The sequence below is a fragment of the Urocampus carinirostris genome, chromosome 10 (genome assembly GCF_059441175.1).
Source record: "Urocampus carinirostris isolate Australia breed hairy pipefish chromosome 10, RoL_Ucar_1.0, whole genome shotgun sequence".
Taxonomy (NCBI): Eukaryota; Metazoa; Chordata; class Actinopteri; order Syngnathiformes; family Syngnathidae; genus Urocampus; species Urocampus carinirostris.
The window spans coordinates 16,208,076-16,448,033 of NC_142358.1; the positions used below are offsets into that span (position 1 = coordinate 16,208,076).

At 39.1% G+C, this 239,958-nt stretch overlaps 6 protein-coding genes and 2 long non-coding RNA genes across 13 annotated transcripts; 4 read left to right on the plus strand and 4 right to left on the minus strand.

The window, feature by feature from the left end:
- Positions 1 to 1,663: 1,663 nt before the first annotated feature.
- Positions 1,664 to 69,060, minus strand: ttc12 (tetratricopeptide repeat domain 12). Of its 3 annotated transcripts, XR_015851552.1 has the most exons (23): positions 68,911 to 69,060; positions 66,229 to 66,377; positions 66,095 to 66,116; positions 65,875 to 65,952; positions 65,633 to 65,754; positions 62,955 to 63,014; positions 49,945 to 50,016; positions 49,310 to 49,370; positions 44,971 to 45,159; positions 36,929 to 36,998; positions 34,537 to 34,625; positions 30,138 to 30,306; positions 29,630 to 29,725; positions 23,995 to 24,058; positions 23,787 to 23,921; positions 19,614 to 19,706; positions 19,436 to 19,504; positions 13,778 to 13,879; positions 12,178 to 12,277; positions 10,394 to 10,622; positions 9,157 to 9,230; positions 4,520 to 4,614; positions 1,664 to 2,026 (listed from the first exon to the last, which is right to left on the minus strand). XR_015851552.1 is itself a non-coding variant. In XM_088345892.1 (22 exons), the coding sequence occupies exons 1-21, from the start codon at positions 68,978 to 68,980 to the stop codon at positions 9,161 to 9,163; spliced, it is 2,109 nt and encodes a 702-aa protein (XP_088202018.1). In that variant the 5' UTR covers positions 68,981 to 69,060; the 3' UTR covers positions 8,430 to 8,448; positions 9,157 to 9,160. The 3 variants fall into 3 exon arrangements, 2 of the variants coding, with proteins under 2 accessions (XP_088202018.1, XP_088202016.1); XM_088345892.1 differs by lacking the exons at positions 1,664 to 2,026; positions 4,520 to 4,614 and adding an exon at positions 8,430 to 8,448; XM_088345890.1 differs by lacking the exons at positions 1,664 to 2,026; positions 4,520 to 4,614 and having other exon boundaries at positions 9,143 to 9,230.
- On the plus strand, positions 67,192 to 82,450 carry LOC148357917 (interferon-induced transmembrane protein 2-like). The gene is made up of 3 exons (XM_088345893.1): positions 67,192 to 67,270; positions 81,985 to 82,121; positions 82,226 to 82,450. The coding sequence occupies exons 2-3, from the start codon at positions 82,008 to 82,010 to the stop codon at positions 82,379 to 82,381; spliced, it is 270 nt and encodes an 89-aa protein (XP_088202019.1). The 5' UTR covers positions 67,192 to 67,270; positions 81,985 to 82,007; the 3' UTR covers positions 82,382 to 82,450.
- A 544-nt stretch (positions 82,451 to 82,994) lies between these two features.
- LOC148357918 (uncharacterized) lies at positions 82,995 to 123,647 on the minus strand. The gene is made up of 31 exons (XM_088346127.1): positions 123,497 to 123,647; positions 121,612 to 121,835; positions 117,396 to 117,557; positions 116,992 to 117,171; positions 113,637 to 113,757; positions 113,465 to 113,563; positions 110,100 to 110,286; positions 109,864 to 110,026; positions 108,876 to 109,064; positions 108,630 to 108,804; positions 105,988 to 106,118; positions 104,582 to 104,758; positions 102,056 to 102,177; positions 101,838 to 101,995; positions 100,366 to 100,593; positions 99,049 to 99,384; positions 98,787 to 98,935; positions 98,343 to 98,568; positions 97,295 to 97,465; positions 97,081 to 97,238; positions 96,833 to 96,976; positions 95,783 to 95,924; positions 95,373 to 95,527; positions 95,168 to 95,293; positions 94,853 to 95,069; positions 91,815 to 91,856; positions 91,664 to 91,738; positions 90,258 to 90,412; positions 90,064 to 90,150; positions 86,495 to 86,641; positions 82,995 to 84,739 (listed from the first exon to the last, which is right to left on the minus strand). Exons 1-31 carry the CDS (start codon positions 123,645 to 123,647, stop codon positions 84,557 to 84,559), a joined length of 4,980 nt encoding a protein of 1,659 aa, XP_088202253.1. The 3' UTR covers positions 82,995 to 84,556.
- A 5,484-nt stretch (positions 123,648 to 129,131) lies between these two features.
- On the plus strand, positions 129,132 to 135,904 carry LOC148357919 (uncharacterized). The gene is made up of 4 exons (XM_088345419.1): positions 129,132 to 129,192; positions 129,304 to 129,377; positions 129,483 to 129,576; positions 133,842 to 135,904. Exons 2-4 carry the CDS (start codon positions 129,320 to 129,322, stop codon positions 134,617 to 134,619), a joined length of 930 nt encoding a protein of 309 aa, XP_088201545.1. The 5' UTR covers positions 129,132 to 129,192; positions 129,304 to 129,319; the 3' UTR covers positions 134,620 to 135,904.
- A 10,372-nt stretch (positions 135,905 to 146,276) lies between these two features.
- On the plus strand, positions 146,277 to 164,503 carry laynb (layilin b). Of its 3 annotated transcripts, XM_088346091.1 has the most exons (8): positions 146,277 to 146,508; positions 148,202 to 148,330; positions 152,094 to 152,400; positions 155,314 to 155,471; positions 160,694 to 160,744; positions 160,995 to 161,072; positions 161,167 to 161,281; positions 163,077 to 164,503. In XM_088346091.1, the coding sequence occupies exons 2-8, from the start codon at positions 148,285 to 148,287 to the stop codon at positions 163,396 to 163,398; spliced, it is 1,077 nt and encodes a 358-aa protein (XP_088202217.1). In that variant the 5' UTR covers positions 146,277 to 146,508; positions 148,202 to 148,284; the 3' UTR covers positions 163,399 to 164,503. The 3 variants fall into 3 exon arrangements, with proteins under 3 accessions (XP_088202217.1, XP_088202215.1, XP_088202216.1); XM_088346089.1 differs by lacking the exon at positions 148,202 to 148,330; XM_088346090.1 differs by lacking the exon at positions 148,202 to 148,330 and having other exon boundaries at positions 163,080 to 164,503.
- A 2,426-nt stretch (positions 164,504 to 166,929) lies between these two features.
- On the minus strand, positions 166,930 to 172,071 carry LOC148357921 (uncharacterized). The gene is made up of 4 exons (XR_015851483.1): positions 171,628 to 172,071; positions 169,079 to 169,119; positions 167,693 to 167,802; positions 166,930 to 167,264 (listed from the first exon to the last, which is right to left on the minus strand). It is a non-coding gene; the product is annotated as an uncharacterized LOC148357921 (long non-coding RNA).
- Positions 171,317 to 238,382, plus strand: sik2b (salt-inducible kinase 2b). Of its 2 annotated transcripts, XM_088345240.1 has the most exons (15): positions 171,317 to 171,804; positions 180,792 to 180,908; positions 184,526 to 184,589; positions 194,348 to 194,509; positions 207,174 to 207,298; positions 207,421 to 207,544; positions 212,795 to 213,021; positions 215,460 to 215,612; positions 215,912 to 216,070; positions 219,512 to 219,743; positions 220,623 to 220,904; positions 224,438 to 224,595; positions 225,975 to 226,088; positions 229,846 to 229,934; positions 232,738 to 238,382. In XM_088345240.1, exons 1-15 carry the CDS (start codon positions 171,667 to 171,669, stop codon positions 233,369 to 233,371), a joined length of 2,778 nt encoding a protein of 925 aa, XP_088201366.1. In that variant the 5' UTR covers positions 171,317 to 171,666; the 3' UTR covers positions 233,372 to 238,382. The 2 variants fall into 2 exon arrangements, with proteins under 2 accessions (XP_088201366.1, XP_088201367.1); XM_088345241.1 differs by lacking the exon at positions 225,975 to 226,088.
- LOC148357923 (uncharacterized) lies at positions 212,714 to 219,605 on the minus strand. Its single transcript, XR_015851484.1, has 4 exons — positions 219,503 to 219,605; positions 217,105 to 217,325; positions 213,092 to 213,304; positions 212,714 to 212,929 (listed from the first exon to the last, which is right to left on the minus strand). It is a non-coding gene; the product is annotated as an uncharacterized LOC148357923 (long non-coding RNA).
- Positions 238,383 to 239,958: the final 1,576 nt, after the last annotated feature.

Sequence of the window (239,958 nt, forward strand, 5' to 3'; positions counted from 1 at the left end):
GCAAGTCCGCCTCCTCTCCGATTCCCCCCGGCTTTCGTGTCTGTTTAGTGGCGTTGAAGCCGGATTGCTCCGGGTAGCTCCGGGTGGCTACACGTTAGCGTCCGGAATGCTAAACGTGAGCCACGTTTCCGCAAAACACAGCAACTGCGCTCCCTGTGCGCTTCGATGTTTTCCACCAGCACTCGATGATCTTATTTGGTCGTGAGTTCGCATTTACCATGATTACGGATGGTACCGAAGATTTATAACGCCGCTAAATGTATTATCAGTACGATAGTAAAGAATAAGGAGGCTGTGAAATCGAGTGATGCGGCTAAGGAAGTTAGTGCTATAAGCAAGCAACTGCCGCAAGTTTTGGAAGAGGTTGAAAAACCTTTGATGATTTTTCTCTCCCCACCGTCCACCACAAAGGTAAGAAATCCTATTCATAATTCTTTTCTTTATCCTTCTTTTATTTTTACACGTTCATTTTAGCGTAATCTTTCGTACGGAAGATTACGCTAACGCGAACGTACGATTAGCCTGGGTTAGCTTCATGTTTACGTTCATGGTAAACATTCAGGGTGTTGAAACGGATTAAAACGTTTTACATTAGTTTTAATGGGAAAAACAATTTCGGTGATTGAACAAATCGGTTTTCGAACAGGGCTCTGGAACGGATTATGGTCGAGAACCGAGGTTCCACTGTACACAATTGTTGCCACAATTGATTATCACTAGTTGTCTTTTGCCGTAAACAGGGGCTGAGATCTTATTTCTATCATGCGCAGCAGCTTTTGTTCTTTTTTCCACCTAAAGTAAACCATGCGGCCACGATCCATTATTCACGTTTGACTATTTCCGTAATAAACGAAGGACAACAGAATAATTTTAGCAACATTTATTGTATGAAATATCTTATTACATGAGAACAGAATTTGATTACCGTATGTTCTGGACTATAGGTCGCAGTTATTTTCATTGTTTTGCCCGGGCGCAACTTATAACTCCAGGTGCAGTTTGTATGTGAAAGTCTTAACACAATTTTTTTTTTCCAGTCCTAAATATCATTTCACCTGTTATTTTCACACTAAACAAAGGAGGGCGCTCTAGGCCTGTGTTGAAAATTTCAACATTGCCCTGTTAGGAAGACATTTTTCAAAGAGAAAGGAGGAAGCGGATTATCGTCTACCTCCAAAGTCGGAAGAGTTTTTTACCGGTAAAGGTGACATTGCGGATAAATATTTCTTTGGATTTAGCAATTTGGAGTGAAGTTCAAAGTTTGGTAAGCTTGTTCTTTATGCAAGAGTTATCTGAATAACTCTTAGTATGTTACGTCGTTACTGGTATTACCATGGATATCAATCATGTATCGTTTGTAAACTAGGCACTTATTCAGCCTGTTGTTTTCTAGTTTATTTTTCTTTAAAATTGCATTTCAAGATGTCATGTATGTTTTTTTGTTTTTTTTAATTCGCCCAGAAACATGACTTATATTCCAAGTGTGATGTTTTTCCTCCTTACTTTGGCTTTTTTTTTTTTTTTTGCTGTTGCGACTTAAAGTTTCAAAGCAACTTAAAATCCGGAAAATACTGTAAATAAAGTCAAATTCTTTTGATTTCCCGTTCTGATTTTTATGTAGTGATGTCAATAAAAAGCAGGTCGTATAATTCGGGGTAATATGTTTTTGTTTATTTTGAGGAGAACAGATCAGTTAGCCAATTAGAGGAAATCGGAGGATAAATGTGCTAGAAACACATGACAAACCAGGGTCTTGTTGGAAGCACACAAAGGAAAAGTGTTGATGTTACTTTTGATGTCCACTTAATGAGCTCAAGAAATTAGTGCCAAACACAATGTGGCTTCACTTGGCAGACAGCAACTTTGTCTTTGTTCATTATTTAGTGCCAATTCCTTTTGGATGATCTAAGTGAGAGTTTCGTCTTTTTTTTGTTCCCATGGTAACATGAAGAGAAGTTAAGTTGTTAAATTTGTCTGAAGGTTAAAGGATCTCTGTTCTTTATGGAAACACATCTTGAAATGGAACCTGGTGAAAATCAAATAGAAAAATAATCAGATATAAGGAAGTTGTTTGGTAGAACCTCTGTAAACTTTTAGGACAATTCTGCTCATGCACATCAAAATGAACAATGCTACATTATTTCCATTTTTCATGATGGCAAAATGTAGAAATAGCCTTATATATGCATTTAAGTATCAGTTTTGGATCATAAAAGTTTTGGATCATAAAAGCAACACATTGTATCCTTCAGTTTATTTAACTGCTCAAGCACAGCAAATGTAGCTAACATGACTTATTTGATGGTTAGCTTTAGCGCTCAGGTCCAGGGCTGGCCATTATGTCTATTGCAATCTACCGGTTGATCAAAGCTTCCGGTGGATCACAAAGGTAGTAGTGGTCTAAAAATATATTAAGCGTTCATTGTATTCTAGTTTTATCAACATTGTACATCAGAAATTTTTATGTGATTTTTTATGTTAATGTCAATAAAGACAATCTTGAATTTGTTGGTATATATTGCCATCTAGTGGTTGAATGCTATATGTAAGCAAGCTACTCAATACTGCTCACATAGTACAGTAGTAAATTGGAGACCTCCTAACTTGGTAAATGAAAGATATAATTTTGTTGGGATTTGAATAGTAACAGAACACATTTAATACAACTATAAAGATTTTTTAGAAATATTATAATGCTGGTGTAATACATAAGTGATCATTTTATTGTAAAATGTATGACATTTAACATTATCAATAAGCCTTTTGAATGGAAAAAAAACACAATTTTAATAAATTACAACTTAACTCACTGACTGCCAAATGTGTATTTTGACGTCATTTACATTTTTCGCTTAACACATGTAGAGTATTCAACGTTTAGTCAGAATTCCATTTTGCAATGTCAGAAAATTATGAAACGATGTGAAAACATGAGAAGTAAATCCCTGTACTGGGTTTTAAGTCAATCATATAGATATATAATCTGATTGATACTGCTGGAATGTGAGGTTGGAAAGGGGGGGGGGTCTAAGGCAACATTCGCGCATCAATGGTTGCCGTAACAACTCCACCACATGGGGTCTGCCCATCCTAGGAGACTGGAAACCAGAGCTGGTACACGTCTCACCTCGCAAGAGCAGTCTGAATTTGGCTAGCCACAAAGTAGGACAGCATGTCCTGACAGGAGGAGCTGGACCAAGGACCTGGCCGGTCCTGGCCAGGTCTTACCAACGGGCAGCCAGGCCTGATCAAGCTAGCGACCAAACCAATGGGACAAAGCCAGCAACCTCAGAGAAGCCTCAAGCAACCAGCAGTCAATCTCTTCTTCACATCCTGTTGTCCTCGTCCCAACAGGCTCTCAAGTCTACCAGGATTCATCATCGCTCTACAGCCGAGGACATAAAGACTTGGCCGTCATCAAAGCAGAACTTCGCAGAACATCTCGTTGTTGCTTGGTATTGGTATTTGTGTGATGTAAAAGGGGGAACTCCATCAAAATACAATAATGTAATAATCAAGCCAACATTGTCCACCCACAAGGTCCCAGTTTAAGCTCTCAACTTCTAGTTGTCTTCGTTTTATTTTCTTATTATTGTTTGTGTTCTATTCAGGCTTCTTCAATAAATGATAAGTAAAAGAAAAAGTCCATAAATCCAAGTGTGTGTGTCTTAAAGTATATTGAACTATCAAAAACAATAAAGGAATTCAACTAATGTGTGTGTAGCCACCCTTCAGACTAATTAAACATGGTTTTTCATGCATTTTCCTGACATAATGATCTAAAAACTCATGTGTTGCTCTAAAAAGGCGAGACGAGTTTTGAAAAGAGTAAACTCGTCTCTTTGACTCAATTGGTCAATAAATTGTTTGTTAGAATAATTTATTTACCACCCATATTCGCTACACACTCCAAAAATTAATCAAATGCTAGAAGAGACCATTTTAAAAAGACATGGTGCACGATTTTGCCTCGGGCACAACGTTAGAAACTCCTGCTATAGGCTAAAACTGCTCTTATCTTTTAAACATTGATTTGTGAAAAGTGTAATATAAGTAATCAATTTATGTCAAAAAAGTTATATAGAAGACTTTGTTTTACGGATTTTGCGGAAATAACATAAATTATGTTTCCATTTGTTAACAGATAGTTGAATGAAATCTTTCAGGTGAGAGATTGCATGGAGTTGACTTTTCTCTCCTTTTTTCCTGGTGCTTCTCTTTCTACTTAATTTTCTCTAGATTGGATTCGCTCCCTCGACTGTTTTATTCTTTTCCCCACAGCTTCCCTTTTTGTAAAAGCACACATTAAGAATCCCCTTTTGGCTTTTGGGACTGTAATTGATTCTGCACTAGTATACGGAAAAGCCATTATTCTGGTATCACAAGAGCTAGGAAATTAACAAGGGAACCCAGCACATGTATTAAACATGTACTGAAGTGATAATGGGTATTACTTTAGAAGAATAGAGTAGCGGACTTAACACTTTCTTGTAGAAAATTACTTGTGCAGAATACTCACACCTTTGAGGTTAAACAGCTTGAAAAAAAAAGGTGAAAAGTAAATCGACACTCTCCAACGCCGTTGAAGAAAGATCCTCAGTTGAAAAAGCATTTCTAAAAGAAAAAATCTCTGCATCAAAACATGTATAATTTATACTGCATGATTTTAAGGGTTATTTTTCTAAATCCACAATTTGTGTAATAACTCAAATGTAATAACTCATTGTGCTTATTTTCCACCATTTTACTAGAAATGTATAGAAAAAAAAATGAGAAAAGTTCATTTTAAGGGTTGATTTTATTAGAAAGACACAAATTCAAAAATTTTGTTACATTTAAATAGTATGATAATCCATAAAGTAAGCAAAAATGTTGGCAGTGAATTACAGTAGTTAAACTAAAACACATTAAAAAATAATCCTGAACTGTGACAATGAGCCAAGATTATCCTTTCTTCTCATTTTTGTGCAGTTTATCGTTTAGTCCAACAATGCCTTTTGGGTATTCAGATAGGATTACCTAATTCAACATAATCATTTACTGTTTGCATTTTATTTGCATCACATTTATAGAAAGAAGGTTCGTATTTCTCTCAAGAACTGTTGACCAAACAGTTCTTGTGGTGTGCAAACGTCGTTCTTTCAGAGTTACGCTCTGTGAGCATATTCAATATTTAAATAGTTTAAATAGTTTCCTACCTCATCCAACCCAAACAGAATGATTAAAAAGCACGCCGAAATAATGTATTCACTTTTCCAGACACTTGTATCCTTTATGAACATTTGAAAATCTGTTGCCACCTTCTACACACATTGGAGACTGGCACAAGAAGCTGCAAAGGAATACATTATTCATATTATGAACTGGACGTAACTGTCAAAAAGACAGAACATCCTCTGAATATGAATGATCACTGAAAACCTTTTAAAGTTACACCGTAATTCAATAGTCTAGGGCCTAGACTCTAGGCTCACCAAGACAATTTGGTCTTTTAGAAGAAAAAAAAAATCACGCTTTTATTTATCAAAGTAATTGTCCATGTATTTGTTGGTCAGTTTAAGATATGGTTTTTCCTTTGCCGTTCTGCCTCAAAGGCCAGCATCTCGGAGTCACCTTTTGTCATGGTTTGCCCATTGCTCTCACCTGTGCTCACTCATTTAGCCCCAGATGCTGCTGGTTTCCTGATTGGTTCCCCTCCTATTTTAACACATCATTGTCATTCACTCCTGGTCAGTCCGTCAGCGAACCTTCGCACATGCAAAGCAAGCATTTCTTTAATTTGGCTCCTGTCTGTCCCATCCCATCCTGTATCCTACTCGTCTGCCCTTGGCTTCCGATCGTCTCTGGCTATCTGACTTGATTCCTACCTCTGACCACGCTTCAATCTCGCGTCCCGGCTGCTCGACTTGTATCTGTCCACCGACCACACTCCAATCTCCCGTCCTAGCTGCTCGACTCGTTTCTGCCTTCCGACCAAGCTCCAATCTCATGGGTTTCCTGCTACTCCTGGCCAGCGATCACCGGATCACTGGCGTTTCCCGCTTCCGCAATAAAGCTTGGTGTGAAACGTTACGCATTTGGGTCTACCGTCTGACACCTTTTCACCGTAGATTTTAACACTGGTGTTTTAGGAATACTTTTGTTAGTACCTGCAAGGCGTCTAGTTCTCAAATAGGAGACTCTAATGTACTTTTAAGGTTGGGTAATGTGAGGGGTTAGTTTATGTTAGTTTAATGTGTGCAGAGGTGCGCAACTAATGCTAAGCTAACTCTAAGTTAACTATGACCTGACGCGAAGTCATGTCAAGTCATGTTTATTTGTATAGCCCTTAATCACAAGAAATCTCAAAGGGCTGCACGGACTACATACTATTACAGACTACAGACTGATTTTACACCATCCCCTGATCTACAGCCTACCTAAGGAGAAGGAAAAACTCAAAACCTCAGAATGAGGAAAATGAAGAAATCTTGAGAAGGGACGGCACATGAGGTAATCCCTCTTCCAGGAAATCAAAATTCAAGAGCTGTATTGCATTAAGAAAAAACGCAATTAGTGGAATTGCCTGCTCACAATATTTCTCAATGCACGTCTAAATAATTCAAATATCTTTAATCAAACTAAGAAATATGTAATACGATAATAAAATTGTGGGCAGCACGGCGGCGCAGTGGTTAGCGCATGTGCGGCACAGTTCATGTCATGGGAACTTCCTGCGTGGGTTCAAATCCAGCTCCAGACTTCCTGTGCGGAGTTTGTATGTTCTCCCCGTGCTTGCGTGGGTTTCCTCCGGGCACTCCAGTTTCCTCCCACATTCCAAAAACATGCATTTCTGGTGAATTGGCCGGTCCAAATTGTCCCTAGATGTGAATGAGCGAGTGAGTTGTCTGTCCCCGTGTGCCCTGCGATTGGCTGGCAACCAGTTCAGGGTGTCCCCTGCCCACTGCCCGATGATTGCTGGGATGGGCTCCAGCACCCCCGCGACCCTACTGAGGATAAGCGGTGCAGCTAATGAGATGAGATGAGATAATCAAATTGTAATAAATGTTAACTCCATGACTATTTAAGTAAGTTTTTTGTCCCGATGTCCTCTTGCAAGATTTACGTAACACTTTAGTGAAGATCAATTAATTGGAAAAGTTTAAATAGCCTATACTCAATCCAGGCAAATACAGTACTTATACATGTGGTCAATAAGTGAAATTCCAACATATATTCATAGCTTATGTCAAGTCAAGTCAAGTCATTTTTATTTGTATAGCCCTTAATCACAATTAGTCTCTAAGGGCTTCACAAGTTATTACATATAAGAAGTTTAGGTTACTCGTATGCTATAGAGTAGAAGTGAAGTAACTGCTGAAGCTTTCTTAGAATACAATCATTCCGGTTAATAATTTTTTTTTTTATGTGGTGTTAGTTAGTGTTAGTTTTACATGTTAATATAGTCAAAGGTTCTGTGAGTGTGATTTCAGTTTCTTACTTTTGCATGTTTCATGTACTCAAAGTCAGATAACAAAGCTTTGCTTTTAACTAGTAATCATGGAAACCAGTGATACCTGTTTTAAGTGGGGGAGCAAACCCAAACCCAAAAAACGGTCTGAACAGGGGTGGGTGGCACACGGCTGTACTTGCCCAAGACACACCATATGATGAAAAAAAAAACTGAGCCAAACAACATCAAGGAATGGACTAGTGCCAACAACGCAGGCCAGGAACCATCAACAGTAGAGAAAGCTGTCATGATTACTGATGGGAATCACCTGTGCCTGCTCATTTGGCGCCAACCGCCACGGCTTCTGATTGGCTCCCTGTCACTATTTGAACCCAGTCCTGTCAGTCCCCTGTTGTCAGTCTTTCTGCGAACCTCAGTGTATACTAGGCAAGCCTTTTTCGACCCTGACTCCCACCTGTCCTGTTTTTTCTCCCGTCTGTCTCCGGCTACAACCCGATTTGATCTTGACCACGCCTGCTCTCCCTTCCTGGCTTACGACATATTTTTGTCCCCGACTACGTCTACTCTCCCGTTCTGGCTTATGACTCGTTTCCGACACCGACCACGCCTCGCTCTCCCAGTCCCGACTACTGACCAGTTTTTCTGTCCCTGACACCGCCATCGCTTGGTACGGAAGATCCACTTCAGTGTTCGTATCACAATCCGAGTCTGAAAGCGACTTGCTTCCCTTGTGGGCGCATCCCTTCCTTTTTCTTTCAATGAAACTTGTGGTAAACGTCACACAATTGGGTCCTGTTTCCGTTGTGGTCCTGACAAAAGCTGTCCAAAATTGATTCCTCAGTGGTTCCTTGACGATGGTTAAGTTATCAGTGAACTGTGAATGAACCACTACCCTTTCTACTCTGGTTAGAGCCTGTTTTTGTTATTCTCTGGAAGGAGTTGTACGCACTGTTGGAGGAGATCTTCAGTTTCTTCTCATGGAGTAGTCTTCATTTCTTAGAACAAGAATAGACTGTTGAGTTTCACAAGTAACTTCACTTTTTCTGGTCATTCTGAAAGTTTAATCAAACCCACAAATGTCCAGATACTGGACTACCCTCAATGAAGGTCAGTTGTATAGCTTCTCTAATTAGTTCATCCATTAGCCTTCTAACAAGATTACATAACACAATGCACGATTAGAACACTGGGTTGGCTGGTCATTGGAAATGGGCTTTTATAAACCTATCTAGATATTGCTTTAACAACCAAACATTTTCAGCTACTAAAATAACAATGGATTTCTGTTTAGCTTCATGTAATAATCAATAAAAAAGTACACCTTCCTAAAAAATAAGGGAATTTTGTAAGTGACCCCAAACTTTTAAACAGGACAGTAGTGTAAATATAGAAATAGCCCCTTGAAATGCCAGCAGCCGTTGGCGTATTATGCAGAATGTGCGTTAGCTTGGCGAGTATCATTCATTCATCTCGCTAAGCTACTGAAGTATTTGGAACAAACGTCTTGCCAGATTCATGTATCATATCGAGCATAATTAATAACATTACAGTCGCTGCGATTTCGGAATGTGTTAATCATGTTAATATGGCGATGCCTTCTGAACTGGCCCCATCGCTGCTGCATCTCGATGCTAATGAGTCCACATTCCAAAACAAGGTCACTCAAGAACACTATTACAAGAAAAAGAATGGATTTTTCTCACATCCTCATTTAATGAGTTTCATACACGAGTGCAGGATCTCAAAGCCATGGAGCTCTCGAAGTTGCTTCACGTGACTGGAGAGAAAACAGAACGGTGACAAGTTGGGGACTTTCTTCGATAAAGGTCATTATATTTTTTGAAGTTGAGGAAAAAAGAAAGCAGAGCTTTGAAATTGTACGGGACTTTGATTTACCGCGACATGGAAAGTAATTGTAGATTTGGAAGATCATTGACAAGTCGAGCTATGAGCTAAATATAAAAATCAAACGTTTTTTTATAATTAGATTCATGAACTCCTTTCTTCTATGATGCTTTAATATTCCAAAATTACAGACTGACAGTGTGAATAGCAATGGAAGCAAGATTACACTACTTAAAGAATTATTTTGAATACAACAAAACAAAAAAATGATGGTAATAAATGATATATTATTTTTGAAATAAGAATATATTTAAGTAAGGATGTAATGTGACAAAAAGGGAAAAAGAAAAAAAATATTCCACCGGCAATGATTTTGTTAAATGTAAGTATTTTGAAAAATATATTTCGTATTGGTTTGTATGTAAAATAAATCATTTTCTACGTTAGCTGGAAAAATACAAAATATAACTCAAAGAGCAAGATTAAATATCATAAAACAAGAACGGTATAAAAAACAGAATATTGCATTATTTTACTAAAAAGACAAAAAAAAAAATATATATATATATATATATATATATATATATATATATATATATATATATATATATATATATATATATATATATATAATAAAGAGGGAAAAATAATCCCCTAAATAGAGAGAGAGTATTTTGCCATATTAAAATATATTTGATATTGTTTAAAAAAAAATTTGTATGTGTTACAATTTTTTATATATATATACATATATATATATATATATATATATATATATATATATATATATACCACAGCCATATCCCCCTAGTGGGAGGTGGCTAGAGTCATTTCTGACTCTTTTTGGGAGATTGATTAAGAGGAGGGGATTCCGCATATATATATATATATATATATATATATATATATATATATATATATATAAACACGGTACTTTCGACTATAACAAATAAATAGGACCTTATAGTGGGGAGGTACATTAGTGTTTTGGATTTTGAGCCGAAAAGGTCTAAGTTAGTATTTCTCATGCTGTTAGTTAATGGTGTCTAAGCCCAAAGCCCTCAATGTGCTTTTTAGAGTGGTGCGAAGGCGCACCTGGACTCGGATTGACACAGCTTCCCAAGAGCGACGGCTGCATTTGACTGCACGGCAGTCTTCTTAGCGTCTCCGGCAGCGTGACGGAGCAGCTCCATAACGATATCGGTGCCCAGCAGGTTCCTGGCAGCGCCTTCCACTTCCAGGCAATGGGCCAGACACAGGGCGGCATTTCCTGATACCGTCTCATCGAAGCTGGAGTTCAGCAAATTACGGAGAGCAAAAAGCTCTGCGACCGAGCAAAAGCAAAAAGAGAGGATGTGTAGTTTTCAAATGAGTTTCCGAAACATCAACTGGTGATCACACATTTACTGTAATTCGTCACTACTTTGCAGGTTGAAAAATATTTATTTTCAAATTTAAAAAGTATGCAAAGGTATTCAATTCAATCCATGATCACTGATTCCACTTTTTCTTTGGTTCGGGCCACTGAAGCATGCCCCCTAAAAATAACTGTACTGTGTGACCGCAATCCACTATCCCTAGTCGACTTTTGCTGTGAGAGCGAGCAGGATGAACTTGTTTTTGTCAGGCCAGGCAGGGTTTTTTTCTGTTTTGTTCAGCCTAAGGTGAACTGCACTTATGTGTCAGAAATTCATTATCCCGGATTTTATCTTGCTTAGAGCGGGGGCAAAGAGAGCAAATTTGTGTTAGACCTGGCAGCTCATTTTTGAGTGTGCATGTTGAAAAGGGGAGCTACTTAGTGGAATGTTTGTATATGGCAGGGGGGGTACAGTACAATTTTGTGTTGTGAGTTGCTTCTGCTCCTTCTATATATCTATAATGAACTGAATATTTGCAGCCTCGATCCCTGATCCCTGATAGCATATTGCAAAGCGCATTTTTTTAGGGCCTGGTGGCTCTTTTTTGCCATTATTGCAGCCTAAAATGAACTGCATTTGTGTAATCATAATCCGCAACCCCCAAATCCATATTTGAATAATTGAATGAATATTACTGCAAGTGGAGACTAACAGAAGGCACTTTTTTCAGGAGGCCTGCCATTGTGGAAGCCTAAAATAAACTGCACTGTGTGGCTGCAATCCAATCGCTGGTTGACTATTTCTGAAAGCAGTGGCATAGAATGCAAGTTTGTCTCGTGCATAGCAGGTATTTTTTTCTATTCTTTCTAAAATGAACTGCAACCATGCAGCCGTAATTCATGATCCTCGATCACATAGTGCTGCGAGCGAAGACTGGCAGAGTGCATTTTTGTCAGGCCCGGTGGCTCTTTTTTAGCCATTATTCCTATCTGAAATGAACTGCAACTGTGAGGCCGTGATCCACTATTCCCAATAGCATATTGCTGCAAGCGGTGTTCCACAAATGGCACTTCTAAAATGCCTGGTTGTGGCCGCTATCCCTTATCCAAAGTCCACTTTTGCTCAGAGCAGGGGCCCACAGAGTGCATTGTTTTCCTGTTTGTGATGCTGAAGCGTGCCATCTTGGCCCGCGTAGAAAGAACTGCATTGCGTTGGCCGTGATCATTTATCCCTAGTCCACTATTTCTGAGCGCAGGGGGCAAAAAGAGCACATTTTTCATGTGTTGTGGCAATGTTTTTGTGTTCTTTACACCTAAAATGAACTGCACCATGCAGCGATCCGTCCTCCTTGATTGAATAGTGCTGAGTGCATGTTAAAAAGTAGGGGCTGGGGGATAACCTCACAGATTTTCGTACATCCCAGGAAAGTTCTGGTCCCAGTTAACCTTCATAAACAAGTGACTTCAGTATTTAAGAACTTAAAATATAATTCATGCTTATGAAAAGTCAATCATTCCTTACTTTTGTCGGACTTCAGTAGCTCCTCACGGGCCAACTGGCTCTCGGCCGTGAACACTGTCAGAATCTTTATTGCGTACTTAGTGGCAGCCAAGTCAGCTTGCTGGCGGTCGGTCAGAAAAACAACACATTATTTGACAAATACGGAGGGACGATTTTTTGAACTGAATAAAAGTATCCCAGGAGGACTGAGAATCCTGAAAGAGGACATAGCGGGCACAGATTTGAGCAAGGGAATGCATACCAAAATGTCACCGCTCAGAAAAGGCACAACCCAGGAATACATAAATACAAATCAAACATACTTTGACAAAATATTTTTAAAGGGTATGTTAAATACTTTTTTCACAATAATACATACAATGACATTCCGATTAAGCATGCATTTGATTTAAGACATTTTCAAAGGACATGTTGCAAAATAAAAAATATATACATCATACTGTTGTGGTAGAGTATGGTTTTCTTACGTTCATTACATTTTCTCAATTTTTTTCAATCTTTGTAGAAGAATATTATTAAAAAGGGCATGGCTGTGTAATAAGGCTGACAGCAGCTAAATTGGGAAATTTTTTACCGATATTAACTTTAATGTGTAAGTTATCTGCCATATGCCATAAAAGAAAATGTGGCATACTTTAGAATCAAGCATATATGTTTGTTTTGATATTTTCTAGCTTTAATTAAAACAAATATAATAGATAAATAAAAATAACAATAATAAATGAGAAAAAAATACATGCTATTACCTGGAACATATTTTTGTTTTTGGGACTTATTTGTTGTTGTTGTTGTTTTTCTTATCTAAGTAAATTATTACTCTTGCGATGCCAAAAAAAAAATCCTGCTGGATGAGATACATTTACTAATTTCGAGGATTTTTTTGGTCTTAATTGTTTGGAAAAAGAGTTAAGACTTTTTTACTTTAGCTTTTTTTTTTTAATAAAAAATAATAATTTTAAAAAGTATTAAATAATCATTTAAATGAGAATTAATGAGACACTATCTGCCATATATATCAACACATATATATATCCATCCATCTATTATCTTCTCCTCAGTAGGGTCGCGGGGGTGCTGGAGCCCATCTCAGCTGTCTTCGGGCAGTGGGCAGGGGACACCCTGAACTGGTTACCAGCCAGTCACAGGGTACACAGGGACGGACAATTCGCTCGCTCATTCACACCTAGGGACAATTCGGACCGGCCAATTAACCTGACATGCATGTTTTTGGAATGTGGGAGGAAACCGGAGTGCCCGGAGGAAGCCCACGCAAGCACGGAGAGAACATGCAAACTCCACACAGGAGGTTCGATCTCATGACCTCAGAACTGTTCCGCGCATGCGCTAACCACTGTGCTGCCCACACATATATGAGTTAGGGGCTTGATTGATAGAAGGTGGGTTTTGATGCTTATTTCAAAATCCTGAGATAAAAATGTCACGAACAGTTCTGTTTGCATTTCAAGTGCAGCATAAATCTTTGTGAGGAAAAGCCCAAAAATGTTGGAATAAGCATGAACTCAGTTCTCCTTACACAAATAGAATATGCCCCACTTCAGGCACCATTACCCCTAAACTGGTTGTGTATACAGTTGTGCACCTTGAGCTGTAGCTGCACCATCTTCACCGCATCTCGCTGAACAACGTGATTAACAGCCTCGAAGGATTGTGGAAGGACGGTGCTTAAAACACCCATAGCTCTCTGAAGGACAGAAAAAAGGAACCTTATCTAAACAATGGCTGTTCAGACAAACAGTAGAAGGAATACAAAAGAATGATAGTAGACTTGAAATGTGGATTCTATTGAGAAATGTCTGTGTTGGCAAGAGCATTAAAAAAATGACCTCTTTAAAGAGGATTGACTCATGATAGCGATCGGTTGCAGATGTAGAAGAGCTGGTGCGAGAATACATGCGTGGAATCAATATGCTTTAAAGACTGAATTTGAGGTAACAAAAAAGTTAGTATTAGTTCAGACATGTTAGCATGCATATAAAAAGGTAAAAACCGGTACAATAAAAAGAAAAAATCAAGTGTTTAATAAAGGTCTTCAGGTATTGTCTGATTTGTGAGGGAATTTATAAATTAAAGAACAACCACTGCTTCAGCATCCTAAGATTGCTTTTGTACCATGTGGTTTCGAGAGCACACTTTTAAGTTCCAACCCAGACCAACTTTTTGATCTTCACACTCCCATCGACATCTCAAACAAACAACTAAAGTCAAAATGAAGCCTGGGCGGAGTGCTTAGAGTTTGAGAAATGACCCCTGCTGTTTTTGCTGGGGCAATAGTCTTCCTTGATACCTTTCATGTCATCCATTCAAAAAAGGTAAATAAATAAGTGCCAGCCTGTGTTCTACAGAAAAGGTGAGACTCAAGAAAAAGCCAATAAGGCTTAAATCTTTGTTTTGGTATAGAGTTACAACATACTCGTTCCATGAGCATTAATTCCCCAAATTATTCTATCTTCTAAGTGAAGTGTTGATTATTCCAAGTATTTAACAAATGCAGCTTTAGACCTCCCGAGTTAAAAAATTGATAATTTTTCTTGGAACAAATAGGAACTTGAATGTGATGTGCATTCAGCGGAGGCAGGTGAGGCTATACAGTGGCCCCTCTACATACAACCTACTCTAGTTACAAGAATTCCGAGCTATGAGTTGTGTGTGTTTTATTCAATCGTGCTCTCTCACTCCTTTCGCAAATCCCTCCCTCACTCCTCCACCACTGCCCATACACCTTCAATGGTAAGTGCTTTTAATAAACTCATCTTATTTAGCTTATTAATGTATTTTTGTTTTTTGGGGGGGGTTATTGACTTTTAAGTAATTCAAGAAGTGTTTTTTAGCTATTTAGGTTTAACTTGGATGATTCTGGGAGGCCTGGAATGGATTAATTGGTTTTCAGGTATTTCCTATGGGGAAAATTGTCCCAGGATACAATAAATGGATGATTTAGTCTCATATGTAGAGGGGCCACTGTATGTTAAATGGGTCTTTATTCCGTCGTTATTTTTTTCCCGCATTTAATTTCACAATTTGGGGATTTTCATGTTCAAAGTCACTTAATTTTCACATCATATTATGAATATTGTTTATAGATTTAGTATGTAATGTATTATTGTGTTGAGCGTCTGCAGACACATAGTGAAGCATAAAATTATCTTGCCTCGTGGCAGACCAAAGGTTGTGATTTGGCGCCCACCTCAGCCCCAAACAATACATTTTGTGATAGTATTAGTATTATTATTAGTATTAGTTAGGCCATCCTGTAATTTTTGTTTTGTAGTATGGATTTTTTAATGACGGAAGGTTACATCCATTGATGCTTTTATTTAACAGGAGCAGTGCATAGACTTCATTAACCCCTTAACGTTGATAAACAAAGTCACCAATCACTGCCACATATCATTGGAAAGCGTAAACTCTTGGGATTTAAGATTTGATGACCAGTTCAAAATATACTCATCACAGAAACATTGCAATCCGTCTGAAACAGGATATTCGAAAGCCTTGAAATGTGCTGGTTTGAGCAGGGGAACCTTTTATGCCATGCATGATTTCCAACCATGACGTCTTAGTGTATTACCTACAGTAACCTCGGAAACGGTGGTCCCAGCTCTTTTCAGGTCATCGACCAACTCCTGTCGTGTAGTTCCGGGCGGATTCCTCACCTTTCTTAGAATCATTGAGACCCCACGAGGTGATATTTTGCATGGGGCTCCATTCCGATTGAGATTGAGCGTCATGTTTAGCTTCTTCCATTTTCTAACGATTGCTCCAACAGTGGACCTTATTTTACCAAGCTGCTTATCAATTGCTCCGTAGCCTTTTCCAGCCCTGTGGAGCTGTACAATTTTGTCTCTGGTGTCTTTGGACAGCTCTTTGGTCTTCGCCATGTTACAAGTTCAAGTCTTACTGATTGTATGGGGTGGACATGTGTCTTTATGCAACTAATGACCTCAAACAGGTGCATATGAATTTTAGATGATTCATGGAGTGCAGGTGGACAACTGGGCGGGGTAACAGGTTTTTCAGGGTCAGAATTCGAGATGAAACACGATTGTTCACATACTTGTTTGCAGCTGTATCTTACAAATAAATTGTTAAAAAATCAACCATTGTGATTCTTTTTAGTTTATCTCTCTCACAGTGGAAATCCACCAACGATGCAAATTTCAGACCCCTCCATTATTTCTAAGTAGTAGAAATAGCAAAATAGCTGGGTGTTCAAATACTTATTTTCTTCACTGTATAAGTCTCACTGAAGTATAAGTCGCACCACCGGCCAAACTATGAAAAGATCTGTGACTTATAGTCCGGAAAATACGGTATATAGAAACAACTGCTTCAACATTGGGATACCATTAATGAACAAATTATTTGTCGCTGTTAAACATGATTCCTTATTATCAAAGGTTGCATGAAATACATTTTGTTTTTTTACGAGGTTTTATGAGTTTTTTTAAGCAAACAAAGCTATTACTGTAGTTTGAATTTCAATCTTCAAAAATCAGAAACATGCGCTTGTTTCAAACCGAAAGTGGCAAACTTTTACTAAAACAGAATTCTAATGCTATAGATGGAGCGGTTTATTCATGCAGAAAGTCTCGCTTCAAAATAAAACAGGCATGGACTAAAATATTAGTCTCGATTCCAGATTTGTTGTGAATTTGAAAAAGCGGTAGATCTTCTTTTTTTTAAGTTGTAGGCATTTTTGAAAGGGTGAAAAGCAGTAGTCCAACGCGTAAAGCGGCAATGTTGGCAGGTAAGCACCTAGTCCAGCACACCTTAAACATACATAATCTTTCTTCAAGGACTATTTTTTAAGGTTCGGCATATAATATTGTGCCCTTATCGTAAGGAAAATATGGTGTTTATTTATGTGGTGACATGTATCTGAAAAACTGGCAAACAGGAGACACAGAGTTATAATCCAAGGTCCCATTGCAGGTTACTGTTATAGTTAAATAATAACTATTTCAACTCGGCTTTATCTAGCATTGGAAAAGGGCCATAAACCTGTAGGAAGTAAACATACACCACATACAGTTTGACGCAATTTTTCAAGTTACGCCTTTCTTCTTGGAAGAAGTTTGTCTCTTTGTGATTTTCTCTCCATTTAATTTGTAAGGCTTCGCCTGAAGCGTTCCCTTATGATTAGAAGCAAAGAAGCACAAGATGAAGGAGCAAGATGTCTAGCATCACATCTGAAGGGAGAATCAATTGATTTAGGAGGTTTGTCATCAAACACCCATATACTGTCCCTGCATCATATTTCGAATAGTGCAATACCCCTCAAAGGCAAAGGGAAAAAGGGCATTGGTAATTGCTTCTAAGGGGGGAAAGTACTTGGTATTCATGCTCAAGGGTTTTAGTCAAGCGAACAATATATTGAAAAGACAGCGAGGAGAGATAGCGCAAACAGATTGAACAATGTCAAAAAAGAAGATGTTGACATGCCTGCCAGGCACTTGGTGAGCAATAAAATTGAGTGACGGGACAGGTGGATGCAAGTATGGGACACTAAGGCCTTCGCTAAGGTACAGTGAAACTGCTGCAAGAGACATTAGTGCTGACAACAGCAAGTGGAGCTGGAACTTTTAATCAATTGCAGTGACATATACACAGCACCAACTCCACATTGAGAAATTTAGCTTTTAAATTTGGACTTTGTTGCCCGGGGCTTGCAAGGCACGTAATGATCCACAAATGTCAAACAGCTTTTTTTGGGGGTAAAATACAAAAGTTTCAGGAAACTCTCTTTAGATTGATGAATCCGAAAAGATAGGGCAGGCGTGTCCAATGTACGTCTCGGGGGCCAGTTACGGCCCATGATCAAATATTTACTGGTCCTCTGTCATAAAATGAATGATATTGTTGCAGTATAAAATAAATCGTCCCAAAAATTAATTCACCATTGCCCCAGAAGATGGCAGTAGCCCTTAAGCAACCTTGCATTTGGCTTTCTGTGAGAATTTTAGCCCACAAAATTTCAGACATTTGACTAAGGGCAGCAGCTGCCAGGAATATTGGAAATTGGAGTATTTTTTCCACAAAATTTGAAACAACTGCCTCTGCCAAGAGACTGTGGCTCCTTTCAAAGAATATAATATCAAAAGGCACTGCCCGACCAAACATGCCGACTACAAAAATCTAACTGTAAAGGCACGCTGTGAAAAGGAAAAGCAACCGGAAGCTGTTTTAACGGCACAGCAGCTTTTTCACGAGACCCTGTGAGTCAAATGATAATACTACAAAAGCGAGCTACGAAGTTGCCGCGCTGATCGCTGAGCACCTTGGTTGAATTTATCTTTAAAGAATGACAGGCTGAATAGTTGGCCCTCACATATTTTCAGCTCACAAAATCTGACTGGCCTTCTGGGAAGTTTGGGGGGGGAACAGTGATAACAACGATTCAATCGTAGAAGAAAACAATTGCACAATAGGAAAATGGTGTATGAGTCTCTGCTATTGAAGCGCTGCTAACAGATCTAGCAAGTGGTTTAAAATGTTACATTTTTAGCTTTTTATCAGTGCATTCATCTTTATTACCTACATCAGTGTCTTAAACCCATGACAAAAAGTTAGTCTGAAAAGTTGCCTGTCCCGATACGACTAATCGCAAAAGAAAAACCATTGTTGCAAAATATCAAGGATTGATAATCAGAATATACAACAGAACAACACTTTAAAATTAAGTTTATTATAAATCTACTTGTAACATTCATTGCTGTTTTCCAACTGCCATCAGTATGTACTTGTATTTACTCATCTTCATTCATGCAATGTTTGCGTTGCCTCGTCTACTACAAGCCACGTGAACTCCTCTTCCCAACGATGCTTTTAATGTACACTTACGTTTTTCAATGAAGGGCATTTTTTTAGCACTAGGAGGGACTGAATAATATATATAATGTAGTTCTAGCTCATTATGGAATAATTTATTACTAATTGATTAATTTATTTTCATATGACTTCTTGTTTTTTTTTTTAATTGATCTTATTATGTGTAAAAAAAAACCTTTTTGTGCAAAGTATTCAATATCAACAGAAAGTTAAATCCCTGCTTTTTTCATTTGATATTGTGCATTTTAAGCAATTTAGTGAAAAGTAAATGTTGTAAATTATTCTTTTTTTTCCTTTCGGAAATATATTTTAGGTTTGCTCTTTCTTTTGTTTTTGGCAAAGCGTTACATTTTTGGTTTAAGACTTAAATTTTGATTTAGGCGCATTCTTAATGAAAAGAATCACTCACAGTTACAACATCTTCGTCAGCATCACTTAGCAGGTCCAGGCAGGAATCACACAGTGAAACAGCATTTTCCTACGAAACAACATCCCCCACTTTGATATTCAAGAACTCAACCTGCACAAATACATGCTGTTTTTTTCATGCAGCAAAGAAGAAGATTACCAAATAAGAATGACCTTACCTTGATGACAGGAGAGGTCAGGGTTGAAAGGTTGATAATCAACCCAAGGAGGGGGTAAAGTATGTCACTGTAACTGCAATCACTGCATTGCTTCTACAAATAATGGAACAGTCACACAGCAATCAAAAAGGGAGGTCTTTTCAAGTATATTAATAATAAATGCGTAGAGTTTAAGCTTTTAAATCAACATGTAGCTTACTTCCAAATCCATAAAGAGAAAATGTTATTTAATACACTGCAGAAAATCAATAGTCAGATTCATGGCCGTGCATGAAAATATTATTGTGTTGACTTTTGGGGAGTAAATCGATAAGTGAGTCTCTTTGAAATATTTTTCACTGGCCTGTGGGGAAGTTTTGACTAATTCATTAGATAACTCAATTAATTTTGCTGATCGGAAATATAATTTTCTTATTTTACTGTTTTCTTCAACTACATTTTCTAGAAAAATACCACAATATTGCATAGAATAGGCAAAACTATCTGATATCGAGAAAGCAGATCATTTTGCTGAGTTAAAAAAATGTTTTATTATAATTTAAAATTATGATGATAATATGTTTTTAATTGAGCCCATTACAAGTATTTTCTTTTATTTAGTGCATTTTTACACCTGTTTTCCAGTATTTTATAGCAGTAAATATATATTTTTATCCGTAGTGCAATAGTGAGCACATTCGCCTAGCAGCTGAAAGGTCCCCGGCTCCAGACCAGGTGGAAACATTTGTTGGCCTGGAGAGGCATGCAAGCCACCATGCCGTACTTGCCCAAGATACACCACAGGAAATGGTGCCCTGACGACCCTCGGGGTTAAGGGATCCATACAACAACAAAAACTGTTCTTGAAATGATCAGGTTATCTGCTAACTGGGCGAGTTGTATGGTGTGCATCGTAGTTATTAAAACAGTATTAAAATAATAAATTGATCAAACGATAATCAACACTAAAACTAATCTGCAATGGTTTAAATATATTAAAGTAAAACACAAATAAAGAAGAAAAAGGAAAAATAAACACATAAAAAACTAATCATTATGATGAAAATAAAATGTAGTTGTGGAACCTTAATGCAGCAAAAGCATCCGGGTTTTATCCTTTTCAGGGGGCGGTCATTTTGCCATTTACAGAGAACTTAGAATGTCTTCAGGGCCCTGGTAGAGACCAATCAGGGGGCACTTTTTATCTTGGTTACGTCATGTGACCCTTACAAGTTGAATCCAAGGAAAACATCTACTGAAAAATAGTATAACACAACTTTTACTTTAAAACGGATGACTTGACCAGAAAAGTAAATCAAAGTTATTATTTAATATACAGGACAGTAGGCACCCGGGATATGACAATATTTTATAAAGTGGGGATTGCAAGTTAAAATCGCTGTAAGGCAGTGGTACAGACACCTATTGTAATAAACTAATGTACCGTATTTTTCACACTATGAGGCGCACCCCCAAAAAATAGTTTTTGGTCCTATATCTTCCATAAGGCGCACCGGATTATAAGGCGCTACAATGGGAACGTGGACAAAACAGTCAGATATTTCAGTCAAGCTTATTACCGCCTTAACATTCCGAAAGCTTGCAAAGAAGCAAATACGTGTCGTAGACACGTGCGGATGCGGTGTCCGTACAATATCACTCAAATGCATTGTTCCAAATATCATTCGGAAGGTTAAAGTCTTGGGATTCAAGAAATGCCAACCATTCCTTAGTTTCTATTTTCTTTTTCGCTCGCAACTTTACTGCGCATATGACAATAAACACTTGGAATTGAGTTTATTTTAAAAAAAGACCCATCACAGAAACATCTAGATCACTCTGAAACAAGATACTGGGAAAATATATAGCCGGAGTAGCTCACCGAAGTTGTTGCGTTCAATAATAATGGGCAACCATGGTCCTCTTATATCCGTGAATGTAGTAAATCCAGGAGAGTAAAATATTTACAAATACAGAATGGTAAAACATGTTTCCTCTATTCCGTAGACAACCAAACATGCTATTCACATTCATCTTTTTTGGCCAATTGCAGGTTTTGTTTTGCCCCATTAGCCTATGCGAGCCTGTAAATGATAAAAAGGATCCGCCCCCTTTACCTCCGAATAAGTTTAGCCAATAGTGATCGATTCAAATGATGATTGACACATTGGTTAGCCAATGAAACGCCGGTATATAAATCCCAGCATACACCGCGGACTACTTCGCGTTCGGGGGAAAATCTAGTCGGCGGCTGCTTGCATTAGTTGCAAGACTTTGCGACTTAATATTGATCCATATATAAGGTGCACTGTATTATAAGGCGCATGGTCAGCTTTTGAAAAAAATTAAGACTTTTAGGTGCGCCTTGTAGTGCGGAAAATACGGTACTCAAAACCCCGGGTACTCCAATTAAAACACATTAAAATTGTATATACATATTAAACATTGGTAACAAAATAGCATATGGTAAGTACTACTCATATGCTACAAGCATAATGGCCTGGCATTGCCGAGGAAGGCGGTGGCGGGCATTCTACTTGAGCAAAATTGTTGGGACCATGGTTAAAATAAAGCCAGGGAGCCTTTAGGGAGGACCAAAGAGCAGTATGACCGCATGCAGTTCCAGAGGAGCTTCCAGAGTACACAAAAGCAGGTATTTGTCGATTTGGTTGGTCCTTAATGGGTGTGCCTTGACACAAAACTGAGCTAAAGATACTCCCAGATGCCTAAAGTACTACTGTGTGCGTGTACTGTCCTAAATGTTGATTGTTCGTCCAGCTCATTGTTCTCAAACACTGCTCTGAAACCTCGACAAATGTAATATCACCCATGATGACTTGCTCAATAACCTAGGTGTTGTATTTCATCCTAATCTGACGTTTCAGTTACATGTTAAAAATATTACTAGAATAGCTTTCTTCCACTTCTGAAATATTGCCCAGATCTGCCCGGTGCTGTCTTAATCAGATGCTGAAATTATAATTCATGTGTTAATCATTTCTCGGCTTGATTACAGTAATGTATTGCTTCCTAGTCTCTCAATGGCTAGTCTGCAGCTGGTTCGAGTTGCGGCATTGAGAAATTTGACTAAGACAAGAAAGTTTTAATTAGTTTCCAAAAACATGCATTTTAGGTGAATTGGCCAGTCCAAATTGTCCCGAGGTGTGAATGAGCGAGTGAGTTGTCTGTCCCCGTGTGCCCTGCGATTGGCTGGCAACCAGTTTAGGGTGTCCCCTGCCCACTGCCCGATGATTGCTGGGATGGGCTCCAGCACCCCGACGACCCTACTGAGGATAAGCGGTGTGGCTAATGGGATAATGGGAAGAAAGTTTTAGCATATCACTCCTATATTAGTTAACTTGCACTAACTCCCAGTCCACATAAGATGTGACTTTAAGGTTCTCTCACTGACATACAAATGTTTGCATGGACTTGCCCCCTCTTATCTCGCTAATTTGATTTCCACCTATGTTCCTGCATGGAGCCTCCACTCTGAAAATGCCGGTCTACTTGTGACTTCAAGAGCCAAGAAGAATTCTGCAGGCTTGAGAGGGTTCTCCATCTGGGCCCTGGTGCTGTTGAATGCTCTCCTTCTGGAGATAATATCTTCAACCTCAGTGGAAGTTTATAAATCTAGATTTAAGACCCACTTATATTCAATAGCTTATGATTGATGCCCACCTCATACTTTTCTTTTCCTGTCTTTTTCCGACTGCCTGGCTGGTGGTGATACGAGGGAGAAGGACAATTCGAGATATGTCAGTGGACCAGCATCTGGAGCTGAAGCATGGCAATGTCTGCATAGATCAGCCAGCAAAAATGGGAAGCTATGCCGTTGCTGTCATTGACTTTTTGGACAACTTTAATGGCTTGAGGCGTTGTTGCTGTCATGCACTTTCTTGATAAATTTCAACAAATTACCTATTGTTTTCTTTTATTGATGTTGACTATGTTTTGTGTACTGTTACCCAATGCTAAATAATATTGCACTCTGGCCATCCTGGAAGGTGGATTACCACTTATGAGGCCTCTTCTCAAGGTTTCTTATGTTCCTCGTGAGTTTTTTCTTGCCCACATGTTGGTTTATGATCAGTGGATGGTGTAATTGTAACTTGTGTAGTCCTTTGAGATATTTTGGGATTAGGGGCCATACAAATAAATCTGACTTGAATTGTGACAAGTGATGGAACTCACAATTGCTAGCAGAAAGGCCTTCCAACATCCGTCTTCGTGAGCAAAACTGTGGCGGATGGCGTTATCCAGACTTAGACTGCCCACAGCTGATAGAAGCAAAGGGACCACATGCCTGTTGTCTTCACTGAGATTGTTCTGGGAAGTTAAAACATGCATCTTAAATATAGTGCAGACATTACTTATTGCTTGCATTTTGTCGTCATCTCACCAATATTGTTATCAATGGTTGTGAGACACACTCCGTCAGCGTGCTGCTTATTTGGAAGCAAAATCTGCAAAGCATGATCATTCACATTTATAAGAGCTGTTACAGCTCATTACGTGTTAAATTAATAACGAATGTGTGGCTAATTTTAAGATGCACGTGACCTAGCTCGCTGGCACCGTATGGAGAGTTCATTTACAAGCCGCAAATGTAACCTTTCAAGTCAACAAATTGCAGCATTAAATGACCATCCTGTTCTCCCTAATCTACAAGAAATGTCAAAGCAATTAGGAAGCATTTCTCCAATTCCGTATTGAGCAATTTCCATGGAAGATTTGACTCTGCAAAAAGCTGAGTTGATAAAATATATTTTTATTTTTAATCAGAATCAATTTTCTTGACTGCTTTTTGCACTTCAGACACACTGAGAAGATGGCTTTAACTTCAATTTTTGCTGCCAGTTAATTAGCACTACACTGTGTAGAATTTTGACAGCCATATTGGGACACTTAAACTTGAAACATTTTATTGATATTAAGTGTAAGCCTATGAAGATTGCAATTTTTAAAAAGATTCACAAGAGCGCTGAATGAACCTTGAGTCCTGTTAGTAAATGTAAAAAAAAGGATGTAATATATTAATTGGCCTTTCCAAATTGTCCATAAGTGTGAATCGGGGAGTGATTTGTCTGTCTCTGTGTGATCTGCGACTGTCTGGCAACTGGTTCAGGGTGTCCCCTGCCCACTGCCTGAAAATAGCTGGCATGGTCTCCAGCATCCCTCTGACCCTACTGAGGATAAGCGGCCCAGATAATGGATGGATGGATGTAAGGATGTAATATAATATAGTAATCCCTAGTATATGTGTATATATAAATATATATATATATATATATATATATATATATATATTATATATATATACGGGGGTTTTGGGGTTTTTAAGGGTTATTGATCTATCTTTGTTATTCATTATCCATTATCCGTTATCGGTCAGTTCATAATACGCTACAAAGCCTAGGAGCCGGGACACTTACTCTCAGCCAAAAGGCCAAGCTAAGGTCCTAGCCCTAAAGCCTTGCTGCGATCATTGCGAATGCACCGTTCCCGGAGGTACTGCAATACCGGGCCGATGCGTGGAGTGGACAGAGCAAGCTCATATTCCACTACATTGTATTGTAAATATTTTTGTCCATCTACTTCAACAGTCTTTTCTCTTTATTCTCTTTAATGTCTTAATAACACGTTTGGGCCCTGGTGCTGTTGAATGTCAACAGCATTTAGACAAAATGAGCAAATAAGGGGGATATTTGATGAAGGAGGAACAGAACATAAAATATTATTGTTTGCAGACGACCTGTTGGTAATGCTGAAGGAACCTTCGTTATCAATACCACCACTGTTGGAGAGCCTTAAAATATATGGAGAAGTAGCTGGGTATTCAAATAATGAGAGCAAATCAATAGCAATGATGATATCAGGAAAATGTCCAATAGATGTGATTGAAAGATTTGATTTTAAATGGACAAATAAAGGGTTTAAATATTTGGGGGTGACCATTACACCACATTCCACACAGCTGTTTGATGCAAATTATGGAAGGTTGATAAAAGAAATAAGGAAAGATTTGGAAAAATGGGAAATTTTGCCCTTAAGTCTTATCGGAAGGATAGAAACAATTAGAATGAACATATTACCAAGACTATTATTTCTGTTTCAATCCCTTCCAATTCTGATCCCGGCATCCACATTTAAAATGTTAAATACATTGATAACAAAATTCCTTTGGCAAAACAAGAAACCTAGAATAAAATACAAAACCCTGTTAGCTCCTAAAGAAAAAGTGGGCCTAGACCTACCCATTATTAAATATTACTATTGGGCAGCTCAAATTAAAGCACTCATCTTGTGGATTACTACAGACAAAGATACGATTTGGGTGGACATGGAGCAGCGATCTTGTCCAAATATGCCTGTGGAATCGTTACCATACATATCAGTCACGAGGTGGAAGAAATTAAAAATCCAGAATGAATGGATTAAGGGAACTATTAAAACTTGGTCAACAATACAAAAAAAATTAAAAATATCAAGATCTGTGAATAGGGCTACCAAAATAGCGAAAAACCCAGACTTTAAACCTGGGGTTATGGAGGTAGGGTTTCAAAAATGGGCCCAAAAAGGACTGATGTTGATTACCCAAGTATTGGAAGCACAGGCAATGAAATCATTCGAACAACTCCAACAAGAATTTGACCTACCCAGAAATGATTTTTACAAATATTTGCAACTAAGGCATTACCTCCAGAAACACGAGGAATGGGGGAAAATATGTAAGGAGCCAACTAAGGTAGAGGAATTATTAATATCATATACAAAAGGACAATCAATAAAGGGGGTTATATCAAAACTATATAAAGCCCTGAGAATGGATCTCAGTAATGAGGACATGGCAGTTAAGGAAAAATGGGAACAAGAAACTAATGTAGCGATAAAAGACAACGAATGGGAAAAAACATTGAAAGAGGGACACAAAATAACCAACAGCCAGACATGGAGGGAGTTTGAATGGAAAGTAAAAATGCGATTCTTCTATACACCCTCTATCACTTCAAAATATAAAAATACCTCAAATCTATGTTGGCGTAACTGTGGGGGGGTCAGAGACTTTACGCATATTTTCTGGAATTGCCCTGTAATATTAAATTTTTGGAGAAGTATTCAGAGAGAAATAAAATTAATTACTGGCTGGGAGTTGCGGTTGGACCCAAAGGCTTACGTAATGGGAATTTTGCCAGAAGAATTACTATCTGGTCAACAGAAATATATACTAAGGGTAATGCTTCTGGTAGCAAAGAAAATGATCACAGTGTCCTGGCTGAAACCACAACCTCCTGACATAAAACAATGGAGAGACAAATTAAAGCAAATGTACATTATGGAAAAAAATCACTGCAAGACTTCAACTGAAACTTGACCAATTCGAGAAAAGATGGAAGCCTATCACACAAATTTTACTTGATGTCTAAACACCTCCCCCTATTTATTATGGTTTTTTTTTTTTTTTTTTTTTTTTTTTTTTTTTTTTTTTTTTTGGGGTGTATATTTTCATTTATTAGTTTTTTATATATATATATTTCTTTTTGTATGGATGTATTGTATGAACATTTATTCTTCTTTTCTATTAATAGTATTGTTTCTTCTTTGTTGTTCCTTCTGTTATTTATGAGTGTGTCAAGTGTATATATTTTGTGTTGATGTAAGATGGTGGAATCAAACCTCTGTCAAAATTTTGACACCTTTACCCTGGAGTGCCATGTCTAATCTGATCTAATTGATAATAATGACTAAGAAATACAATTAAAGTCAAAACCAAATGAAAATCCGTCTTAAATAACAAGTGTAGAAACAGGACCTGTTTGCAAATTGAAAATTTTCGAAAAATAAGGATCGTAACAATGACATTTGAGTTGTGTTCAACGACATTAAATGAAAACAGCGGCGTACCGCCGTATTTAAAATACATTTAATGCCTAAAAGTAGTCTTTTGTTTTTCGGTTTGGTTTTTTTTCTTTTCTTTTGTATCAATGTTTTTTTGTTGTGGTCACCAAGTGTTCAAACAGACAAAATCCATAACGATTTTAACCCAGCCGAACCCGGTGCCACATTACTCTCTGAGGAAGAGACAGCGTGGAATTGATCACCCCATTCCAGTGCCTGGCACGTCAACTTATATCCTGCTGCGTTCAAGCGCCTCGGTTGTCCTTTTATGTCTGTTCCAATGAGGCTTCAAAAAGAGGACCAGCAAGAAAACAGCAGCTTTACCTTGAAGAGACGTTAACACTCGGACCACGCATTGATTTATTAAAGTTTCTTCTTTTTCTATTAATCTCTAAACCGCTTTTCGAAGGAACCTGACTCCAAAGTGCATTTAATATAGATATGATACATGGAGAAGTGTTATATGCTGGCCTGAAGGGTCACGGTCATTCCCGATTATAAGCGTTTCGCCACGTTTGAATCTTTTGGTGGTATGTGATAAAGGTGGGCGGATCTACCCAAATATCGATATTATCAATACTGAGCGAGTACTCGGATTGGATCGATACTATTGTCCCAACATCGATACCGTCTTCCCATTTTTACCATCGCTTTAATTATGATGTTAGTGTGTCACAAGATAATAGAGTAATTATAACTACAATTGTATTTACTCTAGTTACAATACTGATTTGATTTTCAACATACAATGCAATTGAGAAGCTTTAATTTCCAAACTTTAAAGCACACCTGTTATTAAGACATACCTTCAAAAATGCCTCCTTGTGAAAGGTTTGTATTCCATATATAGGACGCATCGAATAAGGTGCATGAGATTGAAACAGAAGTTAATAGAAAATGAATATTAGGGATTTCAGTTCCACAACTAAAATTAATCAATTCATTTCTGAATCATTACTGTATGTAAAAACATTTAATTATAATTATGCCTTGTTAAATGTATATACCGTATTTCACGCACTGGATTTTGAGGCACACTTTCGAATCGCTAGCAAACTTTGGGATTTTGCGTGCGCATTATAGTCCAAAAAATACAGAATTTTAGTTGTCTTGTTGACATTGTTATACAGTATTTGTATTTTTTTTTACATGGCTGCTTTTTCGGTTTCTCTCACTTGAAACAGTTGTTGTCATTGATGGTATTTCAGTTTTTATACTGTTAAAGGTTTTTTACATCATATTGTTTACAGCATTTGCACTTTGACTACATTTTAAAAGTACGGCGGTATCTCTACTTACAAATTTAATTTGTTGTAGGAATAATCTGAAACATTTGTAAGTAGAGACACCTTTTGAGTGCAAATGCACTAATCCGTTCCATTACCCGCAAAAGTATGTACATTTTTAATAAATCATAAAAGACCAGGAAACAAATACATGTTAAGATTAGATTACGGCACAATCAACATAAAACGAGAGGCAGATAAAGTAAAAAAACAACGAATAAAGGAAATAATAAAAATGTTCATTTAACTTTTAACAGGGGACACCAAGAGCATGCCGGAATTCACGCATACACATCTGATTGCCAGGTAGAAGTCTGAGAGTGCCCAATGGCAGCACGTGCTCTTCTGTATTTTTTGCTTTGTATCCTAAAACACCTTTGTAACTAGAGGCAATATTTTCCCGTTCAGGTACTTTGTAACCTCAAACTTTTTGTATGTAGAGACATTTGCAATTAGAGGTATTACTGTATTTCGCAATGGAAGGTCTTATATTTGTCGTGGTAACTTTGTTATATTTGTATTTCTGTTACATTCTAGTTTTTTTCTTTTTGACTCGCTTTGACTTTTGTTCTCAGACAGTTGAAATTTAAATATTCATATATTTTTTGATACTGTTAAAGTTTGCATTGTTTTTTTAATGTTAAAAGACATTTATAAGGCTGTTTCTATCGTAATTCTAAACTAATTTAAGGGGGGAAGGGTTTGATTATTCAATGATCGTGAGATTTCCAAGCAAAAAGCATTGGATCAGTGTCGATTTATACTACTATGTATTTACATGGACTGGACTGATACAAAAAAAATGTCAGTATCCCTCCACCCTAGTATGTGAGCATTATTGTGTGGCTGTACTTTTTTTCTTTCGCCAACTCTTGCAAAATGAGAAGCGCTCTGTCCTCCCGTTGCTGGCCTGGCCTGGAGATGCACGCCATGAGGCTTCTCGTTAACCTTTGCAGTCAGATTAAGGAAGGACAGATAGAAAAGAGGACACAAAGAGACAAATGACAAAACATTTCGGCAAATGACACCTTATTAACTCCAAACTGCGTTCCTACTGGAAAACGCTGGGAGGTTGCGCCGAGGCAAAAATGCCAAGGGGGAAAAAGGGTTTGAATAGTGCATCGCATAGCTTAGCGAAGTTATCCTCTGATACCATCGTTATTTGCACAACATCAACATCGTGTTCCACAATTGAGTCATTAAGATTTTAATAAAGCTAAAATCTAGCTGCATTGAAAATTGTATTGCTCCGAAATTCAATTAACAAGCATTATAGAATATAAAGGGAATAGATAACTGCACCTAATTTGAGAGCTGTGTATCAATAACCACAAAATCCAAGAGCTAAAAAATGTCATACATGGGGATATCCAAGTTGTCGAAGAGAAGACGTCTGCCATGCGCAGTACTTGAGAATACGCGTAACAATTCCAGGCACTCCTTCTGCACTTCATTATGGTCGGATGAGACCAACGGGACAATCAACTCTTTGGACACTGGACAAGTCAACAGTGTTTTCTGGTTCTCCTCTAAAAAAGAAAGATGTGAGGCAAATTTGTTTACGCACTGACAGCGTCCTGTGTGGTTTCTAAGCTAGTTGAAACAATTGCAACTCCCCTGCATTAAATTGCTAAATGGTTTCATACGTCAATTCTTTGGTTGCAACCACCAGGGCTTACTGCTACGGGTATTACTGTTTTATTAAGCGAAAGATGTCAATAAGTGAAGATATGGAAAATATTGTTAGGATTTGGATACAAGAAAAAGAGCTCACTGGGAACACAATCACGTTCGCCTGCTGGGAACAACTGCAGGCTTTTAGAACAAAAAGACATCACAATGCAGCCAAAAATGGACAGTCAATGGAGATGTTCAATGAAAACTGTCTGAAACATTTTAAAAACCTTCTGAGATGTAACAAAAATAAGAATCACTGATCGCTATTTTATGCGTCCAGCTACTAAATCAGCACAGTGAGTGGAAAAGCATGCCAAGACATTTTACCGACTTTTTTACATCTTATCATTGTTGTTGTTATTTAACCGTTCGTGGCTAATAAAGCTTTGTACTGTATAGTAACTTGTTCTTTTGCATTTATTTAGCCATATTTCTTGTATTTTATACTATGTGGTATATTTATGAACATTGACTGAACATTATTGTACTTAAAGGGAATTTGCAGTCGATTTAATGGTTGCATTTGATCGCCTTGAAATGGATTATAATTTACGGTAATCCTGTTTCAATTCATATCGATGGGGAAACTTGTTTTGATTTACAACGGTTTCATTATACAACGTCACTGCTGGAACTACTTAAATTCATTAATATAGGTCCCACTGCACCTTTTTTTTCGGAAGGAGTTATCTATTATAGACCCATGCTTAATTTTAACAGGCCTTGTAACTCAGTAACAATCCCGCTAGTTCCCTGAACGTACCTACACTTTACCCAAATTTCGCTAATCTACCATATGAATGTACCGGTACATTTAGTTGAGCAATTTAGTCACCCTCTTGCCTGTATTATAATACAGATACCTCATCAGGCATCAGATTTGTGCTCTGTATCTATGTCCAACGTCCGCATTTTGTTTTCATTTTCCATCAGTCTCGAGTCTATAGACATTGCATACCTATCATGGACAGGCACGACAGAGGCTGTAATGATGACAAAAGCCAGAGGTGGCGGACAGAGTAAAAAAGTAACATTTGTAAGGCTCTTTCAAATTAGAAGACAATTTTTAAAACGTGATCAATTTGCGCATTTTCTAAATTTTAAGTTGTCAAGACAGGCAAAAAAATATAAAATGGAAGTAAATTCATTTTAAAAAGTATATTTTTACTTTTAAAAATCTTCCAAAATAATACTTTAAGAGACAGTTTGTATCATATGAACACTAAATGTCCCTGTATTGCAGGGGTCGGGAACCAGCTACCGTAAATTCCGGACTATAAGCCACTACTTTTTTCCCAAATGTTCAGCCCTGCAGCTTATTCAGTGAAGCGGCCAATTTATGTAATTTTTCTAATGGCCACCAGCGGCACTCAAGTCCAAAAGGAAAAATTTAGACCGGTGGAATTGTGCGCCGAGGTAGACTGCATCCTCTTAGTTTACGTTCGAATTGTCCGTATGACAGAGGACAGAGGTTCGTACCGATTATGAGGAAGACGCTCTTGACGGCGACAGTTATGAGGAGAAAGACGAGGACGGATCACTGTGAATTTCGCTATTGCTGTACGGCTTTTTTTAGCAGCTACGCTTTGTGCGTTGCAAGCGTGTTAAGAGTACCGTGGTGGTACCTTTCACAGGCACGGTTTGGGATGAAAGTTATATTATTATTATTAAAGCTTTGAAAACTCTCTCGGTGTACTGTCTTTCTTTGAGAATATGTGTAACCATGTATAATATGTATTTGCAACTGTATATTTTTGTAATGTATTTATTTCAGAGACTTATTGTGATATGTTTTCTACGAGCGAATAAAAAAGAAGGGGCGGAGCAAACGCGGGCTGACAGGAAGTGGGGTAAAGCTGAGTTAAATCTCTTTGTTGGTGCAGCGGACAATAGTGGATATATATTTTTCCCACCCTTACCTTTGGAAATATACATTTTTTTCGTTGGATTACTTTCAACGGGACCTGGACTTTAAAGGTTTGCATTTAATTCTAACTACCGGTATCATTTCCTGTGCATGACGCCGATTGTGGTGGATGGATTGTGTACTATATTTGCAGTTACAATCGCGGCGCCTAAAATCAGGTTTGGGATAAACTTGTGACTGTGTTACATGTTTAAATGTTGACGCATACAGTTTAAATACAAGTACGGCATGTGTAAGGACAAAACCAATAATGTTTGCAAAATGTAGTGCGTGCGGCTTATAATCAAGTGCGCTCTATAGTCCGGATTTTACGGTATATATGGCTTTTTTCATGAGTACATATAAATGGAAGATAAAATAGACCATGCAATATTACTCATTGTATGACTTGCGGAGCCGATTGTCACACCTGCAATGCCGAGACAACACCGATTTGTGAAAGGGTTTGGTCCAGTATATGTAGGACAGTTTTAATTACAGTTTACAGTCAAGGTGTCACACAAACAGACCCAGTTTTGGCTGTAAATCGCTAAATAATCCTTTATCTGAAAACTTGTTTAAAAATCTATTTTCATTGTTATAACACTTTATGACGAAAAGCTACATCAATAAATTTAAACACCAAGAAGCTCTAGCAAAGCACCTAGAAAAATTTGATTGGGTAAACTGTAGGAATGGGTGAAGCTATACACACGCCCTCCTCGTCCAGCGCCGTCTGCACTAAAGGTAAATACATTGCTATCCTCGTTTGCAGTATTTTGTGACATTTTTACAAAAGAACTTTGCTCGCTCCTTGTTTTGAAACAATTATTTAGGACAAAAATGACAATCAATATGAGCCCCAACACTCTTAAGTAACTTCAGTAGGTAGGCGGACTTTAAGTGGTGTATTTATATTCATATGGGTCACAGGCTCTGGCATTATGATTATGTCATAGATTTTATTAAATCATCAAACATCACAAAGTGAAATAAAATATACTGAAGAGTTAGCTTTTATGGCTCTTTGGGTCACAAAGATTTCTGGCCCCTGCAATAGTGTAAAGTGCAACAAAAAACAAGTGCTAAGAAGACTCAAAGTTACCAAAATGCAGCATTTTACTTCCATTTTTCTGCCCACCCTATCAAAAGTTTATGCTTTTTGGGGGTACCATTAGCAGCAAGATTGTGGACATTCATGTCAGCTGTCTCTCATGCAATGTATTATAAATACAAATTTCTTGACCCATGACTATTAAAAAAATTATATGATAGCTTTTTTTTAATGAATGAAAGTATACTTTTGTCTTAGGAGGCACTTACTAATACACAATGTCCCTTTAAGTTTGAGTTATCAAGAAAACCAATGTAGCCTAAGATTAAAAAATATTGATTTTTTTTTATATTACAATCTTTTTTCCTTTTTTTTACCTTTACTTTTTAAAATCCCTTAACATTACTTAAAATAATCAATATTTGTTGTTAAAAAATAATTTGTCCATATGATTATTGAAGCATCAGTTGAAACTTCCAATTTCAGATAACATTTCTCAACCTCTAATACTTGCTCGGAAATATAAATTGCAACATGATAAATCAGATTAAGGTGTCTTTTTTGAAGGAATGGAAAAAATGAAAAAATCAAATAAAATTGCAAAATGGATATAAACATGCCAAAGAAATCGGAGATACGTCTTTTTAAAATAGCGGCAACATTAATCATATTGTTTGACTTGGCAAATGGCTGATAATTCAACCAATCTAAACATTTTTTATTTTACAAAGTGCAGTACACTAGACGAGGTTTCCCAGTAAACTGGTTGAAAAACACTTCATAAGATCAATTTCTGGGACCAAAGTATTGCAATACAATCACAAAATGAAAACAGGACCTAATACAAAGTTCTGTCTTTCATTCATCTAAGATGAGTGATGTTAGAATGTGTATGCCAGACGTATGGCAATTGATCTATCAATACAAGAGCTGTAAAGATATCCCAGGAGAGATGAATCACCCTGAATTCTAAGAATACAATAAAACGAAGAGCTCAGGTGTCAAAGAAGAAATGGTCCGACACCAGATAGAGTTATCACTAAGATGTTTTGTCTTTACTATCGAATGACCGCAAAATCCAGCAAGGGTCGAGCATGACGCTCCATTTTATTCTCTACGTACCGTTTTCCCTGCAGGTGGTGGTCCAAACATAAAGAATGCAAGCACACAAGTCTTGGCTGCATGGGTCATTTGCTTCCTGCAGCAAGCAACTGTTGAGAAAAATAAGAAGAAAAACATGTCCTTTCTTTTAACAAATATAAATCATAATTTCTCAATCAATTTAGGCACTTTTGGGAGTACAGGAATATTCAAATTATGGCCCAGGAGCAATTTACGGACTGCTAACTATGAAAAAGAACCACAGCACACATGAAAATTTAAAATTTCTACGAAAAACATATATTCATGACATACCTCTACTGTGATGTGTTGTACTTTATGTACTGTCATGTCCTGTGTTTTTCGTGCTTCCAGTGAAATTCTACTCTTAAAACATTATATGTTCAAAAGTCCTTGGGCACTTACAGCCTTCCTTTCAATGTTTTTGTCAGTTAAGTTAGTTTTCTGACTTATTCTGTTTCCTTCTTTTGTTTGATTTGTTTGGTTAAAACCAGTTGCTATCCCAACATATCCAGTGTTGTCTTTCTGACATGTTGGCTCTTCAGTTAGTTAGTTGGTGTTCCAACGTATCATGTGTTCCTTCCTTTTGTTTTTTTCTCCAGTTAGACTCAGTTGCTATTCCAACCTATCCTCCACTGACTTTCTTCTGTTTTGTTGTACAGTAAGTTAGTTAGTGTTCCAACTTATTCTGTGTTCCTTGCTTATATTTTTTTTAGTTGCAATCAAGTCAAGTCTTAATGTGCGGCCCCTTCTAAAGATTTCCTTGTTTCCTCATGCTGAGGTTTTTGAGTTTTTCCTTGCTTTCACTTAGGTTTTAGATCAGGGGATGGTGTAATAGAAGTCTGTAGTCTGTATTCCAGCATAACCTGTGTTCCCTCCTTTCATTTTCTGTTCAGTTAGAACCAGTTGCTATTCCTACATATCTTGTGTGGAATTTATTTCATGCTTTAATCTGTTAGTCAGAGTCCCAACATATCCGGTGTTCCCTCCTTTAATTTTTTCATTAACTAAAAACCAGTTGGTATTCCAACATACCCTGTGTTGTCTTTGTTCCATGTTTTTGTTAAGTTAAAGTTAGTTTTCGAACATATTCTGCATTGTCTTTCTTCTTTTTGTGCGTTTAGAGTTAGTGATCCAATATAATCTGCGTTGTTTTACTTGTTTTCTTCAGTAAGAGTTATTGTTCCAAAATATTCTGTGTTGTCTTTCTTGTTTTGTTAAATCAGAGTTAGCAAGAGTTCCAACATATAATGTGTTTTCTTCCCTTCGTGTTTTTGTTCTGTCAGAGCTGTTTAGTGTCATAACATCATGTGGTTATTAATTCCACACTTTTGTATGTTCCCTGCATACTTGTGCATTTGTGTTTTGTTAAATTCAAACCAGTTGGTATCACACCATACACGGCGTCTCATCCGGATGTGTAGCCAAGCGTTTGTTGGAATAGCTTTGATGTATTTAAATATTAAGATTCTGGCAAACTTAGTTATTTCTGCTTCTGTACACTATCTTCCTTATTTGTTCACTTGGGTACTGATGCTTTAGCATGTATTTGTAGAGGAACCTTTGCTTGAGTAACTTTAAAAAAAAAATGAATTCTGAACATCATAGTAAACGTAGTTGATCTGTGTATGTACACTATCCAATATAGGACCTTTTCTGTAAATAAATCCCTTTCTAAAATATAATTTTGTCTAACTATGTAGACTTCTCGGGCCACTTTATGATTACCTCTTTAACATGCACTGTACCAAGTTTAAATGTTTACAAAAACTCTCAAATGATCTGCTAATAATTACTTTCAGATATAAAAAGTTTCAATCATGCCATCACGAGTGCATACCCTCGCCTTGCCCATTTGCCTCCCGGCACTTGGTTATTCCGGACCAAAAACTTGACAGCTGTATTGTTAAATTAAGACTTCTCTCCCTCGCTGTCTCCCAAAACAAAGTATTATATTTGGACTTGTTTTTACATTTCTGATAAGGCATCTCATTAATTATGCATGAGAATAAAGTGTGGAGTAAGGGCCTGTAATTATTTCAACAATCCTGCCAGTTTCTGAACAGAATCAACACGAGTTATTTTTCACCAATTTGCAGCTGCACTGTATTCCCTCTTTTATGACGACAGCGCTAACTAGTGACAAGGATGCGACATGTTAATTATAACCGCTCTGGAGTGGCATGACAGAGTCAGCGTTTGCAAATCCTGCGTGGAAGGTTAAAAAAAAGAAAGCTTCGCATCTTTCAACCTCCTGATTATAATCTTCAGTCAGGTCAAGAAGAATCCCCCTCAACCCGGCCATCATTGTCGGCGAACGTGCCTATCTGCTGCTCCATTTGTCAAAGCTCTGCCTAGGGCTGACAGCTGAGCCTCCCTCTGGCCTCCTTACCTCCTCGTGGTGTCATTGCTGCCGATGATGTCGAAGCCACCGTGCAGCCTGAAAAGTGTCTGGCCGCTGCCTGTTAGGGCGAAAGCGGTAAATGACATGAGGTGACGGTCGATCGTATTTCATCCCCGTATGGAAGCTATAGAGGGCACGGCGACACGGCGGTGACACACACTTAGTTGCGTTTACCTTGTTAGTAGTGTAGGACATGAAAAAAAGGCTGAGCTTAGAGGCGGCGGTGTGTTTCCTGGCTAACGATGAGCGGCATTACGCAGAAAGTCGAAGCGAGAGGCGAACCATTATTTTTAAAGGCTGAATGTCAACCCTGCAGATACCTTCAGCGGCGAGTTAGATAAGTCTTGCCCTTTCCTACTGAATGGCACGCCAAGACGATTTTTTTTTTCCTCGCTTAGGCCGTCCTCAAATTAGGGAATAAGACAAATGTTCGAAGGGAACGCTTGTTTACAAAAAAAATCTGTTTGGATACCCATAGATCTGACTATACCCAAACCCTAGCTTCAACAAAAACCCTAACCCTAGCATCAACCAAAACCTTGCCTCCATAACTATAAGCTTGCACTGACGTGGCTGATGATCGAACCCATAATGTTACCAGTTGGGCTAACGATGATTACACTTAATGCACCTAGTTTGGGGCTAAAACCCTAGCCCCCTATGCCAAGTGCCAAACCAAAACCCTAACACCAAACAGACCCTAACCCAAACTCCAACCAAACCCTAACGCTAACCAAAACTCCAATTCCAACCAAAACCCAATTCCTAGCTCCAACCAAACCCTAACCCTAGCTAGAACCAAAACCCTAACCCAATCTTTAACCAAATCTTGCCTTACTAACTGTAAGTTAGAAAGGCAAGGCTGGGGATTGAACCCATAACGTTGTCTGTGAAGGTCAGGGCTTTTACCAGTCGAGTCACACAACAAGTTTAGGGTTGAAACCCTAGCCCCTTAACCCTAGCTCCAAAACAGCTCCACCTCGCAGAGATACCTGCAGCGGTGAGTTATATAAGTCTTGCCCTTTCCTACAAGACTTTTTTAATCGCTTGGGCAATACTCACATTAAGGATTAAAACAAATGTTAGAACAAAATGCTAGTTCACAAAAAATGAATCCCATTCTGTCATTTCTGAAATTTGTTTTGATAGCATGGGTTTGGAGGGTGACCAAAGAGTGGTAAAATTACCATTTAGAAGAAAAAAGAGGCAGTGAGTGTGATGGATTAAATGCAAACTTCAATGTCTACCTTTTGAAAATTCCTCCAGATAAGTTGGTGAAAGCGGTGCGGACGTTTAAAGCCAACAAATTTTCCCTCATTTGGTACCCTTGTATTTTATTGTTTTTGTTGTCTTTTATTGGTGTTTTATGGGGGGTTGGTTTTTACTTATTGCTTCTCTGTTATTACTGTAAAGCACTTTGGTACGCCGAAAGGATTGTTGTAAAGGGCTGTAGAAACAGAATGCTTTTACAAGTACATTCACATTTCACCTGTGGAAGCTTTGGAAGAGGAAAGAGTCTGAAGGTTAAGAATAATGATATTCTTCAACATCGTTTTTCTTATTATTAATTGCAAAAGCAGTAGAATAATATATTAATAAAATTGTAAATGTTCCTGTCATCTAGAATTTGATTATTATTACTAGTGATGCTCATTACCATTTATTTTAAACTGACACCCATTCTGAGACTAAATACATTAGTGATTGGGGAGAGATTCATTCGTTTTCCACATCTATTTTGAAGGAAACTTTCAAACAGAAAGTTGGGTTGCACCAGGAGCCATGTTGGTTCAGTATTTAATCATTCTCCTTGGACAAATGGAACCATCACCATCAACAGCCATCCTCTTCCATTGTTGTGCCTTTGACCCATTGTCTGAAAGTTTCCAAAAATGTTTTTTATAGATATATATTTTTAATGTATTTCACTTTAATTGCTAAGAGCTTAATATTTGTTGTCAATCATTTGTGGTGTGGTGTCAGACTCACCGAATTCTCATTGTATGTATCAGTTTTACTATGTTTTGGAATACAGTTGAGCTTGACCACTACTCTTGACTGCACTTTTTTGGGAGATGAGTTAAGCTGATGCTAAAATTGCACACACACACACACACACACACACACACACACACACACACACACACACACACACACACACAAAGAGAGCAGAACACGTATTGATACAAATAGCAGACAAATATCACTATATTCCCCAAATGTATTTTGCATTAATTAAGTATGTTATCATTTATTTTTTGTATTTTAAAAGAAATACATCTGAATCAAGTAACAGAGTAAAAGTACATCCAGAAATGTTTTGAATTTTTAGATCAGGTACAGCACTTTTTACTGCACAATTTGTTTTTTAAATTACCTGCTAGTTATTATCCGTGTTGTTTTTCTAAATATTTGTCATGATGGACACTTTCCAGAGTGATGCAATGCAGAGGCATTTAAAACTACCACGCAACCAGCAACCAGTAACAATTTGCTTTGCCATTTCTCCACCGATTAAAACTCAGTAATTCATTTTGCTAGGGTTGACAATTACTGTACTTATTTGTTCTCCAGTGTATGGGGTTCAATACTTTGTGGTGGACTATTAAGAGATATGGCTGATTCAGTGCAAGATACTTTTACTTGTATACATTTAAATATATGTATTTTTTGTCTTTAGTACTTAGTAAATTACCTGTAGTGTTTTCAACTTTTTTTCTCTACTTTGTATTTCTTTGCACGGTATATACTTTAACTTTGAGTAAAAACCATACTCGTGAAATTAAATGGGTATTCAAAAAATTATGTTCTGAGTTTGACAGATTTAGAAAAAGCTAATCATTGCACAAGTGCAGCACAAATGCCCAGCAGGCTCCAGGAACCCATCTCAAGAACTTCATGCTAGGATGTCATTTAGCTTCAGAGCTGACAAGCTGTTTTTTTCCATTCCTTCCCTTCCCACGCCCTCGAAATGTGACAGGGTTGAGTGCAATCCTGCTGATGGCGTTGACACCTTCAAGCACAGATGTTCCATTAAGTCGCTGCCAGGATGGCTTTGAAAAGATTATTACTCCATGCTGCTGTCACAGAACTCGGTTTTGTTTGCACCTCAACCTGAGACAGTCCCATTTTTCTGTTCATGAATTGTTTTATTTCTGAACCGTAAAGCAGAAGGTTTAATCACAGTTCCAAAGGGATGCATATAATTTGTTTGATGCTTGCGCTTCTGTCCAATCATTTCACAAAGTGGAGGTTAATCAATCCAGAGGCATTGTTGATTTTTGGGGGGTTTGAAATTCCAGAATAAGATGCCATTTTAAAACAGATTTATTTAGAAATGTTGGGCTATCACTTAACAAATTCTCTTATATCAGCCTCTAAAGTGAATACTGAATGGTAATCAAAGGGTTTTTGCAGTATTGTGATAAGTAGCGTTAGAACTCCATAGATACATTCTGAGAGATGCCGATGATCTAGTCACCAATCACAGATCACAAATAGACAAAGTAACATCCGCAAGAGTCTAAGGCGCATGTAATCACTTGGAGATCCCATAAAATGAAGCTATTGAAGAAGTTGTTTAAAACACTGGTGGATACTTGAATTCACTTAAGCCATTGCTCTGTTGACTTAACTGTGATCTAAAGTAACATGGTTACAGTAGTCTTCAATTTAAAGAAAGACAAGTCTATTTATTTCAGTAGAGTCTGTTAAAATACGCAGAGTACAATAGATACACCTGAGCCAAAGGGACAACAACAGTAAGCCAGCTTTGCCGTTTAGGTTAGTGTTCAAAACCCTTTGCCATTTCGGGTAGGGCACCTGTCTGACAACCAAAGCATTCTAACCTATATACACCTAAAAATTAACCTCCATGGATAAAACAAAAATAACAATCAAAGTCACACATACATTTTTTGCTACTACAGAGGCTTAAACAAGGATTCAAACCCTAAACCAAAGAACCAGAATGCAGACAGGATATTTCTTAAGTCCAGCTCTGCCACAGAGATGACGGTGTCAGAAATCCAAACATCTAATTTGTGCCCGACAGCTACAGTGCATCCGGAAAGTATTCACAGCACTTCACTTTTTCCATATTTTGTTATGTTACAGCCTCATTCCAAATTGTATTAATTTAATGTCTTATCTCAAAATTCTACACAAAATACTCCATCATGACAATGTGAAAACGTTTTTTTTTTACTTTTTTTGAATTTATTAAAAATAGAAAACTAAGAAATCACATTTACATAAGTATACACAGCCTTTGCCATGAAGCTCAAAATTGAGCTCGGGTGCATCTTTTTTCCACTGATCATCCTTGAGATCTTTCTACATCTTAATTGGAGTTCACCGGCAGTAAATTCAGTTGATTGGACATGATTTGGAAAGGCACACACCTGTCTATATAAGGTCCCACAGTTGAGTGTGCATGTCAGAGCACAAACACCAAGCATGAAGTCAAAAGAACTGTCTGTAGACCTGCGAGACAGGATTGTCTTGAGGCACAAATCTGGGGAAGGATACAGAAAAAATTCTGCTGCTTTGAAAACCTATCCTCTCTAAAGTACTTAAAAAAGTAGTGGCACAGCAGCTAAATGTTTTCATATCCGAGAATAACCTTTTTGAATCCATGCAATCAGGATTCAGGGCTAACCACTCTACTGAGACAGCTCTGATCAAGGTAACAAATGATCTCCTACTGGCAATGGATTCTGGCGCTTCATCACTTTTGCTGCTGCTGGATCTTAGTGCTGCTTTTGACACAGTGCACCACAATTTCCTACTAGAACGGTTGGAAAAATGGATTGGTCTCTCAGGAACCGTCCTCTCGTGGTTCAGATCCTACCTCTCAGATAGGACGCACTGTGTTAAATATGGTGAAATGACATCTGAGCCCTTTAATGTTACCTGCGGTGTTCCGCAGGGTTCAGTGCTTGGCCCCCTTCTTTTCAGCATTTACATGCTTACATTAGGTGATATTATTCGCAAGTACAATATCAGCTTCCACTGCTACGCTGACGACACTCAACTATATCTTCCGTTGGAGGAATCTCCCACACTAAACTGTGGAAATTTGGAGGCCTGCCTCATTGAGATAAAAGAGTGGATGTCACTCAATTTCTTGCGTCTTAACTCTGAAAAGACCGAAATATTAGTCATTGGTCCATCTAAATGCCGTGATATATTCTCAAAAACTGCTGTGAACATTGACAAATGTCACATCACACAGAGTGACTCAGTTAAAAATTTAGGTGTCATATTTGACCCTGATCTATCCTTTGAAATGCATGTAAAGAAAATTACTAGAACCGCTTTCTTCCATCTTCGTAACATTGCTAAAATCCGTTCAATACTGTCTCAGTCTGATGCGGAAATTATAATTCATGCGTTTGTCACCTCCCGTCTCGATTACTGTAATACACTACTCTCTGGTCTCCCGAAGTCTAGAATCAAGTCACTTCAGCTGGTACAAAATGCCGCAGCGAGGCTTTTAACTAGGACAAAAAAGTCCGATCACATCACACCAATTTTGGCTAACCTGCATTGGCTCCCAGTTAGCCATAGATGTGATTTCAAGGTTCTCTTAGTATTGTACAAAATCATACATGGACTTGCTCCCTCTTATCTTACAGATCTGATTTACACCTACGTCCCGGTCCGAAGCCTACGATCTGAGAGTGCCGGTCTTCTGGTGATCCAAAGAGCAAAGAAGTGTTCTGCTGGTTCGAGAGCGTTCTCCATCCGGGGACCGGTGCTGTGGAATGCTCTTCCCCCTGAGATCCGATCTGCAACCTCAGTGGAAATGTTTAAATCTAAACTTAAAACTCACTTCTACTCCATAGCATATGAATAACCTACTCTTCTCGTCGGCTGAAAAATAGTCTGTGTAATATAGTGTAGTGATCTGTGAAGCCCTTTGAGACTCTTCGTGATTTAGGGCTATACAAATAAAAATGACTGGACTTGACTTGACTTGAAGGTCCCAATGAGCACAGTGGCCTCCATTATTCGTAAATGAAAGACATTTGGGACCACCAGGGCTCTTCCTAGAGCTGGCCGGCCTTCTAAACTGAGCGATCGGGGAAGAAGGGCCTTAGTCAGGGAGGTGACAAAGAACCCGATGGTCACTCTGTCAGAGCTCCAGCGTTCCTCTGTGGAGAGAGGAGAGCCTTCCAGAAGGACAACCATCTCTGCAGCAATCAACCGATCAGGCCTGTATGGTAGAGTGGCCAGACGAAAGCCACTCCTTAGTAAAAGGAACATGGAAGCCCGTCTGGAATTTGCCAAAAAGCACCTGAATGATTCTCAGACCTTGAGGAACAAAATTCTCTGGTCTGATGAGACAAAGAATGAACTCTTTGGTGTGAATGCCAGGCGCCATGTTTGGAGGAAACCAAGCACCGCTCATCACCAGGCCAATACCATTCCTACAGTGAAGCATGGTGGTGGCAGCATCATGCTGTGGGGATGTTTTTTCAGCAGCAGGAACTGGCAGACTAGTCAGGATAGAAGGAAAAATTAATGCAGCAATATATAGAGATATCCTGGATGAAAACCTGCTCCAGAGCGCTCTTGACCTCAGGCTGGTGCGAAGGTTCATTTTTCAGCAGGACAATGACCCAAAGCACACAGCCAAGATCTCAAAAGATTGGCTTCAGAACCACTCTGTGAATGTCCTGGAGTGGCCCAGCCAGAGTCCAGACCTGAATCCGATCGAACATCTGAAAATGGCTGTGCACAAACGTCTCCCATCCAACCTGATTGAGCTTGAGACTTATTGCAAAGAAGAATGGGCAAAACTGCCTAAAGATAGGTGTGCTAAACTTGTGGGATCATATAAAAGACTTGAGGTTGTATTTGCTGCCAAAGGTGGATCAACAAAGCATTAAGCAAAGGCTGTGAATACTTATGTAAATGTGATTTCTTAGTTTTCTATTTTTAATAAATTCAAAAAAAGGGAAAAAAAACGTTTTCACATTGTCATAATGGAGTATTTTGTGTAGAATTTTGAGATAAGAGATTAAATTAATACAATTTGGAATGAGAATGTAACATAACAAAATGTGGAAAAAGTGAAGCGCTGTGAATACTTTCCGGATGCACTGTATATATGTTTTTTGTTAAACCCGATCTCCTGTAGCTACTTCTTCCTCTTGGCTGCTGTTTTTGATACGAGTGCCTCTCTCAGTTGAATTAGTTATGTGGGGAGCCACTTCAAATTGGCCAGGAGTCAGCTGCATGTGGTGGTCCAGCAAAATCCAAGAAGGAAATGCTCACACGTGTAGTTTGACCAAACTTTCCACAAGTGTCACAGTCCTGCACTCAGTTCTGCTTTCCCCCCTTTGCTCTCTTTCTCCCTCGTCACTATTTAAACTTTTTGTCTCCTTGGCTTGGTGCTAGTTCGTTGCCTACCTTATAACGTACAAAGCCCTCTTGTGATAGTCTTGTTGTGATCACAGAGTACAAAACCCTTGCCTGCCCTTCCGGATAACAAGTATCGCCTGCCGAACCGTAGGGCTGTCGCATTTCCTGATCAAGTTTACCGGACCGCCCTCCTCTTGCCTGCATCACGGCCGACAATTATCACCCCGCCCCCTGATTTTCAGTTTACCAAACCTTGTCCGAAAAAAGACCTTGTTACTGCAATAATCTGTGTTTCTGCTCTGTGCTTCCGCATCACCCCAAGTGGGTCCATGATAACAACAGATGTATTTGCCCACAAAACTAAGTTCAAAGACGAGAAGAAGTGAAACAATAAGTGAAGAAGTGGAAAGTTATTCAAACGGTTTACCCTGCTATCAACCGACTAAAAGACCTTCCTGTTGATGCGCTTCAGGTGAGTCAGTGCAAGCACTTAAACTCTGCCTTTTTCTGATCCATACTCCTTTCATAACTTCTTAACCGGGCAAAGGTCGGTGAATCAGTGGAGCAAGTTATTACGTAAAGACTTCAATGAGAACAAATTGACTCAGCGTAGACAGCTACATTTACAAAGGAAAGATTCTTTTAGGATGAATACTCACAGTCATTCACTGCTTGAGAGAGAATCTCCAATATCCCGCAGTAGTAGAGCAGCGTCTGGTCTGGCTCTAAGAGCTTCTCCACAAGCTGAGGGATTAGTTTGGCCTTTTCTACTCCCTTGTCAATATCTTGCATCGCCTCGAATTCCTGAATCTCCTTCTTCTCTTCCAGCTCCGTCTTAGTCAAATATTCTGTGTTACAAGAGCAGAAACACAAGCGTCATGTCTATCCAAAACAAATTTGTCCTTATGGCACTTAGAATATTATAACTCAGAATCATCCATAGCAGCCAAATCAAATTCTTTATGATTTGTTTCAGTCAGTTTTAATTTTATGACCTAAAGGCTTTTAACTGTGATTCAAACAGAGGGAGGATCAAACAGATGTTTTTGAAGCAACATTTAACAACTTTTTTACTTGAAATCCATACTTTAAAAACTTTGCTTGAAAAATTCGAGCTATAACTAAGTTGATGGTGCCTTTCTCATGGGGTAATGCATCATCGGCACAAAGAATCTTAAAGATGGGTAACATTTATCCACGCAAAATATCGAATAGTGCACATTTTGCCATGTGAAGTAGTCCATCCATCCATCCATTATCTGCACCGCTTATCCTCAGTAGGGTCGCAGGGGTGCTGGAGCCCATCCCAGCCATCTTCGGGCAGTGGGTAGGGGACACCCTGAACTAGTTGCCAGCCAGTCGCAGGGCACACAGGGACAGACAATTCGCTCGCTCATTTACATCTAGGGACAATTTTGACCGGCCAATTAACCTGACATGCATGTTTTTGGAATCTGGGAGGAAACCGGAGTTCCCGGAGGAAACTCACGCAAGCAAGGGGAGAACATGCAAACTCCGCATGGGAAGGTTGGTAGCTGGTTTTGAACCCATGACCTCAGAACTGTGCCGCACACGCGCTAACCACTGCGGCGTGGTGCTGCCATGTGACGTAGTGCTATTGTATAATTGCAAAACACTGAGGTATGAGCCTTGTGTGAGCAGAAGGCAACCATGACAAAGCTCCTCAGAGGAGGGCGTTGTTTCCTAAGTTTAAAAGATCTCAAAGTAATTAACCCCAATGTATTCATTTTAAGGAGCAATTTTGTACTTTTACATACAGATTACCTGAAAATGTGAAACAAAACCATTTCATTTTTCTGGCCAATGTAGTAAAAGTCATAACATTTAGCATGTTGGTTTTAGATCAGGGGATGGTGGAATTGTGGCCCGGCAGTCCTTTCAGACATTTTGATTGAGGCCTATACAGATAAATGTGACTTGACTTGTGTTAAATAAAATATAAACCGATGGGATCGTTTTGGGGGTTTTTGGGCGGGTCATTTTGACCCGAGGACAACTGGACGGTTACTCGCAAAAAACTAGCACAAAAAAATGCACTCTTCTTTTGAAATTGAAAATCGCATCGAAATTGCAATACTGGGATGAAAAATTGTAATTTGTTGTTTTTTTCCCTAAATCATGCAGGCCTAGTGCACACTGCCTTAAAGCATATGTCTCACTTCCCATTCCCATGTTGATTAAGGTACCACCAAAAACAAAGTTATTAGGTGTTGCTTTAGAAAGGTAATACAAAAAATATACAAAGCATTTGAGGAAAAGTATTGGTTTTAGTTTATATGGAGGCCTATGTATGCTACACCAAAAACAAAGAAAAAAGAAAATGCAAATTATATTATTACTTTCTTATCTTGTATAATATTGTTTTTGTTTTTACGTAAAATAAATATTGCATTATTCATTGCATTAAAACGAGAATGTTTTGATGTAAAAACGGATTTTTTTTTCTGGTTTGACAGAAATACGCTTATGTTAGTGTCTGAGTAATTATGTTTATAAATATGTTTCATGTTCATAAAAAGATTGGAAAAAAAGCGATGAGATTTTGATCTAAAATCTAGTTTATCTTTGTTGGAGACTGTGTTTTCTATGCAACGGAAAGAACAGCAGCAGTTTTTCTATAATCAGTTTGCATTGTTGCTGTCCAACCTGCATTAAGCATTTCAAACAGTGTGTTTTGGTTGTTTGTACTTCTCCAACAACTACTCCAATCTTTGCATCAGAATAGATTTGTCTCCTCAGCCCACTTATCCATGATTTTGGTGAGTGGAAAAGTACAATCATGAATACCTAAGGAATCGCTGCCCTGGTCAATTGGAAACGCTTCTGAATGCAAATGAATCCAAACGTGTCCTGGTTTAGTAGTGGGGACCAAGTGTGATGTACCAACATGGAGCATGTGCTGTCATGTGTTGACTGTTGTTTACGCCTTTGATAAAAACAGATTCATTTATTTTTTGCTTTCATACATTCAATTTTTGATTCCTGAACAATAATTTAAAACCACTTTCACACATTGTTAAAATATTCAGCCTCTAAAAAAAGGCTTTAGTGCGAATGTGGTTTTCTCTCCTTCAAAATTAATACATTAATAAACTTGGTGTAAACAGGGCAAAGCTTGGGTGTAAGGAGGTAAAAAGAAAAAGAAGCAGGCAAACAGATTCAATGCTACAAGCGATGGATGACATCTATTTAATTTAAAAAAATAATGAGAACAAAATAGATCAATCTTAAAGATTAAATGAAGAAATTAATTCTTGGAACAAGTAGGACCTGTGATCCTTTTAGCAGTCTGCGTAGTCCACATGCTCAAAGCCTGCAAGGGGAGATCTTAAAATACCAACACTATTTCTGTAATTTGACAAAACAACTAGGCTTAAAAAATGCTTTGAACCAAAAACCATGGTTTTAACTTGAAAAAATATGTGTGTATTGAAAGGGGCCAAATTGCATCTTTCTGTTTTAAAATACTGCTCAGGAAGATGTATTTTATAGCTATTTAGGGTTCACTCGGACTGTTATGGGAGGATGGGAAAGGATTAAATGGTTTTCAGTTATTATGGGGAAAATTCATTCGAGATAGGAGAAATTTTAGATATGGTATAGGAGGGGCTGATCAATAAAAGAATGTCAACTCCAAGTGTTTAGCTTTTTTTCCAGTATTAAGATTTATCATTCAGCCTACAGATTAGTAACCTCCCTTACATATTAAAGTCAAGTATAACAAGAGATCTTTTTCAAACACTTTCACAAACAATAGGGAGAAGAGATCTTCATGTTTGGCTATTCATTTGTTAACTGGTTTATTTTAACAGTTGAGTTAATGCAGTTTTACACCTGAACCAACTCACTGCGCCAAAAAAAACATTCCTCTCTAGCAGCCGGAGAGAGCATTTGGTTTGCATTTGTTAAAAAAAAAAAAAAATCCTAACTTTTGATAATATTGATCAAGAGACCCGCTTCTTTTTTGACATACTCAGAAATGTATGGCAGCCTGAACAAATCATCCAATGGTCCGGATCCGGCTTGCGGGCCATATGTTTGACATATGTTATCTAAAATGAGCCAAATCTGATTGTTCCTCTTTCCAGTTGAACCGTATTTAAATTGTTTCGCACCCCATGTCTAGAAAAACAAATTGCCTTTTGTGAATGAAAATTATAACGAAAAATAACATATTGGAAAATACAGTACTCGTTTGGGAAATGGCAACATTCTTCTTTTTTTCAATAAACTACCAACTTGGAACGCAGGGCACAGAATCGATTGCACCTGGATTGTTTTTGCTGCGATGAGAGGTGAAACGTCTCCCGCGACAACAACAGAAACAGTCCAGATGAGATCGATTGGGTGCCCTGAGAATGAAATGAGCTGGATAGAAGAGAACTTTCATGGGCATACTGTGGCAAACTAACTTTCAAATTCAGAATGCAACCAGTTATTTGATTTATTTAAAAGTAAAGGGTAAAATATTGTATTTTACATGTATTATATTGTAAATGTCGGCAGCACGGCGGAGCAGTGGTTAGCGCTTGTGCGGCACAGTTCATGTCGTGGGTTCAAATCCAGCTCCAGACTTCCTGTGCGGAGTTTGTATGTTCTCCCCGTGCTTGCGTGGGTTTCCTCCGGGCACTTCGGTTTCCTCCCACATTCCAAAAACATGCATTTCAGGTGAATTGGCCGGTCCAAATTGTCCCTAGGTGTGAATGAGCGAATGAGTTGTCTGTCCCTGTGTGCCCTGCAATTGGCTGGCAACCAGTTCAGGGTGTCCCCTGCCCACTGCCCGGAGATGGCTGGGATGGGCTCCAGCCCCCCCGCGACCCTAATGAGGATAAGCGGTACGGCTGATGAGATGAGATGAGATTATATTGTAAATGTGTTTTATAAATAGAATTTTTACAGCCAGTCTAGCTAAATGTAATAGTTGTCACAGGCACGGAATGTGTTTAGATGAGCAATGAGGGATGACTTTTAATTTACCTTGAGCCATGTTTTGCATTTGCGGTTCAAGCTGAGTTATCTTTTCAAAGCAAGTTCTGGACTGGAAGGGAAAAATAAACATTTTTTTAATGCAGTGTAAATCCACATTTATCATATTCATATCTCATTATCGAGCACATTGCTGTAAAAGACGTTACGCAGAAAAAGCAAGCAATCAGAAGTTAATGACATGTTTTTATCATGTTTACTGAGATATTCAATTGCGCTCTGTCCTACATTATTCATTCTCTACCTTTTCATCCACAAGATTCTAAATAAATTGGAAAAAAACAATGATTCCCCCTTCCACAGCTACTGTTTGAAAACCTCCAGTTACCGTCTCTTCATAAATATGTGATGGAAATATGGATCAGAGCTACTGCCTTAAGAGAAACACAAGCAACGATCTAAAGATGCTTCTCACGAAAAGTGGGGAACTGACTTTCATGTGGATGGACAGTAAGCTAGCTTAGCAGCTTGTGGAGCATAGGAATTCTGTTAAGTTGTTCTTTAATCACCACCTTCACAAGCGTGAGCGTTGGAATTATTTGAGTGAGCATGCTGTGGCTGCACAGAAGCAATGTGGTGAAGAAGAAACGGCTTGATTAGATACAATCACAGCTAATCATACTCACCTCATGATACTTCTTCAACCCGAGATAAGCCTTGCCCATGTGGAGGTAAGCCTTCACGCAGTTTTTGTTACACTGTGTTAAAAATATAGAGTAGATCATTAGTAAGGCCACAAAGGTAGTGAAATTTGATAGTCATGCAACATTTTATTTTATCAATAAACCCAAAACAATCAAGGCACCTTTCTGATATTGAAATAAATAGTAATGAGGTGAATATTTTCGAAACTCATACCAAAATAGTATATAGAATATCTGCAATGTGTTTTTCTTTTGATGTATTGTAAACACAAAAAAGATCATGTTTTTCTACAATATGGACTCTCCACCAATGTACACGTATAAACATCCATTACTTCCCATCTGTTTTTACATTAGTTCAGTTAATTCAGTAGTCATTTTCCTGGAAGTTAGATTATGCATGTTTAGAGCCCCTGGGAGCAGTCCAATTCTTGAACTATGCAGGTGAAGGTCTTAGCTACTCTGTTCTCGAAAAGATTAAAATAAAATGAATGTAATATTCTCTATGATAGTTAAAGATTTTTTTTAGAAGAAATGTTGACTGTGAAACACAAAGCGGAAGGATTTCCTAAAATAATATGTGCTCGTGTAAACACAGCATTTAAATGAATATAATATAGGTAGATGATAAGTTTACTCTGTGTTTAGCGTTAGACAACTGTAAAGGATATTGAATAGGATGCCATTTCATTATTTAGACTATTATAACTCTCTGTGGATTTGTATTTTGACTATTTTGCACCATTTACGTAATTTTCAGTATCAGCCAATAATTTTGCTGTTCTTTGATATCCACACCTTTAGGGGCAAATCTGATTTTATAACACAGGAGATTTAATAAAAGGGCTCAGAGGAGGGCCGTTAGCAAAGGTTGGAATTTCTCATCGGAGGTTAGGGGTTCACCCCTGTTCTCGCTGTCCAAAAAGTCCGAAATGCATTAATGTCTTCTCTTTTTCATTTTGAGTGTACTACGGGTAAAAAGCAAAATCCATCACATTTGATCCTGCAGGTGGATGTTTCAAAAAGGTTCTATTGTTAAAATGCCGTCGCGGTTGCCCAGGGCTCAGCTTAGAATCTATCAGGGTTTGTCTGCTCGCTGAAGCCTGAGCCAATGAGATGTCATCTTTACTCAACAGTAATTCAAGATATAGACTTCCCCAGAAATGGATAAAAAGCAATTCAATGATGCATTATAGAAACACAAAGGGCCCATATAATAAAATGATGCTTGAATTTTATGTTTACCTAATCTTTAAGAATAATATTTGATGGTGGTATTAATTAATTTTGATACAAACTTAATACTTCATAATAATTTTATATTAGTTTTATTAATCTCGATTGTTACCAAACATTTAAACAGAGAACATCCTTACAATCAAGTCCCTGTTGTCAATAAATAAGAATAAACTAAACTCTTATCTTTTTTCGTGATTATGATGTTTATAATTGGAGTACAATAGAAAATAAAGGGAAAAATAGAAAAATATCAATTATGAAAGGTCTGTACTTAGATAAAGATGAAGACCAAAGTGATGTTAGTACTTCTTAAAGACAAAGAATATACAGCTGTCAGTTTTTATAACTTTCATGCTACACTAGGGCTGCACCCAACGATTAATTTCATAGTCGATGAATCAGTCGATTATTTTTTTCGATTGATCAATGAACCGGATTCCTTACAGACATCTTTCATTTCTTCCTCTTTATTCAAATATTGGAGTGTTGGACAGATGGAAAAATAGTGCACAAAACAACTGAATATTCTATAACATTAAAAACGTGTTAGTTGATTACATTGACAATGAACAAAAATTCATGTAAATATATGCTATATAATGTACCTGCAAAAATGGAAGATACTCTTTTCCTACCACCTTATCCAAAGATAATATTATTTTTTGACTTAAGATACAAAGAAAAGAAAGAGAAATACATTTCATTTAATGCGTAGAAATTATTTGTATCCACAAAATATATAAAAAATGTAAATCCCAATTTAAGTTTTTTTGTGTGTGTTTGTCTGTCATTGCAGGTCAGTACGTGGTGTGACTTTGACTCTCACAAATAAAAATTTCGGCCCTTTGTGTCAAACTTGTTCCCCACCCCTGGTATATAATATGCTTAAGAATCTGGACTTTCTGTAGAGTTAAACATGTCATTATTTTTCTTTTTCTTTTATTTATTTCATTTATTTTTTTCTCTGTACTTCTGCAGCACTTTCTGTTCCCTTGAAATTTGTTAACTTTGTTTCTTGCTGAACCAGTCAAACAGGACAAAGTTGAAACTTGAATGCCAATTTTGTTTGTAATGATGCAATGTTCCATAAACAAAAGCGATTTAAAAAAATATAAGATAACATTTTGATATAAACAGTCTTGGTGCCCTCTGCCACACAAAAGTGGTACTACAACTATCAGCATCACAACTCAATTGTGGACACTCTTTTTTGCATCGATGTAACGTATTTATTGGGATTGCCCCTGACCTTTAAGAGTCTCTTGTTTGAACACCATCATATCACGCTAGCGCGGAATACGACGTGTGACGTCACATGCAATGCAATGTCAGTAGAAGTACTCATAGATGCTAACACCATAGCGTATCTAGCAATTTGAAAGTTACTGTGCAGAGTTGTCTCCCCAAATATTAATGAAATCCAAAACCTCACTTTCCCTCCATTTAATGCTTTCCGTGTTTTTGTCCACCATGATGTGTTGAGACCTACGCTACATGGAAAAACATTATACCGAGTGCATTTTTATTGCGGCGGGGGACTTTAACCAGGCCAACATGAAAACAGTTCTTCCGCATTTCCACCAGCATGTCGACTTTGCTACAAGAGGTAGGAACACATTAGACTTGGCCTACACAAATATCAGAGGAATATACAGAGCAGCCCCCCGCCCCCACCTTGGCTCATCAGATCACCTTATGTTATGCTAATTCCTGCATACAAGCCCCTGCTGACCAGAGAAAAACCTACAGTGAAGCAGGTGAGGGTGTGGACTGAGGGGGCAATGGAGGCAATACAGGACTGCTTTGAATGCACAGATTGGGACATGTTTAAATCGGCTGCCACTTACAACAACAAAATAAATATAGATGAGTACGCCATGTCTGTGTCAGCCTACATCAGTAAATGCGCAGAAGACGTCAGCAATACCAAAACCATCTGCACCCGTGCCAATCAGAAGCCCTGGATGACTGCTGAGATACGCAAACTGCTAAAGGTACGGAACCTTGCCTTTAAATCTGGTGACGAGGAGGCGCTGAGATCAGCGAGGGCTAACCTGAACCGTGCTATCAGACCAGCAAAGCGATCGCACAGTCAAAAAATCCAGGACTGTTTCCTCAGCACAACCAACACCAGGGATATGTGGAAAGGCATTCAGGCCATCACCAGATACAAGCCAACCACCGCCCCAGTGCAGGACACTAGCATGGACTTTCTGAATGACCTCAACAACTTCTTTGGGAGGTTCGAGGCACAAAATGGCACCCCTGCAGCGAAAGCGGTTCCACATCAGGACGAAAGAGCACTCCTCCTGGACTCAACTGACGTGAGGAAGACCCTGAGAAGGGTCAACACACGGAAGGCTCCAGGCCCGGACAACATTCCTGGGCGGGTCCTTAGGGAGTGCGCCGATCAGCTGGCTTGTGTACTAACAGACATTTTCAACACCTCGCTAGACCAAGCCACGGTACCATCATGCTTCAAGATTGCCACCATCATCCCAGTGCCAAAGAACCCCCAGATCTTATCATTCAACGATTACCGGCCCGTTGCACTGACTCCCATCATAATGAAGTGCTTTGAGAGACTGGTTAAAGAGCACATCACCTCCAGTCTCCCCTCCTCACTCGACCCCTTTTAGTTTGCCTACCGGACAAACCGCTCCACCGGGGATGCCATCTCCTCTGCGCTTCACCTGAGCCTGACACACCTAGAGGAGAAGAACACCCATGTGCGGATGCTGTTCCTGGACTTCAGTTCAGCATTCAACACCATCATCCCACAACACCTGGTAGACAAAATGAGACTCCTGGGTTTCAACACCCCCCTGCGGAACTGGCTGCTGGACTTCCTCACTGACAGACCCCAGTCAGTGCGGATTGGTCAGAACATCGCCGATGTCATCACCCTCAGCACGGGCTCCCCCCAAGGCTGTGTCCTGAGCCCCTTGCTGTTCACCCTGATGACACACGACTGCGTCCCTAGGTCAGCTACAAACCACATCGTGAAGTTTGCGGACGACACAACAGTGGTGGGCCTCATCAGGGACGACAACGACCTGACCTACAGAGAGGAGGTGGAGCAGTTGGTGGGCAGGTGCAGGGACAACAGCCTGGTCCTGAATGTTGACAAAACTAAAGAGATCATTATCGACTTCAGGAAAAACCAGCCCAACCATGCCCCACTTCTTATCAACAACAAGAATGTGGAGGTTGTCAGCAGCATCAAGTTCCTAGGGGTGCACATCACAAACAAACTCACCTGGTCCGTGAACACTGCATCACTGGTGAAGAGGGCACAGCAGCGCCTGTACTTCCTGCGGAGGATGAGGAGAGCCCACCTGCCCCCACCCTCCCTCATCACATTCTAAAGGGGCACCATAGAGAGTATTCTGACCAGCTGTATCTCTGTGTGGTGTGGAGGCTGCAGCGCTTCCGACTGGGGTAGTGTGAGGAGGGTGACGAGGACAGCAGAGAAAATCATCGGGACTTCTCTCCCCTCCATTCAGGACATTGGCCAGAAGCGCTGCCTATCCCAAGCTAAGAACATTATCAGGGACCCCTCTCACCCCCATCATGGACTGTTCACTCTGCTAGCCTCTGGGAAGAGGTACTGCAGTGTGCGGTGCAGGACCACCAGGTTCCACAATAGTCTTGTCCCCCTGGCCATTAGCCTGTTAAATGGTCAATCAAACACATAGTAAATCTAAACTGCTGCTAATCTGTACATCTGTTGGTTTTGTTTGACTTTTTGCACTACTGGCAGTTCTTTATAGCTAGCCACTCCTTGCACATCTGTTTCTCTGCACTATTGTACTTACAGTGTTATTGTTACAGTGTTATTGTTAATGTTTACCTGACTTGTTTACCTGACTGCCCATTTTGCACATCTGGTTAGCTGCTCCTCTTGCACTATTTGCACTACTGTAATATACTATACATACTTACTTACTTACTTACTTATTGCTCCAGCGAAGGTCGGGGGGTCCCGTCCCTGTGCGTTGAGCCGACCAGATGAACCAGGTTTTTCCAATGCTGGCGGTCTTGTGCCAGCTGTTCTGCATCCTCTACGGCAACTCCGTGTTGTTGGAGGTCGCCCGCAACGACGTCGAGCCATCGAGTGCGGGGTTTCCCTCGTGGTCGTCTCCAGCCTGCGGCCTTTGGGTCAAACTGGAGAATGGCTCGTGTCGGATGGTCTGGTGGTAGACGAAGGACATGGCCAAACCAGCGGGTGCGGCGTTGTGCGACCAAGGAAGATGCTTGGGGCTGGCACGTGCGGGCTCTGAGCTCTTTATTGGAGACTCGCTGGGGCCACCTGATGTTCTCGATGGTTCTGAGAGCCCTGCTATCAAAACCATCGATTCTTGTGGCCAGGGTGTCGTTCAGGGGCCATGTTTCTGAGCCATAAAGCAGGATAGGGAGTACGGCGAGGTTGTAAATGCGGAGCTTCGTCTTGCGTGCGATGGTCTGGTGCCGCCAGAGTGGTTTCCAGAGAGACTGCAGAGCAGATGCTGCCAGGGCTCTTCTGCGGAGAATCTCTGGTTTTAGGTCCCCATTGTCTGTCACCATGGACCCCAGATATACAAAGCTCTTGACAGGCTCTACGATGTCGCTACCAATTTGGATGGGAGGTGGATCTGGTCCATCACCGACATACATGAACTTGGTTTTCGTCCAACTCACTTGCAGGCCAAGCCGCGCTGCCTCTTCGCTGTAAATGCCCAGAGCGTCTCTCAGCTGGCTGTAGGAAGTGCTGAGAATGATGGTGTCGTCAGCATACTCCAGGTCAGTCAGGTGGTAGTTGCCGAAAGACACTCCGGGGATGCGCTCACTAACCCTGAACATCAGATGGTCGATGATGCAATTAAAAAGGTCGGGAGCAGCCACACAGCCTTGGCGAACGCCGCTGGAGATAGCAAACCAGTCGGAGTCAATGCCGTTGATACGGACACAGCTCTCTGTGTTGCTGTAGAGCAGCTTGAACAGGGCTATGATCTTGGGTGGTGCTCTGAGAGCTTGGAGGATGTTCCACAGTGAAGAGTGGCAGACGGTGTCAAAGGCGGCCTTCAGATCAATGAATCCGATATATAGATGGCGATCTTTACGGAATTCACGGGTCTTTTCTATCAGCAAACGGACGGCAGAGATGTGGTCCGTTGTGGAGCGGTTGGGCATAAAGCCAGCCTGCTGGGGACGGCGGCAGCTTCTGATTGCTGGAAGGGCACGGCTGAGCAAGATCCTGGTAAAGACCTTGCCCGGGATGGAGAGTAAGGTTATGCCTCTGTGGTTTCCACAGACAAGCCTGTCGCCCTTGCATTTCCAGAAGGGCAAGATGACTCCTCTGGTCCAGTCGGTGGGCAGCTGCTCCGATTCCCACACCTGGTTGAATAGGCGGGTTAGCCACTCCACCATGCCATCACCGCCGGCCTTGAGCATCTCGCCGGTAATGGCACAGATGCCGGGGGCTTTCTTGGTGTTCAGCTTCTTCAGAGCAGCTCTCACTTCCTCGGGTGTTACGGGGTCTGTGCAGCAGGTGTCGTTAGGAGGTGCTGTGCTCGCAGCCCGTAGGAGGGTGGGATCAGCCGGGATGGTGCTGTGCTGCAAGAGGAGGCTAAAGTGCTCCTTCCAGCGCTCGAGGCAGTTGGCTTCTGTCATGATGAGGTTGCCGTCTGAGTCCTTTACCAGGGCTGTCTTTATGTGTGGGCCGCTACGGGCTTGGCGTAGTAGACTGAATACGCGGCTCATGTTGTTGTTGTTGGCCGCGGACTCAAGCTGTTGGGCTTCTGCCTGCCAAAACCTCTCCCTATCTTCAGCAATGGCCACATTGCGCAGGCGATTCAGTCTCCGATACTCTGTGAGGTCGCCTCGGAGTCGGGCCTCACGCCGCTGGTCTATGATGTTTAGTGTCCTCTCTGATATCCAGGGCTTTCTCGGGGAGGATCGCGGGCGTCCGAGGACATTGTGAGCAGACTGGAGGACACTTTCCTTGAAGGCCGCCCAGTCTGTCAGCTTGTCAGGAGCCAGGGTATCAAGAGAGCGGCGGATGGAGCAACTGAAGTCTCTGGCGATGTTGGGGTCGCTGAGTCGGGAGGAGTCGGGGCGAGGCAGAGTCTTGTGCTGGTTGGCTCGGAGCTTTAGCTTGAGCTGGGCCACCAGCAGACGATGGTCTGTGTTGCCAAGCTGTGCTCCTCTGAACACCCGGCAGTTGGTTACAAACGACTTCCAGCGTCGTGATATCAGGATGTGGTCCAATCCCTTCCTGGTTCTGCCATCTGGGCTGTACCACGTCCAGTGATGGATGCATTTCCGGGGAAACCAGGTGTCAGCAACACAAAGGTTGTTTTGGTGGCAGAGGAGGAGGAGGCGGTTGCCATTGTCGTTTGTTGTGCTGTCAACGAAGGTGGTGCCGACAGGTGAGCCGGGGGACCGATCAATGCTGGATAGAGTGGCGTTGGCATCAGTGAGGATGATGGTGACGTCGTGTGGTGGGGCTTGGTTGACAGCCTGGTGGAGTTGGTCAAAGAACGCGTCCTTCGCATCCTCATCAGCGACATCGGTGGGGGCGTAGGCGACGATCACTGTCATCTTGCCGTGATGGTGGAGGAATCGAGCAGACAGTAGTCTGTCACTTATTGGTGTCCAGCTGATGAGGGACCTCCGGAGGGCTTTTGGAATGGCAAGAGCCACACCGTAAAGGCCGGTCCGACTCTCGGGGCCACTCCAGATGTAGCAATGGTTGCCAGCTGTTGTTTCACCATTGCCTTGCCATCGTACTTCACAGAGCCCTGCCATGGTGATGTTATAGCGACAGAGCTCTCGGGACAGCAGGGTGGCAGCTCCGGGGCGAAGGAGTGTCTGGACATTCCAGGTGGCGACACGGGTCTTATGACGAAGATCGATCCGTACTCGTTGGTCGGGGGCAGGCTGGGGTCCGTTACCGTGTTGGTCAGTCCGGCTTCTTTCTCTGGTCAGTTTCGTAACAAAGTGTGTTTCTCCTGGGTGAGTTGTTAGCCCTCCGCAGGATAGTCGGTTGGTGGGGCTGCCACCTCACAGCGTACCGACACGCTGGGGTCTTTGTTTGTCTGGAACCTACCCCGGAGACCGGCCCGCCATGGGTGACCCTACCAGGAGCAAGCTCCCGACGGTATCGCTCTCCAGGGTCACTGGAACACGCAAGCCCCCTCGCCGCATCAAGGCCAGACCCATCCGAGGGGGATACTATACATAGCCATAATTATTTAGTATATCATTAGTACATAATACTCCAACTCAATACAACATTTTATTTATATCTGTACATTCAAGGAAACTGTGCGGGTCAGATGTATCGACATTTTGTTCTGTATACACGTGTACTAGAATGACAATAAAGTAGATCTGAATCTGAACCTGAATCTGAATGGGAACCGCGAAGTTTCGCAAGTTGAGGAAATCCGACAAGTTTGTATACATGTGTTTTACCTTGTAAGTAATACTTAAATAAACCACAACCAAACTCAGTTTTGCTACCGCTTTATTTTTCAATATGCACACTTACATGCTTGTCTGTGTTATAAGGCGGTGTTGTGCCAAAAACTGCCCCCGTACCCTTGCATGAAATTTATTGTTATTATTACTATCATTATCAACTATATGACTACCGTAAATTCCAGACTATAAGGCGCTACTTTTTTCCCAAACTTTCAACCCTGCGGCTTATTCAGTGATGCGGCCAATTTATGTAATTTTCCTAACGGGTGCCAGCGGCGCTCGAGTACAAGAGGTAAGATTTAGACTGCAACTTTTTAGCTTGTGCACAAATTAAATTAGCGTAGACATATTTTCATCATGCAAATTGCAAAAAGAAAGGCACATGACGCAACATTCAGGCTAAACGCAATCGGGCAGTCCGATATAGAAGGAAACAGAGCTATCGCACGTTACCGTTACTCTGCGAGCGTGATGCTAGCGTGTTTTTGAATACGGGAGCGTGGAACGACGTCTATATGACAAAGTCTCTTTCCCAGAACAAAGGAAAACAACTTTGATGACGTCAGCTATAAGGAGGAAAATGAGGACGGCTTACCGTGCTCACTATAAGTACGATATGTTATTTTAACAGAGCTGTTTGCTGTGTTGCGAGCGTGTTCCTAGTAGCGTTTTGCTACCCTTCACAGGCACGGTTTGGGTGGAAAGTTTTAATATTATTATTAAAGCTTTGAAAACTCTCTCGGTGTACTGTCTTTCTTTGTAAACATGTGTAACCATGTATAATATGTATTTGCAACTGTATATTTTTGTAATGTATTTATTTTAGAAACTTATTCTGATATGTTTTGTACGAGCAAATAAGAAGGGGAGGGGCAAACGCGGGCTGACGGGAAGTGGAGTAAAGGTGAGACGTGTTTGTTAATGCGGCCGACAATAGTGGATATATATTTTTCCCACCCTTACCTTTGGAAAAATACACTTTTTTCCTTGGATTACTTTCAACGGGCACCTGGACTCCGCAGGTCTGTATTAAATGTTAAGTGCCGGTATGATTTTCCGTTAATAATGACGGCTGTGTTTTTTGATCTGTATTGGATATGGGTTAATTTCTTGTTTGTATTGCGTTTTTTTCAATGTGGGCGCATGCGGCTAATATACAGGTGCGGCTTGTGTATGTACAAAATCGGTTTTCCCGCGAAATGTGGTGGGTGCGGCTTATAATCAGGTGCGCTCTATAGTCTGGAATTTACGGTATTTTTATTGTTTTTGTTGAACATCGCTAATGTTATTGTTATTATATTGCTGTCACCAGTATATTATGCAAATTCATTACAATCTAAATATATATTTACAAACAAAACAATGCGGAGAATAAATATGTTTGTGATGATGGTGAAAACTAAACAAAAACCAAATAAATGGAAATGCAATCATATAGAGATAACTTTTACTAAGAACACAAAACAGACACACCCTGCACAACTCATAGTTAGGGCAGACAAGTGGGAGCATTGATGCTGGAGGCATCTGGCTGGAACTCCCAGGTTTTGTCTTTGTAATGCACGGATAAGGACTCTTAGCAATCGGTGGTCCTTCTACCTAGCCCCCATAGTATGCTGAAAATGTATGGAGACAGCACTGATGATGCTGGTGAAAATAGTGATGGTGATGATAATGAATGAATGAATGAATGAATGAAAACTTTATTCGAACATCAAAATAAAAACAGAACAAAAACAATAATATTTTCAAAAAGGGGTTGTAAGAGCAAATGCTGTGCCCTGCGATTGGCTGGCAACCAGTTCAGGGTGTCCCCTGCCCACTGCCCGATGATTGCTGGGATGGGCTCCAGCTCCCCCGCGACCCTACTGAGGATAAGCGGTGCAGCTAATGAGATGAGATGAGATGAAGAAGCAAATGCTTATGAAGATGATGATGATGATGAAGTGACTGTGCAAGTATATGTATCAGACTACATTTTTAAAGTAACCCTCCCAACCCTGGCTATTATTTTGAAGCCTTAGCCAGCTGCAGGATGTTATTGTTTACTTTGCCCATGTGACACTGAGCCAACCAGCGGTATGATTTTTGTCTGATGTGAAAAAAACAAAAGCTCGCCTGGTGGAATGTGCATGAGGTCTATAATTATTTGCAAACACTGTGAATCTGGCCCAGAACGAGGGCATGTTTGCCCGTTTGGCCGGAGTTAAACAAATGCGACCTAGCTGTCCCAGCAGCGGGAATACCAAAAGGGAGATTTTCGAGGGGACTAAAAATACAATCATGCAACAGCAAGCAAGCCCTCACCAACCCCGGGGTCACCGCTGTTATGTAAATGGAACAGCTGAGTAGTTGCTTGTTGTTAATGAGCCTGCTGTTTTGCGTAATGTTTTATGTATGTATCATGAACTGCTTCTTCTTTTTAATTAAAGTGGAATACTCGAAAAAATAATAAACAGCAAGTTGTTTGCCAAGATCCGTGCAACCTTTATCACGTTTGACTACAAGGTAATATATATTCAAATGTTCTCCAAAATTGGCATCGTAACCAACATGGGTTGCACACTATTCCCTAAATTTGAGCGGTTAATCCGTTCCACATCCACCCATAATTTATGAATTTCTGTGAAGTAGGAACCATATACCATAGCGTAAAACAAGGAATCTGTTTACTTGTGTGCATTACTGTAGTTCCCCCCACGGTGGACTCGTAGTACACAGCAAATAATATATGTAAACTCTAGCTTATTCGCTAAAAAAGCCGCATGTGTATAGTATTTATAGTCGTAATGGCAAAAATGCCAATGTCCATATATAGTGTATGCTACAATAGTATAAATCCAGGTGTAGTGCAAGTACATCCATCCACACATTGCGGATGTCACAGTTGTATCTCTGCATATATAGTGTAAGTCAAAGCTTCTGTGCGCACCGTGTAACAAAAAAGACGAAACAATAGAGCCTACTTTTTGAGTGAGAGTGAACGAGCACATTACTTCTTCATATTCGGTGACAGACATGAAAGAACTCATACTTTAATTAATATCAACAGTTTAATTTTCGACTTATTTGGTTTTCCCTTTTTATTTTTCCTTTTCCCTTTTGGTTGTGTTTTTTCGTTAACAACCACAGAAGGGATAAACACAACCTTGTTTTCTTGATTAACAATCCATGCTTCAGAAGAAAGAACTCAGGCCTTTGGGATGGGTGAAATGACTGCACCCTCTTATGGACAGTTTCCGGGCGTTCACAGGTCTCATCACAGAGAACACAAATCTTAAGCAAAATCTGACCACAAAATCTATCAAAACATTTATGGATATGTTTTAATCATGATGAAGACATACTCCGTGTTTATGAAATGTGTTTGAGATATTCATGTGTACAAGCTCACTTCATTTTAAAGATTTGCCCCATTGGCTTCACAAACAATGTAATAAAGTATTCACACATCCATCCATTATCTGCACCGCTTATCCTCAGAAGGGTCGCGGGGTAGCTGGAGCCCATTCCAGCTATCTTCGGGCAGTGGGTAGGGGACACCCTGAACTGGTTGCCAGTCAGTCGCAGGGCACACAGAGACAACTAGCTCACTCTTTCACACCAAGGGACAATTTGGACTGGCCAATTAACCTGACATTCATGTTTTTGGAATGTGGGAAGAAACCGGAGTGCCCGGAGTAAACCCACGCAAGCACGGAGAGAACATGCAAACTCCACACAGGAAGGCTGGTAGCTGGATTTGAACTGTGCCACGCACGTGCTAACCACTGCGCTTCTGTGCCGCCACAGTATTCATTCTATGCATTTTTACAGCAATAGAGGATTTTGAAATTGTTCGTGTTGTGTTTATCCTCCTATAAACGGTCTTAAAACAAATATATACGATATTTCCGCCCCCATCCTTTTCAATTTTTTGCAAAGTACCTGCGATCCACTCAGCAGCGCTAGAGAGCTGACCGCTGGTATAAGTGTTGGTGACACTACAATTAATTCAATTTACATACTATTAGTTTTGCACACAAAAGTGTCCAAACTACGTTTACTTCCAATTCCACTTTTACATTCATAAACCGTGCAGCTCCTTAACAGCTGTCGACACAAAATTTGCTTTAATTGTGCTTTGATTACAAACAGTTAAATTCCACTTTTGCCAACCAACCTCTGGGTTTCTGAATGACTGATTTGCTGTCGAGTGCATCCCATTAATCTAGCCAACTACAGGGTGGCATGAAATGACAAATGAGGTTGCAAATGACTGAAGCACAGATCCAGCGCTACTTTACCTTCAGAGCCCATTCGCAGTCATTTATGGCTTCTTCGTACTTTTCCAGATTGATGTAAGCCTGCGAGAGTGCAGACATAGAGATATTAATTCAATAAAAAGGTGAACTATTTTGGGTCAATTAGGTGCCAAGAATAAGCTCCTTTATCGTTCTATTTCAGTAAAAAGTTAAAAACATACTTACATAGTGTGAATGACTACATATATCAATACATCAATAAAATTAATCTTTTAAGAATACCACATTGAGCATCTAACAACATATGTATGTATTCTTTGTATTAATCTTTGAATCTCTCTACTAATCGAAAAAAAAACTTTTAGGGCAGTGGTTCTCAACCTTTTTTATGCAGTGTGCCCCGAGTGGAGTATGAAATATATATGTCGGGACCCCTTAACCAAATCAAATCTATGAAGTGAATCAGAAATGAAAATATTTGATGTATATGATAAGATTGATTACATGGAATATATATTTTCTGTTAACCCATAATAAAGTCATATAAGAACCAAACCTCATGAATGAGTTGTAGAAACAACTAAAAACTCAAGAGAGTCATGATATATATATATATATATATATATATATATATATATATATATATATATATATATATATATATATATATATATATATATATATATATATATATATATATATATATATATATACTGGACTGTCTCAGAAAATTAGAATATTGTGATAAAGTTCTTTATTTTCTGTAATGCAATTAAAAAAACAAAAATGTCATACATTCTGGATTCATTACACATCAACTGAACTATTTCAAGCCTTTTATTATTTGAATATTGCTGATTTTGGCTTACAGCTGAAAAAAACTCAAAAATCCTATCTCAAAATATTAGAATACTTCTTCAGACCAAGTAAAAAAAATAAGTTTATAACAGCAAAACTAAATCAAACATTTGAAAATGTCCATTGATGCACTCAGTACTTGGTTGGGAATCCTTTTGCACGGATTACTGCATCAATCCGGCGTGGCATGGAGGCAATCAGCCTGTGGCATTGCTGAGGTGTTATTGATGCCCAGGATGCTTCGATAGCGGCCTTCAGCTCATTTGCATTTGTAGGTCTGGTGTCTTTCATCTTCTTCTTAACTATACCCCACAAATTCTCGATGGGGTTCAGGTCAGGGGAATTAGCAGGCCAATCAAGGACAGTGATGCCATGGTCAGTGCACCAGTTACTGGTGGTTTTGGCACTGTGGGCAGGTGCCAGATCATGCTGGAAAATGAAATCCTCATCTCTATAGAGCTTTTCAGCAGATGGAAGCATGTAGTGCTCTAAAATCTCTTGGTACACAGTTGCATTTACTCTGGACTTGATGAAACACAGTGGACCAACACCAGCAGCTGACATGGCTCCCCAAACCATTGCTGACTGTGGGAACTTCACACTGGATTTCAAGCAACTTGGATTTTGCTCTTCTCCAGCCTTTCTCCAGACTCTGGCGCCTTGACTTCCAAATGAAATGCAAAACTTGCTTTCGTCTGAAAAGAGGACTTTGGACCACTCTGCAACTGTCCAGTGCTTCTTCTCCATAGCCCAAGTCAGACGCTTCTTCCGTTGTCTTGAGTTCAGACGTGGCTTGACCATGGGAATACGGCTATTGTAGCCCATTTCCCGGACACGTCTGTGAACTGTGGCTTTTGATACCTGGACTCCAGCTTCAGCCCACTGTCTTTGAAGCTCCCCCAAATTCTGGAAGCGGCTCTTCTTCACAATTTTGTTAAGGCTGCGGTCATCTCTCTTGGTTGTGCAGCGTTTCCGGCCAGATTTTTCCCTTCCAACAGACTTTTTGTGGATATGCTTTGAAACTGCACTCTGTGAACAGCCTGCTCTTTGAGAAATTTATTTTTGTGTCTTACCCTCCTGATGGAGGGTATCAATGACGGTCCTCTGGACAGCAGTCAGATCAGCAGTGATTTAGTTTACTGAACCAAGCTGAGTGTTTTTAAGGCTCAGGAAACCCTCGCAAGGTGTTTTGAGTTAATTAGATGATTCAGGTGATTAGTTGAATAGCCTACTTGATATTCTAATATTTTGAGATAGGATTTTTGAGTTTTCTTAAGCTGTAAGCCAAATTCAGCAATATTAAAATAATAAAAGGCTTGAAATAGTTCAGTTGATGTGTAATGAATCCAGAATGTATGACATTTTTGTTTTTTTAATTGCATTACAGAAAATAAAGAAGTTTATCACAATATTCTAATTTTCTGAGACAGTCCAGTATATATAAAATGTTGTGGGATGGTGTCATAATAATCTGTAATAATCTGTGGTCTCTGCAGCCATTTGAGACTTGGCTATACAAATAAACATGTCTTGACTTAAAAAATAGGAAAAATATTTTGATTTTCAGTACATTAAATAAGATAAATACTGTTTAAAGACTCACAACCAAGGAGTCTATTTTGTGGTCCGTATACATTTTATATAATTTATTACTTGTGTTCTTTTATGAATTGTCTCTTTTTTTGCATGAATCTTGCTTTTTAAATGAATCTCAAAACCTTACGTTCCCCATCTTATTTGAGAACCACTGCTTTAAAGTAGTAGTACTGGAAGACTGCGAAGACTGTTACGTTCCATGTCACTCAATATTCTTTCAATTGTTGAACGTTAAAAGGGATCAATGTATTTGTACAAGTACTCACCTGGGCTCTGTTGGTATACAACTGCTGCATATCCCGTAGTTCAGCCAAGCCTTCACTGTAATACTTGATGGCGGTCTCATAATCTCCTTGAGCATAGGCTTGATTCCCTTTGTCCTTAAATGCTGCACAAACCCCCAAAACAAAGCAGACGGTATTTACTAGGAAATACAGCTGGCCCTGCAGACGGCACAGCAACCTGTCCACCTCCCAACGGCAGATTGAAGTGGCAGGTAACAACACACCAGTGGCCTTTTTCTCTTGAGCGAGCCTCCTCTTCCTCCTGTCTTCAGCATCTCTCTCCATAAACCTCATAAAATTCTCTGCTCATAAAACGAAAAACACTTCTATTGGCATTTATGTCTCCGACGTAGGGCCCCAGTGGCATAAAGGGTAACAATAAAAAGAATAATAAAGAATATGTTGCCCTCCATTACATGAGAATTGTAATATTTCTTCCCCTACCTGCACTTTCAGTTTGTGCATCCTGCAAATTATAAAAAGGAATTGTAGGTATCCTAAAATCACTAAACGGATTTTAAAAGCAAAAACAACGTTAACACATGTGACTTGTGTTTCTTGATAAACAACATTTCTACCGTAGGGGGCTTGGGTTGAGGATTTGTATTGATAGTGGTCTTGTTGATTCTGCAGGTTCCATTCAAGTCTGCAATTCGGCAGTCTGCTTTCTCGATAGCTTTCTGCTGGACATCCAGGTCTGGCGAATTTAGGTCCTTCACAAGTTTGCCTGGGGGGAATTAATACAGGGTTCTTACAGCTAAAGTGAAATGCAAGACCTTTTAGGACTTTTTAATGCCTTTTCAAAACGTATTTAAGAATAAGTCGACAAAAAAACAATTGAAACAAGCAAAACAAAAACACCACATGAATGAGGCAATTTTAAACTCTTTTAATTGCTAAAATTAAGGTTTCTATAAATGGTAACTGTATAAGATTTTTCTGCTTTTAATATTGGTCACCTCTAAAGGAGATTCCATAGAATGCCAGTATTTTGACTATTACTTCACACTGTTGTTTGTTGTTTTAAGAATTAAGCACTGTTTACATCATTGTTACGAGGGGTAAGATCTTTGGCCCGGACCCGAACTTATGTCTGGCCGGTCGGGCATCTCTCTTTCTCGACATCATTATGTTTTTCCCCCTTTGTGGAGGATCTGCACAGAAGGCACTTACCTTTACCATTAGTTTAACTCCAAATCACTAAATCCAACTAAATTTTCCTCCTTGGTGTTCGAGTAAAAAACGCGTGGCTTCCTCCCCCCACCTCCCTCACGTCAGACGCCATTTCTGCTTTTTGGCAATAGCTTAACAAGCTTTACAAACTTTCTGCTTTTCGGCCAAATCTTTCAGTGTTTGCATGTTGTAATTGTAGCACAACAAGGGTTGCTGACTAGTTAAAATGTTATATTTTGGGATTTTTATGTTGTTTTGTAAAGCAGAAAAAGTGAAGTACCAGTATATCACCACTAGATGGAATAGTCTCACAGGTCAGAGAAGGGTGCTTGGGCCAAGTCTCACGGGACCTCACGTGATTTAATGAGACTTGTTCAATAAATCACTCTTAATGCCAACAATTAAATTGTTTCGTGTGAGACTTGACATTTATCATCTATTTTGCAGGTGAGATGTTTATACTGGTAACACACTTACTGTGAGGAGGATAATATGTTTGTGATGTCTGTAAAGTTTACAAAAAGTGAAATAGTACGAGTGAGTCGTCCGTTAGCATAGGCAACAGAGTGAGGTATGCTACGTTATGCGGGGCTGGGTTAAGAGTGTACTGTGATGTTAATATGTATATTTGGTTACCATATAACACAAAGTGAGTTGTTTTGGAAGGTACAGTGATGGTGTTTTTGTTAAATAATTCTTGAAAAGTACCAATTGATGGGAATGTTATTTTGTATTTCTATGTAAAAAGGGATATCACTTGATTTAATGAGACTTGTTCAATAAATCCCTCTTAATTTCAACAAGTAAATGGTGTCGTGTGAGACTGACATATACCAGCTATTTTGCAGATTAACCAAAAAAAAAAAAAATTAATTATATATATATATATATATATATATATATATATATATGTATAAAACAAATGTGTAACATCAGCTGGAGCTGGACCATCCACCTGTGTCCCGTTACATAAACTGCAGAATATCATTTTCTTTTCGGCTCTGAAGTATGCACAGCCTAAGTAAAGCTCTGTGTTGAATTTGGCGGTAAATTAAAGTTTCGGGTTTTATTCGTGCTCGGTTAGCAAATCAAGTCAATCCGTCGGGTTTGGGCGGGTTCGGGTTTATATACCCGCGACTCGGGTCACGTCAGGTTGAATTTCTTGGGCCTGATCTTACCTCTAATTGTTAACATCGGCCAATCCTGTTGCCTTTCTTTGATTACCACACCTCTTAGGGCAGATCTGCTTTTAGGGCTTTTAGAACAGATTTGGAATTTGGCATTGTGGATGGGCTTTTCTACAGCCATCTCCTGTTCTTCTTGCAAGTTCAAAATCTATTTTTTCAGACTGTCGACGAATTGATAAACTTATCAGTGGCATTTCATTGTAATTCTGCTTTTCCAAATTGATTTACCACATTTCCCTGCCTATATGGTGCACTGGATTATAAGGCGCACCTGCAAATTTCTGGCAAATTTGGGGCTTTTAGGCAGGCCAGTAAATATGGTAATTCGGCCTGTTTTTCAAGCACTACCTTGTAAACCAGTGGTCAAACATGTGGAACGCGGGCCAATTCAAATTTTGAATTTGGCCCACGAGGCAACGCTGAGAGAAGCAAAAACAAGCTATAATTTCAAATATGTCCACTCTCCAAAAGCAACTGTAGCCCTCTTTCTCTTTCTCTTTCTCTTTCTCTTTCTCTTTCTCTTTCTCTTTCTCTTTCTCTTTCTCTTTCTCTTTCTCTCTTTCTCTCAACTTTGCCTAGGTATCAAACAATTCTTACTTTTATCTTATTTTCATCTTTGAATTCCTTTATCAGTACAGGGTTATCCAAGAGTGCCATGTATAATCTCGTTGTAAAAAATGCACACTACATTTAATCAATGACAAAAAAGACTATTTTAGGTTTTATTGTTTATATATGCAGTATTATACAAAGTCTTTTTTTCACATTACCACAATTGAAGTAGTGAACTGAGGCTGAGCTAACACAAATGTAAACTAACATCGACAGAACTATACGACTATTAAGCTTCCCGTTTTCTTTTCACAATGACCTAATAAGACGACCTAGAATATGACTTACTTATATCGTCGACGCTTTTCAAAAAAGCGTCCAAGTCTTCAGCTGATTCTATGTAGCTATTTGGATCCATTTCTTTCTCTTGTGTGCGTGTGTACTTTTTTCTTGCTAATTGGGAACGACAACTCAAGAGCTGAATGTCAACACCGCGAGTTGCCGTGACGACAAGATGCCTTCAAAGACAGTTGTAAATTCCTCACTCATGCCAAGGTCTTGGTGTCAACACGACGGGTTGCAGTGACGGCGAGATGCGTTCATAAACAATTGTTAATGTTGCCATCATGAGTAAGCGTGACATGGCTAATCAGACTAAAATATGTTGGTACAAAAATATTCATTATATTCAAAACACAAAAAGCGAAAAATTGTAACTTAAAAATAAATACACAACCTTTTTAACTCAAATTCATAACTAGCATCAATATCCTTAATATCTATTTTTTTAACTCAAACCTGATTTGAAGAAAATTAGGCAGCAAATTTTTTTTTACTATTTGTTGGATGACACTGCCCTCGAGTGTTAATTTTTAATAGTGCATGGTGATGTCATCAAATATAATACCCACTGTCAAGGGTTTTAAATACATTAAGTTTCTGGTAATTTATTTATAAATAAGAATTAAGAAACGTCAAATTTAAAACGTAAAAAAAACCCCACTAAATATAAATGGTTTTTGTAAGATAAAATATAACACATATTACATTACTATTTGCATTGTAGAAACAAAGAGAATTTCACCAGGGGTCTAAAACTCGATGATCAGGGGCCGAATGCGTTCCCGCAGGATAATATTTTGAAGCCCCCGCCGTAATAGAAAAGTTTAAAGGGACAGTGCGTATTAATAAGAGTGTCCTGGTGGTAAAAAAACAACAAAACAATCGTTTAAAAATATAGATTTTAAATATAAACAAAAATAGAGGAACTATGATATAAACCTGCCTGTTTCAAAGTACTCATAATTTATATTTTCCTCCCACATTCCAAAAACATGCATGCCAGGTTAATTGGCCGGTCCAAATTGTCCCTAGGTGTGAAAGAGCGAGCGAATTGTCTGTCCCTGTGTGCCCTGCGACTGGCTGGCAACCAGTTCAGGGTGTCCCCTGCCCACTGCCCGAAGATGGCTGTGATGGGCTCCTGCACCCCCCCGACCCTACTGAAGATAAGCGGTGCAAATAATAGATAGATAGATAGATAGATAGATAGATAGATAGATAGATAGATAGATAGATAGATAGATAGATAGATAGATAGATAGATAGATAGATAGATAGATAGATAGATAGATAGATAGATAGATAGATAGATAGATAGATAGATAGATAGATAGATAGATAGATAGATAGATAGATAGATAGATAGATAGATAGATAGATAGATAGATAGATAGATAGATAGATAGATAGATAGATAGATAGATAGATAGATAGATAGATAGATAGATAGATAGATAGATAGATTAATTAAAGAACTTTCGAACGTTTCTATCAGAGGTGTTCTCGTCAAATACATGATTTAGCCCAACTTCATCCAGACCTTAGCTCAGGCAGCACCAAGTCAATTGAGTTTGAGAACCGTGCTTTACAAACTTTATATGTGTGCACAAATGTATAATTTACAAACTTAAAAGGTAAATAGGAACAGGAACAAAAGTGAATTCATGTTGCCTAAAACTTACATTTGATCAGGGAGATTTTTGACATTTAAATTTCCGGTGGAAAAAAAAGCCTCAAATATACAAAGTATGTAAATGGAAACTCTTGGGGCTTTGAGGTTAACCACTTTTCTTCCTGTGCCAAATTCTGAGAATGCTATAGATGAGTACACAAAGAAAAACAGATGCATCTTTTACGTAGGCGTTCAACTCACGAAACGTCTCCGCCCGGGTGGCCGACAACTTTTTCAAGAAAAAAAAAGAAGAAAAAAAAAATCAAATCAAAAGTTTGCTTTATTCTGATATCGAGACCTTCGTTCGGTTTGGAAATTTTGGAATTTCGGTTCATTTGGCAATTTGCATAGTCGGCAGCCAATCAGAAGCCTGCATCGAATAACTTCATGCTTCCGGACTTTCCCGAGCGTTATAAGGTCGTGCATTTGCATATAATTTTCCAAAGTAGACGCACAGAGAACACAAGAAAATGGATAAGTGGTTAGGAATCAATCCAAAACATCAGCCCCAGAAGAAAGATTTGAAAGAAGCTAACACAATTTATGACGCTACAAAACGTAAACGTACATTAAAAGCATCGTAGAAAGAGGAATTCACGTGGCTTGTAGCAGACAATGCAACGCAAACATTGCATGAATTAAGATGAGTAAATACAGGTACATACTGATGGCAGAAGGGCAGCACGGCGGCGCAGTGGTTAGCGCATGAGCGGCACAGTTTATGTCATGGGAACCTCCTGCGTGGGTTCAAATCCAGCTCCAGACTTCCTGTGCTGCGTTTGTATGTTCTCCCCGTGCTTGCATGGCCCTGCGATTGGCTAGCAACCAGTTCAGGGTGTCCCCTGCCCAAGGCCCGGGGATGGCTGGGATGGGCTCCCGCCCCCCCGCGACCCTAATGAGGATAAGTGGTACAGCTAACGAGATGAGATGAGACGGATGGCAGATAGAAAGCAGGGATGTCATATACATAAATATTAAAGGTAGATTTACAATAAACTTAATTTTAAAGTGTTGTTCTGTTATATATTCTGATTAATCCTTAATACTTTGCAACAATGTTTTTTTTTTTTTTTTGCGATTAGTCGTCTTATTGTGTTTTCAAGTTGGAGTTTCAGACACTGGTCTCACCTCTGATTTAAAAAGTCTAAATTTATGCGTAAAAAAGACCCAGTTTGTCAAATAAAGAAGCAAATCTCTAGGTCAGGCATTTCCAAAGTCCAGCCCAAGGGCCAGTTATGGCTCATGATCGTATTTGTACTGGTCCGTGGCCGCTGTCATAAAATGATTAATATGTGGCCGGCCAGTAATGTTGACCGAATTATAAAATAAATTTGTAAAAAAAAGAAATAAAAGGAAAATCTCCATTTCACCATTAGATAGCAGTAGCTCTTTGGTCACCTTGCTTTATGGGAGAATTTTAGCCCACCCCATTTCCGACATGGCAACTGTATTAAAAAACTACGAGGATCCGACACTGATCGTCAAGCACTGCAAACCTTTCACCGAGCGAGAATTTATCGCAAACTGTTTTAAAGAACGCCAGGCTGAATAGTCGGCCCTCCTACATTTTAGGTTCCCAAATCTGGTCAGCTTCCTGAAAAGTTTGGACAACCCCATTTGTGTCAAAAGTTATGATTTTTTTTTTTGATGAATATAAACCAAATGCTCCCTTCGCCCGCTAGAAGGCAGTGTTTAGTTTTCATAACATGGTGAGGTGGTTCAGGCATGAAACCGCATTCACTCAACTGCCAAGAATGACAATCACATCTCCAAATTGATTTACACTAAATATATTGTGTTTTGAAAAGATTCCTTGTCCTCCTTGATTAGAATATGTAGGGTAGGTAATAATATAGGCTAAATGATAAAGTATAATACTAAAAAACAAAGCTAAAAATTTGGAGTTAACATCCTTCGACTGATTTGGGCCACCTGAGAACAGAAAGTCTGGCAAACTGAGTTATAAATATTATATTTGTTTATTTTAACGAAACGTATTAAAATATTGCGCCCAAAAACATATTATGAGTAACTTGCGATTTTGATAACATGTAACTTGATTTTATATCTCTTCTGGTTTGACCCGACCAAACAAAACCAATATTGTCTTATTTTCATTTAATCATAACCTATAGCAGTCAAACCCCTTTTTTAGCACTATCAATTCCTCCGAGCTAAACGTATTATCTGCAAACTTTATTCATTTTATTATTTTTGACGCATTACATATATAATTTGGAGAGAATTTTTGGGATACACCCGGTGTTCTGAATTTCCCTCGTACCCATCAAGACATCCTGACTTCAGTTCACAACATCTGTACCACTAAATTGTAAATGGAGTATCCCCATACACCAGTGCTTATCTAAAAGCTTATAAAAGTCTGGATGCTTACCAGTTCTTCGTAGCTGGTACGTGTTACAGTGCTTCGTTTTTCTGACAAATTCACCACGTGAAATGTTCCCCTTACGCAAACATTACTTAAATGACTTTGTATCTAAATCTTCAGGGAATGTATTAGAACAGTATAGCACGGGCCATTTGCACCTTGTATGAAAACTTTGTGCATGTCAAAAATATTTATTTTGGCGAAATGGCGTTTTCTTTCTTGAATGATTGTGTCTCATTTTATCTATAGGTCATTTGTCAGTTCATTTTGGCATAATCATCTTTATGGTAATGCACATAAGAGTTTTCAATACATGTAAAGATTACTGTTTGAATCCCTGGTTAATCACAATAAAAGCAGCTCATTTATGTAGAGAAATGGCATTGGTAAGCCCTTAACGTAGCTAGCTAGCACTAACGAACTTATTATATTGAGTGTATTTAACATGAATCACACAAACTTAACATTAAATTGCTTAAAAATACATCAAATGTTTCTTGTAAAAAAAGGATACTGCAAATTCGGGAATACTTGAGGGCTGCTAACCTGCCAGTGTTGTGCCTCGGCACAAGACCAGTTCCTCCTTTTGACAGCAAATAAACATTGCTTTCTTCGGTCTTCATCAAAAGGGATACAATTCCAAATCGGGCTTAGAAGAGTGGAATTAATCACCATGGTCAAACTGTTGTATTCTTCTGTCGTTGTTTTTAGTATTCGTTGCAACTAAACTGCCGTGCGCTCGAGTGCTTCTTGCTGTGCCATCCGTCATGGCTCTCATTCTCCCAGAGAAAGCAATGTGACATCACATGCAAAGGGTCAATAGAAGGGGTCTAATAAACTGTAAGAAGGCCCTACCTACGTAAGCATACTTTTTATTTATTTATTGTCAGCTCTTCATTCCTGCTTGTATCTCCGTGTGAATATGTTATCAAAGAATTATTAAAAACCTTCTACTTGTATACGTCAACAAAAGAAGCAAAAAGTGCATGGTAATGTCCGGTTAGCCTAGGGTAGGACCTTTCGGGAGATCACCAGTTACTCTTGCCAGTTGCGATTCTTCATCCTTTTTACATACCGAAACGTGTTATTGTTTTTATTCAAACATTTCATTTTGACTCCTTTTGACCCTCATTTGTTCTCATTTTAAAGGACATCTTTGTACTACCGCCTAAATTGAAATGGGAATGAAAAGGACATTTCTTTTTTTTTCACTGTTGGATCAAATCTAGGAAAAATGATAACATTTGAAGTTAAAAATAAAAATATTATCCAGGGGATATTTTGAGGATTTTTAGCAACACATGGCGGGTAGATAGATAGGTAGGTAGTTAAGTTGGAAAATTGGTAATTAGGTAGGTAGGTAGGTAGGTAGGTAGGTAGGTAGGTAGGTAGGTAGGTAGGCAAGTTGGTAAATTGGTAATTAGGTAGGTAGGTAGGTAGGTAGGTAGGTAGGCAGGCAGGTAGGTAAGTTGGTAAATTGGTAATTATGTAGGTAGATAGGTAGGTAGGTAGGTAGGTAGGTAGGTCAGTCGTTACGAGTGTAAGTGCATAGGTAGGGAAGTAAGTTGGAAAATTGGTAATTAGGTAGGTAGGTAGGTAGGTAGGTAGGCAGGCAGGTAGGTAAGTTGGTAAATTGGTAATTATGTAGGTAGGTAGGTAGGTAGGTAGGTAGGTAGGTAGGTAGGCAGGCAGGTAGGTAAGTTGGTAAATTGGTAATTAGGTAGGTAGATAGGTAGGTAGGCAGGCAGGTAGGTAAGTTGGTAAATTGGTAATTATGTAGGTAGGTAGGTAGGTAGGTAGGTAGGTAGGTAGGTATGTAGGTCGGTCGTTACGAGTGTAAGTGCATAGGTAGGGAAGTAAGTTGGTAATTGGGTAGTGGGTAGGTAGGTAGGTAGGTAGGTAGGTAGGTAGGTAGGTAGGTAGGTAGGTAGGTAGGTAGGTAGGTAGGTAGGTCGGTCGTTACGAGTGTAAGTGCATAGGTAGGGAAGTAAGTTGGTAATTGGGTAGTGGGTAGGTAGGTAGGTAGGTAGGTAGGTAGGTAGGTAGGTAGGTAGGTAGGTAGGTAGGTAGGTAGGTAGGTAGGTAGGTAGGTAGGTAGGTAGGTAGATCCGTCGCCACGTGGGCAAGTGCATAGATAGGTAGGTAGTAGGAAGGTAGGTAGTAGGTAGGTAGATGGGTCAATCGGCCTTTAGGTGGGTAGGTAGGTAGGTAGGTAGGTAGGTAGGTTGTGTTGGAGGAAGGTAGGTAAATATATTGTACTCGATTTCATTATTAATTTTATACTTAGAAATTGACATAGGTTACTTGGCATTGGCGAGCACTACACAATGCTCTTTTTTATTTGAATACTATGGAGGCTTTGGTCTCTGTATATAACAGAATGCCCAGCAATCAACATGTCTCAACCAACAAAAAGGGACCCCATCGACAGAACTATACGACTATTAAGCTTCCCGTTTTCTTTTCACAATGACCTAATAAGACGACCTAGAATATGACTTACTTATATCGTCGACGCTTTTCAAAAAAGCGTCCAAGTCTTCAGCTGATTCTATGTAGCTATTTGGATCCATTTCTTTCTCTTGTGTGCGTGTGTACTTTTTTCTTGCTAATTGGGAACGACAACTCAAGAGCTGAATGTCAACACCGCGAGTTGCCGTGACGACAAGATGCCTTCAAAGACAGTTGTAAATTCCTCACTCATGCCAAGGTCTTGGTGTCAACACGACGGGTTGCAGTGACGGCGAGATGCGTTCATAAACAATTGTTAATGTTGCCATCATGAGTAAGCGTGACATGGCTAATCAGACTAAAATATGTTGGTACAAAAATATTCATTATATTCAAAACACAAAAAGCGAAAAATTGTAACTTAAAAATAAATACACAACCTTTTTAACTCAAATTCATAACTAGCATCAATATCCTTAATATCTATTTTTTTAACTCAAACCTGATTTGAAGAAAATTAGGCAGCAAATTTTTTTTTACTATTTGTTGGATGACACTGCCCTCGAGTGTTAATTTTTAATAGTGCATGGTGATGTCATCAAATATAATACCCACTGTCAAGGGTTTTAAATACATTAAGTTTCTGGTAATTTATTTATAAATAAGAATTAAGAAACGTCAAATTTAAAACGTAAAAAAAACCCCACTAAATATAAATGGTTTTTGTAAGATAAAATATAACACATATTACATTACTATTTGCATTGTAGAAACAAAGAGAATTTCACCAGGGGTCTAAAACTCGATGATCAGGGGCCGAATGCGTTCCCGCAGGATAATATTTTGAAGCCCCCGCCGTAATAGAAAAGTTTAAAGGGACAGTGCGTATTAATAAGAGTGTCCTGGTGGTAAAAAAACAACAAAACAATCGTTTAAAAATATAGATTTTAAATATAAACAAAAATAGAGGAACTATGATATAAACCTGCCTGTTTCAAAGTACTCATAATTTATATTTTCCTCCCACATTCCAAAAACATGCATGCCAGGTTAATTGGCCGGTCCAAATTGTCCCTAGGTGTGAAAGAGCGAGCGAATTGTCTGTCCCTGTGTGCCCTGCGACTGGCTGGCAACCAGTTCAGGGTGTCCCCTGCCCACTGCCCGAAGATGGCTGTGATGGGCTCCTGCACCCCCCCGACCCTACTGAAGATAAGCGGTGCAAATAATAGATAGATAGATAGATAGATAGATAGATAGATAGATAGATAGATAGATAGATAGATAGATAGATAGATAGATAGATAGATAGATAGATAGATAGATAGATAGATAGATAGATAGATAGATAGATAGATAGATAGATAGATAGATAGATAGATAGATAGATAGATAGATAGATAGATAGATAGATAGATAGATAGATAGATAGATAGATAGATAGATAGATAGATAGATAGATAGATAGATAGATAGATAGATAGATAGATAGATAGATAGATAGATTAATTAAAGAACTTTCGAACGTTTCTATCAGAGGTGTTCTCGTCAAATACATGATTTAGCCCAACTTCATCCAGACCTTAGCTCAGGCAGCACCAAGTCAATTGAGTTTGAGAACCGTGCTTTACAAACTTTATATGTGTGCACAAATGTATAATTTACAAACTTAAAAGGTAAATAGGAACAGGAACAAAAGTGAATTCATGTTGCCTAAAACTTACATTTGATCAGGGAGATTTTTGACATTTAAATTTCCGGTGGAAAAAAAAGCCTCAAATATACAAAGTATGTAAATGGAAACTCTTGGGGCTTTGAGGTTAACCACTTTTCTTCCTGTGCCAAATTCTGAGAATGCTATAGATGAGTACACAAAGAAAAACAGATGCATCTTTTACGTAGGCGTTCAACTCACGAAACGTCTCCGCCCGGGTGGCCGACAACTTTTTCAAGAAAAAAAAAGAAGAAAAAAAAAATCAAATCAAAAGTTTGCTTTATTCTGATATCGAGACCTTCGTTCGGTTTGGAAATTTTGGAATTTCGGTTCATTTGGCAATTTGCATAGTCGGCAGCCAATCAGAAGCCTGCATCGAATAACTTCATGCTTCCGGACTTTCCCGAGCGTTATAAGGTCGTGCATTTGCATATAATTTTCCAAAGTAGACGCACAGAGAACACAAGAAAATGGATAAGTGGTTAGGAATCAATCCAAAACATCAGCCCCAGAAGAAAGATTTGAAAGAAGCTAACACAATTTATGACGCTACAAAACGTAAACGTACATTAAAAGCATCGTAGAAAGAGGAATTCACGTGGCTTGTAGCAGACAATGCAACGCAAACATTGCATGAATTAAGATGAGTAAATACAGGTACATACTGATGGCAGAAGGGCAGCACGGCGGCGCAGTGGTTAGCGCATGAGCGGCACAGTTTATGTCATGGGAACCTCCTGCGTGGGTTCAAATCCAGCTCCAGACTTCCTGTGCTGCGTTTGTATGTTCTCCCCGTGCTTGCATGGCCCTGCGATTGGCTAGCAACCAGTTCAGGGTGTCCCCTGCCCAAGGCCCGGGGATGGCTGGGATGGGCTCCCGCCCCCCCGCGACCCTAATGAGGATAAGTGGTACAGCTAACGAGATGAGATGAGACGGATGGCAGATAGAAAGCAGGGATGTCATATACATAAATATTAAAGGTAGATTTACAATAAACTTAATTTTAAAGTGTTGTTCTGTTATATATTCTGATTAATCCTTAATACTTTGCAACAATGTTTTTTTTTTTTTTTTGCGATTAGTCGTCTTATTGTGTTTTCAAGTTGGAGTTTCAGACACTGGTCTCACCTCTGATTTAAAAAGTCTAAATTTATGCGTAAAAAAGACCCAGTTTGTCAAATAAAGAAGCAAATCTCTAGGTCAGGCATTTCCAAAGTCCAGCCCAAGGGCCAGTTATGGCTCATGATCGTATTTGTACTGGTCCGTGGCCGCTGTCATAAAATGATTAATATGTGGCCGGCCAGTAATGTTGACCGAATTATAAAATAAATTTGTAAAAAAAAGAAATAAAAGGAAAATCTCCATTTCACCATTAGATAGCAGTAGCTCTTTGGTCACCTTGCTTTATGGGAGAATTTTAGCCCACCCCATTTCCGACATGGCAACTGTATTAAAAAACTACGAGGATCCGACACTGATCGTCAAGCACTGCAAACCTTTCACCGAGCGAGAATTTATCGCAAACTGTTTTAAAGAACGCCAGGCTGAATAGTCGGCCCTCCTACATTTTAGGTTCCCAAATCTGGTCAGCTTCCTGAAAAGTTTGGACAACCCCATTTGTGTCAAAAGTTATGATTTTTTTTTTTGATGAATATAAACCAAATGCTCCCTTCGCCCGCTAGAAGGCAGTGTTTAGTTTTCATAACATGGTGAGGTGGTTCAGGCATGAAACCGCATTCACTCAACTGCCAAGAATGACAATCACATCTCCAAATTGATTTACACTAAATATATTGTGTTTTGAAAAGATTCCTTGTCCTCCTTGATTAGAATATGTAGGGTAGGTAATAATATAGGCTAAATGATAAAGTATAATACTAAAAAACAAAGCTAAAAATTTGGAGTTAACATCCTTCGACTGATTTGGGCCACCTGAGAACAGAAAGTCTGGCAAACTGAGTTATAAATATTATATTTGTTTATTTTAACGAAACGTATTAAAATATTGCGCCCAAAAACATATTATGAGTAACTTGCGATTTTGATAACATGTAACTTGATTTTATATCTCTTCTGGTTTGACCCGACCAAACAAAACCAATATTGTCTTATTTTCATTTAATCATAACCTATAGCAGTCAAACCCCTTTTTTAGCACTATCAATTCCTCCGAGCTAAACGTATTATCTGCAAACTTTATTCATTTTATTATTTTTGACGCATTACATATATAATTTGGAGAGAATTTTTGGGATACACCCGGTGTTCTGAATTTCCCTCGTACCCATCAAGACATCCTGACTTCAGTTCACAACATCTGTACCACTAAATTGTAAATGGAGTATCCCCATACACCAGTGCTTATCTAAAAGCTTATAAAAGTCTGGATGCTTACCAGTTCTTCGTAGCTGGTACGTGTTACAGTGCTTCGTTTTTCTGACAAATTCACCACGTGAAATGTTCCCCTTACGCAAACATTACTTAAATGACTTTGTATCTAAATCTTCAGGGAATGTATTAGAACAGTATAGCACGGGCCATTTGCACCTTGTATGAAAACTTTGTGCATGTCAAAAATATTTATTTTGGCGAAATGGCGTTTTCTTTCTTGAATGATTGTGTCTCATTTTATCTATAGGTCATTTGTCAGTTCATTTTGGCATAATCATCTTTATGGTAATGCACATAAGAGTTTTCAATACATGTAAAGATTACTGTTTGAATCCCTGGTTAATCACAATAAAAGCAGCTCATTTATGTAGAGAAATGGCATTGGTAAGCCCTTAACGTAGCTAGCTAGCACTAACGAACTTATTATATTGAGTGTATTTAACATGAATCACACAAACTTAACATTAAATTGCTTAAAAATACATCAAATGTTTCTTGTAAAAAAAGGATACTGCAAATTCGGGAATACTTGAGGGCTGCTAACCTGCCAGTGTTGTGCCTCGGCACAAGACCAGTTCCTCCTTTTGACAGCAAATAAACATTGCTTTCTTCGGTCTTCATCAAAAGGGATACAATTCCAAATCGGGCTTAGAAGAGTGGAATTAATCACCATGGTCAAACTGTTGTATTCTTCTGTCGTTGTTTTTAGTATTCGTTGCAACTAAACTGCCGTGCGCTCGAGTGCTTCTTGCTGTGCCATCCGTCATGGCTCTCATTCTCCCAGAGAAAGCAATGTGACATCACATGCAAAGGGTCAATAGAAGGGGTCTAATAAACTGTAAGAAGGCCCTACCTACGTAAGCATACTTTTTATTTATTTATTGTCAGCTCTTCATTCCTGCTTGTATCTCCGTGTGAATATGTTATCAAAGAATTATTAAAAACCTTCTACTTGTATACGTCAACAAAAGAAGCAAAAAGTGCATGGTAATGTCCGGTTAGCCTAGGGTAGGACCTTTCGGGAGATCACCAGTTACTCTTGCCAGTTGCGATTCTTCATCCTTTTTACATACCGAAACGTGTTATTGTTTTTATTCAAACATTTCATTTTGACTCCTTTTGACCCTCATTTGTTCTCATTTTAAAGGACATCTTTGTACTACCGCCTAAATTGAAATGGGAATGAAAAGGACATTTCTTTTTTTTTCACTGTTGGATCAAATCTAGGAAAAATGATAACATTTGAAGTTAAAAATAAAAATATTATCCAGGGGATATTTTGAGGATTTTTAGCAACACATGGCGGGTAGATAGATAGGTAGGTAGTTAAGTTGGAAAATTGGTAATTAGGTAGGTAGGTAGGTAGGTAGGTAGGTAGGTAGGTAGGTAGGTAGGTAGGTAGGTAGGTAGGCAAGTTGGTAAATTGGTAATTAGGTAGGTAGGTAGGTAGGTAGGTAGGTAGGTAGGTAGGCAGGCAGGTAGGTAAGTTGGTAAATTGGTAATTATGTAGGTAGATAGGTAGGTAGGTAGGTAGGTAGGTAGGTCAGTCGTTACGAGTGTAAGTGCATAGGTAGGGAAGTAAGTTGGAAAATTGGTAATTAGGTAGGTAGGTAGGTAGGTAGGTAGGCAGGCAGGTAGGTAAGTTGGTAAATTGGTAATTATGTAGGTAGGTAGGTAGGTAGGTAGGTAGGTAGGCAGGCAGGTAGGTAAGTTGGTAAATTGGTAATTAGGTAGGTAGATAGGTAGGTAGGCAGGCAGGTAGGTAAGTTGGTAAATTGGTAATTATGTAGGTAGGTAGGTAGGTAGGTAGGTAGGTAGGTAGGTATGTAGGTCGGTCGTTACGAGTGTAAGTGCATAGGTAGGGAAGTAAGTTGGTAATTGGGTAGTGGGTAGGTAGGTAGGTAGGTAGGTAGGTAGGTAGGTAGGTAGGTAGGTAGGTAGGTAGGTAGGTAGGTAGGTAGGTCGGTCGTTACGAGTGTAAGTGCATAGGTAGGGAAGTAAGTTGGTAATTGGGTAGTGGGTAGGTAGGTAGGTAGGTAGGTAGGTAGGTAGGTAGGTAGGTAGGTAGGTAGGTAGGTAGGTAGGTAGGTAGGTAGATCCGTCGCCACGTGGGCAAGTGCATAGATAGGTAGGTAGTAGGAAGGTAGGTAGTAGGTAGGTAGATGGGTCAATCGGCCTTTAGGTGGGTAGGTAGGTAGGTAGGTAGGTAGGTAGGTTGTGTTGGAGGAAGGTAGGTAAATATATTGTACTCGATTTCATTATTAATTTTATACTTAGAAATTGACATAGGTTACTTGGCATTGGCGAGCACTACACAATGCTCTTTTTTATTTGAATACTATGGAGGCTTTGGTCTCTGTATATAACAGAATGCCCAGCAATCAACATGTCTCAACCAACAAAAAGGGACCCCAATGGACTCCACCTATCTCTTATAAAAGCTCGCAGTAGTGTACCCCCCCTGTTCAGGCATTTCCTGAATACGAGAAAGCATGGAGCGAGGACAGACCTGTTCTGCAGCACCCTCTTATTTGGCGTGGTCCATCTGCAACACTTTATGTTGTTGTCTTCCAATTGGCATTGCAGCTATTGTCTTCTCATCCAAGGTAAGTTTAGCTTTTTAGACCATTCACTTGCATCCTTAACCCATATTTAAAAACAAAGAGGTAGAAGTTTGTCTGTTTAACTAACCTGGACTCCGGTGTTCAAGGTCCAAAATGCCAACGCAACGGGGAACTCAGTGGCAGCGGCCGATGCTTCGAAGACAGCCAAGATCCTCAATATCGCAGCCCTGGTTTGCGGTTTAATTTTCCTCGCCATCTTCATTACTCTCAAAGTCCTAATAATGAACGAGGAGCAGTACTAAACAAGGATGGACTTTTGTCTCCTGAACACGTGAAAGACCCTTGGTTTAAATAAACACCATGTTAATGTATGTTTTTGTGTGTTTATGTTTGTGTTCATGTTTTAATAACAACAATTTAGATTAGCATCTTTGCCCTAGAAGTCAATGTTATATACTGAAGGATTTCACATAAAAATTAGATTAATCTAAAAGCCATCTCATTATAATGAAAAAGCAAGCCAGATATTTTGGTTTTTCCTTGAATGAATTGTTGACTTACAGTAAATTGCAGTAGAAAATTAAACTGATTTAAGCCATCATTGCCAAAATCTTTTGTATCACACTTTTAATAAAAAATAATAATAATTACACGCACAAGTGTTCTTCTTCTACTCTGTTTGCAATAATCAATGCTGATGGGATTTTCTTGTTTGCTGTGTGTTTTTTACTCTTTCTCCCAAAAATTCTTGAATGAATAATACAATTTGTATGCTAAAAAGGCAAGTACTGATACAAGTTTTTTATATTGCTGCTGATACCAGACTTGTTTAGAAGTATCATACTCTCCACGTTTACAATGCTAGTATAAGCTGCCCCTTAGCTTACCATCACAATCTACAAAATACAAGTCAAGTCAAGTCAAATTTATTTATATAGCCCTTAATCCCAAAAATGTCTCAAAGGACTGCACAGGATTACAATGAAACAATTACCTGATCTTAAACCAACATGCGGGCAAGGAACAACTCAAAACCTCAGCGTGAGGAAAAAGAGAAACCTTGAGAAGGGACCTCACAAGTGGTATCCCCCTTTCAGGATGACCAGGGTGAATTACATTTAGCATTACAGTACACAAACATAGTAAATACTAGGTAACATGTTGAAAATGTGTCTGAAAAGTGCATGACAGCAGCGACGCCCCCAGCCTGTAAACTAGTCCAGAAAGTCTATGACGGCCACGCAGAGCTTCCCATCTCTGCTAGCTGGTCCATGCAGGCGTTCACATGCTTCAGGTCCAGAGGATGGTCAGCTGACTCATCTCAAATAGAATCATCCTTCTCCCTCGTATGACCACCAGCAAAGCAGTTGAAAAAAGACAGGACATTACAAAATATGAGGTGGGCATCAATCATAAGGTTTGGAATAGAAGTGTGTCTTAGGCCTTGATTTAAAAACTTCCATTGAGGTTGCAGATCTTATCTCCGGGGGCAGAGCATTCCATAGCACCGGGGCCCGGATGGAGAACGCTCTCAAGCCTGCAGACTTCTTGGCTCTCAATATTATATTGTATTTAATTTCATGTAATTCAAAGGGAAAAAATTTCTTTAAATTTGTCTTTTTTTTTACCTAAGATAAATTTTTAAAAAATGCAATTTTATATGATGGTTTATGTGTTTTTGCTTCTTATTCGAATCAATAGGCGCCACATTTTACACAATGTCACTTTGATGCTGATAAAATAATATTTAACTCTTAAAAGTAGAATTCTTGTTTTGAAAATGAAATCATACATTATATCTACAGAAACTGTTCATGTTTTAATATCATTGCTGAACACATTTCCCGGAAGATATTTTGAACCATGGTCATTGACGCAGTCGCATACGTATACACATAAACATGTACATATACTTAGACATATACATATCTATCCATCCATTATCTGCACCGCTTATCCTCAGTAGGGTCACGAGAGTGCTGGAGCCCATCCCAGCAATCTTCGGGCAGTGGGCAGGGGACACCCTAAACTGGTTTCCAGTCAGTGGCAGGGCACACAGAGACGGAAAACGTACTCGCCCATTCACACCTAGTGACAATTTGGACTGACATGCATGTTTTTGGAATGTGGGAGGAAACCGGAGTGCCCGAGGAAACCCACGCAAGCACGGGGAGAACATGCAAACTCCGCACAGGAGGATTAGATCCCATGACCTCAGAACTGTGCCGCGGACGTGCTAACCACTCAGCCTCCGTGCCTACATATACGTATGCATACACAGATACATATACATATACATATACATATACTTAGACCTATGTCCTCGCCTCACCCTTCCTTCCCCATATTAATAGTCCTAAAATAATATTTCACGAGTGGCTCAATTTACAGAATAGCCTGTGTTGTTATTTGTTGTCCCAAAAGGGAAGCCAAACTCGATTAGTCAGAAAGAGTGATAAACAGAGCTGGAGATGCCTTCACTGTCTTTCAGTATTTGCATCGCTCGGCTGTGGTGGAGAAGTGGACAGTTCCTCACAGACGCGAGGAACCGAAGGCATGGAGGATCCCTGAAGGGATTGGTCCTCGTGAAATGACCCATCGGCTCCCTGAACAAAGCCCAGCCTGGCCCGAAATAGCTCCGTGAGACATGCCTGCAGTACCTATAGGTACACATGACAACAGTTAGGCCCTTAACCAAAGTATTTGCTCAGTATAGAAGGGGGCATGCAAGAGTATGATAAGACGACAGACAAAATGTTTTAGCCCGGTGACCATTTTAGGCAGTGCTGAAGCAGGAAACAAACAGATAGAGGTATTCAGGTATTGGTCGATTTTTGATCTTTTACTTTTGGGATCAAATATTAGGTCTTAGCATTTGATTGCAATTCAAAGCTAGACGTGGCTGGTTTAAGAAATTCAGGAAGGGTTTTGGCATTCACTGTGGTACGGTAAAGGGAAGCAGCGAGTGCATATAACAAAGCCGCCCAAGAGTTCAGGCAGTGCTCTGCTTTCTTAAAATAAAAGAACGAAAATGAAAAGTATGCGGTGTGTACATTTATTTAAAGTTAGAGTAAATTTATTTTTTAGGTGTGCAGTAAGTGCTTACGTATCATAAACAGTTTTTTAAAGCTACGTCATTCCTCCCACAGCCCTCCCTACCACTCCACCTGCTCCTCTGCTATGTAAGCATCTAACTTCAAGGTAATATTTCATAAATATATCATTTAACTTAATACTCTATTTTTGTGTTCCGTTACTATTTGAATGCATTTTTAGTGATCATGAATATGTGTTTTATAGCTATTAACAGTTAACTTGGATGCTTTTGGAAACAATCAATTCATTTTTAATTATTTAAGTTCTAGAAAATTCAGTTGTTACACAGGCAATTTGAGATACAAGCACGATCCAAGAACGAATTAAGCTCGTATGTAGATCCCTAACTGTATTATTTCTTAGTGTGTGCCTGTTGGTCACTGATTAGCTCGCCATGGTTTGGTCACATTTGTTAAAATGCAATATGTTTTTTCTGAAAATTGTGCTCAAAAGGAGTCCAGGAAAGAACATCTAGATTCTGGGAGGCGTTTAAGTCCAGTTTGCACTACAGTGGTACCTCTACTCACAAATGTCTCTACAAAAGTTTCAGGTTACAAAGTACCTGAACGGGAAAATTTTGCCTCTAGTTACAAAGGTGTTTCAATATATGAAAGCTAAAATATAGTACAGTACGCGCTAACATTATCCACTCCCAAAGTTCCCCGAAAGAAAACAAAGTGTCTTTCCCTTAAAATCTGCCTGGTAACCCAGTGCTCATGGGTGCTCCCAGCATGCTCTTTTTGTTACCGTCACAGTTCAGAGTTCAAAGACAAGGTGGAGGAGGTGTCCGGTCAAGATGGCGGGGAGGAAGTTGCAGCCATCATTCAATCAGCCCAAATTTAAGAGATTTAAGCAAATTTCCATTGAGTCTCGGAATTTGTGAAAAGGAGTCGGGCCATCGCTACGGCTGCCCCACGCATTTCCGACAAATTGGCAAAAGCCGGCAAAAGCAGACATCATTGGGTCAGTTTTTCAAGAAACGCGAGGCAAAAAATGTAAATAAATATCTCTATTATTTCCTTTATTATTATTTTTTCCTTATGTGCCTCCGGTTTTATGTGTTTTGTGCGGTAATCAAATTTTACCATGTATTTGTTTCTTCTTCTGATGTCCTTTTATGTTTTATTAAAAAATATATCATACAGTACTTTTGTGGGGCTCCGAACAAAATAGCGCATTTTCATTTAAAATGCGTCACTACTTACAAAGTTTTCAGGTTATAAAGCTGCACCACGAATGGATTAAATTAGTAAGTACACCTAGTAAAGGGAATATTTGCCCACCAAACCGCTTAAAAATCGGAAGTTGTGTTTTAGTACCTTGCAAAAGAGTCTTGAAAATTCAGGGGCGGAGTCATCGCTCATGTTTTCCGTTTCAAGATGACACAAACAGTGCAGAAGCACCAATGAAAAGCCCCCAACCGATTGCAGTCTCTGGCGGCGGACAAAGAGCGTCTCATCTTCTTCCTGTCAACATGAGTATCTGTCGTCATCAACTACACAGTGAAGACCTTTATCTTAGCGAGGCCCGCTTCAACTTGGAAAGGGCAAGACTAAGATTCCGTACAAGAAGATTCAATTGTCTTCATAAAGCGTATTTTTCTTTAAACATGCAAACTGGAAAGATATTGGCATCAAGGAGTTAGTTTGAATGTATCGCAGAATCTGTGTAATGCTCGCTGGCAAATTGTAACCTGTTTACCAACCACATAGTTGCTATGAATTTGGTGGGATGGAATGCTTTTGTGGAGCCTTTTTGTGTGTGAAGGTCAGCCTGGACAAACACCTACTATAAAACCTGACACTGCTGGGACTGAGCAGTGTTTGTATTATTCTACGAAGCATGTAGAGAGCTAACGACAGGAGCATTGTGGTTGGTTGAGTAACAGTTGAAATGTTAAAGCTGCTTGTGGTATAGTTTTTTTGGCATATACTTCTCTGAACAGGTGTTCTGAAATTCCTTCCTACTGGGCTGCGTATCTTCTTTTTGTTTGTTTTCGTTTTGTTTTTCATTTAGTTGGGTTTGATTGTTTGTTTTTTTGTGTTCTTTCATTTTTGTTTTATTTGTTTGTTTAGTGTTTTTTTTTTTTGTTCTGTTCTTTGTCTTGATTTGTTTTGTTCTCGTTTTCCGTTTTTTATTTTGTTTATTTTTGTTTTTCTTATTATTTTGTTTTTGGTTTAATTTTTTTTGTTTGTTTTTTTGTCCTGATTTTTTAAATATAACAATCGCATTTTTCACGAAATCCTGTTGAGGCAAGGAAAATGCTTGAGTTTTTTCTTCTGCATTAGTGCATTATTTGCGCCGCCATTTTGATTTGATGTTAAGTGGGGATAACGTCCCAGTTGCTGAGAAAACAACCAATCAAACTTGACTTTTTTTTGGAAGCTGTTCCGTCATTGGTCCTTACTTGAGGCTTGACCAACTGTGATGTCATAGTCACTCGAAAGCAATTCCGAAAACGTTTTCGCTGCCTAACACATAATCTGAAATGATATTCTTAAAGGGGAACGTGTGCTTTATTTATTGTATCTTAGTGAATTGTATTCATTAACAAAGAAAAACTGTAATGATTTTCGAAAATAAGCAAAAATGCATAAACTGTTGTACAAACGTGCATCTTAAAGTACATGTAGGTTGAGAAATTTGTATTTATTTTACATAACATGAGCCTGACCTAGAGGCAGCTGACATAACTGTCTGTTATTTTGCTGCTACGGGTACTCGAAGGGGAAAGAAAAAAAACTTACAAAAGGCTGGGCAATAAAATAAAAAGAAAAACGGTGCGGTTTGCTCACATTGAATCTCCGTAGTTTGTTTTCTTCCTTGGGCTGTGTAGCACTCATTTTTGGTTGCGCGATATGATACAGTGACATCTAGGGGTCAAATAATACACACTGGCACTATAACGTTGTATTTAATGCATTGGGCAGGAATAAAACATACTAGAGTTAAGCATTTTATGAATGTTTAGTTCTGCTTTAAAAAAAAGTTGAAAATTCAATTAGACTAAAAAGCAACTTGAAGTAAAGTGCAATGTAATTTATTTCACCTTTATTGTACATTTTAGGTGTTACTTTAATAAAAAGGCAAAATTGCTAAATAGTATAAGTTTGATAAAACTAACAAAAAAACGCACTGAAAACAACATTTGAAATGAATTTCATGACCCATTACTCAAAAATATTAATTATAACCCAACCTTAAGGAAAAGAAGGTAAAATAAATAGATCTCTTATTCATTCTTATTTTTCCATTAAATACTATTTTTCAATACTTTTCTCAGTCCTTCAGATCTTTAGGGACTTATTTGATGTTTTAATATTGTGACATTTTCCATTTGTTCTCGCATGTTTGAAGACACCTGGAAAAACGTTTTGCATTCTGAATGAAAGAAGTCTTATGCTAACTTGTATCTAGGGTTGGGAGGATTACCGTTTCTTTAAAAATCAAGCACAGTCACTTGTTACCTGTTTAAAGTGATGTGACTTGATTACTTTATATTAAACTTGGTTTACTCCAATGCCAACTATGGTAATAAAAGACAAAATAAACTAAATATAAATAAAACTACTAAATTTAGTTTATGATAAAAAAAAACAATATAACCTTAAAAAGGGAATAGAGGAAACACAAATAGTGCTTTGTTTTAGTTCACATTAAGTATGAAATGAAATGAAATGATCTGCATTTATATAGCGCTTTTCAAGTCAATGACTGTCCAAAGCGCTTTACATTGTGCTTCACATTTCCCAATAGCAGCCGTGATCTGTGCAGCCATGTAAGGCGCTAACCTGCTTATTGGGGGTAATTGGGGGTTCAATGTCTTACCCAAGGACACTTCGACATGTAACACGGACAAGCCGGGATTCCAACTGGGATCCCTTAATCCTAAAACGATCGCTCTACCTCCTGAGCTACTGCCGCCCCAAGAACAAATCAATGACCCAATATTGTTTTTAAACACACAAAGTGTTCAGTTTCTCAATTTCTAACACACTCGTGGAATTCTTGTCGTCTCTCTATGTATCTCTAGTGTTAGTAATTGAAATGATGATAGAGACAATTTCTCTATGAGCGCATTATGTATACACTATATAATTATAAGGCACGTGTGAATGAGTACATGAAGTGAATGAATGGATTCTTAGAAGAGGGCACATGCCCCCAGTCATTAAATTGCATTCGTCTTTTACACACGAACATGGCAATAGCGTCACGGCAGCTGCGTGGTTAACGCGCAACCCCACGGTGCGGAGGCTCAGCTACCGCAGCCGCCCTGTGTGGAGTTTGCATGTTCTCCCCGTACTTGGGTTTCCTCTGGGCACTCCAACATTCCAAAAACACGCATGTGCGGTTGATTGGCCATTTCAAATTGTCCCTGGGTGTGAATGAGTGAGTTGTCTGTCTTTGTGTGCCCTACGAGTGGCTGGCAAGCAGTTCTGGGTGTCCCCTGTCTACTGCCCGAAGATGGCTGGGATGGGCTCCAGCACCCCCGTGACCCTACCGAGGATAAGCGGTGCAGATAATGGATGGAGGGATGGCGATAGTAACAAAGCTAATGCAAACGAGGAAAAGAATACAAAGAGTTCAAACTAATGCATACCGGACTTCAATATTGTCCCCTGTAGTGTGCAACATAAAAATTCTTTTAAAACAATTGTGATTCTACAAAGTAATCCTTATCTTTACAAAAAAGCCCTGTGACCTAATTATGTATCTTTTTTAATGTAACTGTAATAGAATACAATTCAATTTTTTGTATTCCAATTACGTACAAGCATTCCGTTACTCCCAACGACCACTGGTATTAATAGCACCACCTACATTTACATAAACATTTCCGGTGAAAAAACATAATATTTCATACTGTTTATTTAATAATCATCACCTGATAAAAAAAGGAATTCCTGAAGGTATTGTTGAAGTAGTTGTTACTGGGAAGACTTGCAGCAATTTGAAGAGAAACATTTGGAGTCTGCGAGGGAAGAGCCCAACACATTCATATCACTTTCTATGCTGTGTGCAATGAATACTTTGGATTTTAAAATCATTTGAACAAAAAATGAACGAAATACTACAAACAAGTTGCAGTGCATTCAAAGTGTGCATGAGGAAAAGTCCATGCTGGTAGACCAGGAATTCTCTGGGGTTGAGGCCTGATGGATTCAATGGGATCAGCTGTCCCTCACATTCCCATTCGCATTCCAGGACGTCCACAAGTCTGTTGGCGCTTTTGTCTGAGCGAAAAAAGAATACTCCATTCATTAGTCAGCAGGATTTAAAGGTGCTCTTGTGGGGGTTATAATATAAGCGTATACTACTATATTTTTTGTTATTATTTTTCCCATTAAATTTGTTATAATATTAATCTGTGTCACAGTATATATAGCAAGGGTGGGTCATCAGGGCCTGCAAGGCCTTCTTTGCTGAAAATATCTGAATGATGTGATGTTAATTGTATTTTGTCCATCAATACTTGTTAAATAATGTAAAATTGTCTGTCAGCTTCTTTTCATAGGTTATCCCTGGTTGTGATGCTTGCAGGTGTGTGCGTTCATATGTAAACATTTAACCAATAACATTTAGCTGCTATTTGTTGCTAGGCTGAGAAATCTACCCAGAGGCCTTCACAAAAAATCCTGAAGGCCATATTACCGTAACATCAGTGTTCGATAAAAATGTTGGTTAAGCCAATCAGATTCTGACATGGTGGAAATTGGGTTTCAGAAAGGCATAAGGAAGTGTCGGCAATTTGAAGAACTATGATTTTTAAGGGAGCGGTAATCCACCAAAGCATTAGGGCAAGCGATCGTTAAGCCTGAAGAGAAGAAGCCGCAGAAGGAAATATTGTTGTAGTGTTTCAGGACTAACGTCTTGAGAAAAGCTCGAACAACAAGCACTTTGCAAGCGGGTAAAGCTTTTGTCCACCACTTTCAGCCTGGAGGTAAGCTCTCAAACCTGATCCCGACCCGAGCCTAGAATGTCAACCATTATGTCAGGGTCCGGATTGAATGTTACTTCCTGTTGATTTCAAGCATCTTCCTGCTTAATGTATGTCAATTACTCTTGAATTATGCCTTAAGGTCACTTTTAGTGTACTTCCAGTTCATTTAAGATCACATAACAATCTCTTCCTGTTGATAACAGTTTTTTTCCCGAGGATTTAGGGTCACTTCCTGATAATTTCCGGTCAATTCCTGTTAATTTAAGGTATCTTAGGATCACTTCTTGTTAACTATGTGTCACTTTCTGTTGATTTTAAGTCACTTTCAGAATATTTTAAGTCACTTGATGTTGACTAAATAAATTTCTGCGCAAAATCCCATCTTAATGCGTACTGTTATTGGACTATTAGGAAGAGTAGAAAAGCACATTTTACCAACTTGTCTTTCCCTTGTTAACTAGTTTTTACTAAAATACTAAATTTTTCTACTTTTTTTACGTTGGCATGTACTGCATGTGTGTGATGTAGCAATGACTCCTCCCACCTTTTAGATCTTTCTCCAATCCTTTCAAGAGCCTAAATAAAGGAGACTGTTCCAGCAGTTTTGTCCACTCGTCCTCTGGGAATAAAGCCAAAAACTAATTAATTGTGTTCTTGTAAGTTGTATATATTGTTTTTTGCAATAGAAACGCTACCTGGAATTAATGGGACAGTGATGTGATTCGGTGGAGGACACTCTGTCAAGAAAAGTCAATGTCATTTTGAGTAGGAGTGGGCATATCGGTCAAAATATTGATAATATTGATAATATTGATCCTAGTACTTGAATCAGATCGATACTATTGTCCTGTGATTGAGAGTCCTGTTCCATTTTTTTAAAGCGCTGTTTCTCTGTGTAGCTAGCACAGCCCTTTCTCTCACCAGCGCCCTTGGCTACCCTCCAAGTTTATGCCTGAGTCTCTGTTCCTGGACAAAAACCTGTAAATCAGTTGTTACTATGGCAACAGAACTGCGTTACTTGGCTGCAGAACGCCATTGCCGGCATGTCTCTGCAAACCTGATGCTGTTAATAGCGGCACGATTTTTCGCTCTCCAATGAGTTCGCAATGTCACGTCATTTGGGATCATGTCACCATTCAAAATAGCGACAACCGTATAGTTAGATAGCGATGAACAACTAATGCACTGAAAGAAAAGGCAAATTGGTGGTACAACAACCTACTCGTGTCGTTCCCGCACGAAACGGCTCTATTAATCGTCTTTTGGAAGTGGAAGCCAGATACCCTCCAACCGGGAGCCAGTTCCCTTAGAGGTGTATTTTTTCTCTTGAGATTGGTCAACACGCATTTTTTCAGGGATTCTGTTGACTTTAAATTTATTGAGTATAAATAGGGTTACCCTTCTTTTGGATTTTATCTTTTTATCCGTGGAATTCTAAAACATTTTAATTTATGTTTCTGTGTTTTTCAGTGTTAACATTTAAGTGTTAATTTTGCTTTATTTTTCCCCAATTTAAGTCATTCATAATAACATGATATCAATAATAATATATTGATTGAACAACAAAATTAACCTAAAGAGCCATTCACGAGCCGAAAGAAGCAAGCTCTTATTAGCGAGCTAGCCCAAAAAGGCGGGTTATCGAAAAAAAGTCGGAATTCCCATCTCTACTACTGACCATCCATTCATTATCTGCCCCACTTATCCTCAGTAGGGTCGTGGTGGTGCTGGAGCCCATCACAGCCGTCTTCGGGCAGTGAACAGTTAAATTAATTCATTAAAGTTAAATTAATTCATTAAATTCACTTTATATCATTTACTGCTGATTGTTATTTTTTTGATAATGTTTCTTTTTGTTGCACTTTAAGTGTAGGAAAAATCTGCTTCTGGTGCGGTGCAATCAATATTACAAGGTTCTATAATACAACTACCTGACTTTTCTTCTCTATTCAACTGACTCAAATACTGCTCAGGAAATTTCAAATTCGTTGACATACAACTTATTCTTAAAGTAACAGGAATAGTTACTTTCCCTGGTAGGTAGTTACTTTTACTGACTCAGTTACCAACTCAGTTACTTTTCGGACGAAGTAGTGAGTAATTATAACTAATGACTTTTTTAAAACACTGATCATGACATTTCCAGTTAAAAAATATCGGTATTGGATCGGTATCAACCTTTATTAGTGTGATGGAAGCCCAAGCATGCATCTTGGGAAACAGCTGGTACATTCTATTCTATAATCAGCATGGCAAGTCAACCTAATCCACATACCCTTTCTGGCAGCCAATGTTATGGTTTGCGGCTACATTAATAAACTGGATGGATATGTGTCTGCTCAAAGTAATTCAGGGAAGTGTCCTAGTGGGACCATTCCACATGTTTTAATTTAAGAATCACTCGGTGACAATCACAAATAAATAGTAGTATAAATTAAACATGTTATCCACGGCATTCACATATTATCGAGGTCTTTTTTTTCATCGAATGATTGAAGTAAAAGTCAATCCAGAGTATCAACATCGTACAGACAGCAACTCTTTCAAGCCCAATATTTTTTGTTATTAGTAGACAAGTTTGAAAGCAATATCCAACTCCGGGGGACATCTATTTTGAGAGTTGGTGTCGAGATGATGACAGGACCAATCATTGCTACGCTTCAGAATGTATTTGAGCCGTGAGTGATTGTTAGCGGATACCTGGGAAAAAGGAAAGTAATCATCCCTTGACACTAGCTCTCAAAATAGCCTCCCCTGGGGAAGGATAACAGGCAAATTCTTGTTTGTTAACTAATGTTCTACAATAGGCATGATAGAAATACAGCCCACAGGCCAGACCTGGTGCAATGGATGATTCAATCCTACCCATCATACATTTCTGAGCATGTTAAAAAAACGAATCTCTCGGCCAGCTCTATAAAAGGTGATGATTTTTTTTTTTAATAAATGCATACTAAATGCTCCCTCCAGCTGCTAGAGGGCAGCATTAATTTTGTGGTTAGTTGGTTCGGGGTTTAGCTGCATTTATTCTATAGTTAAAATAAACCAGTTAGTATATCCAATGCCAAAAACGAAAATCTTTTTCGCCATTCTTTGTGAATAAATGTGTTGTTATCCGTTGATTCGTGAATATAATATATAGGATAGGTTACTAACGTAGGCTGAATGATAAAGCACAATACGGTGTACATAAGTATAAATATATATATATATATATATATATATATATATATATATATATATATATATATATATATATATATATACATACACTTTACTATATTTTCAAGACCATATTAATTTATGCCATTATTAATTCATATACACGATTTTACAAACAGAAAGACCGTAGTATGCAATTGGTTTCAGACTGATCGTGATGTTTTTGTGATGGGTACATTTTTAAATGGCATATCTGGAATCCCAAGAGTTTAAGCTTTCCAATGATATGTGGCATAGCATATTTCAGTGACTGGTGACATCGTGCCTGAGATGCGTATTTGCTTCTCAACCGTCGGACGGCCTGTCGGTGGGAAGTTGGAACGTTAAGGGCCTTATGTAAGGAAAATATACGACAAAAGACCATTTTTGGGGTGTGCGCTTTATAATCCAGTCCGTTTTATAGAAATTACGGTAATATTTGTGGTTACTGACGCTAGGATATCTATACATATGTATGGTTGTTTGTCTGTTACTGTTTTGGTTCACCAAACCTTTTGTTTAGGTTACTTACCTTTATCCAGTGACAGTTCAGCACCAGAGGGGTACTGGTGCAAGGGTTCCGTTTTGAGATGGTGTTGCGGGTCATTACCGACCATTTGCTGGTTCATTCTGTGTAGGAGAGGTAAAATTTTCCTTTGCAGTACACTTGTGACATTCCCTCTCGGTTGTGCCTGACACAACCGAATCAAGCCATATTCTTTGTACCAGAAGGTACCGCACAAAACTTCCTGAAAATCAAATGCAAAAAAAAAAAGTTTTAGTTATCCTGCTTTTACGAAGTTAACACTTTGTTATCTTTGGTCCCTCCTCCAGGGTTGGTGCTGACCTGAGCGGTGTCACCGCACAACTTAGAAAGGTTCCTGGCAAAATGCTGCTTAATGAGTGCAAGGTCCAATTTGGAGTATCTGGAAGAACATTGCTCCCAAATTTCTCCCAGTCTTGGCTCCCTGTCCTACTGTGACAAATTGAACACAAAAGGCTGTTAGGACTTTAAATTGTGGGGCAAAAACTCCATTAAAAACAGTCCGGACCATGGGAAAGACATTATCCGTCCACTCTTCTTCTTTTTGTGAGCTCCATTTGTCATGGTCTTGTTGCAGTTGCTCCATGCTCAAGTCTATCATGTTGAGGTTGGAAACCAACTCGGTGTACCAGAGGCAATATTCATCCCACTCCTCTTCATCCACTTTTCAAACGTGAACAACAATGGATGCAGGGCTTTAAACAAACAAGTATTTTGTCCCTATGCATATTTTGTAGAACAAACTGAACTCGTTCAAAATTGACTGAAGGTGATCTTGTCAACTTTCTTTAATTAATAACTCCCCATATTATATTAACACGAATATCCTTTTGAAAGATTCAATTGGATAAGGTGGCACACTTTCACTAATTTGCCCCCAATAATTTTGACGGGAATAGCTGTCAAGCATCATCTTACCCAGGCTGAGGATGTTTAATACATGTGGAGGAAGGATCATTGCCAAGGTGGTCTGTTGGGACACTCTCCTCTGGGTCTCGGCCTGGGCTGAGTCATACGTTGCAGAGGCTGCTTCCCTCAGCGACCTTGATGACCATTGGACCTGCTTTTAAAAATGGGACCAATAAAAGTAGGAATACAGTTGAATTTAATCCAAGGCTTCAGAAGGAAGCAAAAAACATTCATTCAATTATCCATTTATCCAGCCTTCCGCACAGCTATCATCTATTTATCCTCGGATACACTATCATTCCATCTATCATTTTGTTTGTCTATCCATCCATTCTCTCATCCATTTGTGCATCAATCCATATTTTCATGGAGACAACCAACCTACCTACCTACAATCCATCCATCTGTCTATCCGCACATCCATCTGTTCACCCATGGATATAACCATCAATTAATCTATCCATTCATCCATCTATATGTCCATCTGTACATCCATCTATTCATCCTTCAATTAATTCATCCATTCATCTATGGATACACACATGAATCCATGCATATGTCCACCCATCCATCTGTCCATCTATCCATCAATCCATTTATCCAAACATTCTCTCATCCATCCTTCCATTCATCCATCTCTGCATCTATTTATCCGCTCATAAGTGGAAATAACCATAACTCAATATGTCCAACTATCCACTTGTTTATCCTTCCATCCATCTATCCAGCTTTTGGTCTGTTCATCATACATCCTTCATCCATAAGGGCATTCTCTCATCGATTCATCCATCCATCTGTGTGTTAATCCATCTGTTCACCATTGAGACAACCATTAAATCCATCGATACATTCATTTATTTATGAGTCAAGGTTGGCTGTTCATCCGTTCAGCTAGTCAGCCAGTCCTCCATCTAGCCCTTGATTCATTCATCCATTCGTCCATCCATCTGAGTGTCTATCCATCCGTTTATGTATGGATCCGCGCTTCCATGGATCCATCCATCATCCATCCATCCATCCAAGCATGTATCTGTCCTAGCTCTAAAAACACCCTCAAACCTCGTCATGGCAGCTATCTTCCATCATTTTGAGAAAACACTGGAACACAGCCGATTCTAAGTCAGAGAGAATGTCTTCCTCCTGCCGCATCTGATGCTCCCAGTAGGCATTTCGTGTGTACCTTTCCCTCTCCAGAGCATCTAACTAATTTCACAATAAAGAACATTTACCAGAAAAACACATAAGCTATCTTAATGTGCATGAAATGCTCTCCTTCATGAATTCCTTGCCCCCCAACTCCCGTCCACCTGCATGCTGTCGGTTTGATTTGCCGCGGCGAGCCAGTAGGAGGCTGTGACAGGTACAATTATGTTGGTGAGGATGTCCAGCCTGACACCCACCACTGGACCCAACATAGCAGTTACAGGGTCGACTGCCTGAGAGCCATAACGGATTGCCACTGTACCTGCAGAAGAGAATCATGCATGCAGATTTGTCTTGTCTTGTTGTACTTCTTCTTACCATTGCCATCAGGATCCTCCATGGTCCCTGCCAGCCCAATTGTTTTTCCTGATGTGAGGTCAGTTTGGCATCCCAATACTGGCACATTGAGCCCAGATCCCATTGGGTCAGGGTAGTCCATTCCCAGCAAGGCAGGCACAGGCATGTCTGAGCCTGATAGAGCCATGTCACCTGGGGTCAAAAGCAGTTCCATTAAGGATCCAGGACAATTGTTGGTATATTATTGTGATGAAAGTGTGCATTTGTTCTCTTTGCCAATGCTGGATTGAATTATATTACCACTGCTGGTGAAATACATGTGTGTATAAATATATGTATATGTGTACAAAGATTTTCTTTCTGTTACAAAAATATTATTTGCTGCATATACTGTGGGGCAGCACGGCGGTGCATTGGTTAGCGCGTGTGCTGCACAGTTCTGAGGTCATGAGATCGCACCTCCTGTGTCGAGTTTGCATGTTCTTCCCGCGCTTGCGTGGGTTTCCTTCGGGCGCTACGGTTTCCTCCCACAATCCAAAGACATGCATTTTAGGTTAATTGTCCGGTTCAAATTGTCCCTAGGTTTCAATGAGCGAATGAGCTGTCTGTCTCTGTGTTCCCTGAGACTGGCTGGCAACCAGTTCAGGTGTCCCCTGCCCACTGCCCACTGCCCGAAAATAGCTGGGATGGTCTCCCCGCGAACCTACTGAGGATAAGCGGTGCAGATAATGGATGGATGCATGGATGTATATAGGTTGCCTGTGAGCAGTAAAAACTTACACACCTGCTAAAAAAGTGGCAGGAAATTTAATTCAATTTAATCTTCTTTAAGTTTTGTATATATAAGAAAATGGTTGGGATTTAATACATTTTCTTCGTCCCACTCCCTTTCAGGCATTCTGTTGGATTTAGGTTACATTTAAATGTGTAAACAAAGAATATAACTGCCTGAAATGAATAAATTCATGAAATGAAATGCATTTTGAACGGGAAGCGATAAGACAGAAAATAAAATAGCAATTTTTGTACAGCTCTGTAGATGCACTATCAATTCCTGTCCCTCTCTCACCCAAAGAGCCTCCATGATGTAAGCCATCTGTGATGTCCAGTAGGATCTCCAACCTGGTCTGGAGCTGCAGCTGGCAATGCTGACTCTTCTTCCAGTGCAGATGGAGCTCCTCTGCCATCGCACTAACTTGTTCACCTCCTTGATGGAGCTGCGGGGACAATTCTGCACCACACTCCTCACATGTGGTTCTTAGGAGCTCAACTATATTGAACATGACTGCCAGAACCTGGAAAAAGTCAGTGTATTGCTATGGTTTCTTTTGCTTCATTTCATCACGTTTGGCAGTATTGAAAGGGTATCAGGTAGTTTTATGACTCTTGACTGCCATCTATGGACTTTGCCGTAATTGCAGAATTTGTGTCAACCTTCTTCTTTATACTGAATTCATTTGGGCAATGGAAGAACATGCATGATCTGATCTATCTTTAATTAGAAAACAGACACCTTGTTGTTTAGAAGAGTCTGGTATCCTCCTGCGTGAGGCACCAGCTGTCCGGCTCGGATGCTGGCACCTCCTACTCTTGCCATTAGCCCACTGAGAGGTTCCATAAAGGGCTCACCCAGCAAGACTCCCCCTACTTGCAAAACAACTCCTACACAAAAAGCAGCTGAGATCATAACTTTAATTCAAATGTTTGGAAATGAGTCGTGAGAAGATTTTGGTGTTTTTATGAGAATGACACCCTTAAAATATGGTCTCACTTACCTGTCATCGGATCTAGACTGACGCCAACAGTCAATACAACATTTCCAGTCCGAGGGTTGAGCATCGGAGAGCCGACCTGGACAGGTTGCATTAAACGGGTAAAGGGGCAAATATGTGTCTTTCCCAGAGGATACACATGTCCAGTTTGCGGATGGATGGTAACAGCAAGAATTGGTACTGGGACACCAGTGTCTGGGTCAGCAATGGGGGCACCAAGGTACAATTTTTGACCAGGTCGGAAGCCCCAAAGGCCCCTAGGTAGATGTTGCTGGGTGTGGCAGGAGGTTGGATATGGAATGAAAGGAATAAGAGGACTTTCCCATTTTCTCTTGTCTCCTTGTTTGGGTATAAGGACAGAGAAAGTGGCATCAGAGCAGTGATAAGTATGTGTTTGTTTTATGAAACTTTTATAGTGGTGGCTTGCAGATTTTCAACAACAACAAAATAAATAAAGAAAATGCTCAATGCATTTAGCTCATTTTAGGTATTAGATTTATTATTTTATAATATTTATTTCTCTTTTTTGTAGTTTTTTTATTTGGCACTATCTTAACATCCATTTCTGGTAAAATAAAAAAATATATCACTTAGGAGAACACTATCGGGATATGCCAGATATTACTGTTGTTTTTTTTCTTATTTTACAAAGAATAATTCTCAAACTAGAATCAAAATTTGCACTGTCCTGCTACACACATGAATACCAACAATTCATCATGCAACTATGATCTTATCAAGTGTTTTTCTTAGTTTTCCATACAGTGACTTTGACGGTCCTAAAAAGTGGTTGTTTTAAATATTATAGTTATTATTATTATTAAAATAGCAATAATAGGGATTATTACTACTACTGATACTAATAACAACAATAATAAAAAACACACACATACAAATATCTGTAAAGTTGTATGATTGTTTTTAAGATTTTGGAAAGTGTAACATAAGGAAAATAATACCTAAAATAACACAAATGGCCTGCAAGTAATCACATTGATCTCTCACAAGAGTTGCTGGCCAGTATATGGGCATATTATTTAAATGCATGCACCTATCTTGCTAAAATAAGACAAAATGTAAAGAAATGTGTGATATTTATGAAAAAAATATTTTGCTCCTTGGCCAACTTATTAAAATGTTCGGTTTTTAGTCCTTCTCAATGTTTCTTAATGTTTTTTAATGATTTTTTTTTTTTTTTTTTTTCCTGCCGTCATGTAGGTTTCGGATCAGAGGATGTTGCGAGAGTGGTATGTGCAGCCTTTTGAAAACATTTGTGATTGTGTGCTATATAAAGAAGTATGACTTTAAAATAATAAATACCCGCAAATGAATCAGTGGTGAACACCAAAGTTGAGCTTTCCGGGTCATAGGCGACATTTCCAGCAATGGGGAGAAGGTGGCCAGTCTGTGGATGCAGGCAGAAATCGGGAGGAACTGCCATGGTGTGGCCGCTGCTCAGCAACATTTGGCTGTGAGCATTTGGTATAAAGAGACCGGTAACGTCATCATAATGAACTGGGCAGCAGTCTCTCAATGCCCCATCAGAACCTAAAAGAGGAACCATCACAAGCAAAACATATTTTTTTATCCGTGTGCAAAGAACTCTGAGGGGCATTTCAGGAAAACTAGAAAAAGGATAAAGCCAAGCTATGTTTGTTACTTTGGCTTAGCCTCAATTTGGTTGCATGAACGCATTTATTTAGCCCTGCTCAGTTAGTAGGGTTATGTATACTCTACAGCTAGCCTGCTCTTGATGAGGCTAACAATCGGGATAAAATAATCCCCAGAGATACAGCTTTCACTTCGACTGTAAATCTTGTGAAAATTTAATGGGTTTAATGGCATTTTAATTGTCTTTCTTAAGAAGTTGCAATTATTTCATTTTATTTTCATTAAAATTGTCTGCATTTATATAGCACTTTTCAAGTCACTGAAGACCTCCCCAAGCACTTTACAATGTGCTTCACACTTACCCATTCACAAACGCACTCACACATTGACAGCGGCGTCAATGCAAGGAGACTAACTGCATATAGAAGGCACCAGGGTTTCAGTGTCTTGCCCAAGGACATTTTGACATTTAACCCGGAGGAACCGGGGAATCAATCCTGCGATTTATCTGTCCCAAGATGAGCGCTCTATCTCCTAAGCTACTGAGCTAATTGTAGAATTATATCAAATTCACACGCTAACGTTTTAAGATCTATATACATCTGCCCGTAATATGATTGGGTAGCTACTTCCTAGTTTGATTCAAAATGATGACAAATTAGCTGATAGGATTGATCATTTTTGGGACTTTAATGGCGAAATATTTTACTTGAATTCAAACACAGAACAAGGGGGCTTTCAGGATGTGAGAGGAGATCGTCACCACTGTTGAACTGAAGCCTAAAGGACGGGCGATGCACCATACTTGCAACTTGGTCTATTAATCTGATTTTTACCCTCGCATATCTGTGTCGTAATAATTGCTTTATTATTTTCTCACATACAGATTATTGCCTTTAAATTGTAATATAGCTTTTTAAAATCGTTTTACTTCGTGTATAAATCTTTGAGAACAATTGAATGCCTTTATTGGACTTTTTCTGGTGGAAAGGCCCCATCTCACCCAGACCTTTACTCCAGGAGCCCCCCAGTAAATTGAGTATTAGACCTGAATTAAGCTAAAATGTGCCGGCTAGACGAGATCAAGCTGCGATTATTCAACTACCCCGGAAGGGTCTCATGGAGTGGTTGTTACTGCACTATACACCTTTACCAACAGATAGCAGTATTCCGTCACTCACCAAAGATGTTGTCTTTGCTCAGCACAGCGCTTGTAACAGGACAGAGCAGCTTGGCCCCTGTGCCTTCCCCCAAGAGTCCCCAGGACCCCTGGCGCTGGCATTCTGCTGACACCAGCATGCTCATCTCACCCACCAGGATCCTCAAACGCTGGATCAAACTGCGGAAAAACACCTTCATCAATGAGATTTCAGCAGAGTGACTGTTTAGTTGAAAATACTTCTGATGACGCTGTCCAAAAGACGTCTGGTGGATCTTGCCCAGTATTCTGATGCATTCTCGCACTTGAGCTGTGAACACACTGTGGACCTTCTGCTGGGCCTGCTGCTCCCGCCTCAAGACCTGGAGGACAGCGAGAGGAAAACAGCTTACATTCAGTCGCTACATACACCGTAGTTTTCAGATCATTGGTGAATCTGAAAACCAAAAAGTTGTACATGCTCCTTATAACCCGGTCCACCTTGTACAACTCAAAAAACATCTATACAGTACTAATATGTGTGTGTTCATATATCAGGGTTTACGATTAATGTAAAAACATCGCTGACTGTAATCACAAATTATCTTAAGCAATGGGAATCGAACCCGGGTCGCACTGCTAATTTAAGATTATACATCCAATAGCCATTCGAATTTATGTAATTATCACACTATTTCTACTTAAGGTTTGCAGAAACGGATGTCAGAGTATGGGAAAAAAAAGACATTTCATCTTAAAAATCATTAAAAAAAACAAAGTTTGAGTCATCATGAGATATATCAAAGCGTTGTTTTCCTCGTAATGCTTTTTTTCAGTTATAGATATCTTTGAGACGAATTTCTGTTTTTCTATTCTGAATAGTTGTTTCGGGCAATGTAAAGTTACTGCGATAAAGAGATAAAGATTTGGCTTTTTATGTGTTATCAGTATCACTAGTAGTCAATGGTTAAGTTTTGGTATCTTCACCACTGTGACCCGAGTTCGATTCCTGTTGCATGCAACGTTTTGGGACATTTTTCTACTGAACAATCAGTACAATAACATACAGTATACTATAACTGTAGGTTATCCACAAATAAATACATTAGCTTTCAGTGGGGTTTTGATTCCATGTGCTAACATATAAAAATACAGTGAAGAAAATAAGTATTTGAACACCCTGCTATTTTGTTATTTCTCCCACTTAGAAATCATGGTGGGGTCTGAAACTTTCATTGTAGGTGCATGTCCACTGTGAGTGAGATAAACGGGGGAAAAAAAATCCAGAACTCTAAATGAATGATTTTTTTAACAATTTATTTGTGTGATATAGCTGCAAATAAGTTTGGACAACTGAGAAAATGAATGTTAATATTTGGTACAGTAGCCTTTGTTTGCAATTACAGATGTCAAACTTTTTCTGTAGTCTTTCACCAGGTTTGCACACACTGCAGGAGGGATGTTGGTCGACTCCTCCACACAGATCTTCTCTAGATCAGTCAGGTTTCTGGGCTGTCGCTGAGAAACATGGAGTTTGAGCTCCCTCTACAGATTTTCGATTGGGTTCAGGTCTGGAAACTGGCTGGGCTATGCTAGAACCTTGATATGCTTCTTACGTAGCCACTCCTTGGTTTTCCTGGCTGTGTGCTCCGGGTTGTTGTCGTGTTGGAAGACCCATCCATGACCCATCTTCAATGCTCTGACTGAGGGAAGGGAGTTGTTCCACAAAATCTCACAATACACGGCCCCAGTCACCCTCTCTTTAATGCAGTGCACTTGTCCTCTCCCATGTGCATAAACACACCCCCAAAGCATGGTGCTACCACCCCCATGCTTCACAGTGAGGATGATTTCTTCAGATTGTACTCTTCATTCTTCTTCCTCCAAACGTGCTTAGTGGAATTATGACCAAAAAGTTCTAATTTGGTCTCATCTGACCACAAAACTTTCTCCCATGACTCCTCTGTATAATCGAAATGGTCATATGCAAACTTGGCCCATGTGCTGGTTTAAGCAGGGGAACATTTCACACCGTGCATGATTTCAAATCATGAAGTCTTCGTGTATTACCTACAGTAACCTTGGAAAGGGTGGTCCCAGCTCTTTTGCAGGATCAGTGAGACCCCACGAGGTGATATCTTGCATGGGGCTCCACTCCTATTGAAATTGAACGTTTTGTTTAGCTTCTTCCACGTTCTTATGATTCTGCCAACAGTGGACCTTTTTTCACCAAGCTGCTTGGCAATTGATCCGTAGCCCTTTCCAGCCTTGTGGAGGTGTACAACTTTTTCTCTGGTGTCTTTAGACAGCTCTTTGGTCTTTGCCATGTTACAAGTTCAAGTCTTATTGATTGCATGGGGTGGACAGGTGTCTTTATGCAGCTAAAGACCTCAAACAGGTGCATCTGATTCAGGATGATACATGGAGTGTAGGTGGACTTCTGAAAGGCGGACTAACAGGTCTTTCAGGGTCAGAATTCTAAATGATTTGCAGGTGTTCAAATACTTATTTGCAGCTTTATCACACAAAAAATATTGTGAAAAAAATCATGCATTGTGATTTTTGGTTATTTCTCTTTAGTTTATCTCTCTCACAGTAGACATGCACCTACGATGAAAATTTCAGACCCCTCTATAATTTCTCAGTGGGAGAAATAGCAAAATAGCTGTGTGTTCAAATACTTATAGTCTTCACTGTATCTGTCTAGAGACAATTTGGGGGGGAGATGCGCCTAAAAGTGCTAAAAATTCTGTAATTTTGAGGTCCACATGGGTCGGTCAGTAAAACCTGAAGCTGATTGTGGAGCAAGGTCCGCAAGTGTGTCGCCAAAGACCTCCTGCGGACAACTTCCTTCTCCACTTCTCTCCTCGTCTCGTGGTAAACGTCTTCTGTGCTCTCCTCGTCCGCCAGGCAAGGGTGGAGTAGCTGCATTTTCTCAGAAACACTCTGGTAAAGCTCTTTCACCTACAATTTCAATTAAACCACGTTTAAAAGGATGCAAATTAATGAAAGGGAAAATATGTTCAGTGTTGGGACTAACAAGTTACAAAGGGACGCGTCAACGAGTACTCTAAAGCTTTATTACTATATATTGCTGTAATTACGTGGTGCGCTAGAGACACTCCATATTTGTTCGGATCATGAGTTATAGTATCCTCTGATTAATAGATACTCCTGCATTACTCACGTTGTCACACACAACCCTCGATCTACCAACCACACATATCGTAGGTTGGGCATGTTTATAGTTACCCACAAAGTACAGCTAAATCCAGGCATGGTGAGGGTGCTCTGTTTCTCCTCATGGAAACTATTCTTCCTATACTATAAACTCGCATCCAACTGTAAGATAAAATACTAAAATTAGAGTGTCAGCCTTTAAGTGTACAATTAGTTGTCTCTCACCAGTAGTGAATGGTAGGCAGGGTGTGGGATGGGGGGCATGGCTTATAGATGAACTCAAACCGATGTAAAACCAATTGGGCAAACGTGAGCACAGAATTTACAGTAAAAAGTGCTGAATTTCAGTCTTATTATTTTCTTAAATTATTTTCGCAATACACCATGCCTGGGGACAAAGGAAAACGTCTGTCTTATGCAGCTGACTTCAAGTTAAAAGTGATAAAGGTGAAACTAGCAACCTGGAAGCGGCAAAAGAGTTTGGTTTATCGGAAAATATCAGATGATGGGGAAAAGGATACGATACTGGAAATTGCACCTAAGGCCAAAAATGTGAACAGGGGATAAAAACATGGATGGTACCCAGAAATGGAAAAGGAGAAATTAGAGAGGTTTGAAGCCCATAGACAAAATGGATATGACGTGTCTCTCCTACGTGTTTTTGTTTGCAAGTTCTTGAGATTGCGCAAACAAAGAAATCAGGAAGGTTTACTGCTTTCACGTGTTGCTGTGTAAGTTTTCTTCTAATACTTGTATTACATGGCAATTTTAAAGCAATTTTTGAGGCTCGGCTTATATGCAAGTATGTACAATAATTTTTGACAAGATAGTTACTTTTCAAGTAACCCACGACTTTTTATTGTCAGTAATCTATGGGTAACTAAATCGTTGTTTTAATAGAAGTAGCTGTTAACTGAAACTATTCAATGTTTTTCAGTAAGGCGTGCAACAACCATGACTATGATATACATAATTAATGATATATGAATAAATAGATAGGATGAATCGCACACCTCAGTGGTGAGCTGGCCTAGTCGAGCAGTGACGGCCAGGCTGTGTTTGAGCAGCAAGTTGTAGAAGGTGCTGCTGCTGAAGGCCTCCAGATCTACTTGGTGCTCGTAATCCCAGAATTCTTCCAATGGTTCTGCTACTGGGACAAACACAAAGAGAGCTACTAAACTCAAGGTGACTAAAAACAATATAGCAAGTTTCTGTGCAGACCTGAATTGCTACACTTAACTCATTCACTGATAGAATCACTAAATATTGTATGATCTTTGACATCTGTAGTCCTCAGTGTCAGCCTAGCTCAAATGTACAGAATATTTGAATTCTATACCTGTATTTGGCAGCCAATGAGTTAATAAACAGATTATGACAATAATCCATTATCATACCCAGAAAATGTACTTCCTGTGAAGCTTCAGAGAAGTACATGTTCGGTCTCCTAGCCTATTAACTCATTCAATGCCAGACATTTCTCTCAAATAGGAAGTGCGGTTGCCAGCCAATTTTTGCCGTTTTTACTCATTTTGGAAAGGGCTACGAAAAAAAAAATTCTGTAGCAATATAGACATAGGACATACCAAAAGAAAGCATGAATGTTTATCATTCATTCGAAAAAATATAGAATGTCTCTAGCCTTTAACATTACTAAACAACAGTTGACCATTGTTTCTCGAAAATACTCGTTTCCAAGAAAACTTCTGAGAAAAACAGCTACATGTGGATGAATACATTTCAAGTGAAACTTTCACTTCTGTGCTTTTTTTGCATTTGTGATACTGCCAATATCTAAACATTGCTTTCTGTCATCATTTGCCCATTGCCCTCACCTGCCCACTCGTTTAGCCCCAGCTGCTGCTTGTTGCCTGATTGGTTCCCCTCCTATTTAAACACATCACTCTCATTTACTCCTTGTCAGTCTGTCAGTGAACCTCCGCACATGCAAGGCAAGCACTTGTTGACTCTTGCTCCCGTCTGTTCCGTCCTGTCCTGTTGCCTGCTCATTTGTCCCTGGCTTCACGATCGTCTCCGGTTACCTGACTTGACTCTGTCCTCCGACCACGCTCCGATCTCCCATCCCGGCTGCCAGACTTGTTTCCGTCCTCCGACCACGCGCCGATCTTCGTCCCGGCTACCGGACTTGTTTCCGTCCCCCGACCACACTCCAATATCCCGTCCCAGCTGCTCGATTTGTTTCTGTCCTGCGACCACGCTCCGATCTCGAGGCCTCCCTGCTTCTCCTGCCCAGCAAGGACCGGATCGCTGTTGTTTGTTTCCTTACGCCTGACTTCCTCGATTCCTCAATAAAACTTTGAGTGAAACGTTACGCGTTTGGGTCTACTGTCTGTTCTGGTTCTGACAGCTCTCCATAAACACAAGGGGTACTTTGCCTGGAAATTAAGTCACTCTGTCTCATCCTCTCCGGTATCTTGCTCTAGTCTCCAGTATCCGGTATCGATCCCGCCTGTCTCGTCCTGTCCGGTATCTTGCTCCAGTCTCCAGTATCCGGTATCGATCCCGTCTGTCTTGCCCTGTCTGATATCTTGCTCGCGTATCCAGTGTCTGGTATCGATTCCCTCTGTCCTGCCCTGTCCAGTATCTTGCTCGTGTATCCGGTATCAATTCCGTCGGTCCTGCCCTGTCCGTTATCTTGCTGTTGTGTCCAGTATCCGGTATCGATCCCGTCTGTTCCATTCTGTCCGGTATCTGCTCGTTTATCCTGTATCTGGTATTGATCCCGTCTGTCCTTTAATTTAATTTAATGCAGAAAATTAATTCAAAATTTGAATAAGAAAACTATATTATTATTATTCTATTATATTTTCATGTATTTTTTCCTTCTACAGTGAACGTCTAAGCTACTTAATTTTTTAACTTTTTTATAATAAACCTCATTCATGTCGAGCAACTCAGTATCTCACAACAAAATGTTAATTAACAATATATATGATATAACGAAACACATTCCTGTGCGGAGTTTGTATGTTCTCCCCGTGCTTGCGTGGGTTTCCTCCGGGCACTCCGGTTTCCTCCCACATTCCAAAAACATGCATTTCAGGTGAATTGGCCGGTCCAAATTGTCCCTAGGTGTGAATGAGCGAATGAGTTGTCTGTCCCTGTGTGCCCTGCGATTGGCTGGCAACCAGTTCAGGGTGTCCCCTGCCCACTGCCCGGAGATGGCTGGGATGGGCTCCAGCCCCCCCGCGACCCTAATGAGGATAAGCGGTACGGCTAATGAGATGAGAGATGAGATGTACAATATAACATGTTAAACTACATCAATAAACACGTTTAAAAAAAAATAGTGTGTAAGATTATTTTCCATTTTGTAAAGGAAAATACGACAGTTTGTAAGGGCATGGAGCCGTGGAGCTTGACAGGTATGAAATGGTGGCATCTTTCAGAGTCTCATCAAGGGTGGTCTACAACGTGCATGCCCACGGGTAAAAAACAGGAGCCTTTGAGCTGTGAATTTTTGGGTGGGAGTGACCAAAATGTCGAAGGTGCAATGCCAGGTCATTGACTGTCGGTATTATACTCATACATGAACAGTTCGTGTGTTTATTGCGGATGCACGTGGAGCAAAGGTTGCATAATGTGGAGGCCTTCAGGCATTTGTGTTTGGATTTGTGTGCCTGTGTCTGTGTACCTGCTTGAACGGAAGTCAGTCTGTTTGCGGCTTGGTGTTTTCTGTGAATTTTCATCCGCGAGATCACCCTTGAACCCTTCGATGCGTAATCATCCATGCGATAGGCCGTCTGCCGTGAGTAATAGCGCGCTCGGATTGGTTTCTTCTCAGGCCACCCATACTCTTGGAAAAGGATCTGAAACGTAAGTTGGAACACCTACCAAGAATAACATGCTTCTCTATTGAAAACTTGAGAGTTGTACGCACCAGGACAGTCACACATAGACAAAAGATGAGGGCAGCTCCAAATAAAAGTCCGCCTGTCACCAGCCAATCGGGACGAAGTAAGAGGTTTTTCCTCTTTCTGATCCCCACTCTGGTCATGTGACGGGGGGTCGGTGCGAAAAAGGGTCCCGGTTCGTAACACTGGCCCCCCGCACCCATTACTCGAACGTACTATTGAACGACAACAGTGAAGATCAGGCGCTACAGATCCCTTCAAAACAAGGACTAAAAGACTCAGAGACATTTTCTTCCCCAGGCCGATCACTACCCTAGACAAGCACACAAGATGAATACAAAATAATTTAAAGATATCTTTACTATGTATTGAGATATTTAATTGATATATTATTATTTTTGCGGTCTTTCATTGTTGTAAACCATTGTGTTGAATTGAAGTGAAACTTTTAGACATTTGGTACATTTCTTCATTTTAGTTAATTTTCTTAAACTGAACATTACATGCAATATTTGAGTAAGTTCTACCCTTATTCGGGATTTTTAATTAGGCACTTTTGATACAGTTACAAGTACTCAACTCAACAGCACTCAGCAATACTGACTGCAAATGCCGATACCATTAACACTTTCGATTCATAAAATTGTTTTGCAGTAGAACCATCAGGTAAAATTTTAAAAAAATAGTTTTCAGGGTCACTGTGGCAATGTAAACAATAACAACACATATCTCGGCAGTAGCTCAGGAGGTAGAGCGCTCGTCTTGGGATCAAGGGATCCCAGTTCGAATCCCGGTTTGTCCGTGTTACATATCGAAGTGTCCTTGGGTAAGACACTGAACCCCTAATACCCCCAATAAGAAGGTTAGCGTCTTACATGGCTGCAATACAAGGCCGCGATTGGGAAATGTGAAGCACACTGTAAAGCGCTTTGGGAAGTCATTGACTTGAAAAGCGCTATATAAATGCAGATCATTTCATTTGATTTCATCTCATCTTATACCCAGTTTTCGTACAATACGTTTGTGGTGACGGCTGCTGAGTCGGAAAACGTAAACTCCAGGCTGGCTAAAGACGATCGAAAAGAGGCTTGGAGGTGACCAGGATAGACTCAGCTCTTCTTTCAGTTTCCTCAGTGCACCCCAGTCAAATTCACTGTTGGTGTTGTACAGATTGTCCCTGACGAACAATTAAAGGAATCAATCAAGCTTGATTATTGTTTTTTTTTTTACCAGACTGGTTGGTTACTTACTTATCGTACTGAGGATAGTGCAAAGTGGAGACAGTGAACAACAGAACATCACCCAGGTGGAGACATGTTGTTGGGTTAAGAATTCCAAACAAACTTTCTTTTGATCGGGCCTTTTGATTGTTTCTGCTATGCCCATCTCTGCTGATATTTCCCTTTCTGTTCATGTCCCTCAGAAGGACAGAAGCTTCTCAAAAGAGAATAAAAAAGCATAAATCACAATGACAAAAATGTGTATTTATAAATATATACAATATGTACACTTATAGAGTGGATCGAAAATCGTTATTTTAAGTGATTTTTTTCCTAATCTCTGTAGAAAATATTTCTTAAAGGGACACTGTGTAATATTTGACCACTACATGTCACTGCTTTGTGCACTGCAGACGAAAAAGACTACCACAAAGCAGGGGCAGATTTAAGTTCAGAGCTTTGGGGGTGATAAACCCCAGATAATGGGTGGGAAAACTACGGCTCGTGTTTTTTTTTCATCCAGCCCGCCAGACAAGAATGGACCATATAATGACAATATATTCAATAATAATAATTATTATTATTATCATAACATATATATATATATATATATATATATATATATATATATATATATATATATATATATATATATATATATATATATATATATATATATATATATATATATATGTGTGTGTACATATTTTATATACAGTAGTGCATACGTGGTGGCACGGCTATGATTGACTGGTTAGTACGCTTATGCTTGTTGAATGTATGCTTTTTAAGTGGTGTGGTTCCTGTTGATTGGTGTAGTGCATGTGTGGTGCCATTGTTTAAGGGTAAAGGTGATAAGTATGAATGTAGCAATTTAAAAGCTATCAGTTTGTTGTCTGTGCTGGGTAAACTGTATGGAAGAGTCTTGATTAAGAGAGTGAGAGGAAGAGCAGATGAGGTGTTGATGGAGGAGCAGAGTGGTTTCAGGAAAGGAAGAGGATGTGTGGATCAGGTGTTTGCAGTAAGACAGGTGTGTCAGAAAGGTAAGAATGTTTGTTTGGCTTTCATGGACTTGGAAAAGGCGTATGACAGAGTCGATAAAGAGGCGTTGTGGCAGGTGATGGTAATGTATGGAGTGGGTTGAAAGTTGTTGGAAGCACTGAAGAGTTTTCATGTGAGCAGCGGAGCATGTGCAAGAGTAGGGAGTGAGACAAGTGAGTGGTTCCCTGTGTTTACTGGTGTGATTCAGGGGTGTGTGATGTCAACATGGCTTTTTAATGTGTACATGGATGGTGTGGTGAGATAGGTGAATGCCAGAGTATTTGGCAGAGATGTAGAGATGATGGATAACAGTGGAACGGTGTGGCAGTTAGGACAGTTGTTTTTGCAGATGACACAGCGCTTGTGGCTGATTCTGAGGAAAAATTGAGAAGTTTGGTAATGAAGTTTGGAAGATTGTGTGATAGGCGTAAGTTATGTGAGAATGTTTGGAAGCGTAAGGTGATGAAGTGTTCACGTGATGGAGTGGGCATGGCGTTGGAAATAGGGTTGAATGGACAGGTGCTGGAAGAAGTTGAAAGCTTTGGGTATTTGGGTTGTTATTTGGCTGCAGTTGGTGGAATGGACTGAGAGGTATTGCATAGAGTGAATCAAGGAAGCAAGGTTTTGTGCTCTGAGGAAAGTGATGAGTAACAAGAGTATGAGTATGGATGTTAAGAGAGGACAGTATAAGAGTGTGATTGTACCGACTGTGTTGTATGATGCTGAGACTTGGAGCCTGAATGCAGATTTGAGATGGAAATTAAATATTTTTGAGATGAAGTGTTTGAGGAGTGACAAGATTGGATAGATTGATGAAATTGTGAGAGACAGAATTGGAGTAGTATTGGAACTGAGCAAGCGTGTGGATAAGAGAGTACTGGCTTGGTTTGGACACATGGAGAGGATGGATGAGGAACGAATGTTGAAAAGGATCTACAGAACAGAAGTAAATGGAAGGAGACCAAGCGGCAGGCCGCGGTTGACGTAAATGGACGGTGTTGTGAGTGCACTGCAAGAAAGAGGTCTAAATATAGTGGAAGCTAGAGCTCTTGTTGGTGATAAGAATGAGTGGAGATGTGTTGTGATAGGATATTTGGACGTGTTCTAAGGGATGGGCAGGATACCTGTATGATGCGGCAGGGGTGAAGCAGTGAACGCTGTTGGGCCCTGTTATTGAACAGAAGAGTGTATTGTGTCACCCTGACCAGAGTGACATAGCCGTTTCCTTGTGTCCCGTTTCATCTGGAGGGACAAAAGCATGACCAACTTGGGTGCCGAGGTGCCTAAATTGTTTGGGCGTTTGGGCATTTGGGTTGGCCATGGTCAATTTTTTGTGTGTGTTTTTTGTTTTTTCCTTTTTCTTTTCTTTGTTTTTTGTGTATGCGTTTGTCTTGCTGTCGGTCACATCTCTTGAGGGTTATGACCAGGGTAGATAGACAGATAGATAGATTTGTGAATGTGTTTGTATTTGTATGTATGTATATATTTGTGTCCATATGTGAATATATATATGTTTTTGTGTATAGGTATGCATATAGGATATTATGAAATTATATGAATGTATATTGTATGAGTTTATATGCATGTATGTAACCTGTGTATATGTAGGTATGTATGTATGTATATATATTTATTTTCGGTTTTGTAATGGGGTTAGAGCTCATAAGCTACGCTTTTGCTCACTTCTTTCTGAATATGTATTATGTTTTCTCTTTCTTTGTTTTCTGGTTAATTTGGCGTCCTCATTTGTTTTTCTATCTTACATGTTTTTGTTTTGAGAAATTATTAGACAATAATAAGGAAGCCTTTCAGTACTTGTCGTGCATCTTCAGAAAAAAATGAGAACAACAGTGACCTAAATTACACTTTCAACTGAAGCCAGTCTCCAAGCACAACCTTGTAAATATTTTGTCTATTTATCCTGTCATTTGTTTATCTCATTTTCCAGTCTTTTGTATTTTTCTTGTTTATCCTGGAGGGCCATGTCAAATATTGTTGAAAACAATGTTCACTACATGATCAATGACAATAAAGACTATTTTATTCTATCCTATTCCACTCTACTCTACTCTACTCTACTCTACTCTACTCTACTCTACTCTACTCTACTCTACCCTATTCCACTCTACTCTATTCTACTCTACTCTACTCTACTCTACTCTACTCTACTCTACTCTACTCTACTCTACTCTACTCTACCCTACCCTACCCTACCCTACCCTACCCTACCCTACCCTACCCTACCCTACCCTACCCTACCCTACCCTACTCTACTCTACTCCGTTCTTTTCTATTATATTCTATTTGGTACTATTCTATTCAGTTCACATTAAAATATTTTTGTCAGGTCCAACCATGTTTGTCGGACGTCTCTCGCTCCTCTGTGAGCGATGAAATCAGTTGCAAGAGTTCCTCTGGAATTTCCTCACCAATGAGGCCAAAAAAGCCCGCTTCTGTATATCGAAAAAGAAAAAAGTGAGCAACATTAACCCAGAATAACAACAATTAGCAAATTTGTTTTCCAACCGCTTGTCTTCACAACATAGACACGACGTGAAGGGATTAAATGGTTGTCGCAGTGTAAGCTCCCAGGTGAGTCCCACACTTTGAAGAGTGTCTCCAGCACCGTACTTGAAAAACTCATCAGCTGCACAAAACACAAATGATATCAGTTGGCTTTCATCACACTGTAAACAATAAACTCTTACTTCTTAGTCAGGAATTTTTGCTCAGTTTAGAAGTTTATTTTTTGTTTAATTTCAAAAAAAAAAAAAAAAAAAAAAAAAAGTAGACCAAACATTAACAAAATAACAATAAAAAAAGTTTGGTAATTTAAAAGGTTTTTTTTGTTTTGTTTTGTTTTTTAATGACAAGATAAAATAAATATCTTCAAACACAACTGAACTTCAAGAATTTATGTTAGAACAAAACTGCAAAAGATCAAATACTACTTCATTTGCAGAAAATGCTACCTATTTTAATTATTATTCATCTTTTTTTTTTATAATAAACCTACCAAACATAAGGGTTAATAAAATATAGTGTAACATGAAAAAATTGCTTTCTCTAGCATTGGGGAGAATGTTTTGCTTATTTGAAGTATTGTTTTGTAATGTTGTCACGGTCCAGTCTCCGATATCCGGTATCGATCCCGTCTGTCTCGTACTGTCCAGTATCTTGCTCCAGTATCCAGTATCGATCCCGTTTGTCTCGTCCTGTCCAGTATCTTGCTCCAGTATCCGGTATCGATCCCGTCTGTCCCGTCCTGTCCGGTATCTTGCTCCAGTATCAAGTATCCGGTATCGATTCTGTCTGTCCTGCCCTGTCCGGCGTCTTGCTCGTGTATCCAGTATCCGGTGTCTCTCCTGTCTGTCCCGCCCTGTCCGTTGTCTACTCGTGTGTCCTGTATCTGGTGTCGATTACTCTTCAGCTATATTGGCTTGTTTTAAGGATGATATTTCTTATTTTATTAGATGAATAAGATAAAATGCCTTAAAATGAGACAAATAATTCTCCCCAAAAAATAAAAGTTCTGCCTAAAGGATTAGATTTTTGTTTTTCAGTATGATAAACATTCACCGCAAAAAACGTAGTACCCTTTGGCAGAAAACAAATCCTTATTTTAAGTGTAATTTTTGATTCAAGATAATTTGTACTTTAAATAATTGTTATCATTTGTATATGCTCGCTAATTTTGCACATTTTGGGTATTTTTTTCCATTCTTTTGTTCAAATAAGCTAAATTTTCTAGCATCTGCTAGGTACATTTTCTTATTCTTTTTTACAAGGAGGAACGTAAAATATCTTAAGACAAATTGAGATAGCTTAAAATAAGCAAAGTTTTCTGCCGATGGATTAAGACAATAGTTTCAATAGCCTTGAGAGAGGTGACATGCAGTCAGGGGAAACAAGTGGGTCTGTGCCTCACATGTCATCATGGAAATATTGAATTAAAAAAATATAAAATAAGTTAAATGGTTATATATATTTCAGTGTAAGCAGCACGGCGGCGCAGTGGTTAGCGCATGTGCGGCACAGTTCATGTCTTGGGAACCTCCTGCGTGGGTTCAAATCCAGCTCCAGACTTCCTGTGCGGAGTTTGTATGTTCTCCCCGTGCTTGCGTGGGTTTCCTCCGGGCACTCCGGTTTCCTCCCACATTCCAAAAACATGCATTTCAGGTGAATTGGCCGGTCCAAATTGTCCCTAGGTGCGAATGAGCGAGTGAGTTGTCTGTCCCTGTGTGCCCTGCGATTGGCTGGCAACCAGTTCATGGTGTCCCCTGCCCACTGCCCGATGATTGCTGGGATGGGCTCCAGCCCCCCCGCGACCCTGCTGAGGATAAGCGGTGCAGCTAATGAGATGAGATGAGATATTTCAGTGTTAAGTTCTTTCTTGTTTAACTTCACAATTTGGGGATTTTCTTTGCTGAATTTTCAAATTATATAATCAATCTTATTAATAGTCATGTCAAGTCAAGTCATGTTTATTTGTATAGCCCATAGTTACAAGGAGTCTCAAAGGACTGCACAGAACACAGACTAGTGTAAACTACTGACTATTACAACACACTCCCCTAAATCATCCTTTAGTGTCACTCAACTGGTAATGCAAGTGAACGTCACTGAATTTTGGGGTCCAGCAAAGTTTGACTATTTTTCTTCACTGGCTCATTTTCTAGCCACTCATGTGAACTACTTAGCTGCAGGCTAAAACTTGCCTTGATTATTATCTTCAGCTGTTCCTGCTCCATCCTTCAGTGTCACTAAATTTTCACAACTGGTCATGTGCAGATTGCTAAATTCCCTGACTGAATTCTGCTTTGGCCTTGATGTCTTTTACCAGCCTCTTAGTAGAATTAGAATTAAAATGAAAACTATAAGTCTTTATTGTCATTTATGACTACACAGTAGTAAACATTGGTCCAAATAATTAGACATGGCACTCCAGGATAAACACTTAACAAGGAAAAATAAGATTAAAAGAATATGCAAAAATGTGAACAAGGTAGTGCTTGATGACTAGCCAAAGTGCATTGTAACAATAGAGCAATTAAAAACAGTGCAATATTAATTATCAGCAACAAAGTTCCAACATTTGATAAAAAAGTATGAATACCTATTTTTCTAAACATATGTTTTTCACAATCATATGGACTTGTTTAGGGGGGTTTCAGCCCTGGGAGGAAATTAGTAGCTCTCCCCCATCTGCTAAACTTAGCCGCGTACACGAGCTCTGAGCAACTCCAGCTCTTCACTCTAATCAGATGCTCGTTCTGTCTTTTTTTTTTGTGTGTTATCATTGTCGGGGATGACACCAGGATTTATGTCCCCTTGCTGGCTGAAATCCATCTTTGCCCATGCCCCAAAAAATATGAGGGTTCACGGTTCATGGGTCAAGGATCCCTTAACCGCTAGGCCCTCTTCCATTTAGTATGTAACATATTGTTGTGCTGAGCGTTTACAAATGCAGGGCGAGGCACGCGAATCTCTTGCCTAATGGCAAAGAGCAAAAGTGAGAGGAAGGATTCTAATTTGGCGCACACCTCAAACTATAGACTTAGTGATAGTATTAGCAAGCTAACAGCAAGTCAAGCAAACCAGTATGTTTTTTCACGATGCATGGACCTTTTTTCATAATGGAGGATTACCTAACTATTAATGCGCATAGACTTCAATTATAAGTTAAGCTAAAACAGTAAAACTTGTGTCTGTAGTATAGTTTATATATTCCTTTCTTGCTCTGCCAATCAATGATGAATAAGATGTAGGTTAATTTTTTGGTAAATCTGACTGCCTCACTTGACATGAACCTCCCCACATGTCAAAGGTTGAGAGAATTGTCTTCACTTATAATTGTGATTGTTGTCAAGTCTTCTCTCACCCGTCCATCAGAACCCACAACCAGTTCCAATCCTCCATTGGACTTGCACTGAAGTTTCAACTCGGTTGCAGGTCTTTTTCTACATAGACCCCCACAAGCAGTTCTTCCAGGGGGCTCTGTGCACACACAAAAACCCAGCTCTCCATCGTAACCTTCATAGTCTTCCACTGAGGGACACACCTGCCCAAGAGATAGCAAAGATCATTCAGATTAGATTAAAAACGGGAAAAAAGGTCATCAGTTGTGTATAGGGTTCACTGTGGAACTGGGTAATAGGTTATTTACACTGCGTGGGTGATGGTGACACAAATCAAGCAATGAGTGAAACATGAAAAGTCATGTAGGGTATCGGGTTCAGTGTTAGCATGAAGCACTGTCATAGAAATTGGGTGTCATTGCATGACCTCGGTCCTGCAGTGAAGTGACCACTCGTGGGGGTCCAGACAGTCTCCACCTTGAGTTCGTGTTTTTTCATCCCTGCAGATGTCATACACTTTGTGTATACACATGGCTTCACTGTTTCCAGGTTGATAGTCAAGGGTACAATGGCACTGCCCGTCACTTTTCTGTGGAAAAGTGGAAAAGTCAACGGGGGGATATTACCTAACTGGAATACAATTCAAAACGGTTTTGTAACATAACTTTTTACCCATAACACACAACTCACAGTATTTGAGTTCACCCTCATCCTTCGTGTGTAATATATTTCACTAATACCTTGTGCATAACGTGGAGCCAACCACTGTTTGTGCTACTGTATTTGCTTCATAAAAATAATTATATTTATTCATGTCGTTGTTATTGATAAACACGTTGTTACCAGAGCAGTAAAGTTGACGTGCTTTAAAAACTGAGATAAGCGCTACATTGAAGCAATAGATTTTTATTATTTGCTGTGGGTATTTTTGTCAATTTGATATTTGTGTTTGTCTGTGTCAGAGTTTACTATATGAGGCAAAGATGAAACGTTATGAAAAATCGCTGTTGCTTTGATGCATTTTCTTCTGTTGAACAAACCTATTCCGAAACATTTTGAGTTTCATAGTTTAATTTATTTTTTCTAGTTTAGTTGAGCTTGGTTCAGTTAATTTTATCTTAACCTAGTTTAGCCTATCTTATTTTAGCTCAGTTCAGTTCAATGTGACTTTGCTGTGTTTATCTTAGCCGGTTGTTAAACAGGAGCATGTTCTCAGGGTTATTGAAATGAAATGAAATGAAATGATCTGCATTTATATAGCGCTTTTCAAGTCAATGACTTCCCAAAGCGCTTTACAGTGTGCTTCACATTTCCCAATAGCGGCCGTGCAGCCATGTAAGGCGCTAACCTGCTTATTGGGGGCATTAGGGGTTCAGTGTCTTGCCCAAGGACACTTCGACATGTAACACGGAGGAGCCGGGATTCGAACCTGCGATCTCATGATCCCCAGACGAGCGCTCTACCTCCTGAACTATTGCCGCCCCATTATTCATATTTTTTGTATTTGTCCTAGTTTTATGTTCATATGGGAGGTCTGCGAAAACTATTTTCCCCCTGTCTGTCTGTCTGTCTGTCTGTCCCTTTAAATTTGAATTTCTGTATGTGTGAACACTTACATAGTCCACAATAGTCTGAGCCTTGATCTATATTCTCAAAAATTTTTGTAGCAGCATGGTATCTATTCTGTGAGATCCTTTCCTAAATTCATATTTAGATTAGTCTATACACGTAATCCAAACCCCATCTAAAAAATTCAGTCAAATCTACTTTTCCACGAGTGTAACACAGATCCAGGAAACAAGAACCTGCTATGCAGAAACCTGACCCGCCCGTCTTTCAGCGTGACTCTACTGATTGTTAGGATTTTGCTGAGCTACTCAATGTGGATTGTTAAAGTTAAAAGCGTATAAATTAACCTGAAATTGAGGATAAGCGGTGCAGATAATAGTTGGATGGATGCTCTTAAATTGACAGTGTGTAATAAGTCACAACCAGAGGTCATAGCTCAAAGTTGAGCTAAAGAAGACATACTATGGAACCTCAAAAGATACCACGAATTTGGAAGCCTACTTTATGAGAGTGGAAGGATTTTAGCTAATGACCAGACATGAAAGCTGTTGTTAATCCCTGGGAGAGATAACAAAAGACTGAACAAGGTGGATACACCCGTAGCATCTGAATAGAGCAAAGAATTGGAGATTATTACCGCTGGTGTAAGTGGCTAACTTCTGCAGCTAGTGGGAGAAGCTAGTAAAATGCCAGTAAAAGACTCCAAGAGCGGACCAGAATTTATATTGCGTAGGGACCCGTAATCACAGACCTCAAGGCGAGGGTCACTGAAAGACAACGTAAGATTTAGTTACACTATGCAGCTAACAATAACAATAACGGCGAGCCAAAGACAGCATCCAAGTGGCTAAAAAGTCACCACTAGAGGTCGTTGTAGTTAAGAATGGAGCTGAAACATGTGCATTGGAAAAAGACACACTGTGGAAGCTCAAAAGATACTACTTCACAGATACTACTTCACAATATTTGGAAGCCTACTTCGAGAGCAAGGAAGAATTTTAACAATAGGACAAGAAACTGTTGCTAATCCTTGCAAGAGACACCCAAAGACTAAACTAGGTGGATATTCCCTGAGCGCCGGAAAGGAGCAAAACACAGGAATTGGTCACTGCAGGTGTAAAATGCTGTCTTCAGTGGATAGCTGTAGTAGTTACTGCCAGTAAAAGAGCAAACAAGAATTATACGTGGCTGTTAAACTGCTAGACGCACCACCGGCCTCGAGATGCCTTGACAAAATAGTCATCTGGGCTTTGACCTGAAGGAGTAGCTGGAGGTGAAATTTGACAGCGGCTCCATAGAGAGCATCCAAAAACACTGCATCATGGCATGGTACACAGGATGCTCTGTGGCGGACAGGAAAGCCCTACAGAATATCAATTAACTCGACCCAAAATACCACTGGCTGCCCCCTGCCTAGCCCAGAGGACATTGCCAGCTCTCACTACCTCAGAAGAGCTAAACGCATCCTGAAGGACTGTTTGCACCCCAGCCGACGCTTCAGATCCCAAAAGACACGAATAGACAGACTGACGGATAGCTTCTTACCCAAAGCTATCAACACACTAAACCTCAGTTTTGGAACATAGGTATAAGTGTAACGGGTGTAATAATAACTTTTCTGCTAAAATATGTTTGAATAGTTTATGTGTGAGCGTCCTGCAATGATGAGTCCAACAGTGCCACCTGCTGGTATGGGGTAAGGTTTGGTTTGGCTTTTGATCTTGTGACCGGAAGGCGGATGCCGTTGGCAGTCTACAGCGCGCTACTAACGGTAAGGCACGATCTTTTGGTGCTCCGCAAAAAGTTAATTTTAAACATTAAAACCACAGCTGACAAATCTCTCAACATGCACAGTAATGTGATTGATGTTGTCAAGCTGTTTGGATTTATTTTCGTTTTGTTTCTGTCGCCATTTATGTTAGTTTTGCCGGACGTTGCATTTTGTGCTAAAATGCTAATTCCCCTTATAGTGTTGAAAGCCAGCAAGGAGCTAACCACGTGTTGTGTGTGACTCATTCATTTGCAGGTAAATTGTACCCGTTTTTATACTCGTTATTGTTATTATTTCTATTTTCTCATATATATAAAAAGGATGGTGTTGGTTAAAATTCAGTTTAAAGAAAAATATGTTGAATTCATTGCAAACGTTAAAAAAACACTATACGATCTCTTGTTAAAAGTATCTTGTTAAAACGGATGTAAAAATGTATTGTGATGGTTGATATTCTAAAATGTATTTTATGTAAACTGAAAAGAAAGCTATTTGGTATGTTTAGGCAGTCTACAGCGCGTTGCTAACGTGTTGAAAGCCAGCAGAGAAGCTAACCACGTGTTGTGTGTGACTCATTTATTTGCAGCAACTGTAAAAAAAAAACCTCATCATCCAGTCCAGCATGAATGTGGATCTTTGGTACGACGGGTACACCGCGGTTACATAAGTGCAATATCCCAGATTTGTATAGTTTTTATTTTAGATGTGAATAATTTATATTATGGCTGAATACTTAATATTTTGCTAATAATATTTTTTATACTGTATACTTTGCCTAGAGAGGGATGGGTACCACCAGGCTGTACTTGCCCCTACAACCCTGGTGGTGAATTGATCCGACTGACCGACCGTACTTTGCCAACAAGAGTGCTACCCCAATTTCCTTGTAGCAACATAATAATAATAAAGGTGATTCTGATTCTAAATGAAAGAAGTATTTTACACCGCTAGGGCGTATTTAATGAGCGCTGGTGTTTTAGAACAACTATATATATACGGCATAAACAGTCTCAATATCCATATATATATATATATATATATATATATATATATATATATATATATATATATATATATATATATATATATATATATATATATATATATATATATATATGTTTAAATATTGTACATGTTTAACATGTCATTTAAACTCTATGTTCAGAAAATGTGTAATTGTAATAAGATACTAATACTTAAATGTACATTCTGGCCTACAAAGCTATGTCTGTCTGTAGCATCTCTTTCATTAAGCTGGTGGTGAATAAATAATAGGGAAAATGTATATCAAGTAGATCCAGACCTGAAAATGTTGTCCTTCTCCAGGGCAGATGCAGGTGTCCTGACCGGACAGAGGCTGCTGGGCCACAGGTCCACATGGCAGGAAACCAGACAGACCTGGTCTGGGACAGTAATGGTGAGGAGGACATTTAAGACAATTGTCCTCCAACATGGCATCTGCAGCAGGCCCGTAAGTTCCCATTGGGCAAGCTGTTGGAGTGCCGCTATCCCCCAGGCAGTAAAAACCTAACAAAGTGCAGAAATAGGGATGTTTTTCTTAACAACACCGATAACCAATTAAATCCTGCATTTGAAAACTGATACCAATAACAGATACCCAATATTTTCATTTATATATTTACTGCTTGCTATATATCTTATTTATCGACTTATTTGGGAATATTAATGCTAAATCTTATTGCGTTACTTTTGATCGCACTATTGTTACAATTAACTATAATTATGAAAAAAATTGCTCGACAACTTAGGCCAGTCTCCAAGCAATATCCTGTAAATACTTTTGCTTATTAATTTTGACATATTTTTAATTTAATAATGCAAATCTTTATTTTGTGTTGATATTGTTTATCCTGGAGTGTTATGTCTAATATTTTTGCAAACCATGTTCACTACATTGTTATTAATGACCATCAAGACTATAATGTTGTATTCTACATTTAGATAAAAGGTCATTATTTTTACGCGTGTCTTTAATTTTTGTTTACAGTTACAATAATAGAATACAGCTTTAGTAAACACGATATTCAAAAAGTAATTTTGAAAACTAAGGCTTGACTTCACCAATAAGTTAATACTTACTTTGTCAAATATTATATATTATAATGACAATTGTAACAATGTATCTTTTTGAGCACCATAATATTAAAAAAAGACATGCGAAGCTAATTTATGTCAGTGATGACTTGACATAGGACAGCGTTGGGAAAACTGTGGCCCACAGGCCTTATGCAGGCTTTTAAATCCAGCCCCCAAAATGTTAAAAGTATAATAAAAATATGTAAAAAAATTAAAGGGGAAAAAAATAAGGAAAATAGCCAGTTTCCAGAACATTCAAAAAGCTGGCTATGAACTCTTAATTTGCTGTATTGTTTAACTTAGAGCGGAAGAAATATTTTCTTGGTAATAACACTTCACAGCTATTTGTATTGCATTTTTAGTTTTTCAATGAATTTTATCAAATGAATTGTCTAAAAAATGAACAATTTATTACTTTGCTTTAAACTCTTGAGTTTTTCATAACCAATTTGATCAAATTGTCTATTAATAGAAAAAAGATCTATACATATGGGTGTCTGCATGTAAAAATATTTATTTTTTTGTCATCTATTTTTCGCATGAATGAAGTGTTTACATCAAAGGACAAGAATAGGACATTCATCTCGAAATAGCAGTAACAATATTGGAACGTTTGGATACACCTACAATATCTTGTTTTCCTCACATATATCCAAGGTATCGACTGAAGACTTTATTGGTATATACACACAAAATCATAGTAGTATCCTTTTTCCTCCTGGCTTGGCCCTAGTGCCAAATGTTTTAACCTAAAAAGTTCCAAAAGTTATCCCACTCCTGACATAAGAGGAACAAATTTTGAAATATGTACACTGCACTTTATACAGTTGTCCAGTACAGAAAAGTAACACATTGTGTCTCAATTAAGACACTTGTTTGTGGATTTCGCAGTACAGCTGTCTATCTTAATTCAATTGTACAAGTACAAAAGCGCGCAGGAGTTCAACAACGACCAAAAAAAATCACATAGACATACAAGTAAAAGTTTGTGAAATCTTAAATGTGAATGTCCAAAAGCATTGGTCCATTTTAAATGGGCTTGCAGTAAATAAATGAAGAACTCTCAGTCAAGTCATCGGAATCTATACTACCAGGTTGGCAGGATGGCGGCCTCTCTCGGTCATATTGGCTGAAATTGTCTCCAGAAACAGGATGCAGAACAAAGAAAAACAAAAACCACCATAGAGCCTTTGCTAAACCGTCACAAGAGCCTTCCAGCATGGTGGCCACTTTACATCTCATCTTAGTAGTGACCCTAAACCTCTCGTTCTGAGTAGAACCCCTGCAAGTTTATGTGTTGAAGCAAATGGAACATGAGAGCTCACGTTTCGTCGTGACTTTCTTTTGCATGCTGAATGATTTATAGAGCATCGGAGATAAGGTGGCAGGGACAGTGAAAAGGGAGACTATAAAGTATCGTATTACTCTATTTGTTCATCACAATGTGACTATGAAACTGATTAATGATTCTGCACCTGATTTTGCTTGGGTGGGTGTAATAAACTGCATATTTAGACACTTAATTTTTGATCACGTTAGCAAATGACCTGTGGAATGCAGAATGAGAGATAACCAAGCAGTTGGATGAAATCATCCTAATTTGGAAAGTTTTTTTTTTTTTTTTCTAAAAATACATTGTTGGGTTTACATGTGGACTTGCTGTTTTTAATGTTACAATTCTAATGTTGGTGTTTCAGATGCTTGTATGTTTGGGGGGGTTGAATCTTTATGAATATTGAGTATGTTGTATAATTGCGAATATTGAATATGTCATGATTGCCGAAGTGAAGACAACTGTGGCAATCGTTTGGCACGCCGGAGCGCGCTCTCTGATTTGCTGACGTTCACTTCTTAAGCGGTCAGCGTCCAGACAAGGACGTCCTATTGTACTCCTGTGTTCCTGTGTGTTTCACCAGATTAGCAAGTACCAAAGACTACTCACCTGTTTTGATTTCTGCCTTCGGTTCCGACCTGTTTCTGCCCCGCGTTTATGATCTACTCTCCTGCCCTGGCCATCGACCTGCCCGCTAAGACGTATTGAATCTGCCTACCTGTCACGGGACCGCCGTTCGTCCAATCGCTGCGAGCCTTCAGCCCCCGCTAAAGGAAGTGCCACTGCCCGCGTCGCGAGCGACCTGCTCCCCACAATCAATGATCACTGGATCGTGGGTGCCAGCTCACATCTCCTTTCAAATAAAACTAAGAAACTAACGCAATTGGGTTACCGTCTCCGTTCCTGGTTACTGACAGAATATTGAATATATCAAGGTTTTATTCTCTAGTTTTTTGTTGCAATGGGGAAAAAAACAAATGTTGAAATGATTTTGGCGTCGGTATATATATATATATATATATATATATTGTCATGATTACGGATATGCTTCACCTGTGCCCGCTCCATTGGCGCCAACTGCCTCGGACTCTGATTGGCTCTCTCTCTCCCTATTTAAACCCACTCCTATCTGTCCCCTGTTGTCAGTCCGTCTGTGAACCTCAGTTTACTCCAGGCAAGCTTTTCGACCCTGACTCACTCCTGTTTTTGCTCCCGTCTGTTTCCCGACTTCGACCCGTTTTTTGATCTTGACCACATCTATTTTTCTCTCCTGGCTTTTGACTCGTTGCTGATCCCGACCACGTTTTTTGCTCTCCTGTCCCGGCTACTGACCTGTTTTTTCCGTTCCCGACACTGCCATCACTCGCCACGGAAGTGCCACTTCCGCGTTCAGAGCGACCTGCTTCCCGCTACCAGCGATCACCGGATCGTGTATGCAATTCTTTCCTTTCTTCCCACTAAAAGTGAGAGAAACGTAACGCAAGTGGGTCCAGTCTCCATTCTGGATATTTTTATATATATATATATATATATATATATATATATATATATATATATATATATATATATATATATATATGGCTGCAACACTAACTATTTCCCAATTTATATTTAAGCATGATTTATCATTGTTAAAAAAACAATCTGAGCCAAAAAAAATTATATTTTAAAATTATTTTCTATCAGTGGTGTCTTCATTAAAAAAAGGTTTGCCCGGAACAGTAAACCATTTATCAGACATATTTTTTGTTTACATTTGCCACAAATGATTTGAGTTTTGGAATGGGACAATCCTGGCGGGAGAAATCTGACTTCCCATCTTCCTTGAATGCATCAGTCGATCAGCGTTTCATTAGCAGCCAATCACGGCTCACGCCTAATTCTTTGTTTAACCCTGAGCAACTCCTATGTCATTTTCGGTCAAAAGTACCGGTAACTGGAAAAAATGTCTGTCCTTAATGATGAGGTATAAATTATACTCCACAAATGCAATACTGATAAATGACTGAATGCTGAGTTTTGGATTGCAATTGTAATGTTGAAATTTGTCACTGCATGAATATTCTTGGTTGCTATAACCGTTTTATTAGCTTACTCATTTATATTATATTTATTTATTTATTTATTTAGAGGTAATTAATGCACCTAACGATCAAGCATATATTTGCAATTATTGGCTTCTTGTTTCATTCACTTGACGTCTCAATGTATATGTTATACCAGTTCAACATTGTTGTGTTCTGATTTACTGTTACTGTCTTGCTTTGAGTCTTAAACCACCTGCAGGATTCAGTTTGGAAAAAGGACTGGTGTGAAGTTGGAATGTTGGGAATTTTCCATTGACTTGTGTTTTGTTTTAGTCAAAGCCACTGTGTTCTGCCCATCTGGTTAAAAAAAATAATAATAAGCGGGTTTGAAAGCTCATATGTGAAACTATTACAGTCTTGTTCTGTACCCACAAGACCAGAATATTCTGTTTTTATTGATTTTGTTTATTTTTATTGTAAGAAAAACCTCAAGAGAACTGTTTCACGCCAGTGTTTGCTTTACTCGTCGCATCTCGCAACCCAGATGTTAAACGAACACCCGGAAGAAAAAACGTCTGTCCTTCAATATCAATGGGGTAATCATTTAGCATTCACTTTCTTGCTGTGGTTTGCACGAGTCTCCAATTGGACCCCAACACACTGAGAGTGGTCCATCACTTGTAAAGCGGCTCACTAAGAAAATCATAACACTAAAACAAACTGTCGGTATGTTGCATGGACCTACGATTTCTCATTAAACGAATAACATTCTTGCACTGTGTTTACTGGCAAATAGTGACAACGGTCAAAGTTTGTGCTACTCACATTTGTCAGTGTTCTTTGCGTCACTGGATCTTCTTATCAGGAAAACAAATGTAAATTCTAAGAAGCGCCACCATACTTTCAGTTTAAAAAAAACAGTTTTGTTTATAAGCCCTGTTTTTTTCACAGAAAGATTTGATCTGCAAATAGCTGGAAATAGAACAACAAGCGTTGTTAGCTTTTGCAGAGTTCATCGCATCCCACTCATAAAAATGTCAAATGCAAGAAGGTGACGTTTCAAAGAGAATCAGTAAATCTCTTATTAGTGTCGACCAGAACTTTGGACGACTGCTATAACCCGGTTAGTTCATCACTGCAGCCGTGGACTATGACCTTGAGGTGATGACTCGTTGCTTACCTAAGACTCCACTTTCACCTACTTTACATATGCATGCCTATTATATTCAGCGTCTTGCAGGAAAACACACAGCAATGGCATTGCGTTTGTGCAAAGAGTGCATTTGCACACTCTTAGATTATTGGGACAATATAACCCAATTTGGCTCAACAGTGCACAACTTGCTGGCTTGTTTTGCATAAACAACTCCTTGGAATTGGTTAATTTTGATCTGGATCCATCTGTAAAAGTGTTGAAGCAGAAAGAAAGAAAGAAAGAAAGAAAGAAAGAAAGAAAGAAAGAAAGAAAGAAAGAAAGAAAGAAAGAAAGAAAAATGGAGGAAGTGAGGAGCAAAGGAAGGAAAGACACATCTTGTGGTCAAATGTTACACAGTGTCCCTTTAAACAGGGCCGTAACCCCGCAAATGCGCATAACACGCACCGCATAGGGCACCAACTGCCCAGGAGGGCACCAAAATAAATCAGGGTCATGGAGAAAAAAAGGGTAAAGTGTTAAAAGTGTTAATAATATGCACTAATGTGGTTAAACAATACAAAAGCAGCATAAACCAAATTTCCCAAAGAAAAGGGGTGAATCTGCTTTGTACCCCGGTCTTATGGTTCCGCCCTCCCCGCCTAGTGGTATGTTCAATCATGCCTCATTCGCAGTTTATGAACACCATAAAGCATTTGTGCTTAGGGCACTCAAATGCATACCTGTCAACCTGTACGTTTTTGCCATACAAAGTACGTTTCTAATGCATTTTAAGAAGTGTACGACGTACAAGAAAATCTGTACGGAAATGGCACATTGGTCATTTATGGGTACCATCCGGTATACACCGACTATCACGAAACTGCAAATCAATCAAGTCAAACGAGTTCGCCGCGGTAGCCTTTATCTCGGTATCGTTTTTTTCGTTGCAAACGAAGCGAGCGGTTTAATGCTAATGTCCGCATGCGTCTGCCACCTGGGGACTTCCCGTCATGCATCATTCAGATTACACGTGAACAAAGCGAAATAGAGCTTTAGGCCTACATTACAACATAGTTTTGAATTTTCTTTGGATACAATCATCAAGTCGCAATGGCCGAACCTGAATTAAAAGGCCGTAAGACAGTCTGATCCGACAGCAACAGGCGGGGTTGATGGAGTAAATTTAAAATACATGTGGTCTTAAAGAACATCAGATTTCATGTGGTAGTTGTGTAGTGAAAGGAAGTCCGTCTCTTTTTGGAGAACCAGCTTTTTCAGCTCAACTCATTAAAGAGAGCCGGCTCACTTGCTTTGATGCATTATATTACGAAGTATTATGTTGTATAAAGTAGTATAAAGAAGAATGAAAAAAGACAGGTTTGTGGTTATCCCCTTTAATCAGTATATTACCAACAATAATCTAATGCAGAAAATGAATTCATAATCTGAATAAGAAAATGTATATCATACTTAATTTTATTTGCATGTATTTTATCCTTCGACATTGAACGTCCAAGCTACTTAATTTTTGAACTTTTTTTTATAATAAACCTCATTCATGTCGAGCAACTCAGTATCTGATAAAAAAAATGTTAATTAACAATAGAGATGATATAACGAAACACATGTACAATATAACATGTTAAACTACATAAATAAACACGTTTGAAAACAAAATATGGTGTAAGATTATTTTGTATTTTGTAAGGGAAAATACGACAGTTTGTAAGGGCATGGAGCCCTGGAGCTTGACAGGTATGCAAATGGATAGCAACGGCCCTGCCTTAAAAGTCCTTTCAAAGAATCCACAAAAGACATATCCCGTTTAGGTGAGCCCTCACGGACCGCCACTGTCACCTTCCGATCCAGACACACTTCCCCCAAAGTCCAAATATGGGTGTCAACATCCCCACGAAAACTGAACGTGACGCACGACGCCGTCTGCGGAAGAAAACCCGACACCTTCAACTTGCTCAACCGTCGGTGTCATTTTTATCTGGCGCGTTGTTTGTGCAAGAGTCGTGTCGTCTTTCAGTAACAAATTCTTGCTTTATCTTCAGCGGGTCGAGAGTTTTATTGATCTCAAAGGGGTTTGACATCATCACCTCTAATCATGCTGTGTGCATATAATGAAAGTTGTGTGCGTAGCGTGTGTATTCCTGTGAATGTTGTGTTTTTTCACCCGTGTGAACCTCCACGTGTTGACTATTGACATAGGCCAGATGTGATAACCAGGCCCCTTTATAAGGCTTACAGCGGGGAGAGGTTGCCTTATAGAACCTCCTAGATCAGGTAAATGACCACCACAGTGTTTCTGTCTTTTTCTGACTAAAACTACAAAATGTATAAAGAAAATAAAAGGTTTGTTTTCTCAGCACAGTCGATGTATTTTCTCATCCACAGAAAAAAAGAAGAAAACATGCATTCAGATAGAGTATTCCTCACCATATGCACCTTTGCGATTGTGGGAATTTCAGGTATCTCTCCCCCCCTTAAATAGTTGTATTTATCACCATGTATTCTCATTCATGTTTTATTCTTTATAACTGAGAGACTTACAAAAAAAAAACATTTCCTTGCAGCTTACCCACTCCATCGTAACACAAGGGAGGCACCCTGGACTGATACCGACGCCAATCAAGCTCATCCCAAGTTAAAAATGGCTAAAGAAATGGAGTAAGTTGACCCAACAATTAGAATGTTGCATTGATTGTTTTGAAAACCTAAATGTCGGAAGTAAACACTCATGCAGTTTTTTTTAACCTTTTTTTGACTATGCAAATCAAAATGTCATATATATTTCATTCAATGTCGAGGAACATAGCCTGCTTTTGGAGGGAAATTCAAATTATCAAGATTGGCTATGATGTGTGCTTAATTTGATAATCTCCCATCAAAGTGAAGAATACAAATATTTACGTTTGTCAGCCGTGACTCGTGAGCTTGTATATAATCCATCCATCCATTATCTGCACCGCTTATCCTCAGTAGGGTCGCGGGGATGCTAGAGCCCATCCCAGCTATTTTCGGGCAGTGGGCATGGGACACCCTGAAGTGGTTGCCAGCCAGTCGCAAGGCACACGAAGACATACAACTCACTCCCTTGCTCATTCACACTTCAATTTGGACCGGCCAATTAACTTGACATGCATGTTTTTGGAATGTGGGAGGGAACCGGAGTGTCCTGAGGAAACCCACGCAAGCACGGGGAGAACATGCAAACTCTACACAGGAGGTCCGATCTCATGACCTCAGAACTTTGCCGCACACGCGCTAGCCACTGTGCCGCCATGCTGCCGCTTGTATATGATAAAAGAAATTAAAGATGATAATAATAATTCTAATAATAAATTTTATTTCAAAATGCCTTTCAGGACATCCAATGTCGTTGTACAAAAGGACAGTCATGTCAGTAATAAAAATAAATAGATAAAAACAGATAAAATACAACTACAGTAAAGAAAGGGGCAACATTTGAAGCAGTCTTGGATTACAGCATAACATAATGTAATATAATACAGCATTTGTTTACGTTTAAACTTAAGCTGAATAAAAATTAAATGAATTACATTACAATTACAAAATTGAAAGTGGCACACAACTTGGCTGGTTTGTATATTTTTAAATGTATTCTAAAGTGAGCAAAATTGAGTGATACTGTATGTCAAATGACAGATCATTTGGCTCATTACACCCATCCATTTTCTGTGCCTATTATCCTCAGTAGGGTCGCGGGGGTGCTGGAGCCCATCCCAGCTATCTTCGGGGAGTGAGCAGGAGACACCCTCAACCTGTTGACAGCCAGTCTCAGTTTATTCATCTTACTTTTCAAAAAGTCATTTTCAAAATGAATTATGATATAAAGAAAACAATATTTGAAATGAAGAGAACAAGCAGATCATCTTACTTATTATACAAATGTTTTTCTCATTTTACACAAAAAAAAGACATGTCTTAAAATAAGAAAAACTACCTTACTTTGTTTTTTTCAACATTTGCAACTGGGCTTTCTGCAGTGCATTTGGGACCATTGCATTGTTGGCCAGTTCATCATATACCAGACACAGCGGAGTAAATTCAATTGAACACTTTATAGCCTCGGTCCAGGGCTTTTGCCTTAACAATGAGCACCTTTGATTTATTTGTACCTTCAAAACTACTTTGGCCTTCATCATCGGGGTCTGAATTTTGCCAAATGTCACGTTTTTAATTGGCCAAGGGTGAATATTTGGCATGGACGGAGATGGGATGCGTCCTCACCATTACTCGGCAATCATTGCTTTGTCCCTATCAATATTATGTGATCAATTGAAGAAAATGCCTCAAGACCAAACCTGAGCCCTTGTAATTGGCAGCTTCAGTTTTCAAAGACATCTCCATCAGGTTCTGTCAACATGTAGTTTTACGAGCCATAAATATGCTATGAACAAAGCAAATCGTGATCTGCTGCCACCTTCTGGTACAGAAGAATATTGCAGCTACTCTGCTCTTTACTACAAGCGACAATAAATAATCCCCTACGGTACGATTCTGCCAGTAATGATTAGTTTGTTGTTCATAATAAGACAAAATTAGCAGCACACTACACAGTGTGGGTTGCTGGGAGCACTGCAGCGGACAGAAAAACATACAGAGAGTAATCAACCCAGCACAGAAAATCATTGGCTGCTCTCTGCCCAGTCTGGAGGACATTGCCTGCTTGCGATACTGCAGCAGAGCCATCAACATTTTCAAAGATGTTTCTCACCCCAGTCAACACCTCTTTGACCTGTTGCCCTCTGGTAGGCACAACAGGTCCCTTAAAACAAGGACTAACAGGCTCATTGCAGGTTCTTCCCCACGGCCATCACCAGCCTAAACAAGCACGCAAACTGTAAAAAGTATATATAGCTTGCAACTTATTCGGGATTTTTTTGTTGCTGCTAAATGTTTTCGCACTACGGTATTCTTACAACTTAGGCCAGTCTCTGACATCTTTGACCAAAGTTTAGTTTTATCCTGAAGCAGAGGTCTCCAACGTGGTGCCTGTGGGCACAAGGGTGCCCCCTACAGACAGCTGAGGTGCCCGCAGACGTATTCTGAAAAAAGCTTGCCATTCCTGGGCCATTGTGACGTTCTAGTAGAATATTACTAAGCATGTTTATCGCTATATTTTGTAAATAACCTAGTGATAATATAATAACTCCATGATAAGTTGTCATTTTAGAAATTAAAACGAATAAATTCCAGTTCATGGGCTTCATGCACAAAAATGACCAAAATATTGAAAATTATTTTCAAGCAAAATAAGAATATATTCATGTATTGAAAAAATGTCTTCATCTTTTTAGTGATGTTTTTACAGGAAATACAACAAACAAAATTCCTATTCATAGGTTTTATTGAGCGACTAAGCAAAAACATATGCCGTTTTTTTAGCTAGCTATTTAGCTACCTTTTTAGCTGTGTCGCTAGCTATCTTCCTCCATTTTTAGCTATTTAGCAAGCTATCTAGATAAATTTCTATACTTTTTTGCATGCTATCCAGCTAGCATTTTATTTATTTTTTGTTAATTATCAAGAAATAATTTAGCCTGCTTTCTAGCTATATATCTAGCATTTTTTGTTTGTTGAAGAGATAGGAATTATGACTCTTTTTAGAAACCCACTTTTTCAGCTCGACTCACTAAAACCAGCTGGCTCTTTGGTTGTTTTTGGTTGCTTAATCCCTATATTACCATTTATTGTTTATTATTATGAATGACTTAAAAGGGGGGAAGCAAAATTAACATTTGAACGATAACACTGGAAAAACAGAGTAGACATAGGTTAAAATAATTAGAAATCTACAAAGGAAAGGATAAAATACAATTTTAACCGTTTTAATTCTCAACAAATGTTAAGTCAACAGCACAGAATCCCTAAAAAATGCATTTTAACCAATCACAAGAGAAAAATAGCGTCTTGAAGGGAACCAGCTCTTAATAAGTGGGTATCCAGCTCCCGTCATCCACTTCCAAGAACTGGCTCATTTAGCTGTTTTGTTGGTGAACGACGGGTCTGTTGACAACAACACATTCAAATATACAGTAGGGCATTTTTCATGCGATGCACAGCCCTTATTTGCCTTTTCTCTCGGCGCATCAGTAAATACTGTATTCTTAATTGCTATCTAGCTGTTAGTCGCTATTTTTAATGGCTTAATGATCTGAATATACGGGCAGCATGGCGGCGCAGTTGTTAGCGCGTGTGCGGCACAGTTCTGAGGTCATGAGATCGAACCTCCTGTGTGGAGTTTGCATGTTCTCCCCGTGCTTGCGTGGGTTTTCTCCGGGAACTCCAGTTTCCTCCCACATTCCAATAAAATGCATGTTAGGTTAATTGGCCGGTCCAAATTGTCCCTTTGTGTGAATGAGCGAGCGAATTGTCTGTCTCTGTGTGTCCTGCGACTGGCAACCAGTTCAGGGTGTCCCCAGCCCACTGCCCGAGGATAGCTGGGATGGGCTCCAGCACCCCCGCAACCCTACTGAGGATAAGCGGTGCAGATAATGGATGGGTGGATCTGAAAATACGACACCAAATTCCCCACACGGTTAGCTTCAGGTGTGCGAGGGGCTTAAGCACTATGTTGTCAATATTTTTAACTATTTATCCTGATAATCTTTTATCTTATTTTGTTTTTTGAAGTATTTAATACTTTTCATCCCCACTAATATTATGTGATCACTTTAAAAAAATGTCCCTACCATTTCCGAGACCAAACATACATCCTTGGTTACGTGCTTACCCTGTAGTGTCATGTCAAACCATGTTGCCTACAATGCTTCTTTACATTGTTATAAATGATAATAAAGACAATTCAATTTGAAAGATTGTGGCACAATTTGTTTAGGAAATATTGATGTAGCTGATCTAAATCTAACCATTTCATGAAAACACACTAACAGAATGCAAATCCACAGTGGAATCTACAAGAGCCACATCGACGACACCGGCCTCTACAACCACGAGGATGCGAATAACAAGAACCCGGTGTCGGAAGAGATCCGACGCAAGATCGCCATAGAGTCGGAGCGTCTTCGGGCCCGTCTACGTCAAGAGCTAGCCGAACTCAGGGAGCGTCTTTCTCCATCTCAGGCCCACCTTGCGTCTTTTCTGAGGGAACTGTTGGCTCCACTCATCCAGCAGCTCCATAACAACACTGGGGACCTGTGCCACCAGCTTCAGCTGCACCTCCACCAGGACACGCCAGAAACCAACCAGGATCAGGAGCTCGACCAGCGGATTTCGCAAATGCTTGAGCATAGCGCATCCGAGCTGGCTGGCATCATGGCCGACTTTGTGGCAAAAACCAGAGAAGTGACCGAACACCTACGAGAGACGAGTGTGGCAGAGGCAGCTGATGTTAAAATCTGGCAAGGATATAGCTCCAGGCTAGTATGGGAAGTGACTTCGCTAAAGGCGGAGAAGCAGAACAGTTTGGAGAGTTTTAAAGTAGAGTTGGAACGATCGGGGCATGTGCAGCCTCTCAGGGCCACGGTGGAGCGCTTCTGCCGGAGTTCAGAACAGCAAAACCAAGACTTCCAGGCCAGGATAGAGAAGCTATTCACCTCAATGGATGGAGAATTGGAAGTTCTATTCAGTCCTTCCCACTCAGAACATTCTAGTGGCTCGTTGCGAGAGGATTTCTCTGCTAAACTCTCTGCTCTCATCCAAGACATTTTAGATTCAGTACAGTGACACCTCAAGCTAGGAAATAGAAACTGAAACTCCAAAGTTTCCCATTCATGCCTCACAACAAATGGACCAGCCTTGGCATTAACTCTTAAAACCTGGACAGAACCAACCCTAAACTGGGTGAAATCGCCGTGTTGAATAGAAACTAGGTAATTCAACATACAGGTATGTGGTTGATATTTTGACCCAGCAAGTTAAAACTGAAATGCAACTGGCAGTTGAAAATATCTCAAACTTGTCTCATCAGTGACAACAAATTGATAAAAACAGACGCTCCCCTATTTTCGACCATTCGACTTACGAAAAACGCTAGATACGTTACATTTTTTTCGGGATGTCGAAAAGTATCCGGACATTGCTGTAAGTTAGATTTTGTATTGTGTGCAGAGTACAGGAGTTCGTGTGTAAACATTCTAAACTGTCTCCAGCGCGCTAAGAACTTTGACATTTTTATTGATTCATATCTTGTGCATCCATTCAATATGGTTGGCGTAAAGTGTAAAGAAGAGGCGAGCCGTTACTTTTGAAATGAAGGTGGAATAAGAAAGCTCGTTGCGGTTGAATTATTTGATCGCTTTTTTTCATCCACTTTCTTTGACGGAGGAGGAAGTCGCTGTTGAAGCACATCTTCCAAAAGTAAGTTACACTCAACTTTAATTATTATCTTTATAGAGCTTATTATTTTATTAAACATGTATTTTTCAGAGCAAAACAACACAGGTTACATACAATATATAGCACTGAAGCAACTTACGAACAAATTACTCTTACGAACAGTCGTCCGGAATCTAACTCGTTCGTAAGTAGGGTGGCGTCTGTAACGGCAAAAAAAATTGATATACCTTTTACTGATCTATACCTTAAATGTTGTTGCATTGTCCTACAGAAAATAAATCAATGTGCCTCATTTCATAAAGTTAGACTCACGTGTAACACTTTACTTTTTTTAATGCTTGTAATGAGTTATGGTTTTGTTTACCATATCTGCACAGTAGTCATGGCCAAACATGGTATATTTTGTTCAAGATTCTTTTTTGTTTTAATAGTTTTATATTCCAACTTGTAGACAGACATAAATTGTGTAAAAAGATGAAAACACATTTTTAACATTTGTGTTTTGTATTTCAAGAAGAATCTTTATTTTGGGGAATAACTCGAAATGTATGGTGGCCTGGTGAGGGATGGGCGCCACCAGGCTGGACTTGCCCAAGACACATCTCAGGAACCAATGCTTGTGTAAATATTTCTTGTAAATATTTTTTTTAAATAAACTCAGAAAAACGCTGTTGTTGTTTGACTTTTATTGCAAGGGAGGGGAAAATGAACAGAGTGATTTTATGAAAGGAACTATACTCATGACCTTTACAATAATTATATATTCTGTAGGATGGGTGAGCACTTTGAGTGTCAATTTTTTGCCTGAAACGTGTTATACAAATACATTTGATCTGATTTTAATACTGGAAACAGGTATCATTTTTTAATCCAATACATAGACCCGTATCAAATATTTATGAAAATGGAAATTAGTTGGTAATATTCCAATGTGCCGAGAACTTTTATTGATACATCAATGTAGTTAAAGTATCGAATTTCACCGCTAGATGGCAAACATGGCTTAAAATGTTTGACTTTTTTCTTACTTGGCGTGATACAAAATAAACGGTGTAGAGTACAACTTGGTATTTTTTGTTCTCGATGATGAAAATACTTGAAACTCAGTTATTGCTCAAACAATGATAATCATAAAACAATATGAAATAAATGGAATATGGTTCATACATTTCAAAAATATGATTAATACATATTTTTATAGTTATTTAATATCAGGATAATTATTCAAGAAATACACTATATAAAATGGACTAAATTTGATTTGAATTTGGATAGATGATTGCCAATTTTAGTGATTCTTCTCTTCCTAGACTTTTTGCAGTTAAAGTTGACACTCTGCTCCCATCTAGAGGCCAAAATAAAGCCATCAGGGTTTATGAAATGCGTTGGAAAGTTTTTGAACCGGTGTCAAATTTGTATAGTATGTATTTCAAACATATCTTAAGTGCCAATTCTGTGTCATTCCTGAAACAGTGTCTCTCTCTCTTGTGTTACATTACAGAGAACCACAGCACGCTTCATAGCTTCTGTGAAATTAGAGACACATTCCTGCAAAACACCAACATTTTTTGCATGAATCTGCAAATATGCCGCGTTTATATGATAGTTCGTGTATTTTTTTTATGAATTATTTGTTAATACCGAAAAACAGCCTTTATTGGCAGTGAATGAGTCAAACATGATCGGGTTTCAACAAAGAAAAAGAATAAGGGAAGAAAAATAATAGAATATTGATATTTCCCAGGATTGTATAACAAGAGGTGATGTTCCAAATGCGTTTCTAAATTATTAGAGCTGGTCGCAATGTTTTTTGAAAATCAAAAATGGGAAAAACCCATTTTGGTGCTGCAGACTCTCGTCTCAATTCATTATTTTAAACATACTGTGCAGGCAAGGGGAGAACATGCAAACTCTGCACAGGAAGGCTGTTAGCTGGATTTTAGCTCATGACTTCAGAACTCTGCCGTGGATGCACCAACTACTCAGCCTGTATTAGTTAGAATTGTTCATTTATAGATATCTGCTCGTTACCTTGGAGCACATGTGTCAAAGTCATGGCCCGTAGGCCAAGTCTGGCCAGCTGCATTCTTTTATGTGACCCGCGAGACAATGCTGGGATGAACACAAGAGAAAAATGAGCTGCATCTTGTAAAACAATGGCTTGGCGTTTTAAATATCTCCACTGGGTGTAGCCAAAGCCAGGTGCCTCTCACAAAGCTCCCACTGTAGTATTCGTTGACTACCATTAATCGGCCAGCGAATATTGAGGATACCAATTCTGATCATGGTTGTGTGCTTTAACCACCGGGGTTGTAGGAAAACTAAGTCACAGACTGTTCAATACAAAAAAATACATAATTTTAAAAAATAGCACCTGTGTGTTAAATTTAATGAAGGGGAAGATATGAAATCTAATAGCAACGTTCCCATATTCGGGTTAACATTGTCTTTAAAAATTACAGATAAAAGTGAAAAGACTTTTAAATCATTAAATCTCATCTCATCTCATCTCATTACCTGCACCGCTTATCCTCAGTAGGGTCGCGGGGGTGCTGGAGCCCATCCCAGCAATCATCGGGCAGTGGGCAGGGGACACCCTGAACTGGTTGCCAGCCAATCGCAGGGCACAGAGTGTTTTTGGAAACCAGAGTGCCCAGGGGAAACCCACACAAGCAGGGCGAGAACATGCAAACTCCACACAGCAAGGTTCGATCCCTGAACTGTGCCGCACACGCACTAACCACTGCGCCGCTGTGCTACCTTGGTGGAGGAATTGTTTTAGGAAATAATCAAATCTTACATCTCTGAATCCTAATTTAAACGTGAGACCCCCCATCCCTACAGCAAAAGCACACGATTTATGCCATTAATCTACTAATTCGACCCCCGTGAGAATGTTTTTTCCATCATGTGGCCCCCCCTAAACTGAGTTTGACAACCGTGCTGTAGAGTTTTACAGTAACACTAAAAACTCTTTTCTTGTGGTTCAAAGTATAGAGAAATGTGATCATAGTTGGTTTACCCCGCCCACATTATTGAAAATGTAATCTATACTGAGTTAAATCTGTGTTACTTATTTCTCAACTTTGCACAGTCATACTCTGGAAATGGAGTCACGCTGCCCCAAGACCAAAGAAAAGCAAGGAACAGGAAGCATGGTGTTTAACAAGAAAAGAAAAAAAAAGAATTTCCTCTGTTTCCTCTGGATTCCTTCCTGCTCGACAGTCAATATGTACAGCACGCTTCTCCCCCCTTCTCTCGTCGTAACGTCTGTTTTGATTGCTGCTTTTTGCAGCATGGCGCTGCGGCTGGGGGTTCAGCCGGCTTGTGGGAGGTGAAGAACGATGCCTTTGACTGCAGATGGCTTCTCACTTGCACTTTTTGCTCACTTCATTGCTGATTTTACAGTTTAGGTTGGCCTTTGGTGTCTCCTTGTGCGTCCTTTCTACCCAGGTAGCCACCGCTCACTATGGCGGAGTTGGAGTGAGATGTGTGGGGGAGGCTACTGAATCCATGCGCTTAAAGTTTCAAAGCTTAAAAGATAGATAGATAGATAGATAGATAGATAGATAGATAGATAGATAGATAGATAGATAGATAGATAGATAGATAGATAGATAGATAGATAGATAGATAGATAGATAGATAGATAGATAGATAGATAGATAGATAGATAGATAGATAGATAGATAGATAGATAGATAGATAGATAGATAGATAGATAGATAGATAGATAGAAGGACGGACGGACGGACGGACATAGATAGATAGATAGATAGATAGATAGATAGATAGATAGATAGATAGATAGATAGATAGATAGATAGATAGATAGATAGATAGATAGATAGATAGATAGATAGATAGATAGATAGATAGATAGATAGATAGATAGATAGATAGATAGATAGATAGATAGATAGATAGATAGAAGGACGGACGGACGGACGGACATAGATAGATAGATAGATAGATAGATAGATAGATAGATAGATAGATAGATAGATAGATAGATAGATAGATAGATAGATAGATAGATAGATAGATAGATAGATAGATAGATAGATAGATAGATAGATAGATAGATAGATAGATAGATAGATAGATAGATAGATAGATAGATAGATAGATGGATAGATAGATAGATAGATACTTTATTCATCCCCATAGGGAAATTCACACTTCCAGCAGTATCCTTTTGTTGTTTATCAACAGATTAACAGGATGGCCTCGGGTGCTGTGTTGTAGTTTAGCAACAGCGGAGTGGATGACGTCACACGCTAAGCCAAAAGTTCGACGTCCCTGCAGCAGATGGAAATCTTTGTGCCCAGGGTTACACCCCCTCGTGTTCACGTAGATAGCGAGGCCACCTCCTCTCCGCTTCCCGCAGGCTTTTGGGTCTCTGTCTGTCCTAACAGCGCTGAAGCCTGGTAGCTCCACGTTAGCGTCTGAGATGCTAGACGTGAGCCATGTTTTCGTAAAACACAGCAAAATGCACTCCCTGTACGCTTTAATGTTTTTCACCAGCACAGCCAGTTCGTCGGTTTTATTTGGTAGAGAGTTCACATTTACCATGATTACAGACGGTACTGAAGGCTTGTAACGCCGCTAGCCGCTTAGCCGCTTAGCCTTCATCTTAGCTCCGGCTCTGCATCCACGATAGGGACCCCTCATCACGCCCGCATGATAATTCTTCAGGGCAATGATTGATTCCTCGAATAAACTCGTTTTTGTGCGTTAAAACCCATAACGAAAGGATAGAAAGTAATCCAAGGTGTGGTTGTCAAACGGGACGAAAAACATCGAAGATAGGCGCAGACGCTTAAAACAATAAATCATAAAAAGAGCCAAATAACACGGAGCTGCTGGAAAGGCGGCGCCTATGATGTCTATAGATTCTGATGAGTCTGTAATTGTATTTACTGAAATAAATCAAAAGATTTTAGGGTTTAGTGGATTTAGTGTTAGGGTCCGACACACCTGCTACGAACAGGGGGCCCCGACTGGGGTTTGAACTGGGCATAGGTGTCCTGCACCCTTTAAAAAGACATTTCTGATCCCCGCGGATTTGTCGGATCATTGTCGTTTTTCACTACTTCTTTGCCATTGCCTTCCTAGTTTTCTTTGCTATTTTATATCCACCTTAATGTCAGGTTAGTTCCTTTGTTTCCGGGTTCTTTGTTCCATGTGTTATTCCATTTCCGGTTTTGATGTTTCTGGTTTGGACTTTGACAGGTTTGGTTTTTGTTTCTGATTTCTTGTTTCGACATTTTAGTTGCTTTGTGCCTATTTGTTTGTTGGGTACTTTGGTCCTGATTTTTGTTAATAAATACCGTCTTCGCTTTTGAGCACTTCTGCCTCCGGTTTCTGCCTCCCCCACATGGGTCCATCTACCACAAAACCTTAGCATTTAGCTTTAGGGCAATGATGTCAAAGTATTTTATCTAGGGTCACGTTTTTGAAAAAATATCTCACGTGGGCCGCACTGGTAGGTTTAATAAAACGAGAGAGAAGAAGAGAGAAAACAGGGGAGACAGAGTAAGAGAGACAGATAAAGAGAGGGAGAAAAAGGCAGACAGAGTAAGAGAGAGAAGGTAAGAGGGACAGAAAAGGGGAGAAAGAATGAGAGAAATACAGAGAGTGCAACAGAGAGAGAAGGGAGAAAAAAAGAAGAGAGAAAGAGTCAGAACAGGAAAGAGAAAGAATAAAAAATGAATGAAAGAGAAAGAGAGATCGTGAGAGACAGTGAGAGAGATATATGGGAAATGAGAAAGAGAAAGTGGGAACAAAAGGAAAAAAAGCAAAGCGGAAAGAGGAATTGAAAAAAGGGAATGATAGAGGTAGAGAGGGCGAGAAAGAGAAAACGAGACAGAGGAAGAGTTATAGGGAGAAATGTAGAGAGAAAAAGAGCGAGAGAATGAAAGTGAGAATGAGAGAGAAAAAGAAAGAGAGAAGAAGGGAGAGGAAGAAAATAAAGGAGAAATGAGAGAAATAAAGTGTGAGAAACAGAGAAAGAGAGAGTGAGACAGAGAGCGAGAGAGAGAAAGAAATATGACTGCAATTGCTTTGCGAGTGGTGACTTATCTAAAACTGCAACTCATTTTTAACTTGCGCTTCTCTCAGTGTTGTCTTGCGAGCTGCATTAAAACCCTTGGGAGGCCCCTGATCTGGCCCGTGGTTCACCTGTTTGAGACCTATACTCTAGGGCCGTATTGTAAATGAAGTGGAGGTGTGTTTAACTTTATGATAAGCAAATGAAACACTATCACAAAAAAAGAGATCCAACTGAAAAGGTCGTTGTTTTTGAATAAACATTGGCTGATTGCGGCACTGCAGCAGAGCAGTATAAAGGACTCCTCTCACCCCAGCCACCACCTCTTTGACCTACTGCCCTCTGGTGGGCAATATAAGTCGGCAACCTTTTTTTAACCTCGGAGCTACTTTTTGTTGCTAATAAGAGCAAAGGGCACCTAGTTAATTTTCCTAAAATTAACTACTCATCATGTAATTACTATGTTGTTGCTATGTTATTAGCAGAAAATAATTGAAAGTCGGAGTTATTAGACTGTCAACCCCCAAAAATATTTTACTATAAAATCACAATGTCACAGCACATTAGGGCTGCAACAATTAATCTATTAAATGATTAAAATCTATCATTAAAAGCATGGGCAATTAATCACATCGTCGAATCGTTGTATTACTTGATTTATGAGCCATAAGTATGTTAAATCAATGCAAATAAGACTGCACGCTGCACACAATTCCGTTGAGACGCTGCCAGTTGTAGTAGCACTTTAATCCAGCAGACGGCACCAAGACCGTTATCTATAAATTAAAAGTAATCTTACATTTTAAAAAAATATTTTTTTATTGAACATTGCTTCATTGAAATTGAAATTTCAAAAATATGAAATTAATTATACATAAAACTGTCACAAAGAAATTCTATTCATCGATTCATCGGGAAAAAAATAATCGAACGATTAACCGATTATTGAAAGAATCGTTAGTTGCAGCTCTACAGCACTGGTGAGTTATTTTCAGAACAAGTCTGCGGGCACCACAGCTGCCCTTGGGGGCACCATGTTGGAGAACCCTGATTTAGCACCTCCCAATGGTAAAAAAAATAAAAATAATAATAGTTCATGAAAATAAACAATGTTGATTTATACCTGTCAAGCTCCAGGGCTCCATGCCCTTACAAACTCTCGTATTTTCCCTTACAAAATACAAAAAAATGTTACACCATTTTTTTTTTTTGGGTTTATAAAAAAAAAAAAGTTCAAAATTTAAGTAGCTTGGACGTTCACCGTAGAAGGAAAAAAATACATGCAAATATAATTAAGTAGAATAATACATTTTCTTATTCAAATTATGAATTCATTTAATGCGTTAAATCATTATTGGTAATATACTGATTAAAGGGATAACCACAAACCTGTCTTTTTAATTTTCTCATTTTATACTTTTTTTCTTAACTTCTTTATACAACATAATCATTCGTAATATAATGCATCAAATCAAGTGAGCCGTTAGAGAGCCGGCTCTCTTTAATGAGTTGAGCCGAAATAGCCGGTTCTCTAAAAAGAGACGGACTGCCTTTCACTACATCAAACCGCTCGCTTCGTTTGCAACTGAAAAAAAACGATACCGAGATAGAGGCTACCGCGGCGAACTCGTTTGACTTGATTGATTTGCCGTTTCGTGATAGTCGGTGTATACCAGATGGTAACCATCATTGACAAATTTGCGTTTTTCCGTACAGATTTTCTCGTACGTGGTACACGTCTTAAAATGCATAAAAAACGTACTTTGTACGGTAAAAACGTACAGGTTGACCGGTATGCAATAAGCAAACATGAATTCAACTATCACATAAACTTGCCTTTTTGAATACTGCAGTTTAAGAAATTTGTGTTTATTTGACATAACGTGAGCCTCACCTACAGGGAGCTGACATAAATTTTACGGGTACCCGCCAAAAAATATAAACTTGGTGAAAGACTGAGCTACAAAAATAGGAAGAAAAATGCTGAGGTTTGGTCACTTTAAGTCTCTGTAGTTTGCTTTTCGCACTAATTTATGATTGCACAACACAATACAGCATCATCTAGTAGTCAAATAATACACACTTTCCCTTTAAAACAAGGACAATCAGAGACACTTTCTTGCCCAGGCCCATCACCACCCTAAACAAGCGCACAAGACTGAAAAAGAAATATCTTGCGTATTTATAGAAAAACAGGTACAAGATTCATGTCTATCTACTTATTTCGAAATTTTGCTGATGCTAATGTCAAATTTTCATTGTACTACTGTTTTCATGTACTCGCACAACTTAGTATCCAAGCACTACCTGGTAAAAGCTTTAGGCCGGGGGCCTTCAACATTTTAAGCGTCAAAGTACTTTTTCTTACTCACCTATTAATTTCTAAAATAGCCACTTAGCTAAATGGGTTCCTAAATAGCTAAAACCTAGCTTGATAGTTTGCTAGAAAGGTATACAGGGAAAGAACTAAAAGGGAGCTAGATACTGTTAGGAATTAAATATTAAAATGTACCGTTTACCAAATTGTTCAAATTAGTTATCTGACTCCATTAACCAAACACAACCTTCAACCTAACAATGCGCGCTTGTTTCTTGATGTGAAAAGACGGACAAGAGACTGGCATTTCCACAAGGGGGCAGATTTAATTTCTTAAATAATTTAACTGAGTCAACTCCATCGAATTAGCCGAATTAGTGTCGCTTGAGTCTCCGTCATGCCTCCTCTCTCAATTCTCCCTCTCGATCTTCTAAAGTTCTTCTCTCGACCCACGTCTTTCCGCCAGCTGGTGTGCCGACTCCTCCCATGAGCGTTCCAGGAAAGCCCCCTCGTCTCGATGTCTGGACCCCGAGCGTCTCTGCGTCACCAGGGCTCTCGTGTGCTGGGAAGTGCTGATAATCATATGAGCCCTTGTCCCAGTTCCCTTTGTTTCTGTAAAAATCATTCTTCACAAGGTTGCATTGACCTCGCCCCACAGCTCAGCCAGATAATATATTTTGCATTTAATTGTAATTTGTATTTGATCATACAAAATCCTTTATAGTCAAATGTATGAAATCCTTCACTGCTAAAAGCTTTATGCCAGGGGTCTCCAACCTTTTTAAACATTAAACTACTTTTTCTTAATAATACCACAAAAGGCACTCATCTCATTAGCTGCACCGCTTATCCTCAGTTGGGTCGCGGGGGTGCTGGAGCCTATCCCAGCAATCATCGGGCAGTGGGCAGGGGACACCCTGAACTGGTTGCAAGCCAATCGCAGGGCACATTGGGACAGACAACTCACTCGCTCAGTCACACCTAGGGACAATTTGGACCGGCCGATTCATCAGAAATGCATGTTTTTGGAATGTGGGAGGAAACCGGAGTGCCCGGAGGAAACCCACGCAAGCACAGTAAGAACATACAAACTCTGCACAGTAAGGCCGGGAGCTGGATTTGAACCCACGCAGGAGGTTCCCACGACCTCAGAACTGTGCCGCACACGCGCTAACCACTGCGCCGCAAAAGGCACTCACCTATTAATTTCTAAAATAGCCACTTAGCTAAATGGCTTGCTAAATAGCTAAAACCTAGCTTGATAGTTTGCTATAAAGGTATACAGGAAAAGAAACAAAAGGTAGCTAGATAGTTAGATAAAAGAATAAAAATCCAACCAAATAGCAAGACAGAAAGCTAAAAAAAAAAGTAAATAGCTAGCTAGAAAAGAGGCCAAAGTTTAGCTTGATAACTAGCAAAAAAGATCAAATGTTAGCGAGACAGCATGCAGAAAATGTCAAAAAGTTAGGTAGCTTGCTAAATAGCTAAAAGTGTAGGGAGATAGCTAGCTACAAAGCTAAAAATATAGCTGGATAGCAAACTTAAAAAACTCATTTGCTTTATAAAACCCATGAATTAAAATTTTCCCGTAAAATAAATTAAGAAAAAGATGAATGAATAATTTTGTATAATACATGAATAGATTCTCATTCTTTTCTCTTAATTAATTGCTTAAAATAATTAGCAATACTTAGAAATAATTTTTTGAACAGGAATTTATTTGTCTTTCTAAAATAGAAATAATTATTACTATGTTATTACAATTTTATCACCGGGTTAATATTAAAAATAGGGTTAACTCAGTCAAACAATAAAAAAGTGAATTTACAAGAAAATTACAAAGACTCAGCATTTATTTATAGTAACATTATTTTTATCTTAAGGTAAGATAAAAAATGTGAATATTTTCTTGACTCTAGCCACCTGCAACTAGGGGGATATGGCTCCGGTATATAATGTAATGATAATAAGATAAAAGCAGATGGGAATGGTGGGGGGTAAAAAGTACAAATGCTCTTTAAACTCAGTTGCATACCTGTCAACTTGTAAATTTTCCCCATATTTTGGTCACTGTGAGTCTCAGCATTTTTTTTTGTCTGTTGTGTTTTAAGCACTCTTTTGTGTCACGACAGAATACGACGACATTTAGTGGGAAAATAATAATAATAAGGCGCACTGTCCCTTTAAATTTCACGGGTTCGAGACCCCTGCGCCATTACTACGACATGCCCAGTTTTTAATAGAACACATAGACATACAGAAGAAGAAGCATAACATTTCTTTTCACCAAGTTTTCTCTCCTGAGGAAAAGCAGGCAGGGGACGAAATCAAATAGACTGAACCATTTCAAGGCTGCACTGTTCACATTTTTGTTTGTACTTCTTATTTTATTAATCTAGCGTCTTTCATCATTTTTAAGCTCATCCTGTCCTTTGTAAAGGAAAATTGAGTTTTTGAAATACTGTCATTCTCCAGGGTGCTTGAGCACCCCCCAAAACGGGATGGTTACGCCCATGCAATAAAGAGAATTCTAAATCTAGAAATTGTATTCAAAAATTGGAAAATATGAGGTTGATTTTACGACGTGTGATATGATCGCGCTGAGTTTTGAATTATGGGATTTAAAATGAAGGGGTGGGGGTGACATTTTCCTCCCCAGCCAGACGCCACGAGCAGTTGTGCACGACCCACTTTTCCATCTCGTCTGGTTTTAGTCTCAGTTGCGCTCGGCGCGTGGAGGTCGCGAGTTGCTTCCCGTCCACTTTTCTGGGTTTTTTTTTTTTGAGGGGGTGGGGGTCTCTTGCGAAGCGCAAACTCCGACATGAACATGTGGAGATGGATTTTATGAAGTTGCTCGGCGCCATATTCGCCTTTCTCTTCCACAACGGCTGCGCTTCCAAACTCAATGGTAAGACCAGAACGTCTTTTCAGAGTTTTGAGCCCCCCAAAAAAAAAAACTTCGCGTCGCGTTCCGTGTTTAATTCTATGGCCGAGATTTCGTGAGAAGAGGGGGGGGGGGGGGGGTTGCTTCGGTCGGCGCTGTAATTCTTAACAGGCGGCGTGATGTGGAAAATATCAACAAGCCACATGTTGTTTTCGTCCCAGCTGCAGTCAGGAGGAGAAGTGTCGTTCGCGAACGAAACGGCTGAATGTGCTGAATTTCTCTCTTTCTCTGTATCTCACTCTCCTGCTCCCCTTTTCTCTCTTTTTCTATCTCTCTTTATCTCTTTCTCATCTTTTTTTCTCTTTTGGCGTCCCTCTGTATTTCTCTCTCTCTCTTTCTCTTTCCCTGTCCTTTTCTCTCTCTCTCTCATTTCCCCTCTTTTTTCTATTTCTCTTCTATCTCTATTTCCCTCTTTGTTTCTCTCTCTTTGTCTCTCCCTTTATCCCTCTTTGTCTTGGTCTCACTCTCTCTTTCTCTTTTCCTCTTTCTTTCTCTCCTTCTAACTCTTTTTTGTGTCTTTACCTGTCTCTTTTTTCTCTTTCTCTCCTTTTCTTTTTGCTCTCTTTTTCTCTTTACCTTTTTTCACTGTTTCTCTTTCTCATTTTCATTTCTTCTTGCTTTTTTCTTCTTCCTTTTTCCATTTCCTTTCTTTTTGTATTATTTTGTTTTGTTTTCTCACAAAGTTTTTTTTCTTGCTTTTATTCTGTGTATTCCCTTTTTTATTTTTCACCCCATTGTTTCTTTTTTGTAATTTTCTTGATTTTTTTTCTCAGCTACAGTATTCCCTTTTTCCTAATTTTGAATTCGATTTTATTGCCTCTTTTCTCCCTTTCTCTTTCCTTTTTCTTCCTTTCTTTCTTGTTTTCCCAGCCTTCTACTTATTTTTCCTGCCTTCTCTTGTTATTGTCCCGTTTTATTCTTTTTGTTTGCTTTTATTTTTAGTTTTAGTTTTTTCTGTTTCATTGTCGTGTTTTTTTCTTTCTCCTTTTGTTTGTTTATCCTAAGGTTTTTTTTGTTTGCTTTTTTCTTTCCCTTTTATTTCACGCTTTTTTCTCCTTTTGTTCGTCCTCTTCATGTTTTTTGTTTTTGCTTTTTTTTGCTTTGCTTTTCCCCCCTCTTTAGGTATTAAGTATATTTCATAGTAATCGGTAATGTGTGGATTAAAACAACCAAAACAATCCGAAGAGCCGTTCGGGGAGCCGAAAAAGCCGGCTCCTTTGTTCAAGCCGAACAAGCCAGTTTTCTAAAAAAGAGCCGGAATCCCTATGACTAGTCAGGAGGTCTTGTCTTGAGTTGGACTAAGTAGCAGGGAAAAGAGCCACAAATCACTCGAGCAGTTCCTCTAATACTCATTTTGATGCTACTCAAATATTTGGGCTGCAGCTGTCATGCCAAAAGCATCACAGATAAAACCGATGGGAGACGTTGCACCAGCACAGACTGTTATGCCAAAGTCAATACAAAAGCTGCACAGACAGCAGTCTAGTCTTCACAATAGCCTTAAAAACGAATGCTGACACAAGTCCCAATGGATTTCAAGAAGTAACAAAATTATATTTTCAATTAACCACCATTTTACATATAGTATACATATTTGGTTCCTTTTTAAGCCTCTATAAAAATTGACATGCCATTATTCTTTGTATTTTTTCTCAAGGCTATTGTCAAATATGCTATATGCATAACATAGAGCACAGATGAAATGACTTCCTTTTTTTCCCACGTGCAAACTGTCACGAGATGTTGGACAGACCCAAACGCAGGACACAAGGGGACAGAATACAAGGTATGTGATCCACCCCCACCAGGGGGCGTTTATTTAACAAAAACAACAAACAACTTTACTGGAGAGAATTAGAGTGGGGCCGTAACTGCTGAGGAGGAGATCTTGAGAGGGAGGCCTGCGAGGGAAAGAAAAGAGCGGGTTGTGAGGTAATAAGATCTTGAAGGGGAGATTTGGGAGTACCTTTTTAAAAAGACGGCCTGAGTGGATGATCTTGGGATGAAGGGGGAACTGAAGAAGGTGGCAGGAGTGGCAGTCTGTAACATAAATCCTCCGGGCTCCCACCTCACGTTGTTGGACGTTTCGTATCCTGAAGGCATTCACCCGCCAACACGGCAAACTTCTGCTCGCACGAAATTCTTCGATAGTGCCCTCCTCGTTCCAATTTTATCCAATCCAAGACCTGCCACTCCAACCGACTTCTTTAAAGTACTCCAAAATCTCCCCTTCAAGATTTCAAGCTTCTCCTCCCAGACCTTTTTCTTGAGTTCCTGTCCCAAAATATCCCACTCCAGCCATCTTTTTAAAAGGTACTCTCAAATTTCCCTTTCAAGATTTTCACCACCCCAAGACCCCATTTCAGTTTTCCCACCTGAAATGTTCCAGTCCTACACTCCCTTCTCCTTAGCAAAGTTTTCTTGTTGTTAAATAAACACCCTCCGTGTTAGGGTTGGATCGCATCCCTTGTTTTCCTTTGTGCCCTGTATTTTAGTCTTTCCGACACCCCATGGACATTCTAAGTGACAGATGTTGTTGAATACACGGGACCATGATAAATATAGTTTATTGACTTTCTGAACTATGGACACAATATCAACATAAATTTTACAATATTTATTGAATATCCTACAAAGTCTGATTCAACATCAGATAAACCAAAGTGTAGTTTCCCTCATGCTTTTTTGCCTTTATTTATATCTTTCAGGACAACTTCCTGTTTTCTCTATTTCTCTAATATTTGCCATTGGTTGGGTGAATAGAAAATAATAAGATCAAATCTAATGCCTTTTCATATGTCACCCGCGACACATAGTTCTTAACTGGCTTGCTTAATTGCTGCAATTAACTATTTACTCATGATTGTTTAAAAATCAGCATCCTCTTTGAATTGCCGAATTTGTTTGTGTGTAACGCGCACCCCTGATTCTAGTGCCAAGTTTGACAACCCAAAATGTTAAAAGAGTCATATTGGACCAAAAAAACCAACATGTTTGGAGGCACTAAGAATTAAAAGCTTTATCTAAGCCTTATAAAGAAGGCAACACATACAGTACATACATGTGTCTCTATTTATTGGAAAACGTTAAGAATGTTTGTGTCATTTTTGTTCTCCCTCAGAAACCATGTCATTTGAAAAAGTCCCAGGAAGCCACTAGGGAGCGCCAAACAGCCGCATGCGGCTTCAGTGCCAACTGTTGTTGACCCCCAGTATAATGGTTAGGATTTGGCGCTCTCAGCCCGGGTTCAATTCCTGTTGCATCCAATGTTTTGCACAAATACGGTACTTTGAAAACTTGTTTAAAACGTGCACCCAAACTTTGAGTTCCTTAGGGTAAAGAAAATGCCCGTTGTAGACGACTAAAACGGTACTCGAATTAATTAATTAAATTCCTTCCCTCAATGTCACCGTTTAGTACAGGGGTCAGGAACCTTTTTGACCCAAAGAGCCATAAAAGCAAAAAAAATGTTTTAAAAAGAAATTGAGAGAGCCACATGATTTATTTTCAAAATTGAAAAAACTGCCAAACACACTCTCTAGACAAAAGATAATTCTTCAGCACATTTAATTTCACTGTGTGTCATTTAATGATTTAATCAAATGTATGAAATGATAATAATGCCAATCCCGTGTCCCAAATCAATGTAAATATGCCATTTACAATTTGTCTTCCACCTTCAGTTAAGAGTGTTGAGGCTAATTTTTGCCGTTAAATTTGTCCTTAATAACGCTTTCAAAACAATGTGCATGCAAATTTCTTTTGTAAAAATGTCACAAATTACTGCAAACGATAAGCATATCGTCATATTCACTTTCGGTGTAGACTGCACTGTGCGAGAGAGAGAGAAGTGCCTTGCGCTGTGTGCAGGGAACCGCCCACCTGTACTGCTCACCCAATCAAAGTCGTTTGCCAGCGTTTTTAATTTATCAGTTTAAATGGTTTCTTATCGAACTTCTGCATTAAGTTGCTTCGGCTTTATATGGACCAAAATCGGGATGAAATCACTTGACTTTGGAACGCCACAGAGAGATGTGCAATAGTTACATTTTATTTAGGAGCCAAATGTACTCATGAAAAGAGCCATATATGGCTCCCGAGCCATAGCTTCCCTACCCCTGGTTTAGTACATTTTTGGATCGATGAGTTACAAGATGAAATAAATAAGCCTTTATGATCTTTAATCGCCCATCCAAGCAAGATTTATGTGTTGGTTCATCAACTTCTCCTTTCGTGGAAGCCTCCCACAAAGTTCTTCTTGAGTTCCTCGTTCCAATTTCATCCACTCCAAGACCTGTCACTCCAACCAACTTCTTAAATGTACTCCTAAATCTACCCTTCGAGATTTTAATTATCTTCTACCAGACCTTTTTCTTAAGTTCCTTCCTTTTCCCAAAATATTCCACCCCAGCCATCTTTTTAAAAGGTACTCCCAAATCTCCTTTTCAAGATTTTCATCACCACCATAAGATTCCAAGTGTAAAACAACCTCGTTGGGTTTCCAAGTTTGCAGCCATGCGATAGTAACAGGAAGTCTTAAGTTGACAATCAGTTATTCTAGACAGATAGATAGATAGATACTTTATTCATCCCCGTAGGGAAATTCACACTTCCAGCAGTATCCATGTGTTGAAAATAAAACAATAATAAAGTAAAAGGAATAGAATACATAAATACCCAATGTACCATGTTAATATTTAGTATTTAAATAGTGCTACATAAAATACACACTGTAATAAAAAATAGGGTAATCTGCAATGTGGGGGGGTGGTTTAATGTGGGCTTTTACTCCCCCGGGTGGAGTTAAAGAGCCTCATGGCATGAAGAAGAAATGATCTCCTCTGTCTGTCCGGGGAACAAGACTGTGACAGCAGTCTGTCGCGGAAGCTGCTCTTCCTTTTGGAGATGATGCTGTGTAGTGGATGTGATGAATTGTCCATGATTGGCCGCAGCTTTTTCAGTGCCCGTCTCTCAGCTACAGTTGTCAGGCTGTCCATCTCTGTGCCCACAACAGAGCCCGCTTTCCTCACCAGTTTATTAAGACGAGAGGAATCCTTCTTCTTGGCGCTGCCTCCCCAATACGCTGCCGCATAGAAGAGGGCGCTTGCCACAACAGTCTCATAGAACATTTGTAGGAGCTTTATGCAGATGTTGAAGGAGGCCAACCTTCTGAGGAAGTACAGTCGGCTTTGACCTTTCATGCATAGAGCTTCTGTGTTGGCAGTCCAGTCCAGTTTATCGTCCAGCTGCACACCCAGGTATTTTTAGGTCTGGACAAATTCTACACATTCTCCTTTGATAGTTACAGGAACCGGGTGAGTTCTAGTTCTCCTGATGTCCACCACCATCTCCCTGGTCTTGGTGGTGTTCAGGCGCAGGTAGTTAGCGTCGCTCCTCTGGACAAAGTCCTGAATCAATTTCTGTACTCTTCCTCCTGCCCACTTCTGATACATCCCACGATAGCAGTGTCATCAGCAAACTTCTGCACGTGGCAGGACTCAGAGTTGTACTGAATGGATGAATTCTGACGCCTGATTTTCTCCGCGCAGGCCAAAGGATTTGCCGGCGGGGGACCGAGCGTCCGTGCTACAAGGTGTCCTACTTCCAGGACAGCAGGCGGAGGCTGTCTTTTCAGGACGCGAGGCAGGCCTGCAGAGCGGACGGAGGCGATCTGCTGAGCATTGAGACCGAGAGCGAGCAGCGGCTAATCGAAAGGTTCATACAGCAGCTCCGGGCCGCCGATGGAGATTTCTGGATCGGACTCCGACGCGGACCGCAACGCTTCAGGGGGGGAGGTGCCAACCAAGGATGCCCCTCACAGTACTACTGGCTGGACGGCAGCAAAGCCAAGTTCAGGTTGTTGTCGCCGATGAGCAGGCTTGAATACATAAAAGGAATACATAAAATGGTGTTACGTAATCAAGATACCAAAAAAAAATGTAATTGTATTCCGTTACAGTTCCAGGAAAAAAGACGTAATCAAATTAAAGGTAAATTTTGGAAAAATATGAATAACTTAAGAGATCAGATCAGGCCTAAAAAATTCAGCCCGACCCGACCCGTGTTGCAGGTATACAAACCCGAACCCGCACAAACCCTGACAGATTACCCTTTCTTGCTGGCGACAAATTTCATCATTGATTTGACGCGTCGCACGATTTATGTGTCACTCAACATGTTCATTCAATGCAAATAATCGTGCATTGTATTTTGTTGTGATGTAGTGTGGTTGAGCTGTTGAGGGGACACACTTTTAAAACCACTTCAATCCAGCAGAGGGCGCCTCTAAACCGTATTTTGCTGCACGAGGTCTTCTTTTTCCGACAAAGTATTCGCATGCTTCGCCGATGATGCCTTTCTTTCTTTTTTTTTGCATGAAAAAATCATCTTACATATTTGCAGGTGAATAGCATACATTTCTATGTATCTTTGTTTATTGTTAGTTTTTTGACAAACACTTGTTTTTTTCTATTGTTTTTTATTACAGAATATTCTGTTGTTTTGTGCTCATTTTTTTTCTGTCAACACTTCAAAATTTAAGCAAAGAGGAGATTACAAGTGTGTTTTTTTAATCAGATTACCGTATTTGCACACTCATAAGGCACACATAAAAGCCTCAGATTTTATTCAAAACCTGAGCCCGATCGCCCAGCGTGCTTTTACTGGACGTGATTGAGGACTGAAGTCCTCGCGAAAGTTTGAACTTTGGGTGTAAATCAACATGCGTGTGCTGATTGCACAACGTGTTTGAGTTGTTTTGGCGCTAAGAATGATAAAGATCCCCGCATATGGAGCACATTTTAAACTGGCCGCCATCAACTACGCCAGGGGTGTGAAACTCAATTGCAAAGGGGGCAAAACTCGAACTACACCTGTGGTCGCGGGCCGAACAGGATATATATTTATTAATAGACTGAAATGTGACGTTGAATTAAAGAAAGACAGGAACATCATTCCGGAATAAACGTAAACATTAAATAACTTAAAATACTTTGCTCTCTTTTAAAATATCGCTTGTCAAAACTATATAAATTCAAAATATGAAAAAAAGGAAAAAAAATATCAAATTCGTGCTTTTCACTTTGGAATTTTGTCTGGTGAAAAACATCTGCTAGATCTCCATATTCTTCGTTAACTCTTCAACTTTCTGTATCTCATGCTCTGCATTCTGATTTTTCATCTTATCCTTATGTTTTGTCTCATAGTGCCGTTTTACATTATATTCCTTAGCTCATAGGTTTACCAGCAATGTCAGTAAACATATATTCATCCTCCCATCGTTTTGAAAGGCTCAGTTTTCAGAATCAACTTTTCTCTTGGCCAGTGGGAGGGTTTACAATCTATGAAATCCATTGCAACACAAACGTCACCCTGCTTTTCTCCATTAAGCTTTCCCTTACATCACTGGTAGATAAAGGCACGTCTCCACTTCCCAGTCTTGTTTTTCAACTGGCGGACGTTTTGTTTATCAGTCAATAGTTTTCAAAGTGGCCGCACTCTTCAGGCAGAAATTTTCGTTTTTTTGCCTGTAGTAGTTTGCATTCGCAAACCGGGCAAGCTGATGCTGGCAGTAAGCAGTCGTGAACGATCTCGAGCGGTCTCCAGTGGTAGCCTCTGTGACTGCTCGTGAAGTGGATTTTCCTACGTATAGCGAGCCAGATTTTTGTTCCCGAAAGTCTCGTCTGTAGATGTGCTCTTAGAAAGATGCACTGAATATGACAAATACTATTTATTTACTTATTCTCACACGTTGTCACTTATTGCAGTCTAATGCAAGAAATGAGACTCATTCACAAAAGAAAACTAATAATAGTAAATTAATCTGTCCCCGTACAGCCCCAGCCAATCAACTACTAGTAGAAACTGATTGAATGTAACACAAAGTTTGTGTCTACGAATGCTGTTGGGAATAACGCCTTTACAGACAACACAGTCATGTCGTTAATTCCTCACTAACTGGTTAAACTGGCTTCGGTTGTGAACAAAACATTTGACGTGTAGTTGCCTTTTTCTACTTGACCAGTGTTTCAGGTTGTGAGAGTTTGAATAATTAACACATCTGGAGCATGTTTCACCCCTTCCATCCAACAATTTTTGGGCTTTCCTTTCATTGTATTTCCCACTGCTTTTACACTATATACTTTTATTCAAACAGCCTTCATTCATTCTTTCCATGTGTCCAAACCATCTCAAAACATTGTCATCAACACTTTCAGCAAGCTCTCTCGCCACACCAGTTCTTCTCCTTACTTCCTCATTCCTTAACCTATCCAATTGGGTCACTACTCACATACGACGCAAACATCTTATTTCAAAGACATTTAACCTATAACGCTCATTTACCCTCAAAGCCAACGCCAATGAGCTATACATCACTGTTGGTACCACCACATCTTCATACAATCCTCGCTTTGCATCCATTCACAGATCTCTACAGTTGAACAATCTGTTCAGCACACCCATTTCCTTGCACCCATCACTCACCCCCTTCTTCACTATTTCCTATCGGTCCCAAACTTCAATATTTGAACGAAGAGGAGGAAATTAAACGTGTTTGTTGAAATCTGAATAATCGTAGAAAATAGTTAAGTAAAACAATCATTGGTTGCACCCATAGTACAATGTGTCTTTCACCCTGGAAAGGTCAAATCTCAACCAAGGGTGGCCTGAGTTCCATCAAGATCATTGATTTAGTCTCCTTTTCTGAGATGGAAAGCGAATATCATTGAATATAAAAGAGCTAAAGCATTCGATTGTTGCGTTTTTCAGGAACTGGCACTGGGATGAGCCTTCCTGCGGTGGGGAAATGTGTGTGGTTCTTTACTATCAGCCCTCGGCACCACCTGATGAGGAAGGACATTTCCTCTTTCAGTGGAACGACGACAACTGCAACACCAAGAATAACTACGTTTGCAAATATCCCAAAGGTGAGATGAAAGATCTACGTCGATCTACGTTTTCTACTACGAAGTTGATGTAGTACTTGTGATACAATCCAAGAGTCCCCAAAACATGTGAATTCCAACCAAAACAGGTTAACCTTTCTAACTGTTATCATACCTGTCAACCTATTCCCCATATTACATGTTTTTTGATCATTTCAAATTGTGCATGATGTACAACAATTTTCGTATGGGATTTTTATTTGTATTTTTTTTTAATTTATTTTATTTTTATTTTCTTCCACAAAAAAATACTCAGGGTTTTTGGGCTCTAATCCGGATCGCCTCGGTCATTGGTAGCATACAACAACGTCATCTTGGATAGCTAATACTGTTGCGGTACTTTACATTGTCGGTCTTGCTGCGGGTAAATAGGTTCAGCAATGTGTTGTTTATTATCGCTGAATAAGGGGAATTGCAATCATTGATAAGGGGAGCAATTGACTTACAGGTAGTCATGTATGTATTATTTTTAAACTTATTTTATTTAAATAATCACAAACCAGCACTCAGTTTTAAACCTTTGCTACAAAAAACATTCCATCAGTGTACATACGTTTGTGTAAACTATGATGTCAAATTATTGTCATTTTTCTCATGTTACCTAAAAACAAAATTAATTTGTTCTTTTTCCTAACTGCTTATCCTCACAAGGGTCGCAGCAAATTGGATTAAGAAATATTTATATCTGCCAGCAGAACAATACATGTTATAATGGTGAATATTATTATTTTATTATTAATTTTAAGAATTATTTTCATTTTATTTTATTTTAGTTTTATTACATAACTATAATCTGTACTTAAATTTTGTCAAGAAGTAGCTTTGAGACAATTTTACTAGAAATACAAGTAAAACTTTAGAAGTAAGTAAAGTAATATTTCAAATCTGCAAAATTATTTCGAGTATTATTTTTGTTTAATTTCATTAAGAAATCAAGCACAAGTTATCGTAATCGTATATCGTATGAAAAAAAAAAAAAAAAAAAAAAAATATATATATATATATATATATATATATATATATATATATATATATATATATATATATATATATATATATATATATATATATATATATATATATATATATATCTAAAAGGTTACACATAAAATGAGCGTATCCTAATGTCCCAATCTTGAAAAGAAAAAATAATTTTGGGACGAATTTTGTAAGTTTGGTAACATGCAGGATGTCACAGAAGTGAGACACCCCTAACATTTCTGCAGAGATTTAATTATAGTGTTTAGTAGAACAACACTGAAGAAACAGCTTTGACACAATGAAAGGTAGTCTGTGTAAAGCTTTTTTATCAGTGTAAATTTATTTTAACCCTCAATAAAACGTATATAGCCATCAATAACTACAGTAATCCCTCGGTTATCGCAGTTAATGGGGACCGAGACCACCCGCGAAAACTGAAAATCCGCGAAGTAGCGGCGCCCCTTCAAAAATGCTTAAAAAACGTATACAGGTATATAGTATACCCCCCCGCCATTAAACCGAAGTGATCGCTGGCATGATGGCAAGGAGTTATTGGGTGAGTCATCCAGAACTCTTCACACTGGAACTGAATGTAAAACATGACCCACAAGTGTAGCCATGTCTTACATAATCAATATACACGAAATAGGACTGCGTTGAAACCACTACGAACCATTCAGTATGATTGTATTAACTGCTCTCAACCACATGCAGCCATCGCAGCTTATTTCGCTTGTTAACACTACCGGTTACATATTGAAAATAAAAACAGTGCAAATGTGATATTTGATGAGTGTTTGTGAAGCGTTTTGGGAAACAACAGTTAAAAAAATGGTCTGTGTTAATTTTAATGAAAGTGAAAGAGCTACCTTCTGACAATAACAACATACTTTAGCTAGCGGCATCGAACGGCTTTTACAACAAATACACGAAACCACACACAATTAGTTGTGTTTAGGTAGTACAAACAACCGCTCGCTTTTGGTATAATAAAATCAAACTTGAGATGAAATGTGACAGAAGAGAATATACTTATGTCGCGTCACAGAGTTTCTCCATGATAAACAGCGCCACATAAGAAGGGGGTGAGGTGGGAGGAGTTGATGGGGGGGGGTGAGCGAAGCGGTAACTCACCATGACTAAGCATTGTGTCAGGGCCTCCCCCTCCCCTTCACAATAAGAGTGTCCAAACCGTGTCCTCAGTTGACATAAGCTCGCGCTTGCTCAAGTCAATAAATGCTATTATTGAGAAGGTAAGGTATATTTTTTAGACCCGCGAAGCTCTGAACCCGCAAAAGTGGAACCGTGAACTAGCGAGGTTCCATGTAAACCCCTTTGCAACAAAGGTGAGTATACCCTAAGGTGAAAGCTCCTAAAGTGTATGGTCTGAGTACTTCCAGGCTGAATATGTCTGAACTAATGCAAGATATAGTTGTTTATACATCCTATAAACACTTTTAGAGACCTACGGTATTGCTTGTTAATCCTTCAACATGGATACATCGTTTGAGTTTTCTAACAAACTTTGTGATTTTTTTTACACTGTGAGTAGTTATCCAATGCAACTCGAGTCACACGCCAAGCACAAGGGAAATAGTTGTTTTTCTTTTCTTCTCTCCAACATTTAGCGCTCGCTTGTGCCATAAATCTGCCCAGTCACGGACTGCCTGAATCCACACATGTTTCTTATTTTGCATCGATACTAAAAAATGAGTTTAATCAACAATCATTTTGTTTCCATTGTTAATTGTAAGCGTTTATGTAATGCAGAGGTGAGCAAAGGTTTAGAGTTGCAGGCTGCATTCGGTTAAAAACATTGGCAAAAGGGCCACAGGGGAAAAAGAATGTGGCTTTATTTTTTTGTATTGACAATCGTCTCGAATTCCATACCTTGGCAATACATGAGGGAAAAAGTTAAAGTACGCCTTTCCAAATGTTCTCGTATCTGGCATTTCAAAGAGACAAATCTCTAGTTTTAGCATTTTATTTTTATTTTGACTCTCCTTTTTTATCAAAAGTTATGATATTTTTTTATATATATAAATACAAATCAAATACCGGTACTTCTTTCCACCGCTAGAGGGATTGGTGTATTAAAAAGCTGACGTCCAGTCTGGTTTCATGTTAGGGCCCGGTCACACAGCCGTTTGCGGCTGAATCACGGCCAGAAATTTCTGCCTGTGAGGCGGACGCTATTGGACGCTTTGAGATCGCCAATCAGACGAGACACAGCAGTGCTTAACACGCGGTCGGAAGTTCACGCGCGGTTGGCAGCGCGAAAAAATTTTGCGCTGCTCAATACTTTAGAGCACGGGTACACAGCCTTTCACGGGCGTATCGAGGCTGAATCACGGCCAGAAATTTCTGGCCGTGAAACAGACGCTGTTGGGCGCTGACGGACGCTTTGAGACCGCCATATAGACGAGATACAGCAGTGCTTTACTCGCGGTCGGAAATTCACACGCGGTTGGCCGCGCGAAAAAGTTTTGAGCTGCTCAAAACTTTGAGCACGTGTTAACCGCGGGCGGCATATGAGGTAATGACGCGGAAATGACGCGGAACGACGTGCTCTGGCTGCGGCCAGGGCGTGGTTACACATGGGTAGGACGGGAAATTTCAGCGGGTAATCGTGGGTGGAGCATGGTAATAGCATGTTCTGCGCCTGTATCGCGGCGTTATTACGTAAAATTAGCGTGTTACGCGTGTGACGGTCAAACGCCTTTCTCCGCGTATATACAGCGCGATTTGCCGAGCACACGTCAGTTTTGCTCGAGACGTCAAGGGGTGGACATGGATCGCCGTCACCGTAGTGACCTCGTCTTAATCCATTTTTATTTCTTGACATTTATTTTCATTTCATAACAAGATAATAAAATCAAAATGAAAAACTATTACAATAATAACATATTGGCTTCTTCGGTGCCATAGCTTGAAATCTTGATTTTCACGGGACTGTGTCTTGAGCGGTTATGATTTCTACAGCCCGGTGTTATGCCGAGAAATACATCCCTGCCGAGATTTGCATCCCTTCGCTACTACAACCACTTTTACCTCGTTTTATCTCACTTTTATATCACTTTTAGGGAATGTAATGGCGAACATATAACCAAAACCACTTCGTTTTGCATTTGTTGGGAATGTAATACAACTTAAACCATTTCGTCTTTGTTTTTGTTGTGAACGTAATCGAACGGTAATGCACACCGTATATAAAATCCTCTCCCCCTCGCGTGAACGCGCATTCTGCTGCGCTTCCAACAAAAGCGATCGTATTCTATATAAAACGCTTATTAAAACAATAAAGCGAGCTAATTATAACAATTGGGAGATCCTAGTCTATATAACGCGTTTATTTAAACAATAAAGTGCGATCGTATTCTACAAAATGCGTTTGTTAACGCGGATGAAAAAGTCACCAACGTCAATGCACGCTTCCAACAAAGGCGATCGCAGCAGAATGCGCATTCACGCGAGGGGGTGGGGGGTGGGGGGATTTTGCGTACGAGTCCGATTTGGGCACAACACCGGCTCGGGAGCTTTTATACCTGTGGTCCACACGAGAAAGTGACGTGAAAATGATGTGATGAGGAAGCGGAACAGTCGCCGGCGTCTGTTTTGCGGGCATACCACCGATGAACAGCGGGTTGGCCAATTTTGCGCATTTTCCATCGCGGGCAACCACGGGCAAAAAAAAAACCGCAAAATTTTACCCGCGATACAGACGCAAACGGCTGTGTGACCTGGCCCTTAAAGACAACATTGTGCTGTCATTTCTCAGCTTCAGTAGGCCCAACCTAGTACTGTACTTTGATCTGATACTATTGTCTGTTCACTGCTAAAACTCTTACTTTGTATTTCCTGTTTATGTATTTTAAAGCAGCATGACAATTGAGGCAAGCATATTTTTATTCATAGCTCCCAATTAAGTTTATGTTTGTGATGTTTGCTGTTAGTTGATGAAAAGCTGCATTTACAGAACTTATCACTTATCGGAACCACCTGAGAACATAAAGTCTGGATCCGGCCCGCCAGTAAAACTGAATTTGACATGCCCGCATTCGATGATGATTGAGAAATAAAGGGCTGACAACATTTCGTAAAATGGACACTTCTTATTTTTGGAATCCACACAATTTTTATAAACTTTCATTTGTATCTTTACAATGATGACACAATTGCATAATAGTGACTGGGTGAACCCAATTGCTCTTTTGTATTTTCAGAGAAAACGCCAGTATTTACAGAGGCGGGGAGACGGAACGCAGTGCATGCAGGTACAACACGTACCATCTACGATTTCAAGTGTTTGAGACTTTAGGGCTGGAACGATGCATTCAAACGACCATACATTTAGCATTTTGTCCCAAAGTACACAATGCTGTACTGTACTATCTATTGCAGAACATATGATGCTTCTGTTAGGTAACAACAAAGAGCAAGCTTATTTAACTGGATCAATGACAAATGGTACATTTTGAATACTTTGGTTACAAAACAGAAACATTTTCCTTCATCTCCCCTCAGTTCCAACCGTGATGCCAAATTTATTCTTCACAACATCAAGGGGCAAGACGATTAAAGCGGGAATGTCTGAGTCATCAGGTTGGAAGCACATTTGGACAATTTTTCATTGCACTACAAACCGACTCTTATATTTTAAAATAATAACAAATAATTATTGTGCTCTCTGTTTCAGTATCGCTCTCAGACAAATCTGTGTATGTTCCCTACATCCTGTATGCAACAATTCCTGTCCTGTTGCTGCTGTTGCTTGCAGTTTCTGGCTTCTTCTGCCATAAACACGCAAAACGGTATGACCCAAGACACAAAAATAGCGTCTAAACCAATTTACTTTGCCATGAAGGGGCTTGATTGAAATCCTTACATACATGATACATTCTTAAAAGTCATTCTAAATACACATTTGTTTGGATTGGCCAACCAATTATAACTGTAATCGCCCAGTGCCCTTTTTAAAGCTGTTTTTGTGGTTGACTGAAACTATTTTAGTCTTAGTCCTAGTATTAATATAATAACAGTAATAACATGATAATAGTTGTTATTTAGCCCTCAACTTAATCACTTGCAAAGAATTAGTCAAGTCAAGTGCACAGACCACATACTATTGCAAAATACAAACTCATAATACACCATCCCTTGATGTAAAACCTACATGAGAGCAAGGAAAAACTCAAAAACCTCAGCATAAGGAAAATGAAGAAACCTTGAGAAGGGAACGCACATGGGGTATTAGCTACAAGCTTCAAGCAAATTGGGACCTCTGCTCTAGTGGTTTGGAGGGTTATTTATGAGATCATATCAGTGGTGTGCAGATGAGGTCATGCCTCACCTGTCATCATTAAAATATTAAACAAAAATATATGAAATGGTTAGATTTATTCAGTGTCGAAGTATTTTCTCATTTAACCCCACAATGTTTTGATTTTCATTTTAAAATCACAGAATTTTCATATTACATCGTGAATATTATTGATTCAATTAGTATATATTAATGTATTACTGTCCTGGGCTGCACGGCGGCGCAGTGGTTAGCATGTGTGCGGCACAGTTCTAAGGTCTTGGGAACCTCCTGTGTGGGTTCAAATCCAGCTTACTGTGCGGAGTTTGTATGTTCTCCCCGTGCTTGCGTGGGTTTCCTCCGGGCACTCCGGTTTCCTCCCACATTCCAAAGACATGCATTTCAGGTGGATTGGCCGGTCCAAATTGTCCCTAGGTGTGAATGTGGGAGCGAGTTGTCTGTCCCTGTGTGCCCTGCGATTGGCTGGCAACCAGTTCAGGGTGTCCCCTGCCCACTGCCCGATGATTGCTGGGATGGGCTCCAGCACCCCCGCGACCCTACTGAGGATAAGCGGTGCAGCTAATGAGATGAGATGAGTATTACTGTCCTGTGCGTCTGCAGAGGCAGAGTGAGGCATACAATTCTCTTGCCTCCTGGCAGAGGGCGAAAGTGAGACCAAGAATTCCAACTTGCGCACCTTAGCAGTAGAATAAGTGATACCTTAAGCAAGATAACGGCAAATGAGGCCATTCAGTAAAAAATGTTTTTTTTGCATGAACTGTTTTTCATTTTGGATGAACTACCTGTTCATGCTTTTATTCCCTAAGGAGCAGTATGCATCGTATCGATGAGTCTGCAGATGTAGGGTGAGGCACACAATTATCTTGCCTCACACAGAGGGTGATAGGTTGTGATTTGGTGCAGATCTCAGCCCCAACCAACAGAATTAGTGGTAATATTAGCAAGGTAACAACGGATTCAACAATCTAGTAGTTTTTTCCTCGATGCATGGATATATTTAGGTTTTTATTTAAAAGTAGTTGCGCATAAACTTGGTTAATAAATTAAGGTCATACAAAAAACATGTGTTTTATATTGCTTTCTTGATATGCCAGACAAATGATGAATAAGAAGTAGGTTAATTTATTTGTAAATCGACAGTGTCTCACCAGACACGAACCTCACTGCACGTCACTGGGTCTTTTAAAGTTTTGAACATGAATGGTATTCAGTATATCGTCCTGTGTAGGGACAATTTACTTCCTGTAATTACAACATAAGGTTTTTTTTGGCTTTTCTGTTCTCAGCAGGAAGTCAGACGCCAAATGCTCGACCATCCATTCCAAATCGTGGATGTCCACCGAGGCCTCATCTATCCAAGGACCCTACGCCTTCAGTGAAATCACCAAACTTGCTCATCTCGCTCCAGAGAGCACCTTACCTGCAGACTTCAAGACAAAGTACCCCTACGCTCCAACAAAGGACCCTCAGTGGAACGATTATGAGAATGTATTATTAGGCGACAGGGAAAGCGGCTTCGTGACTAACGACATCTACGAGACCAGCGCGGCTCAGAGTCGATACTGTCGCCCGAAGCCTGGTTGGGTTGAAAATGAGATCTATGGGTAGGAACATACAAATGGTACTTAGGGGACCTGCCAGTTGCCAGATGAGGAAGATTATCTGGCCAGATTAAAAGATGCAGTATTTTTTTATCAAATTTTGTTTTTTTCGTCACATCCCTGGTAAAGAATACCAGAACGTGGTATTGACTGTCAAGTATGAACTTCTGATACTATTTCCAGGACTTGGCAATGGGACGATTAGAATATGATGGACAAAAGTATTGAAATACAAAAACAAAACAAAATTCAGGGAATATGCTCGCTTCATCCTTCAGTTCCTCTTGAATCCTCAAGTTTTCTTCTTGCAAATACGTTCCAGAAAAATCCACATTTCTGGGAGTAAACTGAAGGATCCCAAACCAAGATGTCCTTCTATCATCAACGATGTTACGTTTTTGTCTGGATAAATGAGTGTCTGACTCTTTTCCATAGCCTTTGAACGCAAGTGCCTTTCCACATTTTGATTTTCTACCAGAGACTATAAATTGTTTGTGTAATTGCTCTTTGCCCTTTTTTGAGGAGGATGTTTTTGTGGTTGCCTGGGCCTATATTTTAGCTTAATTTCTAATAATAACAACTTGGTAATACGTAATAGCATACCTGTCAACCTCAGCCAATTTCTACCCTTATTAATGATTGCAATTCCCCTTATTAAATGAAAATAAAGCTTTCAAACACAATGCAGAACCTATTTACTAATAGCTAAAAAAAGATTATGTAGAACAAAAAACAAAGGTAATTTGAGCAAGTTTCTTTTTTTTACCATATAAACAACATCATCGATTCTGTTAGCATCTTTCTCAGTTCTTTCCCCACTTCAGTAAATTCAATGTTGTTTCCTATACGTAGCAGTGTATTTAAAAAACTTAAAAACTCACAAGAAAATTGCTGCGGCGTACACAATTTGAAATGATCAAAATATGTATAAAATACGGGGAAAATCTATAAGTTGACAGGTATGTAATGATAACAAGAATAACATGATAACAGTTGTTTCTCACCTATATATATCTAATTGGTAGCCCTTTGCACTAATCAGTAAAAGATAAATAACTCTTAGCTTAAAAAATACCTGCTAGTATAAATAACTTGAAGCAAATTTTAAACAAGTAATGTTCGTATGTTTGTAACTCTTGTATGTTTGGCATCGTTTCAACTAAGGTCTACACATAAAATTTACATTATTCTTTTTTTCTGAACTGCTCAATTTGCAGCTCTTCTTGGCAGTATTTTGTTTAAGAAAAGTGGAATATAAACATGTAATAGATAAGCTTCAGTGCAAGGTGACCGCGGTATGGCCGATAAAGGAAATTGGTGCCTTCATATACAGGTTGAATTTGTTCCATGAGCACATTTTATAACTAAATACATACATACAAAAAACATGTGTTTTATATTGCTTGTTTTATATATCTCGAATAGACTTTACCCTTTATAAGGAACGTTTCATTAATATGTCATAGTCGACCCTTCAAAACATTAGCACTTATTGTTGAATGTTTTTAAATAACTGTTTTACAAACTATTGTTTTTAATTCCTTTTGGATGTCCCTGATTAATGCCTTATTGTTTTCACTTTGTCAAAGGGTCTTTTACACTCATAACTCAAGTTATTGCTCTCGAGTCAGGGCGAAAGTTGAAACCCCTGAGTAGGTGTACTTAGGTTCAAGTCAAAATACCAGTTAAAACCTCAAATAATCACCCCAAAACAGTCTGCGTGCATTAACTCTGACCCAGGGACCAATAATGTCTGGAATGAGCGGGACAGGTTATGCAACAGCAGATGTTTTTATTTTACCCTTTTTGGTTCTCGTGGGTTTCATTGTCCCCTTTGATCCATCAATTCTGTCGAGTTATGTAACTTGAGTTTTTGATTTCAAAAAGACGGCGATTAATCCCAAAATTCCGCCTTGTCAGCCTGCCTACAACTGCACTGCTTCTATATTTGGTTTCATGTTTTCATGCAAGGTTTTCCCTACCTAATAAAAAAATTCAGCAGAGCAATTCTGGCCTCTTGACTTGAAGAGGGAGGTGAACTTCCTGTTCAATCTCTTGATGTCTGTGAAACCAACAAGGCTCCAAACTGACCTTAGTAGAATTCTGTAGGCCTACCTCACCGAGATGAAAAGATGCATGGCAATAATTGATTGCGTATTAACCGTGAAAAAACAAATTTTAATTATTGGTCCAGTTCAATGCTGTGACTTGTTCTAAAGCACTGTTCTAAACCTTGACGAATGTAATCACTCAGAGTGACTCGATCAAAAATGTAAGTCTCACATTTGACCCTAATCTGTTGTTTCAGTTACATGTTAAAAATATTCCATCTTCGCAACATTGCATAGATTCGCCGTATGTTGTCCCGGTCTGATGTAGATATTATAGTGTATGCATTTGTTACCTCTTGCTTAATTACTGTAATACTACTCTCCGCTCAATGTTCTAGGCATCAGCTTCAATGCCCATGTGACAAACTGTGCGCGAATGAAAATTGGAGCGGTATGGTCAGGTCACAAGATCATCATGACTCACCAAGATCATTCTCCAGTACACATTCCAAGGGGGCGGGAGAGGATGAAGACAGAAAAAGAAATGGGAGGACAACATCAAGGAATCGACTGGTGCCAACTTTACCATGCCCAGAAATTGGGCCAGAAACCGTCAGCAGAAAGCTTTCCAGAGTTGCGTCTTCAATGGTGCCCCAATGACCCAGGCGGTTACAGGATCTGCGAACCAAGAACTCTCCCAATATCTAGCATCAAAAGTTGGCAGCTGATAAGAAACGATGACGTCTTTTAATTAGGACAAGAAAGTTTGACCACGTTATTTAGCTGATCTGAACTATCTCCCTGTCATTTTAAGATGTCTCTTTAAGGTTCTGATGGTAACATACAAAATTTAGCACTAACCTGCCTCTTCCAATTATTCTGAGTTAATTGCCCCCTGTATTCCTGATCGGAGCCTTTGTTCAGAAAATGCTGGTCTAATAGTGATTCCAAGAGCCAAGAAGAAATTCACAGCTTTGCTCTCTGAGATGCGATCTGCAACCTTATTGGAAGTGTTTGAATTTATGCTAAAGATACACTTATTCGATTGCTTATGAGTGATATTGACCTCATACTTTTGTCTACTTGTCCTTGAGGGAGAAGGATGAGCCTAGTGCATGCATTTTGAGCCATTGTACCGGCAATTGGACCTAATGCACGCCATCAATTAGAACCTGCTGCATCAGTCAAGATTTCGCGGTAGGTAATTGTCAACTGGACATTCTGTTATTACCTATATTCTAATGTCTATGTCTGTGTATTGTATGTCGCTCACCTTGCAACATCCATTGCAGCTTCGTCATCCAGAAAGAGGCATTACCTCATGTGCGGCCCCTTCTCAAGGTTTCTTCATTTTCCTCATCCTGGGGTTTTTGAGTTTACCCTTGCACTCATGTAGGTTTAGAATCGGAGGATGTTGTAATGGTGGTCTGTGCAGCCCTTTGAGACCTTTTGTGATTTAGTGCTATACAAATAAACATGACTCGACATGACTTTTCTCGCCTCTACTTGACAGTTTGATAAAATCAAGCAACACTGAACAACCCAATAGGAAGTTTTGGATGTTGTGAGTTGAGTCACGATTGTGCCTGTCATGTAAACGTTAGCTTGCGTCCTTGATGAAAGCGTGTCATGGAAAGCTGCAGCAATCAAAAAGAGGTTGAGTATGTTCTTGGAGAGTGGTGGACAGGAAATGCCGAAAGCACATCTGGAACTCTTATATTCAGGAAGTCGGTGCGTGACAGCAGGGGCCCTTTGCAGCACAACTCTGCCTGTCTGCAATCCACTGCTCAGTGGGGGACAGCTGCTAATGTGGGTGGATGAGCTGCACATAAAAACATGACATTTAGGTTAGTCACATTTTATTTATACTGTACATTCTATTAATGTACAGTACACAGTACATGTGGTGAAAAAACATATTTACTGTATATACTGGTGTTTCTGAACTCATTTAATGCCAGACGTTTCTTTCAAATGGGAAGTACAGGTGCCAGTCAATTTTTGCCACTTTGACCCATTTTAAGGTGCACGGCAAATCTATTCCTGTAGCTATGTAGGTATAGCACATATTGAAAGAAAGCTTGAACACTCATATTTCATATTTACCATTGTTAACTAAACATAAGTTAAACAACGCCAGCTTTCTTGAAAATATTCGTTTCCAAGAAAACTTCTGAGAAAAACGGCTTTTTGTAAAAGGATGTATTTCAAGCAGAACTTTCAATAGCATTTTATTGTAAGAACAGTAACCTTATGAGTGAATGATGCATGAACTTTGCAAGAAATTTCCAGCGCCGATGTTTCCGGTGATGTGGTCACACAATTTCGGTTCCTCGGGCCTTCCTCACACTCTCCCATCACTGGAAAGAGAAAGCAAGACAACACGAAGAGGTGGGGGCTCGATGTGTGGACAGAAGATCTGATCAACACCTTTTCTGTAGTGATTTATCATATTAAAATAATTCCTAGAGGCTTGATACTTAATGATCTGATGGCAGACACTCGTACACCATTCTCATTTTTCGCTATTGTTTCTTTCTTTGGCGCGATGGTTGTCACTGCTTTCCACTGTTCCTTCCCCTTATGACTAACTTTCTTGGGACCCATTATAATGGACAGAAAAAGCAAATAAAACAAACAAAATCACAAAAAAAAATTGATATGGTACCCTACCTACTGTATCAAATGTGGCGATCGATTAAACAGGTAGAAAAGATCGAGCAGTGATTTTATCGCTAGCTACTGTTAAAGAGTGTAACTGACTCTCCATTTTTTCTTCTTCTTAGCATTATTTTGCCATGGAAAAGGCCTGCGACCCACTGAAAACAGCTCCGCGACCCACTTTTAGGAATGAACCACACATTTGGGAAACACTACAAACTCGATAGGAAAATAATCCTATGAACAATTCACAAGAACCAATTAAGAACCAATAGTTCATTAACAAACATGCATTAAGGTCCCTGGTTCGAGACCGGGTGGAAACATATGTTCGCCTGGATAAGGATGGACGCCGCCAGGATGTACTTGCCCAAGACACACCACAGGAAATGCTGCCCCTACGACTCTAGTGGTTAAGGGAATTCACCCACTTGAAGTCAAGTCATGTTTATTTGTATAGCCCTTAATCACAAGAAGACTCAAAGGGCTGTACAGACTACATACTATTATTACGCCATCCCCTGATCTCCAACCTACATGAGGGCAAGGAAAAACTCAAAATCTTAGCGTGAGGAAAATGAAGAAACATTACAAAAGAATCGCACATGAGGTAATCCCCCTTCCGGGATGACCAGGCTGCAATGGATGTTGCAAGAGCTTCAACAAACAATACACAGACATTGTCAACATGAAACATAGCTTATTCATAAGCTATAGAATAGAAGTGTGTTTAACCCTAGATTTAAATAGATCATTTGAAAATAGAAACACTTTCAGATGTTTTGGAAAATAAGTGTGACAGCTGCTGTCATTTTGTTGCTATGTGTTAAGATATAACTACATAATATGACTAAGTTGGAGTTAAAGGAGGCACGTGAGGCAAATACAGTCTTTTTAATCCAGCCTTCCCAAAGGAAATTTTAAGAATTTCACTGTAATATATGTATACAAAATGGTAAAAAAAGAAGTACTTACAAAAAATGGACTTGTCCTCAGTGTCCATTTGTGTGTCTTCCCTGCAATAAATATGGTTTCATAAAGCATCTGCGCTCAAGGCCATCCTTCAATTTGCTGCCTATGTTTTTCCATCCATCCCTTATCTGCACCGCTTATCCTCAGTAGGGTCGCGGGGGTGCTAGAGCCCATCCCAGCCATCATCGGGCAGTGGGCAGGGGACACCCTGAACTGATTGCCAGTCAGTCGCAGGGCACACAGGGACAGACAATTCGCCCGCTCATTCACACCCAGCCATATTATTAACCCTATGTAGCCTGCGACTCAAAAGGGTTGGGCAATCAATCCCGATTTATGAATATGATATTGCTTTCTCTCTCTGCCTCAAATAATAAGATGTAGGTTCATTAACTGTATTTGTAAACCTGACTATGCCTCATCAGACAAGAAAGTCCACTGCACGCCACTGCATCATATACAATTTTTTTTTTCGTCCGTCGCAAACAAATATTTTTTTAGGTTTTATAAACGAGAGAAAAAAATATTGTTGCAGCTGCTTCATTTAGCCTCTCGGTGGTGCTGAAACGTAGCTGGCTGAGACGCTCGGGGCGGATAAAATGTGTCCATTCGTTACGAGGACATAAGTTACATATTTCAATGGAATAGTTTATTGTGCATCATAATGTTCTGGAATACATTGTTCAAAAGTTCTCGTGTTTCAAAGATTATGCAATGCGCATATGTGTGCACATGCAGCAGCGATCCTTTTTTTCACGGACGTGAGGAATAAGGCAGATGAAGGTCTCAGCCGAACGTTGTGGTTTAACCCTTTGAGGGAAGACCTGCATGAATGCATGAGTGCATGATCTCAAGCCAAACAAAGAAAGTCACGTAATGCACACAAGGGGCGTTGGGCAGGCGAGCTAGCGCGCACACACTTTTCAGAAAAAGTAATGGGTCGTTTACGAACAAAACGGCTTTATAAGCAGACTCTTTGGCTCCCAGTCATAAGGAGCTGGCTCCCGTCGAGAAGACCCCTATCTCTGCTTGCTTTGCACGCCGAGCATAGGGGTGATGGGTCCGAACCCTGGAGTTTAATAGGAAGGACAAAAATAATGAAAGTAGCACAATTTTTATGCCATTATTCTCTTGCCCCAAGCTGAAATGAGTTGAAAGTTTAAAGTCGGTAGAAGTTCGCTTGAGATTGAAACAACAAAGGTTATTATTGTATAGTAGCATAATACAGTTTGCAAAATAATTATTGGTGCATTATGTTTTGTTGGTGATAGGAATGAGTGGAGAGGTGTTGTTAAAGCATAGTGGGATGTTTGGACGCGTTCTAAAGGATGGGCTGGGCACCTGTATGATGCGGCAGGGCTAAACCAGTGAAAGCTGTCGGGCCCTGCTGTTTAACAAAAGAGTGTGTTGTGTCACCCTGACCCGAGTGACATGGCTGCTTTCTTGTGTCCCGTTCCATCTAGAGGGCCGAAAGCATGAGCAACCTAGGTGCCGAGGTTCCCAACTTGTTTGTGTGTTTGGGCATTTGGGTTGGCCATGGTCCAAAAATGTTTGTGTGTGTTTTGTGCTATTTTTTTCCCCTTTCACTTTCTTTGTTTTTTGTATGTGTTTGACTTGCTGTCGGTCACCCCTCTTGAGGGATATGACCAGGGTAGACAGACGGATAGCATTATGTTTTATCATTATGAATAATACATCATTAAGGAAAATCAGAAGAACTGTTGGCAAAAGTGCCGACTCCTTTTATTCATGTTTTGTCGCTATGAATAATACATCATTCTTTTTAAATTGGAATAACCGAAAGAGCCGGCTCTTTTATTTTACGCTTTATCATATTGAATCATGATTGGCTGGCAACCAGTTCAGGGTGTCCCCTGCCCACTGCCCGATGATTGCTGGGATGGGCTCCAGCACCCCCGCGACCTTACTGAGGATAAGCGGTGCAGCTAATGAGATGAGATGAGATGAGATATTGAATCATATATTATTTTAAAAAAATCTGAAGAACCGTTCGGTAGCTGAGTGAGCCGGCTCTTTCTAGTACGCCGAGCCAAATGAGACCGTTCTCTAAAAAACGCTCCCAATCCCCGTCACTATTTCAGAATAGCAATTTTACCCGTTGACGTAAGAGGTGGGTCTGGTTGCCGTGGCAACCGATTGGCACCGAAGTGTGGAAGCGGCGCCGTGGCCCCGCCCCCTTGTACAAATACCCCAATGCCTTTGACGTCAATGCACGTCAGGCGGAGAACACGATGCTTCTTTGCGAGGCAACTCGTGTGTGCTGCCTAACAGAGAAAACCTCCATTCGCACACCTTAAACCACTATCATTGTGTCCGCGGGAAGGTGACATACAACGTCCCCCCCTTCACAAAATATTTAAGAGAAAATGAAGCGCCACGCCGTGATGGAGACACCGTCAATCCTCTAAAAGTCGCTTTCTTTTTGTGGACGTGCTTCGAATGGCGGCGGCGGTGGTTCGGTTCGGCTTTTTTCATGTGTAGCAGCTTAAAGAAGCCCGTGTGAGAAGAGTGTTCACCCCCTCCGTGCTCACCTCGCACTTCGCCGCCGAGAGAGTCTCGTCGAGAACAGCATGGTCATGGCTGACAGCGTCCAGAAACCGCTGCTTCGGGGTCCCGTTCGCGTCGGCTTCTACGACATTGAGCGTACTTTGGGGAAAGGAAACTTTGCTGTCGTCAAGTTAGCACGACACCGTATTACCAAAACTGAGGTGAGTTTTTTTCCTCAATTAAAAACAAACACAATGAAGAAAAAAAACTCCGCAACTCGTTAGCTCGCAAGCTAACTTGGGCTACCGGAGAGTTACAGACCCCCCCTAGTTACATAACTTTTGTCCGTTGACAGTTCGTGCTGCGACTGGCGCCGAAAATGTGGACGCAAAACAGAAAGTTTGTGTTTGTTAGCCTTACCCGTGACAGCGTGCACATTTAAGCCCCTTTTGGCACGCGCGATTGCCGGTAAGAACTCTGAGCGTGAGCTCTGCTGGGAAGCACGAAATGTAAACATGCATAGTGGACCTTCAGCTGCAGCCTGATTTACTTGCATAAATGACTGTAAAAAACATGAAATGATGAAATTCAAAACCTTTTAACATAAGGAAATTGCTCCCCTTATTAATGATTGCAATTCCACTTATTTAGCGATCATAAACTGTATGAACACAACGCGGCACCTATTTCCTCACAGCGAGCCAGACTGTAGAATAGACCCCTGCTTTAAGTGATAAATAAATACGATTGCAAGGTGCTTTTAAATAACCTCATTTAACACTTGATACAACAACCTGAGTGAACCAATATATGGTCCCTTATCCACAGTGTATATTTAATAATGGTAATATTACTGCATAGAATTGTCTATAATGTAATTTATAACAACGTAGTGCACACATAACTGTCATCTTCAGCCAATTGCTCCTTTTATTGATTTTTGCAATCCCCAATAATAGACATTAAAACATGTTGCCTAAATTACACACAGCAAGAGAGACTATGTAGAATAAAAACAAAGATAAACAATTCCTAAATAAACGATTAACAATTTGTTTAGCATCTTTCCTAGTTCTTTCTCAACCTGCAGTGAATCTCCTGTTGCTTATTACACAGCAGTGTACACAATCAAATGAAAAACCTGCATGAAAATTGCTATGCGGCGTACACAATTTGGAATAATTAAAAATTGTATAAAATACGGGGGAATGCATAAGTTGACAAGTATGTAATAAAAAGAGTAACATGATAACAGTTTTTAATTCTCTCATTCTGTATATATCTAATTGGTAGCTCTTCTAACAGATCTACAAATGGTTTTACTCCATAACTGAAACAGTCACAATGTCGTTTAAAATTAATGCTTGGTCGTTGATAATATTTGCTAGTGTACTGTGACCGTAGTAGTGATCTACGATGACATTGTTGTACCAGTAATCGAGACGATTCAGATTAGAGCCAAAATGGGCAAGATGAGATCGGTCTACCAAAAAAAAAAAACATATATTTATATCCTCTTAAAAAATTGATATATCGCACACTTGATCCAGAATGATCAAAAACGCTTAAAATACAAGGAATGTTTACCGTGCAGTACAGTGGTTCTTACCAAAATAGAATTGTCTTCATGATTAAATGTAGTTGATATTGTTTAATTTTAAACCTTCAGTGTTTAACAGCTATGAACCACCTCCAACCCTCAAAAATACATGTCTTCTAATTATGCTTCTTACTAAATTAGAATATAGCTTTCTTTATTGTCATTGATTACAACATTGTGTACATTTTCTACAACTATATTAGACAATAGATAAACATTAGGATATATTTGTAATAGACTGGCCCTAAATTGTATGGACGTCAGCAACTTAGTGATAAAGTTGGTGGTTCAGATTTGAGAATATATCTAAAAATGAGCATCAGTGAAAAATCCTACCCTGCAGAAAAAATATATATCATTTTGTCTTTTTGGAAAATAAAGAGGTAATAGTGACCCCTGGTATAATATTTTTTATTTCACTTAACATTTTAAACGTATTGTTTGATCTTCTAAAACTGAATTTCATAAGCACCTATTAAATGAAAAAAAACACATGTCTTCTAAATATGTTGACCTTTTAGTGCAGTGGTTCTTACTAAAAAAATATTATCTTTTTTACATTGATTACAACGTCTTGTACATTGTTTACAATGATATTAGACATTGCACTCCATGATAAACACGCCACAAAATTCTTCAAATGTCCAAAATGATATCAAAGATATAAAAAATAAATAATAAACATGCATACTGGGGCAAAACATGAATACTGGGGCTTCAGTTGGTAGCCTTAATTTAATCGGATAAATGCCCGTGACAACCATTATATATGATAAAGTAGTTCTAGTAACCCTAATCAAGAAATTATTTTACAGCATTCATTTTGAAACTATTTTTTTTATCCTTTATTATTTACTTTTATAATATTACTCTTAAATTATCATTTTGCATTGTAGTATTTTATCTTATTGTAAATTATCTTGCACCATCAGGATGGCACTTTTTAATTCCATTGTGCATTTGATCAGTTACAATCACAATGATATTTCCCCCCCCCCAAAAAAGGTTTATGATTTCAGATGGAATACAATTTTCCACCTGGTAAATGCACATAAAACTAAATATTTAAACAATTGTTAGTTACAAAATATCATAAAAAAGACTATAATTGTATTTGCAGAAGTTTGCTTATTTAATTCGTTATTACTTTAAATAGGCAAAATAATTTGGTGATCGGAGAATTGTACATAACATATAATTATATGTAATTTTATATTTATAAATAGTAATTATTATTTTGCAGTAAAACATGTAAAAGATCCTCAGCGAAGCACGAAGTTTGAGAGTACATGGAAAAATATAAATGAAATTGGGAAAAAAAATCACTGGGGCTACATCAATTACAAGTTTGGTAATATGTCCATCAGATTACCCAAAAATGTCATGGTGAACACCAATTTCATGGAAATTATGATTAAATAACGATATAACATACATGTTTAGCCTGAATTTAAGCAAAGAACAACTCTAGTACTGTTGTATAATGACAATAAAGGAATTATGATGACATCCGGTTTTGATCCAAAAGTATAACTGCTTAATGGTCAGAGTACCAGGAATTAAAGTTCAGAACGTCCCCAAATCTCAAGATCACAGTTCCATGAAAGGTGAAGCACATAGAACGTCGGCTTTATGTATTTGCAACAAAAGTGCTCAGTAGAAGCTGTTACAATTTTGCTGGGTCAGTTTTTATTTCTTTTTTATCTTGCACCAGGGTTCAGGAACCTATGGCTCTTTTCATGAGAACATCTGGCTCGGAGATAAAATGAGATCTTCACTATTTTCCTTAATTATTCAATTTGTAAACTTAGCCTGTCATTGCTAAGCCATAACAACGTTCATATCATTTATTAAGGGTTCGGTCCAATATATACAGGGTAAGGTTTCAACTACAGTTTAAAATCACAGTGTCTGCCATGTTTGACGGTGTCCAGGCTCTGGCATTATCAATTCATGAATTTGATCGAATCATCAAACATTACATAGTGAAATAAAATGCGCTGAAAAATTAGCTTTTGTCCCGAGACTGGGTTTGGCAGTTTTGTTGAATTCTGTCTTAAAATGTATGGCTCTCTCGCAAAAAAAAAAAAAAAAATCAAAATAATTTGCTTCTGTGGCTCTTTGGGTCATAAAGGTTCCCGACCCCTGCCTTACACCATGACATTTAATATTCAGAAGAAGAGCTTCTCTGTTTTCGTTTACAGACTGGAGCTTGTCCCTTGCCAATGATGTCCCGTGTGGTAACGCAAATAAATTCAATTTAACAGGTCCTAGTTTCAAATTGAGTTGGGTCAGTTTGCAAATTCAGAGATCAGCATTTGAATATGCATGCTTTTTGTTTGTTGGAGCACTATAAAAGTTTTCAGAATGATTATTGATTGAGATGGTTAACACTGGGTTACTGTCATTGCGCAGCTATGGGATTCTCAAACGTGTTGTTTTGTTTAAATTAATTGAATAGCATTGGGATTTTATGCAGAAAATAAGTCAAATTACACCCAAAAGATTTTTCAATCCACTTAACCAATTAGAACACGTCCATAACCACACTCATTAAGAAAAAACGGATTGCACCACTAACAAACTATGCTTGCAGCTGGAGTTCCTTTTATTGTGTCTTCCAAAATGCACCTGCTTCCTCCAGCAGTTGCATATTTGAACCGATTTGAATTTTCTTCTATTAGCTACACACCCATTGCTGGCGACACCTTTATTTTACACAATGTAATTACATGTCTCTTTTAATGATCCATCAAAAAGGAATCTCTTGTCATCAAAATACTCATTAAAAAAATCCAGTATTGTAACTGATGATCGGGGTTTTGGTTGCTTTGCATCACCGCTTTTGTTTTTGCTGACATTCTGGCTACTGTACGATCTTGGGTTTGATGAGATTTAGTTTTAATCGCTATAACGTGAAAGTTTATTGAGCTGTTATGCGAAATAGAATGTTGAACGACGATATCGCTCTGCCGTAACAATTCAACTGTTGCAACTGGCTACAAATGACCTTTGACTGTCACTGATTGATTTTGGTCATACCAGTTAATCTGTAACAGTCATTCTTTTTGCTGCACGCAAATGACACTTCTCATTTTGTGTGACTCTTATTAGTCATATGCAACTATGCCTCATGTCCACATTCAGTATAACATAAAACTAAACTGATGAGTGACTGCATTCTTTCATGCGGACTCTTGTACGCTGAAGTGTTTTTTTTTTTAATAACTATGGATAAAGATTGCAATTGCTTTGAGTATATTGCATTTTGTAGTATTAAAAAATCAAGTTGTGCTTGTTTGAGAACAAATATTTCATATTCAAATCAAACGTTTTGTGTGCTTTTGCTCTTCAAAAGATGCAAAAAAGATTGCATACATTTTGCAAAAGTAAAGACCTTTGGGCGATTGCCCACCTAGAAGTACTCAAGTCATACGATTTGAAACTGAAAAATGCTTCAAATACATCCTGTATATTTCTGGCTTTTATGATGTTTTGTCCAGAACCCTTAAAAGCCCGTTTCTTGTCGAAAAACTGCGCTCTTTTTGTAGCGATATCTGGCTTGACATCAGCTGTGTGGTGACGTCAAGAGCAGTGTCTGGTGTGACATGTCAATTACTTCTTAGAGAACCGCCGTGTTCTCTAACACACCCGCGCAGAAGTGTGAAACATCTCCGTCTTGCCTTTCTCTCTTTACTTTATACACAGGTGTCATAAAATAAACCTCACATTAAACGCTGTTCCCATGAGAGACAAATATACTGCCCCCGTTTTTTCTGTCCTCTGCATTGCCATCTGCATTCTTTTAGTATATGCAACAAGGTAATTTTGTTTAATGGCCAAAATTCTTACTCTTTCGACACAGTTATGCCATGGATTTTTCAGCCCTCAGTTATATAGTTACTATATTTTCCGGACTATAGGGAGTTCCCTAAAAACCCCAAATTGGCCAGAAATTTAAACTGGCGCCTTATAATCGGATGCGTTTTATGTAAAAATCAGGAATGCATACCGCTGTTTCATCATTATTATTGATCAGTCATTATTTATCGCTGACCACAATTGCATGACAATGGTGGTAATGAGAATTGAAATCGGATATCGGCGAATCCTAACTACCAGGCCATAACATATATAATTATATACTGCGTTGGAAAATGCATTAGGTCTTATCTTATATGACGCAATTTTTAGTCACAGTACCATATACAAATGTTTCAGAAACAAGAACATAGAAAGTGATTAAAAATCAGTACAACATTTTTTGGGGAGTTTTCCTTAGCTCAAACTAAGTGACAAAGGTTGTTGAATACGACCGGGCATTCGTTTATATATTTCAAGACGACCTAATTACTCCCCACAATGCGTTTCCCTTTATTCAGTTTGGAATCTTGTGCGCTTCGTAAAGACTTTGCGAGTTGGTGATAAAATACTGTATTTCAATCGTCCCCATTATTCTCTGTACCACGGTCCGGTTTTAATGTCCGACAATATTCTTGCGACGCAGCAAAAAAAAAAATAACATCAAAAACGAAGCAGCGTGACTAAAAATATCGAGATGATGACGTTAAACCGAATGCCTTTTTTGTGTGTCGTCCATACCCCGAGTAGTTTAGTGGATAGGGTCTAGTGGAAACCGCTACGATCCAGGTTTGATTCCCATTGCATCTATCTTTTACTATTGTGATCAGCAATATATTTCGACTGAATAATCAATGCACAAATATAGTACTCATATATTTTTTCTGCAACCCTAACCCTTACTGCCTTTTTAATGATATGCTCCTTATAGTCCAGTGCACCTTTATATATGAAAAAAAGACTACTATTTAGGGGGCCGCCTTATAATCTGGTGTGCCTTATGGTGCAGAAACTACAGTACATTTATGGTGTCTTTTTTTTATACCAATGCTTATGGATGCGTTGTAACACAGGTAGTTTCTCTTTGTGTAATAATGTGTAGGATTTCTATTTCATCAGAACATATATATGACAAACTCTGTTGTATAATGTATATACTATACTAAACACAAACAGTAAACCGGCAGACTGTTCCCAGTCCTGTAACTTTGGTAGCAACCCGCATGGTCCCACTTCGTTACCTCTACCTGTAAATCTTCAATCGATGACCCATTGAGTGTCACAATGTACCATCCACCTGTACGTTTTGTGGTTATGACTGACAAATCTAAGATGGTTACCAAGCCAAAATCCTTTTGGTCTGTAAACACGGCAGTATCTGGGGTGAGGTTTATGAGTCGGTGGTCCTCTTATGTAAGCAGAATAATAAAGTAATCTTGGTGGTTACTTTTGGCTGCCAATCTGACAAAAAAGGCCCTGCAGAGATGGTTCTTAGGGAGGTGTTTTGCACCATGTATGCTTGCAGTCAACTGTATTTAACGTTAGAAACAACCGCATGGGAAGCCGCACAAAGAGTGGATCAGACGTGAGTTCATGTGTAATATCGCAAGCAGGCCTTCGGTGGATGGTACCACACAGACGAAACTAGGACAGGATTCCTACAAAAAAAAGCTTGATTTAGGATCACTGAGGCCTTTTTGATGTTGAACAGTGACGAGTACAATCGCACAATTACGGAGAAAAAGCACGCAGTGTGTTTAATGACGGGCTTTATTATTGGCGTTAATCTGGTTACTAAAGTAAAGTATCACAGCGATAGTCTGGTCAGGTAATTCGGAACTACTGAGCATTATTGATGTTGATAATGTATGTCATACAAATGACACACCTGCTATTTCTGCAGGATGTGCTGTCCGCGTTTTGTGCTGGCTAAATCATGCATACAGGTCACTCGGAACTGGTTTACACACAAGTTAACTGGAGCTGACCTCTTCTGGCCTGGACAGTCCAAGAGTAACTAGTTACCCTGTAGTCCTACTTTGTGATGAAGTAATTGTTTGCTATGGCCAAAGAGAACCTGTTTGTTAACCTGGGTTGTGTGTGTAAGGGAGAGTTTTAACCTACTTTTTGGACTTTATCCATCCATTCACATTCAATGAATTTAAGTAATTTTCCAGTCCATTTTGCAGGAAGTTGTTTTAATGCCATCACTGACCTTTATACTGTCCGTACTCCCTATGTGACATAAATTTAGTTTTAAACTACTGATAACTTGCTAGCTTGCGTAGTTTGAAGCTAAATTTATGTCCTAAATTGTACTTTTTTATAATGAATAATAGTTTTTGTTACCTGGTGTAGTGTTTTGAAATCCAACAAAAGTGTTTTTGTCAAACAAACTGAAGTAGTGTTTTCATTGAGGACCAATCTGAACTGAAAAACTGCTAGATTTAAACATTTCTTGAATCCATTTGGTTTATAGATTAGATGAGAAAAATAGTCTGTAAAGTAACATGTACAGTAGATTGTTTTGGTATATGTGCAATCATGAAAATTATTTATGAAATAATAATTCACTAGGAATAAAGTAAGTAAAGTAATGGTTTATTAGAAAGAAAGAAAACCGATAGTTTTTCACCGCACCTTGACAATTTTCTGTCAAAAATCATAAATGGAATATTCGCATACATCAAAGCAAGGTTGGCTTATGGTGAATTTGTTAGATTTTGTAGTACAAAATTCGGTTGTAAAAAAAAAAAAAGTCCACAACTATAAATGCATATTAAAAAAGAGGGGGTTCCTGTTGTGTTTTATACATTTAACCCTTTCTTTAAACGTTGTCCCTGAGCAACAGGTACTATATCCCTTCTCTGTCAGAAATTTAGTATGTAAATGATTAGTCAAGTTATCAGTGCAATGACAACTTTCCTTTGACCAGCACAGTGTTTGTGCTCTGGTTCTGGGCACGTGCACAGTCACACAACGACTTGTGTGTTTTCTCAAAACACTGGCATTTCTTTCCGTTTCGCACACAGGGAGTTGCTGTGAGAGGAACTGGGCTGTCCTATTGTTTACTCCTGCAACTTAGCCCACAGACATTGAAAACACAGCAGATAACTGGTTAATGTATATGAAATGAAATGATCTGCATTTATATAGCGCTTTTCAAGTCAAGACTTCCCAAAGCGCTTTACATTGTGCTTCACATTTCCCAATAGCGGCCGTGCAACCATGTAAGGCGCTAACCTGCTTATTGGGGGTATTAGGGGTTCAGTGTCTTACCCAAGGACATTTCGACATGTAACACGGAGGAGCCGGGATTCGAACTGCGACCTCTTGATCCCAAGACGAGCGCTCTACCTCCTGAGCCACTGTATTGTTTAGGTTACTGGAAATGAAACAAAATGCAATAACTGATCAGTTTGTTGAATCTTAACAAAAAAAAAATGTGTATTTTTATGAGTGAAAAAACACAAATCTGAGAATGCAAGCTGATCAGAATTTAATCTTTAATCAGATCTGATATTAGCCAATCCATCAAAACTATTCATCAGACTGAATAATAAACTGATCTAGGTCAGAGAGAGTAAGCAGGGTGTGTTAAAACACCTTGAAATAAAATGCCCTACTGTTAATTTCATTTCATTTTTCATTTCAATCTGTGAAGCCCTTTGCTACTCTTCGTGATTTAGGGCTATACAAATAAAAATGACTTGACTTGACTTCATTAACTCTGTGACCACTTCACAGGTGGCCATTAAAATTATTGACAAGACCCAGTTGGATGCAGTCAACCTTGAAAAGATCTACAGAGAAGTTCAGATCATGAAAATGCTGGACCATCCCCATATCATTAAGCTCTACCAGGTGAGTTGCTCCACACAAAAATGAAATCTTCTCTGAGAAGCCTTTTTGGGACATTGCCTTTGCATTAATCATGCATTTGACAGGATTGAAGTTTAACTAGTTTTTAACGTCATGTTCTACATGGCAAAATTATTGATATTGGCTATGGAATTTCAATATTTTGGGGTAAAAGCTCTGGTCAGTGATGGCAATCACAGAAGGTAAAATTCACTTTGATGAAGAATGCCTTGGATTACCCAGGGAATATGAACACTTTAATGACATTTCTGAGTCCACGATTATTCAGTCTCATCTTTGAGACAAAAAGAGACGGATGCATACCTAAAAACACATCCGTGATCAGCACATTGGTCAAGAGAAGAAAATCTTTCTAAAAAGTTTTGGGGAAGCAACAAAGAAAGCTGTCAGCAATTTGGTCTTTTTGTGCCTCCCAGATGAAATAAGATCAAGCTTAGTTTTGTGGAGCAGAGCTCCCCCCAAATTGGACTTGTTTTAATTTGCCTTAAGGGCACTGGAGCAGTCCGAGACATTCTAACACTGCTAACACTCACTAGCTTTGAAGTTTTCTGATACAGAGATACGTTTCTGTGGTTGTCACGTTTAATTAGCATGGTCATGCAATGTGTGACAATAAAATAGATATCTTTTGTCAAGATTATTATCATATGTCAGATTTTTTAACTCCTAACGAGCAAAATATTCTTTGTTTTCCGTAGCCAATGAAGGTAAAAGGACGTGACACCCAAATATCTGCCTTAAACTTTTTCTAGTATTTTTAACCAAACTTTTTGTCCATTTTCAAAGCATTCTTCGGGATGCACCCCATTGAACCCTATTCCAAGAATGCTTCTCTTAAAACCAAACTTAACGTTCTTGTCCTTTTTAAAAAAAAAAAAAAGCAATGTACTAGTCCTGTGAATTAAAGACCATGTATTGTCACAATAGTGTATTTATAATTAGTCGAACATCATACAGCAACTTGCTTGTGTAATTTTATTTTTTTTTAACTCTTGGCATGTTCCAATATATATTCACACTCTCCATAATGTGCAAACGCACTTGTACATGTTTGGAAAAATACTCTAGTGATTCTCTCACTTAACACTCCTTACAAAATAACCAAAAAAGCTAGGAATCACATAAGCTTGAATGTCCCAGTATTTTTTTTTGATGAAGTTTTCATTATCACCAACTTTGTGTCAATGTTCCAGCTTTTTGCCATGCTATTTTTAAGTGTGCCATTCTTTTTAATAGCATATCCAACCAATCAGTTTGGGTTAGTGATTCCCTAATTCTCCATTCTCAAACTGGCCACGTGGCCCAGTGAGACACCCCAGCCAGTAGAGGAAAAATGACACCTGCACTATGACAATGCATGCAAAATCTAGTTGCATGTTGAAATCATGCACAATGAAACTGGCCTCAAACTCAACCCGAGATCATGTCCTTTAGTTTGCTCACATTCCTCGCCAATATCTACTCATCACTAAACAAGAGTGATTGCAAATAACGATAATTTTTGTGTGTATTTAGTATTTCAATGATAAGTCCCAGTTCATAGATCACAATTGAAAGAGGGCCCACTTACAGCCTTGACACAAAGCGCCTAATCCTTTTGCTGTGTCTGGAATTTCAGCTATGAATCATGTACTTGTAGTGCATCTTTTGACATGGCATATTATGGGTGAGAGTTATGTCCCTGCATAGCATGTCGTCACAACAGTGAGTCTGTTTATGGCAAGGACAGCTAATGTCTTACAGCTAATGCTTTAGAGTTGTTAGGCACTTGTACAATATTTACAGCAGGTTACCTTAATAGTCTCATGCTGTGCAGGACCATTTTTAATGTTCTGTAGTGTCAGTTTCCATTCTGAAAGAAGCCCTATGTTTCTTAAAAGTTGTATAATCATCATAATCCCTAAAAAAGGAAATATTTTTTTTACCCACACAGTTTATCATGTAGGCTTTTATGGACTTTGGCACCAATGAATGAATAATCTTTTTGTATTCTAGGAAAAAATACTGAGCGTGCCACGGCATGCAATAGAAGAAATCAGTTTAAGGCATGATTTCTTCAATAAAAACATTGCTAAATGACCAATGACCAGGGATCCAGTAGAAGGAAAAAAATTAAATGTGTTTGTTGTATCCTCAATCCTGATCCTCGAGGGCCAGAATCGTCCATGTTTTGTGTGTTTCCGTCCTCTGATTCTTAAAATAAGGATCATTATCAACCTTTTACGGAGCTTGCTCAGGGGCAGATTATGTAATTCAGGTGTGTTGGAGGACGAAAACATCTAATACCTGCAGGACTTTTGCTCTCGAAGACCAAAATTAGAAAGGTCTGTTTATTGAAAAGCACCTTCTCTAGAATTTGCAAATGTAATTGAAACATTGACATTACTCAAAAGGAATATTTTTACTTATTTCTCTTTTGCATGAAATAAAAACGACCTCAAATTCCAGACTATAAAATGCACCTGATTATAAGCCGTACCCACTACAAGGAAAACGTTTTTTGTACATACATAAGCCATACCTGACTATAAGCTGCATGTGCCCACTTTGAAACATGAGATATTTACAAAGAAAGACTGTACACAGAAAGCGTTTTAATAATATACGGCACCTTAACCCCTTAACGTTCCGCCGACGGGCTGCCGGACGTTTGATGATAAAGAAATATATGTTTATACGATGTCACCAGTCACTGAAATACGCCATGCCACATACAATTGAAAAGCTTAAACTATTGGGATATAAGATATTTAAAAATTTACTCATCACAGAAACATTCGGATCAGTCTGAAACAAGATAGCCGAAAGCTATAAAGCCAGTGTAACTCACCATTTCGTCATCCTCTGGCCATCTTTATTCATACATAAAGTGCGTAGTTGCATAATAATTGTGTCTTGCTTTAGACATATTTTCCACCTGTCTCAGTCCTACCTTGATTGATAGGGCGCCACTGGCGGCAGTTAGTAAAAAAAAAAAAGAATTAGCCACATCATTGCATAAGGGTTGAAAGTCGCGGCTTATATTATTTGGAATTTATAGTAAATAGCCCCTTTATGACAACAATTTGTTCGATATTAGACAAAAGTTACTAGATATATATTCTGCATAAATTCACCTGATTGTACGTAGCATCTTAAGAGCTAGAGAAAAGCTTCAACTAAAATGTGATTAAAAAAAAAAAACAATGCTCCAGCTCTTCCAAGAAACATTTCCTCACTCACTGAATCGGTCGGCGTAACAGATGGAAAATTGATCAACAAAAAAAGTGGGATTTCTAGTGTGAACGTCTGGCTCTGTCTGATTCAGCCTACCCTCTCTGCATTTAATTCCGTTTGATCTCCTGAATGTTTCTGCTTCTAAATTGGGTCTCCTCCCACACACATCCACATTGAGCAAGCACTGGAATTTATTTATTTATTTTTCGGCCCCATTCAGATATCTTCCCAACCACCTCTGCTCTGTCGCACTTTTATGTTCACACTTTTGTGGTTTGGCCTTTGTCCCATATCAATCTTTTAATTAGTTATTTGATCGTATCAGATGTACAGTATTTGATAACGTCAGTTTGTATTTCAATACTGCTCTCTACCCCTTTTAGGTGATGGAGACTAAGAACATGCTTTACCTGGTCACGGAGTATGCCAAGAATGGGGAGATCTTTGGTGAGTGAATTTATTTGTTTTGTTTTCTTTCAAATCCTTTGTCAGCACCACCTATGTGTTGCTTCCTGCCACATACATTGTCCGTTGAGTCATTTTTGTGTTTAAAACAAACAATACCAACAATGCAAAGCTCGCACTGTTTCTGAACTGCGATTACAGATGTCGTTTGACCTAAAAATTGCAAACAAGGTCCCGATAAAGTGTACATAGTGTGCCGCAACAAGTGAACAGTTCTTTGAAAGCCCTTTTTTTCTAAGTATGCTATTAAGGCTTAAAGTCTCTTGTTTTTAAAAAAAGTTATGCTAATAGATTTGAGGAGCAAGTGTCAAAGTTTGTAGCAATTTCTTGCTTGTTAGTTCCATGCAACTAAGAGATGGATGTAAAATCCTCAATCAAAAAATGTTTTACATTCCTAACAGTTGACTAGTGTTACATAACGGCACTCTTTTTCAGTAACTGGGTAATGTAACTATTGTTTTTTTTTTCGCTGTTTCCATCAAAAGGGGTGCCTTACTTTGAATTAAGCGTTTTTCCGCTCGCAGAGTAGTTTACATCACGTCTTTTTGGATCATGTCACCATTCAAAATATGGACTACCATATAGTTGGATAGTGATTAAAAATATAAAATTTTCTAAACGTCGAAAGAAAAGGCGAATGAGGGCTGAGTCGCAAGCACCCAACTTTAGTCGTTCGCGAACGAAACGTCTCATTGAGTCAGCTAATGAAAGTGAACAAAAGAAGCAGGCTTCCCACCACTCAACAGCTGGTTCTCACCAAGATGCCTTTTTTCTCTTGTGTTTTCTCAATATGATTTTGGGGGGATTCCGTGTTGTTGACTTAAAATTTCTTGAGCATCAAAAGGTTAAAAGTGTTATGTATTTTGTCTTTCTTTGTAGATTTATAAATATTTTATCTATATTTCCTTTCTTTTTCAGTGTTAATGTGTTTATATAAAATGTCAAGTTTATTCTTTTCTTTTATCTTTTTTTCCTTGTGTTGTTATATTTTTCAATTGTTCCTTTTTTACATTTTTCCCATTTTCTAAGACATTCTGTGCATAATGTTACATAATAATTGGATAGGAAGGATTAAAGCAACATAAACAATTTGAAGAGCCGTTTGTGATCTGAAAGATCTGTCTCTTTTTAGTGAGTCGAGCCGAATAAGCCGGTTCTCTAAAAATAGTCTGATTTCCTATCTCTACCCGTAAACGCGGTGTTTTGTATTTGCTCAAAAATGTTTTAATTCTTTGACTCACATCAACTTTTTTTTCAAGTATGTAGTAATTCAGTTACTAAAACTGTTACTTTTTGGAAGAAGTAGTAAATAACAATAACTAATCACACTTTCAAAGTAACTTGCCCATCATTGCTTACAATGCAGCATCAGAAGCAACTTTGGGTTCAATATTGCTCAAAGTAGGTTTTAACATGATCTCAATGGCATGGGTGCAAATCCATCACAATTTTTTTACCATTTGAACACACCGCAACTCGAAAAACATCGGTGTTTGGAGCAATTATGATCCATACTCATTTGATTTGGATTTTGTGAAATGCATATTGCAAAACAACTTTACATTTTACGCATTAAGATCTGTTTTTGTGTCGTATTGTCCAAGAAATACGTTGAGCTGTCCGAAATTAATGCCTTTTTTTAATCAACTGCTCACTGAAAGTGGCAATGCCACAGGATTCTGGATGATGTGGCTTATGAAGCTGCCGAAAATAAAAATAAATCTCTTACTTACTATTATTGACCACCATCGATTAAAAAGGTCAATAAATATAAACTCCTCACTATACACCCACAGACAACAACAGACAAGTGTGTGAAGTAAAGTACATGAATGATTGCCGGTTGAGAAAAAGGACACCCACCCACATATTTTCTTCATAGTTATTTTTTTTTTCCGAATCAGTGGGAGTCAATGTTATAAATAGCCTTTTGCAACATTTTCCAGCAGGAGATTTCACCGAAGGCACATATCATGTGTCCTTTTGAGCACATTGAATATAAACAGGCCGTTGTCTCTGTTAAGATCCCCTGTTTATTTACTAAATCTATTTACTGGACTTCTGTACAGATCACTGTATATATAATATATATATATTTGACAAATTGTTTTAGTCGCATGTTGGTTTGAAATTAAGCTACAATCATCAGCACATTCTAAACAGGAAAATATTGCATCACCAAACACTGACTTGAGTGACTGTTCTCAATAAGGACACAGAAAAATGGTTTCATTCTGTGATCAAATCATAATCCATATATCTAATTAACTTCACCTATTAGACTGTCTGAGATTGTATCAACCCTAATTCCAGGCAGTCGGCAGAGGGATTACTCAACTGTCAACGTAATAGTCGTGTGTGTCTTTGAGGCTAGTGTTAAACTTGTGATGTTGACTCAGCAACTGCTGCTCTTGCTCATGTGACCCACAAGGAGCTAAGAAGGAGACAGTAAGACAACCCGGGAGGAAAAATCCAAATAGAATGCTACAGATGACTCCAATCCTTATGGGCTTGCATGCACAGCTGTCACCACGTCTCATTCTCACCTTGTTTGTCGTCTCTCCTAAATGACCTATGACGGATGGCAATTTCACATTGCACAGTCTTTCCTCCCGAATCATCACCGGGATTTATAAAGCCATTGTGTCCTGATTCCTCTGACCTCCTTGCTCCGATTGCACAATGGAATTCTGTTATGCAAGAGCGTGTGTACTGTATATGTTGTCATCAGTTTCAGTGGGCGCTGCTTTGATTGACAGGCAGATATGGATTTCTTTGAAGTGTTTTATTACATTGGGCTGGGTTGTTCAATCGTTTACAGAAATTGTTAAATGTCAAACCAAGTTGTTGGGATTTCAATTAAAGTTTCCCCATATGAAACAATGTACGTAGTAAGAAAGCTGGTCCTTTATCTACTCTTAATCGACGGCTTCAAATTTGTTTGTTTTTTTAGTATCCACACATTGTATTAGGATACATTTTTAAAAACATATCTTTTTTTTTTTTTTTTTGGGGGGGGGGGGGGGGGGGGTGGGGGGGGGAGAATTCACAACAAAAGCCCGCCCCGAACGTCACGATTGACATTTTAAGCCCGACTTGGCCAGAAATTCGGGTTGGAGGCTCGGACATGGATTTGGGTTTAAGAGCTTACTTCTTAGTTGCTACCAGTGGAAAAGTTGGGGAGCAGCGCTGGCATGATTATAAAAAAAATGAGACGTGGATTTAGGAAACGTTACATGCCAGCATTAAATATTTTTCATAGTTTAGGTTTGAAATGTAATTTGGGTTAAAACTATGGAACTTCTCTGACTCACCTTGCTGATGAAATATAGGATCATTATGACATGGGTAGTTCTAGATTCTTAAAGGATTGGCTATCACCTTCTGTGAACTGATGTGCCGTCTGTCCCTCAGGATTTCCTCAAAACCATCGGACAGATCAAACCTGGAAATTGGGTCAAATGCAAATACAGCAGCGGCCCAGGCTCAATAGAATAGGAAGCAGAACAGAATAGAAAAGCGTGCCGGGACGTCCATTTGAATTTGGAAGGTGGTAGAGAAATGTAGGGCATGCATATTTAAAAAAGCACTACTGGCACGATGAGACGAGCGTTGAATCTTGCAGAGAGCTTGCTCGCTCACACAAATCTCCGTTTGCCTGATGGGAAAGGAACTAAGTGTCGTTGCCTTCAAAGAAATCTTATTTTGGATACGCTGCCCTATTTCCATAAACTGTCAATTTGTGGTAGCTCATCAACACTACAGCATATCATCGGGTCACAAATGTTTGGGCACCTACGTATTGTGAAGCTACCTTTGATGTTTAAGATTTTTTTAAAACTCTGATGATGACCTAAAATGTTTTTGCTGAAAAACACATGTCTAATCTGCATGTTTCCTTATTTCACAAAACGAGTAAACACATTTTTTCTGTCTATAGTACATATTACTGTTCAAATAACAAAACACTTTAACTTCTTGGCCACCCTTTTCATGTTAGGTGTTATGGTCACAAGCGGAGTTAAAACCGGTGTGGTTTTAATCTGGACCCCATTTTTACCCCCATTGCATGACACGCCTTTCATCTGAAATTGATTTTTGGTAACTATGTCCTTTGAAAATAGCTGCAGATACAAGAGACTAAGCCTGATTTAACTTCACAAAAGAATCAATTACAAAGTAATCCCACAAGCAGCTGTTTGTTCATGGCAACTGATTGTTACCTGATCGGTGAAACAAACTTTACATATAAAATTAAAGGACACAATTCTCTGTTCAGTGCATGTTGAACAAGACTGTTTCATAATGGTTTTGTCTGTGGAATGTCATGTGTCATTGCTCCTCCAGTCTTACCAATTATGTTTAATGCATATCACATGTATTTGAAATTAGCATATTGGTCATAGCCAATAAAGTGTATACCCTGTATGTAAAAATATGTTTTCGTGGGCGAGGAAGGTGGAAAGGTTAGAACATTCTCAGTCAGCAGCAATCAAATTTTGTCAAGTGATCCATTTTAACTCTTGAGTGCCTGCCGGTTAGCAATTTTTGCAAGGATCTGACATTATGGTGTCACTTTGAAAACAATGCAAAGCCTGTTAAATTACCATTTTTTGGGGTCAGACAAAAGAATACAAGAACATTTTATGTTCGTAAATTCTGAGTGTGCAGCTTTCTTGGTGTTATGTTGTGGTTGATGATAAAAGGTCTAATTGCCTTAAGTCCATCCATCCATTACTTGCACCACTTATCCTCTGTAGGGTCGCAGGGGTGCTGGGGCACATCCCAGCCATCTTCGGGCAGTGGGCAGGGGACACCCTGAAGTGGTTGCCAGCCAGTCGCAGGGCAAACCAAGGAACAGAATACTCACTCGCTCATTCACACCTAGGGACAATTTTGGGCCAATTCACCTGACATGCATGTTTTTTAGAATGTGTGAGGAAACCGAAGTGCCCAGAGTAAACCCACGCAAGCATGGGGAGAACATACAAACTCCACACAGACCTCAGAACTCAACGCAGACCTCAGAGCTGTGCCGCGGGCACCACAACCACTCAGCCGCCGTGCTGCCTTTGCCTTCAGTCATTCATTACAATCATTCTAAGCACATTATCACAGTCTTCCATAAGAAATATATTCAGATTTAGAGCTTTTAATATAGTTTTATGAAAATTAGCTGTAATCTTAAAATGAGAAGTACATCGAATAACATCAAGGTTTAACTCTTTACCCATAAATCTGGCATTACACATTTATTAAGGATGACGTTTTCAGCTTTAGAAAGGTGATCGCTCGGTGGTAAGAGTTTAAATATTACATTCTATTCTACAGACCGCCCAAAAAAATAACAATAAAGGCCTATTAAATTTGCTGGAGAGTGATACTAGGAAAACATGTTAGGGGGTTTACGTCATCAAACGCAAAAAAAATGTTTTAGTACTTGTAGTATTTTAAATCAAAGCCGTTTTAAATGCTTATTGATAGAAATGAAACAAGCACCGCAGTCTGTCTCGCCTGTGAGTAGATTTAATGAGGTAACTGTATTTCCATCACTGCATTATCAGTCACTGACGTAGTAAAAGACTGAGTGTTTTTTGCCCCCTTGTCCTCCACACACACAGACTCACTCTCTTTCTATCTACCGCTGTGCCATCTGTAGCCAAGCCAATGTTCAATCCAGCAATCTTCCCTTTCATATAGGCTCACAGTTTGTCTTAACTAAACCTGAGCAGCTGTCAAGAAACTCAATTCCTCAGCCAGATCTGGCATAACGCAGCGACCGCTGATCTCCTTCCTAATACCACCATGATTCATGCTTGTTCTGTTTGTTTCCCATGAAGCATACCTCACTGTGTGGAGTTCTTTACCCTGGCCAACGTTGGAGAATGGGATTGCTCATGTTGCTTGACTTTGACTCACTTTGAGTACCGTATTTTCCGCACTATAAGGCGCACCTAAAAGTCCTAATTTTTTTCAAAAGCTGACCATGCGCCTAATAATACAGTGCGCCTTATTTATGGATCAATATTAAATCGCAAAGTCTTCCAACTAACTTGCAGCCGCCGACTAGATTTTCCCCCGAACGGCAAGTAGTCCGCGGTGTATGCGGTGATTTATTTACCGGCGTTTCATTGGCTAACCAATGTGTCAATCATCATTTGAATCGATCACTATTGGCTAAAGTTATTCGGAGGTCAAGGGGCGGATCTTTTTTATCATTTACAGGCTGGCATAGGCTTAAACTGTAAAACAAAGCCTGCAATTGGCCAAAAAAGATGTGTCAATCATCAGTTGAATCGATCACTATTGGCTAAAGTTATTCGGAGGTCAAGGGGCGAATCCTTTTTATCATTTACAGGCTGGCATAGGCTTAAGCTGTAAAACAAAGCCTGCAATTGGCCGAAAAAGATGTGTCAATCATCAGTTGAATCGATCACTATTGGCTAAAGTTATTCGGAGGTCAAGGGGCGGATCCTTTTTATCATTTACAGGCTGTCACTCAATTCCAAGTGTTTATTGTCATATGGACAGTAAAGTTGCGAGCGAAAAAGAAAATAGAAACTAAGGAATGGTTGGCATTTCTTGAATCCCAAGACTTTAACCTTCCGAATGATGGAACGATGCATTTGAGTGACATCGTACGGACACCGCATCCGCACGTGTTCTCGACACGTATTTGCGTCTTTGCAAGCTTTCGGAATGTTAAGGGGGTAATAAGTTGGACTGAACTATCTGACTGTTTTGTCGACGTTCCCATTGTAGCGCCTTATAATCCGGTGCGCCTTATGTATGGAAAATATAGGACCAAAAACTATTTTTTCGGGGTGCGCCCTATAACCCGGTGCGCCTTATAGTGCGGAAAATACGGTACTCATTTCCAAACTGATTGCTTGACAGTTCATGGCTTTTTCAACTAAAGTTTATCGAAAGTGTTTGCAATTAGAAAAAAACCCATTTGTCAATGGGCAAATGATTGAAATTACCTTATTTCTGCGTTATTAGGTGCACTCATTCAGAAAACACACCTCCAAAAAACAGTATTTTTCATATATACGGCACATAGGCTTTTTATACAGTTGCAGTACATCTTAATGCAAAGATAGATCAGTCAATAGGTGTCACTGACCAAAATTGCACAACATTTTATGCAACGTGAATCGAACCAGAGTAGTGGTGGTGAGAGCGCTGACACTTTAACACTCGACCATCAGTGGTATAAATGAAATATAAAAATGCATTAGAACTTATGTCATCGGACCAGCTCAGTAGCCTAGATGGTAAGGCGCCCGCTTTGAGACTGGGAGGTCGGTGGTTCGCGCCCCGGCCGAGTCATTCCTAAGACTTAAAAAATGGTCGGCGGCGCCCTCTGTTGGCTGCGGCTGCATCGGTCAGGTGCAATCGACATTTCGTTCTGTGTACATTGTTACACAGAATGACAATACAAGGAAATTATTATTATTATTATTATTATCATCAAATTAAGTTTATTCACTGTGCCAAAAACACTGATTTGCATAGTGCATTCTGATAGGTTAAACAGTCCCTCCACTCTTCACCTGTGCGTCAATAAAGTTGGAGTTTAATATGTATACATATGTAAAAGCGCTTGTATTTTGGTGAAAGACTCTGTTTTTTCCATTCTGTCCGTTCTGTAACATTCGTTGGTGAAGAGCTGGAGAGGTCAGTTTTTCTTGCACCTTGAGTAAAAATTGTGTGATAATGAGATGAGCTATTTATCTTCAGATGTAATAACTACCACTGGCGGTCTTGTGGTAGAATGTCAGTGTTCTCACAGTCACTCCTCGGGTTTGATTCCCGTTGTATGCATACCATTGTTGCATGCATTTACAATCTCATCCACCCTATTTTGCGGTACTTAAGGTTCACTGGTGATAAGACGCACTTTTATATTTCCAGCCACATTGGGATTTTTAGTTGCGCCCTATAGTTTTGAAAATATGTAATCCTGGTATATCTTTAAAGAGCCTAATTGCATGTGTCTGGTGCAAATTTTTTACATTTAGGGGCCTAATTTGATATGTACTTTTCAGGGGAATAACATGAGGAAAATATTTTAATTTTGAAAATGTCATGATTTACAAAGGTCAAAGTCTTTCTCAGCCCTTATGGTTTTACAAACTAAATTTGTACTTCCAGGAACACCCAATTCATGAACCCAACCCATTTCCGATTTGAACCGATGACATGAAATGGAGACACCAGGTGACAAATAGCAACAAGCAATTTACTTTGCTTTTATTGTAGCCTCAAAAGAATATGCTTCTTACCTTTAAGTGACTTGGTCTCTTGAAACTCCTTGACACATTCCTCTCTAAAGTGTTAGAGTTTCTTTTGATTAGCAGCTTTGAATGAAAATGTAAGCGCAACCCTGGTCACTGAATAGCATCTACTTTGGAATGTACCAGCTACTATCTAATCAAGTTTTTTCAACCATGCTGTGGATGAATTCACATTTCCTTGGAACTATGAGTGTTCTTTGACATGCTTTCATTCAATAAGTCTTTTAACTCATTGGTTATTTTGTCACTCAACGTGTCTACCTGGCTTTTTCGAATTTCTTTTGTGCTAAACTTAACATATTTTATGTGTTAAGGTTTAAAATGTAGTTCAAATGTTTTAGTTTTGAGGGCACAATGTGTCCTGAAGATGTAGAAGTGTTTAGAGATTATCTAGTTGTGTAAATCTCATTTTATAATTCCTATCACTTAAATAATGAGTTGAAAACCGCAGTGATTTGGAACCTTGGCATCTTGGATAGGATCCCCCCATTTTGGAGTTGCAACACAAGATAAATCACTCACAAACAATTTTTCGTTTCATTGATGATTTCGTCACACAACTAAATGTCTCTTTTTAAATTGAGTGCTCTTTTGCTTAGGTGTATATTAGCCGTTACCTTATGCCCTCTTAAAAGGTCAAAATATTATTCATCTTTTTTCTATTGTCTCTAGGGCTGCAACAACAAATCACTAAAATCGATTCTAAAAGCATTGGCTATGACTTTCATCATCTATTTGTTGTGTTGCGTGATTTATGTGCCTCTCAACACGTTAATTCACTGCAAATGAGAGTGGAGTTCAAAGGACATGCTTGTAGTAGCTCCTTGGTCCGCCATAGGGTTCCTCAAACTGTTTTATAAAAGGATAAATCGACCGAATCATCGATTATTGAAATAATTGTTAGTTGCAGTCCTAATCGTCATAAAAAGTATGGAGAGCTACCAAAAAACTTGTGAAAATACTTACTTACTTTACATGAGGCTTTTGGAGAGGCTTTTGAGAAGTCATTCTTTTACGGTAAAAAAATCACATGATTCCTTAAAAATTTACCTTTTTAGAGTTTTTTTTCTAACATGCATTTAACTACTACGCTACAACTTTCCAAAGTGTTTAACTTGAGAAATACTATTACAATACATACCGTACATAAACATATAATAAGCCTAAACAAAGTTGTTGTATTTTAGATCCAGGACATGAAGTTGAAGTTCTGAGTAACCAAATATTACAGTATTCTCATATGACTGTACAAAATGTGCTGTGATGTAACAGAACCACAACCCGGAGCTGACAGCTGGCCTGCACTTCATTAAAACAATAAATGACATTGTTAAGAGACACCGAGTAGATTGTTCAATCAAATACCTTGGATTCTTTGTAAAGCTTGTGCAGTCATAGTTTATTGCAATTCTAACCAATTACCTCTCTAATTGGCTGCAGATTACCTGGCAAAGCACGGCCGGTTGAGTGAGATGGAGGCCAGGAGGAAGTTTTGGCAGATCCTGTCGGCGGTGGAGTATTGTCACAACCGCAAGATTGTGCACAGAGACTTGAAAGCGGAAAATCTGCTCTTGGATGGCCACATGAACATCAAAATTGCAGGTATGATGGCAAGAGTGGCCAGGAAACGCACACAATTGTTATTTGTTTTTACTTTGGGTGACTTTTTCACTCACATTTACTGCTACATACGTCAGTTATGTTTTACTGTAACTGCGACGACCTTGAAATAGTTAGTCAAATAGTTTGAGAGTGTTTTTTATTAGGCCTGACCAAAAAGTATATTTTAAAATTTTTTTGACATTCAGGTCCTAATCAAAACCTCAACCTTATTCAAATTTGCTTGAATGTAGTCATTTAAAAGAGTGGTCAGCAACCATCGGGCTTTTGGTACCTGGCTACCTAGAAAGAAAAAGATGTTGCCTTATTTTTTTGTTTTGCTTTTACCATTTGTTTGTTTTCCTGTATTTTTATCTTTTTTCTTTTTGCCAAAAGTTCTTCAAAGTTTGGGTGCGGGTTTTACGGTCGTATATTATCACATTTGAGCAACAAATGATTAGTCGTCAAATTCAAGTCAAATCAAGTCACCATGTTTGCTCCGCATTGGCTGCAGAGGGAATCGAACCCAGATCGCGTCGATGAGATTGCTGAATCCTTATCACTTGTCCACAAGAGATGTAAGTGACATGGGAAAAGGCATTACATTTCATCTCATCATCACACCTTATACTCTGTGTCATTTATAAAATGTAATTGATCACTATGGGAAATAGTTCAGCCCCAAAAAATTGTTGTACAATATGCTACTGTGAGTACAAATCAAATGCCTTTTCTTATGTCATCTAGATCTCTAGTAGTGTAGTGATTACACAGTGGATTTGGGCTTATTGTTATTATTATTTTTATCATTGTTATTATTCTCATCGTTATCGTCATTACTACAAATTGTATTATCGGGCCTGGCTGTAAGAATATTGTCAGACATTGAACTAGTCCTTGGTACATCATGTTTTGCACAGAAGTACTCTGCTTTGGGAAGAAATGGTGTGTTTAGTAAATTCGGAATACTATTGCCAAGGACCTTAAATCCTTTGACTACCTTGGCACATACAGATGTTGCCCTACGAGATCGTAAATTGGGGTTAGGGTTAGTAAGTTCGTAAGTTGCTTCAGTGTTATATTTTGTATTTTTATATTTTGTATGTTTAAGGTTCGTATAAGTAACTCATATTGTTTTGTACTGAAAAATAAACATTTCCAAAAATAATTTATTCTTTAAAGATAAATAAAGTTGAGTTTAACTGACTTTTGGAAGATTAAGAGGTCCTCTTCCGTGGTAAAATGTGACAGAAAAAAAGGTTCCGACCATTTTCTCAACCGCATCAAGCTTTCTTATTCCACTTTAATTTCAAAAGAAACTGCTCGCCACTTTACACGATCCATATTGAATGGATGCACGAGATATTAAACAATAAAAACGCCAAAGTTCTGAGCGCGCTGGAGACTTGTAACACTGCATGTTTACAGACGAACTAGGAAGTAGAAGCTGGATTTCTTCTCGGGGGTGGATGCGCCACCACATGCTGGTAGCGGCGCAAAGAAGCACTACAGAATGTCCTGTACTCTGATAAGGGTGCACACAATACAAAATCTAACTTACATGAATGTCTGGATAGTTTTCGACATCCCCAAAAAAATGTTTGTATCTACTGTTTTAAGAAGGTCAAATAGTCCTGAGTAGGGGAGCGTCTGTACTCAATATTTTTGGTCACTGGAGGTAGTGCTATGGTACATCAGAGGGACTCATAAAATGTGCATTAGAGCTGTATTCTGATCCGATACCACTCTCCATCGTTTGAGTAGAAGTGGACTTTATGTTAGATCAATATAGAGTGTTCTGATAAAAAAATAATTCATTCAAAAGAGGGACACGGGAACTCTCTGCATGGTTAGTTAGTTTTTACTTTTCAAGTGTCTATGTTCAACCATTTTTTTGTGTTTTATATATACACACACACATATATATATATATATATATATATATATATATATATATATATATACCTTGGTCAAATCCCTCAAGAGGGGTGACCGACAGCAAGACAAACACATACAATAACAAAGAAATTTAAAAAGGGGGAAAAATAGCAAAAAAACACACACAAACATTTTTGGACTATGGCCAACCTGAATGCCCAAACACCCAAACAAGTTAGGCACCTCGGCACCTAAGTTGGTCAAGCTTTCGTCCCTCCAGATGAAACGGGACACAAAAAAACAGCCATGTCACTCAGGTCAGGGTGACACAACACATTCTTTTATTCAACAGCAGGGCCCGACAGCTTTCACTGGTTTACCCCTGCCGCATCATACAGGTGCCCTGCACATCCCTTAGAAAGCGTCCAAACATCCCACTATCCTTTTACAACACCTCCACTCATTCCTATCACCAACAAGAGCTTTAGCTTTCACTAGATTTAGACCTTTTTCCTGCAGTGCACTCATAACACCATCCATCCACGTCAATCGCGGCCTTCCTCTTGGTCTCCTTCCATTTACTTATGCTCTGTAGATCCTCTTCAACATTATCTCCTCATCCGTCCTCTCCATGTGCCCAAACCAACCGAGTACTCTCTTATCCACACACTTGCTCAGTTCCACTACTACTCCAGTTTTGTCTCTCACAATTTCACTTTTCAATCTATCCAATCTTGTCACTCCTAACATACTCCTCAAACACTTCATCTCAAAAACATTTAATTTCCTTCTTAAATCTGTGTTCAGGCTCCAAGTCTCTGCACCATACAACACAGTCGGCACAATCACATACAGTACCCTCTTAACTTCCATACTCATACTCTTGTTGCTCATCACTCTCCTATATATAATAGATATTTACTTTTGCATCAAGAGTTTGCACGTGAGGAGTTTTGATCTAGGGCCTCTCTGATCTCAGCATTGACGCAGTTTAGAAATGTCTTAACTACTTGCTTAGGCCATTCGCACTGTCATGTTGGGACGTTATTGGGGGTTGCGTGTGAGATGACTGTTTGCTGCAGCAAATTCTTAAGAATGCCGCCTTTTGAATACTGAGCTGGAGGGCGTTCAGAATGCTTCCTCAGGTACACAGCTGCTATAAATTCTAAGGAGGCACCATTTGCAAGCATGCAAACCGTTATTATGAAGTTATGGTATTTTGAGCCTTCTAGTAAAAATTTTATTTTTTTCTGAATTGAATAGAATGAAAGAGTATTCATATTTTTTCTAAACAGGTACACATGCAAAGCAAAGTAGCTTGACAAAAATATATGCCAATCCATTGCCTCTTCTTTTTTACATGGGTTAACTTTTGGAGATATTACTCGCATTCGTGCGGGTGCTTGAAATCGTTGAAAATGCTTGAATTTTGGGGTGAAAAGCTTGCAAATGTTTGAAATGGTTTTCATGTTTCCCATCAAGTCTGCTTAAAAATGATGCCGACGCTGCCCACTTGTAGCTTGGCTTTGCCATTGCATTTCTCCTTCCCTTCTGATTAACTTTAGCTTTCATTAGTTTGTACGACATTGTCCAATGAAGCGTCATGGCCCCCTGCAGGTTGTGCCCTAGAGGACAGGTGCATGCACTCCTAAACAGGGCACCATGAACTGTGTATTAGTGCAGGGATTACATATCATTTATGGACATTTATTATGGGCCATGCAAAAAAATGTAAGGTAGTGTTTCCGAGTGATAAATTGTAAAGAAGAACTTCCTGCAACTGAAAAGCTAAGCTGCATATTACTGTCATTGTTCCCAAACACCTTTATGGGGAGATATTTTTCTCCCAAATATTTACACATGTGTCAAATATCCACAAATAATCACAATTTACTCAAAATCTAAAAATCATGTCTTAATAAATGCACTCGCAATATTAAAACTCGCATATGTAAATTACAAAAATATTTTTAGGTCTGCAAAATACATTTTTCACACTGGCATTTTAGTTGTAATGGTACCTGCAACCCTTTGAGACTCTTTGTAATTAAGGGCTATACAAATAAACATGACTTCTATCCATCCATTATCTGCACCGCTTACCCTCAGTAGGGTCGCGGGTGTGCTGGAGCCCATCCCAGCTATTTTCGGGCAGTGGGCAGGGGACGTGGCTTTAAACTTAAAAAGTGCTTCAATTTGGCCATGAAAAATGTGTACAAACCAAGCATTACAATTTGACTCAGAAACATTGCCCAAAGTTTGGCAGTCAATTACCTGGTTGTTGGTTGGTTGGTCTTAGGGGCACCATTTCCCATGGTGTCCCTTGAGTAAGTGCAGCCTGGTGGCGCCCATCCCTATCCAAGCCAAAATATGTTTCCGCCCGGTCTCGAACCGGGGACCTTTGGCGTGTTCAGCAAATGTGCTAACCTACTTGTCAATTAATAGGATTTGCTTCAAAAATTCTACTGTTGGTGTTTATTCTGTTAGTGATTAATGTATTGCAATTGTAGTCTTTAATTTAGAGGCTGTTATTCGTTCTACTGCTAACTGTTTATTTCTACGTGGCTTAACTATTGCAGAGATTACAATTTGACTCTAAAACATTGCCTAATGTTTGGGATTCAAGAACCTATTTGTCAATTAATATGATTTGCTCGTCTCAACAGACATCTACTGTTGTGTTGCTGTTTATTCTGGTGGTGATTATTTTATTGCTAACATAGTCAATTGAGTCTGCGATTTGTTTTACTGCTAACTGCATATTTTTAAACATTGTACCAAGATATGTTAAAGAACAAAAACATTGAAAGACAAATTACAGTTGATGTTTATTTGTCCCCAATTTTCCAAGAAGAAAAGGTCAATTTTACTGAAGCTTATTATTGTCATTTAGTGTTATTTTTTTTGGCACATTGATTCAGTCCCTTTTGTTCACTCCCCGGGTACTCAGATGGGTCCCAAGATTACAACTGGGAGATGTTATTACCCCAATTTAACGAGACACTTTTGACTCGCTGCCAAATGTCCACATCACAGATTTTCTGTGAAAAACAATGAGCAGAACATTGCTTGGCTAGTGATTAGGCAGAAGGAAAAAATACTCTCGAGGGAGGAGATGAGCAGCATTGTACGGCGTGTGCGTTCTTGCTACAATACACTCTGATGATTAGAAATACATCGGATTCGGATAGAAATGGGGGCTTTTGCTTTATTTACCCGAATGCAAAGATTATAATGTACAATTACAGCAAATTATGAACTACTCATCAATACCAAGTCCAGATTGAAGAAAAAGCTCATGAAATTGGGTGTGAAAATATGCACTACAAATATAAGTGTTTAATGTTCAAACTCAGTATTTTTAGAAAGAAATACACAAGTATATTAACCTCGTAGTTTATGCTGCAATAAATTCCCTAAACTGATGTCAAAAACAGTAACAAAATTGCAGAATGATCTGATTATCAAACATCTTTGGTGAACAGGTCAACTGAAAAAAGCGGTTTGCCATGATTGGGTATAATAGGAATTTCCACTAATTTCTATATGTTTTATGAGCAAAAATGGGTAGAAGCTGCCCGGTCTTTGAATTATTGGGCTACCAAATTGTTTAATACAACCCCTAGCAAAAAGTATAGAATCATCAATCTTAGACAAGTACTCACTCCGACATTTTATTATGTAGAACAAACTCAGATAAAAAGCATGAAAAAATAATGACGTCCATCTCCTTGGCATTCAGAAAAGCTAAAATAAATGAATAAAAAACTTGGCGGTCAGTAAATGCTACATTTATAGACGAAGCAAAGGGGAAACATGGAATCACTGCATTTTGAAGAAAAAAATATGGAATCATGAAAAAGAAGACAAAGAAACAACAATCAAAACATACCACTAGTATTTATTTGCTCCACCTTTGGCTTTTATTACAGCTTGTAGTCTCTGAGGCATGGACTTAAAGAGTGACAAAGAGTATTCTTCATCAATCTGGTGCCAACTCTCTTTGATTGCAGTTGCCAGATCATCTTTGCAGATGTGAGCCTTGCTGTGGACAATTTTGTTTTCAATTTCCACTACATGTTTTCAAATGGTTTGAGATCTGGGCTATTTGCAGGCCATGACATTGACTGGACGTGTCTATTTCCAAGGAATACTTTCACAGTTTTTGCTCTGAGGCATGATGCATTGTCATCTCAGAAAAGGAGATCATCATCCCCCAATATTTTTTCTATTGAAGGAATAACAAAATATCAATGTAAATTTGTGCATTTATTGCAGATTTGACCACAGCCATATCCCCTTTACCTTTTCCTTGTCATGCAGCCCCATATCATCAAGGACTGTGGGAATTTTTATGTTTTTTATTAGGCAGTCCTCTTTATAAATCTCACCGGGACGGCAAAAAAAAAAAAAGTTCCAGCATCATCACCTTGTCCAATGCAGATTCATGACTAATCACTGAAGATAACCTTCATCCAGTCATCCACAGTCCATGATTGCCACTTCCCAGTCTATTGCAGTCAATGATGGTTTCCTCTTAGCTTTCCTATATGATTATGCACAGTTCTGTCACATACTCCGACTCCAACTTCTTCCCATTTGCTTTTCATTTGTCTTGACATATGGCCTTTAGTTGTTGTCTTCATGCCTACTTGTCTTCCTTGGCCTACCAGTATACTTGATTTTAATAACCTTCCCATGCTGTTTATACTTTGTCCAAATCTTCAATACAGCTGACTGTGAACAGCCTACATCTTTGGCAACCAGACAAGTAGAGTTACCTTTTTCAATCAGTTTGACGATCCTGTCTTTAGTCTCAAGAGACATCTCTCTTGTTGGAGCCATGATTCTTACCAGTCCACTTAGTCGAGGAGCCCTCCAAGGCGTGATAACTGCACTGTTTTTAACTGCTGACTGACGAGCAGACTTGATCTAAGCCAGTTGCCCAATTAAGGAAAGGAAATTGACTGGGTGTGTCCTTGTTTTCTACTCAAAATGCACTGATTCTATATTTTTTCTTCTCAGAATCGAGTGATTCCATAGTTCCCTGCACTTGCTCGAAAAAAAGTACAATTTACTAAACATTACAATGTTTTTTCTTAATTTATTTTAGTGTTTCTGAATGCCAATATGTTGCAATTTAGAATGACTACGATTGTTTCATGTTTGTGATCTGATTTTATTCTACCGAATAAATGAGTGAGGGCTTGCCCAATGCTGGTGATTCCATACTTTTTGCTAGGGGTTATACTTTATTTAAGATAAAGGGCTATCAGCTCATCGTCTCCGAAACCTTCATACTAGAACATTTACACTTTTGAGACGAATGTGTAACCTTTCGTTCTCCCATGCCTTTCCTACTTTATTCAGATGAGGCGGAGTTGCCCTCTCTTTGAACGCATCGGTGAACAAATTGTTTATTATTTTAAAAAGAATAAAGGATACCACCTCATGGGCTCAGAAACACTTCAAAAATCATTCATACTTAAATATTCACACATTTGAGACAAATTTGTAGCTAACCGTTCTCTACTGCCTGTCATCTCTAAATACTTCTGAGATAGCTATTTAAAATTCATTCAGGTAACGGTCAGTAAATAAAGGTCAGTCTCATGCAAACAGCAGAACAGAGAGGCCATCAGAGACAGTGGGACGGCGCCTTTCATGTTTGCACCTCAAAAAGCATTTTCACATGGAGGCTGTTGGACTGTCTGAAGGCTTCGTATTAAGGTGGGTGGATCCCATTAGCAAAACTAAAATGACACCGGACCATAATTGATCAAATTAACTCAACATTATATCGTGAATGGGTTCTTGTTAGTCAATAGTATAAAAATCTTTATTGAATTCTAAGGATATTTCCGATACTTCTTTTAGAGGTCAGTACAGTGGGACCTCGCTACTTCGCGGTTCGACGTTCGAATTTTTCAATTTTAATGTCACCTTGCATGTGCTTGTTTGCACGGAATTTGATGATCCATTGTCTGTAGTCGTTTATCGTTTTTCATTGTTGAGGCTAATATTATGCTAATTTTCATGTGTCACCCACATTGTGCAACTTGCCTGCAGCGCGCAGAGGCTTTTTGACGTCAAACGAGCTGCTCAGTATTCTGCTCCACGAAATGGGTCACAGCTTGTGAAGTTAAATCTGCTCTGGAAATAATACAACCAAACCAAGTAACAGAAACATTTAGCTGTGTTGCATTTGCTTTTTTGAAGTAGAATGTATAAGAAATCGTCATTACTAGATGCTCTGGGTGTGGCACCTTGTTTGCACTCTTATGCTTTTATACCCCTGCTGTGGTGCATGCATGTAACATGCTCACTGAATTATATTAATACAAATGAGTTCAGATTTTCAACTTGTTTGTGTTAATGAGACTATTTTTGCAAATCATGCTTCACCCTTTGCTTTTGCACACCGATAGATACAAAGCACATAATTGATGCTATTGTGTGCTTATTATCAGCATTGATTTGAATAGGATCCCTGTGATGTTATAAAACCATGTGCTTTTTATAGCCTGTAAATGGTGGTGAATAAAATGGTTGTTTAGTTTTTATTATATAACTTCCCTTCTCATTTGAACATAATTTGCTCACATGTTTGTGATGATATTGTTTACCCATTCATTTAAAAGGGGCTGAACAAAATTATGGGACTTGAGGCCTCACATTTCTCCACACTCATGTGCTGACATAACGTCCAGCTCTGTTATGTAACGCCAACTTTCTTAATCAGTTATTTTTTTTGTACCTTTTTCTTCGAATACTGGGAAAAGCATGGCACCTGATACACACGCACTGCATCCAGAAGGGATACGGTTTTGGTGCCAACCAAAATCTTCACACAATCATTCTATTCCTTCCAGACGCTGCATGACTTTTATGAAGCTTAAAGGTGGGGTGCGTAGTTTAAGGTGTCCTTAATTGAGAAAATATTTTATTTTAAACTGTTTAAGTATGTGTTAACAATGCTGAATTGAGTTCAAATAGCCTTTACATGTTTTTTCCACCCTGCCATTTGCTTTTATCTTTGTTTTATTACCGGTGTTCCGGCTATAAAGCGAATTACACTAAAGGAGAAGGAAGTTGGGGGGTTGGGCGCAGAGTTATATTTCACGCACGTGGTTGTGGTTTTTCTTTAGTTGTAGGATAAAAAGGTAAAAGTAAGAAAAGGACTGTCTTAAATACAGTCCAAATGCCAATCCAATTCCCCCTAAAGATGAAAAAGGAAGAGTTTATTCGAGGGCATCTAAGAGTTGCACATACTTGCACGTGCAACAAAAGGAGCTGCAATGATGGTTTTGGCCAGAAGATGGTGCAGCAAGAAGAATACTTTTAAGTTACATACACGGCCTTTAAAAAAATTACACGAGGCAGACAGGAAGTTGAACATCAAATGGAGATATAGCTGTTGAAGGCCAAAATGACTGAATGTTAAATGTCACAATGAAGCCGTTAGCAACACAAGCACACTGAATAACTTTCCATTAATTGTAACTTTTTAAGAAAACCCAATCTACCACGAATGAACACAGGCATGGGGAGGCTGGTAGCTGGATTTGAACCCATTATCCCCTGAACTGTGCCGCAGACACGCTAACCAATTAGCTGCCCTGCCACCCACAATAGTAAAATATCATTTCAACCTGTGAATGGATATTAATTGAACCAAGTTTTTCATTCCTTTGTGGCCCTGCGAAATCTTTAAAAATACTTATCACAAGTGCAAGACAAAATTTCCGTTTGTGACTTCAGGCAGGACTTTAAATATTTTTATTAAATGTTTTGAATGTGTTACTTGTTAAATATGCTCGTGCGTGTTTTTGTTGTTACTGTTTGAAGTCCTGTTTGAAAACTGAAGTCTACAAGTGTGTGTGCAATGTGCATAGACATCTCCCATGTAATGGGAGTGGATAAAATCTGAGAAGTTTGCTTTCCTGACTGCCAGTTGAAGAAAAGCCTTTGATGAGCTCATGTGATGCCATGGGTGCAGGTGACCTCATTCAGGAGGCTTGTTGGTCCAGCATACAAATTTATGGCTTGTGCAGCACACTAAGTAAAGCTCACTGACAATATAGAAGTGTTACAACAGTCTTCCCATTGCTATTTTTCAAAAACCTGAATCCCTGGAGGTTTAAGATTTTTACATCTTCGAACCAGGTCATAGCATCTGCTATTCACCAAGCTCTTCACAAATTTGATAACGATCCTGATCTTTGCAATCAGATTTGCAGGATTGCAAAATCTCAAACCTGCAGGACTAAGACCAACATTATTTTATTTTATTTAAATGAATACATTACATTTTAATGAATAGGTTTGTTTTGGGGTTGGGGCTTGTAGGGATTTTGAACTGTGAGGTTTTGGCTGGTTTCCACTCCTACCTTTATATTCATTAGCTACACTTTGAAGAATATATCTTTTCAGATTGCCTTTTTTCGCCTCATTTATGGAAACATCTTTTTGGTTTCACAATCACATTTTTTACAATCCTGAATTTGTTGTTAGCTGTAGGCTAAATCTAGAACCATGAAAAATAATATTAGTTCTCCCTGCTGGTTGTAAATCTGTTTTTAATATAAACAGAATTTTAATGCACTTTTGTTTAACCGCTCCAAAACATTTTGAAGCTCTGATTTATTGTGGTGCTCTATTCTTTGTATTGGTGAATATTCAAAGGTTTGTGGGAAATGAATATTTGATGCCTACGGTAAATTTCAGATTTCTTTTCCCACATGATTTGTTAAAGTTGATAACTAAACAAAGCAGAAAGTAAATATTAAATTCATACAATTAATTAACTTTTTAAGCAGTCCAGCATTCAACAAAACAACAGCATCTCAGTCAACCTAACAAAGCTACAATTGTAGATAAATATGAGTCGCGGCCTCAGGAGGTCTTCTGATAATGTTATATAATTTAATTTCTCCTCAGTTATTACTAGCACTTTACATGGAACCTCTTTTTTCATCTATTCACGTTATGTTTGCCAACAAAGGCTTGTGATATTGAATATTAATCAAACAGATAATTTGTAATCAACTTTGTTGTTTTGGACATTACAATGGACACTGACTAGTGTTTAGAAGAAGCTAATTCATTGCCATTTAATTTAAATCAGTGGTCCCCAACCTTTTCTGTTATTGACCTATTTAATGTCTAAATTATGATCAATTATTACACCGCCTGGACCAATTATAACTGTAGTAATAAAGCAGTAGTATAATAATCTCTCTCATCTCATTAGCTGCACCGCTTATCCTCAGTACGGTCGCGGGGGTGCTGGAGCCCATCCCAGCAATCATCGGGCAGTGGGCAGGGGACACCCTGAACTGGTTGCCAGCCAATCGCAGGCACCTTATCCCCACAAGTATTTAAAGCATGTGGCTGGACACAAAAAGAAGAAACAACGCGTATTTAATAGTTACTTGATTTCTGTTTACAAGCTTCAGTAAGTCCCTCAGTCTGCCTGATATTGTCTGTTGTACATTAGACCCCTGGGAGACTATGTTTATCCATTCTGAGTTGGTGATCGTAACGCTAAATCATTATATGGTGAGGGATAGAAACCTGTGGTAATTAACTAATACGTTCAAAATATGTAATATACATGTATCTGATTTAATGACATGAATCAATATGCATGTAAAGAAAATTGATTTTTTTTTTTTTTTAACCTAGTTTTGGTCTGATGTGACTTGAATTGGTCCAATGAAGTGACAGGTGGATGCAGAAGGGGGTAGGGGGCAGATTTAAATTATAACTCATTTTATCTTCTCGGGAGTATTGTTGTGCCCTTAGAAGATTTACGTCCCTTATATTGCCGCCTTATTCTTAATAAGTGTTCCCCAATCGCCAATTGGTTACAGCCAGACTCCTTTGCAAGGGAGACGATAGATAGTATAATAATAACATTGATAATAGGCTTAAATTCACTGCATAATCAATAGACCACTAGGGACGTTAACGACAGACAAAAAAGCATTACTTTTGAACTCATCCTTGCCATTTTAAATCACGATACCAGTTGTTAGGGAATGGAAAAAACAAAGTTGTCCTGAAAGATATGAATAACACAAAAAAGCACGACAAGGGAAAAAACAATTTTTTTGTATCTGATAATGATGCGGTATTTAAAGTTTATGTTGTCATTGTAATCATCACTCAACACACTCAACTATGTGGTATCGTGTGATCATGAGATCAGATTTAATGCCTTTTCCGATGTCATCTACATCACAATTATGTTTATTAGTTAGGATTCTGCGCTCTCACTGCTGTGATCCGGGTTTGGTTTCCGTTGCTTCCATCCATTTTTTGCACCTCTTATCCTCTTTAGGGTCGCGGGGGTGCTGGAGACTTTGAATTCAATGTTGTCCGAATGTGGCAAGCATTAATTTTCAATGTTGAATCATTGCTCAAATAAGGTAATATACTACCGTAAGACCTTGTGTATAACGCACACCCAATCTATTTTGTGGTTAAAACAAATCTGCTTTATATACAGAATAAGGAGAAAAATAAGGCAACTTTCTTTTTCTGAAATAACGCAAATTTTACTTCTTTTTGCGCGGCCTCCCAGTTGCTGGACACTGATTTGAATAATCTCCCTCTCTACCCAAATTTTTTATTTTTATTAATAACTACACAAACGATCCAAAAGCCATATTTGTGTACCTTTACTGCTGTTTTGTGTTTTGCCATGTTGACATGAAATGAATCATTCAAAATTGTGACATTCTGGCTATATTGTAAAATGGTTCAACGCTCATGTGTTTTACAGACTTTGGATTTGGCAACTTCTTCCAGCCTGGTGAGCCTCTCGCCACATGGTGTGGCAGCCCCCCCTATGCTGCTCCCGAGATCTTCGAGGGCCAACAGTATGAGGGCCCACAACTGGACATCTGGGTAAGTTTTGTCCTTGAGGCTACAATTTCCCATTTCTGCTGCAATACTCGATAAGATTGCAATAGTCTTACTTTTTGCATTTTAAGATTAATTTATGTGATCTATGTTTTGGATTGTTGTAGAGTATGGGTGTGGTGCTGTATGTTTTGGTCTGTGGGGCCCTGCCTTTTGACGGACCCACGTTGCCTGTGCTTCGACAGCGAGTCTTGGAAGGAAGGTTCCGCATTCCCTACTTCATGACAGAAGGTAGGAACCCATTTCAGCTTCTGATGGGGTGAATAATACTGCCTTGTGTGACTGCAACCACAATGACCCTTAGTCATTGTAGGACAAGAAGATAGATTGATTTCCACATGTGTTTCATTGAGAATGTCAAACTGGCGCTGTTATTGGCAGGCCTAACTAGTTGGCAAGAGATAAACTGCAGAACTCGAGCTGTGTATGTAACCTGACAACAAGCAAGTGAAACATTTTGGCTGTCTCTGTCTCTGGCATGTTTAAAGTTTTCTGCAAATTTGATTGATCCCCCCCCCCCTTCTTTTTTTTTTTTTTCCAGAAAATCAAACCATAAAATATATTTTCTTTACAATCCAGATGCTGGAGTCAGTCCAAATGTGCATTATTTGGCCAATTTGAATTTTTGGGTGAGGGGACCTTGAAACAATTAACATGCACGGGATGGTGACGTCGGAGAGTGGCCTGTTCCTGAGAAGTGAGAACAAGATGTGCTGTGGTCCTTCCTCAAATCTGTTGCCTGCTCTTTTGTTGCTGGTCTCACCAGGCAGCAAAACGCTACAGTTGAAAAGTCTTTGTTTTCTTCTTGACTTCTTTTCCTGTTAAGAAAGGACTGAAATTGGTGTTAAAAAGTGATTGTCTGCTAAACCTGGTTAAATACTAGTCGGCCCAACCATAGTAGACTCAACACAAATCAAATATTTACTATAAAAGGCATTGAGTCCATCATCTTTAATGATACAGTCCAATCAAAGTGAGAAAAAAAAAATCATAAATATAATCTTTAGGTGAAATAAATTGGCTACTATTTTGCAGCAGTGCAAAGCAGGAAACGTCCGGCATATGCTCTTGAGAACATCTCATCAGTGTCAGCATTGTCTGCTACCTTTTTTACCCTTTCACAGCTGGATGTTGGCACACTGCAGAGGACACATGAGTCATGTTATCCAAGGAAACTGTCAACCCAAAGCTGGTTTTCTATTTCTGTGTGTCTGTCTCCCAATGCGGATATTTGTGGCTACAATGCACTTAAAACTAATTTTCTTTTCACTTTTCTTATTATTCTCAACATGCAGTATGATAATTGCATGTATTATAATTACAGCGTCTATATTTGAAGTTATTACATGGAGTAAAAGAGGCAATTTGATGCATTTTGCCCTCATAAATAGCTTGTAAAAGCAGCTAATGTTATGTTTAGTCACACTCAAAAGATCTTTTTTTGGCTCCAAAAAGGGAACATGTTCCTAAAATTTCAATACTTTTTATGTGCCTCATCAAATTTTAATAGTTGTGACATTTTGAGTGTTAACAAATCCCACACAATATTCCTTGATTCAAGGAAATATGACCATAATATTTTTGATTACAATGGATAGATTAATGATCCGTGACTAACCCCAAATCACTGGCCAAGTGATGAGTGGTGTTGTCTTCCAATATATAAATCTAAAAATTTGCTTCTTTTGTTTCTCAGTGAAGGATTTATGATTCAATATTATTGGGTATTACTTACAAAGGCACACCCTGTTGGTCAAGTCTATTGGTATAGTCATTAATCAAAAGAGAATCTCAGAAATGCAACAAAGATTAGCAATCCCCTATAATTGAAATTGTATTTTTAGTCCAGGAAAACAACTCAACATTGCCTAATTGCAACTGATAAAGTATCACAAATGAAGTACTTGCTCCTTGATCTGAGCCTTTTCAAACAAGAGTGCTGATTTCCTTTCACTTGATGCAATCCTACACCACTTGGAGACTCTCCATGTTAACCGGCATGCTTCTGTGCTTGAGTCATGGCCGTGCTGTAATGTCCTGGCCTGAAGCAGTGTGTCAATCAGTCAGCCAGCTAGCATCCAGCAGCGTCGCCTCGTACTTACTCCACAACCTTCTTTGGGAAGTTAAACCTTTGGAGAAACATATTCATCTTCACTTGTTACTATAAACACAGCTGTGGCAACGGGCAGAACTTGCAGAAGATCGCACAGTATTTAAGGCTAAACTGAATCTCTGGGGTGAACTAATAAGGGTATGCGAGAGTTTCTACTGTTATTTTACTTCCTGCCCGGGACAAAAGGGAAAAAACCCACAGTAAACTTGGGTTAAGATAACTCCAGCACTATATCTGCCAGAAACCTTCAAGTCGTCAGGGCACAGTGGGAAAGAAGCTTTGAGTGATTGTGCATAGACTTTCTCCTCTCTCCATATAAAATAAAACATATGCCGCAGGATCTGTTGGACTCATTCACTTGGCTGCTTCTGTGGGTCAGTCGCGCGTTGTCCTCACGCTCCAAAGTTTGATGGCCTTACTGGCAGCAGACTTGAACCACCATCCCCGAGGCGAAGGCTATGTCTGTTGTGCCAGGCTTTCATTCAAGTGATAAATCACCCTGCTGATAGGTGATGCAAAGATTTCTTTGTCTCTTTTCCCACAACGACTCTGAAATGGGGCTGGATTATATGGCCAGAAAATAAAATCTCAATTTCATCAGTCAGTCTTGACCATTAAGCCTGCGACAAAAAAAAAAAATAAAATTGATTATTAAAAGCATTGGGAATTAATTGAGGTTTAGCCTTTTCCATTTTGGTCTGTTTTGTTCTAATGATTATTATTAGTGAATTTTGGTGGGGTATTTTTGGTACTGATTGATCCGACTTCATTGTTATTCTTACGGTCTTTATACATTTAACCCCTACCCAAATATTTATGTATTTATTTGTGTATAATGTGCACTTTTTACCTAAAAAATAACTTTTTTCACCAACGGGAATTGAACATGGGTTGCCGCTGGTGAGAGCGCTGATACCTTACCACTTGACCTCACTAGTTATTGTAAAGTTCTAGACTATGAAGTGCCCCTGATTTTAAGCCGCACCAAGTCCATTTTTAAAGGAAAAAACATTTTGTACATTCATAAGCCACATGTGCCCACATTGAAACACAGGATATTTACAAAGAAAGACGGTACACTTAAAGTTTTATTAATAGACGCTAACTTAACCCCCTTAACACTCCGACTGCCCGCCAGTGGGCTTCGAGATTTTTAATAAACAAACACGTGTCCGTACAATATCACAAGTCAACGAAATACGTCATGCCACATATCATTGGAAAGCTTAAACTCTTGGGATTCAAGATATGATAACGAGTGAAGGCATCAGAGGGTGTTTGGGAAACATACGATTTCAAAATATACTCATATGGGAAACATCGCGATCAGTCTGAAACAATATACCCAAAACTATAAAGCTGGCCTAACTTTCCATTACATGCCCTGGCTGTCTTAAACTCCTTTGAATGTTGCCAAAAATGCTTCAAGGACAATCCATGGAATCCAATCGTGTAATATATTTACTACAGAACACACGACAGATGAATGGGAATCCGCCCAAAACATTTCTGCTTCGTTGGACATTGCTTCTTGTAATCTGTTTGTTTCGCCACTGTATTTACATTTACAAATAAACAGACTCGTAAAATGATTCCCAATATGGTTAGCTCGCCCCTTATATTGACACCTTTTCCATGTTGAGGGTGTGTTCATGCTAGTTTTAGTCATGCTCAAAGTGCCACGTTATATTAAACTTGTCTTTTCCTCGACACATATATTTCACCTGTCTCACTCTTACCTTTACTGCTTAGGGGCCCCTGGTGGCAGTTAGAAAAAAATGCATAATTTAGCCGCATTGCACAAGCCGCAGGGTTGAAAGCTTGTGACAAAAGTGGTGGCTTATTGTCCGGAATTTACGGTATACAAATGACAAATGAAAAGGCATTAGGTTTTATTTCATTATCACACTATTTTTAGTCACAGTTTAATAGAAGAATGTTAATTTTGTTGGGCATTTCACATGTTTCAAAGACCATAAATTCTATGAGAAATTTATTGTCATTGTAATGTGTTAGTCCATCAGCAGCGTGACTAAAATTATTGTGATAATGTGATAAAATCTACTGCTTTTTCGAATATCTATACAACTGGTACTACTGTGGTTAAGACTGGGCGCTTTCATGGCTCTCATTCATCAGTCCTAACAGAAAGTGAACAGTCATTACTCGTGCAAAAAAAAAACGGCTACCCATGTTTTCTAACTACTATAACTTAGTTGAATGCCACATTTTCGTGACTTAATGTTGTTTGATGATTTCCCAGCGTTGCTCTGAAATATTGCCGCAATGTTTCAGTGTTGGGCACGTTACTTAAAAAAAATAATTGGTTATAGTTACTTCCTCCAAAAAGTAACTGAGTCAATAACTGAATTACGCTATATCATTTTCGTCGGTGTTCTGCAGCCAAAGTAACGCATGGCTTTTGACTGTCAGTAACTGTAACCGCGTTAAGCTAAAAATTTAGATTATCCTGTTACTGAAAGAATTGTATTTTGAACTGCGTTATTCCCAACACTTTTTTAATGGATGCTCATACCCCGCTTTCCTGCATCTTAAAATTGCACCAATTAGCCAAACTAAAATAGTTAAGTATCTTCTATTATAATAATTCACAATGAATGAATAATGTTCGTGTGCAATCTTCATGTCATCAAAGTACTGTGTTTTCCACAAGGCGCACAGGATTATAAGATGCACCCCCAAAAAAATGGTCCTTTGTGAAATATTTTCACATATAAGGCACACTGGACTCCAAGGCCCATTGAATTAAAACTAGAGGCTTCATAAAATAGAAATAAATTAAAATTTAAATAAATTATTTTATAGATTATATACTAAACAGTATGATGTCCGGTTCTACCACTAAAATTAATTTAATCATAATTGGTTACTGTATGCAGCATCATTTAATTGAAACTATGCATTTCCAATTGTATCCACCATATTTTCCAGTTCAAAAAGGCTGCAATTTCAAATATCTGGCAAATGTGGAGGTTCAAGGTGCGCTTTAGACTCCAAAAAATAGGATACATCATTTTAACAGCTTTTTTTAAAGTGGCCTTTAAACATGCCAGGTTATGTTTCAATATTGAATAATGCCCAGCAGTGGTGAGAATTACTCAGAGTGCCGTGCTAGGAATACAGTTGAGGCGTTGGGGATGCAGACAGGGAATCTTAATCCTGTTAAGAATCCAGCTGTGTCTGACGTCAATCTCATCTAGCCATTAACAGAGAGGTCAGGAGATTTAATTTGTACCGCAAGGAATTTGAAAGGAGTTGAGAAAGAAAAGAATGCTTTAATTTTGAGAAAGTACATCCTAGTTAATTTGATGAAAATCCTCATTGCCGTTGATTTTGTATTTTCGCAGACTGCGAACATCTGATCCGCAGGATGTTGGTCTTGGATCCTTTGAAGCGTCTGTCTGTAGCACAGATAAAAGAGCACAAGTGGATGGCGCTAGATGTTCCTGTGCAGCGGCCGGTCCTTTACCAGCAGCCCGTACCTGCCGATGGCGAGACAGGCGTGGGTGAATACAGCGAGCAGGTTATTCGTTTGATGCACAGCCTCGGCATCGACCAGCACAAGACTATTGAGGTAAATTTAGCAGCAACATACATTTTATTTGTAAACTGTTCACGCTGGACACATTGTCCAAAAATCTCACCCAATTGTCCCATGATCATTTTAAGGTATGTCTTTAATACGTGGTGAGCTCGTCAGCCCCACGGTGCGGAGGTCCAGGGTTCAAATGCAACAACCAGCCTCCCCGTGCAGAGTTTGCATGTTTTCCCTATGCCTGCGAGCCTTTCCCCCGGGCACTCCGGTTTCCTCTCATTCCAAAGTCAATGGCAGGTTGATTGGCGGTTCCGAATTGTCCCTAGGTATGAAAGGGTGAGTGAATGGTTGTAACCAATCTCAGGGTGCCCTGTGACTGGCTGGCAACCTGTTGTGTCCCCTGTCCTCTGCCCTAAGTTTGCTGGGATATGGGCTCCAGCACCACCCCGACCCTACTGAGGAAAAAGTGGCGCAGAGGATGGACGGATGTTTTTAATATGTTCATTTATTTTAACCTTTGACATTAAAAAGCAGTAGATTGTTTTTCACACAAAACTTCTCCAGAATAAAAATACATTTAAAAATCGTGCTTGTTTGAAATCGGCCGCGGCAAACTTTACCAACTAATCTAATGGTTGGTATGAAATATAATTTAACCAAGAATCCTTAAAATGAGCTAAATCAACAAATATATCTGGCAGATTTTCTGAATTTTGTTTTTCCTCAGATCAGAAAAATGTTCTTTAAAATTAGCTCTTTTAGAGTTGTTGAAAAAACTCGGGTTGAAACCGGGTTGAAAAAAAATGCCATCAAAAATGTACTATTTCCTTTTGTAAAGAAAAAGTACTCATGAGAACAATAATTAACCTGTCGAGCTGCTCAATAAAAAAAGAGCATCCTGGAGGCAGAATCTGACTCTATATCCCAAGTCTTATGACACAGTCAATATAGAAGATCAAACAAGTAACATAATAATGTAACTGTTTACTGTTGTCACAAGATGGAAACCCATGACAGGCCTTTGATTTCAGACACAGGCAGAAAACCTCTCAGTAGACCAGTACCCACTTTACAGTACTGCAAAGGTCTCACAATTGGGTAATGAAAGAATTTTGCTTCTGGCTTGGATGCAACTGGAAAAAAGGAATAACAGGTTATTGCTGGGCCATTAGCTCAAATGTTTTTCTTGTTGCTCAAGTAGCATACACTATGGAGCGCTGCAGGACTTGTACTCCAATCTCGCAGCCTCACTTAAGTTTTGATCCCTTCCTTTTTTCGATTGTACCAAAGTAGACTCTTGTTTTTTCCATTTCCCTGTTGAACAGACAAGGAACTATCTTGCTATGACTGAGGTTCAGTTGACTGTCATTTTGGTTGTGAATATTGTTTCAAAACATAGTGCGTGCAGAGTTTTTTTGTAAAAATGTAAAAAAAAAATAATAATACTGCAAATGATAATGATACAGATGCATTTACATTTAGCTATGTGACATGGCCATAGATTTTCCCTCAGAATCAAGTGGTCATAATTTGTTCTCCATCCTATTTCAAAAAAGCAAATCTTTGACATCTTTTAAATCTACAAACATTCCTCTTAAAAGTCTTCATGTCATTCGTCATTTTTTTCGTAAATTGCGCAGATTACGCTTGCAAATAAATCCAGTAAATGGTAGAAGGCAGACGTCACACTCGCATGTGTATTCTGATTGGCTATGAGATGAGGAAAAAATGGTGCTGACATTTCTTCTTACCATACTTGAAGGTAGAAAAGTGCTGCAGTGCTCTTGCTGCTAGGTTTGGAAACAGGATGTTTCACTCTAATGCGTTAAACAAGGAAATTATATCTTCCAGCCAGATGTACTCATGAAAAGAGCCATACCTGGTGAGAGGGTGCTGGACGAGAGTGTAAGACAATGTGTGCAGAGATTCGCCCAGCCCTAAAGTCCACCCAATCAAATAGTTTTGTGTGCTTGACTGGTGTTTTCAGGTGTTAACAGTATGCTCTGATGGTTTTCTTCATAAAGTGTCAACAGTGGACATATTTTGTTTAATGAGCTTTCATAGAGACCTACATCCAAAATAGGCTCTGTTGGTGTAACACCGTGACTGTAAACTGTGGTTGGGACTCGTCCCTATATATTCTGGACCGAACCATAGCTCTATTGTGTTGCTTTGGCTTTGCATTTAATAAACTACAGTATGAACGAGAAAGATAAAATTTGCATGGCCTTTATTTTATCTCCGAGCCAGATGTACTCTTGATAAGAGCCATACCTCGCTCAAGAGCCATAAAGTTTCCGAGCCCTGAAATATAGTAAATGATGAGGCCATAACATTTCAGGTCAAATTTCAATAGGAATCAGATCATGGCGTTCAAACAAGTGAACTTATATTGACCTGATCTTGACTGATTTCCTAAGAGAGGGAGGTTAGCAGTTGTCACAGTGACGTAATTGTATGTTATATATCTCCTCTAGTCCCTCCAGAACAAAAGCTACAACCACTTTGCCGCCATCTACTACCTGCTGGTGGAGCGTCTCAAGGCCCACCGCTGCAGTTTTCCGGTAGAGCAGAGGCTGGATGCGCGTCAACGCCGGCCCAGCACCATCGCCGAGCAGACAGTCGCCAAGGTAGCAAAGGGCCTTATGAATAATCCATGGATGACATTCTCAACCCTCTGATCAAAGCCCCTTTTTCACACATGCACCCAGCAGAAGACTGACCCGTTCATTTATCTGCTCCACCTGCTTGTCTTCAAAGCTTTGATCTTTATAACATTGTTACTCATATTCTTGTCTCCTAACCCACGTTATTGCACGTAAAATTCTGAAATCAAACTCATTCATTTTTCTGGGTGTCATTAGTCTTAGAGAGGTGACAGCTGTGATTTGAAGAAAGACACATAACACCCTTTCACTTCTCTGTGCAGACGACAAGCAGTTCAGCCCAGGTGGGCCTGATCCCCCAGGGGGTCCGTCTGTTGCGATCCCCCGCCGTTTCCCAAGCACCCTCTGATGCCTTCACCTTCACTCAGCCCACGTGCGCCCTGGAGCAGAATTTCATGGCTGAGGATGTCAACACGCCCAAAGTAGGTCCCAAAAAAAAGGGATATTGAGATCAGAATTTGGGTTTTTGGACCAATTAGAATAATCTGTTTAAAGGGCTGGGACTATTTGTCTGGTAGTCACCAATTATTGAAACGTTTAGTCAAAATAATCATATAACAATTGATTTAATAAAATTATGTGCATTTAGTGAAGTATATTAATTGGTCAACTGCAAAGTCTGTAACAAAAGATTCTCAACAGTTTGAAATAACGGTTTTAACAACTTACGTTTCTTGTTTTGAATGTTATAACAACCCACGTTTGTACTTTGGACTGCATGCATTTAAATTCAAATTGTTTTATAGGCACAGTCAGCCATTTCGCTTTAGCTCTTTTGTATAATGAAATATCTGCGTAAAAAAGTACAATGCATGTCATCAAAACCGTATTGGCTTGAAAGTTATTTGAATTCTACCAAGGCAATTCGGGCTTAGTTTCGTTCAACTATCTGACGTGCTTTGTCTTTAAATGTTCCTACACAATTGAGGTACTGCCATGATATGCAAGGTCCACTTTGCAAACTTTGAAAGTTGTGTTTTTATTTGCCAAATCCAGGCTAAAATGCTCTAAAACTTAAAAGTTTTGGTACGCGTACTTGATGTTGACGCCACTTTTTCTGTATGTTATCACTCAATACAGAGATGATATTGTGCATGATTAACTTTGCAGGGATTATAATCAGATAAGATGCCTGACATTGCTGCAAAAACATGTCTGGCAACAATAGAATTCATTCTTCGATTACTAGTGATTTTTGTCGACAACGTAGACTAATCGTTGCAGCCTTAACTCTTAGTAATGAGACTTATTGATCAGTTGCTAAATATTAGCCGTCTGAATAGGAGCTTATTTTGATTTATATGTGTGTTTACAAAACCCAAACATCAGCAATTTTGTGATTTTCATCCGAATGTTTACTACTTGCAAGTAAAAATTTTGTTCATTCTGTCAGGTTTTAGTGGCCGGTACACGCGTGTTTTCAGAACTCGCGTGTTTTGCACACATGTTCCCTTACCTCAAATGACAGCCCGATCACATCTGGCTTTGGTCATGGAAAATGCAGTTATTACAGTCATTATGGTGCTGCCAAAGAATGTCCAGAAACATTATCCTGATGCGCTCTGACAGTGATTCGTTTTGATAAGCTCACTCCCTGTGAGCCAAAAGAGCGCACGCACGAGCAGCCGTGCACGTCCCGCTCCTTTGAGGGCTCCCGCATTGGCTTGCTTCGTCAACCTGCCAGAGTTCAGATGATTTGTCCTGTTATGTAAGCTCCAAGCTAGCGCAAACATCAGACAGGACAGCTGCCCGTCCTGCATACTCTCTGTATCAGACGCACTCATAGCTTTAACACGCAGGCGTGTACCCGACACACACATAGACTTTTTTTCCTGTTTATCTGTGACAGGCAGTGACATTTTTCCTGCTGGCCTGTGGTGAGCTGGCAGACTGTTCGAGTCTCACTGCCTCACACACTTTTAGAGCAAAACGCACACATTTGGTCCCATTTATCACTTTCCAAAATTTATTTTACAACACACGCAATCACATTTTAGCGGCTTTGCCAGGAAAAAAAAAATAAAGATGTGTGTGTTTAGTAGTGCAGGTCTGGGAGACGGTGGTGTGTGTTTGTTATCCGCGTGAATGGAACGCAGTTATGTAAGCTGTCCTGTGATGATGTGACCAAATGTGTTGCCGAGTGAACACACATGGACAGGAAGCTGCAACGCTCTACCACTTATGAGAACACTTTCTTTAAACTTTTTTTATTGACATACCATTAAGCCAAATTCAGTTATTCTTTACCTGCGTCACTTTTCTCACTCTTTTTCTCATCAGCCGTGCCTCAGCGATGGTGTCCCCCGTTTCTTTTGTGTCTGTTCATGGGGTTTGTGTGTGCGTGACTATTGAGATACAGCATTCAAATCTGAGTCTACTAGTGAAACAAAAGGAAAAATTGGGCCCTCTTGCTGTCTATACCGTTGGTTATCAAACAGGGGTACTTGAACGCCTTTCAAGGGCTACTTGAGAGTTTAAAATCATTCTTTAAAAGCAGCATCAAGCCTAAATCACATCAAATTGCTTCCCTTCTATTAAAACTGCAAATAATCATGTTCCTTTGGCAGATAATTTTATTTAAAAAAATGTTTTTGTTATTCGACTACATTTTTAGTTCTGTTTTTTGAATGTTTTTATTAAAATGTAAATGAAATAAAATGAAATGATCTGGTCCCATTTATCACTTTCACCCGGTAACAAGCAATGACTTCCCGAAGCGCTTTACAATGTGCTCCACATTTCCCAATAGCGGCCTTGCAGCCATGTAAGGCGCTAACCTTCTTATTGGGGGTATTAGGGGTCAGTGTCTTACCCAAGGACACTTCAACATGTAACACGGACGAGCCGGGATTCGAACTGGGATCCCTTGATCCCAAGACGAGCGCTCTACCTCCTGAGCTACTGCCGCCCTGTATAATAATTCTTCTCATTTTAAGTATTATTTTTTTGTATTGAATACAATTTATTAAACTTTTCTACAAAAGAAATCCTTAAAGAAGCAATATTGTTAGAAAATTTTGTTATTTTGTTTGTTTTGTTTTTCTCTATTTATTTTACGTTACAGCACTACAATTTAAAAATTGAAATATTTCATCAATACAGTAAAAATAAGATTTAAAATAAGAAAAAAAAATCTGCAAATTTGTAATTAGGAAAAAAATATTTCCTAATTAAATATTTGGAGAAACTGGTTTATCCTGACAAAAGCTTTCCTGTTGCTCGATCAATGTAAACCCAAAGTTTCCAAAATAGAACGCTAAAAATTGGGTTACATTGATTATTAATCCTCTAATTTACCATTTACTTATTTTTGAGGATTGTTGACTGGCAGATTTCAAAATAAAAAACTAAACCAGAGTTTTCCACCAGGCGTATCTCTCATCTTGTTGGTTAATTGCTTTGCAAATATGTCATTTAAAATGTTGTTTCAAAAAACATACATGGATAGGCTATGTGAAGTGGTTCAGTGTGTATAATTTAAATAAAGTAGTTGTATAGCCATTATAACAAGAAATCTCAAAGAGCTGTACAGCCTACCATTGCACAACCCCCTGATATAAAACTCACATGAAGGCAAGGAAAAACTCAAAAACAGACATCATCAACATGAAATATAGGCAACAACCGAATGTCCGGTTGACAGCTTTCTGAGGTCAACAGCTTTCATAAACCAATAAATATTAGTGTGTTTTAAGCTTCCACTGAGGTTGCAGATAGAATCTCAGAAGGCAGAGCATTAGACTAGATCAACAGGTCTGACTTTTGGAAAAGATCGCTCATATACCAATTTGTATGTGTTTTTCCACACTTGTCTGTTTGAATAATGAATGAAATAACACATGTATATTGTGCACCTTTTTAAGGTAAACGGCTGCCTGCTGGACCCCCTGCCTCCCATCACTGTGCTCCGCAAGTCCTCCACTTCATCTCCTAGCAACATGATGGAGATGTCGATTGACGAGGGCATAGAGACCGAAGAGCCTGACACGGAGGAGGATGCGCCCCACATGTCTCTTGCTTATCTAACGGCTCGTTTCGGCCAGAGGCGGCACACCCTCTCCGAGGTCACAAACCAACCGGGAGTGTCCAACCAGGGTAGGGTGTTATTTTCTCAGTCAATTCATCATCATGGAGAAAACAGAAAGTTAAAAGATGCAAATCAATGCAAAAAAGCACGATGAGGCAAACAACTCTCTGGTGTATCTGGTGACGAATCCGACGTTAAAGAACTGTAATTAAATACATTGTAAATTTTATGTTGACATTGTGTTCATCGTAGAGGTAAGATATTAGGCCTGAGAGCCAACCGGGCCCACAATTTGGGTTGGGTCGGGCCTTAAATGTCAACCAATAGTTTGGGTTTGGGCCTATTTTTTTGTTATTATTTCACTGCTTATTTTTTTGTTATCCATAAGTTATTTGTTCTACGGCTTGTTTGTTCTTCCGTTTTTCTTTTTTTTTAATTATTCACTCGTCATTTGTTATGTGTTTCTGTTTCTTTGTGGAGGATTTGCGCAGTACAGTATGCACACCTGTCTGAACTGTCGGACACAGAGAAGCGTGGTGTGTAGTTGGCCCAAATCACCCTTCTTCCTCCCATGTCCTCACAAATAAAATGTGAAAATTTTGGTTCGCTTCAGGCGCTCTCTCTCAAATCAAGTTCATTTGTTGGGCCCGGGCTAGACCGGACTTTAATACTCGCGGGTCAGGTCAGGTCAGGCTGGATTTTTTTAAGGCTGATTTTACCTCAAGTTCATAGTTAATCAAAGCCACACCTATTAAACTAAGCTTTGTTGTTTACAATGCTTATTTTGAGTTGAGAAAAACTGACACAAATCGCAATACCGATTTTTGATCAAACATTAGGGGTGCACGTTTTACATGGGTGCGCGTTATACACTTACACTTAATAATTCATTGGCACCTCTTTTATGATATGTCAGACTTTCCTGAAGTTTCCATTTTTATGACCAGGAAAACTCTTCGCTCTGGGCCACAACCCTTCTATGGGCAGCGTGGACTCCGACATGGGCTACGACATGGGCTCCATGCAGAGCGACCTAGGCCTGCTTGAGGACTCCCCGTCACTCACCACCAACAGCCCAGCCCCCGGCATGCCCCCCACGTCCTTCCTGAGGGCCCGGCCCGCCAACCCGGCAATGGCTGCCTTGACCTCGCAGCACAGGGACACCCACAACCGCTCGCCCATCAGCTTCCGAGAAGGACGGCGCGCCTCTGACACGTCGCTCACGCAAGGTCGGTATCTGGAAATCTTTTATGCTGGTGACGTGCGTGACAAAGGCGAGCTCAGACATATTGAGACAGATTGCCTTACAGATATTGTGTCCTGGTGTGGAAGGAGACAAGTTTGACTGAGAATAGATGGTGTCATAACATACAGTTGTACCGTGTTTTACGATCAACCCATTTTACAAATGTTTCGGTATCTGAAGTTCGCATCCGACTAAAATCTACCTACACAATCAGTTTTTTATTATCCGGAGTCAGTGACGACTACCACTAAAGGTATGTGCCAGCTGTGCCCTGCCTTGTTTATAAGCTAGGTGTGACCTTTGCAACCCCCCTGACTTACACTGACAAATGGTTTAGCCCGTTAAATCATTGGTTGCACCCACCACGGATCAAAACACTTCCACCATTGCAATATTATTTATGTTTCAAGGCCATGGGTCCTGCGAAAAGAGGAGATAAAATTAAAGTAAGGGTTCTACTTTCGATCGAAAAGGAGAAACATAAATGCAAAATATGAAAGTGGGAGGTGAGGGAATACGAGTGAAGCTCTTGTGACAAGAAAACCCTAAAATCTGCAACAGTGGCAATTGGTATCACTGTTATATCAAGCCAGAGAACATCAATAAATTAATATATAGAAAAGGTTTTTATGAATTTGATATGAGAAAAAGGGCTCCCTGAGAACACGATCAAGTTATTGACAGCAGAAATCAAGAAAGCGTTTTCCTGCCTGGAAAAAAACTGGGCTTTTGTCACAAAAAGACATCCCGATAACGCCAATGGCAAACGGTCAATAGAGATGTTCGATGAATACTTTCTAAAACATTTAAAAACATTCCAAGATCTTGACAGAAACAACAATTGCTGGATCGCTATTTCTTGCGTCCAGCGACCAAACCGGTATAGTGAATGGAAAAGTGTGACAAAACATTTGATTGATTTTTAAAAATCTATAATTTTCATTTGTTTGTTGTAGTTTTTTAACTGTTCTTGGCTAATAAAGCTTTGTACTGTACACTAACTATCTTTGGCATTCCTTTAGACATTTCTTATTTTATATATACAACGTGGTATATTTTTGAACATGGACTGAACACGAGTGTACCTACAGGGCAGTTGATTTAATGGGGATGTGGTTGCATATGATGATCTTTGAACCAATTAATCTCGTTTCAATTCATTTCAATTAGAAAAAGTGTTTAAATTAACAATGTTTTCATTACACAATGTCACTACATTTGTAAGTAGAGCTACCACTTTATTTTGAGCCTTTTTGACAAACAGGAGGATCATCCTTAATACACCCCTGGTACAGCTGCTACTTCACACTTTTACCTGCACATACAGTGCACCCACCCGCAAGGCATATATTGCATATGTGCACATACCAGCAGATTATAAAGAACCTCGTTCTCACACTCTTGTTCACACCCCATCCCATTTTCTAACCCTCCCTCTCTATCAAGTCCTCTACTGAGGCCCTCTGATGACTGTGATTCACATAGTGAATCACTGACTTTTATTAGAAAGATTCAGCCCACATATGTCCCCATTTTCTATCATTCCTTGTACAGTCAGCCTTATTCCCCCCTGCACCCACCTCTTTCGCTAAGCCCGTCTTACTTTTCCGTCTACCTCTTATTTTTGTTTGCATCTCTGCAATACATAATTGGACGTGAAATACTTAAGAGTGGACAATATTGGATCGTGAAAGACGAACATGATCATGAGTTTGAAAACACAGATTATTAGATGGTCTATGGCAGTATTTCTCAACATGTGCAGAGCTTGTTTGGTGCTGCGGGAAAATATCCAATTTAAACTAAATAGGGATGAAACAATATATATTTGTTAGCAGAAATTGTGACACTGTCAAGTAAATATATTTTTTAGTGAGCGCATGAAGTAGTAGAGGAAATGTTTTTTTTGCAACATTTTAGTTATTAAATAATATTTTAACTGTTCATGGGAATATTTTAATTTGTGAATAGACTGATCAGTTTACAAATAAATAAATAAAATTGTTCTTTTTGCAGAAAATGTTACTCATATTAAATAAATTGGTTTCACTGGCAGATTATTCTAAATGTATAGTTTGTATATACAGTATGTCATTGTAGGAAAGAACTATAGAGGAGCTTGAAAAAACAGTAAAAAAATTAGTGTGTTACTCAATTAGATTAAAAATATTCAACAAAATTATTTACTATTCATCCTAGCTACAATTGATGTTAATTTAGGCTACATTACACATTTTCTTGACAATTTCACAACAAGGTGGAAATGAGAATTCATTTTGATGGGTCTTGTGGTTGGAGACGTCAATAAAAAAAGAAATCTGTGCCTTGACTCTCAAACGTTTAAACTAACAAATTGTAAATATTGTTATTTAGTATAATGTTTACATTTATAAAGATTTAGTTTTATTTATGATTTTTTTGCCAGATGTATTTTGCACTATTATGATTATTTTAATGGGCGGCACGGCGGCACAGTGGTTAGCACGTGCGTGACACAGATCTGAGGTCATTAGTTCAAATCCAGCTACCAGCCTTCCTGTGTGGAGTTTGCATGTTCTCCCTGTGCTTGCGTGGGTTTCCTCCGGGCACTCCGGTTTCCTTCCACATTCCAAACACATACATGTCAGGTCAATTGACCGGTTCAAAATTGTCCCTAGGTGTGAATGATTGAGTGAGTTGTCTGTCTCTGTGTGCCCTGCGACTGTTCAGGGTGTCCCCTGCCCACTGCCCGCAGATAGCTGGGATGGGCTCCAGCACCCCCGCGACCGTACTGAGGATAAGCAGCGCAGCTAATTGATAGATGGATGGATGGCTATTTTATAAACAACTTGTTCAGAAAGAGCATTTTTCTTTAACTGTTTTTAAGGGGGGAATTGTGATGCAATATTTTTTCACAGCCCTACTGTAGATGATGGATAACTATGTTAGAAACTGGTAGAATCCAAGAGGAGACAGTAGTTTAAGGCCAAATAAGGATCCAAACGATTTGGAACAACTTCATGAATTTTCTCGTGCTGCACCTAATTCTACACCAATATTTAATTTACACCTTAAGCCTCTTGCTGCCAACAGAAGAAAAAACCTTGGTGGGCTATCCGAGTAGAGAATTCTAAACATCCACTCTCCTAATTCCTGGTCTTGGCCCATACGTTCTAAGCGCCATGCACTTCAACCAAGCTCAATGTATAATTACTGCTTGACAGCATTTGTTTTTGCAATACGTGCCTCCAGTTGTTGTTTGTCTTCGCTGTCTCTCTCCCTTTTTTAATCCTCTTTTGGGAGAGAGAGTTGATGCGGCGGATTCTTTTGCGTCAGACTGCTGACTCGCGTTAGAAATAACTCCCACCACCACAGTGAGTCAGGGCCTATCGTTTGCAGCCTTTGCTCGTCACCGCTGGATGGCTCTTATCAGACACATACACACTGTCAAATGCGCACGCCCACAACGGCTCAGTGACGCGCGCTCGGGGACATTATGAAACCTCATTTCCAAATGCACTCCGTGTTCTCGCGCAGGTTTGGTTGCCTTTCGACAGCATCTCCAGAACCTGGCCAGGACCAAAGGCATCCTAGAGCTGAACAAAGTCCAGATGTTGGTGGAGCAGATGGGCTCCGATGAAGGTGCCGCCATGGGGCCCCCGGGTCCTCAGCAACACTTTCACAACCTCCTGGAGGTCAGTGGCACCGGATAATCAGGACACAAGCATGCACACATGACAGACTTATTCCTTGTATGATTTTTCTTTTTAAATAAATACAAACCAAAATGCTCCTGTCTACCATTAGAGGACACTAAACATGTCAAAGAGCTGATGTTTCAGGAGTTAGCAGCAGCTGCAAGTAGACTGCAGGAGCGGCATGAGAGAGATGGGGGGGAGTGTGATGGGATGACTTGTTTGCACGGATTATTTTTTTAAAGAGAAGATTTGTCTGTTTTCATGTTAAAGACAATATTGTGCAGTATTTTCTCCGCTTAAGCAGGCCCAGCCTGGTAGTTATATCGGATGTTATTTCTTGTTTACTGCTCAAACTCTGACCTTGTATTTCTTATTTAAAAGCAGTACGGCAATTGAGGCAAGCATATTTTATTCATAGTTCTTACTTGAGTTCATTTAGTGTCGTGAGTTGGTACGGATCATAAGCTGCATTTATTCAACTGCTAAAATGAACTGTTTGTTAGCACATCCAATGCCAAACATAATAATAAAAATAAATAAATAATTTTACATTGTTTGTAAAGAAATCTGTTGTGCTTAGAAAAGACCCCTTTTTATCTTTGTTTATAATTTTGCAGGGAAGGCTACAAATGTTGGCTGAATAATAAAAGATAGCAATGAAAAACAAAGCTAAATATTTGGCGGTGACATTTCTTTACTGATCCGGCCCACCTGAGAACATAAAATCTGGATCCGGCCTCAGAGCCTAACTGAGTTTGACATGCTCGCACTACCCTCACCCTCATTTTGCTCAGAAATTGGAGGCAAAAACAGGCAGTCTGGCTGTTGTGTAACCCCAAAAGAGCTGGCCAAGGGAGGCTTGTTTACAGTGTCTCGTCCCTTCGGGGCCTAGTGCCTCAACCAAAGTGAATGCAGCCATTGTCAGAGGCTGTCAGACGTACCCAGACCAGAAAGTGGCATTCAATAAACGGCCAATCACAAGCACACATGCACACCCAATGACACACACTGTACGGGAACAAGATTCATGTGTTTTCCAGTTAATACAAACACAAACAAACAATTATTACCCAAAGCTGACAAGATCCCTACTGCCCGTCTTTCGTAATTCAATGTTTGGGTCCTATCATCCTTTTAATATGCTCTCATCCACCCGCTAATATGTAATCCCTGCGGAACATGCCATTTAGCATGAGGCATCTGTCTGATCAGTTGACACAAAGGCATTTTGGCAGCGCACTGTATAGATAATCCACTTAGAACACACCAGGGAGCACCCGGGCCCTGACAGGGCTTTGTTACCCGACACAAGCAAGCGACAACGTCTTTGAGTTTACATTATCCTGTTTTTAACTCGGCAATATTTGTTTTGGAAGACTGATGCAACCAAGCAACAGGAAGGAGCGACTTTGTACCAAGGTGGACCGCAACAGCCTATCCTGTCCCGTCGACAGAGTTTGGAGACGCAGTACCTCACCCATTGTCTGCAGGTGGTTAAATGGAACACACCTCTTAACTAGTTGGACTGATTTGCAGTAAATATACGCCACAAAAAAAACAAAATTTTACTCCAAATTTTGGTTTGTCTTCAGTATGTGTTAAGTTTAAATTTTATTAGACAGTCCAAAAAGGAAAGAGAAGACTTCAATGGATTTGAACTTGCAAGGAGGCCGGAAGAGGAGTCTCAGATAAGAGAATTCCATCCTGTCCTAAACCACTCCCCTGTGCCCCTTTTTTTTTATTAACTCTTCAAGGTTACGAAAAAAACAGGTCAGCCCTTAGGGGTGGGGAAAGCAAAGAACAGCGACATGATTGGCTGATAGCGACAATGATCTAATTGTCAAAACGACAAATAACAGTGAGCAATAATATTCAAAATAAGAAACTGTCATCCTATGCAATCTGCTTTGCATTCTTCCAATATTCAAAACGGAATAAACTGATTAGTAGAGTTTAGCATTTTTGGTGAATCTTATTCTCAAGTTAAAAAAGACAAATGTCTCATTGTTGAAGTTTAGAAAAAACATCTCTTGCTAGATAAGACAAATTGCCTTTTTTCAGTATTTATTTTTGATAAAGTTGAAACTTATATAAACTCTATGTTGGCAGAACTAAACAAATAAAAACAAGCATTAAGGTAAATACATTTATTAGCATTGTCCGGTGGCCCATCTGGGCCGCCACACTCGCCCCGGCCAGGTCTCCGGCCACTCTGCCCGCCCCTGTGTGTCTAGTTAACTTCTTTCACACAGAAAACAGATAAATACACCGGAAATACGACTTAAAAATAAAAGAGTACAAGACTGATAAACGTACAAAAGATGCAATAAGACTGATTATTGAAACGTTACTTCGTGTGTGTGTGTGTGTGTGTGTGTGCGTGTGCGTGTGCGTGTGCGTGCGTGTGTGTGTGTGTGTGAAAGATTGTTTTTATATTTAGGAATATAAAAACAAGTTATATTCACACAGTGAATTCTGAGAAATGTTACAACCACAACGACCAACCTATCATTTTCACTTCTTACAACAAAAAATATCTTAAAATAAGATCATTTATACATAAAACTAAACAAAATGTTCTGCTTATCAGGTCAGAATTTGTTTATTCAGTGTATTCTTTAAATTTCACTGGCTTATAATTTGTTAGGTTTAAGATTTTTCTGCTTCAAGCTCTTTTTATTATCTTATTCTATTGATAAATTGTGATCAATATTACTTAAAAGGATTGTGCTATTCAATACCTGGAAGTATTCGTTTTCACTATTTGTGTATGTATGTATATATATATATATATATATATATATATATATATATATATATATATATATACATAACAACCAATGGCATCTTTTAGGTTTCTATTAAAAAAAATGTTGCCTAATATGAAAAAATATGCCAGTTCTGAATGTGAGCAAAACGATAGTATATAATTTAGCAAGCAATTTAAAGATACATTTTTTCTTATTGTCCGTAAAATTCAAACAAATTATTTTTATTAGCTTAAATATTTACCAGGGAGACAGGTTAAGCTTAGTTCGAACAGAGTATTTTCCTTTTTACGGACTTTTTGCTGTGTAGCCTCTTCCGCTGAAATGAATCGATTTGTCATACATTCCAGAGAGAGAAACACATACGCATTCACCAAGTGCTTGGAAATTTTTCAAGTTAAATAAGGGCACTATAAGCAGACTTGTGCTGCTCCTTTTCAGTTGTCATTCTCAGAGGATAAGGAACATATCCTTGTTGTAGGATCGGCATGCTTTGTGTTGCAACCAATAATATGTATGCTCTGAATTGGTTGTTTTCCAAGTTGCTAGGTGGCTTTTTACAGAGGTGGGAAGAGTAAATGTACTCAAGTAAACGTACTGTTACTTCAAGTCAAGTTTATTTTTATAGCCTTTAATCACAAGGAGTCTCAAAGGGCTGCCTAAAACGCAGACTATTATTACACCATCTCTTGATCTACAACTTCCATGAGGGCAAGGAAAAAGTCAAAAACCTTGAGAAGGGAGGACCGCACATGAAGTCATCCCCCTTCCAGGATGACCTGGCTGCAATGGATGTTATAATAACAAGTAATACACATATCAACAAGAAATATTGGTCATTCATAAGCTATAGAATAGAAATGTAATATATAATCATATTGCTCAAGTAGTCATCCAAATAATTCATCAGATTAAAAGTAAAATAGTACTAAGTAGTAGGTGAAAAAAACTACTCAAGTACCCATTAACGTTATCATTTATCTTATTTATTGATTGTTTTCTTTTAAACAATCATCTAATCAGATCTTCAAATCAGCAAAATCCATCCAATGGACAACAAATTACATTAATTAAAGATAGATACAAATGATCAAGGTTAATTCAAGTACAATAATAAACAATAGAATTATAATTAGGTCAACATTTTCACATTTGAAGCCCAAGTACTTTTTTAACAGGCCCTGTGGGCAGAACAACAAGCTAGCCCAGAGCTCGGCAAACCAAAATGTTAAACCATCTTGGACCGAAAAAATTAAAAAAAAATTGTCAGGAGCTACAAAAAAATGAAAAGCCTTATATAAGCTTCACAATGAACCCAACACTTGTCTTTTCTTTTAGGGACAGGCAAATATGCTGTTTTTATCGATATTAGCCTATTGATGGAGCACATCCTGAGGAGAATGACGTGACTACTCCGTTGTATGATAATGCCTTAAGTTTAATAATGAATTACAGAAGGTTGAATTGTTTTGATAAAATCAAAGAAATGCAATTAAGAAATCTAACTATTTTGAGGATTGGGAAAAACAACAAAGGTGCATAATGTGCCTCTTATCTGGACAACAAAAAGAGTGCAAAAAAACACAACATACACTTATAAACAATAAAATAGCAACGTTTTGAAAATGTAAAATAGATAAATTCTCACTAATACAGTCCAAGTTTGACTTATGAATAGTTATTTTCTCTAACTTTAAACTCCATGGCCGATCACACTCATAGTTTGCTTTAAAACAGCCACTTGCTGAATATGAGACCGTGCCCCTTTAAATGGGGTGGGCTTGTGCTGCACAGTGGCTCTCACCAGAGAGAACAAAAGCAGGCGAAGGACTCTGAGAAATGCGTGTAGTTACGTGGAGGGGATTTACATTACTTGGTAACAGGTTCAATGTAGGCTAATGTAGCAGAGTAAGAGCAACATTTCTTCTTCACAAATCTACCCAAGTAAAAGTAAAAAATTGTTATTTAAAAGTACTCCTAGAAGTACAACATGTCCCCAAACTTTCATGTAAATGTAACTCGTAACTATCAACCTCTGGCTTCTTGCATAGTGTTTTTGTATCTCCAAGTGGAGAAAGATCCGACAATTTGTTGAATACACAATACTTAATTGTCCTTGTTTTGTCCCGTAAAGCTCAATTGTGAGTGGGAGTAAACAGCTTGATGCAAGTACTTGGCCTCTTTTAAAGAACTGTTCACTGCCTGCCAAGCTGTTGCCTCACACTTTTTTCTCCTTTTTTTTTTTTTAACATCCAACTTTTGGCTTGAAAAATGGACTCTCAAAAAGTAGTGTCACTCAAGCATTGACGCACTACTTAATCTTCCATATGTTCAATGTTCAGACGTCAAGGCTTTTTGTATATTTGTTGTCGCTTAAGACAAAACTCATGTTCATTAGGGAAGTCCTCTCTAATTTAGGTTTAAATAATAAAGTGGAGTTCTTTTTTAATAGAATTCTTTTGATTCTTGTGTCTACTAGTCCAGCGTTCTGGCAAACAGTCCTGCAAGCTGCCAGATGTTCTGTAAGGAGTCACCCCGGAGTTTAGAGCAACAACTGCAAGAACACAGGCAAGTCATTTTTCTAACAATACTCCAAGTTGTCTTATAGTTTATGGTATCGTATTACCTTGCCATTTCACGGTTCAACATTTGAGTCGCCTGTGCATGGCAGATTTTTTCTATTAGGTCTGCGGATATTTGCATACATCACAGGATTCTGGCTTCACTTAAAGAATGCCAGTACACTAAAACCAATTGGGGAACCTGGAAGCTGATTGGAGCTATCTGAAGGAATCATTTGTATTATTAATGATATACAAATGCCTCAAAATGGCGTCGTTATGCAAATAGTCATCGTTTCTGCTTTTAACTTTTTACATTCTATCAAGTATGATGTAATTCGCCAAAATCAACAAAGTACTGTGCTTGTATGTTTCAAAAGTTTGCTCCATTGCTGCATCCCCTCTTTTTGTACAAGTTGTGCTCGTACATGGCTTGCCAGAAACGATGACTAACATTCCACTGAAAGAGTAGAATATTCTAATAGTTATTTGTTTTCTATAATGTAATTCAAAAAACAAACATTTCGTACATTCTGGATTCATTACAAGTCAAGTGAAATATTGCAGGTCGTTTATCATTTTTTTGTTATTGATGATGGCTTACAGCCTACTAGTATTCTTTTTTACAATATGATAATATTTTGAGATGGGATATTTAAGGTCAGAATTATTTAAACAATGAAATACTTGCAATATTTCAGTTGATCTGTGATGAATCCAGATTGTATGGCATCTGTCATTGCATTAAAGAAAATAATTCCATTACGATTTTCTTGTTTTCTAATATATATATTATTTGTGTTGCGCCATAGTTTATATATGCATTTATATAGTTACTATTTCAAGGAAATTCATTTAATTTGGGTGGTTATGGAATGGATTTACCACGGAAATTGAAGGAATACTTAATTATAGTTGTATATATTTTTACTGGTCAATTTGAATGATTTTAATTCACAAATATAAAACAGACGAATCATTGCCATAATGGCAAAGGTCTATTCCGTTGGAACACAAACCCAAAAAATTGTTTTTAGAAAGGAAAATAAGGTGCTTTACCAAAATATTTTAACTGTTATATCTTTGTTCACTTAAGTCTAAAAATACAACTTCAGATTAAATTCTTGATTTAACTTCTAATAAATCTTAGAATTCTATAGAATAAAGACTTTGTTTATAATCAACCCTCAATTGCGAAGGAAACCAAAATCTTTCCGTCTTAGTTTAGTATTAGTTAACATATTTGGCGTTCATTATCGTCAATGGCAGTGAATCATTAGCTGACTAGTTGGCACATGCAGTTTTACTGCCTTTTTGTAATTCAGTTTTATTATTTTCAAATAATCCATATCCGTTTATCTAACAGTGACATTGTGATATTTGTTCCTGGAAGAGGAGGTTGTTTAACTTCTAATTTTAGTATAGTGACATCCAGATGAAATATCCAATGGTGAACCGGCAGTGTGTGCGGGGGTATTTTTACTTGGGCTTCACCTAATGACTTATTTTAATAGTCGAAGAGTCACTGACTATTGAAACAATTGGTAGAATAATTGGATAATTAGGATTTTTTTACTTAAATTAAGCATGTAATTGGTTTAATTGTGGCAAATGATGACACAAGAAAAAATGCTACAAGGAAAAATACATCTTTTATCGAACATACTGCAAATCTGTACAAAAATGAATTAAAATGCCTTAAACCAATAAGGCACAGTGCTCGGCCACTAGAGACATAAATCCATAAATAAACATCAGTCCACTTTTTAGGGACAGGAAGATAAAGAAGAAATTAAAATCAAGTCAACTTTTTATCCCTATTTACCAAGAATAGTATGTGCATTTTATGAAGTGCATTCAGTGGTCAACTGCCAAGTTGGTAATAAATTAACAATTCTCATCAGTTTAACACCAAACCATTTTAACAACTGACATTTGTAATGTTTCAACAACCGACTTGTTCCCTGGACTGCATTCATTCAATTTCAAATACATTTGTCAGGCATAACGGCTATGCACTCTTTCTAGCGAAATATACGCATATAATGAGTACTATGCACGTCATCTAAACCATACTAGCTCGATGGTTACTTAAATCTTATCAAGGCGAGTCAGACTCTGTTTCGTTTAACTGTCCGGCTGTTCTCTTTAAATGTCTGCCATGGTATGCAAGGTCTGCTTTGCAAACTTAGCAAGTACTGTAAGTGCTATAAATGTCAAAGTGAAGAAATTCAATGACGGGCAGGTAAACGGCTTGAGTAACTATGACCCCCTTTGGTAGCCAATTGACGTCATCTAATAAGTGGCACACATGAATGGATGAACAATTTTCCCTCTGTCCCTATGGAGAAGATCGCAGTCTTGGCGGCAGGGAAATGTTTAGGAAAAATAACACGTGCCACGATTAAGACAGTCCTTTGCGGACTCTGTCATTTGCTGTCATTCAGTATTAATTTAATTAGCATTAGCATAGACAAAGTCATTCTATATAAAAGATTGGAATCGGTCCAACAAATAGTGTCGGCCGTTGAATATTTTGGTCTGGCAGCGGCTGACTACTTATCGGGTATTCTTTTCCCAATATTACGTCAGTTGTTGACCGTATCCAGGCTAAAATGCTTCAGAACTTCAGAAGTTTCTCCACGCGTACTTGACATAAACCGCCGTCATTCATGTTACATCTCAAAACAAGGAAGCTTTGTGCATTAGCAACTCAGCAGATTTTATATTCATGTGGAATATTCTTATTTTTTCGACAGCGTTGACTATTCATTACAGTCCTAGTTTCTAACTTGTTGGTGTCCTCACAGACTGAACCAGAAGCGGCTGTACCTCCAGCAGTCGCAGGGTCTGGGCTTGCCCGTCTACTTCAATCAGATGCAGATCGCCGAAGGGTCCTATCCAGCCGGTGCTGCCCCTGTTGACCAGACAGCTTCCCAGAACACGCCCCAAGGGGCCCTCATGTTAGCCGGCGGCCACCAACCTCAGTCGCAGCCGCAAGCTTCACCGACATACGGCCACCCGCACAGCCTGAGTCCTCTTCTGGAACCGGGAGAGGCTCCCCTTTATGACCCTTATATGAGCCACCACCACTACGCCCAGCACTTGGCCCCCGTCCCTCAGCTTCAACACCACCCTTTGCACCCGCTCCACCAGTCGTCTCATGAAACGCCAGCACCTGGTCTCGGCTTTTGTTATCCCTTGGAGCAGCAAGCACTGTGCCCCTCTGCCGGAGTTCCACCCCCAGGCTCGTACGAGTACCCCCTAGACATGGGCCTGCTTCCCCCGCCCGCTATGGGGGAAGTCGAGGAGCCCCCGGCAGTGGTCACCGGCAAACAGGGCCGGCCTGAGGGCGCGCTTCTGGCCGACCTGCAGAACCCGCTTCTGGACAGCGAGATGATGGAGACAGTGGACTCACAGCATGGATTTGTGCTGGTCAACTAGAGGCCGGGGAGATTCTGTTTTGTACAGTATTTTGCACGGAGATCCTGAGGCGTAGTAGGGCGGGGGGGCCTATTTTCTTACAAGAAACTAAACTGAATTTCATACTTGGGAGTAAACTGGGAAAATCCACAGTACCAAAATCCCTCTTTAGGCCAAGCCCTGCCCTCCCCCTATCCCCTCTCTCCTCCGCACCGGCGCAATCGGAACTTTTTGTCACGGCGCTGTGTAGCTGCTCTGGTGCCATTGCTGGTTTGCTGCTACGGGAAAGAGGACCGGGACAGACATGGTGATCCGTGTGCAGCGTTCGACACGGAAACGATTTGAGAGGGACTGAACAGCAACCAAAAGCACAAAATTGTGGCACAGAGGCAACGTGCTTGAGCACTTAATTCAAAACCTCACCAATATGACCATTCTCAGGCTGTTGGAGCGTTGATTAGTCTTTCCACAAGGTCGATTCTTGCTTATTCACTGCAATGTACCAAAAGCAGGTGTCTCAAACTTAATTTACCTGCATTTGCCGCACTATAAGGCTATCGAGGGCATGAAATTGAGACTACGATAAGAGTTACAATGTTTCTTCATGTATAACCTTTGGGCTCTTTACAAACGTACGGCATATAATAGTGCTATGATTGATCAGTCAATAAGTGTCGCCGATTAAAATTGCAAAACATCGTTTGCAATGGGAATAGAACCCGGGTTGCAGCGTTGAGAGCGGCCACACCTTACAACTTGACCACAAGTGATTCAAATAGCTTTCGAAACATTCTTGGGGCACAGATGAAGCAGTGGAGAGACGTTCTTTTATGACATGTGAAAAGGCACAGGGTTTAGTAATGGTGCCACAGCATTTCACATGTTACAATGACAAATTTGTCACTTACAGTGCTTGGAATAGAAGTAGTGTCAATGTAACATGTGAAATGCACAACGGTACATTGGTCCCTGGCAAAAAAAATCAACCACTGCCTTTTCATGTGATATCTATCCGGTGCTGTCACTGTCGCGACCCGGGTTTAAATTTTGTCTCATCCAACTGCAAAATTTGAGCTGAGGAAGAATAAAAAAAAAATGTTTTTACAGCTTTCTATTAAACAATCAGGGGTGCGCGATATATAGTATTTAATGATTTTGAGTGTTGGAGGTTTAAAACAAAATCAGTTCATTGTAGAAAAAGTACATGAAAGACAAATTTGAAAGGTTGAATTAACACTCGTGGGTGTTGAATTTATAAGAATGAATTTAGCTAAAAACATACAAACAGACCTTGAAAAGCCAAGTATTTAGCGCTCCAACGGCACGCCACTGGCAGTGTTGTTCTTCTGCTCACAAAGGACAACAAAACAAGTCGCTTTTGGACACGTTTCTGTAGACTGTGGACACTCTTATTCTTTTCAGGAGGACACAAACCGACGGCCCTCATTTATCATAGAGCACAATGTCAGGCATCGCTTTGAAAGCTAGCAACGACGCTCGTATTGATGGCTCGCGACGTTGACACCAACGCTGTTCCGACGGTAGGACGAGACATTTCTTCTCGGCGTTCCCTTTGCAACTACTGAACCGACACTACTGAAAAGGGGAGCGCTTGATTTGCGGCTCGTGCTAAATGAGGGCCCCAGTACGCAGAAAGTTTTTTAGTCTACATTTTTTTGTGGCAATACTGAAGCAATATTAATAATCATGAAGAAGACGATTGGTCGGCCAGCTCTAATGAGAGCGCGGTTTTTATTTGTTGCACAAGTCGGAAGAATGTGACTGAAAAAGAGAAGACGCTTTTCGGTGTACGAATGTAAGGGATGACGCCACGCTTTACCACTTTTTTGGGAAGGCAGCGAAGGCGGCATTGCGACAAGAGATTTTTTGTTTTTTTTTCCTCATGTTCTACAAACACTGCGACTGATAAGGACAGTTGAAATATCTTTCCCACAGGTTTTTGTGTGTGGTCGAATCAAATGGAATTTTTTTTTTTTTAAATTCAAGTGTCAGAATTACACTAACCGTAGCAGCAATAGCAATAGACATCCCTTATTCACCAGAGGCTGCTAAGGTCAAGCTGAAAGAAAAAAAGTTATTAGCAGTAAAGTGTAAACAGGTGATTCAAAAAAAAAATCTCTGCTTGGAAAAATAATGCAAAGTAAGCCTAGAACAAACATATACGCCCCCTAACCAGGGGCTATTTCAGTTTCGGAGCCCATATATAATTTAGAAGAAGCTAAACTGATTGAAAAGGCAATCTGGTGAAGAAAAAATTCCAATTTAAATAATGGAAAAAAGATTTAGGTTTTAAAAAAAAAACTGGATTTCTGTTTTGCGAATAACATATCTAAAAAAGGAAATCATTTTGAAAAAAGGATGTTAGATGCTACATTTTTAGGCTAAAATCGATAACTAAGTTTGGTATATGCCCGAAAGAGCGAGAAAAGATATCTATGGATTTTAAACTTTCAAAGAGAACAGGAGAACACCGTACAAAACCCTTCATGATGTAAAAATCCAACCTGAACTAAAGAGACCCCCCCCCCTTTTTTTTTTTTAAATATAACGGGGTAAAAATTGTAAGGGTGTTCGAATCAAAGATCAGCAACATAATTGGCCAACAGTGGTAATGATGCTAGCAGTTATCGCAAATAATCAAAAATAGAAACCACCTCCCCCCTATCCCAGTCAAAATAAACCAACTGGGGCCTTATAAGCACTCTTCCTTGAAATTGTTCAAACGACAAAACAAACCAACCCTGGCAGTATATGCATTTTTTGGAATCCTCCAAAAGTCAAAATAAACCAACCCTGTCAATGATGTAAACAGTTCATAACTGCACAATAATAGTCCAAAACAACTGGCATCCTATGCAATCTCCTTTGCAGGTGTCTAATATTAAAAACAGAATGAGCAAATATAAAAAGGTGAAAATGATACCAAAACCAAAAGAATGAATCCACTGCGGTATTTTAAGCGTTAATGGTTATTTCCCTTTTTAGATATTGTTGTAAAATTCCATTTTTCTTTAGCTTGGCCTTAATTTTCTTTGGTCCCTGCTCAAACATATTGAATAATAAGCCACATGTAGTTGACTATTAGAGTGCCTTTGAGACGTAAATCCTACTTGCTCTCACATGTAACAGACTCTCACATATGCATGACTGTAGTCACACATGGACATAGTCATACCCATGCACAAACACTGCTGCACTTCCATGCACACTATTTTACTATCATACAAAAAACAATCTCACATATATACTAATTACTTCTCACACATACTACTATACTCGTAAACACACGACTATACTCTCACACCATAGAATATAGGAGAATGTGTGTGAAAACATAGTGTTTGTTTGAGTTTATAGTAGTATGTGTGAGAGTATACACACTTGTATACTCAGGCATATAGAGAATAGTAGTATTATGAGTGTGAAAGCATAATAGTGTGAGTACAAATGTTTGAGCACATAAGTATAGTACACACGCTGCTATACTCTCACACTACTATATTCTCCTCCACACGCAGGCACTATCCTTTCACACATACTACTCTATATGTTTCTGCTATCCCACACACTACTATACTTTAATTCACATTACTCTTTCACACAAATACTACTATACACTATAGGTCTTAATACTGTCACACACTACTATACTCTCACTACTAAGGATTATACTCTCATTCACATGGGTTATATCCCATAGCAAGTGAATGAGAGTACTATTGTGTGTATGAGAGTATAGTCGTTCATATAATATATAGTATAGAGTATAGTAGTATTTGTGACATAGTCGTATGTGTGTGACCGCATTGAGATGTAGTATATGTGAGAAAGAAGAGTAATATGTGTGAGAGTATAGTAGTAAGTATGAAAGGGTATAGTAATGTTTACAAATGGGTAGGACTGTTTGCAACATAGTAGTATGTGTGTGACCGCATTAAGATATAGTATATGTAAGAGAGAATAGTAATATATGTGAGAGAGTATAGTAGTTAGTATGAAAGGGTATATTAGTGTTTACGAATGGGTATTACTGTTTGCAATATAGTAGTATGTGTGTGACCGCATTAAGATATAGTATATGTAAGAGAGAAAAGTAATTATATGTGAGAGAGTATAGTAGTTAGTATAAAAGGGTATATTAGTTTTTACGAATGGGTATGACTGTTTGCAATATAGTAGTATGTGTGTGACCGCATTAAGATATAGTACATGTGAGAGAGCATAGTAATATATGTGAGAGTGGTGGTATGTGTGAGAATGTATAGTAGTAAGAATGAAAAGGTATAGTAGTGTTTACGAATGGGTATGACTGTTTGGAAGAGGGTATAGCTGTGCATATGTGAGAGCTAGTTTGATGTACTTCTCAAAGGGCGTCTCATAGACTACTTACGGCACTCGAACACGAGCACCTTTTAAGTCATTGTCACATTTGCTAGCAATAACGACAGGTTCTGTCGACCAATCACGGGTGACCCCGCCCTCCCGGGGCGGAGACTATTTCCACAGGCGAAGGCCGAGGACACGCACTCGACCTTTATCTGAAAAAACTGTATAAATTAGTTAGACCGAGTAGTGTTTGTATTCTGTGTGCCTTTTACTTTTCACATTTCAGTAACGGTGATGATGTCATCGTGGTTAGTATTTTGGTTCTTTTTGAGCCCCTCCCCCTTTTCCCATTTCCTTGTGCCACTTTTGTTTTTATAAAGGTACAAGACAACCAAAGGCCCTCGAAAATTTTGTCAGGAAGAGCCGTCTTAGTGGCTTTCAACAATGTTTTTTTTTTCAACACAAAAAGTATTTTAGCAATATATTTGTGCATAGGTGAAGACTGAAACCATAAGAAGTAGTAGCCAATACAATACTTTCATTTTCACTCCAACGCACTTCGCCCCTTAATGAAACACAACAACAAGAACTCGACGTTTCTATATTCCCGCTCCCTCATCGTTGTCGACCACACATAAGCTAACTTGCTGTTGAGATTAAAGAAAAAAAACGCTTATCGAACAGATCTCTGTTGTCTTGTCTTTCTTTTCTTGGAACACACACACAAAAAACAAATGATTCTTGAGTTTCTTCAGGTTTTGCCAAAATTTCTCTTTTAGCAGACAGTGGCAAGAAATAATAATAAAACCGATTCACAAACATACAGTGGTACCTCAACTTACAAATGTCCCTACATACGAAAAGTTTCAGGTTACAAAGTACCTGAACGGGAAAATATTGTCTCTCGTTACAAAGGCGTTTCAGGATACAAAGTAAAAAAAATACAGTACAGACGCTGCCCGACTAACGAGTTAGGTTCCGGACGATCGTTTGTCAGTTGAATCTGTTAGTAAGTTGCTTCAGAGATGTATTTTGTATTTTTAAGGTTTATATAAGTCTGTTTAAGGCTTGTATAAGTAAATTTGGAATACTACTGCCAAGGACCTTAAATCCTCTGACTACCTTTGCACATACAGACAATGCCCTACTTACGGACGACTGTTAGTTGAATTTGTCCGTGAGTAGCTTCAGTGTTATACTTTGTATGTTTAAGGTTTGTATAAGCAACCTATATTGTTTTGTACTGAAAAAGTAAACATTTCTTCAAATAATATGATCCATTTAGATAAATTTTAGTTTAACTTACTTTTGGGGGATGCGATTCAAGAGGTCCTCCCTCGTGATAGAAAGTAGCCGAAAAGAAGCATTCCGACCATATTCTCAACCGCATCAAGCTTTCTTATTCCACTATCATTTCTTACACTTTACGCCAAAAATATTAAATGCAGGGATCAGAATTTTCCGCGGATCCGCGGATTTCCGCTGTTTTTGAACCCCAAAGGCATTCCGACTTTTTCACTTTTTCTCTTGCGTAGCAAACAAATTCAAAATCCGCCCTGCTTTATTGCTGGACCCTGGCTATTTCAGCTGAAAATGAAAATCTCCATTCTGATCCCTGTAAATGGATGCATGAGTTATAAACGATAAAAATGTCAAAGTTCTTATGGCGCAGGAGATGGTGTAGGCGTAGAATGTGCGCATGAATGATGTCAGGGTGACAAATCTCGTGAGAGTTGGTGTGAGAGTGTAGGGAAGCGCGAGAGTTTAGTTTTGGAGAGAGTACGGTGTGTTTACAACAGACTGGTGCTTACGTTGTCGCTCTCCAAAGTGTATTTTTTCATGAACCAGGAATAATCCATTACCCACACAAAACGACACGATACATTGGTGGCAGCGGTGGGATTACGAGCAGGTTCAGGAGAGATGTTTCCACACAGACTAGGAAGAGGAAGCAGATTTTTTTTTAACTTCCGGGTGGATGCTGGGTGACCTCAAACAACGCCACACGCCGTTAGCAGCAGAAAGAAGCACTACAGTAAAGTCCTGTACTCGGAAAAAGGTGCACACAATACAAAATCTTATAGCAATGTCTGGATATTTTTCCACATCCTGAAAAAAATGTTCGTATCTACCGTTTTACGTAAGTCGAATGGTCGTAAGTAGGGGAGCGTCTGTACTGTACATAATGCCATTCGCCGCTCCCAGAGTTCTACCTGCCAGTGAATCCCGGCATGCTCTTCGTGTCCCCTTCCCACTCTGTA

What these genes read in the sequence shown, in the direction of transcription:
- ttc12 (XM_088345892.1), bottom strand. Translation starts at nt 68,980, where the DNA reads ATGGATCCAAATAGCTACATAGAATCAGCTGAAGACTTGGACGCTTTT. An exon ending in GAAAAGCGTCGACGATATAA is followed by an intron (nt 66,378 to 68,910) that starts GTAAGTCATATT and finishes AATTCCCCCCAG; the next exon opens with GCAAACTTGTGAAGGACCTA. An exon ending in CTGACGAAGATGTTGTAACT is followed by an intron (nt 13,880 to 19,435) that starts GTGAGTGATTCT and finishes TCTGTCCTTCAG; the next exon opens with AGAGCTATGGGTGTTTTAAG.
- LOC148357917 (XM_088345893.1), top strand. Translation starts at nt 82,008, where the DNA reads ATGGAGCGAGGACAGACCTGTTCTGCAGCACCCTCTTATTTGGCGTGG. An exon ending in CTATTGTCTTCTCATCCAAG is followed by an intron (nt 82,122 to 82,225) that starts GTAAGTTTAGCT and finishes CCGGTGTTCAAG; the next exon opens with GTCCAAAATGCCAACGCAAC.
- LOC148357918 (XM_088346127.1), bottom strand. Translation starts at nt 123,647, where the DNA reads ATGAGATGTAAAGTGGCCACCATGCTGGAAGGCTCTTGTGACGGTTTA. An exon ending in TAGGCCAGCTCACCACTGAG is followed by an intron (nt 104,759 to 105,987) that starts GTGTGCGATTCA and finishes TTGAAATTGTAG; the next exon opens with GTGAAAGAGCTTTACCAGAG. An exon ending in TTTGGACAGCGTCATCAGAA is followed by an intron (nt 101,996 to 102,055) that starts GTATTTTCAACT and finishes GTTTTTCCGCAG; the next exon opens with TTTGATCCAGCGTTTGAGGA.
- LOC148357919 (XM_088345419.1), top strand. Translation starts at nt 129,320, where the DNA reads ATGCATTCAGATAGAGTATTCCTCACCATATGCACCTTTGCGATTGTG. An exon ending in TGCGATTGTGGGAATTTCAG is followed by an intron (nt 129,378 to 129,482) that starts GTATCTCTCCCC and finishes ATTTCCTTGCAG; the next exon opens with CTTACCCACTCCATCGTAAC. An exon ending in AAAATGGCTAAAGAAATGGA is followed by an intron (nt 129,577 to 133,841) that starts GTAAGTTGACCC and finishes GCAAATCCACAG; the next exon opens with TGGAATCTACAAGAGCCACA.
- laynb (XM_088346089.1), top strand. Translation starts at nt 146,436, where the DNA reads ATGGATTTTATGAAGTTGCTCGGCGCCATATTCGCCTTTCTCTTCCAC. An exon ending in GGGAATGTCTGAGTCATCAG is followed by an intron (nt 161,073 to 161,166) that starts GTTGGAAGCACA and finishes TCTCTGTTTCAG; the next exon opens with TATCGCTCTCAGACAAATCT. An exon ending in TGCCATAAACACGCAAAACG is followed by an intron (nt 161,282 to 163,076) that starts GTATGACCCAAG and finishes TTCTGTTCTCAG; the next exon opens with CAGGAAGTCAGACGCCAAAT.
- sik2b (XM_088345240.1), top strand. Translation starts at nt 171,667, where the DNA reads ATGGTCATGGCTGACAGCGTCCAGAAACCGCTGCTTCGGGGTCCCGTT. An exon ending in ACCGTATTACCAAAACTGAG is followed by an intron (nt 171,805 to 180,791) that starts GTGAGTTTTTTT and finishes ACCACTTCACAG; the next exon opens with GTGGCCATTAAAATTATTGA. An exon ending in ACCAGCACAAGACTATTGAG is followed by an intron (nt 213,022 to 215,459) that starts GTAAATTTAGCA and finishes TATCTCCTCTAG; the next exon opens with TCCCTCCAGAACAAAAGCTA.